At 42.2% G+C, this 288358-nt stretch overlaps 5 protein-coding genes across 15 annotated transcripts; 2 read left to right on the top strand and 3 right to left on the bottom strand.

Annotated features, from left to right (window-relative positions):
* Positions 1-81500: 81500 nt before the first annotated feature.
* On the bottom strand, positions 81501-212090 carry ARHGEF28 (Rho guanine nucleotide exchange factor 28). Of its 8 annotated transcripts, XM_062599010.1 has the most exons (39): positions 212006-212090; positions 211232-211297; positions 210647-210682; positions 203538-203581; positions 183794-183941; positions 181154-181447; positions 167767-167950; positions 165532-165712; positions 162126-162198; positions 157005-157051; positions 155422-155482; positions 134283-134413; positions 131547-131824; positions 129101-129296; positions 127596-127707; positions 124443-124523; positions 123425-123464; positions 122782-122905; positions 121277-121409; positions 120861-120916; positions 119718-119769; positions 119000-119147; positions 118783-118904; positions 117772-117912; positions 117119-117369; positions 116113-116235; positions 115597-115714; positions 114483-114737; positions 113379-113455; positions 112494-112672; positions 111710-111804; positions 110673-110855; positions 109117-109251; positions 107385-107479; positions 104203-104241; positions 104057-104104; positions 101733-102212; positions 99290-99590; positions 81501-82597 (listed from the first exon to the last, which is right to left on the bottom strand). In XM_062599010.1, the coding sequence occupies exons 2-39, from the start codon at positions 211248-211250 to the stop codon at positions 82440-82442; spliced, it is 5238 nt and encodes a 1745-aa protein (XP_062454994.1). In that variant the 5' UTR covers positions 211251-211297; positions 212006-212090; the 3' UTR covers positions 81501-82439. The 8 variants fall into 8 exon arrangements, with proteins under 8 accessions (XP_062454994.1, XP_062455001.1, XP_062454995.1 ...); XM_062599017.1 differs by lacking the exon at positions 124443-124523; XM_062599011.1 differs by lacking the exon at positions 210647-210682.
* Positions 212091-220027: 7937 nt separating this feature from the next.
* Positions 220028-229134, bottom strand: UTP15 (UTP15 small subunit processome component). Its single transcript, XM_062599592.1, has 12 exons — positions 228987-229134; positions 228334-228426; positions 228039-228223; positions 226789-226967; positions 225879-226004; positions 225104-225239; positions 223803-223887; positions 222411-222560; positions 222135-222236; positions 221788-221921; positions 221200-221258; positions 220028-220698 (listed from the first exon to the last, which is right to left on the bottom strand). Exons 1-12 carry the CDS (start codon positions 229074-229076, stop codon positions 220475-220477), a joined length of 1563 nt encoding a protein of 520 aa, XP_062455576.1. The 5' UTR covers positions 229077-229134; the 3' UTR covers positions 220028-220474.
* A 311-nt stretch (positions 229135-229445) lies between these two features.
* Positions 229446-238613, top strand: ANKRA2 (ankyrin repeat family A member 2). 3 transcript variants are annotated; one of them, XM_062599130.1, is made up of 9 exons: positions 229446-229464; positions 230219-230616; positions 232653-232811; positions 233292-233357; positions 234392-234489; positions 234675-234800; positions 235209-235275; positions 235371-235451; positions 236528-238613. In XM_062599130.1, exons 2-9 carry the CDS (start codon positions 230316-230318, stop codon positions 236581-236583), a joined length of 954 nt encoding a protein of 317 aa, XP_062455114.1. In that variant the 5' UTR covers positions 229446-229464; positions 230219-230315; the 3' UTR covers positions 236584-238613. The 3 variants fall into 3 exon arrangements, with proteins under 3 accessions (XP_062455114.1, XP_062455113.1, XP_062455112.1); XM_062599129.1 differs by having other exon boundaries at positions 229458-229785; XM_062599128.1 differs by having other exon boundaries at positions 229458-229790.
* Positions 238614-248866: 10253 nt separating this feature from the next.
* Positions 248867-256094, bottom strand: BTF3 (basic transcription factor 3). Of its 2 annotated transcripts, XM_062599133.1 has the most exons (6): positions 255961-256094; positions 255595-255663; positions 252748-252861; positions 252338-252539; positions 249822-249878; positions 248867-249241 (listed from the first exon to the last, which is right to left on the bottom strand). In XM_062599133.1, exons 2-6 carry the CDS (start codon positions 255661-255663, stop codon positions 249195-249197), a joined length of 489 nt encoding a protein of 162 aa, XP_062455117.1. In that variant the 5' UTR covers positions 255961-256094; the 3' UTR covers positions 248867-249194. The 2 variants fall into 2 exon arrangements, with proteins under 2 accessions (XP_062455117.1, XP_062455116.1); XM_062599132.1 differs by lacking the exons at positions 248867-249241; positions 249822-249878 and adding an exon at positions 249890-249927 and having other exon boundaries at positions 255961-256044.
* Positions 256095-265170: 9076 nt separating this feature from the next.
* Positions 265171-271616, top strand: FOXD1 (forkhead box D1). Its single transcript, XM_062599450.1, has 3 exons — positions 265171-266464; positions 270159-270360; positions 270824-271616. The coding sequence occupies exon 1, from the start codon at positions 265171-265173 to the stop codon at positions 266440-266442; it is 1272 nt and encodes a 423-aa protein (XP_062455434.1). The 3' UTR covers positions 266443-266464; positions 270159-270360; positions 270824-271616.
* Positions 271617-288358: the final 16742 nt, after the last annotated feature.

Here is a 288358-nt window from a genome sequence, read left to right as displayed (position 1 = left end):
GTACTGCCTTGAATGTTGGGAGTACAATGCTCTGATTAGATAGCATTAAATTGCTCAGATGGCATCCAAGATCCAATTACTGTTAAACAGATGACACTGTAAATTAGATAAACTCAGAACTCTTGGAATAGTTTCTAAGTACCTGCTGAAATAGGGACCATTTCACATTTTTATCATCTGCTCCCAAATCTAACTACCAGCTGTAGCTGAAGGTTTGTTCAGGTACTGCATAATATTTTATTTTCTAAAAGAGTTTCAATAAACCAAAAGTAATGGAAAAGGGAACTCATAGGTGATCTGCCCATTCCACCTGGATCCAGTTGCATCTAATCAATTGTTTTGGATGGAAAATTGCTGAGTTACAGGCATTTGGTATGAGATGACTAATGTCCTTTAGGTAGACTCTATTTCTGACTCTGAGGACAGAGATCTGTTAAAGTAAGATCTGACATTTTGCCCTGGAAGTGTAAAGGAATGTTTGAGATTACAAGTGCTTTCACTTGAAATGTTCTCAGCTTCCTCAGAACAGATGGGTCTCACTAAGAAAAGAGGCCGAAGCAGTCTGTTAGTGCAACTCATCTTTCTGACACAGGCAACTTTTCAATTTCTCTTCACTCAGTTTTCTGCTGGCCAGCATGGTTTCTGCAGTTACCTGGTGTGCCTGCGGAAGTCAGCGTGACTAAGTAATTGAGTGAGCATTATCCAGTGCTGTGTTTTGCTCATTAGTGTATTTTCCTGTTTAAAGGCAATAACCTTCTGAACACCTGAACTCCATCAGGAATCAAACAGAAGACCAAGAAAGGCTTGGAGCAACAGAATCACAGAACGGTTGAGATCAGAAGGGACCTTTGGAGATCATGTAGTCCAACCCTCCTGCTCAAGCAGGGTCACCTAGAGCACGTTGGACAGGATCACATCCTGGTGGGTTTTGAATATCTCCAGAGAAGGAGACTCCACAACCCCTCTGGGCAACCTGTTCCAGTGTCCTGTCACTCAAAGTCAAAGGGCTTTCAGTGCTAAATTCACAGCTTTGCCCCAGATGCTGCTCTGACCTGCTGCAATTGCCAGGGAGTCAGAAGGGGAGCACATCCTGGAGAGAACAGGAAGGCAGAGCTTCTGCTGACCTGTGTCACCATGTTCACAGTGAAAGAGGAGAGAAGGCAAGCTTCGCTCTGCTAGGTATGTAACTCTAATGAAACCTCTACCTAGGGCACTGAATGCAACAACATATTGTGCTCAGGGAAACTTGAAAGGTTTTCTTGTTCAGCTTGACTGCTTTTCTGATGTGCAGCCAAATTATAAGTATCTCTTGAGCATACAGAATGAGCTGGAAATTGTGTGCATATAGTCCTACTTCTATAAGGCTTTTACCTTCTGTTGGAAATGGAAATATCACAGTAATAATCTCATGGTGGTGTGCCTGGGTTTCCAATTTCAGTTCTAGCCAGTATGAAGAAAAAGATAACTAAGACTTGTTTGTTTTTTAACCCCTCTCCCTCGCACTCTTTGCCTCTGAAGGGTTTGCTTGAATATTTTGTGAAGGTCTCCATCTTTTTTAACTTTATCCAAGTCATTTTACCCATCTCTAGGGAATAGGAAACTTCAGCACAGGCTTGACTCCATTCTTGCTGGCCTTCAGTGCTCTGTGCACTGTGACTGCATCCAGATGACTGGATCTCTACGGTCCACCTTGGCTGATCACGCAGACCTTGGTATACTTCACCCGCCTTTTGGCAGCTTCATATACAACAGCTTGAATTGTACCCTTGTGCTGGCAGATGTCTCAGGTTTATGATACAATATTTTAGTAAATATTCTTACAACATTCTGGTACAGGGCTTTAAACTCCCGCGAGCTCCTTATCTCAGGCTGTGGTCACACAGTCTCTTTCCACAGCGACTATGTTGCCTGAACCAAACTCCTGTTTGTACCTACTTGCCGCTCTTTCCCAGACCAGCTCTAAGGTACTGGCCCCTTGCGCCTGTCGAACGAGCTGATAGCATTAGGCTGGCTGCGAACATTTCAGCCAAATTAGGCTGGATTTGCAGAAGCCTGCTGTTTGCGCCGTGTGAGCCCGTGCGATGGGAACACGCGAGGCAGGGCTTACGCTCGCAGCCTGCCTGGCTGCGCTGAGGAGCCTGCAGCCCGGCGAATGCCGTCTCCTGGTCGTCCGCGCTGCCCCGGGAGGGATGCCCGTGCCGGAGTCTTGGCATCTGTGCAAGTGCTTAGCGTGTGTGGGCTTGTGTAGGTAAGGGGAGAGTTTAAGTAACAAACAAATTAGCCCCTCTCCATTTTCTTTCCTAATGGTATTCTTTCACATGGAAACTAAAGAAGAGTGTGTGTCAGATAGATTGCAGTCAAAATAGCAGTGAAGACAGCCCTTGTACTAATGCCAATCCCTTTTTGCACAGTCTTCTCAGTTTTTTGTGTTTTTTTTTTTTTATCTCACATTCTCTGTGTAACTCCTCAGGGCCCAGCCTCATCACTACTGTTTTTCATATCCTATTGAGCAATCATAACCTTTAATAATTACAAATGCATGAGCATTTTTCCCTAAGGCCAGCAGAAAACACGGATGGCAAGTCACCAGCCAAGGCATTTGGTGTGAAAGAATTTTATATGTTGTGTGAAATGCATTGGACAACTCAGAGCCGCAGCTAGAGAGCGATTCCCCTTACTTTGGAGAACCATTACAAGAAATGCACATAGTGCACAATGGTTCATGTACGTGGCAATGCCGAATATTTGTAAATATGGACACATGCATATTCATAATGTCAGAAATACTCATAATGAATCTCTCATCAAAGCAGTTTTGAGTAAATACATGGCACAAAAGCACCACTGGGAGCAACTGTGATGTCTCAGAGCTCCTCATGGTTGAGAGCGCACAGATTTAGGGATGTTCTCCCCAGACAGCAGTGCTCCACAGGGGAGGCTTTATGTGGCAGTGATGCTGTATGGGTAGGGCACACAGCAAGCTCTTGAGCTCATGTAAACTTCCATTATTCAATAAGGGCATTAGAGAAAACTGAGTTTCTATTAATTGAGGATCTGGGCCAATTATTTCATGCTGGATTTTCATTATATTTAGGGTAGTACTGCTCTGAAATGTGCAGTTAATTACATTGCTTCCTGTTTTAAATTCCTTAGTAACTGTTTTCCTGCCAGAAGTGGATTGCTCTTAATAGGATCGTGTCCTTCTGTGGCAATATGCGGTTAGGTATGCTCCATTCCCATCCTTATTATTCATGTTTGGTATCAAGAGAGTACAAACTCAAGGGGGGAAATTCTGCTGCTGATAAAGCCAGTGGCAGGCCTCGCAGGCACTCTGTAAAGCCGGGTTCCCATCAGGGTTTTGCATTCCCACCACACCCTGTTGCTTGTCAAGCTAATGAAGCATCTCCACTAATTGCACTGGAGGGGAAAGCACTGGTCTGTCTACAGCCCTAAAGCACAGTCACATCATTTTCCCTCAAAGCAAGCAGATCTGGCTACGTCCTTTCAATCTCACAGTCCCTCCTGCACTTTTAACCCCTGGCTGTAGAGATGTAAAATCCATAAGGAAATGTCCCCCTCCTGGGGTAGCTCTGGAGCAGTCAGCAACCCCCCCCCCAACACCACTGCTCAAACATATGGCAGATGAACAGAGCATCTCCTGAGGAAAACGTCAAAGACACAGATCTGTCATCACAGGCTTCACATCCCCTCCCCTCCACTCCTTTTTTTCCCCCACCTTTGCTCTTAGGCTGAATAGTTCCCTTTGACGTGAGGGTAATGCCGGTGGGTGTGATCTGGCAACCTTGCAGATTCAAAGTAGGCTATGAATCATTTTTCTTTAATATTCTTTATTTTCCTCATTGTTTTAATATACTTTTGTAGAGAATTTCACTTTGCCTTTGTGGCAAGCATAGTCACTACCATGAATAAAACTAAATGCAGACTTATCTCGTTGTGAAATGGAATAAATATAAGTGTAGAAAGATAAGCACCTATATGCCTGTATATATACACATATACATACATATGCATAGATACAGAAACATGTTTATATATAATACAAGAGAGTATATTCTACTTATCATAGATATCTAGTAAGATAAAACTGTACTATTTATACGTGTAAATCAGCTACCTTTAAATACAGTTTGTGCTAGCAAAAATATTAGTGTTCACACATTAGACCTTGCTCGTGAAAATATTGTTTGAAGAATTTACTACCAGGGAAATATTTGCAGCAGAACTCTTCAAATGGAAGATTTCTGTGGCTTTATGATAGAAAACCTGTAAACACATGATATCCTTCCAGTAAGAGCCTTTCCCAGAGGGGGGCAGAGGGAAGAAGTGGCATTTTTTGTGTAATTTCATATAAAATTTTGTATGCTATAGACTTGATACACCATACTTGAGATGGATTCTCTTGCAGAGCATATGCATCTCCTCCTTTATAATTGATACCACTAGTTCAAACAGCAAGACATCTTATATATGCCTGAGTTATTAATAAGCCAGTGTGATCCATTAAAGGGTGGGGAATCCACTGCAGAGCTTTTAAGAGATAAGGAGAAAATAAAAGTAAGATCAGAATGAAAGTAGCAGTCAATATGGCTATCAGAGAAAAAGATATTCAGAAAGATCCTAGAAAGACAAGGAGATCGCATCATTATACCAGAAGATGCGACAGCCCATCCTTAAATGTAATTTTTTCAGAGAGATGCCCCCAGGCAGCGTGGCCATCTCTTAAGGCACTCCTCCGCAAAGTTTTGTACCGACAAACTATTGTATTTCCCGTTGACCACCAGGACTCTTGAGCTGAAGATGTTTAGAATTGGAAAGGAAATCCCCCCCCCCGCAGCCCACTTACAGCCGCCTTGAGGGCTGCTAACAGCCCGTTGCTCAGCAGGGCACCTGCTGCCCTCGGGAAGAGGCCTTCCAGCAGCCTCCTCTGGCTCACCTCCTGTCCGACTACCCACAAAGGGAAAGCGAAGCCTCCTAACTCCTGTTCTCACTGGAAATCTGCAGTTATCTCGCCTGCACGGGGCCAGGGAGAAAATATGCTGGAGAAATAGAGAAAACCCTATCAAGCCTGCTGAGCCTATTTTTACCTCCTCAAAGTACAGCAAACCTCATGGCAGCGTTGTGCTGAAGCGGGGAAACGTCACCTCCGTCTGCTCCCTCCCGCATCCGCGTGGGCAGGGAGGTGGCAAGGGCTGGTTATTCCGGGACAAAGCTTGACTTGTTTACACTGAAACCTTCAACATACTGCTCATTCCAGCATAAGCGGATCAAAGTAAAGGACGTTATTACATATTTGTGTGGGCCCAACAGTGTGTTAGGCACTTAATTTGCCATCTCGGCCCGTTGCTTTTGCTGTGATATTTCAGGCAGGGATTCCCATTCATCAAGTTGATCCCACTGTGGGACTGGAGCACAAGGTCAGCTATCACTGGCTCTGCCATGCTCAAAGGCTGCAGTGCTCTGGTAATTAAGCCTGTTCGATGGGAGGGCCTCTTTTCCTGCTATTTGATGTAGAGTAGGTGCAGATGAAAGATTTATAGTTTTAATTCAAATACGGGACTTGTCTTTGACAACTTAATTGTGTTTGCAGAGAAGTTCTGGACCCTCTCTCTTGCCAAGTCATTACAGAAAGGCCTCACATCTTGGATCTACCAGGAAGCTGTTTGGATTAAAGAAATAACCAAAGGGACTCCACATCGGTGCTGATAGAAGCAATAAACATTTGCTTGTCCTTCTTGTGCTTGTAGTAAATATGTTCACGTTGGCTTTAGATGGTAAATTTTCATACTTCAAGACCAAACTAACTTTTTCCTAACTTTTTGCTGTCTGTACTCATCTTTATAATAAAATTTTCTTTTTTAGAGTCCTTTACTCAAATCAGTTAACAAGGCTGGTAAAATGAAAAGCTAGGCTGAACAGGATACTAAAACCAGGTGCTCATTTCTTTAATAAAAATGTAATTATAAATAGTAAAACCTGGTTTGATTCTACAACCAATTGCTTTTATATTTGTTTTATTATATAAAATTATTGCAATACTTCAGTTATTCAGATTTCCATGTACCTGTGCAGTAGGAGCAAAACATTAAAATTGCGAAATGAATTACCTAAAAGCTAGGAATCATTCAAGCCATCTGGCTAGTACATTGTATTTCTCAAAGGTCAGTATGTAGTGTGTGGCTTCCTGCTAATTTCCTTGGTCAGTGGTGTTTGCTTCTGTTAGTAGCTGCTGGGAGAGGTAGGCTGTTACACGCTGAGTGGACAGAGGGAGGGAGATGTAAGCAGATTATGGAATAATTGCAGATGTTGAGAAACACCGGCTATTGCAGTACTTGGATGCTGTGCCCGGCTCCGGCAGCAGTGGCGTGTGGTCAGGCGGGTGGAGACTACACACCTTGCAGCTTAGGTGGATCATTTGTTCTGAAAATGGGTCTGCAAAGGTGCTGGAGAGTCTTGCCTTTGAGATCTGGGCGCTAGTCCCTGCTCTCTTTGGGATAACTTCTCAGCCCTTTACACAAATCAGCCCTTTTGCAGCAAGGAAAAGCAACATGGTCCATAGCAAAAAAAAAATACTTCCTACCTTTCACAGCCCTCTCCGCAGATGCCCACTAGGTAATGTAAGGGAAACGAAGCTAGGCTGCTCCGGCTTACACGGCCCTTATTACAGGCTCTGAGCTTTTACAACCATTGCTGCATTTGTCCTCATAAAAGGAGCTGAAGCACAGAGACTTAAAGGCTGGCCTTTAAAACGGCATTTCAGCCCCCAAAGTGACTGATGGTTTCCTAGTGAGATTATCCAGAAGACCCCAGCCAGGCATTTTTCTTGGTGCGGATGTGTATCTTCAAGCTCAGAAAAGTCATTTGATAACCGGCCCGGAGTCACATACGAGGCCTGTAGCAGAGCAAAGACTTTAACTCCAATTTCTCAAGTTCCCAATATCCAGTATTTCTCCTACATATACAACCTTCTGCCAGCAAAGTACAGCTCAGGGTGCACAGTTTGCTCCCTTGCAGCTCTTCTACAAAGGGAGAGTAGAGGCAGCGGGCTTGTGGATGCCGGTGGGAAGAAGCACAAGTGGTATCAGCAGGGACATATTTGCAGGGGAGAGAGGGAGGAGAGGGAATGAAGCCTCTCCAGTACATCCAGTTCTTGCTGTATCTGCTGCAATGCAACTTCTCATTCAAAAACAGTAGCCCAGGGATGGTAGAGAGTAGCAGGCTCCATCTAAAACAGTGGGAGCGAATGCACAAGGGGAAAGAAAGACAGGCACTTCACCCAGACATTTAAAAATAATAAAAATAGTTGTATTTATGCTGGATGGAGGGGAGAGGGCAGAGTTTTTTGTTTTCGTTTGAGCCTGGTTTCCAATTTCTGCCTTGCAGAAGAGAAGAGCTACCTTCCAAGGAACCTGAAGGCGCGTAAAATGCTTGATGAACGTGCCGGGACCCTCCCCACGCAAGCAGCTTTGACCGTGGCTCGCCGGCCTCCCACCGGTGAGTTATGATGAGAAAGGCTGACCTGCGGTGGTCCCTGTGAGCCCGTGGGGGAGACGGCCTCAGCCTTCCTGCAGAGCTGCTTTCCTTCTGCTGCCGGGGCGGCGCACCTGGCCAGAGCGCCGGGCAGCCCAGCCATCGGGGTCAGGTGTTTGGTCTGCGGTGGAAATGGCCTTTCAGGGGGTCGGGCAGCAGGAGGGGGCTGCTTCTGAGAGCCCTTCAGATGCTGTTACTACCATCATCGCTTTAACTAATTGCACACAGCTCACTTATAGCACAGGCGTTATATAAATCCTCAGAAAGCTGTTGCACAGGTTCAGCTTGCTCTGTGCAGGCATAGGAAGCAGAAGACGAGTAGGAGTGGGAGAAAGATGACTTTTCAGTCCTTCCGGATGAGTTTGAATATAAATTTCAAGTACTGGGTATACCCTCTAAGCACGACTCCCACCAGCTTTTTTTTCCTTTTCTTTTTCCTTTTTTTTTCTTTTTCTGCTGAACTCTTATGCAAAGCAATAAGTATCAAACAAGGGTAATGACCTTCAAAGACTCTCGCATACACACGTGAAGCATAAGACAAGGCAGAGGTGCTCAGTCTGTAGCAACCTCTTCACCAGAAGGTGATGTCGCAGTGGTGGCTCCTTTTTCAGGGGTTGGCAGAAGTGACTAGGGCAGCAAAGCAATTTCACAGTATGAGGATGTGACTTTCCATGAAGCAAATCATCCTTCTATTCTCTCGTTTATACCAGTTCTACAACTAACCCCTCCTAGTAGCTTATGTTAAGAATAATTTTCTTAGTTTTACATGGATAATGGTACCAACTGCTTTGTAGGTGTTATAATCTAGATTCAGCCCATGTATCAATGTGATGAAAGGGACTCTTTCAGTCAAGAAGTGGTTTTCCCTCATGCTCAAGCCTTTACCAACCTGGTTGCAGTGTGACCTCTGCAGGACACAGCTTAAGGTAGAGACTTGTCTCCCTTTTGCAAAGAAGCAGCTCTTTAAATAAAGATCTTTCCTGCTCAGTGTGATCTGGAGCCAAGGCCGCCCAGCAGTGTTTACATTCGACAAAACACTGCGTCTATGTTCACATGGGTCTTTTTTTTTAACCTCAGAATGTCTTTTTAATTCATACATCCACAGATCTTATTCATCTCCCAATTGGGTCCAAAATCCAACTTTCCTCTGCTTTTGCTTAGTGTAACAATCTGGCAGCACACACTAGTTGTACACATACGGTTATGGGATACAGCTTTATAAACTAGGGAGTTTTACAGCCTGCAATTTTACAGTATCTCATAGCATCATTTAATGGTAGAGCAAAACATGTTGTGTCACAAAGTGATGATGCTCCTGCTTAGGAGAACACTACAGAAGCAATGAGAATGCATCCAAGGACTAAGTTGGCCCAAGTGTTCAAAAAGGACTCTAGTTATTTTACTGAGCAGATGTTGACAGAATTTAGAAGCTTGTCATCGGTGTAAGAGAGAGAAAATTTCTGTAGGAGATGAAAGCTTTGAGGTTTTGAAAGTTTTCTGACTAGGCTGGTTGTGCTTGATATAGGAAAAAAAAAGGTCATGAGAAAAGGCAACTTTTCACCACTGCTAAAAACCTTAACAATTTTTCTCTAAATACCTGATTTAGGAACACACTATTAGACATCAGCTTTGTAAGAGCTGGCCAGTAGTAATGACAGATTTTCCCAAATGCGTCTTAAATCCATTGCTTCTTGTTATAACCTCATTAAGGGAGAAGCATGATAGATATTCCTTTAGCACATCCCTTTATGTTCCTGTAGTCAATTGTCATCTATCTGTTATTTTCCACATCATTTATTGTATGTGTGACTCTCTCCTGAATTCTAGAGGAGGCCCCAGACAGTTCTAGCTCTGCAGATGTGTGATTTTGGCAGGACTGCTCGGTTGCTGTTCCTCAGAAATAATCTCGCCTTGGTGAAGGGCCGGAACTGCTGCAGCAGAGCCTTTCTAATCGCCTACGAATGCTGAAGGGAGAAATGCCTCCCCTATGCTGCCGTCTCACTGCTACATCTTGCTCTTGTGGAAGTTGGCAGGAAAGCTTCCATCGGTCAAAATGATGCTAAATCAGAGGCAAATTGTTTGGAGAGCCTTTTGGAATGTAAATACGATTTCAAATAATTATTATGCATCTTGATTGCTCTTTAGCAGAGTAAATTAGCCTGCACTGAGCTCTAAGCTGCCATGACAAGGCTATTACCGGTTGCAACCTAATCAATTTAAAGTTAGTTCAGACTCTCTGCACTGTCCCTCTCTTCCTGAAAGACAGTATAGATGTCACACTCTCACAATCTCTGTCTATTTAAATCAAATACATGCCTGAAAATGCCACAGTGTATTACAAACCCTCAAATCTATTTAGCTGTTTTCTTAAATAATCAGAATACCTGGAGCCCTGGATGGTTGCAAACAGCAGGTAGCCATAAACTAACTGTGTTCATATGTTTCTGACAATAATGCGTATAGAGAGTCACAGCATGTGGATGCCTGCATATCTTTCTGTATTTCCCACGTCTTTAAAATCAGGCCAGCCATTTGCATCTTGCAAGTATAGAGAAGATGTGCCAGATAACAAAATGAAAGGATATAATAATGTAGACAGGAATATATATCTATTGGACTTTCTCGCACACAGATTTGACTGTTATTTATATGGACAGCATATTTCTTTATTGGAGAAATAACAATTCTCACACTACATAGCACCATCTTTTAAAATACACTTTTGATTAATATCACTCAAAAGTTAAACATTGAGCTAATTCCCTTCCTTCCAAGGAGGAAACTCAAATCCATTGGGGAAGTCACATGCAACATGTGTAAACTCTTTTGTGTATGGAAAATGATGAAACATCCCAGAGCATCATTATTCCTCCCTACTTCCTGAAATCTGTTCCTCAAATCCCCCAAACAACCCAATGGATATATGATTTACAGAGAGGTCCATGGGTTTCTCAGACCATTCACCCAGTTTTGTGAGGAAGTGAGGGATTACAGCTAACTATACAAGCAGGTCAGCCAAGGTTCATGTCTTGACTTAACAGTAAGTTGATGGTGACATTTTCCAGATATTTATGGAGAGTTCATCTTGGGAGATACTCATTTTATAGACACAGGTTGGAATTTCCTGAAGCAGGTATTTCCCATGCCACATGCATTCTTGCAGACTAGTGAACACTTACATCTCACTCACTTTTTCAAAGACATTTGAAACATGACAGAACGGCACCATGCTCAGTAGATGGGAGAGGAGAAGGCTACGACTTTTACTCTGTCCTCATCAACAGCTCATCCCCCTTCACCACTCGCACTTGCATCTTGCATTAGCTAGTCTCCCAAAATGATGCAAGAAGGAGGAGGAAGTGTAGTTCCTTCCTCTCCACACCTGGAAGATGCTGGAGTCCTTGCTAGCGAGGGATAGACATGTCTCTGTAGAGTTAATCCTGAGACAACAAAGCCCTAAGCTGTAACATGTTCCATAAGGCAGGTCTGTGCCTCCAAGGCAGGCTGGCACAAGTCCACCTAAAGCTCTGGAAAGCACCGATAACTGCCTTCTCCTGTGAAATACTGTCACTTAAAATTTATTTAAGGTTGATATCAGCAGCAGTTCAGGCAGGAGACTGCCTAAAAGCAAGTGGTACACTTCCAACTCTAAATCTCATGCTACTCTTTAAAATGCCAGATGGTTAGTTTATCCAGTGGTCTAATTGTGGCTGATAAAAAGCCAGAGGTGTGCATGTTGCTTTGCAGATAATTTAAAAAGAGAGGGTGGGAACTATGGATGACTTCCAGTCTGAATTAGATGTAACTCAGCACAGGATGGGAATAACTCAGTTGTGGGTGAGGGCTGGAGAAGGTGAGCACTGAAAGAGTGAGAGATCTCTCAAGATCCTTCTGAATAAAATTTCCCTTGCAATGCTGGTCGTATCCATTTTGTGGAGACATTTTGACTGGTACGTTGAATAGAGATGACTTTAAGCAGGTCACTGCTCCGTGGGTCCCCTAAATCACTAGTCCATCATTAGTTGGAAAATGATGGTCATGGTTATTGCAGATTCTTGACTTCAGTGCATGTGCAACTTTGTATATAGTATTTGTTGAAAGATAGGAGCAATTTTCCCTTGAATACTATGTTACTGCTGCTTGCTGCAATAACTGTTCATAGCTGTTTCATAAAATCATCACCACTCTCACCAGCCCTCTTTTTGCTATCACTCTTTCATATCTTTCATGACACTTAGAAAAATTCTGGAGACAGCTTTTCAGATTGTCATTACTCTGCTTCCCCCTAGTCTGCACCTGCTGAGGATCTGCCTCTCTTGTGTGTTAGTCAACAGTAAATTCTTCTTGGAAACGCCACAGATATTGTTGGTAAACACTGGAGCACACTGGGATCAGCTTCAATTGACACTGTAGATTGCCACTACAATATGTAACAAGATATGGCCTTTTGGGTTTCTATAAAATCTATTACAGTATTTATAGAAATATTCCTGAAATCTAAACATTAAAATCTATTGAGTGACTGATGCTAAACATAGCCCATTTTTGTAGCTGGTTAAGAAGGAAGATTGTGTACTGGACACGAGGGCAGGATGTTTCCCATTAGCACCCACTGACTCGCCCAGGAGCAGTTTGCAGTCAGCAATACTCACAGCAATGATGCAGCACAGAGATTACCATTTAGCACACTGAGAGCCGGTGTATGTAGGAGGAAATGCTGTTGTATGACATTAATGCATTAGCTAGAAAAAAACAGGAATAAATTCTTCCTCTCCTTAGGACATCTTTTTTCTTTTTTTCTTTCACATGTATTTGGCAATCTGGTGCCCACGCAACTTTATAGCTTTGACAGAAGGAGCTGAAAGTTTTAATTTTAATAAAATCCTCTGGAAAGAGAAGTGAAGGATTTGAATTCTTCTGACTTCTGCCTGCTGTTGCATTAATGTCACTTTAACTGGTCATGAAGCTCAATTACTTTGCCTCAACAAAGCCTGAGTGTAATTTACCAGGCATAGTCTTCTCTGTAGCAGAGAAAAAGCACAAATATCATTATGTGTAAGCAAGATTTGTGCACCTACCTCCCACACAGAGATTTGGAAAATATATTCCCATGGGCCTCTGCCTGGGGAGCTCAGTTGTGTTGCTGTTTTAAAAATCGATTCAAAGGCAAAAGCATAAATCTAAAAACGTGGATGTTAAACGCTGAGATGTGCAAACCCTGAATCAGGGGCAACAATGTTTTAGAAAAGAACAAAAGAGATTAACAAAAGGAATTCATATAGGAATGCCATTGACTTAAGTTACATTACCTCTTTAATTGAATTAGCTTTCCTGAAAACTTTTAAAGTCTGGAAATCACCATCAAGAATGGATTACTGTAATCAGGGTAACCATAACAGATTCTGGATGCCTTTCCCTAACAATGTTTTCTCTTCCTTTCGCCTTCTGGATGGGTAAAAAAAGGTAGGAGCAGCGTCCCTAAGCCACTCTCTGACAAGTCACCCAGACTGCGAATGAGGAGGGCCTCTCCCCTTCTTCCTACCTGCGTTCAGTGCCTGGATATCTGCTCTGTATTTTCTCTGAGGACAAGAGAGAAAGCTGGACAAAAGCATCCCCTGCACTGGATGTGGCCTGCAGGCTGCTGCCTGACACGCGCCGTCGTGGCAGCGTGCAGAGCTGGGACCCTTCTCCATACACAGGGAGCACAAAGGCTGTCGCTGTGAAGCGCCAGCGATGGGCCCTCGTTACACATACCAAGATGTAGTGTTCTAGTTCCCTGTAGAGTATCTTCATCTCAGCTTCTCTCTTAAACTCAGCATTGTGTTATGCTACCAACAAGCTCTAGAGAGTCTGCAGAAACAAACTGTGATGATTTCTAGTGAACAGTGCTCTTAGGAAAGCACATGATTATCCTGTTCTCCTGTCCTAAGCCATAGGGTCTGTTAGAGGGTAAGATAGGAATCTCTGGGGAGTTAATTACTGCAGTGCTGGAGCACTAAGAAGGCTGGATGTGCCCGATGGATGAGTCTGTTCATCACAGAACACAAGTGCCATGCTCTGCTCCACGAGTGGCCTTCTCCCATGGTGGGTAGCAAGAGCTGCTCCTACATTTCTCCATCAGAACGAGGAATTCTGTACCAGCAGTCGTGGGGGAGATTACCTGCATGCAGTTTATTTCATATTGATGCCAGAGATCTGCATCTGAGCTGGGATCCTTTGGGGCATCTGAGGGGATCTGAGGATTCATTTAGAGTCAGAGGAAATCTAGTGGATACGATCAGCCAAGTCTAAAGTCTCTGTTGTCTTTACTTAAACTAGGTGTCTAAACTGAATCAGTATAATTTAACTTCTCTATATGCAGGGGGGATATGATTAGGTAAGAGTATAAAGAGTTTTAGGAAGAAATGATCCAAAAGGAAGACATTTCCAGACTTAGTAATAGTGGAATAGCAATAAGAGTAACTCGTTAATAAGAGCAATTCCATGTGTGCCATCATCCTTTTAGGTCCATATGAACTGGCACTCAGGTCTAAATACCTTCTCACTTAATTTGGCCAGAATTCAGATAGGTAGGTTTGACTGAAAAACATCTCCATGTTCGCTGGTGCACAGAAGGGACATTCACAAAATGGGTGATTGGCTGTGTGCCCCTTCACCTGTTTGACTGCGAAGAAAATTGGACAAAAATGCTTTCTTTACTGGTTGGACTTTTGCAAGTGTCAGGTAGTTGATGGCTTTTTCCAAACACCTTTTGTCATAATTGACAATACATCTCATCATGAAATATAGTTCCAAGAGGAGATTCAGTTGACAAGGGATTTTTAAATTTGGTTTATTTAATACACTTTGCAGTTTAATCATGACAAGAAATGCTTCTTTCTTCATGAGCATTTGCTCTCTAGGCTGAGCATAGCAAGAACCTAAGAACCTTTCGCTTCTCATAGACTGTCGGCATTCCTCCCATCTGGCAATCAGAAAAACACAAAATAAAAGGGTGTTTCCAACAAACTCCAGCTTCAGCAGAATTTTTTTCACGGTTTTAATCAAATTTAGGTCTGCATCATAAAGCAAAAGGAATGGGACACTAGGTGAAGAGCTGTGCTGTGTAAACAGATTGCTGTTGTGTGTTTCACAGCTGGACCTACAGCTACAGTAACTTGTTCTGATGTGATAAAATTTTAACATCCAGACTTCATGTGCCAGCTGATAAATGATGAGGAACAAATTAAAAACAGTTTCATTAGCACGAAAGAACACTCTGTATCAGGAGCCTGTCAAGTAGGTGCTAGCACAGAGCACTGTCATTATGCAAGTGCCTTTCAGCTATAAATGACTGTCCAGAACCTCGATTAGAAACCTGGTCTTGAGGCGTGCTGGTAGGAGGTTCATTTCAAAGTTCATTAGGCTGAAACTTGGCAGGCTGGTTGTCAGGCCAGATGTGCATTTTTTATTTTTCAAAAAGACATATAAAACAGTTCAATCACTTTTGATCTAGAATTTGGCAAATAGCACACAATTCTCATGGTTTTATATGGATGTTTTTATTCCAGTTAGGTTAACAATAGTCTCCTTGGAAAAAAAAAGTGCATTGTAAGCAGCTAATCATTCAAGCTAACTATATTGGCCTCCTGCATTTTGCCCTTCCTCCTTCTCAAATACTACTTGGAAGTGGCTGATAACAAAAATACATGAACATGCCTAGTGTCCTTGTTGCCATGCTTCAGTGCCAAATTGAAACCATGCCACCCTATAACAAACCTTGACCTGCAGTGTAATTGCTCCATTTTTCATGGTTTCCTATTCTATCTTGGCCATTTCAAATTGCATTGACCTGCCACCCACAATCTCAGACAAGTTACCAGCCAGGAGTCCAGGTTTTAAATGAAACGGGGTTTTAACTCCAAAATGGCATGAGGAATTTAACTGCTTCAAGATGTATCATGTATTGCTAACCAAAGCCTGGAGTGCTACCTAATATATGACATCCCCATGGTAATGTCAGCAAATGCTACTGCAGTGCAGAAATAGCTGGAGCTGCCTACAGTAAAAGGAATGAGAGGAACGATTATAGCTGTACTGGTGAACTTCATCTGTGCAGTTTTCAGAATAAATCTGCAATTAGAGCTAAATTTTCACTGAATCATGTGTAGATTTCCAGAGGATTTTGTAGACTGAACAATATAATCTGTGTTACAACGAAAAAAAGGTGTTGGATGGTTAAAATGTATTTTCAGTGAACTAGCCTTTTAGAGTAGTGGTAAGTAAGCCTCAGTAGAGTCAGAGTTTCACACAGACATCTAAAAACATATATTTTTCTCCTGATATCTGTGGGGGCAGGTTTAGCTTAGTTGGTTGAGTGTGGTGCTGCTAATGCCAAGGTTGTGGGTTCAATCCCTGTATGGGCTATGCTGAGGGTTGGATTAGATGATCTCCTGCGGTCCCTTTGAACCTTATGATTCTGTGAAGGTCTCTCTTTATGCTTAGACTCAGGTTAAAATATAGGCACTATAAATGCTCTTTCCAGGGTCTCAGCTCCTTCAGATGCAAAATGAGGGTATTGTTTTAGCTTTCATTAATTTTTAAAATATAGTATCTGTTTCTAGCCTACCTCAGTACAAAACGTGCCTTGAAAATCTAATTGTCCTGCTTTGACTGCTGGCAGCCTGAAACAAGAACCTGTGCAGTAGGAGCCGTCTGTGCATCGCAGTCACTAGAATATTGGACTCCAGCAGCGTGCCAGTAACGGAGGACTTCTGTGGCCAAGCAGAACGCTGGTTGGCCTGAAACACCCTCTGAGGCAGACACAGCACACGCTTAACCAGACTTAGCACAGACCAGACATACGGTCTGGTCTTAGAAGAGTAAGCAGGGGGGGCTCCTCAGAGCAGGCAATGCTTTAAGCTAGTGCTGTGGGAACAAGAAAATATCAGGGAGCTCTCCAGCTCTCTGAGCAGTGCAGCTCCCAGTTTCTTGTTCTATCTTACAGCAGAAGGTAGAGAAAAGGCATCATTTTGGGGGAGAAGCACCTGTTTCTCCCAGATGAAGGCTGCTTGGCCCATAGGGGACTCTTTCAGCTACAAAGAGGGGCCTTGCGTTTGCTCGCTATCAGGTTCTTCAGTGTTGTTTCTTGATGTATGGTATTAATAAGGCAGGTGTTTTACCCAGTCCAACTGGTGTTTTTTTCCCTGGAGAGGTGTAATCCAGGGGTGTGGGAGAAGGATGTTCATGTAGTAAATCTTTTATTATTTAAATAGGAAACAGTTTTTACGGGGGATATGAGCAGTGTTTAAAAGCTGCAGAGCTAGACACTCCAGGGATCAACTGTAAATGAAGGTTAAGCCTTGTGAAGGCTCCTACCTTGGCTTTTTTATTGTGATTGCTATTGTGACTGAGGCCTTGATGTTTTATAACCCTGGCCATATGGTTATGTGGTTTTGGAGAAGGAGTTTGGCGAGGGTCAGGGGAAAGGGGGGAAGAGAGGTTGTTGTGATTGCTGCAGTGGAACAAGTATTCAACTTTCCCATTCTCGTGTGTCCTAACTGATAGCATAAGGACACCAATTCCACATTCTTTATGGGGAAATCACATGGGCATTGTTAAATCATTTAATCTAAACTTTGAAAGAGAAAAATAATAAGGTGATTAAGGACAACCTGAAGCTACTTGATAATGTGATGCTGATGGGATGGAATCGTCTTTCATTACTGTGCTAGGACAAGCACTAGCTGCTGAGTGCGGGGAAGAAGTAGATGGTGGGTTTTTGTGACTTTTCTTTCAGACTGCAGCTGCTTATGTTCTTTGCATTAGAAGAGAGACAGAGGCACAGAGAGAGCGCTTCAATGCCTTCTGCAGAGACCTCTATTAGTTCTGAGCTGAAATTGAACCATGCTAATTTCAAAGCACTGCAATATAGCCATTTTATTTCCTGCAGCTGTGGGTCTTGACTTTCAGCTAGAAAGAAGGGGCAGAAAGACAGAGAAAAAGGAGGACTGGAAAAAATAAAACCACAGGATGCCTGTCAATACCTGCTCTTGAGTTAGGAGACTCTGAACAGGACTAGAATTGAAAGAAAGTACTGCCTCCCACTGGAAATGAGCACAATCCTCACTCTTCTCTAAATATTCAGTATGTACAATTCAAAGATATAGAGTCAAAACTCCAGAATTCATTTTACACTTGAAATCTTTCTTGGTATGTTAACGATATTGGGAGCACGTAGAGTATCCTAACAGAGTGCGTGCGTTAAGGCTTGCTATCTCAATGCTCTTTATCAAAGAGGCATCAGTGAGAAGACTTTTCAAAAAAACAAAAGGGAATCGGGCACTTCCCTGCTACTGAGTGCCTAACTCCCCTCTGTGCCACTGAGAGCCACTCCTTAGAGAAATAACCAATGAACTCTGAAGAACCCATTTCCAGATGTGATACTGGAAATTCTCAACAGTGAAAAAGTGCTGAATTTATAGTTCGTGTTTGGATTCTTTCAAAGAGGCTCACTAACTTGAGTTGTGTTGGAGGTTTCTCTAATAACTAATTTAAAACTTAAGATGATTAGAAACATGAAGGAGTGATCATCAGATGCCCACAAATTTGCAGGAATTTGCATTGGTGACATTTATGAAATTTTAGAGAAGTTGAGTATTCCCAAATATCAGCCTGTCCTTTGCAAGATGTCTGAGTGTTTTTGTTCTACAGAGAAAAAGAGAAGTGTCTCTTTCTTTAAATATTTAACGAGATGTGGCACATGCTGCACCAAAAATCTGAGAGTCAAGTACACTTCAGGACCTACTATGTTTCTCTGTTCTTTCACCAGCTACAGTAAATCAATGTAGCTTAATGCATCATGCTCAAATGCCATCATTATTCATCCCATTAGTGTTTCAGATAGCTCAGTTGGTTAGAGCGTGGTGCTGCTAATGCCAAGATTGTGGGTTCGGTCCCCACATGGGGCTATGTTGAGGGTTGTACGAGATGATCTCCAGAGGTCCCTTCCAACCTTACCATTCTATGATTCTATGACTAATGATAATCTATAACAGAGATGCTGTAGCTAACTCACTGGGCACTCTGGTGGTGGTGTGCAGTTTAGGTAGCGCAAGGGGTGCTTCACAACTTGAAAGTGACAGCATGAGCAGTAAAACTGTGAAACTGCACTGTGAGCGGTAGTGCTCTAGCATTGCCTGAGCTGATACTTTGCAACTGCGCACTGACTGCAAAGCAACAGGAAATGATGAACATTGCTGGATGAGGATAACTCCTGGTAGTGCCAGGAGAGTGGCCTACCATCCCTCACCAAAAGGAGAGGGGAGGGAGAATTGACTTGCCTTCTTGGGGCCAAAACTATGGCATTTCTCTGAGACCTGCAAATTTGTTCCAGGCAGTCTGTGATGTTGCAGTGCCAAACCACTAGCAACTAATTACATTCCTACTAGCAAAGCCTGCTTCTGGCGGCTCAGTGTTTTAGTGGCCAATATTTAGGTATTATCCTAGGTAAAACTATTTGTAATACATGAGTGCTAGACACATTTCCAGTCTTGTTAAGAAGTTTTAAATAAAAAAAAGAGGGATAGTCAAAAAGAGGGATAGTGAATTTAGGCTGACGTCCAACAAAGCACATGAATGCATATGTGCTTTCAAACCTGTGAAATATCTCATTGTTTTTAGAAGGACAAGCATACATCTTTGCGTTTTGTTTACCCTTTATTCACAATTGGTTTTTGCCCTGAGTGTTGTGAAAGCACTTGATCACTGAATCTAAAATTTCCTGTCTTGGAGAGATGCTAAATCCAAAGCATACTCTTTCTTCCTGTGACAGGCCAGGAAAGCTGATATGGCAATATGCCTGCTTTTATGCCCTCTATCTTGAAGCATGACTGGACAGGGCCAAAAGCAGATCATAGACTTAGTAGGACATGGCCACTGAGTCTGCCTGTTCAATGCAACCTCTGGCCAAAGGAGAAAATACAAAGTTTTATCTACTCCTTTCATCAAGTGTCCTGGAGCTGCTACTACATGACTGCTACTAGAAATGATGATGCTGGGTTGGACTTACGAAGTTCAGAGTTAAAAAAGTCTTGTAGAGTTAGGCTGAAAAGTAAGTATGCAGACTGGTCAAAGGATTGTGCAAGCCTAGCTGTCGCTAGTTCCTCTGGAGACTTACAAGAGATGAGGATGCAGTTTTATGAAGTGAAAGGTGGTCATCACTAGCCTCCAAAAACCATTTATCTTCCCACTGGAGAGCTTCAGCATCTGGTCCTAGCAACTTAGCTGCTCTTTGGAGAGGTACATTTTTCAGAAGAGAAAAGAGGTAATGTGTAGAGTTGCATTCCTTATTCATTTCTTTCTCTGTGGTGTTTTTTACTGAAGGAGTTTCAAAAAGAAAATTTAGGCTCCAGGTTCTGATTCAGGATTTAGTAAGTGCTTTAGTGGCTTCCAGGGGCTTTAGAGCAGATCTTTGTGTTGTAAACTTCCTGTGCATGCATGCACTACTGAGTAAGCTCTACCTGTAGCGCAACATGGAACACATTGGCAGCAATGCCAGTGCAGGCAGGCAGGACTCAAACATGCATGGAAAATTAGATTAGACACTTTGGTCTGAATCCAAAGGTGAGCAGAAGCTAACTCTTCTAGCTGCTGGTAAAGAAACAGTTGATCCTAGAACTCAGTAGCCAATACAGTTTAGTTAGGTAGACGCTAACTTGTTGCCATATCAAATGCTTCTCATCCTGCTACCACCACAAGAGTATTTGTGCCTGGTATAAATACTTTTCAAATAATGTCTGATTTGTTTTGTATTATGCCAAAATACTTGTTCTCTGTGGAAGGTCCCATAGTGCACCTGCAGGACTTCCATTGCAGCCACCACACTGCAATTGCTTGATCTTTCTCTAATCTGAATTCTGAGGGGGCCCCAGGGAACTTGGAATAGTGAAAGTCTACCATCACAGTAACTGTTCATTATTTTTAAATAAGCGTCTCTTCACCCAAACAGTAGTTAATAGTTCTTTCTTATGGATCTTCACAGATCTCTCAAGTCCTTGCTCCTCATAGGGTTGGAATAGTTCCTTATATGTCATGAAAACACACTGGGGGAAACATAAACCAAAATCTTCCAGTCATATGGAAAAAGATCAGGTTCATTCCTGTGCACCTTTTTAAAATCCTTGTCACTACCTATATTGGATAAACAATTTTCAAGCAGAAATCCCCCATTACTTTGATTAGTAGTTCCACTTTAAAATCAATGACATAATATATCCTTTGGGACGGAAACAATTTCTGAGAGTAATGAAGGCCTAGTTTTCTGGATCTTGGAAATGGCACTAGAATAGATCTTTTAAAATACAAACCAGCTGTTTAAAAAGCTCCTAAGAGGCTTCTAAGAGATAGGAAGATTTGACAACTGATTGGACACCTTCTTAGCCCACCAATTTCCCCCATTTTTCATTTTGTACTATTAACCTGCAGGAAACAAACACAGTATGTTAGCAAAATACCAGCTGGAGCAGACTGACATGATACGAATTGCAAACAATACAATTTCTTAAGAGGTTTTGTGAAGGGCAAGGAATAGCTTTTGTTCTGTTCATCTGAATGCATTTGTGCAAGAGCTCTCTGGGTTATGCTAGCGGCCTCAAGCTGCCCTTCCAAATCAGTGAGCTTCTGGCTTTTAATCACTTCAAGTAAATGAGCTATTCCTGTTGCCAACAGGGAAACAGTTGCCAATCACAGTAGAAAAGAAAGCAGACCTACTGCAGGGCATGAAATTAAATTTTCCAGGTAGTAGCAAGTAATTGATACCACAATATGACCTTTGCCTAAAGCAGCCAATTTAGAGCCGTATGGAAGAGCAATTGGGGTCGGCTAAAGTCTGTGACCACCAGCAAGTTTGCTCAGGAAAGAAATGACTCTAACAGTACTTTCCATGTCCACTGGCAGGTAGCTCTGTGGCTTTATAACCTACATGAAGTGAGGCTCTCATCTGATGCAGACAGTGGCCTAATAATATTTTTAAACAGATTTATTTTTAATAGGTCTTTTTTTGTAACATTGATTAGACTGCAGCAAATTTGCATACAAATAACAATTCTTCTTGTCGCTAGCATATTGTTTGTAGGCAATGACAATTTCCAGAAGCTGATAGCTCAAAAATTACTAAAGAGCTTGTCTGAGTAATCTTCATTGTACTCTGCTACAGAAATCAGCCATAGCTTCTTCCAGGAGACTGTGAACATCTCTTTCAAATCGCCAAAGTCCCTGAACCCCTGCTGACTCAATGGCAAGTGAAGCTGCTGAATTGCAAGCAAGATCCACACACACACAGCCTGGAGTCGTCCTGATAAGCAGAGGCGCCTGGGGAAGGCACACAGTCTGCCCAGCCACCCGGCAGTCAGAGAGACAAGCAGTGACCAGAGGGGTGTGATCTCAACTGCAGCCTCTGCTGGCCTCCAGAAGTGTCCAGCTCACCAGCTCTTATTGCTCAGAGACAAAGTCAAGCGCAGTTAAACCCCCCAAAAAGACACCTTGGTTAAATGACCAAAGCTAAATAGGATTGGTCTTGGTCTACATGCTGATGCCAATGAAACCTTTTCCAAGAACTTTGAATCAGGACCTAAACTCTCATCTTCTATCAATAAAATCGAGAGGAGCTTTGTCCTGAATGTGTCCAGAATCAGGCTATAAAACTCCAGCCACGCAGAAGGGAGCCTTTGCAACGTGACTGCCTTTCACACCTTACAAAATCCAGCAGCTGCTTAAAAATGAATCCTCATACCCAGACTCCTGAAGGCCTTTCTATGTATTTTCCCCAGCATATTCTCCATAATTTTAGTAGCACTATTTGTGTGCTTAAAATTAGGCTGGAGACCAAGCAACTCACTGAATTGGTGTCTGGAACAAGCCCAGTGTCGCTAGGGCTTCCACCCCAAGTACAGTTTATAGTCCTGAATATCAAACCCATTGCTGACATTTTTATTGCTCTGCTGTAGGAACAGTAACGCATTCTCTCAGGCCACTAGCATTTAAAGCTGTGCACTGCATACAAATCTAATACAGCCAAGAGATGCTGAAAATGCTATCAGCTGGGAGAAATTGGATACGTATCATTTAGAAATGCTCCTCCGACCCCAGTTGTTTCCCAGATTATTTCTTCTTATAAATATGCATCCATAATCAGACATGAAATTCTGGCTATTTGATTAGAAATGCCTCCTGAGTTTGGGCTTATTAGAATATAAAACCAAGTACAGAAGCAGGAAGAGATTAAAAAAAAAAATTCCCTGCACAATTAGATTTAGCTCTCTCAGCCATGTAATTTTGTGATTGCAGAAAACTGGAAAGTCACAACTCCTCTATTCAATTTAGATTGCAATCAGATTCTAATTCAGATTTCAATTAATATTTTAATTTTAGAAAAATTGCCACAACAGTAAAGAGAAAAATGAGCTGCAGGGACTCTCCATACAAAATGAAATGAAAGTCAAAGTTCAAAAAATATAAAGCTGAATAGAAAACTCACATTGCTCATTATGACCACTGCATACTAGGGAAGGGCAACAAAGCAGAAGCCTACTTCACCCAAACCAGCTCAGGGACCGTTCAGGCCAGGCAGGGCTGCTCGAACCTTCTCACCTAGCTTCCTGCAAAACAGCCTGCAGATTTACCCAGGATTGGCTTAGTGAACCCTGGCTGAGCCAGGGAATGTCTTTCCAGAAGGGAAGCTGGGCTTTCTTTAAAGCCTAATTGAAAATGTCTCCAAGTAGAAGAAGGCAAAGAGGCAGACCCCTGGAAAAGGGCTGCCGAGGGCGAGCGTCAGCGGGAGCGCCCGCGGGCGTGGAGCCGCGTCGGGTCTCGCCGGGATCCGGCTCACAGTGCCGCTCGCCGCATGTTGGTTTACAACTTGAAATGATGAGATTATCCGCAGGTTTACTGAGGAGCCTTCTGGCCAGTCGACTGCTGCTCAGCCAGTTCCTTTCTAATTAATTAACCTGTCCCCTGCAGACTGTGGAATTAAGTAGGCAGCTGCTGCTGCTTGGCTTTCAAGCTACCCGTGGTCTTCAGCTCATTCAGAAAGTTTCACCACACTGTAGAAATCAATCCATGCTGGTAATGGAAAAGTGGAGGGCTGAGACTACATGCAAAGAAATAAACATTTTCCCCTCGTTTAACAGTATAAAGGTCAAAATAAATTTTCTGTGAAGTGATCTGATGGTTGGATATGCTACTGAAATCCTTCCATGGCTGGAAGGGGGATTACTTTTGAGGAAGCTATTTGAAATTATAATCTGAAACACACAGGATGCTACACAAAGCTGAGGCAGAAAGCATAGGATGTTTTTTAACTGACAGTTTATTATTGATAGTGGGTGGTCCTGAAGCCAAAAAAAAAAATTGGTGTAACACTCCACTGTTTGCCAGAGCTTACGTGTATTGATGTTCAGTGTAAAGCAGGTGAAGTACCGCTGGGGAAACACAGTAACTGCTGTCCCAGGAGGCACTTAGAGCCAGTGTTTTCCAGCAGGGAGAGCAGAGGCCAGATGTTGGGGCACCTTGACCAGGCCGTGCGGAGGGGCACCCAGGCGGACGCCTGCACCTCAAGCAGAGGTGCCGGGGCACTTGCTTAAAGGCCACCTTGGGTGAGGAGGCTGAGCAATGGCCCAAAGCAGCAGAGCCTGCAAAAAATCAGGGCTGATTAAGCTTGCAATTAATTCCAGCCTGAGAAAGGCAGAGCACAGCAGGCCCCGGAGAGGCGAGCCTGCACGGTGCTTGCTGTGCGGGGCGCCCCAGCTCTCGCCGCTGCTGCCCGATGTGTCCCAGCCCGAGGGAACCATCAGCAGGGCTCAGCGCTCTGCAGAGAGGCCACTGTGGTGGGGGAAAAGGTATGAGCTGAGGGCACGAAGAGGTATGAGCACACCAAAACCCAGCTAATGAGCTTCTCCGTTCTCTTTCAGTGCTTTCTGCCTTTGCCTGTGCTAGCCAGTCTCTCTCTTTCTCTTTTTTTGTTTTCTGTCAAGCCATGAAGCTTCAGTGCTGATCCCTATGAGAGGTTAGGGCCTGTGTCTTCAATTTACTCATCATCAACTAGAGAACTACCTTCTGAGAAGAACTTCAGCAGAAGTATTATTTTTGTCCTGACAAGTGCTCTTTCAGCCCAGAGAAGGGCTGTAGGTCCTCGGCCAGCCCTTGGCAGCTCTGACCTTCTCTGATGCACGGCGTCTTGCCGGCTGGCAGCCAGCCCAGGGCAGAAGCGCTCCTAGCAGAGCCCGACCGCGACCAATGCCGTGAGGAATTCAACAGGCAATCAATAAGACAGCCGTTAAAATTAACACTAAGTGTGTCTTGTAGGGAACGTAATTAATTTTATGATAACATCTCTGAGCTAATATTTGAGTGTCATTAAGAGACTACTTTGCTCTCAGAGCTTTTGGCTAAAACAGTTGTGTGCAGGTTATCGTTCTGCCTAAATCAAAAGTTGTGGGAAATAACGTGTAAAAGGAGCCAGAGTTATTTATAAGCAGCAATATAAGCTGTGCCACAACTCACTGATTATATTTGTGTAGCCATCAGAAGCTTAGTGTTAATTTTTTGAGACTTTCCTCTGTAATCTTATGTCTGCAGCAACCAGCAGCACCCTTGCTCAGTTCACAGTTACATGCACTATCCTGAGAGTTATAATTAAAAATTTACTGTAAGATCATTATTTTTAAAGTGCTGTAAATAGACTTAATTTACCTAGCAATTATGGCTGAAATTAATATTCAGTATCAAATGCTATTAATGTCTGTATGTCTATTTGTATTATTCTTTATACCTGTAAATATGCATAAAAGTGCACTTCTGTATGCACACAGTACTTTGTACTATTATAGGCCATTTTTATTAAAAAGAAACAACTCTTAATCTCAAAAAATGACTTGATCCATAACTATAGATCTACAGTAGGTAGAAGAAGTTTAATTTGTGGGAAATCTAGATACAGTTCTGAAGTGTACAGCGGTCACACTTTTGTTTAGAAAGCAAATCCAAAATTTCAGGTTTTAAATGCTCTTTCCATACCGTTTCCCCCCGTAACAATACGCCTGGATCAGGGTCAGAAATTCCTGATTTTATGGCTTCAGTTTAATCTTTTTGCTTGATTCTCATTTAGATACAGACCAAAATAGAAGAAAGCATAAGAGATTTTCTGCTTCTCAAGATGGCAGGGATCTCACAAGATCAGCAATTTTCCTGGTGTTTTGATTTTCGGATGAGGTTTGACAGTACAGATTTGGAAATTTTGCCAGTACTAAACCCTAATCTCAATCCAGCCTCAGGTCTGAACTCTAAACTACACGCACAAAGTCTCATCCAGATGTTGGCTAATGTTGAAGAGGAATAGAAATGTGTTTCAGACTTATTTAGGACATCACTCCATCCTATCTCACAGCCTTTTGTTGTGATATTGATTAATGCATAAATCTCTGTCTCAGCCATCTATCTCAGCCACTGCAAAATATGAAATAGCTTTCCTTTTCCCATCGTAATGACAGCACAACAGATTTCTTTTTATCTTACTGGTGGCAGGAAGTGACAATCTTTTATTAATGATGTTTTTGTGTCACACTGGCCTTCTTAGTAGTCTTTTTGCCCAGACAGTGGGCAAAAGTAACACACAACATATTTGAGTTGAGATCCTCTGATTAGAAAGAATTCAGTTTTGACCTGCAATATACAGGGCATAAATGGAAACGATAGCAGAAGCAAAAAGAGTTTTGTATTGCTCAGAAAAGTTTTACCAAAAAATAAGCATATAACAGTATTTTATAGGATTATAATTTGTTGTTGGTCTGTAACTTTTCACGAGAGCATCTGGAAACAGAAAGGGGCCATATACAGACAGTGCATAGGCTTGGATTCCTAGAATGTTTTGATGAAACTTATGAGAACTGAAATCTGCAGGGCACCAGCTGTACAATTTCTATTGTTCAGCTGCTGAGAACCTTTAAAGCAGCCTTTTTACAAAGAGCCACTATGCTGTCTTAATTACAAGCTTAGGAAGAAAAAAAAGCCAAGGAAAATTTCTGGCAGCACCCAAACTGACAGGAAGTTCAAACATCTTCAAGTGCATAAGCCAATGAAGCTGCTGAAACTGAACCCATTTGCAAGGGGATTTGGTTTTGATGTGCGCGAGATGAGCCTGAGGCTGGAGGTGATGGTGTCAAATGGAATGAAAGAGCAGGAACAGGAGGAGGAGGAAGAGGATGAATAGAGCACCAAAACATGATTTTTCAATGAGTGTTTGGTAGGTATTACCATGCCCAATCCAGCACAGCCTCTGTGCCTCCTGCACGGCACAGTTTGCCCTGGGCGCGATGCCAGCCCTAGCTGAGTAGTTGGGACTTGCAGGGCAGGAAATCAGCATTTCCTGATGCCCTTTGGGCAGACTGTGCCCACAAGGCTGGCATAAATTCTCCTCCTTTCTAACATGTGCCAACTGCTTACAGAGACTGACACTATGATTTTATTCACTTTCCCTATTTCCTCTGCTTGACACATGATGTGCCATCTCCTCAAATTTTAATCATTAGTATAAATTCCCTCTGGCTTCCTCTGAGTTGTTTTCAAAAAGATCCTCTTCTTTCTTTCTTTCTTTCTTTTTTTTTTCTTTTTTTTTTTTTGATCTAGCTGTAAATTTATTCTTCTTGATCTCATTTACATTCATGCACACAGACACAGACACATCCATTTTACAACCACAATTAGCATCTACTTAAGGTGAACTCTGGCAGCCAGACAAAACACAGCCCGTTTGATCTGCCAGGTTTATATGAGTAGAATCTATTGAACTAAAAGCAGCAACAAGATAGCACAGCACGTTGGGAACAAAATCTTTCACATATTGGGGATGTTGAGATTATTGGGGCCCAACATACCTGGCAAATGAAAATGTACAGAAAGCCAATTTGCTTTCCTGAGGAAAAAAATAAAACAGTTGATTTCCCCATTAGTCCACTATTCAGTCCTCTGTAATTTGGCTCAGGTATGTAGCATTTCACTTCCTATAGCCACTGCGTTTACATGCTCTACTCCCTGTTCTGAGTGAGTTGTTCCTCACAGCTCAAACAAAGAGCTGTGAGAAAGAAAGAAATCTCTTTCTGCTCCAAAAAGATTTCTATCTTGGCTATCACCAAGCAGTTTCTTTCCTCGCTCATACAGCAGCTACACAGTTCTTTTCTGCCTGAAATAGAATGTCATCTGAAGAACTATTGGAGCTAAATTAATAAGCTCAGCTAGCGACTCACTGCAAAGTAAGGAAGGATTTGCACAAGCCGGCTCCCCACACAGTGCTTCCTGCATATGAACTGGCAATGGTGTCCTCCTTCCCTGAGCTCCCCACATGCTTTCAGCACTAAATAAAAAAAACATTCTGGAAGGGACAAAGTTGCAGTGACCTATGGGCCATTTCTGCTGCTAAACAATTAGTAAAGCTGGCAAGGTGCAAGAAGGGCTGCACCCCAAAATGTAGCTCACCTGGCCCATGAGCTTGGGGCCTTGCAGCTGCGGGAGAGTTGAAGGTGCCATGCCTTTTAAGAGACAGTTGAGCTCCCGGTAACGAATGAGTTTCGTGGAATTTAACATTGTAAAATATTACCACCAAAAAACATGCAAAATGATATCTTGGTATCCCTGCATATTCTATATATAGAAATCGCTGATATGCTGTCCCAACAGTCATAACATTAGTCTCAAGAAAATCATCATTGCAAATCACTGCACAACCAGATCCTAGAGGACTAGGAAGGATTAACATCTAATTTCCGTGCTCTCCAAATGCACAAATCAGTTCCTCATGTTGTAGGGAACAACCGCTGTTCTTGACTAGGTTGAAAGCAATGAGCTTGCACTTCTGTAGCTAAGAAAGAACTACGACCCTTGATCATTTCTTCTTCTTGGAGCCAAATGCTACTCCGATACATTCTGCTACTTGCTTTTGTGGGCGCTTTCCTTTGGTCTTGAGAGAGCTGGGCTGACCATATGGTGACAGTGATAAACCTAAAATTCAGGTAAGAACAGGCTCCCTTACCTCAATTGCCCTTTTCCACCCTAAGCTGCCTCCACCTTGCCTCAGCCTTCCCTGGGGAAGCAATCAGCCCTCAACACTGCAACTGGCTGGCAGTCCTCACTATTCCCTAGCTTTCATGCCTTCTTTCCCACCTGCTAATGGTTCTCTTTCCTAAGCTCTTCAAAAGCAGAGTACTACATGCTTTGCAATTTGGTTTATATATGTCTTTAATTAAACCTTCCTGTTCTACTGAACTAATCTCACACTTTCTGCACTCTACAGATTAGTTTGCTGTTCATTTCCACAGCTCTCTGATGAGATGGATTTTTTTTTCAGGTCTGTGGTATTGCTTTCATGGCTGATTTGCTTTCCTCTGTTAGAGTAGGAATTTGATGAATCTACCAGCATTGCAAATCCTCTTCATCAGGTTCTCAAGGATTTCCAAACTTCTAAAAAAAAAAAAAAAAGCTCAGTTTCAGAAATATTACAAATTGCCATAGCATATTTTATGGTGCGCTTATGTAGGAGTGTCTGTGGTAATATGTATTTATAGAACATTAATAATTCCATAACTTTGCAGCGTTAGCCAGAGAATGAGCCTGGGGAAAATAAGGATGTGAGTATGTTCCTCTACTTCTTAGATTACTCTTCACAGTTTATAAAACACCTGGTGTCCAGATCATAACTTAGGTGGAAGCAGAGGGTCAGATCTGCAGCCAATGAAAGCAAAGAGAGTTCTAACAATTCCAGTCCTTTTATCTGTATACAGTAGTAGTTTTATCTGTATACAGTCATTCACAAGTTAGAAATATTTGGCTTCCTTAAAAAAGAGGGAAAACTCTTGCTCTAAAAGTGTTGTTCCATTTTATGTTTTCCAAGACAAACAAGCAAAAAGAAGGGAGCAAGGTTCAGCCTGTGTGGAGCAAAGTCACACAGTTTCAGTGGCCCTGCAGAGAATGTGATCAAGCGTTATTTAGGGATCACGTTGGATGCCGGAGGCAGGGGAAGGTGGGCATCTCTTATTCAGCTCGCTGAAACCAGGAGCTGCACCATGAAGCCAGGAGACGAAGTACTTCTACTAAGCAGAGTACTTCTCTGCTATAGTAAGTGCCGATGACTAGCTCAAATACATACGGGGAAGGCAGTTGTGACTTCCATAATATGAAGGGGAGATACAGTTCAGATCTTGCTGTACTTTCCTAAAATTGTATCAAAAATCCCTTTTGTCTTGTATTTTGGATATATATTTTGGAGTCAATGAGAAACCTCTCCCCAAATTTGAGGGATTGGGAAAATCGCTTTTCAGATATGGGACAGCAAAAACAACAATTTGGCAGGATGTGAAAGTTCTTCTAGTGGCAGTTTGCTATCTTTTAAAATTTCTTATTTTGAAAAATCTGAAAGTTTATTCAAAGTGGCAGTGAGAGTGGGGTCAATGGTCCCACTAAGTTCTGCTGAGCTTAGAAAGTTTGCAGGAAAGCCAGTGTAGGCATGAGGAGAGGGTGTCGAAGGGAGGAGGAACGTGGAGACACAAGTGAAGGCTTAACAAAGGGAGAAGCTGTTCCCAGGGGGAGGCTGAGGACCAGGGGTCCCCCTGAAGCTTAAGAGTACAGTGGTGCAGAAGAGCAGGACCGACTTACTCAGTGTCCTCAGAGCATCTGTCAGTGATGGGTGGCCGAAACCAGCTGAGCACTTGCGGCTCCGCAGATGCTGCGCTTCCCGCCGGGATGTCCTCCCTTCCGGCTGCTGGTGGCACCACCCGGGGCAGGGAATGGCTTTACAGTGGAACAGTTGACATTTTTTCCCCAGATATAATGCTGTTCATGTGTTGACAGCTAGTGTGCCTATTCCTCTTTCCCTATTGCTTTGAAACACCAAGTATTCACTTCCTTGTAGCTGCAGCTGTAGTCCTTGATGTAACACTATCTTCCATGTAAAAGCTAGGGAAGGTGTCAGAGTGCAGCAGGCCCGGGGTAAAACCCAACACTTCGCCAGGGATGAGGGAATTACAGTACCCGAGTAACCCAGTTTCTCCGGATACTGCTCGCAGGGGCTCCTCTCACCTCCTTGGGGGCAGGCCCTGTTTTAGGAAGCTGGCACCAGCCCGTGCCGTTCAGCGCGCCACGCTTACAAGCTCCCCGAGCTCCACAGGGTTATTATTCTTGTTAGAGAAGCAGCCTTTGTTTAGCTACAGGATTCGCCTCTCCCCTAGCGCCGGGCGCTGCCCCTGGCTGCTCTTATTTACGGGCGAAGGTGCTGCTGAACCCAGAAGGCGGCAGGGTGAGGACAGGACGCCTTGTTTGGCTGGAGCGGGAACGAGGCGGCAGCGTTTGCAGCCTGGTTCTGGCCATTCCCCATCCTGCCAGGGGGCAAATGCCAGCTGCGGTCTGACACCGTGTTTTATTGTGTGAGGGCTGGGAAGAGATTTCTCAATTAGCTTTGAATTAGCTGCCTCTTGTCGCCAGGAGCTCCCTAGGGATCAGTGCGAGGGCGCGCTTGAAAGGTCCTCAGGCAGCCTGCCCCTGTGCCCGCTCTCTGCGCGTCAACCAGACTGTGCCTGCCGCTTCTCATCCTCAGGTTTAAAGCCTTAATTAGGAACCTCCTGCATGTCCAGTCAATGCTTCACAAGCACCATCTGGCACACCACAGAAAATATGCTCCGTTTTCATTACAGGCAAACCAGAGGAAAGTCGTCTGTGTGTGTTAGAGGCAGGGGCTGGAGGGACAGTGGACGGGGGTGAAAACTTCCAAAGCCTTTCAAAGTGGAAAGAATCGAAGGGGAAAATGAAATCTGCACCCAAACCTGGTCTTACACTCAGAATATTTATGCTTATGATGTTTTACACAAACATTTTCATTGTCAGGACTCCTGCATATGGACTGAGCTGCAGCATGCTGGAACATGACCACGTTTACTACTTTGAAAGCCAAATCTGGGAAATATGAGACTTCTTTGTATTTAGGCTTTGCTTTTCAGTGCACATTATTACCAAGACTGAACAATTTGTCTCCTCGAGATTCACAGCCACATAGAAAGTTTTGTTACAAACTAGAGAGCATCTGGCTAAATGCAAATCCTTGAAGTGACTGCTGCAATTTTGTAATAATCTGCACTCAGAAATGTCTGTAACTTTTTGATATCAATACGCACATCTATGTTCTTAGGAGGCTGCTAAGTTGTAGAACGTAATTCTAAATACCCAGTATAGCTACTGAGACACGATTCTAATTAACAAAACTGAGAATAAAGAACACACACTAGATGGACTGAACTCGTTAAAGCTTATTAGAAGGTGATCTCCTGCGGTCTGCGCGATATCGGTCAGTCTAAGAGAGAATGAGGGAATTCTCCAAAGCACATCTTGCAGACCCTAGAGAAGGGAACGCACATGAACTACCATTTGTATTTCTTATGCCTCTTCCTTTAATAGCCTGCCGTTGGGCTGAGCTGTAATTGCTCCACCCCTGCATGCCCCCCAAAAAGCACACAAAGACTGGATCTCATCCAGAGCTGGCTGCTACGGGGCAGACCAGATTTATCCATGGCAAACTCAGAGAGCGCAAGCAGCGTGGTGGAAGAAACCAGTGAACAGATCTTTCGTCCATGCTGCAAACTACGTAAGAAGAAGCTTTAGCAATTCATGTCTCCTTCAACAAGAGGACCACAAGCCCAACTAGCACAGTAAAGAAAATGCAAAGGGAGGTGAAGTTTAATGTATCTGTACCAGTTGTCAGTTTAAGATATGGGTATAGTGATAGAGCCTTAGAGAAATAAGCAGCGTGTTTAAGGAGCGGTGGCAAATACATAGGTGTTTGGGAGACTTAGTGATGCTTAGGTTCCTTACTGCAGGAGGTAGTTTGGTAGGTGTCTCTTCTTTAAGCTTAGACTGGACCGTTATCTCTGCACGGGGCTAGCGAAGACAGCTTTTGGTAACGTCAGCTTTCACAAAATGTAGCATGAAAGTTTTATTTACTTCTAGTTACGTTGCATGATACCTACAGTGCAAGTGGAAGTGCTCAGGCTAAACTACAATTGAGTACCAGTTTCTCTCAATCTTTCAAGTCTTTCAGGACTTTTTCCTAAAATCTGTTATAGCATTGCTGTAGTGCCATATTTTACCCCAGAACTGGGTGCATTTTCATGATGAAATTTATTTTATACATTTGAGGACTTCAAGCTTATTAGCCTAATGTATACTAAAATGCTACTAATGTTCAATTTGGTTTGAATTTTGGATGCAAATTCCATTCAGTACCTATTTCATGGGAACTGATGGCCTTGACCCTCAGGGTTTAAATCCCCAGATGATAAGAAATGCCGTATAACCTTTCACATTCAGGAAATTGAAACATACTGGGCCATTATGCTTTGTGGCTGCACACAGAGGAAGGATCTACTCTTTTCTCATCCTTAATTTGGTTTCCCCAGAGCCCCTGAGGAGCTTCCAGGGGCCACTGCAGGCACATGTGAGAACAGCGGTCTGGCCATAGGTCTCCAAAATTCGCCTTGAATGCCTGTTCCCCAAAGCAGCTGGAGGGACACTTTTCACAAGTGCTCCTCTCCCACTGAGAGCAATGGGGTGCTGGTGGGTGCCTACCAGCTCTTTTGAAAATCCTAATTGTGGGCATTGAATGCTCCAGCAAATCTGCTCCTCTCTCCTCCCTTGGAAACTCTCACGCTTTTGAACTCTCTGAATACAATTACGGGTCAAAGTCTTTGTGACCAGTTCTGACATTTCAGTTTAAATGACATTTTGCCCAGAGGCATTAACATGTCCATCTCTCAAGTTGAGCTGAGAGGACTTTTATTAGTTCTTAACTGTTGTTTTGTTAATCTAATGAATGGTTCTTCAGGAAACACCAGGGCAAATGCTTATTAATGGTGAAAGCTTCGTCCATTATAAAGCACCCTGCCCTGAAGAGGTCAGAAAATGATGACATGTAGAAGAAAATCTTACTTTAACCATGTGCACCAGTCTTAATTATTTACCATGTCGTACAGAGTTGTCACTGATTTTGTCTGATCCTTAGAGAAGATAAAGGCCAGCTTCTCATAGGCCCCTAGTAAAAAAACCACTAAGACAGACAGTAGAATGGTTATTGAAATTAAGATTTTTATCAGTGAAATAACATCTGCTGCTGTGTTTGGCTAGAATACTATGCTCCAGAAATAAATTGCTTCAAGCAAAAAATGGGCAGAGAACTGGATTTCATGCTACTGATGCACTGAGAAGATGTCTTAACCATATTTTGAAAGATCTTAAATGCATTAATCTCATCTGAAAAAAACTTCTTCTTTCTTGTTTTTGGAGTGTGAGCCATTAACTCAGGCACCACTTGTAGTGGCATTAGCTGTTCTAACAGGAATAAGTAAAAGTAAAATTATCCCTTACCCTTAAACCCAGTGTATAATTTTGCACAAGAATGTCTGATTTGATCATCGCCTAACATAATGACTCAGCTGCACTTCTTTCATATTCTGTTCACTGCACCCTCAAGAGAAAGAGGAAGCAATGCGCTTGCTGTGTAGGGACCTCTTTCAACTACAGCCTCACAACAATTAGCATTACCTCATTAGCTTTTGTGGTTCCTTGAAAGCAAAAAAAATCCAGATTTTCTTCTCTCCATCTGCTACTATTATTCAGCACAGACGGCTAGGTAAGAAGTTGCTTCAATTTGAACAAAATCTTCAGGGCAGAAATCCATGACTAAGAAAATGGATGTCTAGAGTATTCCATTGCTCCCAGACTAACTTGGAGGCTAAAATTCATTTATACACTGTTAAAAAGACAAAGGACTATTTATTTCTCTTTCTCACTCTGTCTTTTTTTGTATGTACAGTGGCATAAGTGAAACACTTATGTAAAACCCCAGCAGCATCAAGGCACAGCTTGTACCACAGATGGCTGGCAGGATGCATTGCACTCCTCCTACCCTTGAATCCCGAGCTGCAGACCTTCGGTAGGTTGAAATGGAGACAGAGAGAGTACGCAGGAGCCCCAGGAGAAAATCTGAGATTATGATCCTGCCTATATTGAGGTCATGAGTTATAGTGAATCAGGGACCTCTTAAGTTTTCTGAACTGTACGGTCCGTGTGGCGAGGGCCTGGGCTGAAATGGGAGGTGTAGCAGGTCCAGGCGCCAGCTGAAGGATCGGCCGGGCATCACGCAGTGCCTGCTGACCACGGCAAGGCACGCAGGCCGCGTCTGCGCTGCGCTGGGAGGTGAGACTGCCGCGCGTGGTGCCTTCCAGCTCCGGTGCGCTTCTATCCTGGCAGCACAAATGGTGTTTAAAAGACACTGGCTGCAACTTAGCCAGCCCTTCAGGGCAAGCTTTTGTGTGGGGCTTTGCTCTCACGGGCCTTCAGCACATTATACGTCTATGAGGTTGCTATAAATGAAACAGCAGCACACTGATATCTTTTGCCTTCCATCTCCACATTTCTTGAATTACGCTGAACTCACTCCAAGTAAGGTATTGCAGCACTGTGAGTTAGCAAAACATATAGCATATACATTCCTGAATATATTTATTATCAACAGTCTCAGTGGTCTCAGTGTAAATCTCTATAACTTTGCCTGGAATTTTTCTCTGGAACATCAAGGAAAATGGTACTGCTGCTCCTCAAAGGATACACCCCATTAACAGGGATTTTCACACCTTTCAAACCTTTATAGTTACTGAGCACAGCAGTTTAAAGTAACTGTTGTATGTTCTGTGATCCTTCCTTCCAAGCAGACGAGTGTAGCAAACATCCCAGTAGCAGGAAACCACCCCGGTACGTTCAGGATCAATACCTTACTCTTAAGTGCCAGTCTCTAGCCGGGGATGCCCTCGGTGGGCTCAACAGCTGTCCTCAGCTCTCCACTCCATACTCAGAATTACAAAATTCACCTGAGAACTCCACAGCAACCCTTTTCCTCCAATAGAAGATTTCTAACCATGTTCAATCTTCCTGAGGACCTGGTTCAGTAAAGCATATAAGCAACTACTTAATTTAAAGCAGATATGTACCATTGCTCTTATGGAGTTGGGGTAGAAGTCAACCAAATAGGCATAGTAAAAATACTCCTTTGAAACTATAACAGAATAGTTATTTCAGAAGTGATTTAAATGATCTAGAAACTCATTGACAGAACAGACAGAAAGGAAAAAGTATATCTATTTTTACTCCTTAAAAAGATTTTCTGGAATTATAGCTGATTTCCAGAATTTCTTGAGTACAGAAACATTGTTTGGAGAAGACTAGACTTATATCTAGCAGTACAGTACTATAGTGACAGATCCTAAAGGAGATACTGTAAGAAACAGCTAGATAATTTTGAAAAAGTGGACAAAATTTAACCTTGTTGGGAGAAAGAATAGCCATAGCCACTCAAATAAATTGCTGCTGATTTTCAAGGCTGTAAGTTTGACCTAGCAGGTGTAAACAGTGTCAGAGCCTGAATGCCCCCTTGCCACTCGTCCTCCATGGCTCGGCTGCCTGTCCGAAAGGAAAGCATGGTGCTCTCTCACCCTTACCAGGATGTTGGGAAAATCTCTAGGGTTGCTATAACCACACTGAGATCCTTCTGTGACCTTGCGCTTTACACCATAGCTATGGAAACTGCAGCTGAAATGACTCCAGAACTCTTCCAGGGTCTTTGCCAACTGCAGTTTTCTGGATATCACCAGTATCTTTTAGTCACCTGCCTGGTCACAACTTCTCACTTTTCTGGTAAGTGGAGTGGGAGACTAGTTATCAGTCCGACAGAACTAGCACGGCTCGTGGATATCACATTTGTTTTGTTTACCCAATTAAAAGATCGGGTGTAAGTAAAAAATTCTCAGAAACCTCAACAGCAGCATTGCATTGCATATGGCAGAGGAAATGCAATTAGTATGTCTGTCTGGAAGCTAAGAGGATATCAGCGATTGCTATCAAAACCAGAATTCACATGGAGATCATTACAATTCAAACAGCTATTTGACCTGACTTTCAAAAGACCAGAATAAAGTAGCCTGATTGGATTCCCCAGGGAATCTGGTGTTCAGCTGGGAGAGGCTTTAGCTTTGTTAACTGCCTAAGCATTGGCAAGTGTTTAAACCGGAATAATAAGGTTTAAATTCCCAGGGTCAGCAGGCCAGTGCGGAGAGTGTATTTTTAAAAGAAAAGCATGCTTTATAAAGCAATCAATAAAAGTCAGACCCTAAGGTGGCATCTGTTCCATTTATTTCAAGAAAGACATTGCAGAATATCAGCAAATTGCTTTCTTTCTTTGCTTGAGTTCATTTGAAAATGTATCTAATTCCCCAGAAAAGATTCCCCAGAGGACTGCCATGAGGTATGGAAGTCATACGTAATTCCCTAGGGTTCAACTCTGTGCAAGAAACCATAAGAGGCGTTTCACTGAAATTGAAAACCAAACCTGTTACATGAAGGTGACAGCTATGCATCCTCAATGCCAGGTAGGTTGGTATTACCAAACAAAATAAGCCCTTGTACAGTGCTAATTGCTAAAAAGAACCACTAAACCTTATTTTATTTTCCTTTTCCTTACATTTTTAGTTATGTTAATCCAGCAAGTGAGCAGAGATTAAATGTCACTGAAGATGCTATTTTAGGATCTCTCAGTCTGGCAAGAATCATAATTAAATGGTCATTACATTCTCTTAATTAGCTATGTCTTTTCCTTCTATGTTTGAAACATTAACCTCTAGCTTGTTTCAGGATGAGTTACACTATAACTTTCATACAACAACCTTTGGTCTGATCATATAGATCTACTGTAAGTCAATGGCAGTTTTAGGTAACCACAGAGCAAACCTTGTCTTCTTACATATGCTCTAAATGCCACATAACACTTACAAATCAAATAAACTACTGGACATCAGCAAGATTTTGGCTTTGTGCTCCTGCTCTCATTATTCCAGGCTTGCAAAGAATATTTCGGTCTCAAGGATCCAACCAGCACATAAAATAAACAAGTATTAGGAATTTGTTACAAATTTGCAATGGAAAGTAGAAAGCAAAATAAATATACACTTTTCAGTTTAGAAAACATTGATTTAAATTTCTGAACAGTGTCTGATGCAGTATGATTACTTATGTCAGTCATTTCAGGTGCTCATGCGGGTTAAGCTGCACTGCAGAGAGTATGCAAGCCAGTTATCTAACTGGATTTGCAATATGACTTCTCCACTGGCGCTACAATGCATTAATACGCAAGGTGCATGCATGCAGGAGCTGAGGGTCCTGTGCAAATTGAAAATCAAAGGACATTTTCAGAAGCACTCCATACGTGGCCCACAGGACCTGTTTTAAAAATAGACATAGCTACCTCTCAGCTGTTGAACTCAGTGTAACAAGGTACCAGAGTATCTCTTCACAAGCTATATGCAGTTCATTCAGAGTAAGAGCACAATATAAGACAATGCATTTGAACTGGTAATAATTCAGCTTTTTACCTGAGTTTACAAGAACAGAATCAGATCCTTAATGGGGCAGGTGCGCAACTGGGAATGTTACAATGTTCAACCAAAATTTCTGTTCAATAATTGACGCTAATTATTCTGCAGTGAAAGTGCATCATGATATGTAACAAACTATGCTTGAAAAGACAAATCTAAGACCTTCACTGTGAGTTATTCTCTAGATTATAACTAGAATTTAAAAATTAAAAGGTTGTTTTTCAAAGCAGTCTTGAGCAGTAGTATACTCCTTCAGCAAAAGTGCTGTTCAGTGCCTCAAGACAGTACTCTTCCTTATCTGTCCTTTGAAGATAACTTCCACCAAGCTTTGAAACGTGTCCACCTTGGGGATTATGATAGTTCAAATGTGTGTGAGCCTGCTTGGGAGCTGCAGTATTTACCTGCTAGTCATAACAGTCTTGCAAAGGGCTGAAACTGAACACCCAAATAGTAGAAAGAATTTTGATCGCATTTTTTGGAGGTGAGGTAAATTAAATGCAATATAAATAAGAGGTACAGGTTTTCAGTGGCTAACTCACTTTGTATACTTCATATTGATAGTTAATTCTTCTGAAAATTGCATGTAGAGGGTTTGGCCTTGTTTAGCTATTTTTGAAGGCTCTCTCTAGGTTTAATTGATCTAAGTTGTCTCTCAATTAAGTTCTGTGTTCATAAGTATGTATAGAATTGCTTACTGTCATAATACATAAAGTATTCAGTGTTTCTCATCCTAGGGGAAACAAACAGCTTATTCCTTTACAGCAACCTGAAGCTCAAGACAGAAAAGTTGAATTTACCTCCATGTAGTTCCAATACTGAATGTGCTTTAGCAACATCCTCCATGTGTCCCAGAGGCAGGAGGACGGAGGTGATTCAGATTTAGTTGTCAGAGCAGAAGACTTCTCTCCTTTTTGTCTTCTCAACCAGTCATGGGAGGTAAAGTGGAAGGCGTTGGTTTAACATGAAGAGCTATGATTTTCTTCGTTATCTTCAAAGCAGGCAGCATCTTGTCACCTGCTGCCTGTTTTACCTGCCAATTAAGTTTAGACACCATCTCTTTGATGTATAAGGTTGGCCAGCAGCATAGCTTCTTCCTGACGCTGCTGCACAGCATGAGGAAATGTTTATTCAAAGCTATTTGGTGTTTATTAATAGAACAAAGGAAAACACAGCCATGTCTCACTCCTCCATGCATCCGAAGCTCACGCTGTCGTGGCATTGCTGACCTGTAAACTGGCCTGTAAATAGCATCAGTCACCTGACTTTTGGGATGGGGAAACACCACCGAGATTAAAGTGCCATCACTTCTCATAATCCTGTCTCCCAACACCAGATGTGAAGCTTGCCATTCCAGCACCATGAAGATGACCTTTCTGAGCTTGTGCAAATACTGACCCAGAGTGGAAGAGCCCCTACTACTGTTTGTCCTTGTGCCCTTTCCCCACGGCTTTCCAGCTGGAAGGTTACAACTGACGTCCCACTACAGATCATGTCATTCACTCCCTGTAAGCTGCTGGTTACTCAGCAGTTCCCCAAACTGTGCAAATTATAGACAGCCATACAAAGATTTAGGATGGCAAGTTAAAGCAAAAATTTCCAGGTACACTAGTAATACAACTTAATAGTTGGAACCTTATTTATATTGGCGTCAGCAAAATAACTGTATCCAAACAGGGAATCCTTTACCCTCCCTCAAGTCATGGCCCTACACAGAAATAGGAGCTTGTATAGGATCTGCACCACTCCCACAGGACTAGAAAATGACATTGCTAATGCAGGATTAAATGAGCCTCTGAACCATCTTTTAGATATCCACATCTTACAATCAATGCAAAAAAGGCTAGGATATGGCAAGGATTTGGGTATTAGAATACCCTAAGGGCCAGCAGTGTTCAAACCTTGGGGATACCAAGGATTCAGCTGTAGGCAGCCACTATGGATATAAATGCAAGGACAAATTTTTTTCTGTTTGCCTTCTTCTGCATGTATATGCAAAGGTTAGTCAATCCTGACCCTAAGCGATTAGCTGATTGTTGGGAAAAATTAAGAACAAGGTAAATCTTTACATCCTAGTCTCATTGTGATTATAGTTTTTAAGACAGCAATTAGCCATCCTTCTCTGCATCTCATTTGGGAGAGAGAAATACCATGTTACCTTCTGGAATGAAGCCTCCTTCACATGTTTTAACCTCTCTAGGAAAGTTCGTGTTGGGATATTTACAACCTTTGAGTCACTGCAATAACTTTTCCTTTGAAACCTTCAAATTAAAGAGATTGATAATTCATGCCCTTCAGCTCTAAACAGTGGATTTAGAAAATGAGTCCCAGTAAAGCTGCCTTATAGAAAAAATTTTACAGCGTTTGCTATTTTTGCTATAGTCTGAGTATCCTAATTTGATATGTTCAACTTGCAGTGGTCCATAGGGAGCCATACATGGAGAAGGCACCCAGCTGGGCTCGTTGGCACTCCCAGGTACAGCACAACGATGTTTGCTATTTCAAAAGACTTGAAATCTAAGTAGTGTTTCAAAAAATATTATAAATCATGCTGCTCAAAATAATGGTGGGAAATGAATTCCTACCGTGTCCTGCAGCACACAATACGTTAAAGAATATGTTAAAGGAACAAGCTTACACTTGCTTTGTACTTGCACCATTTGTACTCCCTTGTTCTGTTTTCTCACAATTCCCATTCTGAGGTTATGAACCCTCAGGGGATGTAGCGCAGTTATCCGTGAATCTTAACTCACCTTTTGCATTGTATTATAGCTCTACCATTAAAAACATTGTCAGAATCTGTCTTGTGTAACAAATAATGTTAGTAATCAAGTATTTCATATGTGTACGTAGCACCTCAAAGTGCTGTACAATGTGAGAATGAATGAATCTTTACAACACTTGTGAGATAAATACACTGTACATTGGGCATATATTGTCCTTTATTCAAACAAGGAAGCAGAAACAATCATTATTCCATGCTATATAGTTAATACAAATAGTTCCCAAAACATGGTCCAGGGGAAAGCCATGATATGTGGTCTGCAGGTGGTTCACAGAACTGCAATTCTTGCATTTTAGTGATAAAAAAGTTCAGTGACATTGGAGGAATCTAGGTCCTTGGTCCAGAAAATTTGGGAACCACCGATCTATATTAAATATTGCAATACACGACTTTGTCACTGCCATGTGTTACTGTGCATTGAAGACAATTAATTGTGATGTTTGTGAAAAGGATCTAATTTTATTCAGAAGGAGTTTAGAGAAAAAACAACTAATGTTAAACTGCTGCAGCCAGTGCCCCAAAGCAGTAATGTGACTGGGTTTATTCCCTCCGTTCTGTCTTTGATTTGTGATGGCCTTTCCTGGGCTCTCCTCGGGACAGGAAACAGATCTCCCTCTGGGTATTTACTGTGCATTTCCTAATAACAGAGGCAAAGTTTATCTTTCCTAATAATATAGGAAAAGAATAGATATTCACAAAGTGAAAATTATGTCATTAGCTCTAGAAATTACTTCATTATTATCTCTACAGCCAACCATAGCAGATACCTTTAAAAATCCCATCTTTATCTGCATGCCTGCAGAGCATCCTGTGTTTTAATTCTAGGAAGAAATCAAGTTTACTGCAAGTAGTTTGTGTGATGAATTTGGCTTTTAAAATGTCATTCCATTTATAAAAGTGTCAGTGTTGCTTTTATTATCACTCATACGAGCTAGAAAGACTCTTAACAGTAGCAAAATCGAATAGTTGAGAGAGACCCTGGGAACCTCCATGCCAATGAGCTGATTGACAGAGCAGGACTTTTCACAATATCCTTCTGGACATCCAGGTTGCATGTGGGAGGGTGAAACGGGCTCCCTCAGGGCCCCTGCAGGTTGGTCAAAAGAAACCCTTAAATCAGTTGTGCTAATGCAAAAACCTTTCTCTGTAGCATATCAGGTCACCAGACTCATAACCAGCAAAGTTTCCAGATTTGAAACATATATTATAAAAACTCTGAATAATGAAAACTGAAGTCTGCAAATGAATGTAACACTTTTGCTAGGAGCCCTAGAAGGTATCTGGCTGAATATAAGGATGGAGGTGGGGTACAAAGAGATTGGCGGCCTCCCTGGCAGCTGGCCTTCCCTTTCCCTTCCTAATTTGTTTTTTGTTTTTAAAAATCACCTTTTGGTCTCCTTTTGAGGGATCATCAAGTGCAGCAAAAGCCCTTTCGGAAGCTTAATATCTCAGGCTGGAGACGATCAATAGTGGTAAATAGGAGTAAATCAGTACCTCGTCCTGGGACCATTCACACAGTGCCAGGCTTGAAGGAAATGCGCCAACAGGACCACCAGCCCCAGCGATCCCTCCTTGGGGCAAAACCTAGGAAAAGCGGGGAAGGCAGGGAGGTGCCAGCACCGGGGGTGCCGTGCAGCGGCCACCAGCCCCGGCGCGGCACTGTTCGTGCCCTGGGGGCATTGGGGAGGGCTGGTTACAGCCTGGGGATCAGCACGACGATTCTGTTCCTCAGTGCGAAAATACGAGGACCTCGGCCGTAGTCTTTGGTAAAAATAAGCTGCTTTCAGCATGCATCACGCTGCTGGACTGAAATGCCGGATGGGAAGGTTTCTCACTGTCCTTGCCGCAGCCGGCCGCTAAAGCGGCCGTTCAGCTGGCGCCGTGCCGACCGCCGCGCGCTGGCTCTCGGGCGCCGCTGCTGTGCCGTGGGTCCTCGCTCATGTCTTCTGCTGTGACGCATTTTCTCTCCGTCCTCTGACAGTCCATGTATGAATAAAATATGAAAAGATGATGCTCGTTTTCACGCTCAATGTCTTCACTTTAACGAGCTATTTTGGCACCGGTCCTGCATTTGGTCAGGGTTGTCGGAAAGAACAGCCCCGAAGGAAGGATATGGGAAACGTGGAGCGGTGATAGTTTGCGTTCGTGCAGCCCTGCGTGCCAGCGGCTGTCGGCGCGTGGCTGTCCTGCCAGCCGGCCGCGCGCTCTTATCCGTGCTCGGCAGGCGCCTGCCCGGGGCTCTCGCGCGTGCGGCTGCGCCGAGCTCCACCGCTCCCTTCCCGGGCAGGCTGGAGGCACGCGCAAGTCACGCAACGTGAACGCGCCAGCAAACGCCCTACGGCAGCAGTCTTCGAGAAATGAAATCCTTTGCGCTTGCAGGAGGAAGATCACAGCTCTCTGGTGTTTGATTCTCGTCTCATCTTGTTCCCTGCTGATGGAATTGCCTTGACTCCAAAGGAGACATCATTTACAGCGGAGTGAGATACTTGTACAGCCCCAAGACTGTTCTTCCACCCAGCCATAGCTGAGATCTCACTTAAGTCTTATTAACAGCAATGAGTAAATGTGAATCCTTCGTTTAGCAGCGTCTGGCGTGGCAGCAGCAGCAGTGGGATTAACCAGCAGGGGCCAGTCACAGCAAAAAGCGCCATGATGTCGGATGTTAAACCAGACCTCAATGCCGTGAGCTCAGTGCTCGTTTCAGGTGGTGGGGTGAGGGCGCTAGCAAATGACAGTCACCGACACTGACTGCAGCTTCCAGCTCAGGAATTATAGATCCATATAAGCACTTTCACGTGCTTGTGGGGGAAAAAATTTTCCTTTCCAGTTACATTGATTGTGATGCTGACAGATGCTGTTCTGCTGAAAGAGCCAAAATTTTCCAGGGGTTTATCTTTAAAGAGAAATCTTTTATCACTGTATCTCAGATGTGCGAATAAAGACAAAGCCATTAAGGAGATAACAGGGAAAGCAGGTTGCTGTTGCTTTGCGGAAACACAGATGTTGTGTTTCCTACAGTGCAAATAGGCGTATGTCAAATTTTACAGAACCCATGATACCATTTCTTGAGAGGAAAGACATAAAGTATCAAGTCAAATTTTTATCAGATAAATTATTCTACTAGCGCATGAACGTCTGCATTTAAATATTTGTTCTTGAGGAAGCTGCTCTAGCTATACTGCAATGGAAGCTGATTAAAGGAGGTGCTGGCATCAAGATCTGTCCTGATAACTGCAAGTTTCCGCAATGAAATCCACCCCGACACAACACACGTCAAAAGCAGCGTGTTGGCAACCCAGCAAACTACAGGAAAAGCTGTAGAAGTCCTGCTGCTTCACAGCAGAGCGGGCCAGCCAGAGCTCGCTGCTGAACCCTCCACCCAGCCTCAGCTGGGAGCCCCAGCAGCGTCCGTGAAGAGTCCCAGCACCCCGGGGGCTCACGGCCTCCCAAAGCTGGCAGCGGGGGGGGGGGGGGGGGGTGAGACCTCACCCTGAGGCTCTCAGGGTGGCACTGTCCGGCTGTTGTCACCTGGTGAACCTCCAGCCTGGGAGCTGCACTGTTTCTCCACGAGAGCGGTGCGTGTCTGCAATGCCACAGCTGGCACCTGTGTGAGAAGGTGAAGATTCACGGCCGAAAATAGCGTGGAAAGCTCATGGTAGCTGGTGCAGGCCAGTACAGTACTAGTTCCAGCGCCTTCTACTGGTCTTCCAAACTCAGTTAAGCTAAGTGGTATATCACTTACTGCATTTTCCCACAGGCTCACCTGATTAGAAGAAGAAAACATTAGCTTTGAACTACAGCAGCCTTTTCACCTTTTAAATAGGCTTTACCCCCCCAGAGGGGTGGCTCGCGTAGTACTCGGCTTTCTAACAAACACTGCTGCGGAAACGGTGTCCAGAAGCGCAGCGCACTGACGCCTCCGTTCTGCACATAGTGCGGCGGGGTTCACCCTGGGGGCCTCAAAGGCCCCGAGGTGTCTGCTGGCTACCTCTACGGAGCCTGCAAAAGGGTTTTAAACAATTAAACAATTCTGAGGGTTTTAAAGGTTTGGAAAACTATGTGACCTGTGCCTCAGGGAGCCAGTGTAAGATAAGAGGGGATGGGCTGGTTATAGGAGGCTGAGAGCTTAGCTGTGGTGTTAGAGGGGTCCAAGTGGCTTGAATTGAGCTATCCTAACACTGACCGGGGTTCAAGTATCTTACAAGAGGACCACTATGCGAGGCGGGCGGGAAACGGATGTGTTTCCCGGCACTAACATTTGGCTTCAGCCCAGCCTCGGTTCTTCCGCGGCTGCAGCTGAGACCACGAGCAGCAGGCACGGCAGGAACGGCTCTGCTGTCAGAGCCCAGCTCACGCTTCTCCCCGCTTCCCTGCCCTCTCCGCTCCCTCGGGCTTCCTCCATCTGCTTCATCGGCCATCCGTGCTCCTCCTCAGTCTGCTCCCGTGCAGAGTCCAGCGGGAAGTTTGCGTTCGGTCTAAGGCAGGCATCGTGCTAGAAGAGAGTTAGAACTAGGAGGCGGTTTGGTGTGCTTTCCTCAGCAGCGTCATACCCGTCAGGAGTGACGTGCCTTGTGCCCAGGCTGATGCTGGCCGACCTGTGCTCCTGTGTGGGGCGGGCAGCCACCGAAACGCATGTTTGCTCTCTTAGTCTCCCTGTTACAATGAACAGAGCAGCCTGTGGTAAGGTGGTTGTGTGTTTTAGCGCAGGTCTAAGTGACAAGGCGCAGGAAGGAAGAGAAGAGCTGAACTCTGGAATTTGCACCTGAGTTTTTGTTTAAATCCCACTAGGTTGGAGTTAGCCACGTAAATACTTCAAAGCATGTTAAGTGTGATCAGTTAGTTATTCAGTACCAGCTAACACTATATCATTACCGAATGAGTAATAACATGCTATCAGACCGTATTCACCTTGGCTGGTGGGTGGCAGAAAGCCATTATGGGCTTTGTTATTATTAGTTTGCATTGACCAACTTCACCCTTTACCTTATGGAAATTTATTATTTTGCCTTAAGACATGACATACCCTCAGAGGCAACCAGTGCATTTTATTTCTGCAGCTACAGTGCTTTTGACTCCTCTGGTCTCCTCTTCTCTCGACTGGCTTTGCCTTTAGACATGTCTGTGATAGGAATGTGATAGAGTTTAATGGAGGGGAAAAGCTGATGAGGATCTAACGCTCTGAAACTGTGTAATCTTCCTGTCCAGCTCAGTGTACTACCACTTAATCAAACTTCAATATGATGATTAGCCTCTGGCCCCTTTGTAGCTGGCTCTGCCTAGCTCGCAGGAGGTTTTGAAGATTGCTGCTGTTCTCTCCCTCTCTCTCACCGCTGCCGCTGCCGGAACGCTAGCTTCCAACCACCGCACGTAGGAGGACCGGGAGCGTCTGGACACACAGAGTTAAATCAATCCAAAGGTTATTTGTAGCACATTAATCCTTTTTTCATGGCATTTGCTGTATACAACAAAAGAGGCTCTCAAATGAGGTAATGCACATGGAAGGCACTGATAATATATTATGACAGGTACAGTAAATTAATTTGGAGGCTACTATAAACAGTGTTAGAAGATAGATTTTATTGCAGTTTCTTCTGTGGAAAGATGGCAAAAATATTTCTTTTCTTAGTAATTTAAGAGACTGTAGTTGCTTCCAAAATACTCTGATGAAAACTTCAACTTCTTAGACAAGGGAGACTCCACTTGACTGGCCAGAGTCCAGCGGAGCTTTAGCAATTTAAACCAGCTGAAACTATGGCCCATAATACTGTGTTTACACCCTCAGCCCTGGAGAACATTTAAACAGGACAGATCCAAGTTTCTACAGCCAGTGGAAAGACTAACATTAATTTCAGAGCTAAACTGAGCCATCAGCCAAACTGGGCTGATTCATTTCAAACGAGATGGAAGCATATACAAAAACAAGTAAGTCAGATTTTCAATTTCAAAGGGACAGATTTGAGAAGCTAAGAGAACAGATCAGTGAAGCTGATTAGGCCAAAGAGTTTAAAACTACTTACACCGAAGGAGACTTGGAATTTCTTTTCAATATCAGCTGCAAGGAGCTGTCTGGAATTTGCATCACAAAAAAGGAGGAAAACTTGCAGGGAAGGGCTGCAGACTGAACTGGATGGAGAGCCACCTTAGGCCGACCGGCAGAGAGGCTGTTTGGAATGGAGGAAAGAGCTAATCAACAAAGAAAACTTCATTTTGGAGGCCAGGAAGCACAGGGCTGAAGTAAACATTGCCAAAAGTCAAAATGAGTTAGAAGTTTGAAGAGGAAATTAAATATTAATATTAAAAAGGAAATAATAAAAAGTTATTCAGTTATTGGAATACAAAGATTTTAAAGGGGAAAAGAAATGGTGTTTTTATACTGAGAGGATTAGAGATGGTGTAGGTGCGTGAAAATACTAAATGAAACTCTATTTGGAGTTTCTGTAAGAATATTAAAATACAGAGAAAAGCAGGACAGATATGGGTGAGTGTAAGGAAACAGAAAATATCTCCTTAAAGGAGAAGAAACACTCCGAGGGCCGCACACGCTCAGCCAGCAGGGAGCAGATCGCTCACCGCAGGACTGTGAGAGCCAGCAGTGACTTTTGCAAATTTTGTCAAACCGCGAAGGAGAGGGATCCGTATGTCCTGAGCATGGTAAATATAGTAACCATAATTAAGAAAATGAACTTACGTTTAAAGGCATATTAGCTTGATAGTAATAGTATGCAAGAGTATAGGACAAATTTCAAAGGAAGGGCATCATTAATGACATGATGATTAATGGAAAATCAAAAAAGAGCAGCAGCCTGGGCCTGCCGGGGGAGATTACTAGGCAAACAAAACACCTCTGCTTGGTAAGAGAACTGATTGCTTTGAAGAAAGAAAGTGAAGTTTGCAATAGAGCTAAGCTGTTTCAAAATCAGTGAAGCACTTGAAACATGGGACGTTGTTAGGTAAAATGGAAAAGCAAAAAGGAAAAGCATAAGACTTGTTGCAAGAAAGAAAGAAATGGCTTGAAGGGAGCTGTCGACTGCTTGTGCTGAAGGAGAACTAGTAGCATTCCCCAGGAACTGGGATCCTTTTTCAGCTGGTTTCATTAAGGACTGTGGTTGAAAAAGTAGGTGTATGCTAATGAAATTTACTGATTAGCCAAATGCAGGATGCATTGTGGCAAGAAAACACATCTGAACATGGTACGTGGAGAAGCAGGTAACCTGCAAGCCTGAAATAACAGTAATAGTAACTATTTAGTAACTAACAGTAGGATTTCTACAATAGTCTAGGGGTTCATCAGTTGGAAAAGACACAGAAGGAGAAAGTCACCAGGAATGGTTGGGCAGTGAAAAATGCCAAAGTGGTCCTAGAATTTATAAAGGAAAGTACTTCCAGTAGACACAAGGAAATATTCACAACTCTGTATAGCACACCAATCATTTTTGAGAATATTGAGAACAAGACTGATAACCCACACTCACAAGAGAGCCACTCATGCAGCAGGAACTACGATGAAAAAGCAAAGGGGCAGTCTAGTCTGTGAGAAGAGACTGGAAGGGGTTGTCCTCTAGCAAAGGCTCTAGTGTGCTTGAAATACCAATGTGTTGACTGAGTAGAGCATATAGACCAAAGTGCATCTGGGATTAAAAAACCTGGTGTCCTTGCACATACATCCTTGTAGGGACCTGCCCTAATCTTCCTGCTTTGGGTTTCTCAGAAATCTCTGGGGTGGTAACAACCTGAGGCATATGCTTGAAGGCACCTATCTCCACCTCTTGTAAGACCTCTTCTGCTCTCCATCAAGTCTGGACTGTCTCACCAACACACCACAGAAGGGGTAAAAAAAGGACATCTTTCAGATAAATGGATGCACTAATCAGAGAAGTTCCTTTTTTTTGAAATCTGTTCTTGTTGAATCATCCCTCCAGGTATAGATGACCAGAGGTCTGACTTAGAGCAGTCTAAACTTAGGAAACAAGAATCCTACTTTAAGTGCAATATCCAAGGGTATGCTTTCTCATTTTAAGAAACTGAGGTAGGGAGATTTTTTTTTTTTTTATGTAACAGCTCAAAGTCTAAAATATGTGTCCAGGCAATGAGATGAGATGGGCTCAGCAGCCTCCTCAGCCTGGAAAGTTTAAGCCCTTTTTTTTCCCTACCTCTCGTAAGAGAATGTCCTAACTTATAAGCTACAGGTGAATCTGGGGTATGGAGACAGCCCATCTCTCCTGTTAAATCCATGCCACTAGGCATCTGAGAATGAAATATTTATGTAACTGTGGAGAGAGCAAACAAGATGGACCAGCTTATTAAAGAGGCTTGATAGAGAGAAACGTGGGCAAGCAGAGCAACAGCATAAGCCTTGTTCCCTTAGGAAATTGGGATAAATAGATTTGAAAATAACTGGTTTACCCTTTCCTAGAAGCACAGATGAAACCTACAATGTGATCTTTGTTATAAACAGATGATAACTCTGTAGAAGAGCTGGAAGGGCAATATATGTGTCCCTGTGCCTAAGATCACATGGTGAAATGAGGCCTAAATCACGTTCCTCAAGGGACTTACATGGAAAGCCCCAGTATCAGACACACGTGGCCCCATAGCAGACACACACGACCAGGATGATAGCATTCTGGCACAAGTCGTTAGGCACCAAAGTACTAGGGAAATGTAGCTGCCTACAGCTTCTCAGGCACCAAATGTTTGGGTGAGATCACTGTAGCTCAGTCGCTTCAGTGCAGGTGTCTAAATTGCATTACAGGTGGCTGAGGTCCCGGGTTTAGCCCTTTGGGAGAAATTCATCTCACCTAATTAATGTCAGACATCGAGTCTAAGCGAGTTGTCTGGGCTCCTGCAGGAAAGGAGGTAGATGATTCAGCACTGCTATCCTGTACACTCATCTCCGACTGAGACACATCAGCCTTCCCTCTTCGGAAATATCTCTGCTGATCACAGAGAGAGCTTGACACACCTCGCTGTTTGAGAGCCAACGTTGGGTGGGACAGATCCCACAGTGTGGGTCTTAGCATGTAAAAATCAGAACCTGGGGACTTGGGCTCCTTTGGTGTTCAGATGCTTTTGAGCTCGTAGGTGGCAGAATGCAGGCAGAGAATCAATGATCAGCTTGCCTTTAAGAGACTTCAGGCCGAACAGCTGTGGACCAAAGATTTTATGAGTGCCATTGGCAAAGATGATACATTTTTGCGTGTTCAGCAAATCTAATCTCTTTATTTAACTTCAAAAATTTACAAGCTCTCCTGGCACAGTCGATGGAGCTTGTAACCTTTGTGATTAGATGAAGCCAATGGAACATATGAGTGCCAAATATTTCAGATGTTGCTTTCCCTCTTTTTTTCTTTAAAACAGCAGGAAAATAAAAGTAAACAACTATCATTAAAAGATTAAAAAAATAATAAAAAACAGTAAATCTCCCAAATCAGAGAACCCAGTGCAAAAATAATTCTGTCCCACTTATCTTTCTACCTTCTCTGTAAAGTGTTTAGTATCAACGTCAACAAGAACACAGAGATTATCACTATTCTTCAGTTGGCAATATTCACTTCAGGAATATCTTGCCTGTTCTAGGGCTTGATTTCTCAACATGTTTTTTTTTTTTTTTTTTGTTTTTTTTTTTTTTTTTCATTATCCTCGCATTGGGAAATGACTTGACACAACAATAATTAGGAATGCCAGTTTGATGCAGGACTTCACTTACCACACACCTCCTCATTTTCCTGTTTGCGTTTGTGTAACAGGGCCCTGCGTGTGTAGATAAACAAAGACGAGTCCTGTAGGTCTGGGAGTAGGTCAAATAAAGAAAGAAGCAGGTAAGCCAAACTAACTCCTTACTCACAAATAATTCTGAGCCCATCGGATGCATCAATGGCTTAGGAGGAGCTGAAGAATATTACCAAGGAAGATGCTAAGATGGAGCAGTACGGGGGGGGGTTCGGTGCCCCGAGAGCAGCCCCCGCTGCCCAAGATATCACTCACAAAGCACAGAGGCAGTGAGCCCAGAGAAAGGGGCAGCTCAGGCCAGCCCCCTGGAGTCAATCATCTGCATCAAGTGAGTCCAATGCCTGCTGCACACATCTGGTACAGATAACCCACAAGCGGGCTACAGGCTGCCTTGGAGGCATTTTGTGGGGTGCAGCAGTGTGGGATGGGAAGCAGAACTGCTCTGGAGACTATTTTCCAAGGCATATATCCTTCAGTAGAAGGTTTGATTGAAAAATGCCCACCTCAAAATGCTTTGGGGGGGGAATCAATCAATAGCAAAGACGTTTCAATAGTGCTTAAGGTGGAAATTCTGGCACCGGCTTCGAAGGTATGACCCAAAGCCCGTAATGGGAAGAGAGAAGTCACAACCCCTTTTGGGTGAGTGCAGGTGTACACAGCACTGCAAAGGTGCTATCAGAGAATGAAGCAGTGTCTTTCACCTCTCCTTCTTAAACTTTTCACCCTGCAATGCTAGTGAGTTTGTTTTAACCTGCAGAGTTCCTGCATCTCCTATGACTCTTGTCTAGAGGTGAAGCTGTTGCTCCAGAGACTAACACCCTGAAACACCTTCAGTATTTACAACACATTGCCTAACTGAAAAGGGCCCTAGGCCGGTGGAGTTTCACAAACATGTAGTTTTTTTCCAGAAAGGATGGTAAGCATTGGTGCCTAGCAGCCAGGATCTGCGAATGTTTTGTGGAAGAGCATGTGTGATTGTAAGAGCAAAGAGGTGATCACAGGAAAGGAGTCACAGGCTTTGGGTTACACGGGGTAAAATCCCAGGTTTCCCACGCATGAGGGACATGAGGCTCTGTAAATTACATTGAGTTTATTATTGAGTCAGGGTATTTGAATCTGGATCTAGTTCTGGATTGTATTTTGCATCAAGTCCAGATAGGCTCAGAACTAGGACAGTGGTTTCAGCTTCAGGTCTCCAGAAAGCTTTTTCTTTGTCCTCACTGTCCAAACTCAGTTCTAAAGCTATCATCTCATTTGTTCCTAGACACCTATGCATACACATATGCATGCACACATACTTCTTCTCCATCTTTTTTAAAGAACAGTTATATTTTTATAACTAAAAGTCAACATGCATGCCTGCATTTGATAGCTCATCTCTGCAAGGAAGAGGCAAACTGCTTATTTTTCTCCCTATTTAGCCCAGTCTCCTAAGGAAACGAGATCCTTTGACAGAAGGATAGAAGTCTTCATTTCTAGTTTTGTTAAAATCCTGCCTAGAGGATGTAGATTAATTTCTCCAATGAAGGGCAGTCCTCAGTGTGTTTGCTGCAGCTAGGCAGCCAGCGTGCCTGACCTGAACACCAACCGCCCCCAGTACCAGCTGATGAGGGAGGTGAGAAGGAGCCTGGAAGAGGGCACTGGGGAGCACATGGGAAGGAGCTGGAGGACTGCGTGGCAAGCAGGAGTGTGGGGCACTGGGACTGTTGCTCTGATGTAGGGGTAGGCTGATCTCATACACTTAAACCTTAGCTTACAGCATGTCGTATTCAATGAGAAACATACAGCAACCTAGCCACCTTCAAGGAGGTCATTAATTCCTGTAGAAGGCTCTTAGGCACTCTATTCCTATTTAGCAACACAAACTCCCATTTATCTCAGCATTAGTGGGGGCAAACCAAGAATGTACCTCATTTGGAAGTGATTTTTCTGTTTCTTAATGAGAAAGAATTTTGCTATTATGTCTTGTCCTGTTTTGTGGGACTCATGTAAAAGTACCCGACTTCTCTGGCTAAACATCGAATTAACCTAAATGCAGGCCAGCGATAGTTATCTTTCTGATATATTTCTGTAATGGAATAATAATGGGCTCCTCACTAGTCCCCTGATTTCAGCTATTTTTAAAATGAAACATAGTGCAAGGATCTTTGGGGCCCTTCCTTTGAAATGGATAGCAAGAGGACACTGCTGACTGGTAGCTAAGTTCAAGGTCAAATTACAAGATTTTTACAAACTATACAAACCAACTTTAACGCAAACAAAATGATTTTTCAGCTCCTTGTGTGAAAGGAGTGTGTTTGCACTTCTTCCATTTGACAGGCGCAAACCTTCACTGGGGCTGCCTGTGATAGGTCTGTTGCACTGCTAGGCACCAAACTGAACATTAATGCTCTGTCTGCTTCTGCAGGACGTCAGTCTTCTCCCTATCAGTATGCTCCCATGCACTTTTGCGTTTCGTTAGCTGAAGTACAGTGCAAGCTTTGGCTCATCATCATCCCGCATGGTAGCATTTTTATGTGGACAGGTATCATCCTTCCATGGAGCCGCTGAGGAGACCTCTTGTGCCGGGCGCAGCATTTTCTGCATCAATGTCATTAACGCTGTTAACAGTACTGTTATAGGCATTGAACCTACTGTGCAGGGGGGAATCTGAGAAAGGCAAATGTAGTGATTTGATCAAGGCCACAAAGTCACTGTAATCCAGGTCCCCTCTTCTGCTATCTCTCAACTCTACTACAATTTTATTGTTACTTTTAAAGCTCCACCATAGGCAAGTTTGTAGTTCATTTGATCTCAATTAACAATGGCTTTGTAATCTGTGTGGCAGCTTATTTTAATTTTAGTAGTGGCTGAAAGTCACCACCCTTGTTCCTATCATGTCCTCCCATCAGTTTCCAGGTAAACTCCTTCCTGCAGCACTTTAGGTCACTTAACACATATACATTTCTTAACATGCAAACAAATGCATTCAGAATCATGAGTCAGTAGTTTGGTGATTTTTGGTAATTTTACTCTCTTGGAACTTTTGGGGCGTTATGGCTCACAACATGTTTGTACAGAAATGTAGGAGGGTTTGTTTTTTCATACATTCCTGTGAACATGGTTGCCCAGTTCCTGTTCGAGTCCATGCAGCCCATCATTTTCAGTTCAGCCTCTCGTGCTCATTTTCAGCCCTGCGTGGAGGCAGCAAAACTCGGCCAGAGAGCTTCTCCCAGAGACGGAGCTAGGACACAAACCCGACCTGCCACTGCCATGAAACGCAGTGATGACCCAGGCACCAGCGAATGCACTGCTGGAAGCATCTCAGGTTGGCAAATCAAGATGAAACAATTTGAACTGGAGACATCAAAATTGAAGCCTTGGGGCTGACAGATGCCTGCTGAACACACAACCAAAGAGTGAAAAACCTCTCACCCCGCAAAAACAGTTTGTGTTTCGGCCTCTTGTCTGGAGGGAGGCCGAAAGCAATGGGAGAAACCACTGAAACCGAAATGCTGAAACCGCCCGCAGCGCTTTTTGTTCTGACAGGATGAAGGCAAATGAAATGATATGGTTAATCTTTACCAGCGAGGGCTGGAGAGAGGATCCTGAGCTATCTAGCTGCCAGCTAGTGCTGCCTTGGCAACAGTTTAATGGGCAATGGCCTGTACTTGAATGACTTCAAGAAGAGATGTAATCAACCATTTGCTATCTTTCTTCTTTCCATTAAGTTCAAAGTACTATATAATCACTTCAATTTTCTTTCAGCAGCGATAAGGCTCAAGTATAAACCACAAAGCCTGAACTCTCAGTCAGGGTCTATGTTTTATCCCGGTTTTATCTTCAGCCATCATCAGGTGCTGTCTTTCTGCCTGACCCCATATGGAAACTGGCCTCCAAGGAGGGTCAAGCACTCACTTTCATGATCATTTGTGCTGAAATGCTTTTCCTGGCAAGAGTAGATAAAACAATTCCCTTTCATTTCAGGCCATCCCAAGTAGATTCTTATAAAAATCTACTTTAAAGCAATTCTTTTTCTCATTTGCTATAGGTTGATAGATTTAGAATATGGTCAGGCTATTTTTATATTCACTGTGCCAGGAATAAAGCCCAGTAATTTACTTGCTTGTAGGAAAAAATGATTTTTATCTTAAAAAGACATTTAGAGGATATTGTCAAAGACTCCTCTCCCAGTCACTACCTGGTCAGAATCTGCAATATGACTCAAAGCCAGATCCAATAAAGCACTTATGGCTGCAGAAGGTCTTAAACCAAATTTTGCATCATCCCTGTATTTTACATTAAATAACCATTGATAAAATATAGAGGCATCTTCCTCTAGCGATACTCCTGGGCCTCTTCCAGTCACACTGCTCTCCTGTCACTTTTCCAGCAGCTTGTGGCAGAGATTTCCACATCCCTGCATCAGCGACCAGGGCTTTGGTGCCAACCCGCAAGTGAGGGCGGCCCAGTGGTCCCTCTCGCGTGGCCGAATGCTGGAGTATGTGCATACCTTGAAGTGAAATCAGTCCTGTGGTGACTAAGTCCAATGTCCTTACCCACGTGTGCCCGCATGCAGGGGCACACGCACATATTTTCCCCTATACGCATACAGATGTGATCCCATGAACAGCTGGTGAACTCTAGTAGCCAGAGCACGTTTGAAAAATGAAACACAGGTGAGTATTCACATTTCAGTGTCTTGAGCATGTAAGGAATGAGGGAGCTTCCTGGGGTACGACAACATGACAGAACATGCAGTGAGGACACAGAGCATTCAGAACATTTCATAGAGTTCACGGTGAAATTAAAGATTGCAGGTAGGGCTGGTAGCGCCACCTATTCTCAAGGTCACCGGACATTTTCCATTGTAGGGCCCTGTTTTCACTTCCTGGCACACCAAAAGTTGGCCATTTGGATTGAGGTTTGCATCTGTGCCAGGTTTTTGCGTCAGTATCGGGTTTTTTTTCAGTTGTAGAGAAAACAGTTCAGACACCTTAAAATATAAACCTAGGAAAGACATGTTTATTCTGCTGCTGTTAAAAGAATATTTTTGAGGCCTTTTCTCTGAGCATCTTGGGTGTCCTGTCACCTTGGGAAGGATTTAGCAATTTGAGTGAGACTGTTTTTGCCTTATGCATGTGCCTTCTGCCATCCCACAAAAACATATCCAAATTTGTCGAGCTTGTAAAATCAGCTATTCTGAGTTGAGACTTTGATCTTACGAAACGACATATTGACGAATATTCAAGTGACATTTGCCCGGCACACCAGGCTGCAGAGAGCCCTGGGGCGGCTGTCCCCAGCCCATCGCCTTGAGATGACTGAGAGACCGGCTCCCAGCTGGGGGCACGCAGTCAGCTCTCCCTTTCGCCTGCTGTGACCAGGCACTGAGGATCAGAGAGCCCTGACCACTAAACATAAGCCCAAAAAGCCAGTCTGCACCCAGCTGTGCACCCTACACTTCCTCTCACCCTGTTTTGAGCTGAAGGGGAAAGACTTGACGAGACCAGGGAACCTGGCAGGAAGGAAGGATGAGTATTCATAGGAGTGAAAGGGGTCCCTGCCGTTGGAGGCATTATTCGTACACCACCCCTTCCAGGAGCTCACCCAGCTGCACCGTTTCTTTGCCCGCTGTCCGGGTGGAAGACCGCTCCATTCTCTGGTGTTTAAGTCTGTGGGGGAAGTTCATAACCACTTATTCTCATGCCAGTGTTGTCCTTTAAAGTAAAAAGTGATTTTCTTTCTTAAGTATTTTTCTCTTGGCTTCATTTGTAGAGTATTGTGATATTGCTAGACTGAGCAAAGACAAAGCCTGGATAGGGAGCTCACGAGGAGAGCCTGGACCTTCAGTATGGGCTGGAGAAGGGGGGATCAGGAGAGGAGATGAAATTTGTGCAAGAGCGGAAATATGCTATAACTGGGCAGGTAGAAGAGGAAGGGAAAGTACAGGGAAATACACTACCAGACCGTGCTGTTCCCCATGCAGGCTGTATAGTCCTCTCACAATCCCCATGAGTTACCACATGATACCATTTCTTTGTTTAAAAAAATAGGAAATTGAACACTAAATCATATGTTAAAATTGCCTGAACAGCCTCCTTCTGCTATGGTTTCTGCACGTACAACGCTCAGACTCCCCCAGCCTAAGTGCTGAGCCAAGGACAGGCTTATTTCTAACCCCAATCCTAACTCCAGTATAGAGATGGGACCAGCAACTTACAATCTAAGCTCTAAGTTGGAAATGTTCACCATTCATCACCATCTACTCAAAAATTTCATCTTTTCGCTAAACAAAAAACAACAAGAAAGAGTGGACTGTAAGACACACACTGCCAGCCAGAGCTAGCTATCTGGGCAGCAGCTACAACATAACACAACATTCAATACAGTCGCGATCTATTTTTTTCAATAGTATCCAGTGCATAGGATGGACCATCCTCAAGGATGAAGCAGGAGAGTGTTGTGACCAACAGCACTGTTTGAAGAAACTCAAGAGAGCAAATACTCTGCTATGTAAAAGGCTCTCCGGCAATAAAAATTCTAATATCTCCTGAATTAAAAAGTGCATATCTAAACTTAGGAAATACTTCTGATCCAAGTCATTCTGTATCTCAGCTTGCCTGCTCTGAGATGGAGATAACTACCACCATCATCTTACAGACTTAGCAGGAGGACACATTGATTACCATTTATGAAACATTCAGGCTTCATAGTGATAGGTACCACAGAAAAGCCTATAAAGCAGTTAACAACTTCATCCTCGCCGCAGGATTTACAGGGATGAGCAGTAAATAAGATAGAGAGCTTCATGTTAAATAGTAAGGATGGAATAAGACACTGAATAATTGCACACTAAGCAGCCTCATCTGCCCTGTGCACTTAATGAGATCTAGGGAAAACTAATATGCAGCCTGCTGAGAAAGGGGTCGTGCTGCATAGGTATAGCAGCAACACCACTGAGAAAGTATAAGCAATCTTTATTCCAACGTTTTCTAAATTTCGATTACTTGATTTTGTGCCTTGATTATGTGCTTTAGCACTGGTTCTGGTGTGCTCATATGTCATGTGATATAAACACATGAAAAAGATATCCATATATTCATCTTACCCTTTGTACTTCTTTCTTTACCATCGCTGGCCATTCATTCTTCTGGAAAGAATTACCCAGGGCTGCGTGAGGTAGCTCAGGTTTCCAATACAATATCCTGGCTTTTGGTGCTTGTCCCTCAGAAAGAAACATATGCCAGACCGGGTCTTAGCAAAGCATGGAGGGAGGACTGCAAAGCTGTAGATTTTATTAAAACCCTCTCACAAATGAGACATCTGTCCAAAGTGCATGTTTCAAATGCTTCAGAAAAGGATGAATTACTAGAAGTCACATTTTGCCACTATCCACAGAGCCAGTAGCTTTCCAAACACAGGATCCCATCTCTACACGAGGTGGTTTCATGGTAATGACAACGGCATGTGTGCACCTCACATTCAAAACAACTCATTTTTTTTCCCTCTCTGCTCATGGAGCTGACTTTAGAAAGGGACATTCTCACCCAGGAAAGACCTCTTCAAGTGCTGGCTTCAGGTGGAGCCCCTGAAGGTGCACACTGGTACCAGAGCTGTGCTCCCTGCTGTGCCCATGGGGCAGCCCTCGCACCCCGCTCTGCCTCACAGGAGCCCCCAGTCCCTTCCCACAACCCTGGCGAGGAGGAGGGTGGTCCAGGGCTGCCGTCATTCACGCGCCAAGGACGGGATGTGGACCATCAGGACCTTGGCTGAATCTTCCTCCTTGGCCTGCAAGGAGCCAACTTGGAGGTTAGTTCAGGGTGTCCTGCGGAGCTGCAAAATCCCCCCCCCCCCCATGGCTCAAGCATGCTGGAGTGCTCAGCTCTGCAAGGCTGTGGTGCAAGCGGACACAACCTGGTGGTTGCGGAGGTCTGCAGTGCGGAGGAGCTGTGTGGTGTCTCCTGAGAGAAGGATGTCATCTCAAGAGAGCTCATTGTTTCAAGAGAGCTGCTAGGTTTAAAATAAAAATTAGAACAGTCTATTCTATTTGGATTTCCATGAACACAAACAACTTACATTAAGGATCAAGAAGGCCAAAAATGTAGCAGTATATATACAAATACACAAAAATACATCTGTGTGCAGTAAAGCTGTGTGCCCCCAGTCACAGAGCAGGCCAAGGGCATGCCTGGGGAGAGCACACCGTTTCTCCCCCTCCCAGTTCAGCCCCGTCCTCAGGACTGAGCTATTTAGTGTCATGGGAAACCAGCTTGTTCACAACACTGTCAACCTGCAACTCAAGCTGCCTGCTGTAATTAAACGATGACTGTCTGCTCCGCTGCGAAGGACGGGGAACTTCAGCTGTGGGGAAGAAAAAAGTGCTCGCGGTCTGGCTAGCGCATGCAGAACCGCAGGAGCAACGGTGTGGACACGGTTGTCCTAGTACACAACGCTAGCTCAGGTTTCCAAGACAATATCCGGAGTTTAATGTGCTGGTGTCTCAAAATATAGGTCCCGAGCAACCTAGTGTGGTGTAATGTCGAATAGATTCAACATTATGTTTCAGATCATTTTTAATATATCTCTTTTATGGTTGCTCTTTCCCTTTTCATTTTTTTTCTTCTGTGCTGGTATAGGTATTTCACATGGTTCCTTTGTTTTAGTCTTGACTTTTATGGTTGTGGCTCCCTTTTTTGTTATTGGTGAACCCCCTGCTCCTCTGCTGCAGCTTATTAAATTATTCTTTTTTTTTTCCAGGACAACTTAACTCACATGGTTTCCTCTATCTCTCTCTGGGGTTTCAATAAATGTATTTCACATGGCTCTGACAATGATTCTCCTTTTTTATTTTCTACCCAGAGGATGCAGAAAAATAGGTCCGGAAATCAGTGAACACATCCAAGGAGATAAGTAAATGTGAGTAAGTAAGTAAGTAAAAATGAGAAAGAGCCTCATTCCCTCTGGATAAATAGCATCCTTTCCCAGCAACTCCTGTCCAAGTCCCTCAAGACCAACGCAGGAGATAGATAGGCAGCGGCTGTATTTACACCTGGCACCGCTCTGCCTCCTTTCTTTCTGAGTTGTTGGTTGTGGTCACTTTTTCAGTTTATTTTAGAGCTTTTCTTTCAGGCCTCTCAATTATTTATGTCTCGGTAGTGAAAGGTGCCATCCGGAGTACCCCCCTACGTTTACTAACATCGCCTCAGCTTTTGAAAGCTGAGACCACAAAACCCTGGGCTACCGACCCTCCAGCAGCATGATTTAGAGCCAGACTCTCAACGTCTCGACAGCTCTCGAGACTCGCGCCGACCTCCCCGCGCGTCGGGCCGCGCCGGCCGGCCGCCGGCGGGGGAGGCGAAGCCCCCGGGAGCCGCTCAGGGCTTCGGCCGCGGCGGCCGGCGGCCCCCGCCGCAGACGCCGGGGAGGCCCCTCCTGCCCGTTCGGCGGGCTGAAACCTTCCCGACAGCACAGAAAAACCTACCGCGGCAACGCGGAAGCCGTGAGGGAAACAAACCTCTGTCCTGACCGACCGAGCGGCGCGCGCGGGAGACGCGTAGCGAGGTGGAGGGATCCTCGCAGCCCCCCGCGCGGCACGCTGCCTGCGGCCTCCGACAAGGCCACGGAAAGGAAGCACAGAGGCTGCTTCCACCTCTCTCCCTTGATGAGTTTTCCTTTTTGGTCTCCCTCTGGTGCAAAATACTGCTAACCGATGACAGCTGCCGAACACCAGCAGACTGTTTTTTCACAAGTGGCCACTCGACTCGAACACATTAATCTGCAGCTGGACATGCGATGGTGTGGCAGCACAGGAACACAAGTAGCTACAATTGCTTTTAGATGCCAATTTTCTTCCTTAGATGGAGGGAAGCTGGGCACGCGCCTGAAGCAGCCACTTTTGTAAATCAGCTTGGTAATGAATCAGCTCTGCGAGGAATGGCGCAGCTGTGGTGGCTTCTGCCCAAATGTCCCTGCTGACCACAAGCTAGCTGCAAGGAAATCTAGCTGCTCTTCCCCAGGGGCTCTCAGTGTCTGGGGACTAGCCTGTATCAAGACACCCCCCTTTTAACTGCAGGGCCTGGCACATGACTGCCGTGCAAAATCTGTCCAGTGGCACTCCTTACTCCCTGCTCCTCATAGAATCAGTAAGGTTGGAAGGGACCTCTGGAGATCATCTAGTCCAACCCCCCTGCTCAGCAGGGTCACCTAGAGCATGTTAGACAGGGTTGCATCCAGGCAGGCCTTGAATGTTGCTAGAGAAGGAGACTCCACAAGCTCTCTGGGCAACCTGTGCCAGTGCTCCGTCACTCTCACAGGGAAGAAATTCCCCCTCACGGTCAGGCGGAACTTCCTGTGCTTCAGTTCCTGCCCATTGCCTCTTGTCCTGTCACACGGGACAACTGAAAAGAGTTTGTCCCTGTCCCCTTGACACCCTCCCTTCAGGTACTTGTACACATTGATAAGATCCCCCCTCAGTCTCCTTTTCCCCAGGCTGAAGAGGCCCAGCTCTCGCAGCCGTTCCTCATAGGGCAGGTGCTCCAGCCCTCTGATCATCTTTGCAGCCCTACGCTGGACTCTCTCCTGTAGCTCCATGTCTCTCTTGTGCTGGGTAGCCCAGAACTGGACACAGTACTCGAGATGAGGCCTCACCAGGGCTGTGTAGAGGGGCAGGATCACCTCCCTCGACCTGCTGGCAACACTCTTCCTAATGCACCCCAGGACACCATTGGCCTTCCTGGCCACAGGGGCACGTTGCTGGCTCATGGTAAACTTGTCATCCACCAGCACTCCCAGGTCCTTCTCTGCAGAGCTGCTCTCCAGCAGGTCAGCCCCCAGCTTGTACTGGTGCCCAGGGTTATTTTTCCCTAGCTGCAGGACTCTGCACTTGCCCTTGTTGAATCTCAGGAGGTTCCTCTCCTCCCAGCTCTCCAGCCTGTCCAGGTCTCTCTGAATGGCAGCACAGCCCTCAGGTGTGTCAGCCACTCCTCCCAGCTTGGTATCACCAGCAAACTTGCTGAGGAGGCACGCTGTCCCCTCATCCAGGTCATTGATGAATAAGTTGAACAGGATGGGACCCAGTACTGAGCCCTGGGGGACAACACTAGCCACAGGCCTCCAACTAGACTCCACACCACTGATGACAACCCTCTGAGCTCTGCCTTTCAGCCACTTCTCAATCCACCTCACTGTCCACTCACCTAACCCACAGTTCCTGAGTTTATCTAGGAGGATGTTATGGGAGACAGCGTCAAAAGCCTTGCTGAAGTCAAGGTAGACAACGTCCACTGCTCTCCCCTCATCTACCCAGACAGTCATTCCATCAGAGAAGGCTATCAGATTGCTCAGTCCAGCCCCAGCTCCTGAGGCTCTCATCTGAGTTTAAACACATCATCTCACAAAGGGTTGAGTTTTCTGTCCTACAAAGTATCTTCACAAAGCCTGCGACAAAGAGGAGAAAGCAGACATGTAAAAAGCCTTTGCAAAGACTGAGTAAAGATGCTGTTGTACTTACAAAATAAAACAGGACAGATCAGAGATGTCATTAGAAAAAACAACAAACTCCTGAAGTGCAAAAGCCTTCAGCCCAGCTACCTTCCCCACAGAGATCCCTGAGAGTCCATCAGGGTGTGACTTCTCTGACCTTGAATGACACCTATGCCGAGGTGTCAAATGCTCACCAACTCCACTCCTGCTTCTATCCATAGCTTCCCTTGTTCCTCCCAGGAACATTTTTTTTCACTTTGTTTCTTTCCTCCTCGGCCGGCAGCTGGACGGCCCTCTCAAGGAGGGAGGGAGATGCCAGACCTGTAGTTTGGACTGAGGGATGTAGTAAAGCACAGTTGTAGCTCTTGAAACATCTGCAGAGCTGGCAGGGCTGAAGTTATGTTAGTGGATAGGATTGCCTAGAGATAAGACACGAGGAGAAGCAAGAAGGCAGCCAACAGCAGAGCTTTATAGGGTACCGCAGAAAGTTGATGAGGCTGCAGGAGCATCCTCTGAAAGATACACCTCACTGAGTAATTAGGGGATGAAAAATGACATGGGAAATGGAGAAGGACATTCTGGCTCCATCACTAACATTGAAACATTTTCTTAAAATGAAAAAAAAATACTTTAATTGACTATGAGGTAATTTGTTCTGTGCATACTCTCCTCCCACAGCTCCATGCCAGCAGGCGGTACCATCAGATACTCTCACATTGGTTTCATGGCAATTACAAAACACAGAATAGCCTACAGAGAAACTGGTTACTTATTTTTAGCATTGCTACTTAGATTGCTTAGAACTGCAGAACACGCTGAGTCTCATTGTCTCTAAGAGGGATTTAGTTTAATCCCAAAACAGAACATCCATGGCATACCCCTAATTTGACACCATGAAATTTTCTCTCTGAGCTCTGTAATGCTCCTTTTTCATCCAAACTTTAAAAGCTTTGTAAGAGCTTATCAATTTTTTTCAAGGTGCTGTGGTTTTATAATTTAGAGGTCTTAAGTGCTTGGTATTTGTTACTCATGGGCTTCTCTGAGCTAAATTTGCCTTACCACAAGGAATGTATGTACCCAGGTGATTTCCATCACACGCCTAGGCAGGCACCCAGTTTGGGAGATGCTGAATTAGTCATGTGACGCTGCCCATGGCTATTAGGAAACAACTCACACATCTGTTTACTTGGCATCAGACAAAAAAATGCACTAACACATCTGAACCCCAGCTCGTAGGAACGTTAAAGGTGTGCGTATTGTTTAAATTTAACCATTGTTGTTGAGACAGCTTTTGATTCTTCTCTCACTTGGACTGCGCCATACAGCTGTGTTATTCCTTTGGTAGAAGTAATCCTCGCTCCCGACACCAGCCCTGGCTACTATTGAAGTCAGCAGGGGAACACGCCAGCACCTTGGGCTAGAGTCTCAAACAGTATAAATCAGCATAACTTCTGTCTCCACTATACTGGAGAAACGCCAGTTCCCACTGGTTATAGATCTGCTCTTACAGGTTTGCAGCTCATCTGTGCTGCAGTTTGCAGATTTCCTGGATTAAGAGTGTGAAGATGGGACAAGACTCCGGGAGGTCACGGCCATGGTCCGAGTAGGGCATGACATGGCTATACTTACCTGGCAGTACTAGGTAAGCTGCAAGCTGCCAGAGAGCAGCTGATGTCATCTGGGAGGCAAAAATGTGCAGGAACATGTCAGCCTTCTACTCTATCAGAAGTAAGGACTTGTACCTCTCCTTCAGGTTCATTCACTCCACAGCATGCCAATGTTGGTAGACTTCAAAGCCTTCCCCTTTTTCTGAAGGGATCAGCAGTTTCTCAGCTCGGGGTGGGATGAGTAATCAAAGCTTTGTAAGCATGCCATAGCATTTACAAGGGATATAATTCATACAGAAATAACATATATTCATGGATCTGATATTTTCAGCTTTGTGTAGCCCATAAGAAAGAAGAGAATTAATTTAGAGCCTTACTGATCCGATATGACATGTTTTACAGCCAGAGCTCACTCTTCCCAAAAGCATGAATGACTCAATATGATATAGGAAAGTGAAGGAATTAGATATTAATATCTACACTGTTACAGAGGAGAGCTAAAACCACTACTGATAGCCTAAATCTTAGTGAATATCATGTGGATGAAGCAAACTCTATAGCTGGTTCTGAACAACTTGCTGCCTGCTTCAATAGCATTAGTAACATACCTCCTAATTTTAAAATATCATGACATAGTTACACTAGGGTCAGTTAATCCAAGAGACCGGAGATCCCCAGTGTGTTGGCTGCATTTCACCATCAGAACCAATGCTACCATTTTTTCTCCCTGCTCACTTCATGTCAGTGCTTTGCCCTTGCCTCTTGCCTCCAGCTGCAGCTGCACCCCTGCTCCAGCTCCCATAGCCATGCAGCGAGGGGCACCTGCAGCCTCCCTGCTTTCCTCCTTAGGGGCAGCAAACTCAGCCTGGCTCGCTGGGCTGCGAGGCGGGTTGCAAAACCGGGAGCCAGCAGAGCCAGCTCACAGCTTTAGCATTTCCTTTCAGGCGATAGCCTGGAATTTGTCTTCATGGAAATGAGTGGCAAAATTTCTGCTGACAATCTGTAGGCCATAGTTTCAGCCTATGAACATCGTAACCAGCCATCAGTTTTCTAGACCAGCAATTATACACCAGCACTAAGCCATTTTGACATGAGAGGAGAAAATTGATAAATGGATTTAAAGAGAGTACATGGATGGAAAGAAAATAGTGCAATGCAGAGAGGTGTAAGAGGACACTGCAAGGAGACGGGTCAGAAAAATGTCCAAGCCATGCCGATACACCCCAGCACATTTAACTTAGCTTCCAGCATGGGGAAAAAGAAGTCTTTACTATGGTTTTAGCAGCACTGATTTCTTGGGGAGAAACCTCCTGCAAGGATCAGGGACTCTTCTTGGGACTCTCAAAGCATCTGCCTCACCTCAGGAATACCAAAAAAATAATGTATCAATGAAGCAAGTGTACCAGAAGAGACATTCTTCATCAAGTTACAGTTTGCATTTTTCAATACTTTTTTTTTTTTTTTTTGAGTTTCATGAGTCACTTTAGTGAGGAGGGCAAACTGTAGCTAGGTTTCTTCGCTTTAATTGTATTTGTTTGTATGGCTATGCCAAGCTCTGCTTTACTGAATAGAAATAATCCTACAGCCCTAACCAGAAATACAGCTGCGAAAGCATCTCGCTGGACCCGGTGCAAGTCAGGCCCTTTACTCCAAGTTGCTTTGTGGTGTCTAACAGCATAGCAAAGCTCTGCACAGGTGCTCAAGCAGCTAGACCCAGGCACCACTGCTGCTGCACCCCAAAATTCAACACAGAGGAAACCCCATGGTCGTCCTCAAGTTTCTGGGGCCATCTCCTTGTCACAAGGTCCTTTCCCTCCTATGCTCTCCACAAAGAGCACCAAAAGCCATTTTTTTCCCCTTCTCAATTTTTTTCTCTCTTGGCAAGGTTGTACCCATGTCCCTTCTGCACCTGAACCTCACCTTGTGCCTTTTGGCTGAGCTGGAAGAGCCAAGGAGGCAACTCCACCTCGCTCTGCACACACAGGATTTCCAAGCTGCTTTTCACTTCCTCATGGCTAGCCTGCTGTAAACCAGCCTTCACACGCTTGGTGTGTTGTTCTCCAGAAGGAGGAAAATGAAGCTACAGCTCTAAATCAGCAAGGCAAAGAAACACCCAGGTGGAAAATCTAGAAGAGACAATTGTATGGATCAGCACAGAGCATGGCAGTAATTGCTTGTTTGCAGGGACTCACAGCCCAGCGCCTTACGAGTTGGGTGTCTGTGCCTTTCTTCTTCTTCTTTTTTTTTTTCCCCCCTATTCAGGAATAGCCCCACTGCTGAGAGGAGAGGGGACGCAGTCCTGCCTCTGAGACCTGCTTTTCCGGATGTGGAGGCATACTGCAGCCCTCAAATCAAGCAATTAATCATGTTCCTTAAACGTTGTCGACAGAGGCTTGTTTCTCATTAAACCACCTGAAAGCAGACCTACTGACAGTCCCAAGAGGAAAATAAAGAAGAAAGGTATTTGTTTCCAGACACAGTTCAAAGGCAACAAAACTAAGAACTGCTGAAACAGAAACAATTATCATTAAATTTTTTTCCCAACCTGAGACAAATTCCCCATGCAATGTCCAGCTGAGGCAGAGCAGCACAGCTATCTAAAGATACAGTCTACTATTTCATGCCTCCTACATGAGGTGGCAGAATGTAGCTTGAGAAGCGGCAACTTAGTGGGACAAAAATCTTCCTTTCAACTCCAGAGATGTAGATGAACATTAATTCACTGAAGTCAAAGGTACAACTCCAGGTTTACATTAGCACAACTAAGGTTCTGGTTGCAGAGCTGCACAGTGAAATATGTTTAGACAAGCAAATAGAAATATGTTTAGAGATGGCTAGACACAATATGCAATGTATATGAATCCTCATGTTCACCCTCAGCCAACGGGACCATCGGACCCCATTGCAATGCTTGTGTGAATTAGCAGAATAGTGAATACAATAGTCAGAGGTGTCAGCATTCCTCTGCAAGCAACAGGTTAAAACCCCTGCAGCTGTTGGGGGTACAGGAGGCCTGATGCTGGCTGCAAGACTGTTTTTGGGGGGGTTGTTTATTTATATGTATTCCCTCTACATAGGTAAAATGCACCTGCTTTTGTGAAAGGATACAGCTGCACTTCCTTAGCCTAGACTTTGAATTCACTGCTTTCCAGAGCGTATGCTATCTCTCGGCTGCCTGGATAACTACTACAGTCTTGCAAGCCAAAAATTCAGGCAGTGATCAGGCAGATAGGAGGGACTTGGAAAATCCAAATACAAAGTAAGTCCCGGAAGCGTTTCTGTCTATGAGTCCTGTGGTGGCCTTGGCTACTCCATCACACCTTTGTGGGGCCCTTGCTTTTCCAGCATACGACATTCACTGCCTTGGTGCGTGGGAGGGTTGGCTGGGCAGCTCTGCAGTGAATATGACCTGCCCTCCAAGATCAGTCAGGGGTGCTGCTGAAAACTTTTGTCACTGCATGGCTTAGTACATCACTCAAACCTATAAAATGGAAATGATTCTCTCTTTCCCCTGAAGTTTCACCCATTCAGATCTGCAGCAAGACGTTTAGGCAATCTTTTAATGCGAGGTGGGATCAACGATCCCACTTCTGCTGGCAGCAAGCAGTGAGAACGATCACACTACAAACAGCCATGACTTGGAGCCATATGTCAGGAACAAGGGGGACACCTCCCTTTCCTGCCCTTCTGCACCAGCAGAAAGATGGAAAAAAGCAAGATCTCTGGTGTCCCTCTAGGATGGGGGTATTTGAATGAGACATCATTGCTAAACCAGATTCCTATCTTTCTCCCTTGATGATCACATATTTAGTCCACTCGAGCTTGAAGGGGAAAGCCAAGGAACTATCCTGGCCAGACTCATATGAATCTTCAAAATCTGTCATTTGCTTTTGTTTTCCAAATCATTTTCCCAGCTGTCAACAGGGAAAGTCACTCAGATCCTGATAGCAGAATACATCAGGGAAAGTGGTGATGTTTAAGAAACTGAACAAATGGGTACATCATCCTCAGATGTGACAGACGCCAGACATGCTTCCCTCAGCCTTTGCTCTTTCCTTTAGCAAGGTTGAAATAAACAACTTGCATGCTTAATGAGAAAAAACATATTGAAAATACCAAATAATACATGATCTGAAGTCACTGCAACCCTGACATTCTGCTCTTCATACCAGAGAATACCAGATGTAGTTGGATTTTCCAAGAAATTTTACTAATTGCCTCAGTCCATCAGAAAGCTCACTACCTCCTCTATGGCGTTAGATCCTTAGCTGCCTCCCCTTGCCCATGTGCATGGGGTCACTCCCAGCCAACTCCCCCATGTCAGGTGCACGTTGCAGCAGAAGACATCTGCAAAACTTCTCCCCAGGAGTTATCTCACCACTCAGCATGCAAGACCTGACATTCATTCAGTCCAGACACTGAGGGCAGCGGGCAAAGGCCACCCTTCCTCTTCGTCACCCCACGGGTCACATGCCACGCGCTCTGGCACTAGCGCTTGCCTGTTGAGCACTTCTGCCATGGATAAACAGGAGCACCTGTGTGTCTGGCTGGCCCCTTTCCCAAATGCTCACGATGGAATTTGGCCTGGGCCCGCTGAAGCCTTTTCCTTTCCTTTCAACAGGCTTCTCAGTAAGCTTTAAAAAACCTGGTAACCTCAAACTACTCATCAGGGCATGTGAAAGAACTTGAAATTCAATCCTCTACATTTTAAGTATAATTAGTAGGGTTTAAATGATAAAAAGAGACATAAATTGCTTTGAGTATGTATCATACATTTGTGTGTAAAAATGCCTATTAAGATCACAGGCTTTCAGCAGCAAATTCTAGGCTATCTACAGATTTTGTTCCATAGCTTTGATAAACAACTGACACAATGTGGACTGACGTTTGTCATGTTTCAGATCCTCAGTTGCCTTAGGTATTATTTCTAGACAGCATTTGAAGCCAAGGCTTATGTTCTTCAGTCCAAGAAGAACATTTTAAGAAAAAATATTCCAGCTCCTCTCTTGAACCTACCTCCTGCTGAATTGAAGGTGAAACAAAATGAATAATCCAGAAGCGAAATTCCTTTTTGATGTTGTTCTTAAGGTAACACAGTAAGTGTAGAAACCTTTCTACTCAGTAGTACGTGACTGTTATGTACATACAGTTCAGAGCAGTAAATATGCTATATGCCTTGTAAGTCAGAATCAAAAGAAAGGAGATTGTAAAACCCCAAAGAAATGCCAAAGTTCATATAGAATAATGCAGACAATTAAGCTTCTATAAGCTGGTGGAGAGAATGGGCCAGAATAAATGTAACAGTAACTCACAAAATCAGAGAATAATTTAGACTGGAAGGGATCTCTGGAGCTGACTAGTCCAACCTTCTTCTCAAAGCAGGGGTAACTTCAAAGCTAAAACAGGTTGGTTAGGCTCTTGCCTTGTTTTGAAAATCTCCAAGGGTGGTGATGCCATGGCCTCCCTCTACAACCTGTCACAGTGTGACCACCATCATGGTGAAGAATTTTTCCTTTAGCTACAGTAGGACTTCTCTTGCTGTAGTTTGCACCTGGTACTGCATGTCCTTTTACTGTGCACCTTTGAGAAAGTCTGGCTTCGTCTTCTCTACATACCCCAATAGGCAGCAATAAGGTCCTGCCTTGGTGTTCTTTTATACAGCCTAAACCTTCCCGGTCCCTTAGGCTTGTGTGGCATGTGCTCCATCCTCTGCTAGACTCCCTCCACTTCGTCAATAACCATCTTCTACTGAGGTCCCCAAGCTGGACCCCATTTTCTTTCATGTAACTTCATAGGTGTCCAACCCAGGGAAACAATCATGTCCTTTGACCTACTGGCTGTGCTCTCACCATTGCTGCACCACTGGCAGCTCATCCTTCCTCATTGCAGGGACACACTGCTGGTTCAGGTATGACGTGTCTGCTAGAACTCACAGCTCCTTCTCTAGGTCTCCAGGTCCCTCAGGGCTAGGTCTCCCAGACCCTATCCTGCAGCATCATATGGAGTTACTCCATCCCAGGTGCAAGACTTCGCACTTGTCTTTGTTGAACCTCCTTGAGATTCCCATTGATCCGTTCCTCCAACTGGTAGAGATCTCCCTGAGTGGCAGCGCTGCCTCCAGCATCCTCATTGTTTCCCCCTATTTAGTGCCACTTGTGTACATTATTTTGTCGCATCATCCAGGTCTTCGATGAAGATATGTACCAGTATCAGCCCCAGCATCAGTCTCTAAGGAACTGCACTCATGAATCGCTGATCACTAACCCTCAGACATAATAGTCCAGCCTCTTTATCACCTACCTTGTAATTTGCTTATTCAGCCCTTATCATCCCAGTTTGATTACAAGAATGAGATAAGAGACCATATCAAAAGTCATGCTAAAGTCAAGTAATAAGTACAATAATAAGTCACTAAGGAAAGAAATTAAGGCATAAATACAGAACATGAATGCCTGTTCCTGCCCTATGCAATAAAATTTTAGTTCCAGACAGCTCCTGAGAGAGTTCTTGGGCTTTTTGACATGGATAATGTAAATCTATTTAACAGTATCCAAGCTCGATTTTAACAAGTTAGCTTGGATACCAGAAACAGTTTAGACACAGATGCACAACACTCGCGACAAGCTGTTTTCCCTGTCAAGGAGTTTAGCACTTGCAGAGCTTGAGGTTGTCACAACTAAATTTTGTCTAGTATCCAGGCTAGCTGATTTATATCTAGCTGAATGCTTTTGCATAGTGTTGGTCAGTGTAGACATGTTCCAATTACCTTCAGATATACAAAATCATTTCAAGAGTCATCTGAGATCTCACAAACGATGATATACAGTTAAGGACTTCTGAAAAAATAGAGATAAATTTGAAGCCCAGGATGGGAGAACGACATGCGGAGAAGGTAATCTAGTGAGGAAGTGTGGGAAGGCTATCAAGGGAATCATGTAAAAATTACAGTGACATTTTGCTGTGTATTAGTAAGGAAAATGAAAAAAAATCTTTGACAGAAAAATAATTATAAGATCAGCAAACAGCATAGGGATCTGCAGAGTCAAGGAGCAAGGGCCTTGGGTCAAAAGGCTTTTGGGCACCTATATAAAACTAAGAAAGCATCTAAACGGCCATTGAAATCAAGTAGCTAGTAATTAAATACATATGTTCAGAAACTACTTATATAAGAAGAGTATAAAGGATTATGTTAAGAGACTATGCTCCAGAGGAAACTATTTTATGTGTTTAGAGAGGGCATGTGGACAAGTCTACACTTATTTAAAGAAATGGTACAGGTCTCATTTACCTAATGGGGTAGGATTGGGACAGAAATAAGAGCAATATTAGTTGAGTGGAATTCACTGGAATTTCATCACAAATCTGGGGAAACTCCTCCTAGATGGTTCATTTCGTTCCTGACCTTTCCTAGCGACATGATAGCTGAACCAATACCTCTAGTTACCTCTAGTTTATTTCAGTCCTTTTTTATTCAGGTGATGTATGTTTAATTCTAGCATATTCATTTCATCAAACCCATTCGGCCATTTCTGTTGATTTTTGAACCTATTCTCAAAGATTTATTTTTTCACGTTGTGGATTAGACTGTACTTTTCTTTCTGCAAAAAAAGTTTTCTAAATCAAAGTAAGAATGAGCAAGCCTCTCATTAGCAACAAGAAAAATAGAAATAAATCTAGCCTCATTCAAAAAGCAGCTTGTAATCTCTTCTAATTATTTCCATAACCCTAAGGAAGTCACATTTCCCAGGAGAGTATCTGAGATAATCCTTAAATATTAAGAAAGGAGAGGAAAATGCAGCAGATTTAGCAGGCAAATTGGAGAGAGAAAGAGAGGACTGAGCACCTGGGAAAGAGACATGCTTCAGCATTTATTATACTGTTATTTCTCACAGTCTGGAAGAAAATATACATTCCTGTTTATTCCTAAGTCATAATGATTCAGACATTTTTACACTACAGATAATTCTGTTTTAAAAATACAGATCTCAATTATTATATGAGCAGTAGACTTGGGTATGAAATTTTGCCAAAGCAGCTTAGAAAATCATTTTTAAAGATAGGATCCAAGATGAGAATTATGCCGTAGAAATAACTTATTTAATAGCTCTCAGAAAGCTAATATCCTTGCTGCTACCCTCTACCTCTTTAGATAAAAGTGTCTAATTTTGTCTTAAAACTGTGAGCTGCTGTAATACATTTTCCTATCCAGAAATGCTGGATCCTTGTCCCCCTTCATATGACTCTGTTGGGCTTTTGCAAAATTTCACTTGGGAACATTGCAAGTAGTTTTCTTTCATTGTAGAAAATGTGTTGATTTTGAGAAGCCAATTTCTCCTTTTCACCAAAATACACTCAAGAAACATTGTGAGCCATCTGGGGTATTTCCTTCCACCAGCTGCAATCCCAACACAACTAGTTACTCTCAAATCAGCCAGGGCCATTCTGGAGTGCTGTGTCCCACTTCCTAAAGGCTTGAATGACCAGGTTCACGTAATGTTTTTGCCATTGGGCAGCTTTTGACTTCCTCTTCCCCCCTCCCTCACTTTCAGCTGAGGCTTTGAAACCTGGAGCATCCCCCAGTACCTGCAAGACATGAGCGCTCCTCTCCAGCTGGGAGGACAGCAGCGGTGGTGGTGGTAGGCACCTCCACCACCCCTCTCTGGAGGTGCCTGGTCATTTTGAGCAGTTCTTTATTCTTAAATGACCTTCCCAGAGGCGCTAAGAGTGCATGTAGAGAACTGGGCACTATCCCCTTGCTATTAGGCAAAGAGGAAACACTTAACACTGTCTTAAAAATCTCAAAGCCTGCTGTGACAACAGGGTGATGCTGCAGACCCCTGCCCGGTGTGCGGAGGGAGAGGACAGGGGTTTTGCAGGGGTCTCCCAGTGCTTCTTTTGAACTCAGCAGTACTCCCCAGGCAAGGAAGCCTAAACTCTGCCTGCACACACAAGCGTAAGCTTCTCCCTCTCTCTTCATACATGTATATAAATGCCCTCAAAAGCTATTATATGCCTGAGCTTTTTAGGGTGAAATTGATTGCCACTCTTTAATCCTGATGTATTTCTACTCTTCTGAATTCCTGGATGTGGCAGGAATGTGTCTGACCCTGGCATTTTCATGTGACATGGGATGACCTGAGGATTTTGATAGTCCTTCTTCACTTTCTTTTTTTAATTTGCATTTTTAGATGGAGCTAGAAAGGAACCGCTTTTCATATACCAGTAGTTCATTTTACCTGGAAAACTGTCAAACATAAAACATGCCGGGTATCTTTCTCCTCCTTTGTTTCCCACCCACATGCGCGTGCACACGCACACACGCACGTTAATTACAAGCAGAAAGCACAAGCGACACTACATGCTTCACAGCAGCTGCTCGGGCCTTAATTAATCCAACCCGCACACGATCACCATGGCAACGATGCTTAACGGACTCGCTGACTGGAAATATTCAAAAGATAACCTTACGCTACATATTTTATTCAAATTGCAGCCGCAGAACCACTTCTGCGCTAGCACCGCAAGGTCAGCGCGATGGGAGCAGAAGGAGCCCTCGCTCTGCTCGACCCCTCCGGACGCGTTACTGCGTTGCAATGTGCAATGACGTTCCCGCTGAGTCACACTAACGCACACACGCTCTTTTTCAATGCCTGGGGAAAAAAATCATTACCACATTTTGTGTATGCTTAAAAGAAATGCTTGGGCTTCAGAAAATGAATATTTCTCAGTGCTGTTCCTGCAGCTCATACCACAAAGTCAATTACTGTAGGAAATATCAACAGTAGAAAGGACTTTCCTTGGAATATTTTCTATCTATCTAGTCCTGGTGTCCTCCTCATCAGCTTCATCTCCAGGCATTTGTTAGGGCAAGGTGCAATCCCCAGTATTTAAGTACTAACAGAGGCTGGTGCAATAGCGATTGCTAGGGCTCACAGGAGAGCAGCATATTTTGGTGGGTGGTTTGGCAAGGGAAGCCCCGTCGCCAGCTTTGAGCTGTGTCTCCTCTCTCTCCGCTGCTTTCCCGTGCCTGAACCTTGTCCCCGTCCCCGGCACGTGGCCCGGGGGGTCCGGAGGAACCCGTCGCGAGCTGGCCTCCCCGGGGACGACGGCCGACTGGGGCAGGCAGCCTCCACCCCAGGGACGCCGGGATGGAGGGCACCCTGGCGCGGAAAGCCGCTGCGCACCTACGTCTCATAAGCCATCGCGTCTTTCCTCTGGGTGCAACTTCATTACAACTTTAAACACTGACAGCACATACACAAAGTTGGAAAGAATGATTTTGCTATTCTACTCAGCAAACTATATTGCTCTGAAGGTATGCACGAATTAAATGCTAATCTGGGTCCAGGGATAATCTAATTATTGCTTCCTTTTGAAGTAAGGGATACAATATTTACTGAATAAATTATGGCTCTTTAAAGGTAAAACTTTCTTTGAAGATTAAGCAACACACATGTTGTTAGTTATTATAACCATGCTCGACCCCTGCTGCTTTGTAAAAGTTAAAATGATTTTTGAGCTTTCACAGAGATGTTACAGAGCCGAAGGTGTTTCCCTCCTGCATATCCTTGTCAAATGTTTTCAAACAGTAGGTGAAACGATAGCGTAACGTAGAGCGCCGAACACCCACAGTACCCGAGCAAACCCGCTTGTGGGACCCCTTCAGCACACCACCACTCCGCGCTGCAGGAGACGCCTCCGCGGCAGCGCCGGGACTCGCCGCGGGCGCGCGGACGCGGTGCCCCTGCGGGCGGCTGCCGGCGCGGCTCGCGGGCCCCAGGTGCCGGGAGGGCAGCGCGGGGGCCCCCCCACCGCCCCGCTCCCGGCAAGATTCCCGCGGGAAAGGCCCGCGTGCTTGGGGCTTGCGCGAGGCTCCCGGCGCCGCGACGGCCTGGGGACGAGCCCGGGCTCCCGCGGCAGCGCTCGGCGGGCTCCAGCTGGACGGGGCAGTGTAAGTGCACCCTGAGCCTGCGCCAGTGGCGAGTCCTCCACCCGTCGAGGAAGGCTTTCCACGGAAAGAGATGATCCCTCTTCCTACCAGGGCGGGAATCCCCAGGCCTTATTCAGCCCAATCCGGCATATTCAGCTTCACTTTCAGCACTGGTCTGGGCCAGAGCTACACAGTAGCTTGATTATATACTAAACCAAAAATTTAAAATAACAAATTATTGCGATGATAAAGGAATTTCATAGAATTCTTGTATAGAATTTTTCATCAGTAACTCTCCAACCACTGTACAGAAGAAGCTGTTGCCACTGTTTCTTGTGCTGATTATTTTCCCAATTACTTATTTTCAAGTCCGTATCACTTTGTCTGGCAGTTTATAATCCACTTTTGAAAAGCATTTCATTCAACCAGAGAATTTTGTCTCTGAATCTTTAAAGTTTGGATTCAAGTCTGCATGTTCCAAATATTTGAAAGCCTTCCGATCCCTTTTATGTTCAGGCCCATCTCTGTAATTACCCCAAAATCGCTGACAGACACTGCAGAAATAATAGGTTGGAAACATCTGAGCAACGTTTAGGGAAATGTTTCTGCTTATCAGAAGGCAATCAGGAAATTAAGTGGTGCACACTAATTGAGTTACATTTAATTGAAATTATAAATGGAAGGCCTGTATTCTGGGGAAATTCAGCCGCTCAGATGTTGCAAGCTCCAAATTTTCCAGAAGAAAGAATATTTTGAGGTTAGTGTCTGCAAACTGTGTCCTGTTGCGCATTTTCAGAATATTCTAGACATATTCTGATCATCTCACGGGCTCTTTATTTTGGGACACTCCAGTGTAGTCCTGACCATGAGACAAGCAGAAGTGACTAACACCTTACAAATAAAGTAAACTCTTTCCTCTCTTTTTGGTGGTTTTAGATGACCTTGACATACTGCCTTTTAAAACTGTTATCCTGATCTTTCAGAAGGATTATACAATAAACAGAATGAAAGCACCTGGAATCAGAAATGGAAATTGAATTGTATTTACTGTGCAAACAGACTTCCAGTAACACAGCTCAGGATGATTCCTAACATTTTCAATAATTATTTTGTACTGTGAGAGTCTCACAATACAGTGAGTGGTTTCCCAGTGTTGTAAACCACCTTTTAAAATCTGCACACAACCATTCAACCTCAAGACACATACCTGTGGGATGAGAGCCAGAAGGACTGGGGTGACTCATGAGCTCCTCCAGGGCCCCTCCTCTCTGCTGCGAGGTGAAGCAGGGTTGAGTATGCTGCTGGGTCCCAGCATGACCTGGTGATATTGGCCTCAGCAACACCATAAGGTGCATTCCTCCCACAGCTAGGTTTTTGTATCATGAATTTCCAGCACTTTCCTGCTGATAGCTCTCTGAGAGCCCCAGAGCTGGAAGCTTTTGCTACACATCCACTGTTCCTGTTAGAGCCAGGCAGAGGAACATGCCTCCTAGCCCTTCTTGAATATGATGGAGCACCATCAGTTTCTCAGAGAGTTCAATTCTTACCCAAGGATTGGCCATAAGCAAGCTTTGCCTCCTGTACCACTGAGTTTCACCTTTTGGTAAAAAAAATTCTTCTGTGCCAGAGTCAGAAAAATATCAACACAGATATCTATGCTGAAACTTTAGATGTCTCCTGAGGACTTAAACAAAATTAAAGAAAATGATCCTGATGAGCCTTCCTACAGAGAGCCAGAGCAGCAACTGAAAGGCAGATTTGACATGCTCCCAGTAACCTGTATTGCTTAAGTGAAATGCCAAAGCATTTAACAGTAGCCAGGGTTTTTCTACAGTCTCATGACTTACTGTTCAGACATTTTACATGAACGTAGTCTGAATATCAAACGACGGATAACTGAAGCTAAGTCATCATTGCCAGAGTGGGACCAAGTCTCCAAACTATTTGGAGAAGGAAGAGACCTAACTCACAAATACAGCTATGTGCAAGCCTTTTCTGTCCATAGGGCATATAGAAGAACTCCCAGATCTCAAAGTAAATGACTGATTTGATGTAAGCTTCAAAGGAGGCCACACCTTAGCTTCAGATCCTCTAAGTCCTTCTTCTGCCCGCAGCCTTGCCACTGTCCAGCTTTCATTCAGATACAAACCATTTAGATACTACTCACGCATCAGGACACTTGGAGATAATTTTATGAAGTCCATGTCACCTTGTCAGTTCACCTGGTGACTGCACAGAGATGCTAAGAAGGACCACGGTTGGGTGTATGGGACTCTGCAAGGGAGACCAACAACAGCAGAGGGGCAATTTCACCTCCACTAATGTTCTGGTATAGATGATTTGAGCACATCACCCTGAAACCTTGCCCTCTCCCATATGGGATATCAATAACACAGTCAACAGGGACTGCAGGGACATCTCAGAGGATGAGAATGGTTACCACTTCTTTAGTCATCACTATTAAGGTTATTTCCACCTTACTGGTTCACTTGCATCTGGATTGTGCCGTGCTGACGATATTTGCTTCGGTTAGATAAGCTTATAAATTGGCCTTCAGTGTAATGAGCCCCTCAACAGGACAACTGTGTGCATGTAGAACAGAACAAAATGTTTGCTTCCAGTGATGCATTACTTATTTCAGCCATGGTTAACACCAATTTCTCATGTTTTTTTGAACTACTCAAGACCAGATTTACAGCTTGATCTGAACCTCCTTGAAGGGCTGCACCCTGGAACCCAGGCGTGCTGTCGTTTCATTCATGTATGAGGGCAGAGGACATGTCCTGTTTGACAAGCTGTCTTCAGCTCACAGGATAGTTTATCCATGCAGGCCTCTGTGGCGAGTTGTGCTAGCTAGGGTTAGCAAATGATTTGTATGTCTGCATAGCTCCGTTAGGCATGATTTGGCAGTTTTACAGAATGCTGATAGGAAAGTTTCCTTGGGCCTGTTAAACAGCCTCTCAGGAGAAATTCTTTGTTTCAACTTGTATGCTTCCACTGTCACTTTTGTAAATATCTTATCCTCTCTTCATCTGGCAGTGGGTTTCAAAAATATGGCATTTAGCCAGTTCCCTGATTTAACAGTCTAACAAACAATAAGAAGTTTAATGATTACTGATACTTTTTCTGAGTGGAAGGACTTGATCAATGAAGGTGTTTAGGAAACATCTCAGGGTAGAAGACACTCTTCCTGCATTCTCTATACCCTGCATACCTTTTTCATGTTTCTTTTCTCTCTTTCCTACTTCCACCAACGATATTTTGGGTCTCAGCCTCAGAACTTCGTAGATGCACTGAAGCTGGCAGGGAGTTAAGGTAGGTTAGCAGATAGGGGTAGGAAGTAACACCTTAGCCTGTGAGAAAGCAAAAGCGATGCCTGAAAAAACTGCCCTAGTTCTAAGATGAACCCTCAAAATCTAGGAGAAGTGAATGAGATGTGTCTCTTAAATTGCTGTGCCATCACTGGGACATACGGCTCACTGATTGGTTTGGAAAGAAGGACCAAGGACTCAGATCTCCCTTGGGCTGAGCTCTTCTAGGTAGGATGTGGGGATAAACTGTTCCGAGCCTGAGCAAGCAGGGAGAAGAAGAAGAAATTCCCATATAGTTCATCACCAAGGTGGGCAGCATAGGCCCTCACCTACTGATCTGGAAAGAGCTGTCTGCAACACTGTTCTGCATGTTCTAAAAGAAAGAAAGAAAAAAAGAAAAAAAAAGTTTGAAATTCCCAGACAACATGCCTGCAGCACCATGGCCAAAAGATACCTGCAAGCTCCTCCATGATCCTATTAGTCTTTGGTGATCTCCAAATATTCATAAACCTAAATGTCTGTTTGATGAACTTTGGCAGAGTAAAGAGCTGTATTAATGAGAACATTTGAAACTGCCAGCAAGAACGGTGGGGCTTGTTCCTTCGTATTGAAGGAATGCAAAACTCTGTTTTCACATCAACCTGTTAAAAGAAGACTTTGGGCAAAATGACCTTTGAGCCATTCTCACAGCCTCATCTCAGAAGCTGGTAGTAGGTGAGACAGGAAAACCTTTCTGGAGATTCAGTTAACATGCCAGTGTCCAAGTGACTAAGACTACTGAGAATCTTAACAGCTACTTCTGCAGTGCTTTTACATGCAGAGATGTGTTAGAGACAAGTAAACAACAAATACATCTATTTACCTCAGGAAGTAAGTCATACAAGGGACTATGATTCAACAACACAGTAGACCTCCAAACTCCTACAGTATGCTAATGCCCCACAACCTAAGCTGTTCTGCCTCTAGACTAGGAACGGGGCACAGAGAAGGCTTTGGGCCAGAAGGATTTGGGGCTGGAATTCTTTTCAAAATGAAGATTCCTTAGAAGGTATCTAGGAACTCCTATTATTTCCCCATCTGTTGTAAAAATTGTATGGAAAACTGCCCCACCTGCAGCTTCCACTGCATGCAAAAGTCAATCAGTTTACATCCTTAGCATGTTATTTACTATTGCGCAGTCTGTTTGCTTTTCTCTGAATGAACAACTCTATGAATATCATTTTACCAGTGTTATGGCACATTGCTACAGAATTCACACCAATTTGATTGAGATGCAAAAGTCTTACTTGTTTTTGCCACCTAAATGGATGGCATATAAATTAATGCAGCCCACACAATACCATAAGTAAAATGACTCATTTCCTCACACGGCAAATCTTAACAGATTTTTTAAAAATCATCTTAATAAATAGTCTTCAGGGAGTTTTACTGAGAGATATTTAATTTAGTCCTTTGAAAATTATACCTATGCATGGACAAGTTTTGTGACAAATCTCTTGAAAATGCAGCTAAATGTTTGGTTTACCTTCCACTGTAACAGCAGCAAAGTGAAGCAACTTCTTCATTCTGGTTTCACCCTGTAAATGACTGAATGTACAGCTCTAAGGTTCTGGATTCAGCCCACTATAAGCCTGAGCCCTTCATGAATTCCTTCTTCACCATTTTTTATAGATTTGCTGAAAAAAGTTTTGTTGAGAGTTTCCCTTAAAAATCTATCAAAGCTGTAAAATATGATGGCTTTACTATTATACAATGACATTAGGCAGGATGGGCTGGGCAAATTCTAGGTTTTGCAGTGAAAAAAATCTCCCTTTTCTTAAATGATGGAAGAAAGTTGAAAAATTAAAGAACAATGACAGAGCCCAGTCCAGTGCAGTGGAGGTTTGTAATAAGGCAACTGCTCTTTTAATTCTAACACTGAAACGAATGACTAAATTCTGTTCTGAGCTTTCAGAGGCAATATGCCTTGAGAAGCATGAGAAAAAAGAATACACAATGTTCAGGATCAGAATTAAAAATAAATGAACACAACAAGCCTTGCAGATACTCGTAATAAAGGTGAGAGGGAAAAATATGGGGGGGAAGCATTTTGAATATATTTTTCTAATTAAAAAAAGAAGAGGAATCATTAATATACGCCTGATAGTGACTGGAAATGCAGCCTACTAAAATAGCTGAGTCTCACTGTGGCTACACGTAAATTCTGCGAAATATTAACAAATGCCTAAATAATGCACTGACTTCAGGGGTGCATAATACATCTTGCTATAAAGAGCACCTGCTGAAACCATACTGGCCCATAGTTTAAACATTTTCTACAATAAAAATACCTAAATCTAGAGGTACCTGTTTCCTACCTTTGACTTCCTCTGGTGCCTTAAGTCTTACTGTAAACACAGATGAGAAAAATAAGATGATGTCTGATGGTAGAGGACTGGAGGAATTTCTACAGCAGCTGAAGTACAATCCAGCCACTTTCAGCTCCCAGCCCCTTAATTAAAACTGATGAGAGAAGCAGCATCCTCTCATCCTCTCCCAGTTGCAAGGTACTTACATGACAATTCCCGTATCAAGTTGGGACAGCAGCCATCCATCCAGCAGTTTGTATTTGGCACTAACCACTACCAGATGTTTCAGTGAAGACATAATAAAATGCAGAGTGAGCAACTACGAAGAAAACTGCGCATTTTTTTTCCAGTTTCCCACAGGTCAGTGGGTAATGCACACAGCACGAGACGTTGCATTGTAGGAGCCAGTCCTGCTATTCAGAAACTTGCCAAAAAGCTGTCCAAATGGCAACTCTAATTGTATTGCTGACTGGTCAAGTAGAGAGGTTATGGACTGTTCTTAGTTTAGGACCTTCAACAAGAGCTTGGATTTTGCATTCCCATTTTAATTTTGTCTAACTGTGAAATTTAAAGAAGGTAAAAAAAAAAAGACTTTCTTACATTCTAAAAAGCCTTTATGGAACATAAGTAGCATCAAAGTAGTGCTGTAAGGTTAGCAGCAATCTTGAAGGTTGAAAACAGAAACTTGAAAATACATCTGTAGGCTCCATCTTTCCCTGGTGCCACTGGAAAACAAATTAATACCAGCAGGGAATCAGGACCTATTTGTCAAGAAAGTCAGTGGCACAGTTGCTAGGCCAATCGGTAAGCCTGGTAGCCCAGTAACAAGCAACTCAGAAAGGACTGAATATTTTTGAATATTCCTCCACTATGCCAATCCCTGGAAGATAACACTCCACAAGAGGAAATTCATGCTGACACACATCTACTATCTAAACCTCTGCTCCTTGTGAGAGGTTTTGTACAAGGAAAGGCTCAGTGTAAAGCAGAAACCATGACACTTGGGGCTTCTCCAGGAAAGCGTGCATGGGCAATGCTGCGCTCCCCTGCCCCGCGAGGTGGGTGAACGCGAGGCAGCGCTGATCTGGGAGCTGCACATCTGCATTCCTGCTGCACTATTCCTGGTCCAATAATCCATGCTAAGGAGCCCCTGGCCAGTCCAGAGGGCATGCACGGCAAGCTGAGGGCTGCCTGCACCTGCTGGAGTGGCATGGCCTTGGGTTTGCCAAGCAGGGACAGAAATCTTTTCTTCCTGTTTTCAAGCCTCTTTGGAGGACCTGACAGTGCATCGAAGTTGCAGTGAGAGGCACAGAATATTTATTCAATTCAACAAAAGTATACAAAGATTTCTGAAAGACAAAAGGCACAAAACAGGTCCTGGTTTCTTACTGCCTACCACACTGATCATCTCATGAGCCTGAAAGCAAAAAGGCAGGTAGTTCCTACATGGAAAAGCAGCAGACTTCAAAGGTTTCAGTTAAACTAAAAGAATACAATTTTCCCCCTCTTTTCCTCTGACTAGTGAGAAGGTTTCATCCGGTAAATTTTAATGCAAATATAAGCATGGGCACTTGCCGAAATAAGGTGCAGTTATAATACAATAACAAACTGACTTACAGCATCTCATCACAGAAACCGGTAATAGCATCAAACTGATGATAAGCTTTGGGACATGAACAAACACTTGCTAGCAATTAATGTTGACACCATAAAAAGCATCCTCCTCTGAGCAGTTTCTAAGCCAAGTGATGAGGAAAACAACCTGATATAGCCCTCTGTTTAAGGGTAGATAGCACATTTTAACAAATATTATAGCCATCATTCTCATGTTGCTGTCTTTTTGTGTAATATCACAATTGTTAGAAGGTTACTGATCCATACTCTGAAATCTCAAATAGCAAGGTCATATCTCTGAGTTTGCCCTTTGAAAAAGAGGACTCAAGAGAAAAGCAACCCCACCATTCACAGTTCTTGGTAGCATCTTTACAAATCCAAAATGTTATGTTTCCCCTGCTTCCCATTGCTTCTGGTGCAGCACTTGAAATCACATCATAAATTAAAGATTATAAAAAAAGGCTTCAAAATAACTTAATCGTTATATTTATCATGGGGCAAATTTTGCACTGAATATTAAATACTATCCTTAAAGCCATTTGGTCATACAGAGAGCAACTACACACATTTAGAAAAGCAAACACATTCCAAAGTGCTACTGAGATTAGAAAATAAACCATCAGAGGTAAACAATATTTTCCTCTACTCTGTCTCCTTTTTCTGCATCCTGACGGCTCTCCGTCTGGTGGTTCAACAGCGCATCTGCCCGTGGGGGCTGGATGGATCCATGGTTTGGCCTGCCTGTGTGGGGACCCTGGGTCTGTGATGCATTTAGATCTGTAACACAACACACAAGAGAAAGCCATGTAACAGTCCATCTTCTTCAATGCCCCTGCATTCATAAAGAGCAAAAAATGACTTTTTGATTAGCAGTGTGCTAAAGCATTATTTCCTAGCTTACAGCATCTATCTAGAAAGAAAAACACTTACGTATAAGGAATTATACTAAAGCCTAGAGAAAGGTATTTATCCAAATTTATGAAAATCTGTTCAAGTTTTCCTGCTGTTATTCAATGGTTTAGATCAGCATCATTATATTTGCAATAGCACTAAAAGCACATGCAAAATGATCTATAAAACAGTTTTATACTCATACTTTACTAACCAGACACACACTAATGGAAAGGCGTAAATGTTCTAAGAGCTGGGCTGGAGGACAACATAGAGTACATAATTATCCTTTATTAGTAAGATAACTCATTTGTAAAATTAATATAGTGTCCAGTGGTACATAAATTTTATCTGCAAGCCTTTTTTTTTTTTTTTTTTTTTGTAGCTGAAAAAGAAGAAAGGGAGTAAATCTCAGTTAAGTCTACCTGACTTGCACTCGCAATCTGTAATAGCTGTATAATTTTTCAACTTTTGCCAGTTTTTCAACAGCTGCCAAGACTATCTGCATTAGTTTGGGCAACCGACCTACTCTATTTCTTGTTTCAATCCTTTAGGTATGAAGTGACAATAATACATGCTCCAAAGCACTAATAAATTATTTCACAAGGATCTTCATTTGTTATCTTTCAAATTTTCTCCTTCAAATGGGGAAAACAGAATCACATACTTCTTTTTCAGAGTAGAGCTTTGAAGGCTTTTGCTATCGTCTGTGGGTTATTCAAAAACACAGCAACAACAATAACCATGGTTGGGGTTTTTTCTTACTTAGCTTTCTGAACCACTTCAGGCCCTCGGGGTCTATACTGTAGTTAGCATTTCTGCATCTTTATTTCTGCAAAGCAACGTTTACCCAAATAAAAGGCTGCTTAAGAGGGAAGCACATATCATCATCCTCAGGGAAGATAAACGAGTGTCTGCATGGACAGGGCTGCAATACTTGCTCCTTGCTTTTGACTGTAATCCCAGCCCGATCTATCTCTGCTATTATTTCAGGCGGGTTATTTTTTCACTCTCCGCTTTACAAAAACGATCGAGTAGGAAGAAGCAGAGCTTGGCACCACTCCCAAAGGCAGCACGGGAAATGCCAGAAGCCACCAAACCCAGCAGTGGGGCTCTTGGAGCCCTTGTCATTCATGCAGAGAGGCAAAAAGGCATTTTGCCCCTGCCCTACTCCCTGCTCCTTCTCACAAATGTATGTGCGAGCAAAACCTAGTATAAAGGAGATGCTTGTATTTGCACTCTGAACGGCAGCAATTTAAAATGACACCTACCCACACTTAGCATTCCTCAGATGCACACAGCTTCCTCAGTTTTGTTCACTGAGGCAACAGTTTAAGGAAAATCTGTTCAAGGAAAACCTCCAAAGCCTCGACCTCTGCTCTGCCACCGGGTGCAGGCAGCGGTGGGAGATGATTAAGTGATGGGCACGTGGGAACGCATCGTATCACGGCCTCCGCCTTCAGCGTACTCTCCTCTTGGATATTCACACAGCCGAGGGGAGCAAACAGGCTTCAGGGATTTGGCATTCAGTATAAACTGAATATACGCTGTAACTGCCGCTGAGATTGCAGGGTCTGTGCCAGAGGCACAGTAGATATGTAAAAGTAGTGTTTGGTCATAACAGAGTGACACAGGATATAAGAAAAGGAATCCCAAATTCCCTTTCTTTGTTTTATATTGAACTGGAAAGATCATGTTTTGCTCTCCATGAAAATCTGCAGGAAAATTACTCCAGATTTGCAGGATTTGACTCCTGAGCTTACTTGAATAGTCCTTCTTTGTTAAAGTTGACATTTGCATTAATTTCTTTTTGACAGCCATATTAGAAAAAAAGATTACAATTTGCAGACAGATTCAAGACACCAGAAATATCCTATGTCTGCTCTTCCATATGGAAAACGCATATTTTGATTTTATTTATTAAAAAAACCACTACCTGTGAAAGGTCCTCATCCTCTGAGCACTTACATTTCCTAGTGATTTTACCCACATTACTACTTCTTTTTAAGTCCTATGAGTCTACTCACCTTAAAGTTAAGTGCATAAGAATATCAGGCAGTAAGCACTCATTTGAAAGATCTGTTTCCAAAGTTTATGAAGTACATAATTGGAGAAGCCTAATTACAAATTTGAAAAAAATCTAGAAAAAGAAACACCTCACATGCAGTTATTTTATATCATCAAAACTAAACAGTAATTGCTCCATCAATTAAAATAGTAACTGTTTCCAAACCATTTCTCATTAGCTGTTACAATTCTGAGAAGCAGAGCCAAGTAATGGAAAACGACTGATCTGGGGAAAAAGATCAGATTCTGTCACTATTGAAATAAATGATTTATACCTAGCTTAGCTGCATTAATGCAGAACCTGAACAACAGGAGAGTACCGAGCAGGTGAGAGCCTGTTACTGCTGCAGCGACGAGCAGTCTCTGGGGCTGGAAATGTTCTGCTGCATCCAACAGACGAGGGCACGTGCCGGTTTTGGCTGCGGCCGGGTGGCACAGGAGACAGGCTCTGCCTAATAAAAGCACAACGTGTCCCCAGGCTGCCGCAGGCTGCCTGGAGGTAGGCAGGGTGCCTGCTGTCTGGTGCTTCGTGCCATGCGGGGGGCAGCCAAGCCCGGAGACCAGCTGGTATCGCAGTAGGCAGCAAGATGGGAACAGCTGCTCCAGGAGGGGATGGAAAACTGCCTGGAACTGGTAACGAGAGCCTCAGGTGAAGGGAGAGGGGAGGAGAGGGGACCTGCTGCACGGTTACTGATATGCTGGCGCGGGCTCTTGTTACGCAGAGCAGGCACAGCTGCCAAGAAGGCTTCCCTGAGCCGAGCTCGCTAGCACAGTGCACTGCTGCTGCGCCCGCAGCACGGGGCACGGGCTGCCCTGGGTGCTGACCGGCCACTGCCACACCAAGAGAAACCCTCGTCACTAAATATTCTTACAAAATAGGGAGGAAACCTTCAGAATCAGGCTGGAAGGTATCAGCTGCTGCCTAGTAAACAACTCCAGTAATTAAGTATGCTTAAACATCCCCCATCAGAAAAACACTTATTTAGGAGTCCATGCAACGAGCGGGGCAGAGGACACCTGGCTAACGGGACGTCTACCGAAGGAGACTGCTTGGAAGCACCGAATACTCATCAGAAACTGGTGGTACCCAAGGGCAGCACAGGGGCAGACCCAGGCAATCTCCCGAGCCCCTTCGCTGGCCAGACTTCTGCAATATTACGACTGACAGTAAGGACTTGGTCCTTATTTACCTCAGACGTAATCCATACTATCTGCCTTTTAGGAGCCTCCTTTGCTACAATCTTAACTCACCTCCAACATCAGCTATCAAATGAGTTTTGTAATCTTCCCTTTCCTGGTCTTTAAATTTGCCAGTTACTTCTTCCTTTCCTCTGCTAACCTCGGAGCTGCCCAGCCGTGCCGCGGCCTGGCGTGCTCAGCTCAACAGCGCGCCCAGCAGCCCAGCAGCCCCACCACCGGGAGCCTGCCACGCTCCACGGCACCTGCATTTGCTGCTCCACTGCGCCTGCCTTCGCCCCTTGCCACCTGGGGCTCGCGTGGCCCCACCACCTTGCTCCTTACCGGTGCTCGTACACGGCAAGGACAAGTAAAGGTGACCGTGCCTGGCCCACGCCGTTCCTCTCTCACACCTGAGCAATACAATTTTTTCTTCACATTTAGGCAAGTTCAGAAAACATTGCCAGATGACTGAAGGTTTAAGGAAGCTAAGATATATCCCCAAAGCTTTTCAGACAGCCTGTGAGCCTCCACAGGCTTTCAGCTCCCCCTGACCCCGGCACCGGCCCAGGGTGGACGGCATCACCCACAGCCGGGCCCCTGGTGACTCCAGCGAGGCTCCCGGGCATCGCCAGCACAGCTGCACGCAGCCGCCTGGCTGTTCAAAGGCCTCATAAGGAATAGGAGATTCTTTCTTCCATGCTGCCAGCCCTGGCCAAGGCAAACCTGCCTGGGTCTGGGACAGGAATTGAAGGCTAGCCATGGCATGCAATTGGGTAGAGGCCCTAAAGAGGAATCCCAAGGCTTCCCTTGACAAAGATGAACCCCGGGGAAGCTCGGCGCTTGTGCACAAATTGAAACCCTCTTCTCAAACATGCAAAATATAATTCTCACATAACAACTCAGGTAACTTTCTTAAAGAGCCAGATCCCCAGCTGCACCAAGTATACGCTAGCCAAAAGTGAACAGCAGACAAGTATGCTCTTTCAGTGCTGAGCTGGTCAAACTCCACATCAGAGGCTGGAGACCAGGAATGCGGTGACCAGTGACAGCACTTCAACATTTTGGGGCCATGTAGCCAGTTCAGCCCAGCAATGCCACACCATAGCAAGTTAATATCACTTTATTCCAGCTTTTACTTCTTTTTTCCTCAGCTCAAGATCATTTGATATATGCTATAAAAAAATCTGTGATGCTTTGGATTTTTCCCCCTCAATTATCTCAAAAGGACTTAAGGGCTGTTTCAACAGAATTCTGGAAAAAAATCACGAATTGTCTCATGCACACAGACACTACTGACAAATCCAAAATTAAAAATGAATCCAAGTTTTGCCCTGTTTTCCATAAGCATAGCTCTACTGTAATGAGGACAGATATCAAGCAACTGCACAGAAACATTTTAATCCCATAAGTGGCAATAAATATATAACAATAAAAGGCAAACTGTGCACCTGAAGCATGTGGAGCCAGCTTTCACAAGAGTTTCTAAGGGGACCTCAGCTCTCAAAGTGGGATCCTGTTCCAGATTCTGAGAACTATCAGCTGTTGACTAAAAACATGCTAATATAGTGCTGGTAAATGAAAGAAGTAGCATTGTGCACCCTAACTACCTTGCCCTCCCCTTCCCATAGGGCTAAGAGAGAGGATTTGTGGCATAATATAAACTTGACAGAAGGTAGAAGACAAAGCAATGGAATTTGCACACATCTGAGATCAATACATACTCAAAACAAACACGGCCCTTGCTCCTGGAAAGAGGGAAGGGGGGCACAAAAGCTGAGTAAACAACTAATTAGTCACACTGATTCCCTCCTTCTGTCTGTTGTCAGAGGATGTAAGCATTTCCACATCAAGTAAATGCCACAGATTTTCTCCTTCACCCCCTTCCCCCTCCTTGGAAGAATCTGAGCTCTTCAGGTAAGCCTGGACTACCCACAGGGATGATTACAGCAAGGATAGGAAATACTCCAGGCAATAAAACTCTCAGAAGTGACTGTGTTTTTGACACAAAGCCCTCAGTTTTTTTTCTTCCAGCTCTGATCCCAATTTGACAGTATTGCAAGGCAGGTTGGAAGGGATTTGAGCAGGTCTCTAGTCCAAGCTCCTGCTTTGAGCTGGGTCAGCTCTGAGGTCAGGCCGGCTTGGGTACCAGGGGTTTCTTCTTCCCAGCTATTTCAGGAAGAAAGGGAACTCACCACATGAACTTTGCAGAAACACAGTGTACACTGAATGAGGTTGTTGTGGCTTTCACAGCTCTGTGTTAGCCCTCTTTACAACATGAAGTTGCATTAAATGAAAGGAGATTTACATCACTTCTAGCATCAAATATGTTAAAGATTCTTAAAATCATTGTTCTCTTTGAAAAAAATACATGGTGTTAAGTTTGCCAGCTTCTATACCAAGTTCATCTGGACTGACAGCTGACACATCAACTTCAACCCAAAGCTATTTGAAATGGCAGAGCTGCTGTATTTAATCCCCCCAGTGGCACTCATCCATAATGCAAAGCACAAGCAAACACCTAAAACACAGTGCTAAGTGTAATTGCACTGGGTCTGGGACAGTCAGAGGAATTCAGCAGAAACAAGCTCTCATTTGCCATTGCAATTCAATAGCAAATGGCAGCCTAACTTCTATAAGCTCCACAGAGAAGTTCCCACCAGCAATCCTGCCACAGCTCCTTGTCTTTAATGATGCTCCTCATGGTTTCTACCTAGAATCATTAGCAATAGTCAGTCCCCTGGGGAGCTCCATGTATCTCTGTCTCTCTCCCTTTTCATGCAGAAAAAGGATCTATGAGAGATTTTGATTGCTTTTTTAGTGCCTACTAAGAATTTTCCCAATTTACAATGGATTTTCCATATTGCAGGTGCAGTTGTTTATGGATCTGCTAGTTGGAGGGAAGGAGGGGGAGACGGAACAACACAGGGCAACACAAAACCTGCTGGGGCAGTGCAGCCAGCACGCCCACTGATGGAATAACCAGGCTATTTCTGCTGCCAAAGCACTCCAAGAAGGGATTAGGCTCATTTTGTATAGAAATGCCATCTCTAAGATTTGAGGATCAGAGGACAAATAACTGGGAGACGAGATCTCAAATACCCTTGAAAAGCTGGGCTTTAGCACCTCAGAATGTCTGATTTTACATCAGGAACTTAACTTGTTACTGTGTTTCAAAAACATAAGGAAAATATTTTGACCCTGAAGCTACCAAGTGCCCAATCCATTTCTCAACTGACTGAATAAGACAGGAAATCAATCCGAGAATTTTAAAGCTGCTATTTACTTTTAACCAGTTCAACTGAAGAAAAAGTAGCTGCTCTATTTCTTGGAAAAACAAGCATATTCATGAATAAGAAGTCTTTTCACAAAAAGCAGATGAGCGATTAGATTAGAAGAGATCCTAGGTTAATTAGCCCCACCAGATTTTTGTGCGTGTTTTTGTTACAAGATAGAGAGCAGAAAGAACTCAAAGTCTATGATAATAAAGGTCTGCAACATCATTCTTCTTCATGTCTGTACTTTAGAGTACATCAGATCATGGTAAAATTACTGGAAATGCCATTATTCTGTATGTTTCTGGTTTTTGTTTAGCTGTTGGATTAGATAAAACACTGCAATGCTGTTTTCTGGTTTCACCTCATAATTCCTTAGAGAGCTCTGGTCCAGAAGTCCAAAGTTCCCACTATCCAAGTTCTTTGACAGCGTGAAATACACATTTATTCCACTGAAGCTGCCTTTTTGTAGAGCTTCATAGTAGCTCCAACTCATTTATTTATTTGATACTTGTCTTAAAGCCTGAGGTTCTAGTCACATGATGATGTAGTCTTTTCTTCTTTTAATAAAGCGAAGCAAAAACACACTCTATTTCCAACAGCAGAGGTATCAAAGACAAGATTTTCAAAAACATCTCATGCTCAGACACTGTCAGTGATAGTGCTTTAACATCAAGTTCGTAACATGCCCTAGGTTAAAATAATTTAAAAATTTTACCTACATACATGGCTTTGTTATCAGTTCTGTCAGCCTTAAAGCACACAGCTTCTAAAATATTTTGGCATGCTGTTTTTAATGCATATCAATAAGAGAGGCTTAAAAATAGACCTGATTCCAAATCATAAACTGTCTGTTCATTAAATACCCACAGTCTCATGTTGGCGGGGCATACTGCCTGCCAGCTGTCTGCTACTGCTTAGTATTAATTTATTTAGGTATGAATTCTCTATTAAGCTGTCTTTGTGTTAAGCTTTGAAGCTTTAGATGGTCAATTACAGACCCACGCATGGTCCAACAGGTATTCTGCTAACAGTGAACACGTTTTATTGACCTACTTCTCTTCTTGCTCATTAAACACAGCTGCACGCAAATGATCAAGAGAAAATAATCATAAAATCCCAAGAACACCTTTCCTACAAAGGACCACGGTGCACGTTACCAGCTGCCTGTGCTGGGCCCCTGCTCCACACGGCACGGCTGCCCTCCCGCGCCAATGCGCCCTGCAAACTGCAGCCCTCCAAGGGAGGGAAGAGCACCTATCTAATCCAGCTGACCACATTGCTGAGGATGCACAGTAAGTGCCTGGAGCCTCCTAATTCAGGTGCCTAACTCAGATATCTGAAGTGAGGTGTAACTGTCCCCACCCCTGCCCTGTTATCTGCAAGTGGCATTCGGCTGGGGGGCTGAGGTTAAAGCAAGCTGAAATCCATAGGTTAAGCTCCAGCTTGAACGCTTGCTGGAGAAACAAAAATCCCATAAAGTTACAGCCCCAACAGTGTTTCCAAATACTTGGCAGCTGATGAAACCAGCTCCGCTCTCTGCTAACGGCCAACACATCCCGTGCATTCCTCGCCCACCCTCCGGGTTTGCACGCCACCGGTAAAATGCTGCAGCGCAGCTTCCTCCCCTTCCCTCACCAAGGGCAGAGCAGTCAGCTTTAACCCTGAAAAAACAGCCTCTCTGGCCATTAATTCACTCCCTTTGAAACAAAGGGAGGCATTTACACATCAAAACTATCGTTTTGAGCTCTGTGTTAGAACAGATAGACATTATTGTGCTGATTAACCCCCCTTACGTTTTATGGTCTTTTTTCTACAAAAGACTGCTCTGAAATAAAAATCAAATCAAAGACCTTGGAAAACCATTAGTTTTGTCCCCAGTTTTTGGGCAGTCTTTCAGATGCAACACAAAGGAACACATTTTCATGTGCAAATATTTTCCTAACACATGGGCACAACTTCTACAAAAGCTGAAGAGGGAGGTCACTTCTAAAGCACTCTCAGCCACCTCCTAAGCACCTCACTTTTAAATGGTGCTTTTCCAAAAATAGGCCAGATCCAACACTTTTCATTCAAAAATGCTGACACGATCAAAACCCAAAGTTAAGACACAGAGGCATATTAAGCCAACATAAAGAGTTGCTGCAGACACAAAAATAATGCAAACACCTGTTTCAAATCACTAAGATGCTAATCTTACCCTTTAATAGAAGTTGCTATTTATTGATTAATGCAGAAAAAAAATCTGAGTGCTGCTATAAGAATTAGCACCTGAGAAAAGCCTCTTATCTGATAGTCACAGAGATACTTGTTCTCCACTGAGCTCAAAAGGGAGAAATGTTCACTAATTTTTGACCGCAGTTTGAGTATTAACATAGCCATTGTTATCTCACTGCATTTCTAAATCTAAAAATGCAGTCATTAAAAAAAAAACAGCAAAAACTAAACAGTTGCACATTCCACAAGTTTTGCATCGTAAGCATAGGAAGTTTCAGGGTGTGATCAAATATTTTGAAATGGGTGCTCTTCTTAATTGTTTGTTAAATGCTCTGTGAACAAATAACTGCTGTGAAAACACTTTGCATAAAAGCTAAAGGGAAGACTGTACATCAAAGCCAGAAGAAAAGCACAATTATCAAGCAAGCAGGTGTCTTCATCCCTTCAGTCAAGAGCTTTTCTGCAGTAAACAGAAAGTACCAGGATCTGCTTTCCTTCCTTCTGCTCTCCCTTCTCTCTGCTATAGGTAACACCAGTCTCATCCATAAGCCTGAACTATCACCACCTCCTTCCATCTTGCCTTTACTACAAGTTTTCTTCACCCTCAATCCCCTCCACAGCCTTCCCACTGCTGGTCCGAGCACTGCAGCTCTGCCACAGTCCCAGCCCATGGCTCCAGAGCAGGAAAGAGTGATGCTACTTCTTCTTCACACTTCAAAATACCCTCCTCCCCTTATTTCCAGGTTCAGTACAAAACTGCCCATGTTTAATGCAGAAGCCTTTCTTAGGACCTTCTGCCCCTTCCCTTTGCCTGTCTGCTGTAGCAGTGGGTCCCTGTGCATGGGAGACAACTTCTCCACAGCACTAGCTGTCACCGACTGTCCTGCAACTTGCTAACCTCAATTAGAAAGAGAACTCTCTTTTCATCCTTGCCAAGAACACTAGTTACTCTGCCTGTCAAGTGTTCTTTAATGCGGAGTATATTCAATGGCTTTTAAAGGCACGTGGGTTTTTTGGATTTTTATATGGCAAACACTAAGCTAATACAGTCAAATCACTTTTATTTCATAGCATTTTATGCTTAAGCTGTAGGCCAAAGGACCTTAGAGGAACCTAGTTGGAAACCTTTCCACTTGATTAAACTAAACATCCATAACAGCACCAAGACTCCTCTCTGCTACTCCATCAAAAACTTACACCCAAAGCAAAGTCTTTTATAGCATCCAAGAAGCAGAGCAGACGCTCCATGAAATCTCCTCTAGCAATTTGGCTACTGCCAGTATAATTTATGTGGAAGGCAATCAGGTGCTCTGGCGATGAATGCCAGTGAAAGATAGACAGGCAATCTTCCCCAGTTTCTCAATAAATATTTAACAGCAGATGCTGCTGAGGAGGTTTCATATTACTAAGACTTCATTACTTCTACACAACATGCTACAGGCGATTTCCTGGAGCATGTAAAGTATAAAACTAAATAATTAAAATGAGATTGTACTTTTCAAAATAAGCTAGACAGATACACTTGGTGATTCAGCTACACAATTTTACTGGGTGTGTTTGCATACTCAGTATCTTGCAAAATTTGATCATCCATAAACAGTTTCTCCCTGCCATTAGGGTGCATTATTTATTCATACTTGTGCATCTATTTCAGGCTTTTAGTGCATTACAAAAACGTATATAAAACATTTTTAACATACTAAAGCAAGGCACCCAACCAAGTCTCCACCCACAGATCACCTTACACAAGAAAAACATAGACCTCCCAACCTATCGTCCTGACATCAGACAACAATTAGCAAGATGCTATTGTTTTGTGACTTCTTTTCCTGAGAAATCACCTCTCTCCCTGCGGACAAAATGCCGAAATCTCAACTCTGGAGTAGCAGCTGCTCGACTACAAACCAGAAGGAGCAGCTCTCTGGCAAAGCACTCCCTGTGCAGGGTCTTCTGCCTCGAAATTTGCTCCTTCCCCTCTTTCCAGTTCCGTGAAATCTAGATCTATTGGAACAACCTTACCCAAATAAAGAATAACTCTGCGTATAAGAGATGATCATCCAAACCACTGAGATTTCATTGATGCTAGTAATCCTATTGACTTCAAAAGCGACCGGACCAAAGTTACTGCAACCACGCATACGTGCAGACTGAGAAAGACATGTGCCGTAACTCCAGCATCAACAGCACCTCAAAAGAAGGGGGATGAACAACCTCTACGCTCCATTCATTACCATGAAGACGTGACCCTATTTTAAACTTCCTTCCCAATGAGTGAACTCTAAATGAGAAGATATCAGAAAGAATAAAAATCAGATGGGCATTTCACAGGAAATTCTGTACTTATATTATTACACAAAATGAAAACAGAGCACCGTTAACTGCCTTAATTAAAAAGTTTATATAACACCACTTCATCCACCGTGGTTATGTTCGGAAATGAGAAAAAGTATTTGGAGATGAGAAAATGAGTAACACAAGTATAAGCCCCTACCACCACAGAGCTGAAAAGCAAGTGTTACTTGAAATATACTAATTGCAGATGACATATAACGACATATTTTTCACTTTGGTATCATTCTGCCATGTGATTAAATTCCTTTTGCCATCTGCTTTAAACAAATGTCAGTGTTATTCCCAAGAGGAAAACATACTTCCCCTATGATTCACTTCCACCAAGTGTCCCACAGACATTGATGTCTTACAGCAGAGCATGAAACTCTCTGTTCTGTGGTATGAAGAGGAGACAAATTTGCTGTTAGCAGATGCAGAGAATTTTGCTGTCATTAGTTGCACAGTTCAGTAAGATCTTACTTGTTCTGCTAAATCAAGGTGATTTTGAACTTCTAAGAGTGAAAGTGATGATGCTATTCAACTACATTGTCATATGTTTCCATCTCATTTTATTTTCATTACAACTTACGCTGAGCACTGAACGAGCTCTGTGCATACCTCCACAGTCACTCATACTAAGAGTAGAAAGAATATACTAGACACAGAAAGGACAACTACCTAATTTGGAATTAAGTGGATGTTTTCAATTTGACACCTAACCAATTTAAAAAGAGAGAAAGTTGAAGCAGCTCAAAATTTCACATCTGCCCAGGAGGCTCCCTTACAAATCTGGACCTTCATTATCATGTTATCCTCTGGTTTTCAGCAATTTCTCTCCTTCTCTCAATTAGAAGGACAACAGAAAGAATTTGCTTACTATGCAGGGTGAATAATAAAATAAGTGTCAGCATTGTCACTTTTAAAAAAAATGTTGTGAAACACACTGTGAAAACAAACTCAAAATATGTGGAAAACATCTTTACATGCTGCACTGCAGGTGATAAGGGGTTGGTCTGCAGCTGGCTACAAAGGATACTGTTTCAAACAGGAGACATTTTAAGTGTGTACTGTATTGGTCTAACTATGTTTTAGTTCAGAAGACGAGCAAGTCAGATATATTCAAAAGGAGTTTATACAGCAGTAATATTTTTAAAAATTAACTGACAATGGTCACATATGCAGAGCTGTAATGACCTTTTTTGTACTTGTTACTCATTATTTAACAGATTCCAACCGATGAAAGCGACCTTATTCCACAAAGCCCTCAATATGGGATCCCATTAACCACCTCCAGGGCTGGCAGCAGTAACTATGCTTATTTGAATAAGGCCCTAAGTTACTGAGACTTAAGCACTTGCCAAAATCCTCTGCTGAGCTGGAACCACGGGGAAACAGCTCGTACATTTTCAGATGGCTTTTAACACTCCGTAATACAAAGCATATTTCACATGATTTTTATCACACTTCCACCAGCTTTGCATTGTATAACTCTTCTGACTCCAAGAGACTTGTCTTACACAGATACAACGAGAAAAGAGCCAGGCCCATACACTACCTTTCTCAACTTCCCTGATGCAAACATATGCAGATACTTTTGTACAATATCATTAGGTCATAACCAATGTTAAGGCTACTGAGAAATAATGTATTGTTCTAAACCTCATCTCAAACATTATCTGTGGAAAACTAAACCAAATGAATCTGATCTACAGATTTAAGAACTGGTTCAGTAGAACAATTACCATTTGTCTGCCTTAAGGAATAAGGAAAGGAATGTCTTATAAAAGATAATGAAAAATTTGAAGTTATTGGATGCTACATATTGTTTGTTTCTGGTTTTTTATAACGTGAATCATGTATTAGTATTTTACATCTCTAGAAACCACTTCCTTTGATGAAAACCACTGTGAATGGATTCTTTTGCCAAAATCAAACCATCTTGTTTGCTAATGTGCATATATTTACAAATTTCCATCCTTTAAGAAAGACTAAAATCACATCAGTTAAAGAGAGACCTATTTTTTTCCTCTGGTTTCGCATTTGTCTGTCAAAGGAGATTGTAGTTTTTATATGCTTCTAGTCCAGAGTTAAACTACATTTTTCACTTACATCATGCATTAAGATCCTTCATGCTAACACTACAAATGTCTGGAAAAAACTTTCACAATCAAGTTTCAGTGTAGTTTTCCAGATCTATTGCTTTTCAACTCTGTTTCTGTAGCTACAACATCTGAACAACAAAAATAAATGGCAGTAGCAGGCATTACAGCACTGTTCACTTCAAAGCTTAAAAGAATTAAAATTGCACATATTCCTAAAATCAAAGAGGAGAATCCACAGGTAAATCCTTAGGCATCACTCTGGCTAGTTAGCCTGACATGTCATTTAAATGTGAGATGTAATTTATTCAATTCTCAGTCTAGTCTGACACAAAACCTATATTTCACCTGATTCCTAATTAGCTAAAGTAGTTGTCTTCTTTCATGCAGATAATTTCATAACCATTAGTGTAAAGCATTAACACATTTTTCTTTCAATCATATTTTCCTCCTGTTGACTGACACACCTTTTCCAGAGAGTGTACTTGCGCCAGCTTCTGCTTTGTGGGAACTTGCCCCAAGGTCTTTACTAAAGTTCCCTCCCATACACATAAAACAATGATATATAATCATGATACTAGCTATGCAAAGAGACATATGCCTTACCTTAGACAATACGAATGGAAAATTATGCACTGGAGGAATGTGGCTATTTCCATTTGGGTGTATTTATGAAGTTAAATTGCATAGTACTTAACATACAGTAGAATGCATGATTAACTCCTCTGCAACATAAGCACTACCGTGTTTCTAATTAAATAATTCAAGGGTCTTTTTAACAGACCTGACTTCTTACAGGATGCCTAATAATTCAATGAAAATTAATCAAAACCAAAAAATTTCTATCACATACTAGGCACACAAAACTTAGTATATGCAAGATATGGCCAAGTACAAGATGCGTACATTTCCAGTAAACCATACTCACTATGTTCTTTGTAATTCTACTTTGACTTATTATTTAGGAGTAATTTTACAAATAGGATTGTGAAACTTCACACTCAGAGCTCACCGGAAAATGCAGAAAGATGTCATGAAACTTTTGTCAGCACAAGAATATGAAAGTTTCAGCTAGCTTTCAAACCCTTCCTGGCATTTCTCTCATTGCATCCCCATCAGCTCTCCTCCACATGATCAGAACTGTCTTTATTCTTCAGAGGAGTCAGGAATTACAGGCACAGAGTCAGAGATCTTCTTAGCTTCTCCTAACTCTCTAGGGAAAAAACATGGCCAAAAAACACCACCACAAAGGAATCAGCTTCCTTGTATGAAACATTCATACCATCCAGCTTGATTCATATTGCTTAAGAATAACTGATTTACTTCATTTCCATGTGTGGAGCCATTTGCTGGGGGGGCTTCAGATGCCATCTGTCTTTCGGGGGAAGTTTAGAGTTCTCATTCCCTGCACCCCATACGGCAGCTCATAGTGCATGACTGACTACAGTAAGCCTGAATCATGCAGACTGATGCACTGCATGTTCACAGTACAAAATACTTGTCATCCTCCAAGTTACAAATACAGTTATGGAATGTGATCGCACATCTATCTCGGGGGAGGTTCACAACCCTGCCCGCTCCAGCAATGTGCTGGGGGCTTCACAACACCATCTGCACCATCAGGATGCTGCAAGTATCTGCTGCCCTGTGTTGCCAAAGGTGTCTTGTTACTCAAGCAAGGCAATAACTACAGCTTTTACAGATGTGACTTAGCCTAAGCAGAGAGATTTCAGCTTGCCTGTTACTCTACCTCTCGGCCAGGTTTTGCAGCCAGTGCTGCTCTCCAAGCTGCTGGGACTGCACTGCTGCCTTGTTTCCAGGACACGTAAGTGTGCCTACACCAGAGACAGACAGCAGCTGAACGCAGTGCTGACCTGTTGTCAGCCCACTATAGGTGAAGGGCTCTTTACATTCAGAAACTCCACCAGCTTATCTCAGAATCAGTGCAATTAAATCGGTGCAAGACAGTTTAATTAAACCAGGTTCTCTCATGTGGGCTCAATACAGAGTAGCCTGATTAGCTTATATCTGAACCTTTGCCAGTGCAACTTAATCCACTTTTGAGAGGTTTAAACCCACATATGTGTTCCTTTTCAAATTTTCACTAGCTTAGCTAACTTATTACTAAAATGGCAGCTTCAGTCAAACTCAAACAGGTTTCACCAGGCTAATTCTTTAGGCATTTTTAGAAATATTAATCTCTTTTACTAATCAGCTTGGTTTGCTGATTGTGGTGATGAGACTAGCCTGCCCTACCTTTGATTATAAAATGCTATTTTGGCAATCTGTCCACTGGGGAGGATGTTGTTCTAGTAAGACTGTAGTGGATGCCTATTTAATACATTACAAAGAGTATTAAGGAGCCAGTTCCTTAATCAAGGATTTTTTTCTTTGAACTACAACTTCAATAGCTGCAGAAAAGATGGCAGCTCGGGGTCTGGAGTGCTGACTTTCCTTGTGTCACAGGGATCCCAAAGGAAATCATGTGGGAAAACCTGGCCAGATCATTTAATATGTTATTCCTAAGGTGCACCTTAGTCCCCTATGGCTTTCAGACTTAGTGTATTTACAAGCTGTTCTATAACTTTGACCATAATGAATGAATGAAGATACCAAGTAAGATCAAAACTAATACTATGCAACACAAGAAATAAAAGCTATATACTTGAGAGTTTACTATAAGCATGTTTGTAAGCTCTTCAGGGAATTTTCAGAGTACTGTGCAGTGCTCAGATACAAGCCCTCTTCTACTCATTTTGGTAGCCACAATCAATAACTGCCACAGAATCTATGTAACTTGTGGGATTCTGGCAAAATATAGAAACAAAAAAAAAACAACAAAAAAAAAAAAAAGAAAGGCAGTAAGAGCTATTCTTAACAAATGGCTACTTATCGTTAAAAATTGTATTATCCTTTAGAAATGATATCATTTTCTTTCCACAACAATAGAATCTTTCAAGGTACTCTCAGTTCATTCTCAATGAAGGAAAGAACATGGTCTTCAAGCACAGATTATCAATTTAAGCTGGTAAATCAAAAGTTGTTCTAACTTGAAACTATCAAGTAATGCACATATGTTTTATAGCAGTCAGCAAAATGCAAGAGCAAATGCAAAAAACAAACAAACAAACAACACCCCCCCCCAAACCACTGGGAAAGGATCTGAAGACAGTGACCTACCGAATACCAGTATGCAGAGATGGGATATCTCGTTCACAAAAACTTACTGTATTTTTGTTTTGTTCTGCTCATTTTCTCCTCTATCTTTGCCAAGCAGAGCAAAGCGGCATACAATTGTCTCAGCAAAATCTCATGCTTCCACTGCTGCCAAGTTGCCTTCGTTCCTAGAGCTAATCATTCTGAGAGGTGGCATACTGCCCTTGCTACCTGTTAAATAATAAAGTATCAATTACCATTATTAAATGCATCCTTGTTGCTTTTGCAGGAGAAAGACACCTGCTGGTAAGGACCAGAGGATTTCCAGAGTTCATTGGTCAATATTGGCTGACAAGAAGTGTTCATTTTGAGGTGCACCTGATTTTCACTAGTCCTTGCTGTATCAGAATGTGAGATGTTCAGCCCATACAAACCATCCTCATAAACTAGAGAAGAATCTGATCTGCTGAGACTGCTTAGAGACATATGTACTACAGCTTCATTTAAGTAGAATGAATTTTCACCATGTAAGCTCTCCGAGGAATTATGTCCCATTATCTGCAGGAGAAAAAAAAAACATGCAAGAAAACAGCATTTTCACCTCTGTCCAGCTCCAGAAGAATCCTTCTAACAGGATACCACAAGTTAACTGTCAGAAAGAATGAGGATTCATAACAAATTGCCACTTAATTTCCAAGACATTAAGACTGAAATATATTAAATTAGTTGTATGTTCAGGAATAAAACAGCAATAATCTAGTATATTTTGCCTTAGCCTGTCTCAAAACACAGAAGAGAGAGTAAAAATTGCCAAATAGCAAACAACAAAGGGCTGATACCTGGGAGGTGCTGAGCTTATTCTTTTTAGGGGGTTAATATTTTGCCCAGTGGCTCAATACGGGTCCATTTCACGTATATAAGTCTGTATATATTGCAATCCAAAGATATCATTGCACCTTATATAGATATGAGAACAGGCACTAGGACTGCATCAGTCAAATCAGGGATGGTAAATAGCATTCTGCAAGGTGCACATGGCTCTTAGGGGCTGAAAATGCAACCCCTGCAAAGATTCCCCACATGCAGATATTTATCAAGGCTATGCTCATGAAAAAAGCAGGAGCAGAAGCCATCACTGGCCGCAACAGCTGGCCATCCAGTACTAGCTAGTGAACCTACAGCTCAGCAAAACTGCAAAAATATAGGACTGCGAGTACTGACTGACTGGACAACCATTCAGCCAGCTCTCTGCTACTGCACAGACTATGATAGTGGAAAATGCAAGACAAAGAAGATCCCAAGGGCTGGTATGCATTAAATGCCATGCAGTTTACTTGAAGCGAAAATCCAAGTAGTCTTACACATAAGCTTTTGGCTCTTTAACACTAAACATTTTATTATTTTGGCTCTCGATCTGTGAAATACTGGCCATCCCTGCATCAGGCTACCAGCCTTCAACCTCCTCTCCCCCCCGAATTTCAAAAGTTCCATCATTAAATTTGATGGGCAAGTTCAGTTTTTGTTTCTCACTCAAGTCATAAGTACTGCCAAATTAGACAAAAATCTACTGCAAGCTATACTAATACATAGTGCCTTCACTGTTCAGGCTGGGCAAGCATCTGTGGGTAAGTCATATTCACACGGTGTTCACAAAAGCAGGATGATGAAGAGGAGGCCGCAGGCCAGTCCCCATTTCCTCCTACGGGCACAAGCCGAGACACCTAACTGGCACTGCCCATTACGGATCAGTTGCCAGCTGAAGAACTAGTGAGGCAGTGGCCTGAACAAGGGCTTTACCGGGGTGGGGGAAACTGTTTGAATCATGCAGCTTTCAACACAAGCAGAATCCAAGCAAAAACGTTTTGATTTTTGGGTGCTTTAAAGAACAGTAGTTGAAATGAAAACACCATTCACAGGTGCAGGGACTAGAGCCCAGGGCCCACCTGGCAGGTAAACACCCAACCAGCCCAACCAGTTGAATCTGAAATCAGCCTCTCTTCTTCAGCCTCAGCTTCAATAAAAATTTAATCATTTTTACTATTAAATCTTTAAGCAGCGTCAGAACTGATCTAAATTACATCAACTAATAATGACTGTCCTTAGGTAATTATATCGCCAAGGGTGTTGGGATGGAGCACAAAGTGCCACACTCCACCTTCTTCCCCTAAGAGGCTCTTTGTTGCAGAGGAACAAGGCAGCAGGCAAAGGAGCTGATATGTAGGCTTTATGGCAGCTAGGAATTTCCCACTCCTGAAGAAGCCTCTGTTCCTCACTAGAAAGTGTGTTGTCATCCAGAAATAAGGACAGTGGCTGAAGACTCTTCATAAAAGCTTTAAATAACTCAAATGTAACAATGGTTTTAGCTTTCCTCTCAGAAGTGAGAGCAGTGTCTCTTCCCAGAGGGAAGCAAATATTCATTCCTATTACTTGGTGGCAAAGCAGAACAAAACATAGATTCTTCTAGTTACAATTTCCAACTCCTCAATTTAATATCCATGGGTCTGAGTATGATTTCTGCAAGGCTCACAGCTTAAAATAAAGCCCTTGGATACACCTGAACCCCAGCTTCCCATATACTCACTCATTAAGTTACCAATCAACAAGACTGCTCTCAAAAACCCAGATGTACTAGTCTCTTCTTCAGTGTAAGCTTCTATAGCTCTGGAATTAAGGATATAATTACAGATGGGAAACATATACCTCATGGCTCCCTGAGGATGAAAACAGGCTGCTTTGATGACTGTGCTTCCAGTGCCAGAGGAGCTTCTGCTGCATTTTCACACTGTCTTTTTCTTTCTCCACCATTTTCTGGCCCTCCTGGAGCCTTTCCAGACTCTGCTGGTACTCCTGCAGCTGCAGCTCCAGCCCCTCACGGCTCCGCTCAAGCAGTTCCTCTTGACACCCGCATTCCCTCTCCCGCTGCCCCAGTCGGCTCTCCCTCATCTCCTGCTCCCGCTGCCGCTGCTCGCATTCCCGGGACCAGCGCTGCTGCTCTTGCTGAAATTGCTGCTTAAGTTTGTGTATGTTTGCCAGCTCCTCCCTTTGTTTTTCCAAATTCCGATATTTTTCTTGTTCCAATAGGAGGTTTACCCGAGAACTGTGACCCCGACTGGTCTTCTCATTCTCTTGCAGGAGTAATTTATGGAGCTCTCTGTGGCTGTCCTGGATAGTTAATGCTGCCTAGTCATCACAATAAAATCAAATACAAATGCTTAAATACTAGCATCTATCTGGTTTTGAATTTTTCCACACAAGCATTATATTAAAATGTTTCATCCTCCCTTAATATCAGTGCTTAATGCTTTTTTGCAGTTTATTCATCACGCAAGTAGAGAATTCTGTGTTCATACCTCTATTAAGAGATGTTCCTAAAAGCACTCAACCATTTCAAGCGCTTTTAATGGTGGTTCTGGTTTGCACTTAGTATTATTATATATAATGTTTATGTTACAGCTGTGCCTACGCACTTCGATTACAGTTGGGGTCCTGTTCTATCAGATGCTGCTCAGTCATGTAAGAATACAGCATCTCTTATGGTTAGAGAGCATCAAGGCAATGGTCTAGTAGATGGGAATTCTGGGCTTCAATCTCTCTCTGCTACAGATTTCTTGCATGACTTTGGATGAGTCGCAGAGGCCAGACATGTGCTAAGAATGCTGTGGGGAAAACTGCACTGTTTCCAGTATAGCTTGCTCCAACCCAGTGGCTCTCCTTGCTGACCCACACCAGTGCACTAGTATCAGTACTACAGGCATCTGCCAATGTAACCATGTCATCGGGACTTCTACACACGCCTGAGTCATCTGTGCCAGCAGAAATTTGCAGTATGATCACGATTTTAGTTTTTCTGTTTCAATTGCTTATTTTATAACACAGATAGCTATGTTCTATCCTTCACAAGGATGTTGGGATCTTGTTTGCATTAAAGATTGTGACATCCTCCAATAATAACAAAAAAACAGCTGAGATTAAGAAGGAAAAAAAAAAGCAAGAAAGACCTATATCTACTGAAGCATTTAATCCACAGCCTATTTCTAAGAGCTGACATGGGAATCCACTTCAGTAAGCATTCTCAGAAAATTCCCACAACTCAGTTACCCCATGCCATCCACCCCAGACTCTTTAGCTTTATGCAACGTGCAGTTCCCACATTTTTTGGCTCTTCCCCCAGTATTGGGTCAGTTCCAGCGGTTTGTAAACAGGGCAAGGACAAGATCTACTTTTCTCTCTGCACCTATACTGTCAGCTCATGCAAATTTTCATGGTCTGAACAATAAGGCACAATGCTGATCCTTATCTTACTGCCTTAAGTCATTTATTTTTCTGTTTTTTTGAAAAAATTGCCTAAATTACAAGCTTTTTATTTTGCTTTTGCATCACTTCATTTAACTCCTAAGCCCAAGATTTCTAGGATTATTATGGAATATGTTAATGTCAATAAGATTTAAAAATCAAACATAATGGAATGAAACATTTTGAAATAAAACCTTAAAATCACACCTAAATAGGAAAAAATAAACAAAAACGTTCAAAGTTGGCATGAAAAAGGCAAAAACTTCAGACTAAGGCCCTACAGAACACATATAATAATAATTAATTTAATTGAAATGTCTATAATGGGTTGATTTGCCACTACATGGCAGTGCACTGTTTAGAAGCAGCCAGAAAAGAAAAATTCTGAAGAAAATATGTAGTTTTGAACATTTTGAACTATAATTTCAAAAATCACTATATGAAATGGCATCAATTCAACTTAACTTTCTCCCTAGATTTTTGGACAGTACATACATCCTTCTGGGAGGAAAATGACCTCCAAGCATCATGGAGTTCTTAAATGAAACACATCTCTGATTTACAATAATAATATATGGATGTGCAATAATAATATATGATATAACAAATTATGCAATACTCAGAAGAGCTGAATATCACTGGCAATGTCTAAAAGTGGAGCAAAAAAAAAAATCTTAAGAAGAAAATTATTAAGACTCATTACACTACAAAGTTAACAGTGGAGTAGTCACCTGTATGCTGTACAAAAGACGGGTTAAATTCTGGATGGCTTGTACAATCTAGAAAATAAAAGAGAAGGATTTTCAAAGCTTTAACCGCTGTTAACAAAATACTAATAAATGTTAGTGCATTCTGTCTGGGATTTAAATAAACTCACCTCTGTCCCTGTAGATCCTGGGAAACTCATACTTCCTCCCTAAAATAAACATATGTTACTTTAAAAAGTAATTGTTAATTTTACAATTGTATCTTCTAGGTAATTTTTTTTTTAGTAGTGGAGACATTCATATTGCTAATATACGCAGTGCTGAGTCAAACCTTTTTGTGGGTATGTGAAAAAAGACAGAAGCAATAACCCATGAAGACTAATAATTCTTCAAAACTAGAGTTTCCTTGGAAATCACTAGAGATTCTAAGCACAACTGTAAAAACAAAAATATTTCATCCACAATTTTAATCCTCTTGTGACTAATGCTGCACAGAAAAGATATTTCCATTCATGCTTTGTTTATTTGACAGTTTTGAAATACAGTAACCAGACTTCTGTATATACAGCAGAGTGGAGTTAGATTACTTATAGTAGTCAGATGAAACAGCTCAAGATTCTTCAAAAATCAAGGTACTAATATAGCAAGAAGCTAACAGAAGTTGTGTTAGCGGGTTATGGTGAATGCCTTAAATGTGCTCCAAGACATGACGCCAGGGCTGAGTGCCTGCTGTCCTCTGAAAAATGTACCAGTGTGCTTACAAGTGTACGCTGCGGCCAGGCTCACAGCTCTCCGAGCAGACTCGGCTGTTTTACACTTCCCACCCGACTCCATTTTTCTAAGAACCTTTTTGAATTTATGGGGTGAAGCCACCCATAATCCTTTCAGTATGAAAAACAGCTCCTCTGAGAAAGATAAGGTGAAAAAGTGGAGAAATAAAACAATCCCTTCTGAGGCTACACCAAAAAGACTTCCTGCATGATTTCTGTTAGCTTTTTTCAGAGGAGCAGAGGAGGGTTCTGAGAATATTAGCCCTTTCTCGGATTCTCCTGAGTTCTCTACTGAGTCTCATTTTCCATTATAGAGAACAAAGCAGCTGCTCTATTTAGCTGTGGTAACTGAAAATGAGGATCAAAATGGCCAAGCCCCAAAATAAAACTCAAAATGCAGATAGATTAAGGGGAAAACGAGCACCAGCTGCTGCACTTCCTTCACCCCCTCTCTTTTTCTGTTATCATCTCCCTTCTGGATTTCCTTTCATTCCCCTCCTCTCCTCCTCCTCTTCCCTCTGCATCATGACCCACAAAACTGCTCCACTCTGCAGTGAGAAGCAGAAGATTTCGCAGAGTGTCCCTATGCAGCACAAGGACTGACACAAGGGACCTCTGCCTTCCCTCTGCCAGCTGCAGAGGTGAGCCATGCACAAGGAGGAAGAGCAGGGAAAAGAAGTGAGGGAAAGAGAGAGGAAGGATATGCAGGCAGGGTGAGGAGGAGAGAGCGTAGAAAGGAGAATCTATATGCTCAACAGCATGGCAAGGATTCTTTGGAATCCTATTTAATTTACAAGAGGAGGTATACAGTGTGATTAAAAGCTCAGCTGATTTTGGCACTGCTAAGAGGTAGCAAGCGGCCAAACCAAGTGCCTACAGTCTCCTCACAGCAGCTGGGAAGTGGGTCTTTGGCATGGGATGCAACTGAGGACTGTTTAGCCTGGCTAGCTGGGGTGACAACAGTGTTGCAGCTGCACTGGTACAGCTTCAGCACAAGTCCTCTAAACCTGGTTACAACTGAGGCATCGTATTCTGGTCTATAATCCATGCTGTGGGCCACCACCACTCCCCTGCCACTTTTCCCCAGCACCTGGGGCAAAACTAGGAGCAGAAGAGGTGGCAGGCTGAGACAGGGACCGTGTCCCATGACTGACCACTACAGATCCCCTGTGCACACAGGCAACTTTCTTCAATCTGCTGTGTGGTCAGCAACCAGCACCAGGAGCTGTAGCTTTTATTTTGGCATCCTGGCTATTGTTTTGCAGGCCAGCTGCACTGAGCCTTGCACACACAGCTCAGCAGGCCACGGCAGCATCCCCTGCAGCCCAGAGAGGCTGCAGAACCGGCTCTGTCCTGGAGGCCTCCCATGCCTGGTTCGTGTGCTCCTTCTGCCATCTCCTGGTAAGTCTCGTTATTACACAGTAATATGAGACATGAGTGACGTCCAAATGATATGCTAGAACAGAATAATTACTAAGGTTGGAAGGCTTGTTGGGGATCACTTGTTCCAGCCTGCTGCTCAAAGTGGGGCTAGCTTCAAAGTTAGATGCGATTGCTCTTTAACTAGAAAAATCCTGGAAACCTCTGTAGAGGGAAGTTGCACAACCTTCCTGATCTACCTGTTCCAGAGTTTAACTACCCCTCATCTCATGGTGATTTTTTTCCCCTTATATATAGTCAAAATTTCCCCTCCTACAATTTTTTTAACCCACTCTTCTCACCCTCTTCTAGCACGGCAGTCTGGTACGTGATGACCTACCTAGGTAAAACAGAGAAGGTTTCAGGCACTCAGACCTCTTTCAGATTTGATGCAGACAGAGTACCCCTAATGCTAAACATTTAGCAAACCTTTTCTAGCAAACTAGGCTTTCTATTTCCAGTTATGTATTTTCTATTCTCATTTTGTCTCTCTCTCCTTTATTCCTTTTGGTGCTCCTGCTTCTCCATCTCAGGACTCCACAATTATAGTTCAGTTTATTTCCACACAACATTTCATACTGCTCTTGCTCTAATGCTCTCTGCTGCTACCTGAAGTTTGTCATTCATAATTCTGCTTCAAATGGACTTTTGGGTCTGTTTTTTCCACAGATATGCTTAAGAGTAAAACCTATTTTTAAGCATCCATCCTATTTTATATGCTTGTTCTCAGCAGGAAGTTCGCCAATGCCTAAGTCTTCTTTGCATTAACTAGGGTCTCTGTCATTGCAGGAGACTTTCCTCATCCTGAGAGAAGGAAGAGCGAGTAGAGGGAGTACTACTATCAGCGCCAAAGAGATGCATGTATTGAAGGGTGACAGCAGAGAATCAGGCCCTTAAGCAGCCCATACAAGTGGTGCTGAATCTGTAAGCCTGGTAGGAAAATTGTTCTGGGTCTGGATCGTTTACGATTGCTTTTTTAAATCGATTGTTAACCATAGTGACCTTTACTAAATTGTATTATCTGGACTTGGATTAAATGTGCCTTTTCTGTGCTTTCAGTTTTGGAATAGTCTTTAGATATCCTGCAGGAACTTGAACAGCAGTTACGCTCCCAGTGCCCAGAGTGGTAAGAGCAACACAGCAAGAGAAAGCAGTTACAATACCTTATCCTCGAGACTGGCAACTGCCATTTCCTTTTCAACAGGGCTAGTACTGAGATGGATTTCAGATGATTCTTCATCTCCTTTCATTTCTGCATCTAACAAATAAAACCCCAATGGAATGCATGAGAAAGGTATCAAAACATATTCTGACTACAGAAACAAATGGGAAACTTTCTTACAGCTACTCACAGGATCCTGAAAATAGAAAGTTATATAATTTGGAGCTAGCTAATAGATTCTGGGGAGGAGAAATACCCATATGGAAGAAAGAATGATACAGACAGGACAAAACAAGGTTTTCCTAACTTAAAAATTGCAAGTATTTCACTTAACAAAAGTTTGACTATAAATACACGCATATCACTGAAAATGCTGTGCTACAACTTTTTTTTTTTTTTTTTTTTTTTTTTTTTTTTTTTTTACAGGACTTAATTTGCATTTTCAGGCAAGATTAGAAATCCATGTAATATCTTTTATAGCTGAAACAACTGGAATGTTAATTATAGAATCACAGAATCATAGATAATCAGTAAGGTTGGAAGGGACCTCTGGAGATCATCTAGTCCAACCTCCCTGCTCACAGCAGGGTCACCTAGAGCATATTAGACAGGGTTGCATCCAGGCGGGCCTTGAAGATCAATTTAAAAAAGCAATCTTGCTAATCAATTCATTTTCAGACCTTCTGATTAAAACTGGCTGACTCAGGAAACAGCCTACATTGCAGTATAGATTTGCAATGGAACTGAGTAAAAATTACTAGAAAGCTTCCATATCAGGTTGGGGGTTGACCCACTGGAAAGCAGCTCTGCAGAGAAGGACCTGGGAGTGCTTGTGGACAACAGTTGACCATGAGCCAGCAATGCGCCTTTGTGGCCAAGAAGGTCAATGCTATCCCGGGGTGCATTAGGAAGAGTGTTGCCAGCGGGTCAAGGGAGGTGATCCTGCCCCTCTACTCAGCCCTGATAACGTCACATCTCCTGCCCAGTTCTGGGATTCCCAGTACGAGACACATGGCACTACTGTAGAGAGTCCAGTGTCACGCTACAAAGATTATTAGGGGTCTAGAGCATCTCCCCTATGAGGAAAGGCTGTGAGAGCTGGGCCTCTTTAGCCTGGAGAAGAAAAGACTGAGAGGGGATCTTATCAATGTCTACAAATATCTGAAGGGAGGGTGTCAAAAGGATGGGGCCAGACTCTTTTCAGTGGTGCCCAGCAACAGGACAAAAGGCAACAGGCACAAACTGAAACACAAGAATTTCCACCTGAATATAAGGAAGAACTTCTTTTCTGTGAGGGTGATAGAGCACTGGAACAGGTTGCCCAGAGAGGTTGTGGAGTCTCCTTTTCTAGAGATATTCAAAACTCGCCTGGACCTGTGCAATGTGCTTTAGGTGACCCTGCTTGAGCAGGGGGGTGGACTGGATGATCTGCAGAGGTCCCTTCCAACCTCAACCATTCTGTGATTCTGTGATCTGAGTATTATATACGGAGATACGCAAATCTGACTCAATAAAGCTGACTGCAGATACATGCTATGGAAAAGCTGTAATGGATGTAAATTTCTATCTATTTCAATGAAGCCATATGACAATTTACACTATTTTAACATTTGGCCAAATACAACTTTTATTACATTGTTTTCTATTGATTCTGCCATAGTGTGAAAAACTCTTCCAAAAAGAATTCCTGTATCAATTAGTTTGACAATGTAAAAACATTAAGTTTTCCTTACCATCAGGAAAAGTTTCCAAGATTTCATCTGTACTAAGCCTATGTTTCAAGCTTGATTCTTCAGTACTTTCCTCTGATGATCTTTCTGTTTCATTCACTTGTGATGATGATATTACAGCAACTTGGAGACTTTCAACTAGAAAGGAAGATACAGAGAATAAGAAATGCTTTAAGTAGGTGCTTTATGCATCAATCAGTGGTGTAGAATAATAGAATAATTTATGTTGGAAGGGATTTTTGGAGGTCATCTAGTCCAACCCTCTATTCAAACTTGTCCAACAAGATCAACTCATTCAGGGCTTTGTCCAGATAAGTTTTTATCACTATAAAAAGTTGTCCAGTTGGTCTGGCACAGCTTGCCATTAATAAGTCCACACTGGGTGTTCCCAGTCACCACGCGGTTGGAATTTACTTCCAAAAGGATATGCCCTACCACCTTCCCAGGTGATGCACTGATCTGTAGTTCTCTTTTTTCTTCCTTCTTGAAGATGGCTTTAATGGTTGTCTTCCCATAATCAGGAACCTCCGCTGACCACTATGACTTTTCAAAGATGATAAACAGCAGCCTCACAATGACATTGGCCAGCTCCCTCAGTACCCCGGATGTATCCCAGTGATATGTGTATGCCAATTGGCTTAAATGCTCCTTAATTTTATCCTTAGCTACTACGAAGAATAGTCCCATATATTGTGCTACTAGCTCAGGAACGTAGTACTTTTGAACTGGAAAATGATATCCAAGAATTGCTGTAAATTCATTGCACAGTGCTGAATAGCCCTGAAATCCAAAATATCATTCACAGCAATATTAGCATGAGAGAAAGTGAAAAACAGAAGTGGGCAGAATTGGGTGTATATTTATATGTTTTCTGACTTCATAATGACAATGGAGGCCAACCCTTGCTGCTTTATAGGTTGAAATGTCATTATTTAGCCCGCTCCTTTTCTTACTCTCAGTGATGCCTAACTTTTGCACATTTGACTTCTCAAAGAGCTCTGAACTCTATATCTTATAATCACAGGAAGGCTTTCAAAGTACAAGACCCATGCTGGATATGGCTTAGCTTACTAGGACTCTTTCTAGCTGAGTTCAACAGGAGTTTAGTTAAACTTTCAATAGGACATGGCAACCACAAATACCATTCCACTTCTTCCTTCAGAGGACAGCACTACAGACAGGAAATGCTCTCAGCTTCCTGTTAGAGGGTATGCAGGAAAATAGAGTTCCTACAGCAACTGTGGCAGGTGTTTCTTGGCAAATCTACCAAGATCACTTGCGGTTGGGTCTTTACGTGACTCTACATGATTCTGATCTGTCACCAACCAACCAAAGTAGATGAGGCCAGGGACCAGATACAATATTGTGTTGCATCCTGTGATGTATCGCACAAGGTTGTATTGCAAGAAGGTAGAGAGTCTTCTCTTGAATGTCTTGTTGCCAAGTTTCGGCAGTGCCAAGAGACTTGACAGAATCATAACACTGGGCAACATGGCTGTACTTTGATACCTTCAAATACATACCCACTCAGAGAGCCACCATTTCCTATGCAAACTCACCTTCCCTGAGCGCTGCTGCCAGCAGTGAAGCAGCCTGTGGAGTTTCTCCAGAATCAGGTTTGATAAGGAGGTGAGGTTCTACATGAACATCCTCAAACCCACTCATATCTCCCAGCTCTGCATAGATATGCAACTTATCCTCCAAATAACTGCAGATCTGCTGGTCCTGGTTACTTAATGATTCTGTCAACAGAAATTGAACACTCAATTAACATTTCCCATCCTGCAGGCAAAGCACATTCCCCATTCACCCTTCTAATCCTTATGCCACGTAGACACTGCTAACTTAAGCTAGGCAACAGAGCGACTGAGTTGCACAATGCCTTTTGTAAGTGGCCAGGAACCAAATTCACCTCATAATCTGACCTGATGAAAGCTGGCACAGACCATGGCAGAGAGCACCCTTGACTGCACTCTGGGGCTCTCATCTGCCTCCTGATGCATGGACATGAGTAACGCTAGAAAAGCACTTAGCTCAGGCAGCCAAAAGAAATGCTGATTCAGTGCATTAATGTCAGGGAAGAACAACATCTCTCAGTTGAGGATGCCCCTCCTGTGGCTATCTCAAGGAAGGACATCTCTTGCATTTCTCTCCTCTAAGCAGTAGAAAGATTTACAGACTGGGTGTAGGGAAGTCAAGGAAGCTCTATTTATCCCTATTAGCTACATTTTCAGAATAAAATCAAGTTGCAGAAGACGAAATGCCATAAACTAGCACTAGGTCGTTCAGTTAGCGAGTATCTGAGGTATTTCTGCAAACAGAAAACTATGCCAACTTAATGTTAATCTGAGAAATTCAGTGTTTATTCTCAAAGTATCCATTTCTCCTTTTCTTTTCACTTCCTGTTATGTAGCAAAAATATAAAATGCCTAGAAAAACGTCTTCTTTCAGTAAACACATATCATATATATATTCTACCTTGTGAATTCTGCCTATCAAGCCATTCTGAACCCATCAACCAGTATGTGTCGTCTATTCATTCATTCTAAACTCTCTGGACATGGGAGCTCTCAGAGCAGCAGAATAGGTACTGTACCTTGACACTTCTGAATTCTGGATGCCTTAGCCTCAGCAATACGTCTGTCCTCGTCAGATTCATTCATTTTTCCTTCTTCTTCTTCCTCTGGACAACTTCAGAGATAAAAGACAAGCAAAGATGAATAATGCAAAATTCACACATCATATATTAATCTTCAGTGAAGTGTTACATCCATAGCAAACAAAATACAACATTAACACCAATTTCTGCTACAATCGACAAGCAAACCATTTCTCCGCTTCTTTAAAAAACAGTAATTGGATACAAACTAGACTAAAGGATTCCTTTTAATTATGCCAAGACTGTATTATGCATTGAATTCGTGACGGGTCCTCATATAGTTTTATTGTGCTGGGCCTCGTGAGGAGCAAAGCTCTCCATGCCATTCCTAAGGAACTGATGCCAAGGTAACAGGCCGTTTTGTGAAGTGACAGGGGATTTCTCCAAAAGGGGCACGTGGACATCTGCAGAACTCTGAAAGGCCTCCAGAGCCAAAGTAAAGGTGAGAGAAACTTAAAATGGCTGGTAAAGACATCTAACGGGGAGAGGGAAGGGTCTACTAATTCAGTGGGAAAGCATGAGTAACACTGGAGATTTGGCAGAACTGCTCCTGAGTGTTTGGGGTTTGTGAATCCTGAACTCAAGAGAAAAGCCCAGCCTCACAGAATGGATCCACTGCACAGAGCACACTGCCAGGAATATCCAAATCCTACCTTGAGACTACCAGACCTTGTGTCTGCTTTGGACTAGCAGAATAAAAACCAGAAGCCTTTTCCTCTACCTTTCCACTGCATCTTGAATATGCCTCATCCAGTTGTTACGTTCCTCTTTGGAGCTGGTATGAACCTCATACATTTCAGGCCCTGCAGATGAAGCGCTAATCAGGAACATCCCCCTTTCTTCGTTGGCCACTTCTCTTACTATGAGCTTCTGAAGGGAGATAACTGAAGGCTTCTGGTCCTAGTGGAAACAATCACAGCATATACAGAAAACAAATCATAAAAGACCTGTTAAAAATCTCTTATAAAAAACCACAGTCTTAGAAGAGCATGATTTTTCTATTAATTGAACTAATTACAGTCTTGTCAATTACTGTCAGCCTATGTATGTTCTCACCAAAGCTAAGTCTGTAAGTTTTGAGTATTTAGACACCTTTTTTAATTAGAGAAATACTATACAGTATTCATAATGATTAAAGCATTGGGTGCATGCTAAAAAAAAATTCCAGACGCTCAATGGCACCGAAGCGCTATGCTTTATATAACCAGTTTGGGAATTTCTATCCAAGACCTTTCATATATTTTATACATGTTTACTAGGACATTTGCAGTTAAAATAAAACTTCAGTTTTGTTTTACAGAACTAGAAGTTAACATTTATTTTAGATAATTGAAAGACCAAGCTCTGTTCCCCATCTTCATTATCAAATGAGACATGAGCCTAAAAAACCTAATCATTCTATTTTCATCCCTCTTCCTAAAAATGTTATTTAATTTTGAAAATAAACTTTATTTTCCATATACAGGTGTATTAACTGTTCTGAATATATTACTAAGATTAATAAAATAAACACTGTGTGAGAATAACCAGAAAAAGGATCTAACTTTTGAGAAATATGCAAATAAAAGTGTAATGTATATTTTTAAAAGGCTGTTAATATACTTACAACAGCTGCAAAGATATATTTTTGGTCTTTTTCTTGTAAAAACAGTAGAACATCAGTCAGAAGCAGAGCTAAGATGTCTTGAAAGGAGAAAAAGAAAATGATTTTTTTAACAAAAGGCATTACTGTTGTAGTTAACAACTTTTGTATTTGGAGAGAAATCCTGATCAATAAATATCCCATAGAATTCCCACAGTAAACTAAACAGGAAATATCTGCATTATACTATGGTCTGCCCAAAGCAACTGCAAGCCATCACTTTATATCTCCTGGGAAAGATACTTCCTGCTACCCAGCCTCCTGCAGCAGTGCTGGAGCTTTCAGTCCACCCTGGCCCAGAGAAAGGAGAAACACTCACTCAAATGTCGGCATGGCTTCCCCAAGCCACTCACAGGCAACTTCGTAAAAACTACTCAAATAAATTTTGTTTTGCCTATGCTGTAACCTATACTCATAGCACAATACAATACTGATGAAAGCACTTCTGGAATAACAATGAGCATATAGCTTTATAAAGTTGTACAGCAAATATTAATAAGCTCCAAAAACCAACTAAACAATAAACCCAACTACTACATGTGATTATACACTGAAAACCAAATTCTGGGTTTGAACATAAAATCAGGCTCCAGTCATATCTGGCTTCTGATTTTCTTTTCCACTGAAGATGTCACCGTACTATCGAAGAACGGCACGTGGTATTTTTTTGTATAGTATTTTTAGTAGCTGACACTGCAAACAATATAAATGTACAAGTCAAGAGTCTTCACTATGGGATGAAACTGCAAACTGTAGGAACTAAAAGAAAGGATTGGAGGGGGAAATGCAACAGAGTGTCGAATGTAAAAAGCTCATATTTTCCCAGGCTTTGTATGAGAACTTGTCTTACCCAGGTATACAGCATACCAGCCACAAACAATGGCAGCTTCTGGAGTCACTGTTCCAGCAATTAGTGGTATATTTTCAATACCATTACCTCATAAATTTGTGTTTGTAGCACAGTGTAATAAGGTATTTTCTCTCTTAAAACTTATCTCTCAGATTCTTCTCTCTTAATCTTTATATGCTGTTTGCAAATAAAAAGACTTTACTACTAGGATGGAATACCTTTGAAACGTCCAGTAGCTGTTTTCCAGTACACTAAACCTTCATGAAGAAGTATTCTCTCTTTCCTCATCAAGTCTTGTTTTCTGAAAATGTGGCCATTTTTCAGCTTTGTATATGTTTTGTTTTCAGTCCTACTAAGAATTTCCAACAACTTTTGCTTTTTCTCATATTCGTTAACTTTCAAATCTACTGCTGCAATCATGTCTTTAATTAGTCGAAGGGCTTTGCATAGGTCTTTATGTTCTTCTGTTCCTTCTGTATGAAAAAAAAGAGAAGACATCATTTCTTACTTTATGCAAAGCAGTCAACATGATGCAAGACTTAAATCTTGCATCAATACATACGTCATTTTTAAGTAGAACCTGGCAATCCATTTTCTGGAAATAGTAAAGACATCTGTTTCTGCCAGAGTTTGTCTTTAGTATTAAAAGATGGCATGTATCTCAGATTTATCCAGCAGTCAAAACTACATGTCGAATAGTTTCTGACATATTTATGAGCTGTTAGCATTTACAAAATTTTTATTGGCTATGTAAATCATATAGCATACTGCTCTTCTGACTACATAAAAATAACTTGAAATAAGATTTTAAGTGTGAAGGGTTTGCTCCTGGATATGCAACATCCTGCAGTATTTGCTTATTGCTCACTTTTTGCAATATATTCGTAAGTTATTAACATTTTTTAAATGCTCCAAGAAAACACAGTGGTCACTCAAAATTTGCTTGAAAATATGAACACTAATTCATGAAACATTTTTCTAACAGTCCTTACAAGACACTGCACTGGATTTTATTTAAGAGAATGTCTAGTTATGTTCCCAAATTAGTTCATATCTTGTATTCAAGATCTTTTGCTAAAACAGGTATGCTCTTCTGGACTTCTATGACTTTTCCAAGGTTTGAGCTAGGTATTTTCACAATCTAATTTTGACAAAAAATACACAACAGACACACTGTTCAGCTGATATTTGCCTCATAGTAGATAACTATATTGCTCTTATTTTCTACAGAACAGTGGATTTCATCCTTTGTTATTCTGTAATAGTGCACATCCTTACCCAAAAATTGCATTTGGATTCCACATGTGAAGCATCACTTAAGCTTTTCCTCACCTTTTGAATATTGCAATATCCTTTCAACCAGAACAGGGTACTTAGTGATTCGCTGAGTGACAAGCAGAATGCATTCGGGGATTCCTCGACGTCGAGCCAACAGATTACTATTTCTCAGCTGCAGAGACAAAGATATATACCTTAGCTACTAAACATACATTAAAGTAACAGTTGACTAATAAGAAATGTGATCTAAACGTGTTAGAATAAAATAAAACAAAAGGCTCGGTTATTTGAATCACCCCCAAGGAAGAGCTGCCATCCTCAAAGATGATATGCTTTGTAAAAGGAATATGTATGCAATACACACTGGCAGTCAAAGCTTTCACAAATTCAAAATGAAAATGTAATTTACTAAATCACTGATTAAGAAGGAAACATTTGGCTATTTTTATTAGCTATGAAAAAAGAGTTACTGAATGTAATTTTGATCCTAAATTTAAATAAAAACTACAAGTTATGTATCTATTTTCTGAGCATTTTGTCAATAGCAATCATACTTCCATGAAAACTTACTTTAATAAAATTCTGGAACTTCTTGTTTTGTTGCAACTCTTTGAAGAGATTAACAGCTTCTTTTTGATGGCTGCAAAACTCTCCATATATTTTCTTCATTTTACTTGCATTTTCCTCTGAAAACTGAAGAAATTAATAACTGAATTGTGCTCAACATTGCATGACACAGGAAAGCATATACCTACGGATTAATATATTTTGTACATATACGAAACTTATAACTTTTAAGTTACTTGTTACTCAAATTTTCTGAATTTCGCTAATAGGGTCTGTCACTACTGAATGAACACAGACTAGTCATTTTTAAGAGCAAGAACAGTAACAAGCTGGACAGAACACAAGCTACTTCCATTACAACTTTCCCAATAATGGTTGGAACAACTATTACTATAACAGTGTCTTCTCTTCTCCTTGCAAACACGATCTCTTTTGAAGCTTACTTGCCTCAAAAGTATCCACTTCTACAGGATAACAACAGTTAGGTTTATTCAGTTCAGTGGAGTGAAGACAGACTAACTGAAGGTGAAAAACTGCACTCTGCTGACTGCAGGAACTGAGCTATCGCCAGCAAGCAAGCATAGTTATCTGTTCTATAGCTAATATAAACTCTGTGCAACTGCACCTCCTCTACTGAGCCACAGCTTGAAATACACCATACCCATCACTACAAGAAATTAATGGGTAGCTTGTTTTCCATGCTCATTCAATCCTTCACACCTCTCTTTAGATGCTAAAAAGGGTACCCAATACTTTCATTTTTTGCAATCCACTTAATGATGAGAGCTGCTTTCTACTACAGAGTCAGGTTCATCACTACTCACTGTTATCTGTCAGCAGTGATTTCCTCTCATTACTATTTCACCCTGTAATAACCTGGAGGAGCGGATCTTTAAATTTTATGAGGCAACCTTAGCCCTCTTCCTGCCCACAAAAGTTTTAAACTCAATAAATTGTTTAATTTGAGAACCCTGAATACGTCATGATTTAGCAAACCTGATGTCTCTACCTGTTGCACAAGGATGTCTCCAATTCTGCCGATTACAAAATTACGTTCACTCCCCCCCTCACACGATTCCTGCCGTCTCTCCTTCATTCTGCAGAAGAATTGACTGTGAATCTCCAGTAGCTCATCTAAGCAAGGAAATATTTTGTCCACTGTGCTGTGGTCCAGCTGCAGTTCTTCTTTCATCCCTTTCCTGAATATTTCAGACATAATGAACAGGGTATGGATGTGATGCACTTCTGTTTGCATCAGTTCTGCAGTACAAAAGAAGACAGCAAAATAATCACGTGAGCATTTTGCACACATTCTATGACTGATTTTAGCAATATTCAAATACATAGTCATAAATGCTTTTTCTATGTTAGCTTCAAACATAATAAATCATGTCAGTAAGAGACATAATTTATCTACCTCTGGCATGGTTATCTCAACTGTACCCCACTGAACAGGGTAAACATGCCTTTAGTAGTCCAAAGTGTCCAACATTTCCTTAACTCCAGAAAATATGGTGAACTGCAAGAAACGTTCTTTGGATCTTCTTATTATGCTTACTGAAGTCTATCCATCCATTCTCCCAGTTATAAAACACGTAGGTTCTCTTTCTACTTGCTATGTCAAATTGTTTTCAAACTTACAAAAAACTTTGAAATACTGACCAAAAATCACATCCTGCCTTTTGATAACATCCTTTTCTTGCTTGCTACAGAATGCTGGATCCACAACAAGACTCCAAGACTCTGCTTCAAACTCTTGTGCATCTGTGCTGAGGTCAGTCCACTGAGAGGAATCCACATCATCTATAACAAAGCATAAACCTCAAAAGCACCAGCCATAAGAACAGTAAGGGAATTTCTTTTCTACATGTCCATCTCTTCAATAAAGGGGAACACATCACAGGGATAAACTTCAAACAAGATCTCTGCCAATGTCAAAAATGGTTTTACATCAGAAAAGCCTGCCAAATGGGAATATCAGCAAGGAAGGCTTGAAATGCAAATGCAACAGTGGGAAGCAAAACAAAAACAACCCATCTTGCCTCAGATTAAATCCTTCCACTGCTCGAAGAAATTTTTTGAAATTTGAAAATACAGTCTAACATTTTCGGTTTAACCTTCTAGCATTGGAAGGGTGTTAGCCATTTTGCAGATGTCCAGTGAGGGATATCTGCATGATCCTTTGTGAAAGGATGCCCTTCAGCTTTGAAATACAGTCTTGCACCTAACTACGGAAAATGCCTACTTCTAGTCACTTCACAATCATGAATGGCTGTTTTAAGAGGGCAGTTCGCCAGTTAGAGGTAAGGTTTTTGGGCCACTGAGGAAATACAAGTGACACAGGTTTATCTACTGCAATGTATGCTGTCCACGATGAGTGCTGAAATAAAATATGCTGCTGTTATGGTTTTGCAAATATGCCAATACATTTTCCCCATTATTTTCCAATGCTAATCCCAAACAAAAGAAAGTTCATTATGAGGAAGAAAGAAATGTTGTATTTTAAGGCTAGCATGTTGACTCCGTCGTTTAAACGAAGGACGCCATTGTAATTAACAAAAGATAGGTGCTGTTTTTTTAGTAGATGAAGCACCTTCCGTATTACAAAAAAAAATCTATTTTTTTTATTTACAATATAGACTATAAAATGCAAATCTGTGCAAAATTTCTCACCTTCCATCATAAAAGAATCCATTGATGAAAAGGTCCCTAATGCCTGTAACATCTCTTCAGAGCGTGACTTGGACCTCCAGGTACTAGTCTCAGAGTCTTGTTCAGGAAACGGCATAGATCTTCTATAGTGGAAGGAAAGCATTAATTTAATGGTTGCAATTTTCTTCGAAATGATGAATTATGTATTTAGGATACTGCCCTGGCAGCTGCACTCTACCTTTCAAAACTTGCACTGGGGACACTTTTGGACAAGGAGTAGGACTGTTGTGAGGCTTCCCTCCTTCCAGCAGGCAGTCCAATAGGCAAGGAGAAAGAAGCATGCACTGAGGAGAACACAGGTTGGGAAACGTCTCCAAGTGAGGAATCTGTGAGGCAAAAAGTTGGCAAACAGATATGGTATAGCATAAAGAGCATAGTTACACTGTGAAATGCTATCTAGTGTTCATACAGACCCATACAAGGTTACCAGGACTGTCCCCACACGGTACAAGACCATGATGATACGAGAATAGAAAGATAAGCCTGCAGGCAAAGCTGAGCAGCTCTGGCATGCCTATCACAGATGAGAAAACAATCTCAAATCATTCACACTCCACAGCCTGAATATAGGTGACCCAAATATTCATGCATATGATGAATAATAATATTCAAAAGTACAATACAGAACTTGCTACTTTTTATCTCCATTTTCACTGAAAACAAATCATTGAAAAATTCCCACTCATTTTAGAAGAGGAGTTAGTTAAATGGTAATTTCCTCAGAAAATCCTGCTTCTTAGAGATGCACATATTTTCCTACATATGTTAAAATCATAAAGAGAAGCACAAAAATGATGAAGGAAATGTTTATTTTGCAATTCCTATTACTTTTTAGCATAGGCTCAGCTCTGAAGTACTAGGCTTACACCTTCTAGCCCACTCGCTAAAGTACGTACTTGTTAAACCAGCTTGTGGTTTGTTTTTATTATGGTACTTCTCCTGTGATTTCTGAAAGAGAATAATTTCATAAAATTATAATGAAATAATAGTTGACAACATGCTGAACAGTCAAGTAATTCACTTTCATATGTCATCACCTAACCGGGCTTCAAGAAAACAGAAATTAAATCATAGTTCTAATTTCTGTTAATAACTAATAAACCAAAGTCAAAGTAGAATACTATTATTTGTACTACAATACAAAATCAGATCTATTTATTTTAGTCTAACTCACCATACAGTAATAACATTATACTTTTTCTACATTAATATTGTTTGTGGGAGCTGCAAGAAAAGGAGATCATATTCAGGGCTTCATTTTCAAATAACTGTGAGGGTTCTGTGGCAAAGTGGACTTTGCAAAACTTGTAAGAGAAGCCTGCTGTGCTTAGGCGTGTATTTCATGTGATGTAAGTCAGTGAACATTTTGTGTACTCCATTCTTATTGAAATGAGTCAGTCTCATCTCCTCTTAACAAACACCCACCAGTCGCAGTAACTGAAACTGCCAGTTCAGCTGTCCTAATGCCCCAAAGTTGCCCAGAAATTTGTGCAAGGTTATCACGTGACAGCTACAGACAAAATAAATAATGTTTTTTTTATGGCCAATTAAAGCCTTCTTTACCATGCAGATGCTGTATGAAAACATATTCTCCAGCTAACCACCATGATGCAAAACCCAAATACATCAGAAAGGCACACCCTATTCATTTGAAAAATGACTTGTATGGCTGTGATGTACTCCTCTGCAAGTCTCTTTTCACCCCAAGAAGGTAAAGGCCTTTCTAATACAGAGGATCTCCCTTTCTACACAGGGGGACATCTGTGATTTTTAGGAGCCTTGTTTTTAATCTCTTCTTGTAACCTCAATCATATTATTTCATAATTAGACCTTATAACTGTTAAAGAATACAAATAACTGATTTAAGTCATTTTTGATCCTTCTCTAAAAATATTTGTTCAAATATACTGCTTTCTCTGTTGCTCATATTAAACGTTTGACATTCCTGCAGCCCTCTGTGCATATTTTCTTCATCTCCTTTCTAGACCTCTTGGAAAGCAAACACGCTCTAGTGAGAACAGTGAGGTATAGGAAGTTACCTTGGTGCACACAGGAGCACACTCCTTACAACTCTTATGCACAGTCACGTTGCAATCTGAAAGAAAAGGTATGTTTCAAAGCCTGAATTTGAGCATCCTCCTCAACCTGCAGAAAACTTTACTTTGCGGCTTCACCATTATTCCTCCTTCGGCTCCACCTGCTAAGTAGCCTCAAGGCTGCTGTGCTAGGAAGGAGCTTTTGTGTAATGTGTTTGGGTGAGTAGACGGCCCTAGTCCTTTCTGAAGCTGGGAGCTGCTGCCTTTTTTCCCTCCCCCTTGTTGATCTGACCTCTTTACACAAAGTAGGTATTTCCAAACCTAAGTGAGGTTCTTTTTTGAAACAAAGCACTGAATATGATCTTACGGTAGGTTTCAGAGCACTGTAAATTCACACATGAAAGTCAGTAACTACTTACAAGAGCACTGCAGTGACTCCTTTCCTAAGAGGGCCTTTTCACAGGCTGTACACGGGATAACTCCTGAGAAGGTCCCATTTATAAAATTATGTCTGTTCGTTTTCTCTTTATCTTTGGCATCTTTATTTTTCGTCTTTATCCCCAAGAGCAGAGCCAGGAAAAAAAAGGGACATTAGAAAAGACAATAAACTGATTCAATCTTAAAAACAATAGAGCATCTTCTTTTAAGAGTAAATGACTCAAAAATGTTTATTCTCTATCCTGGAAGACTTGGAATAGAACACCATATTATTATATTCAACATTGTTTATGTTTCAAAATGACGAAGATTTTGCTTTTACTGGCAGCTAAGTCAGCAATCTTTATCACGGAATACCAGCAGAACTAACTTTTAAAATCTGCAAAAAGGAAAGGAGAAGAAAAAAAATTTTAAGAGATACTGACTAGCTGCTCACACGGGTATCAATGCCTACTTCTCCCTGAAGCATACATGCAAACTCATTTCCGTGCAAATAAAGGTCCACTTACATAAATTTATATAACTTGCCTTTAGATCTTAAAAGACACCAGAAAAAAAATCGAGTTTTATTAAGTGTTAACGAATTTAATAAATTTTGCTTATTTTCACAATACTTTTGCTGGGGTGTGTACACATTCCTGTAAGCAGTCGAAGCAGATATTCTTTAGGAGATCTCACAGATACTCACTTATGCATGGCTGCATGATTAGACATAGTATTAGAACTGACTGGGAACATGTATATAATCTCAGCAGCTCTTTGCTCACCATCTTCACATACACGTATTTTAGAATATCCTGGGGTACAGGAGGGTGCACTAGAGAGCCTACAAAGCTGCTGAAAGGCCAGACAGAAACATCCTGCAGGCCAAACCTAGCCCTCAAGCTGCTAATTGATGGCCTTAATCTAAATTTCAGATGGCTCAAAATTAAACCATAAATGTTTTAAGTCTACCTTTCATACTATGCTTGACTACATAGGCCTTGAATCTGCAACTCTTCCATGATAAGCAGTACTTATTCAGGCAAGAAGTTCCACTGACTTCAAATAAGGCAAATTCAGCTGATCATGTGCAAATGTAAAAGGTGCAGACTCAAGTACTTACTGAAAATAACTGCAAGAAGAGTCATACACCCTTTATATTGTTTAACAAATAAAATTATTTCTTAAAGGTAATTCAGAAAATTAAAATTTGGCTAAATAGCTAAATGAGATTATTGATAACATTATAAATGTTCAGGGAAATATTCAATTTGTTAAGATAAGATTACTCTTTAAAAGCACTTTTTTTTTTTTTTTAATGGAAAGGTCCTGTCAGGGTATCCTGTATATGTTTTAAAATTAATAAATAAAGATAAAAGCTTCTTCCTACTATTTATATGTATTTGCAATAAACGGTTTACATAAAAATTTATTCTTATCTATAATTCATTTAATTACAGCGATGTAATTATATATAATAACATAGATATAAATCTCAAATCACCTTGCACTTATTCCGTGTACTCGTCATCCTGTTCATCAGAAAGCTGAAAGTTCGACTCACTTTACATTTTTCAGATTCAGTTTTTGAGGGTACAATATATTTATCCCATTCCTCCTCCTGAATCCTAAAACACAGATCCACGAAAACAATTCATTCCAGCGGTAGTCTTTTAAAACAGAGCAGAATCTGGATGACATTGCATCACCTAACATTTACAGTTACCTGTTTTATTGTTTTATTCTGGCTTTAACCATAGTTACTAGAACGGTTGTAATCCCCCTTTCTGGGAAGGGGCATTACCAGCCGCGGGAGCGCCCTGAACGCGCAACGCACTACAAGTTTCCCGCGATGATGACAATCGCTCTCAGACGGGCAAAGCCTGCGCTTATCCCGGTGTCTGGGATCTCTTCCGACGGCCCCCGGAAACGCAGCAGGTGCTCCGAGCTCCCCGGGGCAGGGCGCAGCCCCGGCGTCGCCTCTAACACCAGCTGCCCCGGCAGCCCCGAGCCCCGGCGGGCCGCGGCCGGCCGCCCCTCGCTGCCTGGACGGCATTCTTGCACAGACCTGCTCCCAAGCCCACGGAGGAACACCGCGCTGCAGAGGAGGTCGTCCCCGAAAATTCACGTGTGACAAGTACTGATACCTTTTCTCTCGTGACTGCTCGGGCAAACTGTACGCTCGCTCTACAAGACACAAACAGTTAAGGAACACTCAGATCGCTACGGCGGCGTATTTCCCGGAAACACACGACCTCCACCAGACCATAAGCTTGTCATTAAGCGCTTGCAATGTCATTTGAAAATTAGGAAAGCAAAAAATGTCTATATTAGAAGAAGCTTCTCCCAGGATAGTACCCTTGCCTACTAAACATCGCAAAGTTGACAGAATCTGCCAGAACCAAGACTGATCTCAGAGAACGCCAGTCTCTGCAAACAGAGAGTCTGTGTTTAAGAGTAGGAAAAAGTAGTTATTTTCAGTTTTTCTAAACAACATGGACCTAAATGATTCATCCTTTCTTTTGCTTTTTATATAATTTGTTATAAAATATCTTAACAATACTCCTTTAATATTTGCTGTTATCTGTTTTATTCGGCTTTAGCTACAGTATTAAAATTTTTTTAATCCCTCTCCATAAAGAGGAATATTACTAGTCCAACCACTACACAGAATGTGTAATATGTTACATTTATGTCCTGGAAACACTAGAGAGGACTCAAGGAGATACTTTTCAACAAACTGTATAAAAAGCAGTTTAAAAGACAAATCTGAGCTGTTAAAGATAAGGTCCTATCCACTATTTCCAAATTAGAAGTCATTTAGTTTTGTAGACATTATTTGCAAAGCTACCATGAGTATGGTTCAGAAAGGTACTTAAACACCTGCCTAGCTTGTAAGCATCAGATTATGCCACACTTGAAGTTAGATACAAACTCAAGCACACTTTACTGAATAGGTGTGCCTTCAGACACACACATACTCCGGGTTAGCACAGCTAGGATATTTTCCACAGAAGTAGCAAGACTAGAATGGCATTTCAGTTAGTTGCCAGACAAAAACTGTACAACAGGATGCTTTCTGAAGAAACAGAGACCATGTACCCGTGGAAGATGGAGACAGCCTCATGCAAAACAGCGCTCTTGGGTTGTCACTGTGGTACTTACTACAGGGGTGGAGCAGAGACACTGACTTAGAGAGTGAAAGAGCCTGAAGGAGGGATCGACCACTGTTCATGAACACACCATCTACAGAGCAGGGACAAATCCTTTACTGTTACACACTGGTAATGCTTTCTTGAATAAAAAGAGGTAGTTGTTTTAAACCCGAGCATACTGAAAAGCTTTCATCAGAAACAGATGGTGATTTCTTACTTTATTCTTGCACTTCACGTTAGAAAGATCAGTCTTTTGCTATCATGTATTCGTCTACTTTGGCTAACATCAGTAAGCCTAGATCTCATTGCAACCTACTAGTTCCACTGTTCCTCCCTCCTGCATAGCTACGTTTAAGTGAGATGTCAGAAGTGGTGGAGCCGGCTTACCAGCTGCACCGAGGGAAAATGGCAGGTTTTCAATGCACAGACATCTGAAGGGACTCAGCGCAGCTGTGCCCCCTAGGGAGCTGCTGAATTATCTGACCCTGCTTCTTGGACCAAGCTCTGGGGCTAGTCTGCACCTGGTAACCAGATGACACGGCTGAAATCTAGCACAGGTGCCTGCATTAGACAGTAATTACGACTGCTGGCTGCCAAGCACTGTGTTTAAAAGTTGTGTCCATGCAAAACACTGGCAAGTGAGGCATGGGGCAGAAGATGCTGGTGACAGGGGGTAAGGAAGCGGCAGCAGGTCTTGAACAGACACTAGCTTAATTCCCAGCAGTGGGTGGATGCAGCGCACACCGGATTTGTAGTGTGGTCAGCAGAATGGCCCATTTCCAAAGCTTGGGAAGGATAAGGATTCCACTTTCTCCATAATGCAGGTAAATGCCTAATATTGACTGTATTTGGGGGAAGGGAAGAGAGAATGGTAGAAGTTGGGTCTGAGCCTGGATCAGGTCAAAGCAGGTAATGGTATCTGGATGAAACATAATGGTCTATGATAACAATGGTCCCTTTAGCTATGAGCTCAAAGGAATTCTTTTTTTTAACTTTAAGCATATACTAAAGAGATTTGCTTATCTGTCACCCCGTAGTTCTGTGACCTATTTTCTTTATTTTCTTCTTGTTGTTTTAAAAGCCTTCTCATCACATCTGTAGGATACAAGTAGTTACAAACAAATTAAGTGATGTGGAAAAATATAACACAACTATATGCTGGATGCTAAAATCTTACAAGGGGTCATAAAATCTTACAGTGAATTTGAGAGACAACAACCAAGGTGCTTGTTGCACTTTTTAATTCTACTTCCTGAGGAAAAAAGATTTCTGTCATCACTGTATCTGTCACTTTCACCATCTTACCTTCCCAACAACTTTTGAATGTTACCCACTTTCAAAGTTAATTATCACATTTCTGCAACTGCTGCAACAATTGGCTGCTGAGTAGATGAGAAAGACCCTAACTAACTAATGCTTCAACCGAGAGAAAAGCTCCAGTGCCCATTCAGCAGTTCTCTCATCCACTGCTCGCTGTAACTCACAACTATTCATCACGTGGCCTGTCTTGCTCAGGACAAGGGAGGAAGCTGAAGACACACTGCAGGGAGAAACAGGCTGGAATTACAACAACAGACAGGGTTATCGGGACAGAGGACACCAACTCACAGAACACCAGGCTTCATTAATTGCACTGCTCATGGAACAACTTTTTGAGCTCCACAGTTGAGCATTATATGATCATTTCACAACCCTGCAAAGATTCACATGTATTAATTTAGACTCGGTAATGACATTTATATACTTAAAGTGAGGTATGTATGTTAGTCTTCTGGGACTAAGTTAAAAAATAAAGCCACTACAGACATTAAAGATGTCTGGACATCAAGAGAGTATCGAGGTTGCTGCTAAAAGTTTTATCCAAACACTTTTGTGAATAAAGAAAAGTTATTAAAGGATGTAACTCATTTTTAGGAAAAATACATTTTCAAAGAATTTCTGCTAAAGAATTGGTGTCTTGGGAGGTTTATATCTGGGGACTGTATTGGCTTGCTACAGCTTGTTCAGCTTTAATCAATCCAATTCATGCTTATAACTAGTTAGCTTCCTGGATTTTAACTACACATTGTATCAGGGCGGCAGCAGCAAGTCAAGAGCCAACTACAGTAACTTAAGGCATTTATCTACCTTTCAAATTCATATTTTTTTGTATTTTAGAATTCAAAAAATATTTTTCTGTTGAAATTAAGCCAGGTGCTTTCTCAATGCATAGAAAGCTTTTGAGAGCACAGTGAACCATTTCATTTCTTGGAAAGCCAGTGTTTTTAAGTGATATGATTCATATGAAAGAGCATATGCATATTTCACACTTAGCATGACTTTCAAATATAACCCATACCTTCACTGACAAAAGTTTGGATTGTCTGCTAAATATGAAGCCACATGTCTACAAATAAAGGAGGTTAGAAGCAATCTGTAGAAAATCACAGGCTTCCTGTTAAGCAGGACAATCATTTTCTACAACAGAGTAATAAAATGTGAGGTTCTTACAGAATTTTCTTTGGGCAAAACCCTGTTCACTTGTTATAAATCAGACATCCTGCAGTGATCAAGAATAGGCTTAGCTCAACCCTTACTAGAGAGCAGCACATGGACACAGTGTGCCAGAATCTCTGCAGAGCAATCTGTGACTTGTGTAGTGCTGAGGGTAGGTTCTGCTCCCCAGGCTGGGGAGATGACCACACCCCCCCCACACACACCAATTTCTCATACTCCCCAGGATCTACAGGAAGCTGGGGCCATCATTAAGATCCTACTTCTGTGTTATCTTTAGCCTCCTCTAGCTGCTACAGGGCTTCCAGCTAGAGCTTAAGATAAGGCTCTTTGGAAAAGAAGATGACTGCCCTGAACCACGTTGCTTTTTCTGACTAAAGCTTTGCCTGTCACAGTTCCCAGACCCTCCCAGGGGTCAGATGCTTTATCACTGGAGCCCATGACAGAGGCAGTAAATAGGAGAAAAGCAAGGGAAGACAGCAAGGGTAACCAAAGGTAATCAAATGCTTCTTTCATGTGGCTTGGCAAGGTCTAGGCATACAGAGACCTTGTGCACACAAGTATCGGTGAACAGAACAGGCCTGAGTAAAGACATTAATACTACGTTTGAAGGAAGCAAACATGGGATGAAGCAATGCAGATGCAAATCCAGAGCACAAGTCACACTGACCTTCGTTTGAATCACCAATAGCAAAGTCTCGGGGAATGCAAGGTCTTCCTAGTAAGCCTTTCGGTGAGGAACAGGAATAGGAGCGTGACCGAATTCCAGACAGTAAGCATTCCTAGTAGAAATTGTGGCAAATGAAAACTTGTATCATTTTTAAATTCATCAGCAACAGAAATCAAACGAATCAGTGACAGAATTTTTAAACATTGCACTGACCACACAGGTTTTTCTTAGCTTCCTGAAAGTTTTAAATTTAATTAAGATATCCGACTACTTCATTTCACTTTGAATTCTTACAAAACCTGTCATATTTCCACTATGAGAATTTTTGTATGTTACAGGAAAGAACTTGTGGGTATAAGTTACACAAAGAGAAAGCTTACATTTTTCTCCAGTTTGGTGGCAAGCATCATCCAAACAGTGTTGTTTGCCATTTTATCTGATGGCCAGGCTATCTGTCCTGCTTTCACTATGGAAGCCATTAATCTTAGTGCTTTAATACCAGAAGAACATTTTGTGTAGAATACCACCCTATCTCAGTAATTACTGATATCAGAGTTTACAAAGTAAGCTTTGTAAATTCTTTCACTTTACAAATCTTTTAGTTTCACAAACTTCTACTTTGTATAAGCAACTTTTACATTACAGTAATACTTACTCTACAAAGTAAAACTTTCTTTTTTCCTTCCACATTTTTCTGATTAAGCTTGAAAAGATTTTCAGTTTCCCAAATATGTTAATGGTACAGCTGGAAATGAACCCTCCTGATTTTTCACAGATCTTTTACATTTGCACAGAGTGAAATGTAAGTTTCTAAACTGCTTACAATGTTGTTTGTAAAAGTAGCTCTAACAGAATTCAGTGTTTGTGCTGGACTCTTTCTCCCTTTATGTAATCATTTGCTGAAGTTCCACAGAAGCAAGAAGTCTGCTTAATAAAATATAAACAATCTGTATTAATAAAAAATAACTCTGTGCATGTGTTCAAATTTCCCAGAAATGGCACCATGGTTCAACAAAAATGAATATAGCCAGGATACTTTAGGAAACTATCATTAGGAGTAGAGATTTGTACCAGTCATTGTATAAAATCCAACTGACCCTTACTGCATGTGGCAATTATTTTTTAAAAAGGTGACCGACTGGTTTTATTCTTTACAAAGCTGTTATCCTTCCACATAACTACAGCTGGTTAAACATTTCCTAACTAAATGCATTTTAGTTGGAAAATGCTGATTCACTGAACCTGGTTTATATCCTTTGAAACAGTTCTGATTAATGTTGTTTTTTTCAAAGCTAAAGTGAAATTCTGAAGGACCCTTCCCTGCACTGCTGCCAAGCAGCTGCATCCAGGGAGCTCGGGTACATCCTGCTCTCAGAACTGACTAGCACCTATGACTTCCAGCTAGGAACTGATTTTTTCCCCTTCAGATTCAAATATAGCATCTCATATGTTTCCAGTGACTGACTTAAAAGTAAAACAACTCAAACCAAAATAATATGAAATACCTTGGGCTGCAGATTGGTAGTTAAGGAAAGCGATTCTGCTCGGCTGATGTTAAAATCAGTGCTCATTTCAGAAGAATCTATTCCATCTCTGCTGGAAGCCGTCGCCTCTGAGGAGCTGAGGGGAGGGTAGTGAACGTGGGATCTGTCCGAAACACTTTCACTTCCACTGTCTACTTCAAGGTCATCAAGACTTGAACTGAAGCAGACAACAAATTCTTTATTTCCCATGTAATCAGCATCAATCTTAATGCAACAAGATAATTCTGCATGCTTTGACAAATCACAACCAAAACCACTACGATTATGTCAGACAAGACACATTCCAAGTCCCCTCTCATGTTTCCTAGTAATTGTACTCAGTCACTTGTACAGGACTTGTCTAACCCAATCTCATGAATCTGCTGAGTAGGTGTTTGCACCTTCCATAATCATGCAGATTCCCACCGCAGTCAGTAGACAGCCACCTCTGGAGGATGATTATAAGACTGATGATAGATATCTACCTTAAAATGAGATGTTTTGTTCCACACAATTACCTGAATAGGTACTCTCTACATGGACTATAAGAACTGAGATAACTAACTAGCTCAGATTTTGATAAGAAGATATGTAGATATACATGGAGATGCGTATGCAACTATGTGCATGTGTGTATATTTAAAGGATATAATGTGACAATTCACAGGTATCTTTTTTTCAACATTTGTGAATTGATGGAGGGTGAAAGAAAAAGTAACACAGAGAGATATGGGATGGTCTGAGTCAGTTTATGACATTAATTTCAAAATACATAAGTTTAAAAATATGTAGGAATATAAAAAGATTGAAAAAACCCTGGCTAAGTCAGTACTTCAAACATTTAGAGACTATTGATATGCAAGTGTTCTTGAGCAGAAGAGTGCAATAAGGTTTCCCAGCATTATCACACTATAAGGGGTTTTCTGCAATGCATCCTGCTAGCTGCACGTGTGAGTTCACAGTCTCTTTATTAGTGTGACTGGAACAAACAGCTAACCGCTGGCAACAGCATTCCAGTCTTAAAGCATAAAACTTCAAATTATGTGTCGTATTTCTAAATAGCCAAAGAGTCCACCAGGAATATTAGCACAATGACTCCTTTACACAGCACTTAAAATCACTAGATCTGCTAGTTAACTTGCTAGATACCCTCAGATCCTTGAAGGAAACTGCCACTGGCATTATGTAATAATAGTCTTATTTTATGTGTACTAGTTGGATCATTTAATATTAAGGTCTATCACTTACCTCTAAAAACTCATATAAGGTCCAAAAGTGCATATATAGGGTACCTAACCTAGATCTCAAAAAAAATGTGGGAATATCCAAATACATGTAGGAGAAAAATGTTTATGACAGAGAAGCACAGGATTTATGATAGCCTACATATGAAATCCCCATGACTAGCAAAAAACAAAAGGTTTAAAAAAGAATAACTCATAGCTGATCTAATAGTTGTTATCCTATCTGTGGTAAGCCATTCCTCCCATGGGGATTTTACAGATGTCTAGGAAATTCAAAGAAAATGTTATTGACCACTGTAATTAACAATGGTAGACAGCCACTAATGCTACCTTCTATGTGTTTTCACATACAGTGCCCTAGTCCCAAATAGACCAAATGCTCTTGAGAAGTGGGAAGTTCAATTTCTACAGATTCAAATTTTCTTGTATAGAAGAGGGAACTGATTTCAGGTCTCTCTTATCCAGAGAAGGAATAAAACTGTAATAGTAAAAATAAAAACTAAAAGTTTCTAATTCAAGCCCTAGCTACATTCCTGAAACCAACTAGTTCCTAGCATAACCTAAAGCCATCTGAAGGAGGATCCTCAGACAACTGGCTCTGGTGGCAGCAGACCTTCTGTACAGACGAAAGAGCAGAAAACAATCTGAACCTATCAGAACTGTGAGCTGTACTGTATACTGCTGCCTTTTGAAGTAAAAGAAAACATACACAATCAGGAACAGGTTGTTCCTTCCACAGCCCAGTGCCAAGGATGGAAAGATTCCCACTGACTTCAAATTTTGGACTGTTCCCTTAATGGGCAATGCAACTAAGAAACCACCTAGGGGAAAAATAGTGGTTTCTGACAAAAATGCCACAATGAAGAATGTAGCCAACAGCTCTCTGAGTCTTCTTTTCCAAAAATATGTACAAGAAAAGAGGTATAAAAGTATAAATTTGGGTTAAAAATAATCAGTTTACTTTAAAGACACTGTTGTTTGAAGGACAGATGTGAAGAAAGGTCTTTATAAACACTTTATAAAAGCAAATCATTAGGCTGACACAATTTAAATGTCAGTGATTGGAACCAGTGATTTTACCTTGGTAAAAATCTTTATTTGTCCAGGTTCTGCCTTATTTTTTGAAATAAAGGATCGTTATAAATAATTTTAATCCTGGTCACATTATCAAATTAATTATATACCTTCTTTTCTTCACATCAGCATGAAGTTGGCCCCGTTCCTTAATAAATCCATGAGTCTTGACTGGCAGGTATGAATCTGTTCTGTGTCTCAAACCTACATTTTCTCCGTTTTTCACTGACATCTGACTTCCTTCATTTGAATCATATATATACTGGTCATTTTCCTCAAGGGAAAGAGATGAAGAGCTCTTAGCCATTGGGGTTGAACTGGTGGGATTCAGACATGTTTCACTGCTGACACCATCTTCTTGAATGTAGTTAGCCTTTAAATCTCCAACCTGCAAAGGAAAAGAGAATGCTGGTAAAAGATAGTAAAAAGATATATTATCAGAGAACAAGGATTTTCCCCAGATTACAGTTTTCCATTTTTTTATGGTTATAAGTTTTGCCTTTTTTTTTTCCCCTACTACTTTTTGGAGCACATAAATTGGAGACAAGTTATATGGCTAATACACTCTAGATCTTGCATTCGTTTTTCCAGAACTACAGTACTGATCGGTTGGTATATAAGTGTAATGGATTTCCCACTCTTATCTGTGCCTTTTTATTAAATGTATCAATTCATATATTTATAGCTCATATTTAAAAAAAATCCTCCTTTAGAGTAAATCAAACAATATGCATAATACTATAGTGTAGGCATAAATGGGAGGAAATTAAAATGTTGCATAATTTAATTTGGAAGAAACAGTCTACACATCATGCACATTTTCATTTTTTCCAGTACCAATTTCATAAACTTTGGGGCAAATATACACAACCTGGAACAGAGAGCTTCTAGGGGAGGAAAGGCAAGGAATTTTTCTTTTTTGCTTTTAAGCAATTGTGGGTTCAAAGTGCTCCTCCTTTTACTCAAAGGAGGGAATGGTACAAGCAATTATGTTTACTCAGGTTTGGTACTGGGATCCTGGTTTGTAATGATTAATTCTTTGTGAAAATGAGGTTAAAATCTCCTGTCAACTCTGCAAAAATATTAATATATAGTTTATTGTCAGTCTTCCAGTTAGAAGCTACAGTCATCTAATCAGATGCTAAATAGTATGGGAAAGTCACACAGCCAAAGCTGTGACTGAGTGAGAAAACACTCAATCTCAACAAAGTACCTGTGTAAGCAAGAATAAAGTAGGGACTGCAAGCACTTCCAAAGCCCTGCTATTTCACTTTGCTGACCTCCTGCTCTCCAGCCCACTTGAGATACATTTTCGACTCATTGTAAAGATGTTTCTTGTAGTAAAAGATGCAAAGAACTGCTGACATTTTTACATGGGTGCACATCTGCATCCAGAGATACAGTGTTTGAAAGTCTGGAATTACTTCTATTGCACTGTGCAAGAAGATAAAATGCTTCTCCCACGTTTTAAAAGCTGTTTCCCCGTTTCAAAGTCATTACTGCCTGGGCAGCGTTTCCACAGTGCACATGGGAGCTTCTCGGGCAGCAGCTGAGAGGGGCAGGAGCTCCAGCTCCTGCTGAGCGATGCTTAAAATAGAATTTGGCCCCAGCCAGCAACCTAACAAAGTTTTACGTGGCTACACCTAGAGCTGTCAAAGGGAAGTGATCTAAGCAACAAGACCCTCAGCAATATACTCAGGTAACATCTGCATTTGGAATGGAGTACAGAATTTTGCAGTTCTGTCCTTACAACCTGAATATTGTTAAAATCAAGGATTCGGACATCTATTTATATATTCCCCATGCCATTTGCTCACTGCTTAGTGGGTTTTTTATGCATATATCTGGTACCTCTAGGTGCATTTTCAACATGCTGAACTCTGAAACACCTGTCTCAAATGTTCACAGAAAACAGTATCAAATGCAATGGCTGAAGTGTTTCAGGAGAAACAGGGGAAAAAAAAAAAAAAAAAAAAAAAAAACTTTCAAAACATTTGTAAAATCTCAGAACTCTTCTATGAACCAATCCTTCCTTACTGCTGTATTCTACCTTCCGCCCTGGGAGAAGCCAGGGCACATTACACGTACATACATCTCTTCAACCGTCACTGAAACTTAGCTACATGACACTAAAATTTGGCAGCTGTTTAACCACACACAACAAGTATACACAATAGCCAGATTAGTCCCCCCTCTCAAGTTATGACATCAAAGTGTGACAGTGGGGAAGGGATTTCAGATGTAACACCAGTGATTCAACACAACTTGTTCAGGATGCTTTGTTAATCTCCAGTACTGGTGACAAATATTACAAACATGAACATTAAGGAAGGGGTGGGCAGGATCTCTAGTATCAGAGTACTCTATACTAGTTGCAGAACATTGGTTGTACCTTTTTGATCAATTTCTCATTTTTGTTGAGCTTAAAAAAATTAAACCAATAATTAACTGTTCAATTATCCAGTATCAGGAAACTTTGCTCTTTTGTACATGTATACCAAATTTAGAAAAGCTGAAGTGCATACGAGCAAAACTGCATTGTGTTAATATTTCTTAGAGAAGCATATACGATTTAGTTCACAGAACACACAAAAAACTTCTTATAGTTCTTCCTATAGGCTAGGGAGAGTAATTACATCATTATTTGAATCTATTAAAAGGGATTTCATAAATCAGTTACAAAACACAGCTGAAAAGAATAAGGTATTTCTCTTTCTATTCTAAGGCTTTAATAAGTGCCTATACATCATTGCTGACAGAGCCAGAAGATCCTACTATCACTGAAACTCGTTATTTTAGAGAAGACGATGAAAAAATATATTCCGAAAGTTCAAACATAAACTTACTTGGTCTACTACCATGCAGTTTGCATATACTTCATCACTTCCATTCAGCATGGCAGAAAGTCTGGCTGCTGCAAAAAATGTAGGTGGAGTTTTGAATTTCTTGAGAACATCAAGGGTCAAATGTCGCTGTTCTAGAAAAGAAGAAATTGTGGAAAATATGCAATTATTTGTCATACCATTTTCATATCTATCTATCTATCTCTGTATAGAGATATGTATGTGTGTGTATCTATCTATATCTATAGATATAGATACACATACATATACATAAAAATACACATGTACAGAGCATAATAAAAATGATAAAGTGTAACCATTAAGTACCGAAACTTAGGATTAAAATTTGGTAATATTTGTCTAGCCACTCAGAAACCTGCAAATTTCCTCATTGTCTAATATTTCTCATGTGTTTCTAGAAGCTCACAGCTGACAAGCCTCTAAAAGGTACATCACAATGATATATACAACTTAAAAAGCTTTCCTTTATCTTGGCTAGGAATACCTTCTATTTTCCCCCTGCACTAGAATTTTGTAAAGATCTGTAATTGCTGAGGTATAGCTGTACTAAACAGGATTAGGACTTACAGGCTGGGACTATTCATGGCTATGGTCTGTAAGTTATAAAGATCTAATTTCTGATACATTTTGCAAACAGAATACAATTCAGCTGCAGTCAAACAATCGTCTTCCTAAGACATTATGTATCCTGGCAGAAACATAATAAAATATTAATTTCAACTTTATTTATTCCTGTGTTTTGTTTTAAAGCAGTTTTCTACTTTAGTGTTTTAGTATACTGCTACTAGTCACATAGAAAATTCTTTTTAAAATGAAAAAGAACAGCAAAAAAGTGAGAGGTATACAAATAAAATGCCATTTATAGCGCCCTTATGGGGTGACAGCAGCCAATTAAGATTTGACCTGTGACCAGGATGTGACAGACAAAGGCTGTATCTGACCTGCTTTTTTTTTTTTTTTTTTTTAATCTGAAATGATAAATTATCTGTTTCAACAATAACCACTACAAAAGTTCAGGACCTAGTTTTCAATAGTGTGTTCCTGACTCTAGGTATCATGAAGAGTTGCATGGGCTGACTGTATTTGATGGCTTTGACTAGTGGAAAACCTAGGCAAGTGCTACAGAGACACTATTAGTCTGTCCTGTAGGCACGCTTCTCTTCAAGCTGCTTATGAGCATGAAGTATATGTACCAATCCACCACTTGAGCTGGTACTCACGGCCTTAGAATATCTTCTGACTGTAGAATTTAAAAGCTGATAAAGGGCAAAAACTCACAAACTGGAAACCAGTCCAGTTCTAGACTATGTGAAAACAGGCAGCTAAAAAAAATAAATAAGAAACAGATGTAATGAATGTTTTTGGTTTTTTTTTTTTTTTTTTAGTGCTCTAAGTATTTCCAAGTATTTCCACTGGAAGTGAACTGAGATACACTAGCAAAAAAATGATGCAACAGAGAAAAATATCAGACCCAGTAAAACATCTCTGTTCAAAATTTTCAGTAAACTGAACTCCTGCTCACCTGTTATTGAATATAACGCAACTATTCCTTCTTGCTTTGTACCAAGTACAATCTATTTTCTGCAATGTTAGAAAGGAAAAAGATACCACTAAAGACTTTCATTCCCCAAGCTATATTCATAAGACAAGAGAATTGCATTTGGAAGGTTCCCGTGCTCATCAGATTGCAAGAAATGATACTGTGAAGAAACAGCACTGATTAGCAGCTACACTTGTCAAGATCTGGTGCATTCATTTCTTTAAGAACATCTGGATTACTGCCAGAATTGCAATGCTATACTACAGTTTTGATTTAAGATGTTATGTCATAAATCCCAAGAACAGAAAGCTCTACACCTATGGAAAACTGGAAATCCCCATTTAGAAATGCCACTCTAGGAATTATTTAGTTTCTAATCCTGACAGACCCTGTGGGCTCTTATACCATTAAAAATTTTCTTATATACCTCATTTTTCTTTTCTCTCCTGCACGAATTTTAACATGATCTTAGTGAGCGTGCCATCTTGAGAACTGCTAAAGCTACCGACCATTTCCTTACGTTTGCCAGGATCTTGAAGTCTTTACTTATAAATAGTATAAGCCATTGTTTGCTACTGCAGTTCATCAGACATTGGCAGCTAAAATCATATGGGAGATGTGATTTGGCAAAACAGGCAGTACTCTTTTGTGGCAAGCAAAGTTTTCTGAATGCTGGTCTTAAATCAACCAAGAAAAAAATTATGGGATTCTACATTGCCTCTTGTATACTTATTACCTTCCCCAGCACGATCTTCTTTCAGTACTGGTATAACCATGACAGACAATATTCTGCCCCAAAGCTAGGCTGAGCAAGGTTTAGCATGCACTCTTCCCTGAGAAGCAGCCCATGCAAGGCCTGCTGAATCACAGGGCAAATTGGAGCCAACTCCTGCTGAGCCAGCTTCCTGACTTAAGCACCCTTCCCCATTGCTGGGGTCTCTACAGTGAGATAAGGGACTGGGCTATGATGGGCAAATCCCAAGCCAAAAACAGCAACAACAACAAGAACCATCCTATTACCTTACATTTTTATTTATATAGCAGCTTCTAATACCACTTTTTACATGACTTTAAAACTTTATAAAGGAGGAACAACCAGGTACAAACTTCCAAAGACAACTGTTGCAAATAGAACAGAATACATCAAAACATGGCGTTATCCACAGTACTTTTAGTCACTGAATATTCATCTGTAATCTCTATCACTGGCAAATACAAACTATTCTTCTGGTTATGTTCCAGTCAGTTTGCTATTAAAGGTGAGATTTCTAGATATTCACGAGGGCTCCGAATGAGAAGACAAAAGCCAGCAGGTTCCTCTGGGCTGTGTGATGCCACGTGGTACCCTTGCTCCTCCAGGAACAGGACTACTCCTTCCTATCACTCCCCTCCCACAGATTTCATACATGCGTTAAGGGTCAGCTACATCAAATTTTGTAATAAGAAAAGTATTTCAAGACTTTGCTGAATGCAGGGGAGAACATTATTAATTACACATTGACCGTGCTAGTAACTTATTTCTAATGCAAAGGCCAGCAGAGTTTAAAAAGTGACAAAACCATAGCAAATGTCCACATCATGCACTGAATTCCTGCAGCCCCCCCTGCTTGCCTGCTGCTGGCCATGCAAGCAGTTACAAGCCATCCTGGTTGTACAGGCACCAAGAGCAGCACTTCTACGAGTTTGAAATGGAAGCAGGTAATAGCCCTCCGCATCAGGTGCCACTATTAATATACAGCAAGTCTCTTCTTGGCTAAAAGATAGGAGTATCCAGTAAATGTGTTCTGAAACAAAACATCTCAAAACTCCTCCCTGCCCATTCGAAGTGGCTATTCTCATGGCACACACAAGACTTCAGCACAGTATACAGCAGGGCAGGTAAAACGTGTACAGCCCTTGCGCCAAACACCATTACAGTGCCAGAGGCAGGAGCCCACCCCATGTGATGTTTCTGCCTTTGACTCACAGGGGGCTTTTACTGAACAAAATCTACCTTATCTTCTAACAGGGAATTCAAGAGGGCAAAAAATCCTGTGGATAGTCACACAACTAACTCTCCCCGAGAGCCGCTCTCAAGCATGCTAATACCATCTACTCATAAGCTACACTGTCCTCTTCTGGGCTCTGAGCACCACGGCTGGGGTTGTGCCTTTCATCTTGGCACAGCTCACACCTGGCACCCAGGCAGAGCTTCTGCCACTCTCCTCTTCCCCTCCGTTAACACCCAACTGGGCAAACAAATCTCTTGCGACAGCCAAAGTGTCCTGAATCATTTTACCTGTCTGAAAAGCATCGATACCAGACTGCAAGGTGTTTACTGACAAAAGTATCGATGCAGATATAACACAGAAGTATTCACTCAGCCCTCTAGTACTGAAATATATAGCAAGTACAGCTCACCAATCTGCTCCTACTGCCAAAGCTGAGGGCTCTCAGGGTCTGTACTGTACCACGGCCACAGAAAAAGAGTGAAATAAAGGCATGTCTCCTCTAACGGAGCACGTAGATCTCTGGCATCTGCCTGGTAAACAGACAGCAAAGATGTATGTGTTATTTAAACATAGGTGGAAAAAAAAACCACAGTGCTGGGAAGGATAATCTCCAAACATGGATAAAAGACCTTGACCAATAAACACTAGGCACAAGCTCTCTGCATCTTCTGTCATGTTGTCATCAGTTAGACTGCAAAAGCTACACATTTTACCAAGCACAAAAGCTTATAATAACTGTTTAAAAAACACACAATCATAATAATAATTTAAAATATGCTTTATGTTGGCATAAGAAAATGTATATCCTTGAACGATCTATTTTGGAAAACAACAACATAATACTGATGATGTTTTTTCCACAAAAATCAAAACTTGTATCATTTTACGAGAAGGCACATAGTAAAGAGAAGTGAAATCCATCAGTGTGACCAAATTGAGAGTCCGGAAAGAAATTACAAATTCCTTTGTCCAGATACAATGAATAGTTTTCAGACAGCTCATCACAATTACCCCCTACAATCTGAGCAGAAGTTAATGTATAACTGGAAGTAAGCACCAAAACTATGAAGTAAGAGAAGAAATTCAGACAATTAAACACATAGGTCACATAGGACTACTGAAATACTCTTCTAAATCTGCAAATGGTCATCTGAATCTGGGGAAAGAATTCCACAAGTTCCCGGCAAGGCACTGATCAAAGTGACATACACTTCTGTAATGTGGACAGTATGAGCAGTTTCAACTGGGCATCTGCATCACTAACTCATGTGCCCTAGCCTTTTTGACACAGGTAGTGAAGCCAATGGAGAAAGGTGTGCTGCTGGACCTTGTACTAACAAACAAAGAAGGACTTCAAGAGAGCAAACTTTGGCCTCTTCAGGGATCTACTTGGAGGAATCCTATGGCTCAAGGCCCTAGAAGGAAGGGGGGGTCCAAGTGAGCCGTTAATTTTGAAGTATCACTTCCTCCAAGCTCAAGATCAGTGCACCCCTATGAGTAAGAAGTCTTGCAAAAGGGACAGGAGACCTGCATGGATGAGCAAGGAGCTCCTGGTAAAACTCAAACAGAACAAGGGAGTATACAAAAAGTGGAAGAAGGGATAGACCACTTGGGAGGAAGATAGGAACATTGTCAGAGTATGTAGGGATACAACAAGGAAGGCTAAGGCCCATTTGGAATTAAATCTGGCAAAGGATGTCAAAGACAACACAAAGGGCTTCTTCAAATGCATGAGTAGCAAAGGGAAGACCAGGTAAAATGCAGGCCCGCAGCTGAATGGTGCAGGTGCCCTGGTGATGAAGGATACAGAGAAGGCAGAGTTACTGAATGCCTTCTTTGCTTCAGCTTTTACTGCTAAGGTTAGCCTTCAGGAATCTCAGACCCTAGAGACGAGAGAAAGTCTGGAGAAAGAAAGATTTTCCTTTGGTCAAGAAGGATCAGGTTAGAGATCTTTTAGGCAAATCTAACATCCACAAATCCATGGGCCATGATAAGATGCACCCACGAATGCTGACAGAGCTAGTCGATGTTATTGCTAGACTACTCTCCATCATCTTTGAAAGGTTCTGGAGAACTGGAGAGGTGCCTGAGGACTGGAACAAAGCCAGTGTCACTCCAGTCTTGAAAGAAGGGGCGAGGAGGAGGACCCAGGAAACTACTGGCCTGTCAGCCTCAATCCCATCCCTGGAAAGGGGATGGAACAGCTCATCCTGGATGTCATCTCTAAGCATGTGGAGGACAAGAAGGTGATCAAGAGTAGTCAGCATGGATTCACCAAGGGGAGATCATGCTTAACCAATCTGATAGCCTTCTATGATGGCATGACTGGCTGGGTAGATGAGGGAAGAGCAGTGGATGTTGTCTACCTTGACTTCAGCAAGGCTTTTGACACTGTCTCCCATTACATCTTTCTAGGTAAGCTCAGGATGTGTGGGTTAGGTGAGTGGACAGTGAGGTGGATTGAGAAGTGGCTGAAAGGTAGAGCTCAGAGGGTTGTCATCAGTGGCACAGAGTCTAGCTGGAGGTCTGTAGTTAGCGGTGTCCCCAAGGGGTCAATACTGCAGCCAGTCTTGTTCAACTATTTCATCAATGACCTGGATGAAGGGACAGAGTGCCTCCTCAGCAAGTTTGCTGGCAATACCAAATTGAGAGGAGTGGCTGATACACCTGAGGGCTGTGCTGCCATTCAGAGAGACCTGGGTAGGCTGGAGGGTTGGGCAGAGAGAAACCTCATGAAGTTCAACAAAGGCAAGTGCAGGGTCTTGCACCTAGAGAGGAATAACCCCATGTACCAGTACAGGTTGGGGACTGACCCACTGGAAAGCAGCTCTGCAGAGAAGGACCTGGGAGTCTTGGTGGACAAGTTAACCATGGGACAGTAATGCACCCTCCTGGGCAAGAAGGCCAAAGGTCTCCTGGGCTGCATTAGGAAGAGTGTTGCCAGCAGGTCGAGGGAGGTGATCCTGCCCCTCTACTCAGCCCTGATAACGTCACATCTCCTGCCCAGTTCTGGGATTCCCAGTACGAGACACATGGCACTACTGTAGAGAGTCCAGTGTCACGCTACAAAGATTATTAGGGGTCTAGAGCATCTCCCCTATGAGGAAAGGCTGTGAGAGCTGGGCCTCTTTAGCCTGGAGAAGAAAAGACTGAGAGGGGATCTTATCAATGTCTACAAATATCTGAAGGGAGGGTGTCAAGAGGATGGAGCCAGACTCTTTTCAGTGGTGCCCAGCAACAGGACAAGAGGCAACAGGCACAAACTGAAACACAGGAATTTCCACCTGAATATAAGGAAGAACTTCTTTCTTGTGAGGGTGATAGAGCTCTGGAACAGGTTGCCCAGAGAGGTTGTGGAGTCTCCTTCTCTGGAGATACTCAAAACCTGCCTGGATGCAATCCTGTGCAATGCGCTTTAGGTGACCCTGCTTGAGCAGGGGTGTTGGACTAGATGATTTGCAGAGATCCCTTCCAACCTCAACTATTCCGTAGTAGGAGAGAAGAGAGCTGTCTTCTGGCCATTTCACATTTAACAATAAAATTAATACCCTCAGGGATCTTCCAGTAGGGATCAAAACTTAGACCCCTCTCCAGTCCAATCATTAAGCTGGAGTCACATTCACATTCTCCGTTAAGCCTAATTAATCTTTAATTATGCCACGTACACACATGCTTCAATGGGAGAGGAGCCTGCTGCTCAGCAATACATGGAGGCTGATGCAGAGGCGTGCTGCCTACACTCGCTGCCTGCCACCCTGGCCCCAGCCCTCCAGCAGCTCACTGCAAATGCAGGGGCTGAATTATCCCATTCAGTGAAGACTGAGAGGTCTCTGACCATGGACAAAAGCTGAACCTCAGGTCTCAGGAGATTTAAATTTTGAAAATACTGGTGCCTATGGACCAAGGCAGGGTCTGAGAATTTCTGCTTTGGACTTACTGACCTGAGGTCTGCATAGCTCCCCACTGCACACAGCCTTGCCTCCCAGGAGCAGCATTGCCAAGGGCATACACAAAACCATGAAACAAACAGCATGCTAGTTGGGGGCAGAAGGGAGGAGGCTGATACTTCATTGCCCACACTAGCCGGAGCACACAGCACATGATAGATAACAGCGTTTGTGATTTTTGTGGTGGGAAGGAGAGGGCCACACTGATTCTTGTCAGCTGCTACCATTCTCTCATTCGCTGAGAGTTAAGCTCCTACATCACGGAAATGCTGCTGTGAGGCACCCTGCCCACCTGTGCACCAGCAAAGACTGCATGACTGGAAAAATACAAGTCATGTTCTGCTCGGGGAGGAAGCCACAGAGGCAGCATTCCCCAAGTGAGGCAGGAAGCAGGTCACAAATCCGGTGTCCTCTTGCAGAGCTACTTCTCCCACCCAACAAGCAGTAGGATTTCAATGCTCCAAGCACAAACGAACCCTTGCCATTTATCCACTGATAAATTCTGGGTGCACATGCACCCGGAGGGTCTTGCTGTCTAACACCCCCACAATAATGATCATTTGTACATAAAAGCAGTATGTGTTAGAATACTGTTAATGGTTATGGGAAATAAGATGCAATACTACCATATAAAACACCAGACATACACAGTGCTATAGAGCAGGTGAAGTAAAAAAAGATAATGCTATCTGAAGGTAAAATAAAGAACAACAAAAGTGCCATGGAGGATGGGTGCACAGTTAAAACATATACAAATAAAATGAGTTCTCACGAGATATAAAAAGAACGCACACAACAACTTGCAACACATTTCACCTTCTTTACAAATTGTATATGCAACCACATACATTTGAGAAACTCCTATGCTCTTGGGAAATAATGGGCTAATGACTAAATTCCATGAACAAAAGTAAAAATCTCAGAAGACATTCTGCAGGTTAAAATGTGCATTTTGTTAACATTCTCATTTTAAAATTTAAGGTCAAAAATCTCAGCCTGTTTAATCAGCATAATTCTCCTGACTCATTGACTTTAATGACACTGACAGATTCTATTTCTCCTATTTATTTTTTCCCCTTCTGAAATACAAAAAGCAATTTTATGAAAATAATAAGGAATTATACTTTTTCAATTCTATGTCTTCATTCCTTTGCTTCTGTCTGAATTCAGTAAAAATTATATCTTCATTAAAGCTTTCAGTGACTATTTTTCCTAACATAAACTTGTTGGTCAGTGCCTTTAAATCTCCTTAAAACACCCTTTATTATACTGACAATATTTATAATGCTTACCTCTCCAAAACTTCCCCACAAAAGACTGTATCTAACTGCAAAAGGATCTGTGTTAAGAGAGCAACTGACATGTCACCTTTCTTTTACAGAAAGGGAAAGATTTTTCTCTTCATTCTGATAAGATTTTTGCATATAACTGAATTTTTTCCTTTTTGCTGTTAAGATATATCTAAATTACAAATTTCCTCTTGAAGAGAAACAATTGCAACTAGCAAAACTTTTTGTAGCAGTGCCACCCTGTAAGCTTGTAGGGTGCCAGAACTGCTTTCACTACAGTGAAAGTAACACACACACAACCAGAAAAAAAAATCCCTGAGAGAATAAACAAACAATATTAAAAAAACTATATAGTTTGGAGAAAACACTTTCTTCTTACTTAACAAACTCCAATACCATTATTTACAAAAGTATAACTAACACTGAGGTAGACTTTTGATAAAGAGGAAGAAAATCTACTTCATTAGAGTTGTGTATAGCCACCTGCACACAACCAGACAACAAAACAGAGGCAGAGCTATTCAGTAAGAGTCATTTAAAAGGAGACAGCTTTCTCTACCTTGTCTGGATGCCCTTCTTCGAATCCTCATTTTAGGTAAGGAAGGCCAAGAGTAATTAAAAGGTGAATCAGAGTCTGAATCCATTTTTTTTTCTAGGTAAGAGAGAGCAGATTCCCAAGGTTGCACTTTGTTGTTCTCAACAGCAAGTCAAGTCTAAGAGTGATGTAAAATAAAGGAACGGACAAAGAAGGATCGAATTGCCCACTAAACACAGGGGAGGGAGAAGCTCCAAATGTTTGCTCTCTTCAGGCGTCCAGGCATGTAGACAGATCAGGCTGCAAATATTAAGGCAAAGCAAGGAGGTTGAAGTACAAGAGCTTCGAGTGGAGCTGTTGCATCGTGGTCCAGAGCTATTTGAAAGGTCATTGTGTGCCAATGAATCATTAACTCACCTTTCCATTTGGATGTAAATGAAAACAATAGGAACTGAGCAAGGAATGAGAAAATATGTCTCAAAAATAAACAAATTATTGCAAGGCTTCTTCAAAGCTTTGTTTCCACGTTAAAAATAGGATACACAAGGACTCTCAAATTGAAGCTAGGCAAAATGCTGAAGTTATAGAAGCCAAAGATTAACAAACAGTAAGCAAGGAACACTTATCAATCTGCTGGACCCTGTATTACTGCAGAACAATACTTTCCCTCTCCATGTTTACAACTTTGGCAGACTCTGGGATGCTGCAGCTGGAAAAGCACTGATAACCCAGTCAAAAGTCTGTAGTTCCCATCTTTCTAACTCAAATGAGCTTAAAGCTTAAGTGTTATAAAGAAAGATTATGCTATCATTAGAAGAGCTCTCTTTCCAATAATATTTAGTCTGAATAGTATTTTCTCCCTCACACAGTCACCAAGTTAGACAGTGAATCATAAGAATTTTGTAGAGTTGGCACCTTTACAGCACTGGTCTAACCTCACAGCAATGCACAATACAGCTAGTGACTAATTTACAACAAATCCTCCATTCTTATACAGTCTCCCTGAACAACTCGTAGGCAATTAGTATTCAGTAGGAACTCATTATCCCTTCCCCCAGCACTACACAAACTACAATTTTTAAACAGGCTCAAATGTGACAGTACAATAGCTAATACAAAAATAACATGTCCCGTGTTTCTTAACCAATTCCACCAAACATTTCTTTTAGTTACCCCACAATGTATGTTCTTCTGTATTCCACATAAAGGAGGAGAGGGAATGTGGATTAGCTTAAATGTCAGTTTTTGGAAGATGATGACATTTGAGCTTGTTAACATTCCTTACTTCACTTCAATTATTTTTCAGGCTGCTGAGGTCTGCAGCACTACTTCTGTATTATGTTTCAAGTGATTCCTCAGTCCACATTTTAGTGAGAGAAAACAATGTATTTGTTGAAAGAAAATAATGCAATTTAAATGTGAATTTAATTCAAAATCCATTACACAAATATCTATCAGTTTTTTAGGGGTAAAATAGTTATTATACAAGCACTTCATGAAGTGCACACGTTACATAAAACATAGTTGAAACAGATCATTGTTCTGCCTTTGCCTTAACTGAAGTAGTGCCAGCTTTGTTAGGCCTGGAAAGAATAATTTGCTCCAGACACCAGAAGCTTTAGACTTTCACTTTAAATATTAGACACTCCCACGGACCTTGTTTGATTTATATATATAATTAACAACCCCAGGGAATTACAAAAGACAATGGATGACTGAAAATACAGAGAGGATATAAATCCATGGTTTAAGCATCCACTTCAAAATATCTCCACTCCCTGGAATGTCAGGTTCAAATTGCACTGATAAATCCCCTGGATATACTGGAATGCGGGAACTGACGTGTCCTTTCACACCTGCACTCCATCCAGAGCACTCGCTTACCTCCAATCGTGGCCACAGTTTAAGAGAAAAGGAAAAGACGGAGCATATTTGTTAGATAACTTGTTCACTTGGGAAATGTCTTCCCAACTGCCCAGACACAAAAGACTTCCCCTGAACACAGCAGTATTCCCTCACGTAATCAAGTGTGCTCTCACTACCACTGCATACTCCAAGTCCTAATTTCAGGCACACAAGAAGGCAGAGTTCCATGGGTGAACTGCAGCTTACATTTAAAGAGCACTGTATTTCTTACATTAGCTTTAAAATCTCTCATCTTTCTATTTCACTAATTATTCCTTTCTTCTTTTTTCTATGAGAAATGGTAGATTTTGCTTACTTCTGTCATAGCTCCATTTGTGCATCCTCTCGCTAAATCAACCAGTTCTGACTTTTTCACCTGTCCTTCAATCAAAAAAAGTACACTTAGTTACTTCCATTGGTCTTCCTGGACTTCTATTTAGTCCAGGATGGGAAGACTAGAACTGAACAAAGCATTCATAATGAGGACATACAGCTGATATATTTAATAGCATTAAAATATTTCCCACGCTGAGACATTTACTTTTCAAAATCACCTCTGTACACTGAACAAATGCTTTCATTGACTGTTCAGTTTTTGCTTGCTTTCTCTGAAACTACTAGAGTTAATTTAGAACCTTCTAATACAAATGAGTAATTTAGGATTATTAAATATTTTTAAACTGCAATCCTACTACATAACATGTAGAGAATCCAACTATTAAACTTTTGCTATGATAAAAATCTGACCATTTGTTCCTGCTGTTTATCCTCTATTTCCCGGACAAGTCTTAGGCTTTTCATCTGCTTGCTGCCCTGAATAGAATCTTGTAGAGGGATTTGTCAAAGACATTCTGAAAGTGCAGATAAATTATCAACCTTAACTCTTATTTCTGAAGGGTTAATTGAATATCACTCACTTTGTTTGCTCTGTTTGAGCCTCGTGAATGATTTTTTTTCTTGTTTGTAAAACTCTTATGTAGCCATGAAAGACTTCATGCTGCTTTTTGCCATGAAGGAGGACTTTGCCTTACAGTCTTCAGCTAAAAATATTTTCATTCCTATTCTTGCACTTTGTGGGACGGTCCGATCCACTTTTCACCTGCCAGTCTTCATTTCCAAATTGACAGCATTTCTGTGGTGACGTTGCGTGCAGCTGGCATAGAGATCTAGCAACTTATAAGATAAAAGGTGCTTTTTAGAAAATATTAACCTTACTTTCTTTAAAAATGTTTTCAATTATGTATACCAAGGTATAGATGTGAAGTGAAGATAAAGAACAAATGTTTTTTGTGCGCATTACCTAAGGCTAATGCTTCTGATAAATGCTAATGCAATGTTTTAAATTCTTTCACCCAGCACTTGCCAAAACACATCCGTTTGATATAAATGTTTTTGTGAGATATTACAGTCTATTGTCTATTGTCTGACTGTTCCCTCAGCTTGTGGTAAGACGGAAGGAAGTACAGGAATGCAACCAGTATTTGCAGTTTCCATGGAGAGGCGCTTTCATCGCCCAGGAGCACGCAGAGGACAGTTTCATAGTGGGACACTGGAGAAAAAGGTGGACTCTCTTTCCCGAAACCCTGCTAAATGAAATCTATACTAGTAACTCTCTCTCTGGTAGACCAGAAAGTCAAAATCCCTTCAAGTGTCCCCTCTCCAGATGGAGAATGGATGCACACAGGATAGAAAACTGAGCTAGAGCCTACAACCTGAAAAGCAGGGCTAGAGATGACAGACCACTGGATATGGGTGATATGAATGACAGAAAGACAGCCCAAAACATCCTACATAGTTTGCTCTGGGCAGATTCTCCCACAACATTAGAGATGAAGCTGATTTCCTCCAGCTTGACTCTGCCTCAGAACAGCAGAGCCTGCAATCTTCCCCAAAACTGCATTTTCAAAGGGAAAGTTGGCCCTGACATGGAAAGAAGGTGTAGAAAAAGCTAGGTGTCCTTCTCCACTGACCTCTGTGACCTGTAGGTGTACGAGGCTTTCCTTTCATTTTCACTATGTTTTTGTTAATTAGATCACATCCTCCCACAGAGAGGTTCTGCCAAGGTGCCTCAACAAAATATCTACAGCCTTCATGACTGCCCAGAGTATGGCAGTATTTGGTGGATGTCCTGTCTCCCTCACCAGCACTGGGCAGCAAGCACCATCCCTTGTCACTTGAAATGGGAAGAGGGTTGGAAGGGCAAGGAGCAGGGAAGGGAGCCTCTTCTCCTCACCAGTTTGAAGTGGCATTTTGCTCTCTCAGAGAAGCAGTCTTGGGTAAAGGCAGATCTCAAACCTAGGCACATTCTGATATAAGACTAAATGGCCTTAAGCCCTCAAACCCCTTACCTCCTACTGACACATCCCTTCTTGCAAGTGTTTTCCAGTCTTTCCATCTGAAGAACTGAAGACAATACCCACCCACACTAGAGATGTCTTTTCTGTAATGAGCATCTCCTGCAGATGCATAGACAGACACTAGGAATATTAATGAAAAATAAAATATATGGTACTATAAATTTGAGTCATTTTTTCATTAATTTATACTATTCCTTGGACATTAGCCTGAAAACAAACACAGAACAGTTGCGGTCTTCACAAACACCTTGGTGAGAGTGCAGGCCGCCCTGTTCCTCCCCGTAAAAATTGTTCTATGCAGAAACCCACATTTACTGAAGCACTCTAAAGTCAAGGCAGGATGCAGCAGAAGCAGAGCCAATATGTATGAACTGTGTTCTGGACTGTTTTAAACAAGAAAGCTTATTAAAAGCCAGTCTAAGTACTTTTATGCTCCACTGCGTTTACTTCCACGTGGATATATCCTTCTACCCAAGTCAAGCACTGTACATGGAATCACACTGCTGTAAACCATCCAGACTGAGAGACCATACCATTTAAATTTATATCAAATGCTATTCCCTTGCAGGTATAATTACAATAAGATTATGAAATTAATTATAATTGTATTTTAATGTTTTCTCTGAAACTAGGAAACTAGTTTCCCAGTTTCCTTTGAAACTAGGATGACAACTACAGTTAGAACAGCTATATTGAGAATAACATTTATATTTTAAAAATAGAGTTTGTGATATTCAATGAATGATGCATTATCCTGCAAGGAGCTATTAGCAATACTTATCTTTCCTTTGAAAAGCATTTATAAGTGCTGGTACTTAAGTCTTGTTTCTTTGGTAAATTAAAGGAGCAATTTACCTTTCAGAATTTTACAAGAACAGCATAAGCTGTGTAATCTTGAAGACCAACTGAGAGGTTGGGATGAAGAAGGATGACCTCAGAGTTTACAAAGCTGAGGCAATAAACACATCTCCACCATCTCTGCCCAGTCTCCACAGAGCCAGTGGATCTATTTATGCCCAAACTGAAGCTTTCTCCCAAACTCTGCAGGTCGGCAAGCTTACTATCTCAGGGTTGGGATTTCACAGTGCTTCTCAGATTCAGAACTTCTTTGTAGTCTGATTTATGATTGATTGGCAGTTTTTTTTTCTTTTTCAAAAGCATCATTCATCTGATGTGGTTAGGACAAGAAGAGCATTAATACTACTTTCACTTGATTGCGGTCAGTATGCCCTGACTCTTGAAACAACTACGAAACAGTTCCAACAAAGTGCATAGAGAGATAATTTGCCTAAAGGATCTCCTTGTCCAGTATCTATTCACATCAAAAGAGCAGCTTGGATACGCAGTACAAATGTGGATGGAAAGCCTGTTGCTGTTTGTCTCTCTATCCTGATGAAAAGGTCCCTTGAGTTTATTTGCAAAAGCTTGAGAATTAAGGGCTACAGTCAATAAAAATCTCTTCCTAGTTTCTGCTCCACAGAGGCCTGTACAAGCCCCAGTAACACTGAGAATTCACATGGCCTTACATGAAAGCAAACTGAAGTTTGAATTGGACCTGGTTCTCACTGAAGTTTCGCCAATGACTTGGTTGTTGAGTCTACGTTTATGCTGGCAGTCTGCACTGCCAGAAAGTTCACCAAAGACTGATTTCGCTAAAAATTCAATTTTCCATGTTTCAGGGAAGATTTCAAGGGAAGGGCAGCCTCTCAAGGAGGAAGAAAATTGAGAAATGTGCTCGTATGTGCAATTTTGAGACTAAAACTATTCTCTTCGCAATTTATTTCTGGACTATATTTAACATTTGAAGAGTAACTTGACATAAGATATATCCCAGATTGTATATTTACATTAGCACGAAATGAGATCAGGCAGAAGACAGCAAAGGAGCCTATTTAAACATCAGAAAAAAGAGTCTCTTTTTGAAGGATTATTTTGTTGAGCAAATTTGTTTTGGATTTTAGGCAGAGGAGGAGGACAAGTTCTGGGAAGCCAGACAGCACATGTTTGTAACTTGTTCATTTTTCTTTATGTCTTCCTTTTGAGGTTAACTTGAATTATAATGTCTCAGAAAATCAAGAGTGGAGGAAACTCAAAGAAACAAGAACAAGCTTGTTTTAGTGCTTAATGCTTCTTTTTCCAGATTTCTCCATAACTTTTTAATTAAGCTCAGTTCAGGCTCACATCCCAGGAAGATTTCACTTCCCACTTCTTCTGTAGCTTTCAGCTATTTAGCAGCCCTCAATGTTCAGTTGTTTATAGACAATTTAAATGAAAAGAATGTTTTATTTGCTGAAGTAAAGTAGAACCAACTATCTGTTGTTTAAAGGTAGTTTCTGGCAGGACTCTGACTGATAAGCCCCAGGTTAAGCCTCTTGTCTGCAAGGTGCATCGAACTGCCCAGAGGTTTTGCAGAAGCAGAAAAAGCAACATAAGGATCTCTGAGAACTACAGCGAAAAACGGCAGAGTATAACTGCCAAAGCCATTAAAAGAGAGCTGCAGCAATAGCTTCAGTGTTTTGTTCAGCTATTAGGTTCCTCTGCAATTTTCAAATCATCCACCCTTCAAATAAAAAAGGGTTTTAGAAAAGCCTCTCTCGATATCAAACTTATCTTCCAAAAGTTCTTCAGTATAACCGGTCAGCAAATTTGCACATCCCCAAACGTCTAAATGTTGCAGTGCCTCTTCCTCACCTCACTCACTATGGTGTTTCCTCATTTCACGGATAAATAACTGAGACACAGCGAAAAGAAAAGTGACATGCCCAAGGTCATACTGTAAATCTGTAACAGAGCAGAAACTACAGTAAAGGTCTGCAGCTCCTGGACTAGGCATACAACAGCCAGATCACTCGACCTCTCTCCAAGCATACATGAGGGAAACACAGGACTGAAAGTTGCTAGGAAAAAATAAAGACAACAACACACACAAAAGATCTGCATAAGCATATATCTCAGAACTCCCATAACTGTGCAACAGCTATAAACAGTTGGCAACATTTAATATACAACTCTCACTTTTATCTATCAATAGCCATAACATTATTTCCTGTAGTCCTAACATCGCAACAGGCATACTTGACTCAAAACAGTTTCAAATACAAATATTCTGCCCAGCAAAACCAAAACAAGCAAAAAAAACAAGAGAAAAATTTTACAGACCTAACAAAATCAATGTAAATGTTGTCCTCAGACAGCAGGACAATGTTTTTTCAAAAAAAACCAAAAAAACAAAAAAAAACTTTTTAAGTCTTACCAATCACAGTAAGAATATCTAATTAAAAGAAAAAAATGACAACATTGAAAACAGATTTTCTGCAGATTACATTGCAACCCTACTGGCTTACATAGAGAAAAAGTTCATTATGTTCTGTTCCTTAAACTGATCTGTGGTTAAACTGTGATTTCTGGAGAACCATGAAAATCAAAGGGCAGACACAACTAAAAATGTTTTGTAGCTGCCTGGTCACATACAGACAACTGCCAAAAATTTGGCATGAAGTTTTTTGTTTTTTGTTTTTTTTTTTTTTTTGTTTTGTTTTGTTTTTAATCTAAGTGCAAAATGTGGCTCGCAGAATTTTTTTTGCTGCCAGCAGAGCAAACAGAATAGATTAGACACAAAATCCACCACTAGGTCACTGGCACTGTAACTAGGAGAGCAAGGAAAATATTTTGAAAAATTATCAGTATCCCGTCCTCCTGAAGGTTAGGGGGGAAAAAAGCTTTATTTCCTTGGAAGAAAAAACAAAGCTAGATTTTTCTTACTGGAAAAAAGAAATTTTTGCAGCTTTACAAATGGCCTTGTGCACATCCTCTTTCCAAACCAGCTATGCAAAACAGGAAGGAATTATAACTTTAAAAACATGCCCTGCTAACACCATCACATGCCCAACAGTAACAGCATTCAGCTGTCACCTCATTGTCACCCCCCCCCCCCCCCCCAAAAAAAAAATGTACAGGGCTGCTGACTCTGAGGATGACAATGCTTGGCAATGATAGATATGCTTAATATTGAAAGAAAAAAATTTTTTTGTTGCTTCCCTTTTTGTTTCATTCACTCTCCCCAACTGGATATTATTTTCCTCTCTCCATCCGCCTGTGTTTTCTTTCACTGAAAAAAAGTCCTTATTTACTTATTTTTTAAAACACAAAACAGATCTCTAACAATCTCTAGTAGAGAGAGAGAGGGAGGGAGGGAGGAAAGAAGACTGGCAGGTGTGACTAGCATCGACTAGTCACATCGAACTTGGGAGCCTCCACACAACCCAGCGTTCAGGCTAATCCAGCATCCTACTGCGCCCCGTGGTTTACTCTTACTCCATCAGCTCCTGAGAATAGCAAGCCCTGCCTGCAGCAGATGACGTCCTGCGTAGTTCACACGGCTTTGCAGCAGCTCCCGTGGGCGCCTGCCCCCACCCAGGCCAGCAGCAGGGGCTCTGCAGCCCTCCTGCAGGACGGGAAGCTTCCCACAAAGTAGAAGCCAAGGGCAACAAACCCAGAAATTGAACCAGAAGACTCAAGTGGTGCTTCCAAACCAAAAACTGAAGACAAGAAGCAGAAGAGATAGTACCCTTTCGGCAACCTAGCGAGCCTTGCCAACACCCTCTGCAAAGATATGCTCAAAGCACCAGGTCTCAAGGGCTGTCAGGTTTGGGGGAAAGAGCCAGAACGGTGCATGCGCTTGAAACAGCAGGCGGGGAAGAGAACAGCGGGAAAGGCGGGGGGGGGGGTGTCTTTCAGAAGCTGCTCTGATTAGACTGACTTTGTTAGAGGTTTCTAAAAGCAAGAACCATGTGGGAAAAGAAGAGAAAAGCAGAAGCAGGGGAAATTATATCCATTCAAACACATCCATTCAAAAAGCACTAACACTCTTCCTCTTAGAAGTACACTTTGATTTACGCATCCAGCTTCCTAGTGAGATTGAGAAGTCGGCTCGCTTCTATTCGTTCTTCTTCACTCACCCCCCACCATAGCAGTTTTCCCTCTTCCTTTCCCTCACTGACAACCATTTCCATTTCTCTCCTTATCCCCCACTGTGTGCTTTTCCTGCCAAAAATGTTGCCATTCAAGAACAATGCCAAGCAAACATTTTTTTAAAAAAGTAGTTTAAAACAATCCAGGATAATAAAACCATGACGTTTAGCAGCATGGTTATATGGGTCAGGTTAGAACATACACTGATTTTTACATTCAACTAAACTATTAAAACCAGCTTAAGTCAACTGGTAAGTTATTCATCAAACTGCATTTCCATCCTTCTTCAGTCCTTCCCACTTGCACCTTTTATACCTCATCCAAAAGCCTACCTAGTCCCCAGCCTGCACATTAACCCCACCAGACCTCATGCACAACGCTGCCTGGAGGCCCTCCAGGCTCTGTTGAAGTCAGTGGCAACATCCCATCACACATCTGTGTTACGAGCGCTTCAGCCAAGTTCAGTGCTCGACAGCGAGATGGGCGACAAAAGCCCAGGGCGCAGCAGGTGGCGAGTCCGTGCTCCAGAGCTTACACGGGGTAAGTACATTGGCAGTTATGGCGATTTGCATCTAAAACAAGCAGAACTGACTTCACTACAATTTCTCCACAAACGGGCCAACTTTCAAACATACTACAGTGTAATTAATTTAGTGAAGAGATAAAGGGTGGGTGAGTGCCTATTTCAGATAGGAGGTAAAGTAGGTAATCTTTCTTAGTTATGACATAAGCTGAGTCTGTGATCAGGACAAAATGTAACACTTTATATATACACTTCTGTAGGTCTGTATTTTTATATATAAATGCATATGTACATGCATTTATATAAGTATTTAGAATTTTATATATACACGCACAAATATATACATGTGCATATGAAGAAAAGCCTAAGAAAATGCATCTAAATCAATTTCTAAGCACTTAAATCCTGTTCTGAATTGTATGTAAATGTTTTGTTTTTCACCCAAAAGTTCCTCTGAGAATCTACATTCTGCCAGTCCTATCTAGGAGTATGAATCACAAAGTCATTCGTCTGTTCCTGCAGAGGACCCAGGATCTGCCTGCAGCTGCCCATTCAAGCATCAAAGAGGAGACTGAGCTGGTTTGAAGCCAGGGGGTCTGGCTCCTGTTCCAGCTGCCACAAGCAGCAAGGGAGAAATGATGCCTTAGAAGGAAAAGACATTGCAGGGGTAAGAAAGAGAAATATCAGCTATGATTTCAGGGTGGAGAACTTGCACTCTGCCAGCTCTTAACCTACCTTATGTTCCCTCCAGATGGTGTAACTGGAGCCAAGATTGGAGCATGTGGCTTCAGATTAGCAAACCATAATGACTTCCCAATGGCTCCACACCCTCCTACACTGAGATGTAGTCCAATAATTTGGTTTTGCTTGACAAAACAGATTTGATCTTATGGGCACTAACATGTCGTATACAGGTACTGTATTGTTGCGCAAGACAGGCACTGCTACTCTGTGCTATGCACAGAGCACTTAAATCAAAATTACCTTACTACTATTAGACTATTACTATTAGAATAACTACTACTAGTAGAATAATAAACTATTTTTACTACTACTCCTGATTCAGCTCCTGTGCAGCTCCCATATTCCTTGGATGGAAGAGTAAGACAAGTATGATAACATTTTCAAAGTATAGGCATCTGACAATACAATGATTAGAAGAACTGAGAACTGGACAGTGATTACAATGAGAGATTATTAGAATATTCTGCGAAGCTCTTATTTTATGCCTTTATCTCTGAATTTTCTTCAGCTCATTTCTCTTTAGCAGATAAAACCTACATTCACGCATATATATCCCCATCCTTCTCACATACACACCCAGTAACTCTTAGGTCTGCAGCCACCGAAGTTTGCACGTGGGCTAACAGCACAGCACCATCCCAGCTCCTCCGTTCCAGGGACGGCATCGGACCATAGGCAGACTACGCCAGCCTGGTGCACCTTGACTGGCACAGCAGCTGCCACCGGCAGAGCTCAGTTACCTGTTGCCTTTTTCCTCTTTGCTCTGCTTTGCATGAGCCGACGTTTGCACTTTGTTATTGAAGCTTTTCCAAAACTCGAAATTATTCCTCACCATTCCCTATGGGTTTCATTCTATAAATGTACTCACTAGTGTAACTGGCTTTTCCTAGTCTTCCTACTAGTCCTACAACACACACATCCTAGTCTTCCTACTAGTCCTACAACACACACACACTTATCACTGAAGTATCTAAGCACTTTCACATGTTTCAATTAATCTTTAGTTACATATGTTAGTTCAATCAGAAATTATTTTAAAAAGTTTTATTCCTGTATCAGTTAATACACTGCTGAATAATTCTAGGATATCATGATACTGTGTGGACACACAACCTATCTATACCAGCGGTGCATCAAAAAGAGGTTCCTCTCAGATATAATTATAATTAACATGATCTTTCGCCAAGCTATGCTGCAAAGTCACTGACTTCTACATTTTTTTTTCCAAAAAAATAAAAAAGAAGCTGCCTTCTGTGTATTTGGCATTATAGTATAACTTAATAGCTTTTTGGCAGTCAAAATGATTAATGATTTCTTACCTATGCTTGACAACACATGATCTTCTTCCTCTTTAGAAGTTACCACAGAATCTCTGAAAGGCTAGAAAAAGAAAACTTGAGCTAGCTCTTTGAAGACAAATGACAAAATTTGAGCCATTTTAATAAATGCAATAGATAGCATCTCAGCCTCTATGAAAGATACGAATACGAATCATAAAGCTGGCATTACATGCTCAAACTCTAAACATAACCAATGAAGAAAAGTCCAATGCAAACCTTACACCACTTTCCATGCAAACTCCAGCCCTCAGTTTGTTCTTCCCTTACAAGCTTAGCTGTGCTCTGACTAGTTAACACAGTGCTTTGGACAAAAAAAGCAATGAATTTGTAAGAGAGCGTCTTCTCTATTACCTGAGTTGTTCACACCTGTAGAAATATCATAGATCAGTTTTGTCTTTTATGGAATGAAGTACGGCCATTTATTTATTGCCACTTTAAAAAAAGAGACAGTCAATATGGTACTAGAACTCTTTCCTCCAGCAAAACTTAGGAGCTGCCACACTCTGTGCCAATATAAATTTTCAACATAGACTCCAAAAAAGCATACAGAAGCATACACACTGCAGTAAAATTTCAAGATGATATAGATTATAACATCTGACTCTCAAAGAAATGATCAATCTTCTGCATAGCTGTTAATTAAAAAACCCAAGAGTTTTTTTTTTTTTTTTTTTTTTTTTTTTTATAATAGTGATCTAACAGAAGTGGCAATTCAATAAAATTCTCCCCAATTCAAATGCTAGTAAAAATTAATAGGCATACCCTGTGGAGAAGATGTTACCTTTACCAGATTCTCCAGTTGTTTCTCTCAACCTAAATCACTACTTTAGTTTCATACCAGTTGAGCTAATAATCAAGCTCCCTTTTAAAGGTTGATAAAAATGTAATTAAGATAAAGATTTTCTGATTTTGCAACCAGATAAACAGAAATAAATAAAAAGCAAAATATAAAAATAGAGAACAAATACAGCTGACTAACTACAATGGGATTTTTCACAAATATTGCTCCCCCCAAAAAGCTGTTAGATAACTCCATGTGGAAGTCCATCTGAAAGACGTTGGGAACTGCCTACCTTTCACATAAACCATTTTTTTCCTAGTCAGTCCCAGTAGGTTTTTGACAGGCCTGCATCTGATCTGAGAAATAATCCAGTTAAGGATTCACAGTTATCCAAAAGATCCCTCCTCAGACATAATGAATCGTGTCATCTTAAGGATGAAGGCTGCGCATACAGGGGATGGGTTTTGCTCCTGACATGCCTGAAGCCGAGCTGTACGCTCCCTGAAGGAGCCAAGGATCACCACAAACGCAGGAGCTTTCCGGTCCAAAAGCAGAGCTTGCCTCTCGACCTGGCTTTCCGGCCCACAACCACGTAACAGGTTCCTTCAAATAATAATAACCTTCACACATAACTATTCCCACAGGATAGGAACGGACAGGAAACGTCGTTTGGCAGGCATTAGTCACCTTATTTATTTGTTAGCTCTGGGAGGTGCTCAGATAGCCTAGCAGAGGTTGCTGTTTGAAAACTTAAACTATTTGTATAAGGAGAAATCTGTACCTTCGCATCATCCTGGGACAATTCATCAGATGCCAAGTTCACAGGACCTGTAAAAGCAAAGAGGCCTTCTTTAAACAACAAATTCAGCTTGGCTCTGCCTTGGTTTGTGCTGCCGATCCCTCTCCTGCTCCCCGCGGGGAGGGGGGAAGCGCGGAGCAAACACGCACGCCGGCGAGGCCGAACAATGGCCCTTTGCAGCCCCTGCATCTCCCCGGACCGGCATTCCAGCGGGCACAAGGCGAGCGGGATGCACAACAAGTGCTATGTTATTGTCATGAGCCAGTTATGAACAGGCTATTGAAATTAAAGAGACAGGCTAGGAAAACATGGGGATTCGACAGCTAGCTACCGATTAACCCTGAAGCGCTCAGAAGCCCACCGTGCCTCGCACAAACTACGCGGGGCCGCTGGGCTCCGGGATTTTTCCTGCAAAGGTTGCGTGCATTTCTTTAGAGTAGACCTTACATTTTCACACACACAGGAAAAAAAAACTTAATTTCTGTCACTCTCTCTTTTATGGTTTCTTCTCCAGACTGTAGGAAAGGACACAGTATATACAAAAACATGATCACACTCAGCAAGTTTTGCCCCAAAACAGCCTCCTGAACTACTGTAAACCAGCAGAGAGGAGTAATCTGGCTACTGGAATGCAAATTAACACCGGTGTCCCCAGGGGCATTATTATTTAGTAAACATATTTTAAATAATAATTATTATATAACCACAGTTTTGCTGGTAGATACGTTTCTCTTTATATTGAATATTTTGATTCAAGGCTCAGGTCTGTTCTCAGGTATGCAGGTGCCTCCCCACACTTCTGCTCGAGCAAATGAATGTAAGCGTGACTCAGCAGCCAACATAGCGTGCTTTGGGGAACCACCCTGAGGAAGAGCAGTTCTTTCAGGACCTCTCTCCTTTCTTAGCATTGCACAACATCTAAAAAATGCTTTAATGATAAGTCTTTGGAAGAACAATTCAAAGACTGCTGTTTATCATCTAAATCACACAAGCTCCAGCAACCACACCTGCAGCTCTCTGGCATGAAATTCTGGGGTGCAATATGGACCCCCCCCAAAAGCAGTGTGCATGCTGTGCAAGGAGCTCAGCAGTACCTCTGGATGCTGGCTTGAGTCAGCCCTGCAAAGGACTGGGTCTATGCTGATCAGTACCTGAACGGTTAATTTTTAATTAATTCACCTTTTTTAATTAACCTGCCGCTATAATCACAGTGACCTTCCCTTCCACTCCAGCGCTACCTGCTGCACTACTAGGCTGGCCCCCTCGCGCAGCCGCGATGCCTCCCGCCCAGCGCAGGGCGCACCAAGCACGCAAGGCCACCGGGCACCACGGCTGCTGGGCTCCCCGCCGCCCCCCAGCCAGCGGCACCACGGACCGCGCACGCCAGGGCAGCGGGGAAAAGGAACACCCACACGTAAAACGGGGCCTACAGGATGGCACTGAAGGTGTTTCCAGGGTATAAGTAACAGCTTTAAGGCCAGAAAGGTGCCCTGGACTGGCACCAAGTCTACAAATCCAGTTCTTTTAATGCATTAAGCACGATCACAGAGCCCAAATTACTATACTAACCACTACTGCCATCAAATAAATCACCTGAGGCATCACTTCTCAGTTAGAAGGAACAGACTACTACTTTTGTAATAGTTACCAAAGAAATTGCCTTTAAGAAGTTTAGCAGGAGATTTTGGAACTTCTAAAAATTCATTTCAAGAAAATGAACCTGCAGGTTCATGTTTTTGTGGAATTGACATGCAATTGCATTATTGCTACTCAGTTTTACAATTCTTAAAAAAAAAATCATTTGTAACTAATAGTTATCCTGTAGAAGCAAACAGCTTATAGCTCCAGATAACTGTATTCAGTCAAATTACGGGCATAGAATTTCAAGGTCAGAAAAATGGAAAAGAGCAGAAACTACTGAATTAACCAAAATTTATTTAATCTTTGTTTTACATCCTTACTGGATAATGTATCATTCCACGTATTTGAATTTAACTAAGTTGCTATGGGAGATTCACTGCTAAGCTCTAGTATTACCTTACACTGACCCACTGCTTTGGTTTGATTGCATTTCACAACAAGCAACATACTGCTATAGCAACCTTTAGTAGGTTGTACCTCAGAGCTTCTGATAGCACTGTGTTTTAAAGGTTTGTTGACCTTCACTTTAGGCCCACCCAGAGGTGAGTAAGTATTACTTACTAGAACAGCAGCTGTTTTAAAATTTGAGGGTGATCCTAGTGAGATATTAAAGCAATAAATTAATGCCCTGAGCTTAGGAGCTAATTCGTAAAGGAGATTCACTGAATGAAACTGAGAACATGATAAAAAGTAATCATGTCATATGATTTCTGCTTGTAGCAACAACAATTTTAACTAAATCTCTTGCATGTTTGCCAATGAGACTGTAAGACAGACTATTAGTCATCAGTTGCATTAATGATTTCTCAGTATCTGGATTTGGTGGTGATTAGCAAAAAGGGCAAACTGAATGCTCACTTGATATGGAAGCAGTACAGAAATCAAAGATAATATCAAAACATGGGAAGATCAGAAAACTTCATTGCCTGCCAGCGTAAAAAAGTAGTTAAGGGCTTCTTGCGTTTACAGGTAGAAAACAAAGAATGCAAAATTTAGAAGTCTAATTATTACAGCTTTGCTTGTTCAAGTCTTGGATCCTGCCAAAATGTGGCATACTCTTCTTGTCATTCAACCTGAAGTGAAAATGTTTGTTTTCAAACCCAGCATAAAACAACTGTGTTCCATCAAGGCGCTGAAGTATTCTTCTACCAAAAACACTAAGAGGCAGGTGCCCAAACACCTTTGTTAATCTCAGTGTGGCAGAAAAAAAACGGATCAGAAGCTTTACCATCAGAACTGAGAATGAGACTAGATAACCTGAACTCACAATTCCCTCTCTGGGGGATCGTTATCTATTGATGTTCATTATTTGCTTGCCTACAGTCAAGCCAAATTAAAACTGCCTAAGACAAAATACCAAAGTAATCATCACCTAGATCTTGCACTGCCCAAGCTACTGCCACACACAGTGTTACCAGTTCACACCATTTGCCTTCCATCAGTGAAGAGCCACAGGAAGATAATGCTGGCCAGAGTACAGCACTCAGAGGAATATCCAAAATCAACATGCACGCTATATCAAAGCCAATCACACACCTTGTCCACTTATAGTAACAGGTTCATAGTTTGCAACTGCTAGTAACTATTTACTGTCTCTCTGCAAATTTACATTCTGTTGGCATTACACTTGTTGCCTGAACACTGCTGGAGAATTTCTAACACTAACACAATCACTGTTTCCCCAGTACATTCATTCACTTAAAGTTACTAGCTGATGTCATTTGGAATTGCAGTCCAATTCTTTTTTTTTTTTTTTTTTAGTCTGGTCTTGATCCTGTAAAAAGCTTATGCAGGTGCTCACATTTATTTTGATTTCAGCAGCATTGCTTCCAGCACAAGTTTGCTGGATTGGAGCCCTCTCACAAAACTAACCATTTTCAACTAGTCACTTCCTCCAAATATACAATGCCAGCCATATAAACAAATGACAATCTGATAAAAACTTTTAATTCCTTTTAATTAAATACAATCATATGTAAATACCCAAAGTGCCATGCTTTCGATGCTTAAGGATGTCTTTTCCTTTGATTTTCTTTTCAATTATTGGGCTGTGCTGCCATTCAGAGAGACCTGGACAGGCTGGAGAGCTGGGAGGAGAGGAACCTCATGGGGTTCAACAAGGGCAAGTGCAGAGTCCTCCACCTGGGGAAAAATAACCCCATGCACCAGTACAAGCTGGGGGCTGACCTGCTGGAGAGCAGCTCTGCAGAGAAGGACCTGGGAGTGCTGGTGGATGACAAGTTTACCATGAGCCAGCAACGTGCCCCCCCTGTGGCCAAGAAAGCCAATGGTGTCCTGGGGTGCATTAGGAAGAGTGTTGCCAGCAGGTCGAGGGAGGTGATCCTGCCCCTCTACTCAGCCCTGGTGAGGCCTCATCTCGAGTACTGTGCCCAGTTCTGGGCTACCCAGCACAAGAGAGACATGGAGCTACGGGAGAGAGTCCAGCATAGGGCTACGAAGATGATCAGAGGGCTGGAGCACCTGCCCCATGAGGAACGGCTGCGAGAGCTGGGCCTCTTCAGCCTGGGGAAGAGGAGACTGAGGGGGAATCTTATCAATGTGTACAAGTACCTGAAGGGAGGGTGTCAAGGGGACGGGGACAAACTCTTTTCAGTTGCCCCATGTGACAGGACAAGAGGCAATGGGCAGCAACTGAAGCACAGGAAGTTCGGCCTGACCGTGAGGGGGAATTTCTTCACTGTGAGAGTGACGAAGCCCTGGCACAGGTTGCCCAGAGAGGTTGTGGAGTCTCCTTCTCTGGAGATCTTTAAAGCCCACCTGGATGCAACCCTGTCTACCATGCCGTAGGTGACCCTGCTGAGCAGGGGGGGTTGGACTAGATGATCTCCAGAGGTCCCTTCCAGCCTTACTGATGCTATGATAAGAGATCTTTGTTTGAAGGTACATAAGGCTGTATATTGGTAGAGAAAGAACATTCCCATCAGAAAGCATAGTCCCACAATCCTTATAGATGTAAACTACTCACCAAAATATTGAATGTCTAGTTGAAATATATGGGAATTTCAGTACAATAAAGTCAGATGGGCTAGATCTCAAACCTATTCATACAAAATGTTACTCTATTTAATCTGCCCATATTTTTATTAAGTGGATATATTTGGTTTTACTTAATTTGGAGGCTGGAGTGTTAGTTCAGCTAAATACTGCCCTCTCCTGGAACTTACTGACATTTTTCTGGCTCCTACAATAAAATTAGTAAGGTTTTTCCAATCACTGTAAATGCCTTAATGTTTTGTGAGCAATTTCAGTTTGACATTGGAAAACTGATGCTCTGTACACATCAGTACACAACTCTTACAGTGCATGACTTGAGTATTCCATTGCGAGGTCTCTAACATCATACGAACTCTGTGATCTTTATCAATATATAAATGGTTTACGAATTTGTTCAACTTTCCAGAGTTTTTAAAAACTGTAACATTATGGAATAAAAAACTGTACCTTCTACAGAGCTTGTTGTACTGCAGGGCATTTTTGGACCTTCCACTGTCTCAACTTGGTTTGAATTAATACTCTATAAAAAAATCAAAATGACAGTAACTGTATTGGATACCCATGACATTTTTGTGATAACTCAAAAATTAAGTTAAAAACTAGTAAATAAATACATTATTAAAATGATTGATAGAGATTCCTCAGATGATCAGTTTCCCCCCAAGAGGAAAACCAATAAAATAATTTCAACTGCAGAGAGAAATTACCTTCTGCTTACAATACACAAGGGATCTAAAACATCAGATTTAGCATTTGTTAAGCACTGTTTATAACTTTCTTCTCTAAGAGAAAAGAAGCACAGGAGTTACAGAGAACAAATCTGTTCAAAACTCTTCTAGTTAACCCTGAAAGCATCCCTCCACGTGAGCGGTTTTTACAGATGAGGAAATAGAAAGGAGCCTCCGTGAGCCACCGAGTCAGGGTAAGCCCTGCCGCAGCCAAGCCAGGCTGGAAGCAGGACCGCTGCCACCACAGCGCCTGCTCCCCAGCCAGGCTGGCCCCTCCATCGCCCTCGTTGCGCATCCCCCCCGAGATATTGCTCCCACCAAGGACAGGAAGGGGAGAGTGAATCCAGCTCCTTATTTTAGCAATTACTTTCAATGGATATAAGAAAATGAGGTGGGGGAGAAAATGTCTCCTTTTGTGCTAATCTACACCTTTTGTTGCGTTTAGCTTTTTCCTTCTACGTTCAGGTATCCTTCTCATCTAACAAAGCAACAAGTAGAGGAAAGGTACAGCGATATGGGTACGAAAGAACAAAGTCAGAGAAACACCGGGCTGAATTTTGCAGACAAATTGTTTTGAAAGCTGCATAGTCATCAAGCTGGATTCAGCTCTTCCTTGAGGAATTATTAGATCTAGCTATACCAGGCAAAAAAAAAAAAAAAAAATCTAAATATAAATGACTGTAATTATTTTAGGTCATTATCCTCATGAACAATTTTTGTTTTATTTTGTTTTGTTTTTTACCTTGACACCATTTCACATTCGGCCTTTAGTCCCTTAATTCCTTCTTTCGCAGAGGACTTTTCCCCTGTTCTGGCTGTGCTACCTCCAAGAAATGACACAGTCAAAAGTATCCCCCTCACCAGCTGACGAGGGCTGTGCCAGCGATGCAAGATGAAGCATGCAGACATAGGGCTTGCAGTGCTCCCTCCCTCCAGTTTTCCTCCAAGGGCAGCTTGTGCAGTCCCTGCAGCCTCGCCGATGGACAGTGCTACAACTGCTGTGATTTCTGCACTGGGGAGGTCTTTAAAGACTAAATAATTTTGAGCTCTATCTCATAATCTTCATAAATCTCTCCCCCATACTGCCTAGCAAACTCACTAAATCTGTAGGTTTCCATTTTTTGGACTTGCAGGGCCCCTAAATGTTTCCAGCAAAGACATAGTTCCTTTACGGCTAACTCATAGCTTACTGACACCACTGTTTGTTGTAACTTTTCGGTTATCTCTTCAGGTTTGTAAGGAATACTCTGGGACTGATGGACTGATAGGAATCTACAGACCAGATGCTGAAAAATATGCACTAGAAAAATCGGGATTTTTTTTTTGAGTGAAGAAAGATAGTTTGTGCTGTTGCCTAAGCCATCTATTTCACATACATAAATCCAATGCGTCACATCATCATAACCAAAGCAAGACCTTTCTTTTCAGTCCATGTCTTCTGAGTTAAACCTAAAATAGCAATGTGGTCATTTACGTGGTATCAAGACACAATAAACTAACGTATGATCTTAATCTGCTGTAGGTGAGCTGAATACTCCAGCACAGCAACAAATTCTACTTCTATTTTTAAAAGACTAGGTATTTTGAAATCTGTAATGCCCACCTTATGTTTTGGATCCATCTAAGGGCTGTACGTCCTTGTTTGCAACAGAAAGAAAAGGAATTTTACCTTAACATTTGCTTATAATACAGCATCTAAACATAATAGTTTCATCATCCTCTCACCTCAGGATGACAGCTGCTACATAGAAAATTAACTAAACCATGTGATTTTCTTTATTACTCTGGCTTATTTCTGCTATGTATTAATAGCCTACTATGTGTTAAAAGTAGTGCAACACTGATACGGATGGTGGGGGGTGCCCACAAAGGAGGAGCTAGACTGCAGCAACCAGAGCAATGAGCAGAAGAGAAACCTACAACCGACCAGAAGAGAAACTCACTATCAAAGGCTGGTTTTGTGACCTTTAAGAGTATTTGTCTCCCAAAACCATGCAAACATACCACACTTTTTCCCCTTTCAAAGGTTGCAAGAATAACAAAGATTTGATGAGTATAAGAAAAAAACAATGATACAAACAACAACGCATTTTTCATTATAGTCTTGGTTGTGCTATTGGGTTTACTATCGTTTCCATGGAAAACTTGCAAACAAATTGGAGGTATTCTACAAGCTACAAATAAACAATAACTTTTTTTCTACTGGAAAAACTAAAAATCTTGGCAGTGACTGTACAAAATTATATGGAATAGTATGAGAAATCACATCTGAAATGTTTCTGTTAAACACATCATAACACATAGATCATGTTTTAAGTTTTAAAATCATGTATTATACAGTAAAGACAACTCAAGGAAAATTAATATGCCAATAAGGAATCCTGAAACAAAATATGGAAAATAAAAGCTAAAATTTTAGAATAGAAAAAAAAAAAAGCCAAAGCATTTTTAATACATTTTTAGCTCACTAGTTTTATGTAATCATGTGTCTCAATCCAAAAATGTAACCAAGTATTTGCATAGCTTTTAAAGAACTTGCATTTTCAACTATCATCCTCTCTACTTAAGTTTAGGTATGTCCTAAAGGATATCACAGCAGTATTCCAGACACCTTACAGCAAAATAAAACCTAATACATCATAACTAAATTCCTCCATGGCAAAAAGTCTTTCAAACCTGCATTTCTGCTACATGTAATACAATGGGTAGCTCAGGTTTGTGACAAAGGCTCCCAGGCATTGCACAAACATAAAAAAGAATGGAACTAAATTAAATATTTCAAACAACCAGTTTGAGTACAAATGGCAGTTGAATCAAAGAGACAGAGATTCCAGCAGAAGATATTCACTGTAGAGGTCACAATGATTCAAAAACAACTTAAGAGGTAAAGGAGAATTTGATAAAGTTCTCAACATTTCTTATCCTCCAGTTTCAGGCATACAATTAGTTACATTAACCCAAAGCTTAAGCCCATAACGATAATCCTCCATAACACTAACCATTACTGAAACAAGCACAGTTTAAACTAAAGACTGTTTAAGAAAAACATATCGAGCTTGAAGAGTCCGTAGCTGGAAACTATTAAAAAAAACTGTGACAGTGCACCGAGCTAGACTGGTGCCTACCTTGTAAAGAAGAGGTCTGTCCCAGAAGTATTTTCTGAAGAGCTTAATGTCCGACTCCAAGCAGTGCTCCGCAGTGTGGTTAAATGTCAGTGTCAGAGCTCCTGATGAATGAACGAACCGTAGGCAAGCGCCCTCGCTGAGCTCAGCTCTCGAAATGTCAAACGAACGACTGCCCTGCGAACTGGAACAACATGCTCTTTAAACCAAAACAGATGCTCTGCGCACAGGTAGAATGAAAACATAAACACAGCACGCTTCCTGCCCGCCGCCGGCGCAGACCGTCAGCAGGCTAACACGCTCGCTGTGCAAACCGGGGGCAGAAAATGTGAAACATCCACCCAAAACACAGCTGGGCAAACAAACGCTTACCAATGACTCCATTCAGGCCTAAGAAAACTCTGCTACTTCCACGCATCAGTGGGGAAAAAACAATGACTGCTCTCGAAGCGATGGTTACTGGCTAGTAAAATACGCCAGTAGCAGCAAGCCATAACAATACCTATTTCTCCGTATTGCTGTAAATTAGCAATAGTGCCTTTTCCTGTTAATGTTGCCATATATAGCAAGACGCGACTGGCAGCTAGCAGGTTTATTATCCCACTACAGTGAAAAGCAGAAAGTATCTCAAGGGAATATGGCATTGTTTGGATGTTACAAACAAATGAGACATTCATAACACAATGTACTGTACCAGCGTTTCAAGCAATTTTCTCAGACAAACTGAAGTACGCAAAACTCTCGCATGAACGTTGCGGCGCGCAGAGCCAGGGCCCAAAGAGCCACATTCCAGAATAAAAATGTAACGGAATTCTTGCGTATTTCTCTCTCTTTGCAAAGAAAAGCCAACAGTGAGAATAGGCTTCTGATGGCGAACATTTGGGACCACAAGAGACACAAGCCCCACGCAGCTCCTCAGGTCCGCACAGATGAAACCTCAGACAGCTGAAACACGCCAGAAGGCGCCTGTCCTTCCAGCCATTTGTCAGCGTGGCAGCTCTCTGGCAAAAACAGGCTCAGAGCGGCAGGACAGCGTTTGCTACTATACTATACTATAAATAATACTATTCAGCCAAACCTGAGATTTTACAGAGGTCACGGAGCTTCTGAGGCCTATGTGAAACCCAGGTCCTGTGTTTCTGTTTATATTTGTATGTGTCTACATGGAGTTTAAGGGATGTCTTTTCGTGTCAGTAATAGGTCTGGATCCAGCTGCAATAGTGCCACTGAGAGAGGAACCGGATGGCAGAGCTGATCCCCTCCGTTACTTAACGCAGAGCACGTTGGGCCAGGATAACGGAGGCTCCAGCGCCCTCCTCTGCCATTAAATGCTCTCTGGTTATTTACAGGTTAGAGTGCTACCGTAAACCCTCCTCAGTTTTTCATCACTTACACTGTTTATTAACTTTTTCATTATTTACGAGTATTTATCTGCACTTTCAAAACTTGGCCAATACCAAAAGGGAAACTAAGTCATCTCTTTAAGTGTGGCCGTTTTGTTTTCTCACCTCCATGTACAACCTGAGGCAATGTCACAGAACCAAGTCACAACACTACAAGGGGATGACACGTAAAGTGATCCGAAAAGAAGGCCAGTTGCTTTTTCTTTTCTTCTTCGTATGTATTTTCTATTTGATGATACACTTCTACAAATATCAGGTCTTATCATTCAGATTTAATTTAAAAAGCACCTTTTTTCAGAAGAAGAAATGGAGTGCATTTTGCCCCATTTTATTAGTTTTGCACTGTTTAGAATAATAACTGTAAACATACAAAGAGTGCCACTCAGAGACACACCAGTAGTCTCTTTAGACAAGTGTGTTCTCTAACAAGTCCAGAAATACGACTACCAGTTATTTAATAATTTCCTTTTAGCAGTCTCATAAATCCAAAATTATGAAATATTAAAATACAATATCTTAACATAGAAATTAACGTTAGATGCCATTTACTATTCAATTTGAAGGGAAAAACAAAATAATCTCTAACTGAATCACAATAATTACTTAAAACACATAAGTGCATTTATTGATATTACTATTGACTGGCAAATGTAATGATGGAGACTCACCATAAACTTCCTTTAATTGCACACACAAGTTTACATGCTTAAAATGATAATGATGACAAGAAGCAACCGAAACCAACACAAAATTGGCATCTCGAGAAGAGCAACAGTACACCACGTACCCCTTAACAAGTAACAGTTTTTCAGAGGGAGAAGAGCATCATACTCACTTTGTGAAGAGCTCAACAAGTCTGGAGTGCCCATTTTGTAAAGCCAAATCTAACGGTGTTGCTCCATCTTCATTAGGTAATGCTAATGCCAACGACCCACCAGGCTGGGCTACTAAGAACTGGGAAAGTTTAACCAATCCCAGTTTCATTGCAAGGTGAAGAAGAGTTTCTTTATGTTCAGGCTCTGAAAAACATAACAAGCAAACAAAAACACAGAAACAAAATCCAGCTGATTTGCTAGGAAGCATCAATGAAATTTGTCTGCAGAAATACAACTCAGGTTCTGATTTACAAAGGTAATAAAGTAGAATCTTCTTTCACTGAACTCAGAGTTATATGCCTAATGGCTTCAGTGGAACTAAGCTGGACTATCCAAATACCATCTAATTTCAAGAGTTAAAGAAAACACTTTGAATTAGATAATTTCAGTATTTTCTTCTCTGTATGTAGTATAGCAACCAGCACAAAGGATGTCCCAATGTACTACAAAAGACCAATAAAAAGTAATTATCCAGTTGCTTTGCATTGCCTCAGCACCACAAAACATCTGTGTGTCTATTTTTTTTTTTTTTTTTTTTTTTTTGATTTTTGTAATAAGGGGTGTGATTTATCAAGGAAGGTTGGTAAAAGATCCTTAGCGATGCAGTGAGCCATAAGCTAGCATATGCAAGTAAAATGTATGTGATAATTATTTTGTCACTCTTCAGAAAGGTGGTCTCATCTGCCAATTTTTCCTCTCTACTTTTTAACACATTACCAAGAAGTTAAACAGAGGGTGAAGTTTCAAATAAAGCTGCAGACAACATGGGCTTAGTCACGAGATACTGATTCTCCTTCACTCAAGGCCTTCTCCGGCCTTTATTCAAAGAAAGGTTTGCCTATCTATACATATTTTCAAACACAAAGCCTCTGCAATTTAAAGGCAACAAACGAAATGAAGCTCAGGTGCCATTTAGCCTGTTCCTTACATCAATATTTTGGTATGAAGTTAAACATAAGGGCAGACTTTTACAAGGGTCAAGTATTTAAGGACAGGTGCCCCACAGCTCTCCGAATAACTGGATGAAATCTATCAGGATTCCATTGATTTATGAAATTCCATTGAAATTTTATCATCCTGAGTCAAAAGATTTTTTTCTGCCTCATTACCCAAGCTGTTCAGAATATGTTATTGAAAATTACACGTTCCAGTGAAAAAGGAAAGGTGAAGCTCCTAATACATATGTAGGTATGTGCACATACTTGTATAAATAATGCAGCAAATTTGTTCTCTGCATCAACATTTAATGTATACAGAAAGCTACTCCCCAGTAGAGAGAGCAGTTACGCAGCCAAGGAGCTAAAAATTTATTTTTCAGAAACATTCATGCATTGAGCAAAAGTATCATGCAGTTACGTACAAATACAGTGGCTCATAGCTGATTCTGAATCCCATTTCACTACCAGCACATCAGTAGTCTCCTACTCAATTTAAGTACTTCCTCTGAAAATGTCAGGAAAATTTATTTCATAGAATCATCAAAAAACAGTTTGAAAAGGCCTCAAGAGGTCTCTAGTCAACTCCTTGCCCTAAGGCAGAATCAGCTCAACTTAAATTATTCCCTACAAATGTTTGTCTAACCTATTCTAAAAACCTTTCAATACCAAAAGGTTTTCATAACCTCTGCAGACACTCTATATGGCTAACTCACCCTTATACTTACAAAGGTTTGAAATGTCTAACTTAACTCACCCTTTCTCAATATAAACCTGCTGTTCCCTGTCCTGTCCAAAATGGACATGAAAAACAGTTCATTCCTTTCTCTTTGCAGCTTCCTTTTACATAACTGAAAGCTGCTGTCACGTCTCAACTGAGTCTTTTCCTCTCCAGGCATCTAAATGAGAGAGCTGCTTTCTGTTAGTTAGACCTTTTGGGGGAAAAAAAATGTATCTATGTACCTCATAAAGATGCATATGCCAGGATGGCAAGGAATGCTGCAGCCAACCTAAGGAACTTGCTCTACTTCTCCATGGAGAAAATTATTGAGGGATCCCTGCTGATGATCAGCTTTTGCTGTGAATATTGGATGGCAACACGTCAATTTTTTACCTTCGAATTTGAAGCCTACTCACAGCTTTCAGATACAATCAATTCACAGAAAGCGTGGTCAGGCCTCCTGGATAACACATCATTATTCACGTTTTTCGAATCTCAGATTTGTTTTTCCAAAAAATAAAACAAACTCTAGTCATCAGATCCATAAAAGGGAGCTTCAGGACACAGAATCTAGCACTACAACATCTGACAAACTTGTATATAGTGCTGAAACTTCTATTTCACTGTAGTGAAAGAAAAAAGAAATGAATCTCCAACCTTCCCTCTTGTTTGTAGCTAGCTAACATGTAATCTGGTGCGTTTGCTTGCCTGTGCAATGCTTATTTACTCCCCAGGTTGTAGGCAATAAAATTGATTCTTGGTCTCCCCATTTCAGGTTTCAGGCAAAAAAATGCCCCCAGCTGAGCACAGGATTTGCTGCAGAATCTTAGACCAAGGGAGAAAGTACTGATGCATTTTTCTCTCAAAGGTCTGTAAAGTATTTCATATTCAGTCTTTGGAGACACTGATGATTGCTGCACTTCAGTTATTAACATTAATCATTAAAAGTGCGAATTATAGTATTTATACTATACATATTTATATATATACGCACACACACACATATTAGGCTAGATGGCACATACATTTCAGTTTTCAAGTGCATGCTATCTTGAACTCCACTGAATCTAACTCAAGCATATGCAGAACCACTTCGTTAAATAGGGATATAGTTGTTCATATATTTATGTTTAAGCCTATGATCAATATTTTGCTGCCTTGGGGTCCAAATTATAAACAATATGTATGTCTGGGCTGAAATATACAGTAGTTGTGAGTTACAATAATTGCACTTCTTGTTATGAAAGAAATGATGATGAGCTTTTCAGTATAACAAATAACAGCCGTTTTTCCTTAAATAGATAAATTTTTCATCTCATGCAGACAATAAATCACAATGGAAAATTTCTGTATATCAACTACACAAAACACAGACAGTAGCATTTAAAATACATAACATCAACCATAAAACAAGATCAGTTTCTTATATAGGGACCATCAGTACACCCTACATTTGCAATGAGAGAGGTAGCCCAGCTCCAGTGCCATCAGCAACCTCACACTTTGCTGAAGGTATGCTGGCTCAGGCTTTGAAAGCCTCTGAAATCTCTTCAGTCAACCCAGTACAGCAAGTACTGTTTTGGGTTTTTACACAGCATGAACAGTTTTTCCTTCCAGGAAAGGAAATGGAGAGATGTTTAGAGGGGTAGAAAAAAAGTGAATAAAGTTCTTCAAAGCAGCATGGGGATCTGACTGCAGTCCACAGCTAAGAGCATGACCTAGAATTCCTCATCAAACACTCTGGTCTGCCTGGATCCATGACCACCTTCTACAGATGAGTAACTAAGTGAGCAGGACTCAGCTTTCCCAAAACATATCCAGAAAGAGTGAAAAAACGATGGCTAAGGTGCCTCTTCAAAGATGGAAGAGCTCAGTTCAATTTCCTCCTTAGCCAGACAACCTTCACATTTCTTCTGGTCACTTACTTCATGTAAGCATTTCATGTCCTGTCCCCTCAGCTGCAGAAACCTTGGAAAGGGGTCACAGTGCAGAAGGAAATCCAAGGAACATGGAGCGGGAGGAGAGTACAAAAGCACCAGCCCAACCCTGTAATGCAACAATCAGCTGGAAGCCTCTGCTTTTGGGACATGGATGTTTTGCATTATACTATCACTAGATGTGAAAAGGATTGATGTTCGGATATCCAGGTCTCTCCACTTCCTAGCAGAATGCCCTAATCATTTAGGTGTAGTACCTAAAGTACTATGGTGTGCCACTATCTTCCCTTTCCCTTGCTGTGTATCTGAATGGAGAATGATCACGTCTTCTGCGCTTCACCCTGGCCTCGGTGCTACTTCTCTGCTCTAGCTAGAGGCATCCCCAGTGACTTTAGGCCCCCAGGTTTGCCACAGGTCCTGAGTCCAGCCGGGCAAGGGGGAGCCAGGCACCAGTGCTCCCTCCCCAGGGTGGTTATCCATACCCTGAGGAGCCTCAGCTTAGGCACCCAGGAAATGTTGTGCTCCAAACAAACGTTATGCATTTGCAGATTAACATGGACACTAAAGCATGGGCTTTCAGAATTGCTCCTTGGTCTGAAGTAGTTAAATTCTGCCAAAGATGCACCTCATCTGAAAAGTGAAAGTCGGTTCTTGGAATGTTTCCAATTAGACCATTTTTTCCTATATATTCATAAGCAGCCAGCACAGAAGTCTGCTCTAAGTAAAACATTTGCAAACAAATCAACTGATATTAAGGACATTAAGCATCCGATTATACATTAACAACACCCCAACTCTAAAATTACAAAAACAGAAACAAAAGGGCAAACTTTGCTCTGAACCCCACCACCTGACTAAAACTTTCTGTTTGGCCTCAGGCCAATGGGTTTCAATATATGCTGTTATATTGTAAAAAACAGCCACATAAACTTGCACTGGGAAAGGTAAGATTAAAACTTTCCTGCTCAGCAGAAAGGGAGCACTTAGGATGACTTCCATATTCATGGATAGCATTCACTCAGCTCTGATCCTGCTACAAATACAATTATATTTCTGGCCCTAATCTTAAAAAATAATACAATGTGGATAAGTTTTTCACAGAATAATTTAGTTTTAAAAATAATTTAAGGAATACTAAATAAATACTCTCTTGTCTTAAAACACAAGCTACAATAATATCTTCCATTATCAAACTGCAAAACTTCTGGCTTTTTTTTTTTTTTTTAATGAAGACATAAACATACTCCTTCACCTTTAAAGCTTGCATTATGGACACAAAACTTAAGAGATTTTCTGGGTCCTACTGTCAGGACTGTGGCTTCTACAAGCATCAAAGCAGGGAAACTCCTTTACAAGATTATCAAATAGAAAATTACTAAAGACATTTTCACTGCCAGTACTGTAATGGAAAGGTTAAGGCAGAATCACAATGCTCCAACCTAGCAACCTTCATCTCACTCTAGCCTAAATTTATTCATGCCCAGTTTAAGTGTGTATGTCAGCAGGGTCATGGTGGCAGCTCAAACAGCTCTCTTCATGCATTTATGTTGAAAACAGCCCTCAGATTCCCTTCTCAGCCTTTATTTCTACAAACTAAGTATTTGCTGGGCTACTCTCCTCTTCTTACCCCTGTCTGAGCTGCTCAGGAGTCATCAGAAGTTGATGATACACAGAGTCATTATCAGCAGTTTGCTTTATGATATTAAAAAGTGAAATAAAATTTTGAAATCTAAAAGATTACTAGAAAGGTAAATCTATTCTTTAACATACGGAAAACATTTTTCACCATGAGGATGGTCAAATACAGAGAGGCAGGCTGCCCAGAGAGGTTGCAGTCTCCCTCTGCTCTGAGCAGTGGGCAGGGCCAGGCAAGCTCCAGGGACCCCTTCCAACCATGATGCTGTTCCATGATTATTTTATGATTCTACCCCATGATTAACAGTATCAAAGCAAAAATTAATAAGACATGAAGACAGTTAACAAGCTTTTTAACTGCCCAAAAAGAAAAGATTTGCACTAAAGAAGTAAAATTCTGAAACAATTTTTTAAACAAATTTTAAAGAAGAGTTTTAAGTTTCCATTCTTCCTCCTTTCGCCTGCTCCCCTATTAGCTCTCAATGTGACAAAATGAATGCAATTTTTACCTTTTTAGTTTTTCTCTTTTTCCCTTTCCCGTGAAAAGAATTTCAAATGCAGACAAATGGCAAAAAAACCCAAATCAATAAATAAATAACGTATCAAGAAAGAAAAATAAAGATGTTGAGAAAAAAATGATGAACATAATTTGCTCAACAGTATTCAGTGGCAAAAAGGAGGAAAATCAGAAAAAAAATAATGAGAATTCAAAACTTCTGCAACATTTTCACATTTAAATGGATAAAATACCATTTTCCATCACAATATAACAAAAAAAGATTCCTAAGATTTGAAAGATGCATTGCTGGCTGATTAATACAGGGTTAGATACTGCAAGACAGGTGGTGCAATGAAGGAGATGCACTATCAGGACATTGTTTTGCATTGTATCCTGGTTCTGCAGCCAAAATACTCCAAGTTATACAGAGTTAAGCCAAACAGAGTCTGCTTAAAGCATTAAAAAAATCCTTTTGTTCTTCCTTGCACCTGAATCCCCTCTTATGTCCAAAACAATAAAATAAAAACAAATATTTCTCTCTGACAGAAATGACTAAGCCCTTTCTGGGCTATGGATCTCATTCATTTCCTGAAAGGAGACTGAAAACTCAAGACTTGTGACTTCAAAAGGGAAGGGAGACATTACAACAGGCTGACAAATTCCAGTTTTTCCTGGCTTCATACTTTTATGTATTACTATTTTTTTTTTCATTTCCATTAGGTAAGAGATTGTTTATAAAGTGGTCTTCAGCATACCCTACCACTGCAAAAACATATGTATGTGCTTAACTTGCATTGCAAGTGGTTTTATGAATAGGCAGCAGTGGCCACAACACACAGGTATGGGAAACGGTGTCTCCAAGGGCAGGGCTTGCCAATTACTGAATAACTGGAACATCCCCCCTTCCTTACTTATTTTTTTAAAACTAGTCCCTCTTTTCCTCACATCATCACCTGTCCTTCTATACTGCAATATCTCCTACTCTCCCCCCTTGCACCCCTGTGCTGCCCAGCTCTGAGCCTGCTGAGACAGGAAACAGAGGTGGTTGGTACAGAGATGAGTGCAGGTAGACGGTTTCCAGGAAAAGATGGTTTCCAGGTTTGCAGAAGGTGGTTTCCAGTCTCACAGAAGGTGGGCTGATACATTCAATTCAGCCAACTACAGTTTCTACCATTGGCTTGGTCGAACTGCCACGGGACTGACAAACTGTGCAGAGGTGAAGGAGTCAAGGAAGAAAAGCTTAAATGCCATTTTAAAGGTAAACCTTAAGAAGTCTAACCACTGCAGTTTTACCAGGAGCACCATTACCATCAATCAGCCCCACATGGTAATGACTGCACACAGTAACCTCATCTACTCAACAGATAAGGTTTCAGCTGTGCTTACTGCTCGGGCGATCCCAGCAAAGACATGAAACTACACACGAAATCGTTGCTGTTAGCAGAGGGATACTTCCCTTCCATTTGTACTGCTGCCAAATGCTCCCCCTCAGGCTGTTCAATTCATGATGTTTGTTTATTGAGCACTACTAGCGTGCTCCACACAAGGCAACTGCAATCTCAAAGCCAGGTGCAAAGACCACAGCAGGAACAGAGCGTCAACCAGACCAGCTCGGACCTGAGACTGATACTGAACCCTAGTTCAGGATCACGTCTCTCAACAGTGCCCACTACCAAAGGAGGATACAAAAATCCTCCTAAGCCCTACTATTTCGATATTGGCTTAAATTAGAAAATTTGTCTCTAGTGTCTCTTACAATACTTGCTCTACTGACTACTGCCACTTGGTATACTTAGTATACTATTACCAACTCCAAGCACTCAATCCTTTTCCCCAAAAGCCCCTTTGATGGTCAGGGGGGTCTCGAATCTCTCTTCACTGCTATTTCTACTACAGACCAGAAGATGAGGACTACATGTTCCCTGAGGAAGTCCAGGTTCAAGCATGCTTGCCAACATCTTGCTTCACATCACAGTTTTCTTGGTTGCCAGCAGGCTCTGAAAGACACTCCTCTATCCCCTGATGCCTGTGCTAGCATCCTTCCTCATCTATCCCACACAGTTTCTAATGGGTCTGGCTCCTACAGGGCCAAAGAGCTGTCTGGTTCTCTCATGTTGTAACCTGTCTGAAAAAAAAAAGAAAAAAAAAAAGCTTACCTCTCCTACCAAACCTTACCATACCTATAAACATTTATCTGCTGCTCTCAGTATTTCCCTAATTCCATGAATGAAAACACAGGCACTTTGGTCCTCTCCTCCTTCAAAAAACTGAAAATTCCAACTGAGGAAAACACAGATATAATTTCTTTTAATTTAGACCAGAAATATAACGTGCTCCAGTCATGTTTGAATGGATGAAGCCTATCAGTAATGTGCCTAGCATTAACTAGGAACAGCAACAGGATTTACAGAGAAAAAAGCAGGGGAAGAGAAATAAAGTCTAAAATGTCACATAAAACAGAAGAGTGTTCCACTCCACAACAGCAGATTAGAAACCACTGAGTCTGAATGCTTCATTTTGCAAGACTCATTCCTAGAAAATAAATATGAAGCATTTACTAAAAAAAAAAAAAAATGTGAAAAAGAATTAAGTAAGTATAGACACTGTTCCCTTTTCTACAATCCACAATCAATTTTCACAATTCAGGATGTAATTTTATTGCTGCTACTAATAGCCTTAAATCTGAAAGAGCTCTCTTCCTATCGAAAATAACTGTAAATGGTGACAAAGCCAGCAGCAAATGTTCTTGTTTAATTAACAGCACCCAGACAACCTGAACTCAGCCTCACAGCAATGCCCTTAAAACAAGCAGAAACTGAAGCAACCTCAGCTGTGTGTACGCAGCACAGAGCCCTTACAGAGACCATGCTCCTGCGCACCCACTTCCCCTCCGACAGCCCTGGGAAGTAAGCTTCAGTGTGAGTCAAGGACGCAGAAGTTGCAGTGAAGATGCTGAACCTATGTTTGATGGCCAGTAAAAAAAATACAGGTGTATCTCACAACCTTCTCCCTGTTTCTAGAACTCCACAGCCCCTGACCAAAAGCACGAGCAGATGTCAGATGGCATGGTGCTGGGAGCCCCCTTCGGCACAGAGGCCTCCTGGGGAAAGCATCCGCAGAGAGAAGCGGTGGCCCCAGGTCTCAGGGAGTAGCCCCAGGTGGTAGCTCCCCTTGCGCCCATGAGTCCTTGCCGAGGTGCCCTGGTCTCTGTCAAAGGCTGGCACTTCCCAGCACATGCTGAGCTCCTGCTGCCACGCTCTTCTCTAACTTGGACAGGAAAAGCCTAGGCTGCCATAGCAGGCTTGATTTTGAAAAACTGCCCTAACCCAATCCTATTGGAAGAGGAAAGGACACATTTCCTGAAGGTCATCTGGAGGCATTTTTCTCATCCAGATTAGATTATTTCATCTTTCTTTCTTCTCCCCCCCCCAAGTAGGATAAGGTATCACAGCTAGACAGATTACGACATTTATTTCTATAAAGAAGTTTAGTCTGCATTCTGTTCAGGAGGAGAAGTGGTTAATTAGCTTCCTAAATTGAATGATCCAATTTTCAGAATAAAAATATCCTTTATAAAGATACAATTATAAACAAGCAGCTTCTCTGTCCGACTCCTTCCTACACTCTTCCCTATCTTCAAATTCACCAACAACTAAATCCTTAAGCGTAGCATCTCTGTCAGATCCTCATGCAGCCACCTTTTACTCTGGCAGAAACTGGTTGCAGGCCAGGTAAGCGGAACATGCAACCAGTTTTTGTGAGTGGGCAGCTTGTGGACACGGTTTGCAAACAGGCACTTACTATAAGTGAGGATTACCAAAAGGTTCATGCTTTCTTGTTGCCTTTGTTGAACTTAAATAATGTGTCTAGCAAGTCCTGACCTGTGCAACTGCACTAAATTCCTGAATTATTTGCAATGCTCCCTAGACAATCCAACCTCTCTTTATCCAATCCTTTTTATATCTTATAAAGGGAATACAAACACTTTTTCCAAATACCAAAACTCCTATGAATAAATTATTCTTCTATCTTTCCATCTACCCATATGTCTCTAAATCCTCATAAAAACGAATGAAGTCCAAAAACACCAGATGGTGTAACAATTTTCTCCAGCAATGTCACTCAAAAGTAAGGTTTTTTCCTTATAAAAATAGCCCAGTAGCTCTGAAAACTGACAGAATCAACAGCTCTTTAGTCTCACAAGTATGAGGTCCTAACTAGTGACAGCTGGTAGCAACCGAATCTTTCACAACACTGATACTAAAAGGCACATCCTGATACCATTGAGCATCAAGACACTACCAGACCTTGTGGGCAAGAAGTTGCAGGGACAGCAGGTAGGGAAAGAAGGTCCCTCCCGTCTTCATAGCTCCTCACAAATCTCCCTACTCCTCATTCGGTTTACTCTTTTGGAGGGAGGAACAGTGGTGCTGGGACAGCCCAGGGTCACCTTGTGATGAAAGATGAAGAGCCTTCTCTTCCTCCTCTTCCTCTCCGCTGTGCTGGGACCTGCAGCCCTCCTACTCCAGTTGTCCCAGTCTCGCTCTCTCTCCTTCCTCACATGCCCAGAGCTTCCTCAACCATATGCACCCTGCAGCTTTGCTTAGGGAATGAGAAACATTGGGTGGGGATGGAGAGGGGAAAGAGTATGAGTCAGTGTTTCACAGGCTGAGGTAAAAGGACAATATGGCTGGGAAAGGAAGCACAGCTATACTTCCAGAATGTAGCTCTGAATGAGAGCAAAACGACACAGAAGGTGAAGAGAAATTACACAAACCAGGTAGCAGTGACCAAAATAGATTGGGGAGGGGGAGAGGGGAGAGAAAAGAAAAAAAGAACTTTTTAGGGATTTGTAAAGTCAGACTTTGAATACTCAGTCACTGTGGCTGAGGCAGCTCTCCTGCCAGTCTGACTGCACACTCTTTGAGACAGGGCCTTTCCTTATTTCTGTATGTACTCACAGGGCCGTATCCCTGTATTTGAGCTATCCAGGCCCCTTTGCAACAGATACATTAAAAGAACCCCACAGACAAATGCCCCAAAAAGCCAAGAGTTAACACTTCCCTAGATCTGGAAGGTTTGCACTGGCAGAGCTGCATTAACGGACGTACTGCCGAAGGCCAGGACCCCTGTTGTCCTGGTTCAGCCCCAGTCTCCTCTGCTGTACGGATGCAGTGCCTCCCCACCAGGCAGCCAGCAGCAATGCACTTAGTGGGCTGCACACTCAACGTGGCTCAGAGGCAAACCCAGCACCACCAGGCCCCCCAGCACAAGGCTGCGCCTTGGAGACAGAGAGAGAGAATGGGCCCAGCTGATGGCCTGTGGCACAGAAGCAGATGTTCACAAAGCTTTGGGGACCACCTACTCAGGAGGAATGACTGGTACTTATTTTCCTGCCTGATGGCAATACCCCAATCCCTTCCAAGTACATCACCATGCTAGTAACAAGCCTACCTACACCTGGGAAAGGATCAAGTCAGCTACCCCGGGCATAACACAAGCAACATGGGCAGCCCTACGCGGGCTACCTGCCCACTGAGAGCTCCTCATTAAGCAAAAGCATTGCTACTAGACTCAACGAGTTCATTTTAGGTTTTCTTTTGTTTTGCTTTGCTGCCCAAGAGAAATAATCCCAACTTAATTTAAGAGCAACAAGCAGGGTATAAGCTGCGACGTGACCTCACGCGTGGACAAGTGCCACCTTGAAGACTGCCTGACAGCCCGAGCTGCATGCAGGAATGCATACCAGCTCTGCACACAGCTGTATCAACCATTTCCATTCAACCACTCAGGAAGACTGAAAAGCTACAGATCATTAACAACTGGCTAAAACAGAATCAGAAAATTACAAAGGAAATCTACATGTAACAGGGCTCCTACAAGCAATTGATAACACAGTGTGCTCAAGTCACTCAGATTTTATACTCATAGAGACTTTGTGCCGTGACTGGAGCACAGAGTCTGCTTTTCTGCTGCACGCTATACTTTTTTTTTTTTTAATCTAATATTTAAATCTGAAAAGCAAACCAAGTATGAAAATCACAGAGAAGTAGAAGTTCTTTAACAGTCTCATGAGGACAACATACTCTTTTCAGTATGAACACTGCAGTATGCCTCAAAATTAACAACTAGCATAATCAAAAATTAAAGACTCTTGTTATCTGAATAGTAGATGCCCTGGCAGAACTCTGCCTCGTATCAGCAAGCTGATCTCCTGTTGCTCTACATCCAGAATACATCCAGCAAAAACTTCCACGTTTCATGCAAGCAGGTACCCAGTCAGCTTTGCCCAAGCAGCTCCCAGCACCTCAGATACTCAGCTGATATTTCTGGGTTGGCCTTCAACTATTTTTTATGAAAAGCTTAGCGAAGTCTGTGAAAAAACTGCTGCTGCTTTCTTTGGCCTTTGAATCAAGTTCTTGATTGCTAAAATCCAACAGTTGTTCCAGCAGTTGAGTAATGCCAACAAATATTTACTATGCACCAAAATGAAACAAGGCTTTTTTAAAAAAAGAAAAAGTATCTAGCCAATATTTTAAAGAGACTTGGTGGAGTTTTTCCGTATTTCTTGAAAGAGCCGTTTACAAGAGGCACCAAAAAAAAGAACTATCCTTCTGCTGAAGGAGGCAGTAGCAGATTCCAAGCTATCTGTCACTAAGAATTAGAAAGATTTAAGAGAGAGGAGAAAAACCTCACTCAAAAAAATGGGTTGTGTTGTGTTTTTAGTTCCCTACAATTTGCATAAATCTCTCTTTCACAGTTTGGCTCACATGGAAACTGCTTGCCCTCCAACTTTTAGCAGTTTAAAGTACTGAAAAAAAAACAGCCAGAAGTACCAAATTTTCGATGAAAAACATGTGAAGCCATCAAATTTAACGCTGTTTCCAACCTCAGCTATAAATCAGCTGGGTCTGCAAAAAAAATTATACCCTTCAGCAAAACCTAACTATAGTTTTGTGTTTGCAATGAAACCTGAAACCAGGCAAATTTTACCTGATTTGCTACAAAAGTTTTTAATAACAAGCTCTAATTTAAAGTATCATATACATTTTTTCATTCCACTTCCTCTAAAAAAAACATAGCCACAAAACTTATTAAATAATACTTTTGCCTAAGGATGATTGTAAGTCCTAAATAAAGCATAAACACTGTGGTAAACAATATATTTATTCTGTACATTAGAATGCCTACAGTGACATATTACTGTATTTTATGACAGTATGTTTCGTCTACTTTTTGTCTGTTTAACTTTTTAAAATATTTTACCTGACTAGAATCACAGTGGAGACACTTCACTACTATAATTCCTGCCTTTTTTAAACAGATAGCCTCTTTAATCTTGTAAAGGCAGAGAGTTCTATAAAAAGAACTAAATTCATAGGGAGTCAAAGTACAAAAACCTTCTAGAGAGACTGAATTACAATAACAGTTATTAATCCTTGCTCAACCTCTGGGCACAAAACAAATCTCTGACTACCTCTCATTCTTCAACGATTTTTCATCGTAACCACAGAACAAAGCGTAACAGTTGAGAACCTTCAATAAAATAGTGAGATACTCTGTTATGCTCCGTACAGCGAACCACCATTAAAAGCTTTCCAACTTAAAACAAAATCTTACCATCTTCTGAGTAGTTTCCAAGGATGTTCCATGTTGATGGCAACTCTTCATGAGCAATGGCCATCATCAAGTCATTATCCAGGGACTGCAGATCTTTTATCCTTAGTTCAAACTTATCAAGTAACACCTTGTGACTCGCAGCAGTGACACATTCTGCGTGATTAACCAGAAAACGAGATAACTTGCAAGATAGATTCTCTCTGTAAGTGACTGGACAGCTGCCGAGGACCACAGGTGAGTATCCCTTTGTGTACATTAACACAGAGACAGAAACTGCTTCTTGGCATCCATGGCCTGAAATTATAATGCAAGTTAATCATTAAAATTAGCTATGTTCAGAAAACACATCTTTTTTTTTTTTTTCCTCACTTTTTCCCCTTTAAGAAAGGACTCTGACTACTCACTCAGAATTACTTATTCTCTTGTCCAGTAAAGTCTACTACTTGTAAGACACCCACCAGGTATTTCTAGCGATGAACTTGGATTTGACTAGACTCTGAACTGACAGTCCTCCCAGTTACACCAACATAACTGATTTTAAAGTCAGTCTTTCTAGGTGAAGGTTCTTTAACCACAACAGAAAGAACAAATAAACACATAAGGATGAAATGCCACAAAACAAAAATGCGAAGCATGTCAGGGTATTTTAGCACCCACAGTAATTTCCATAAGAAGAGATGGAAATTTCCCCCCTTCCCCTTCAAACAGTAGATGTTTAACATTGGACCTAAAAGAGAAAAAGAACTGCTCACTGAGCAACCACCTCTGCAATGCAATGGCACTGAGACGACTCCAGCACGCTGTCTTCAGAGCCATGAGCAACCACTGTGCATCTCCTACACCTTAGTGGGCAGCACCTGGACACAGCCACAGGCACCACTATCGTTGGTATGCCAGTGCAATGTTTTGCATTATTGGGGGGGGGGGGGGGGGGCAGAAATCTGAGTGTAGAGCACACATAGTAGATAGTCCAACAGTGGCTTTTCCAGAGCCCTCTCTTCCACTTCGGTAGGATCAGTACACAATTTCTGCCATTTCTCCATCACTGGAGGTTCTTGGGTAAGAATCAAGAAAAATGAGACACCCATGAAAGGAGTGGCAGAGTGGTGTAGAACAGGAACAACTCTGAGGAATGTATTTATTAGCACCCATATTGTATCTACCAGTGTCTCCTTGTAGGCCAGTATTCAGAAGCTATTATAAAAAAGCATGTTTCATGCTTTTGGCAGACTGGATTATATATAGTATTAATTGTCTAACTTACAGCTAGAATCTTCAAAAAAGTTCAAGGCAGTTTGCCACCAAAACTTCTCAAGCACCTCTTGCATCCCTTCCCCTCCTTTGCCATCCAAATGGGGATGGATGTCTCGCATCTAAAGAGGTACTAACTGTACTCACACTTCTCACTGGAGAGCTAAACATGAAGTATTATGAGTGCAAATATAAATTCCTCACAATAGCCCCAAATAACTACAAGTATATAAGCAATCTAGTCACTACAGAAGCAAGTACGCACTTACCAGATCTGCAGTAGTCATTAAAGTGCTCTGTATAGCTCTATGTTTAATTTGGCCACTATAAAACAACAGTAACCACATAAGGACTGTATTTTAGCCTCAATCTTTATTTTCATCTCCTAATGGTTCTGCTGAGCACTGGCAGAGGATTGTGTTGCCTGTAGCTTACTGTTTTTGTTCCTAACCCAGCCCAGATATAGTCATTTAACATTGTCATTTCAGGCCTATTCCAAAAAATGAGTTTGCTATCCTGAAATAAACCTAGCATTACATTTTCTCTAATTGTATCCCATGATAATCTTTTACCATTTAAAGAATTAAAGGAATAACCCTGGAACAGCACAAAACTTTCCCTGGTGAAAATACTCACCAGTTATTTTCAGAGTCTAAACCTCCTTTAGAAAACAAGAACAAATAACAAGCAGATCCTACTGCATAGGTACATCATGTTTATACCACCTACTCACACAAATGAAAAGGTCACAAAGCACATGATAAAGACGACAACCAGGTCTTGAATTACATCAACGAAAGGGAAAATGCCAAGGCAGAGACACAGCTGTCAGGCAATACAAATTCCCGTTATAGCGAGGCGCCCCTGCTGCAGTCCTTCCCCCGTTCCTCCTCGGCATGTACAGCTTAGGCAGAGCTCCAAGCACCTCCCGCCCTCACCGCGGCACCCTGGCAAGCCTGGCTCACTACCAGGCAGGGATGGCCCAGGCAAAAGCACGAGTTTTGCAGGTGTGAGGATGCCTGGAGGCAAGCCATTGCAGCAGAGGCTGGGTTTGTTGGAATAGAATTCTTTCAGATTAAAAATTATGCCATGCCTAAATATTGTACTTCAGTGCACACCCAACCACGCAAGCCCAGGAAAGCACTGCCTGTAACGCTGTAGAAGCCCGAACTGCTCTGGTGAATGATGCAGATTGCTGTAAGAGGCAGGGACAATTCTGGTCAGTAAAATTCAGTCTGGATCCCAAAGTCATTTTTAAATTTATTTCTTCCACGACAGAACCACAAACAGTGTTACATTAAATTATCTATTCTGCTCAACTTCAAAATGGGGGGGAAGGTGTGGACTATAGCAAAGAGATGGAAAAACATAAACAAGAGTATTTCTCACCTGGAGCAATGGACTGAAGAGCATTACTACTAATTCGCTCAGCAAACATCATATGCCTCTTCACAGATCCATTGTAAACAAAGTAAAACTCAGCATCTTCTGGGAGGTAAATGTCTTTGTCAAATGTTGCATTTATAGTCACCTGTCCCTGAAAAACGAATGCACCTTCATAAACACCCAGTAATTTGCTCATCTCCAACAAACCTATTAACTTGTATTTCAGATGCAAGTTTATTATAATCTTTTTAACTCTGTATTATGCAAAGTCTGTGATTTAAAAACAAACCTGCTATTTTCTGTTTCTGTTCAGAAAATAACACCTTTTATGACTGCACAAGCACGGATAATTTAAAAATTTTACTTTTACCTAATGCCTTTCATCCCAACCATGCAAAAATATCTGAATTCTAATTAAAAATGTATCAAAATAAGTAAGTGAATGAACCTGAGAATTTTGCCTTTTTTTTTTTTTTTTTTTTAAACTAAAGCATGCTCTGCCTTAAAACATGAATATTTTGTTTGAGTGGGGAAAAAAATCAAAAGTGCTTGAAATGATCTTAGGCTTAGCTTTCAAAATAAAAGCACTAATATAATTCTACAACTGACTGTGGTAGTTTCAAAGAATACTAGTTCCCAGATATCTGTCCATGTTTTTTATAATAAATAGAAAGCAACAAGCCAAGAAAAATCTGTTGTACAATAGCTTCAAAAAAGAACAGGAAAGGGATTTGAAAAGTAGCAAACAATAACAAACGTCTGACATGTCTGCAGAAGGAAATTTAGATGAAGTTGCATTTCCTCAAAGAGAAGAACAGCTTGCTCCACCAAAGTTCCTGGTTGCCATGGTTATTCTAAATAAGACAGAATTGTCCCAACATCTGGCTGAATTGGTGTTTTCTGGAAAACACATTGCAGAAGTCTTTCACACTTCCAAAAAATGCCTAACCTGCCTCTACTTAAAACAGAGCACTGACCCTGCTGGATCCATAAATACATCTAGTAAAAAAATAAAATGAAATAAATTGACAAAGCACAACACAGAATCACAGAAATTTCCATGAGTGAAAAATGTAGTTAAGAAAGGACTGCTCTGAGAAGCATCAGGCTCCTCCCGCATCCATCAAACAACACGAGCCTCTGCGCAAAGGTGCTGGATAATTTGTCATTGTGCTTGAAAAACACAGTTGGGCGCTTCACCTTGCCCAAACCACCTCCCACCTTCCCAGGCCACACGCTCACTCGAGTGCAGCGGGACTCTCGGGGGCCTTAGACAGCCTGCCCTACGGACACCTTCTACAGACCATTTTGATGTCAGATGATTAACACATCTGGTATTAGATCTAGTTATTTCACAAAGCTCCTATCATCATCTCCAGCCCTTCCCTTTTGCCCTTATATCCATTTCTTCAGACATTCTTGTTTCAGATTGCTTAATGCCATATTTTTTTCTCTATTGTCACTACGAAAATATGCATCAGACCCAACAGTTCGTTGCCCACACCACCATAAGTGGCTTCTTCTCCAGTCTCAAAGTAACCCTTTTCTTCTCAACTACACCTGTCCAAAATATCCTTCCAATAGTCATGTCATTTCCTCCTTTTCTCATCACCTGAAAACCTTTCACAATTGCATCCTGTTACCACTGCAACTCATCTCTACCCTTACAAACTTTCCCGTCCCTCCACTGCTTTCAACATTTGTCACATCTGACCACATCCTTGTGCCAGCTGTGTTGCTGCCTGACCTCTCACAGGACATCTTCCCACTTCTCTTCTACCTCACATTACCCCTTCTGCCTTCCACATCCTCTTGTCCAAGCTACGATCTTCATCTGGACTTCAAATCTACATGACAGACCCCATCACAGCTAGCTTGTGTTTGGCAAGACATATTTACTGTACATTGGAAACACTTTGATACTAATCTCTGTGTTAGCTTTGATGTTTTTAAAGGTAAGATATGCTAGCCACAGCTTGAAAAAGACCTGAAAAATAAAATCTTTCGTGCTAAAGGGAATGTCGCTGCTGTTTAAAACCCATCTAACACTACACTTCGACCTGAATATTTAGCCATGTCTTCATTTACCATAGATTTTCTTGGGTTCAGAATTGTCTCTATTTAACACTCAATTTTGATGTAAAGCTGTATTTCCATTAGAAGAATCAGGGATCCATGATGACATGCTATAAAAGGAATAGAGTTTACATGCATGTGTAGAACCAGTAAGAAAAACGATCAATTCCTTTCCTACACTAGCAAAATCCTTTTTATATTTTAATTTAATGTAGTTAATATAATTATTAGATAGTATTTTGCTTATGTTGGATGCATGTAAACTATACCCATAAACAAATAGATAAATTAAAAAAAAATTGCTGTTGTAATGCAGCCAGACTATATCACAAACAGATGCGACTTTAATGGAGATGGATTGTACCCACAGTCCATTTGCACTCCTGGCAAAAATATGTTTATTTGGCAGACCAATCTTTCCCACTCTTATAACCACTTGCAGTTTTTTCCAAACATTGCTGACAGAGGTTTCTTTATTACACACATGAAAACATAAATAGCATGGAACACTGAGGATACATTTTTGCCGCTATAAGAGGAGTCCGAGCACATATCTATGCACACATCAAGTGTGTGCTTTCCCATCCTTTTCACAACTGTAAAATGAACTGCAGCAAGATCGTGCTGCAATTATCATGCTGTTCATTACCTCTGCATGAAGCCAGTTTGGTTACCGCAACCATTTTTTTGTCCAAGACCTCAAGCAAAGGTCCCCTGCAGTCAACTCTAGAAAACGTTCAGGTAGATATACTCCAATAAAGTGATGTTTGTTCTGAGCCTCTTCCAGACACTGCAGCTGAAAAAGCTGAAAGGATTCATCCAGCTCCCAAGGCAGACCAGCATGCAGCCTTTCAGGGATGGAGATGGAGGGGGAGAACTGAGGGAAAAATCTGTCATCTAATTTAATTATTTCTGGATGTACGACCTTACTGTTAGCTATACATAAGTGCAGCTCATTCAAAGGAGTTGACTTTACCAGGCCCTCAGTTCTGCACACAGTCTACCATTTTTGTGAAAGCTGCCAACCTCACTAGCAACGACTTTATGTTTCTTCCAGAACTTTGATCAACACATTGAATAGCTCTGGGCCAGAAAACTTCTCCTAAAAAATGACACACCCTACCTAGCATTTGCCACATCAAGGCCTGGGGAAGCTGCTTGCTGGAGACTGATGCAGGGAACTTTGTTAGAAAAAAGCACTCACACAGGTCCAAGGTTCCAAATATGAACAGCCAAGAAAGATTGCTATGCAAGGAAGTGTTGAAAAATATATACACTGCAAATAACACAAACTTTCAATGCCACAACCACTTTGAATTATTATTTATTGAAACAGGTCAGTATTAGAAAGATGCAAACAGCTTCAGAGACACATGGGAGCTAAATTTCCATCCACCTCTACACATGAAGTAAGCTCAGCTAGGCAGAAACCCAGAACCCTTACTTCAGTCCTTTGAGAAAAGGGCTTATTTTGTTAGTGTAAATCTAGAGGACAGTTTATATCTTTCCATTATATCTAGCCCTGCTGAGGCATTTCTTTCCTCCCCTCCCTCCGTTACTTCCTCATTCAGCTGAGCAAGGACAGCTCAGCCTAAGGAACCGGCTGCCGTGAAAGAGCACGAGCTACTTAAACAATTCTTTCCTCTATATGCAAACAGACTTAGGAGTGACAGACAGCAACAACTCTGGCTCCGTCTTCCTGCTTCTGTCCTAACAAGGTACATAGGAAGGAGGGAAGTAGGGTGGATCTTGAAATGAGATTCAGTAAAACATCCCTCCAACAAAGCAATGTCTCTGTGCTTCACAAGTCTTTCCCACAGCTTTTCTGGGGATACTACCTCTTTGTAACACAGCTTCCTCTTGGCAGAGCCCAAGCGCCCAACCCAGGCTCTCAATCAATCATATATCCACTAGACTATTATACTAATTAAATAGTGTGAGTAAACAACAGTGAAATACAATACCAGGAGTTCCACAAGAAACTCATATTCATAGAAAAAAAATGTTTGACTTGATTATCACTGCCATCTGGAGAAAACCATTTGTTCCACCGTTTCCTACTCCATTTTGCAAGGTCTGAACACAGCACTTTCTCAAATCCACAAAAACCTCTGACACTGACCCATCACTGAGGTATAAAGAGATTAAAGTTAGGGTTATCAGCATCACGTTCCTTTATCAGCATCGTGCTCCTAGAAAGTGACTTTTTTTGTGCCCGTTTCAGACACTGTGGCTGGAAAAGCATCCTACTGACGTATTTCTTCCAGTACAGTGTGCATTTCTAAATACAGAACCGATCTAGACCTAGCAGCTCTCCTTTGAGCACTGAAATGCAACCTAGAGAAGCCACACAGGCCCCTCACCTTTGGAAAATTGACCAAGTGGCCTGAAAACAAGGCAGCTGTGATAGTGTGGGCAGCACAGGCTTTTTCTGGGACATATTCCTGTGAATTTACCAGTTGTTAGGTAAGCCTTCCCTTTGACCCTATTTCCACAAATTCATTTATCTACCGAGTTTTCTCTCCCCTACTCCTTTCTTACTTTAAAAAGCATATTTATTTCCAGATAGACTTGGAAGAAAATACCAAGCAGTTATAGGTTTATTTCTGTACGTGAGTATATTTAAACATACTTCTCAGGGTCCACAGAGATTCTGAGATAATTCAATCCCCTTTTAACTACAGCAAAAAAAAGGATGTGCCACTTCACTGTCCTAGCAAATAAACACCATCCTAAGTACAATTAGTTCCTCACATAAATAACAGTGATGGTGCTGTGCTCTGAAGTTCATATAATGTTGGTTTTGGCAGGCATAGAGAGAAGAAAATTTTAAAGGCAATGGCTATTATTGAGACCTGTATGTCATTCCTTAGAATTACATCTGGGTGGCTCATAAAGCAAAACTTAACATACAATACAGCGCAGCAATCCAATCAGCTCAAGCTCAAAAGACAGAGGTAAATGACCACTCCTTCACAGTCTAGATCTAGTAGAAAAATATAAAAATATTTAAAAAGAAGGAAGAAAACAGTGTCAGGGATCAGTGTTTTATAAAATCCCAGATGCATTACAGGGTTCAACAAGACTAGATCTTTAGAAGCCCCTTTGCAATGCAATGCAATGCAAGGCTGCACAAAATCCCTTTACTAACATGGGCCATATCCAAAAGCTCCTACATCTCTCAGACCCTCTCCACAACCTGCACTGGTTTCACCTTCACATCTCTGAGTTCAGTCACAGAGAACTGATCTTAAAGAGAAATCGTACAGAAGAGCCACCTTGTTTAAAGGTCATGGGAGAAACACTTGGCCCATTTAAGTCAAGAGGAGTTTTGCCACTGATTAAAGTTGGTCAGGATTACCATTGCCATCCCTGAAAAAACACAGAACATCAAAAAATTCAAGCTGGCTTCCTCATTTGCGCTATGACAAACATCTTAGTGATGCAATACAGCAGAATGTCTTATTTCAGGGGGTTTGTTTTCAGAAAAAAAAAAATGCATACATGTAGGGGTCCAAGTTTCCTGGCCACACAATAATATCAGTGTCTAGGAGGATAAAAATCCATTGGCATCAGGGGAACAAAACCTGCACCCTGACCCATTACCTTAAGAGGACTTGTACAGTCCAGGTTGGCATCAGGGGAACAAAACCTGCGCCCTGACCCATTACCTTAAGAGGACTTGTACAGTCCAGGTGGGTGCTTGTGCATCACCAACAACTCCCCCCCTGTGCAAATTTGCAGGCCCCAAGAACACCAATCCCAGCATAGGGGAGGATCACACGGGTACTACCAAGGGGCATTGAGAAAGATGCCGATCAGATTCTAAATGCATTATTAAATCTGTGACTGAGCAACTGATTGGCAGCTTTGCCCTCTTTGGGATTTAGAAAGAAAAGCATATCTTTTATTAACAGTGAAAATGCTGCCTTGGCACTGAAGCCAAGGAGATTAGGAAAGTTTGTGCTTTGGACAGCATTTATAGGTTGAAGCACTCTATCAGTGTAACCAAACAGGTTTTTCAGACATATATTTTTATTTGGTTTCTCTAAGGAGCTCAATAGTTGATAGGGATGGGAAGCAGCTGTGGAAAGCAGGGTTCCTGGGGCACTATGTCCCGAGCCCTCGGCTGGAAACAGCCACCATGTCTCAGATATGGAACAGCAAAGATTTACCCTGACAACCTTGGGAAACAGCTCCTGCCTCCAAGCAGCACACTTTTCTTCTACACGGTTATATCGAGGTATCCCTCGATACCTCACCATCTTAGTGAGAGACTACACACATGCTCCCTAGGTGACAAGGGGAGAAGCAGAGCAAGAAAGTCTTCATGGATGAGGCACAGGAAATAGCAGGCAGGCAGGCAGGACGGGTCTAAGGAGAGATCATGAAACTTCTAATGCATCTCATCCCTGCTTTGCCACAAGTCATCCTTTGTCCAAACAAATAAACACCTGTGAATTTCCACCTTACCCTGAACTGAAATTCTTCTGTTTTAAATTCACTTGACAATACCTTCCTCACTAGCAACCTGCCGCAGCAAAACAAATGCAGTGCAAAAAAGACCACTAATGGATTAACGGACTCAGTCCATCACACTGATTAATGCTAAAAACTTAACAACTGGTTCCTATACTAGTCTAAGTCAGCTGGATAAATCTATTTTCCTGACAGCCTTTTACCATAACAATAATTACTCCCATTTTTTGATACTGTTAGTATGCATCCTAATGTACCCTAAAAACCTCTTTAGCAAACTATACAAGTAACATAGTAACTTAAGAACTCAGGGTATGAGTATGAAATCAGGGTTTGCAAGGATATTATCTATACATAATGGTACAAATAGAACCTAAATATGTAATTATACGTTCTAGGGAAATTTAATGTGCAGAGGTAAAATGTGGCTTCTTTGTTCCAAAAATGCAGATCCCAAGCTCTTGAAGTATATGAGAATCCCCAAGTATTGCTAACAATAATGGGGCTTTTATCTTCTACACAAGCCATCATTAGACACTACAGTTTAACACAGATATGCATGTTAAATAGTACATTCCTGTATAAAATAGGCATGTAGGCAGTTTGATTTCTGAATTATATTTACTTTAGATAATTAAAATCAGTGCATTAAAACTTTTTCCTAGCAATTCTGCCTAAGACAAGACCTCACAACGTGCTATACATAGATGCACAAAATTTAAGGCCAAAAGAGAATATCCTGATTACTTACCTACGATTATTTGCACTACAACATGAAAGAGGCAGGAGAATTTCACTCCTCAATTTCCTCATCTTTACATAGTCCCTGCCAGAGCACAGGTAATGGTTCTTTTTGCAGAACAAAATAAGAGCATTAAAATATTTCTTCAATGTTCAACAGCCTCGCTCCAGAAAAATTTAGTATTTTAAGGTGAATTGTTTGAAGGTATTTTAGATAGAGCTTAAACAAGCGCAGCAGCAAGATATTTTCCCTGAGCATCCACATAGTTTTCATGACTTTTGTAATGAAACTTATTTGCAACAATCAACAATCCTACACAAAAGGTGACAAATAATCCACAGAAGCAGCAAAAGGCATACTGCAAATAACTTTTTTTTGAAAACACAAAACTGTACTTCAATCATTAACAACAAGGACAAAGTTATAAACAGACCTTTCTAATGTTCAGTGATGTTTTTATAATGTCCAAGAGACACTTCTTGGAGCCACATTGCAGTTAACATTGTCACAGAATTGTTTCAAAAAGCATATGCCTACCTATTTGAAAGGAAGGCAACTGGACTCCAGGCTGAACAAGCAATGAAACAGCAATTACACACAAGGAAGGAAAAAAAGAGTAGCAAATAGAAAGACAAAGTAAGTGATAATAGCTGAACATTTTGTATAGGTTTCAACTTTTTTTTCCATCACCCCCCCAGCATCATCCCCTCCCTCCCCCATGTAAAAAGAAAAAGAAGGCTGGAAGACATCCTGAAAGGTCAACTAATTTTCTCCCCTGCCTCAAGTCAGGATCAACTCTAAGCCATTCCTTAAAGACACCTTTTGTCTAACCTCTTCTGAAAGCACAGGTCTGCACAGTCACCTAATGTGCACAGCTGGGAACTTTTTCTCACCTAAACAATTCTGCATGGCCTCCCCATGTTCCACAACTGGCATGTTTTAACTTTTCTTAAGAGCAGAAATGTTTGGCCTAACAAGTCTTCGACCTTGATACACGATAACTGGGTGAAATGTACTGGCCAGCAATGTGTTAGAAGGTTGTACTAAATAATTCAGTGTAGCCTCAGTTTCTGTACAAGGGTATTCATGCACAAGCTCAGCTCTAGTCTGCTGACAATTCTGGAGATGAATATTTTTAAGCTATGTTTAATAAGAGAGAAATTGATTTTTTTTTAATAAAAAAATAAAGCCCTAAACCATGTGGGGTTTTGGTCAAGCTTATTTTAATACTCCCCTCAGTGACAAACTGAAGTACATCTACTGTACTAGGATTCTCTGAACTTGCACACACTGACATTCACACAGTTGATGCTTCAAAATAAGCTGCACATCCTGCTTCCCCTCACTAGGCTAGAGAAGGTGACAGGGGCTCACTCTCCTCACAGAGGCTGACATAAGAGTAAATTTCTTTTTGAGGACTGCAAGATTTGGCCCCTGAGAAAAGGAACTAGAATTCCTCAGAATAAAAAACTGCAGGAATCTAAAATAATGCTTATTTACAGCAAGACCAAATGCAGCTCCTTCAAAAAGAAATCCAGTAACAGGGACATATGCATCTGCAAGTCTCTATGATGCTCTGCACTGCCAAATTGCTTCCAGCATTACCCTCATTAAAAAGAAAAATGCATTACACATTGATGTATTTAATTCAGTGCACATCCAATAACCCCAGCCACTTCTCAGGTCCTTATTTTCCACAGCATCATCTTACCACAGCAAAATGACCTCCTTAGTTTCACTGCCACTGCTGCACACACTCAGTCATCCCTGCTTTGTTTTTTGCTAGCTATTCCAGTTTGCATTTCTTCTCCCCCTCCAGCACTATCCCAAGAGAGATACAAAGCACAAACACAGCAGGAACTTACACTTCACCTAGATTGCAAAGAAAGGCTTGCACAGTTTTAGGCCACAAACACACCATGCTCTGCTGTAAGGAGGTAAACAAAAAAAGCATAATGCTCTGGTGTGCGTATCACCCACCTCTCACACTGCACTGCTGTGCTCAGGCTGAGCTCAGAACACAGAAACAAGCATTACCAGGACACAGAAGGGATAAATTCATAACAGAAGATGAAAAGCCATGTAAATATAAAATATAACTTGAATGATCAGCCATTTCAGGATATAGTCTAGTGTCAAACTCAGAAGTTTAGACACTTCATATGATCACAACTATGTGGCTGTTTCCCCCTAGGACCTGGCTGCAGAAACTCAAAATTCAGGCAAAAGGGACAAAATTCTCAAAAGATTCTGCAAATCAAAGTTGAACAGAATGATTCAAGATAAAAAGCAGATAGTACGTCCACTACTTTCTTCCTCAACATAAGCTGATAAATGCTAAGCTACTTATTTTAATCTATTTAAAAACAAGTCTGAAATGACACTAATCTCTCCTTTAAAGGTACAGCTGGCAGCTGGACCATTTACACTTCTCCTTGAGCTGCACCTAGCCATATTAATCTGACTCACAACAGACCTAGGCACACAATCTCATTTTTGTTGAATTAGCGAGAGCACACATGATACAGAGAGCTTATGCTGGCTTTATGCTTTTTATGCCTGCTGTATGTCAGCAGTGGGAAGACAGACAATACCTGATCTGGCTGCTAGTACAGAATTAATCTACCAATGTTTTTAAACAATCTGAACCGGCAGCGCAAGTTCACAGCAAAGCAGTGCTTTGCATCACATGATCATAATTTCTTTTTTTAATCTGCCACTAGAACTCTTAAAGCTGTGTTTAGTGCATCAACAGACTATGACAACAGGAAAGGTAGAATAAAGCTTTCAGACTCCCAAGAGGCAAAGTAATCAATACTTGTGCAGAACAAGATGCCTTCTAATTCTGGAACTGCCTGATGGAAATAAAAATAGTCTATATGTCTTTATCAGAGCGGAAAAAAAAATAAAAAAACAAGCACTACATGGTATCAAAACACATTAACATTTTTGTTGGTTTGTCATTAAAACATTGTTCAATAGCTTGCTGTCAACAGCAACACAATTTACCTTGGTGTGTAAAATCATATAAATTTAAATATAAAACAGAGGAATTAGGAAGCTTGGGAGTGTGCTGTTCACAAATACAGGTCAGAAAACTTCCACCATAAGGCTTATTAATAGAAAGTGAACATATATTCTGACATTACTAACTGAAACAAAAGAGGAGTTACCTTTTCCAATCTACTTGACGAAAAATAGATAGAGCAGATTACTTATTATTCTCAGGACACTGCTAAGAGTCCTGGGTGACATCAGGGCTCCACTACTGCAGGCACTGTACAAACACAAGCATATAGACTCTGCCCAGAAAAATGGTCATCTATAGAACTAAGTAGCAAAATAAAAAAAGGAGGAAAAAAACCCAATACACCATAGAAAAAAAATGATCCAGTTGCTAATGGACGCGCCTTGAAGCACCCACCCTTTTCCCTGTTATCTTTTAAAATAGAACTCATTGTTTTAAATGCATTTCCTCAGTGTATCGCTCCGGCAGCTGCTACGCGTCCAAGCACAGGCCGACCACTGTGCAGGCTCCCCTGTGCGCACAGCAAGTGATCTGCCCACCACGGGCCTGGCTTGCCTCGCACGGGGCCAGCAGCAAAACACTCACTGACTCCAGCCAGCAGTGACTCAATCTGGCCGGCGAGCATAGCTCTGAGCTTCCAAGTTGGAAGCCTGACGCACATTATACGTTTTGAGCCATTTTTTTTTGTCGTTGTTATTTTTTTCAAAATCACTATCTACTAAGACCGTGACTTCAGTTGGTTCAACCAACTTCAGTGGCTGAGCACAGAGACCAGGATGCGGTCAGCTCTAATGCAGCAAAAGGCCTCTCTCCCCTGCTCCCATAGTACAGAACACAAAAGCAAGGGACAGGCAAGACAAGGTAGAAGGTTTCTTTCCCAAAAGTGCTGGCCAGAAGAGATCAAGCACATGGCAAGGGCAGAAGAAACTAAACTGCTGCATCCTCCTGTGGGAAACTCTATCCCTTTTGACTCCTCTTGCCCTCTCAATTCTTCTTAGTGCAGCATGGAAAAACTAGGAAGGAACACAACTTTGCTAAGCAGGTGACCAGCTACTAGGTGCCCTATGTGCTACTACCTACTACCCCATGCAAAAGCACAGGAGAATCCTATGCCATTTTGAACAATCACATTTACCAAATAAAATACACTGCTGAATTATTTCTATTAATTCTGTCTTCCAAATCTCATGCACTTGAAACCTATGCATTTGTAAAGAAGGATAAGAATTACACCTCATTTTTCCCTCTAGCTCTAACTAGGTATGCAGCTAACATACTTTAGAAAATCATTTGGAATTTCTATCTGCCAAACAGGATGACTCATAACTTTTAATCGTCTCACTGAGTGTTTTTCAATGTCCCTGTGCCTACAGACCTCTAAACATTTTCCATTAGAGGGGAAGATATGCTCAAATTACTGCTGGTCATATTGCTAGAGTACAAATAAAAACCTGTTTACTTAATCCTTCTTTCCATAGATGTCAGTGCAGAATTCAAAATTTTCAGAAGAGTTCAGGGTTATGTGAACATCCAATTGCACTTTACCACTGCCTTCAGTTAAGAGAAACATTAATCAACACTGAGCACTCTGGAAAATCTCACCACAAAGGTAAAAAAAAAGCACAAATAGAAGTTGCTGACCAAGTACCACGTTAATCCAGTTTCTGGATATACATTGAAATTCTCTTTCAAAAAGAATATTCTGCCATCCTTTACTTTATGAACTTTTCAAGAGGACTTTAGTTCCTAATCTAAACCCAGTTATACTTCGTATGAAAATAAAATTATAAATGCCTTTAATTGACTCAGCTATAAGAACAGCCATTAATATTTTGAAACTGGCCTGGAAACAGTTTGTGTAAATATACACTGCGAAACTGTAATGATTTTTTTCTTCAATGTTGCTGCTGTCAAGTGTGTAGCTGGTGCAATAGTACCACAGCTACATCAACAGGGGTGGATGTAAGTCAGCAGTGGGGGAAGGCAGGATGATCACAGGGAGCTGGCTGCACTGAGCTCCCCTGCTTCTTTCCTTGGGCAGTGTCTACTGCCTTATAACTTTATTTACCTGATAATGAAATGAGCTTCCCTGCAAACTAAAGCCTTTTAGAGTAAATTTTGTTTTGCCTTGTTTCTTACCCATAGAAACCCAAGTAATTAAACTCTCCACACATATGGCAGCCTTTGCTTTGAAGAACCCTAAAATTCAGTCCTGGAATTTGCTGTTGCTGTTCTCAGGGCCCCATGGGTATGAAGTAGGTCCCTTATTTCACTTTCTCATCCCTTCTCCTTGTTACTTTTTGGAGAAAGATTTAACAGATGACTAATCTTAAGTAAATCTTACCCAAATACCTTCTACTATCAAGTTATCTGTGCGCACACAGAGTCATCGTGTTTTCAACCAGGCCCCATAGAATTATGCCAGCTCATCTTTGAGGAACCAAAATATCTCGGAATAAGAAAATAATGAATATGCTATCGAACCTGGCTGTAGCCCAGGTGTTTGCCCAAGCACCCTTGAAGAGAGGGTACACCCTTTGAAAAGGTAACAGAAGATCAAAAGCACTTTGAAACTGTTATTTAATGATAGAAGGAAATCAAATATCATAGCTCCAAGAAATAATTAACTGAGATAGCTTTTAACACTGGCATGACTTTGTAGGGACAGGCTATATGCATCCTGCATGCAAAAAAAAAAAAAAAAAAAAAAAAAAAGCAGCCAGATTCTGTCTTGCCTACACTAGGATAACTTTTAGTTTTGCACTCCTCTCAAAGAAAGTCAAGCTTTTGGACCAGCAATAACATTTAAAATAGTGCAGAGAGGCTGCCAATGACTGGCAGCAGGGAAACCACATTATCATCTCAACTTGCTGAGAACAAGTCTGTCCGAGAGGTCAGCTAAGGCAGCATGTTACTCCTCCATCACTGCTACTGAGGCCAAGTTCCCACAAGGGTAACAGAGAAGGAAAATGTTAGTATAGACAGGGCATTTGCACATGCAGACAACTAGCATCTGAATTCAGGACTTGCTGCTTCAGGTGCTCCAGATGCTCGTGGAAACAGCCTTCAGCCATGATTCCCCCCACTCTCTAGTCCCCACGTGACTCCCCGGAGCCCCAAGCCCAGTCCCTATGGTTCCTCATGCCCGAGCACACGCTTTGCCTGCCCAAACTCTGATGCAACCCCTGGATGTGCCCTTCTCACCCTCCACTGACTGCAATGAGTGTCTGAAGCAGCCGTGCTCCTATCTTTGGCACCATAAATGAGATAGGATGCACCCAAGCCTTTGATATGCCATATATTAGAAGCAGTCGACATGCATCTTCAAGCAAAGCAGATCTCCTCACACAAAATATGTAACATCTAGACAGGCTACAGAGGAAGGATGCTGCCCCATTTAGAGCACTAAACCAGGATTTCAGAAATCTGGAGTTCCTGCTTCACCACACCTTTGTTCTGTGTTAGGATTGTTACCACACTTACAGCACCTCAAACCTACTTTGTAAATGAAGTGAAGTAACGTTTCATGACTACAAAAAGAGCACTGTGAAGAACAGTGCATTATAAAGATCATTAGGCATTGAAAATATTACAATAATGGAAAATATAGATTCCTAAAACAGAGAGAACTAAGCCTATATGTCATTGTCAAGAATGAATCACTGACTCAAACAAACAAATAGCAGGACAAGCAAAGAACAGGCATAAGCATGCAAACTCTGTAAAGACAGAGGAAGAGAAGTGCTGGAAAGAAAAAAGAAAAGTGGGGGGAAAGAATCCTTTAAAAGAACTTCACAATTTTGGCACACTGCATATGCTTTTGTTATAATTTAAAATACCATTATTATTGTAAAATAACTATTTTTTAAACAAACGAAATAGGAGGAGGCAAGCATATTTGCTCTAACGCACATATCCCCATACACTTTTTCAAACAGATAACATATTTTGAAGTTAAAAGAAAGAGGTAAGAGACAAAGACGGATAACTAAATTTTTAGTTTGTCTCTGGAAAGCTATAAATACCATCATTAAGCCAAAACACAGAAATACAACTAGTCTACTTTTTAAATGCAAAAATACGAAATACCATTTCAAATTTTCCCATTAGTAATCATTCTTTCAGTACATCAACATTTTTCAGAACTAAATCAACTTTTCTGCAAGAAAATTTGAGTCATGAAAATTTTGGACCATCTCTAATGAGTTGTTTCTTTATTCTCCTATAAACTTTATCTGCCAAGACTCTTCAATGGGTAATAAAGAACTATTATTTAGCAAAAGGAAAGAGGGAAGACTTAAAATGGACTGAAGTTGTAAAATTATAAAAAAATCACAGGAGAATTACAGGTCAAAGATGACTGCTAAAACTACTAATTCAACTTTTTAAATAATACTTCAATGAGTGCTGTCCTAACAGCTGTTGACACATTAACAAAAACTCATTTTGCCAAAGCTGAGCTGGTCCCATAGCCTGATCTAGCCAAAGAGTAGTGCTGACCTACTGCAAGGTGGGAAACTCTCAAGGCGCTCAGACAGTCTCCAGCTGCAAACGGCTTGGTGCTACATCCCGCCCTCCTGCAGCGAGAGCCAAGTTCAGCCCTCCCTGATCCAGCGAGAGGAAATCCCGCCGCCCTGTCACAGTTTATAGGGCTACTTCAATACGTTAATGCTAAACAGCAAATATATAAGCACTCTGACCGCCTTGGGGCTTACACATCACCAAAGCAGCTGTATTAGCATGGGAAACAAACCCCAACCCCAAACAAGAACAAACTCACACAAACATCTAGGAGAGTTAGTAAAAGGGACAGACTGGGTATATCAGTATACGAGAAATTAAATGTAAGTTTTGATCTCAAGCATTTTTGGCTGACTCCAGTGAGAGAGATGGTTACAGGCAGGACAATTTGGTATCTTAGGAAAATGCATTTTGAGAACTAGCAAGCAACGTACAATAAAGGGGAGTTAACATCATAAGGAGGGAAAGGCCAAATAGAATTTTTCTTTTCTGGTAGATCTTGATCCTCAGAGCTTGGAGCCCATGCCCTTGCCTCTTCTCAGAGAACTAACATCTAAATATTCCTCTGGAAAGATAGAATCAACATTCCCACTGGAAGAATAGGACCCTGTGATGCCTACATGGAATTGCTGTGGATATCCTCTTGGACTCAGCATCTCTATACTTCTCTCCACTACTCCTAAGAGAAACATTTGGCAGGCTCTCAGTAAAGAATAATCTACAGACTTCCCTGAAATCACTCATCTCCTCCTCCTGAAAGCTGACTGCTTCCACAGTCTGGTTGCCCCACAGCAGCAGGATATTTCTTCGCCAATGTCAAAGATCAATGTTGATGATCACTAACATTTCTTACCATTAAATACGGAGGGACTTTTCTACAAGAGAGATTTGTTTTTCCACACCAGCAACTGCTTTCAATAGCAGGAACAACCATCACATTTAAATTTTTAATATATTCAAAGTGCTTTTTGAAATACGTTGCTTTTCATCTCAAAAAACTTTTTCATAACTTTTTTTTTTCTTTTTCCTTTTTTTTTTTTGGGGGGGGGGGGGGGGTCTACAATGATACTAGCAGCTGCCTAAAGACAGTATGGTCTCATTCCACATACTGTTTTTACTATACTGCAAAACTGAAAGACTCAGCTTGCTGCTCCCCTTACAGAAAGGGCCAGATAAATATAATTTCATTTGTACGAGTTAAAAAATACAAACATATTTGAAGAGGGAGAAAGCTATTTAAATTCAAGTTCAAGTTCACTTAAACAATATATCATTAGTATTGAAAGAAGAAACGATATGTATGATATTAGTATATTTATTTATGTATCAGTTTCTCTGTGGCTAGTCAATCCTGAAAATTAGACTGGCTTATAAGGAATAATTTCGTGATGTGGTTACCAGTATTTTGCTGTCTAGAAGCCGGAAACAGACTCCTCAAATTAACTGAAAAACACGTGCTTGAAATATTTAATTTTCTGTTTCATTACCATTTATTTTTTAAACCATGACATTTATGTGTGTTATAACTAGATTTCAATCGTATTGCTGCCACTAAAACTACCTATGAGGAAAAGTGTATTAAAATAATGCATTTTTGAGATTAAGTAATTTCATAAATATTTTTATTATATTTCACAAAAATCATATTACCCAGCGAAGACCTTAAGCTTTCTGAATATATTTGTTTTTATGTAACAAAAAATAAACAGTGGTCACTCAGTTGACCAGATAGATTTGCGAAGAAATTCAGTACTGATAAAGTGCGACAGTGCTGTGTACATTTTCCAGCTTTATAATGGTTGTTCACATATATCAAATCATTAAAGTATCTTGCATATAATCTTTAAAAATATTAGCAAGTGTATTATAAACACAGAGCTGCAGATATTCTCAGATAATTTACATGAAATACACACCTATCATACAGACATTCTTGGAATTTCAAGGGGTGTAAAATCCAGTTGATAGAGATGAAAAGAACACTTGAAAACAGCATGAAAAGTATCCTAACTTTGGGCCTAGCGTGTGGTAGATCTCTCTCTTGAACATAAACCTATGCTTTTACACAGGCTGGAGGGAAGGGCTATTTTCTACCTTTTGACCATTTTCATGGAAAGATTGTTCTGACAGATTGAATACAAAAGACTTAAGACTAACGTCCATTTTATTTCTGTGGAAATTAGCATGCTATAATTTGATGCTGACATTTGTCCGGTTGCATGGGAGCAGTATACAATTGTCATTACATTCTACTCTGTAGTTCCACTATCCATTTTGAAAGGGACTGGAAATACTTGAATCAATTCAAATGCAAATATTTGTCATATTCTCTCAGAGCCTGAGAGATACTTTCTCTATCCTTTCTTACCAATGAACATTCATTAAATTTTAGATGAGCTCAGCTAGCCAGAGAACTGTCTAAAGTAAACTCTCCAAAGAGTTTCACAATCAGAATGGACTTTCATGTCTAATTTAAATATTGACTTGATTGTGTTCTCCAGCAATGTCATGTAAATAAAGGTGGAGCTGCTGGAAGGTGTTTCCAAAACTGAATAAGTAATTGGACCTAAGTAAGAGAAAAGAAGTGCCTTGACTCAAGGATACCTTCAAAAGAGACAGACCTCTTCAGTCTTCCCAGGCACGCTCAGAAGTACTCAGGCTAGGAACAATATTGTGACTGGCAAGATTCTGAAGATGCGAAATTGCAGCTGCTGTCTTCCACTATGCACAGAAGTGGGCCACACCAGAATAACCTGATCAGTCCCAGATGCTCATTATAACGTCTGCCAAATACTCAAGTTTTAGATGAAGGCTGAGGGACAACTTTTCATCTTTCTCACAGGCACTTCCCTGCAAAAGCCCTGAAAGACTTGCACACCCTTCTTCTCACAGTCACACATCTCCCCCACACTCTCCCATGCAAAATGTAGGAGACTGATCAGAAATGACTTGAGTGACAGCTTCTGGGGCTTACCCAAGCTGCCAGCCATGGCAGATGTTCCTGCTGCATCTTTGGAAGTTTACATTTCACCATTATGGCTTCAGAGAATCTCTACAAGCCTCCCAGAAAGCTGCCACCTCACCACTTCACCCTATTCCCTCACAAGGAAATAAATTGTTGACTGTATAACTGCAAAACACTCCTCAGGTTTCTTGCAAGCTAAGAGATTCGTCTGGGATTTGCCCACTGTGACTGGTGTGAGGCTGCGGATGACAACCAGCAACTTACTAAAGCTCAGTTCTGATACACTCTTTCACTAGTGCAAAGCTTAGCATACATGTTCCCAGCTAAAATCATATTTTCACCTCAGTCATCCTACTGCTGTCTAATACACCCTGAGTCCTCTTCTCTTCCATCTAATGAATGCCTAGTTTATAGTGTGTTTATTATTTATTAGTCTCCAAATGTATCATGATCTTATTAACTGGAGTAAACAAAATGTAAGAAAATTCAGTCTGCCCCTGTGATAACTGAATTCTGCTCAGTACTAACTAATACCTACCAATATTATGATATCTACAAATATATACATATTTCATGAGCATACACCTGGCTCTCACATCAGGGTTATAATCAAATATTAAGCAGAACTGGCCTCAAGTCTGATCCTTCAGGAGTATCACTTGTAATATCTCTTTCTCTACTCCATTTATCTAATTCCTTATTTGTCTTACAGTTACAATACTAATCTCCATCTTCTCTATCTTATGTAAGAATTTCCTGTGAGATACGAGATCAAATGTTTCACTTGCAACTAGACAGATTAAGCCCATTCCACTGCTCTTAGATAAATGGTCAGTTATCTACCATTGGAAGGTATTGGGTTAGGCTAATAGAGCCACCTATGATAAAAACACGTTGAATTTTATCTATTACTGCCATGTCTTTGATTATTCTTTCCTTCAAAAACTTACTTTTAAGACCTCACATACAACTGACATCACATAAACAGGCCTCACTAATCTCCTTCTGCCTTTTTTGCCATTAAAGATACTGCACATAATTTTTTCCAGCCTAAGGTTCCCACTGCCAAGATGACAAATACAACAAAAACTCTTGCTGATGGGTTAGTAATTCTATGTTCTTTCAAGCCTCCAGGGTACAGATGATTTACACTCCTCCCTCTCCATCCTCATTTAATCACAATAAGTAGTTAATAGTTTTGTCTTCTTTTGCATTTCACTACCCTTTTGGCCCCCGCCCACCATCCTCACAGACACCAACATTCACATATCCCTGCTACCACTCTAGCTGAAAACCAAGGCAGAGCAGCCTAGAGAAGACAACCATGTTTTATTGTTAATAATAATGACTGGACTGCCAAAGTTTTAATTCTCATACTCACATATCAATTAAAGGACCCAGTAACTAAATTTTACCATGCACATTCTGACTTCTGTTAACAACAGTTTTTGAACTCTTCTGAGTTCAACTATTTTATCCAATCACTGCAAGTTTCACAGAAAAACTCCATTTGATTAACAAATTTCAACCTACTCATTTTTTGAGATTAGATAAGAATTTATGCTTTAAGGAAGTGGCAAGAATGGTAATTTTGAATTTTATAGAAAAAAACACAGCTGTAAACCATGGAAAACTAGAAAGTGAGTGTTGCCTCTTCACAGACTGTATCTCTATTTTTGAAAACTGAAATTGAGAGTATTGAAGAAGAGAATAATTATCATAAATGGAAAACAGTTTTAAACTTACTTCAGAGAAGTGAATCACAGTACTGAAAACATCATCCCCACACATGCCTGCATTACACAGTCACATTCAGCAGTCTGAAGTCTCAGACAACCAGAGAATGGTTTTTGGTTTCATTCATTCTGCTTCTGAATGAGCTGTTATCCAAAAGAAAGCGACTCTCAGGGCAGAAGCCTAATGTTGTAGAACTTACATAAAGAGGTACTTCAGTGCAGCTCAACTCCATTGTCACGGCATCTAGAAACAGAATAAACGAGTGAAGTTATTACACTCCGAATCAGGAGGTATTAATATTACTATATCCCCTTCAAGGTTGTAAACTAAGCTAACATCTTCCAGGATTAAGGAAATAAAGGATACTAAACTTAGATATCCAGTTGATCTAAATTTCCCCCAAATGAGGAAATGCTGGTATAATGATGCCTGTATAATGCTGGAGGAGGGGTGGCTGGTTTTAGCTAACATGCTGTGTGCTTTTCACACAATAGACACAGTAAACAAAATAGGTCAGCAGACAGCTGAGCCCAAGCCACTGAGACATTTGCAGCTGCAGCAAATGAAGTACTGTGAATTGTATGTAGCCTTTCTTATCTCTAGAGGCAAAGGAAAGAACTTTAAATTTGACTTAGAGATGTAGCTGTAGCAACCTTGTACTCACATCAACATCCCAAGCATCTGGTATCAGTTTTTTAGTAATGTTTTAGTAACTTCACAGAAGGTACCTCCAAGGCAGGTTGCCTTAGATACCTAAACAGCAAGCTACTGGTAGGAAAAAAATCAGTGGAGTTACTTTTATTACAATCATTATAGCACTGGTTTCTAATACTGTATTTCAAACTCACTACATCCTCAAAATTCATATCCTAAATATAACATTCCTGACAAATGAGAAAAAGCATACCAGAAGTAACTTCACATCTTTAGAATGGCAAGGTGGGTTCAACAACTGTGCACTAATCATCTTCCATTTACTAAAAGAGGCTACAAAAAGGAGTCTGTCTTAAGAGGCTGTCTCAGCTCAGATGTGGCCTTGTTTTTACTGTTGAAAAGTTTCCAAGAACAACATGGTTGTGCAGCACATAGCTTGTTAATGCATAGGTATAACCTGTCCATGAGTCAGATAGGATTTGAAAAGTTCCCTTCCTACAAACTGGGAAAATCATATGCACAGCTTCCATAAAAACCAAAAATGAACACCCCTCACCCCTAATAAACACTCCTTTTAAAACACACAGATTGTTAATAAATGTCTCATGGCATTAATAAAGGCCTGTCAATTCATCAGCATTCACAAATAGCTACATTCTTGTGGTTTGACTTCAGTACAATTTTAACACAAAAGACGAAACCCTTTTAAAAAAAATCATTGGCCACAAACATTCAGCCAAAAACAAATTTTCATATTGTAAGAAAAGAGTATCAGGCAAACACTAATCCAATCAGTGTAGTCAGCAGCTAGACTCAGACAGAGGGGTTTCATATTTTCAGCACATGGAGGAAGAAGTCTTCGGCTGACTCCGAGGTGTCTCACTCTAACTGACAGAGACAAAGCTCTGTAGTTACAGAATCCTGAATATAACCTTGACAGCAGCAGCATTTGAAGCACACTCCTGTTTGCAGAAGAAAACCTGGTTACAAGAGAAACTAAAGCTATAACATTAAGTCCACAAGGAAAATTGCAAGGTGGAGCTTTTCAGAAGCGTCACATTACAGAACGGATGAAACACATAAACTTCTACTCTGGACCTGTCACCAGCTCACAATTACCATCACACACAGATTACAAACATAAAGGGCATGGGCATAATTTAATGGTAGGCTGAAATGAAAGACATAACACAACTGCTCTTCTGTTGCTACATGCCAGCCAGCTGTTTTACACCATTGCTCTATTTTGCTATAGAAAAATCCTTCCAACAGCAATGGCTTTCCCTCTTTAAAGAAAGATATCCAGATTAAGCTCCATCATGTCTTCTGCAAAATATGAACTCAAATCATTATGCCATGCCAACAGAACAAGACTTATTTTTGATTATTTCTGTTAAATGACTATCTTGATCCCCACAGCCTCAAGAGGCATATGCAAATATCTGTCTCAAAGAAAGGATGAAGGCAGTAGGCATCCCTGCAGTCTTCCTATTCTACTGCAAGTGTGCATGAGAAAGTATAACTCCCAGAGGAAGGGCCTGCATTATCATTGTACTATCAGGACAATAAAATCCTTTTATATTGGACAATAAAAAAACAATTCACTAGAGATATTATGCCATCTTAACCTCAGGTCCCTCAGCCTTCCTTTATGTTGCTCCTCTGGGGGTTCAGCTCTCTATTCTGAAATATGAAGCACCTAGCTCACTACTGACCCTGAATGGACAAATAAAACGAGCATTTAGGTCATCTGAAATGATCAATATTTTTTCATATAGCACTCAGAAGACATTAGATGTTGAACACCAGCTATGATCACTTCGAAATATGCTCACTATTTCCTTTATGCACTCCCCTGACAAACTCCCTTGTAACCATGTTTTCTAGATGCAAAGGGATAGCAAACTGATCCTGCTTTTGCTTCCCATGAATACCAACATACAAGACTAAGTAAACAATTCTGCTTTTCAGAACTGTCACTCTTAGAGTGCCAGTTGTTAAGAAAAGGTTTTACACAAACGATTCACGTCTTTCTTCCATCCAGTGCTTAGCCGCTGGAAGTGACTGGGAGGGGCAAGAGGAAGAAAAGGATACACATGGAGAGGAAATACTCAGCTTAGGCAACTGAGCAGCTGTTCTGCAATCTCCATTTCAGACTAAAGAATTGAACGAGATATCATCGCCTGCTACCCTACCACTCACCTCCTCTGCACAGGAGAGGACTGCTGAATTCACAATGCAGCAGGTTCTCCAGGCTCTGGCAGATGCAATGGAGACAAGTGCTCTAAGCCCCTAATGAGCAGTTTCTCTGTACACCGAGTACAGGCTCCAGGTTCAGTTCCCTGACATTGTGGATACACATCACTTCACAGAGCAGAACTTGATCTGCTCCTCTGACAGCTGTGCCCCTGACACAGAAACCGGCAGGACTGGCATCTCACAGACAAACAGGTCCAATTTCACGCACTGCCCACAAAGATCAAGCCCACACAATTTCCGCAGAAGCTGAATTCATCAACAGACAGAAAAAAAACCTTTTCAGCTTCCAGTTTGATTCAATTTAGCAGGAAATGTAATGGAAGCATTTGTTGTGATGTGCTGCAAACTGCAGAGACTTGACTTGCAGCATAGGTTTCAGGCAAGCAGAAGTAAACGTGCAACAAAGAATACACAACCTTTAAAACATAATAATTTACCTAATAATTTTCAAAATCTCTAGTTTCCCATTTGACTATGTGGTAAATACTATTTCTGGTCTCCTGGCCAGGTCAAGTTTATCAACATGAGCATCCACAACTACAGCTGTGTTTTATCAAAAGATGCAACGTATTTCAATAATCCCTCCAACACCTTTCTCTTCCTCTCCCAATATTTTATTTCTTGGATGTCAATTGTGGGAATCTTACGTATCCATTTTCTTTCAACATTACAGATTTTAGCATTTTATAAAATAGTTTCCCCAACTATCAAGACAGGTCAATGTTAGAAAGATCAGAAGAAGAAAATATACTACTGGAAAATAAAAGCATTAGAGACCAGCCTAACTGCATTTTAACAGAAAATTTGCCAGCTATCAAACTTTTTCACTCTGTACACACTGAAGAAATTAGATAAGGGAAACCATTACATAAATTTCAGCATAAAGACATTTCTGCTGGTTGACAAGGTGACCTTTCAGCAGCTAAAATACTCTCCCTCCACATCCTCTGTGACTACTATTGGACTGTCCTAGCATCTACTGTGCATCATCAGCATTTTCCTAGACACACACACACACACAAAAGATATTTCTGGATCCTAGGAGTAACCTGGCTTCCAACTCACAGTTTGACTTTCTCCTCTTCCATGTAAACAAGGAGTATAACTGCGGGAGAAAGGAGCACAGTATGTGAAAACAGGACTGAGGCTTTGATTCTGTTCTGTGACCAGACTGCCGGACTCATACAGCCTTAACTCAGGGCTCCAGTGCTGTCATCACAAGCCCCCAAGGATCATTAAGTAGGACCAGGCTACAGGTTGCATAAGCCTTGCAAATTGCTACAAAGTATAAAGTAGCAGTATAAAATATGTTTCACATTTCTCTTTCACAGATCACTTCAAAGTTAACAAAACATGAGATCTTTAGACCCTACTCCCTACATTCTCCTTCTGGAGAACAATCCCACACCCTTGTACCACAGAGCTATGGCTACTTCACGTACTGTAAAACAAATGACAAAGTCAAAACTGTCAAGCTATAAAAATAAACCACTAGTGACCCTTTGAAGGTGCCTGAAGAATTTAATTCTTCCTTTCCTTCCCCCCCCCCCCACCTTTTTTTTTAAATCGTGGCCCTATTTAGACTCATGTCTATAAAACACTAAGAATTACATTTACCTTACTACCATTAAGACAAGAACATTAAGTTTTGATTTCTGATCACCTAGAGCAGCAAGAAAGTACGGGTACATCCCACTCAGAGGCCACTAGAAGGTAAGTAGGCATGTCAAGTGTTCGTGTTGCTTTAAAAAGTAGTATCGGTTTCTAAGCAGAATATCTCGTGCACTGTAAAAATCCAGTAGCACAAGCATTTTAAAATAACCTCTACTGTGTTATGTACTACTGTTATCATTGCTCTCATTATTTGTCATGCAATAATCCCTATAAGCTAAGTGCTATATCAGCCCACGTGAAAGCACCTGATAGATAACATACTGTTTTTATATCTGTCGTATCTTAATACCCTTCAAAAACATTGAGATTCCAGCACAGTACTCATAAGTCAGCAAGTTTCCATTAACAATGTTCAAACTGCTCCATTTCAACAAACACAGCAACCAAATTAAAGTGTGTTTTGGGATTTACAGATTCTATCAGAGCTACATATGTGTGTCAAAAAGCTCAGCCACGGCTGCTAAAGCACCAGAAGACATATTGCATGGAGATCAGATCTAATTTGGTAAAGAACATTCTTTTATGTGCAGATCCTTGCTCTGGACCCAATTAAAAGACCCTAGAGGAAATAAACAAACAACAAAAAAAAGTATCAAGCTGAAAATAAAGGTATGATAAATACTACATTTCAAAATCTGGAGATTTGTAACTTTATAGCCAAGTTTTTAGATATAATCTTTCATTTTGATGATTATTTCTCGTAAAAATCTGTAACGTGGGGGTAAACAAAGCAAGACTGTCAGTTAGCAACTGCAAGAACACACGTGTACTTCCTTCTAATAGTATTCAGAGCAAGAGGTAAAATAAACCGTTATCTATTAAATTTATAATGAAACAGCTTGCATTAGTCTTGATTACTTCACCACACATTAGTTGTTCTTTCTAACAAGTGAATAAGAGAAATGTACCCAAATGCCTTTTAATATAGCTCTCATTTCAACAATCTGAGACAAATTCTTAAATCTTCTCCAAAAAAATGTCACTCCAATCATGGCTATCGTATTTCTTCAGTTTGTTAAAGCCACAGCCATTTTGTGCTTCTCTGCAGAGAAAATAAGAAGTCTCCAAAAAGGGTTACATTTTTTAAACTTTTAAAAATAGATTTGGGTTTTAATATACAAAAACAACTCTAGAAAAGTGACTCATAGAAAAAGAAGCCTGTTCCTTAGGTTGTCAAAACAGATTCTTTATGCATTCCTGTGTTAACATTCTTAAAGTAGCATTTTCATTTCATCTAAAATTAAAATGGAGCTCTAGATTATAGAAAACTCAGAAATATAAAACTCAGCTTATGCATTACTTAAAGACAAAAAGAAAACTAACACATATGTAAAAAAATCACTAAAACAAACTTAAGTCCGTTTGATACCTTTTTCAGACTTCTGTCTCACCTCCAATATTCCTTTAATGACAGTTTTGAGAGACTTTTTTTTTTAATGAAGATTTTTTGTAGCAGTTTTTAGAAATTATTACTTCATATTTTACATATAGCGAAGCCATTATGCCAGAGCAAAACCTGTGAAATCCTTATTCCAGGTTCTTTTTGTTTTCCATTTCTCACAAGTACTCCACAACATTCACATACTTCTCATACACAACAAATACATTAAGGAGTGTGTACTTGTGCTATTTTGTCAGTAAAACGTAAAGAAGTGGACCTAGAGATTTTTGGTTTTATATATGCATTCAAACATATACTCTGACACAATCCATGACACTCCATCACCACTCAGTCTGGTCTGTCCGCAGAAGTGCTATAACTAACAATCAGAGTGAGAGGATGCATTGTTCGTCTAATGACACTGCTGTTAATTACTGTCCATATTCACGCACAGCTAGAATTATCTTTCTTGAGAACAGGGGTTGGGGAAAGGGCTTATCATCTGGAAATTTTCCTAGGTTTTTCAAATTCACAAGCTCTTCACGAAATTTTTTCCTCCTACAAAACTCACTTCTGCACAAAAATGCTTCTTTCCTCCTTCCAAGTGTGTACGTGAAGGTCTTAAGCTCAAACAAGGATCTAGAATTAGTTCTACTCCCCTCCCAGTATTAGTTGTCCATAAACCAATTCCACAATTTCAGTTTTGAATCTGAGATGGGTAACTGGAGAATCTTCTTGCTGTCTCCCCTAGAGTGTAGCAATGTACTAAAAAGCAGCAGAAAATTGTCATGGCATAGCTTCATGTTTACTGATCAATCACTATTTTTATGCCAAATTTATTCGGCATATAGATAACAGATACTCTCCCAAGCTGCCATCTCTGTTCATTCAGCCTTATCTCCCAGAATCAAGGTGCTTTTCTTTCTTCATTGATACTATAACTAGTATGTAAATGATCGTGCAAGCAAAATTTGATCACATAATTATGTGCTAATGTGCAAGGTTGAATAAACTCTACAGTAGGTAAGAATAAGAAATACATTTTTGATACCAAAGTCATTAGATATAATTCTGATATTCACAGAAGCAGCTTCCACTAAGAAGTACCTGTTTATTGACAGTTTTCAGTATCTATTTAATGATGCTGAACTTGTAAGATAATTCATACAGCTCAACTAGTTAACAGGGTGCAAATGAAGTTAGCTAGTACAAATGAAGACTTCTGTAGATTTAATACTTGGGCACAAACATTCACTGTAATAAAACCATTACTTGCTGTGCTAGATAGTACGTTAGCACCTAAAAGACTTACTTGTAGTAGGCATAGAAAAAGCATGTACCTGCCTGAAGATTACAGCATCCCCCTCTTCTATAAGCTAAAAATCAAAACATACAGATGTTGACTGACCGACATTACACCATGCAGAGAGCCGGTAGCAAAGCTGAAAATTGGAACTGGATCTTCTGAGTCACTATATTAGTCATAACCTATCCTCCCTATATCCTGGTACAAATTCTTGTTTAACGTGTTACTCGGAATAAAACAACAGTGAGCCTTTCCTTCTGAAACAGCCCCATAAAGGAACTATTCACAGAGGAGACGACAGGAACTTCTCCTGAATAACAGCAACAGTTTTAGATTGAGAAAAAAGATGACTACTACTGGGTTACATATGATAAAATATTGGCAGAAGAGCCTGATTTATGAATCAACTGAGAAGACCAGATAAATTTCATGATAAATCATTAAGTCTACGTGAACATTTCTACTACTGTATTTAATATTCAAACACTGCCCTGGAGGAAGAAGAGAACACTTGAGTACTCAGTCTTTTCACAAAATTGCGATGTGTTGATTTTTTATACTTACATATTCAAATATATAATACAATATATATTCAAAATAGAATTCATTTTTTACCTACGTGGAAAAATCCCTCTCATTCAAATGACTCCTGAAATCCTATTTCTGCAGAGACATTGAATTATCCCTATTAAAAAAAAAAAAAAAAAAAAAAAAAAAGTCATCCATTAGGCTTCTTAACATGTTCATGCATTTTCATAACAACTTACAAGAAGAACCACCTGTGTTTTTATATAATACCAAAAACAGAAGTAGGAATAAGTCAATAAAAAACATGAAGCTTTTTACAAACTTTTCCTTTTTTAAAACAAAGTCAATGTTCAGGCTGAAAGCTTACGTAATTCTAAATTGCCCATACTAAAGTTAATACAACAAATCACTATGAAGAGGTATTTCTAAATTTTGTTTTTCAGAATTTTACATTTAGGAAAGCTTTCTTTCGTATTATTCTCAGTTGGAACAGTTAAAACACTACTTACTACAGCTCAGAAATACCAGCATTTTTATGATTATGATTAAAAATACAACCATACCCACCTAGGTACAAGACCTACGGGGGCGGGGGGGGGGGGGGGGGACAGAAAACAGTGGCTCTTCAAGGAAAACAAGAAACTAAAAAAAAAAAAAAAAAAAATGCACAGCCATAAAATCCCTCTCCCCGCTCGCTTTCGGGCGTTCGGGAGCTAACGCAGGTTGAAGCCCACGCGAAGCGCGCCCACGCGAAGCGCTCCCCCGCGGCGCGGCGCGGCGCGGCGCGGCCGGGCCCGCCCGTGGCACCCACGCGCGCACCGTCCCGGCGGGGGCCAGGGCTGCGCCCGCCCCCGCCCGCACCTACCGCGCCGCGGGCTCCGGCGCCAGGGGCTGCGCGGCAGCAGGTGCCCGCGCCGCCGGGGGCAGCGCCGCGTTACCGGGCCCGCGCCGCCGCCGGGGCCGCCCGCGCCGCCGCCGCCGGGGGAGGAGCGCGGCGCTGCCGCCGCCGCTGCCGCCACCGCTGCCGCCGGGGCCGCGCCCGCGGGAGCCCGCGGCGGGGGGCGGGAGCGGGCGCCCGGCGCCGGCAGCCCGCGGGGACGAGGCAGGGCCGCGCTGCTCGGCCCCGGGGCAGGGGGGCGGGAAGGAGCCCGCACCGGGCCGCCCACGCGGCCGCGCCGGCGCTGCGGGGCCCCGCGAGCGGGACGGGAGCGGCGCCCCGGCGCGGCCCGCGGCGCCTTGCGGCGGAGCGCGCTGCCCTCTCCCGGCCGCCGCGCGGCTGCAGCCGCCGCCGCCGCCCCCTGCGCGCCCGCCCGGTCTCGTCGCGGCACTTCAGCGCAGCGCTGCGAGGATGAGGAGCTTCGCCTGCCGTCAGCAAGACTCGAGAGGCGGTTACTGCACGCGTGATTCAGCGCTGGTGATGCACCGGCTGCAACGGTGCGCAGGGCTGCGGCTTCCTCGGTATCCCGAACGGACTGGGGAACGGGAAAGCAAAGAGGAAACATGAGGGAGCTGGGGCCGCTCGGTCCAGAATTAGAGCCCAGCTAGGTTCTAATTATTGATCTATTGAGCAATGCCACCACTTTAAAATGAGCTAAGCCAACCGTTAGAACATTAACCAAGTCTTTAGAAAGTGTCTTCTGAGACGAAAGCATGCTCTGTTGCCATACCTCTTTTCCATCTCGCCCACTAGGATACTTGTGGATACTTCTGAACTCTTCCCTCACATTGCTCAAGTGCAGCAACGTGAGCACTATTAAAAGCAAACAAAGAAAACCCAACAACTACAAACCCAGCAAACACAGTAGTGATCCACTGTTCTCCAAACACAAGACAAAAAAAAAAAAAAAAAAAAAAAAATCAGCTGACATTTCAAAGATTAGGTTAGGTATTAGGAAAAAGCAACAGTAAAAGATCATTTCTTCCCTAAGACGCACTAGGTACACAGAGATCAAGAAGTGTTCCTTCTTAGAGGTTTAAAAGACAGTGCGAGATTAGTTATGCAGACTTACTCCCTACTTCAGTGCAGAGAATGAAGCAAATGACCCCTTTGGAGTCTCTCTCAGACTGAGATTTCCATTAATTTTAGGATTTTTGTTTGCCTTTTAAACTGTCAACCACATATGACAAAACAGTGGATGTATTAAGTGTTGGTATTCTGTGCTGACAGTGTAAAAGAAAAACAGACATAATAGCCAATGAATTCAGGTCAACATTTCCTTATATCAGATATTAGAAGGTGCACATGTTGCTTTTCAAATTAATAGAAAAGTTGTATCCAAGCTGTAAATACATTGAAAGCTCCAAGTTAAGAGCACAAAATCACAACTAAGCTCAAACTTCATAGTTAAATTTCATAGTGATTGGTCTTTTTACCAGATGCTCTTAAGGTAATTACAGCCATGTAATTCAGTTACCTCCACACATTTGAATGCATAAGAGTTTCACCAGCCTTTTTAAAAAATAAATATATTAGACTTCTGCAACAGAGCACAGATCGTGAAGGAACCTCCTTGCAGCAGAGGTAAAGAAACCAATAAACCCCGCCTTCTCATTTAATTAAAGGGCCTCATGGCTTTACAGGGTGTGTGTCTATCTTCAAAATTTGAGGCCTTTCATTCGCTTGCTCTGTGTAGTTTATCATCTCAGCAAACATCTGTTCCAAGTACAAGAGAGCAGAGTCTTTCCTAGGACTCCGTCTACAACTCCATGAAGTCTCAGAGGTAAAACACCCATTGGCTACCACATGATCAGGACGTGACTTTGGAAAGTTGTATTTATAAGGAGAAGGCTCAGCCAGGTTAGTGATGGGTTACAACAAAAACACTACTAATTTATAGCATCTTTCCTCTACATCTAATCCCAGCACACTTCATTGAAAGCATACTAAGGATTGCTTCGCTTGCCACTGAATATAGCCACATCTTACCTGCAAGATATCCAACTGCATGTTACTCAACTATGTAAGACAAGCACAAATGTATCTGCAGCAGTTGTAGATCCTCATGAATTCAATTCCAAATTTTCTGTACTGCGAAAAGTTACGAAAAGTAGTAGTTAAAGAGTTGTAATTTAATTTACGTAATTCCACAAATTAATAGTATTAAGATACTGGCTTAGACTTCATGATGGAAATCCTTTAGAGGATTTTCCCTGGAACTAAAAACAAGCATTATGTATGTGTATTACATACTGGGACGAAATATGCAGTATACAGAACTTTTGCTAGAGCACATTCAAGTATTGCAGCACATATGCTTTAGAGACTGCCTTAGATAATGTAGAGCATCCTAGCACTGGCAGAACAACTGCTTCAGAATCATATGTCGTTAATGTTTACTCAGTTTTTTCATATTGTGCTATATGGTTTTCGCTTGAATGATAAATGTGGAAACAAGAGGTCATTATTATCTATTATTCTCAATATAAGCATTTTGAAGCTATGGCTTACTTAAGAACAGTGGCTGTCTTTTCCTGTTTTTCAGCTGCAAAATTTGTGTGATCTTCCCTGAAAATTTTCTCTGGTGCTACAAAACTTACAGTGAGCTTACAGTATCCTATAAAAAAAATTTGATGCTTTTCCTAAAAAGTCTCACTTCTTTATTGTGCAGTATTTCAGTATAGTGTGTCACAGTATCCAACCATACAGTACCACTGAAAGGTAGCCTATGATTATCTGGGACAATGTAAAAATGTCTCAGCTCAGTACTGCAACGGTCACCCTCTCACAAACTCTGAGCTCAAGCACATATGCAGACCAAAACCAAGTATTTGGCAAGATTTGCCAGCGGCAGCTCAGCCTATGTTGCACAAGCAGTGTTGGAGCCATTAAAAGGTTCTGTTTGTTTTTAAATGAAGAGACATGTCAGATTGTGAAGATTGTTATTGGTGGCAAAAGCAGTGGCAAATTCCCCATCCATATGGGCTTCTGATGCTTCTGAGCAGGATCAGAAGAGATTTTAGAATCTATGAAATGGCAAGTTTTGTTTTTTATTTTTTTAAGGGATGTCTTGAGCCTGCTTTAATGCATTTGATTTTTTTCCTCTTAACACAAGCCCAGGCTTCTACACTGTCAGTGAACTCATGAGATTTCAAACCTAAACCAAAAGATCTTTGGCAAAAACTCAAACAATCAGGGAACTCAGGAAAAGTTCTGCATCAAAACTTCAGATTCGAGATGTGTAATTTCTCCATTTACTGTTGCAACTATATGAACAGATTTGACTTCTCTCAACTCCAGAATAATTCAATGATTGAATAAAGGTGACTAACTAGTAACTAGATAACTCTGTAAATAGTAACATATTTCATTCAATAGTCGTCAAACACTAAGCAGTAGATTCTCTTCTGGAATAAGTATATACCTTGAAATAGTAACAGAATTAAAACAAGTTTCTTGTAAAAGCTTAGGTACTAAATCATGCAGGAATTCAGCCAAGAGGTTTTGCATCTTGATACAGACAGAGTAAGAATATTTCCATCTTTGTTTATATCCATTCATCTCCTATTACTTTCTACCAAATTAAGCAAATTGCTTGATTAGCCACTTCAGAATTCCAATTATTACATTCCCACAGCTTTACCCTTCTTCATATTTTGCTGTTTTCTGTGTCAAATTCTTTGTGCTTCGTATAATACCTTTTGTGGAACCACCATTACCAATGGATCCTCACATATAATATGCTTTTGAGTATCACCCCTTCCACCTGCAGAAGAGGACAGTATACAGGTTAGTTCTGCACAATGCCAAAAACACTTAGAAACATAAATATTCCCTGCAGTAAAAAAAATGAGTACAAACTGTTGCATCCAAACATCCTGTTTTTATCTTATTTGGCAAGGCAAGTTTATTTTAAAACAGTATTTACTGTATTAAGTAAACTTTAAAAAATTAACCAGAGTAACTTATTTTATATGCTATTGGCACCCAGAAGTTTCAGTTGATGCTGTAAGCTTCAGTTAAATGTCCATTCTCATGTGGTCACTGAAAATTTCCATTTGCAGTAAATAATGTCCTCATTCATCAAAAGCTAACCTTTAAATCGCCTAAGGAAGTGAAAATACACGATTATCTAATTAAAAGTGCATTATCTAAAAAAAAAAAAAAAAAAAGCCGTGAAAGAGTTGTCATCTGTGACTTCATCACGAAAATTCTTAATGGCTTATCAAAAATCAGGTGAAGCTACTAATGCTAAACAAAACAACAAGCACCCTACATTCTCCATCCCTTTAATCTTTCTGCATCTAAGTGTCAAAATTCATTGTATCAGTATGGCAAAGATCTGGTTTTTTATAAAAGGGGAAACAAGCACAGAGCTGTGAAATAACATAGCAAATGGTAACTTAATAGTCCTGTATTACTTTACAGCACGCAAATGTACTTTATGACATTCAGTTACAAAAATGTTCAGATAATATAATCTGCATCCAAACTGAAGAGTGCAAAAGGAGTACCCAGCTTCTCAAAACTACTTTATTAAAACTGCATCAGCAGTTTGGTACAAAAGAAATGTAGTATTTAAATTTTTAAGTTCTTTATAGCCAAGACCAATTATTTAAATTATTATTAAAATTTGCAATTATTTCAAACAATGTTTTAAATGGCTGTCCTCCAGCACAAGTAAAGTACTTCAGTGGTTCTTGCTTTAAAAGGCACACAAAAATTGAGTTCTGAAGATCCTTCCTATGGGAACAAGTAGAGATGATTTTACCAAATATAATACTACCACATCTGTGCACATGGCTCGTAAAGACACTAGAGAGCTACCACAGTTTACAGCCTAGATTCTCACAATACTGCCAGCACACAGCAGTCTCACTTATATACTACAGACCTAAATGACTTGTTTAAAATGACACTCAGTTCTAAGATGCTAATTACAGTCCCACACCACTTGAACAGTAAACAACCATAAAAGTGTTCCATTTTTTTGATGGAAATGTCTATACTGCATGATAGCAAAGCAAACCATAGCAAGGCCATAGGGATAACATCAATTAACATAGCCCAAATACAAAGCACGTGAGTGCATGCACGCACACACACAAAGCAAGCAGTCCCACTCAAAATGCTTTCTTTTATGAGATTTTTTTTAACATTCATTTCAGTTGTCACTTATTTTTGAAACCTTTTATATTATTAAGTCATAATGTTACAACATATACATTTTTGGTATTTTCTGCTTTCTCATGATTAGCTGGTCAGCTTTGAACAACTCAGCTGATATTATTTAGGAAATTCTAGTGGCATGGTCATCAAAGCCCATCTGTTGAAATACGAAGGTATGAATCCTTGTGAATTTTGAGTTAAGTACGTTAGCGATACAAGTTTTGCTCATTATCAGAAGTCATTATCAAAAGAAATCGAAGGAAAAGAGATCAGCATCTTTCCTAAGAAATGCTCACTTGAAGTTTTTACCAAAACAACAGTTCCTCTCTCTTCCTCCCATCTAATTCGAGTGGCTGAAGAACAGGACAGAGAAGGTTAAATTTACTTTTCTTTTAGAAACAGTCTATTTCTGGTTGCATTAGGCTGCAGAATCCTGCATGCTAACAGTGCTTCAGAGGCATAACAATATTCTGAAATAGAAGGAAGAGGAGATCTTTTTTCCTCATAAATAAATAGCTATAAAATGCTTCTTATGAAAAGAATTTCAAAAAAGTTAAAGTGCATTTCATCTAAAATTTGCAGCTCTGGGAAAAAATATATTAATAATATTTCAAAGCCAAACCAATTTGGTAATTCTCAAATTCTAAAATAATCCATAAGTCAAGGAAGATGCTACGTGCAAGAAGTTCATGCTTTTGGTGAAAAGTAGAATTCCGTGTCCTCGGGAAACCAAACACTACCTCCCCTTTCCAATCCAACGAACAACTACTATAATTCACCCCATTCCTAGTGTCTTACAAATATTAGATTCCAGGGCACAAGATAACATACTTCTGGAAATATGATTAAATTCCAAGAACTTTAGCTTACCTGTAAAACAACAAAAAAATATGCATGGCTGGCATTGCATTAATGCATTATAAACATTTAACCACACACAGAAATAACTGCAAATTAAGCTATTTACAAAAACTTTGTTTTTCACTGTCTTATTCAATAGCAGTCTGTACAATCCTGAATTTTGAAGTTTTTTTAATAAATTATATATAGTTAAATAAAATCAGAACATAATATGAGCCTCATTTGTAATAACAAAACCTTAGATATCTAAGTATTAAAAAAAAAAATTTACTAAACTGGGGGGGAAGGGGGGGGGGGTATCAACAATAATTTCCATAACAGACAAGAGCAGCAACACAATAGACAAGTTGACAAACAGACTAGGTGTCACTTGAACAAACACTAGCATTCAACACAGAGACAGTAAATCTGGTAGGACTCATGATACATCTGGCTTCTTTCACTAAAGTACCAGAAAGTTAGTAGGGGTAGATGGATCAGAGCTTCCAAAATATTATTTTAGTAGTCTTCTCAGTACCTGAGGTCTTACATAGCATTTGTTTTTCCATCTTTTTTTTAACCCAAATTTCCATTTGCATAGATGACAAATCACACCTGCTGCCAGTTTACCTTGACAAATTCAGTTTGCCGAATAAAATGAATGGGAAATGTTGTAATAAACGTTGTAATAAATTAAGCTACTATAAGATCATAAACTAATTGCTCTTTTAACTTAATTTCTTTCTGTGACTCTACTAGCAACACATCAAACTCCAAGGCACTAGAATGGATATATACTATGAGACTATCTGAAGATAGTCTGAATTTTAACTGATGATATTCATATATTTGATGTCAAGATGAATGGTCCTCAGGCAGTAGAACACCAGGCCGCCAACATAAATATCCCCCTTCAGCTACAAGTAGTACTGAAGGATCATGGAATACAGGGAATCCAGCAAGATAACACAATCCACCCCCTAAGCTTAAAATTAAAGTTTTCTAAGAGATTTTGCCTGATTAAGTAACATAGTTAAAAGTAACATGCTGATTTGCTAAAAGGCATCAGAAATACATTAAAAATAACAACAGCATGAGCACTGAGGAAAGTAATTTCTTATGAACATGCTCCTTACTATTTATCTACACTTGCCCTAAGACTTCAAAATATAACTCACAAAACCCAGTAGCCAGGAAGGTATATTGCTTACGAAATAATTTAAGAGCTGACCAGACACTGCTCCACAGTTTTTAATCAAAGATGGTTAAGAATTTGGCAAAACTTGCAAGAACTTTTCAGGTTATTTCTACCATCTTTCACTGTCACACCTGAGTAAGTTCCTTTTGTGGGAAGATCGTATTATACCTCAACAATATTTCAATCCTAGGGAAAACACAAAACATAAACAGGTTAACAACAAAGTTTTACCTTACTGTCTTCCCACATGGGTACACCCACAGCCACCCAACACATCTTTCCAAAGTGTACTATCTTCCTTCAGTGTTGCCTGAAGTACACAATTACTCCAGCACTCTACTACATAGCTGATAACAAGGCAGGCTTGTACTACATTTACTGTACGACAAAAGTGACAGGATTCCACAAAAATGCAAAAAAAGAAATTCTACTTAACTGCAAATTTCCTCATTGATGTAGAGTTTATTCACTAAGTGAATTTAATTTGAATAAATTTCCCATTTCCCTTAAATAATTATCTATTTTCTTGAGAATTAAATTCATATCAAGGTATATGCACTCCTAAAAAAAAATGAGACTCGTAAGTTTTCAAAAACATAAGCATATTTCTTCCACTAATCTTAAAAAAAAAAAAAGAAGAAAAAGAAACGTACACTGATTTTCCTACATTATCTTGTTTCCTGTGACTTCATGGAAGTCTAAAGTGGAGACTAAGCGAAGAGAGAAAACACAATGCAGTCATGTTATATCAAACTTACACTTGGTTTTATTCCTGTGTCCAAGTACCTGAGATTGGATATTAACCAATTCTTATATAAGGCTGAATACACATTAAAATTAGACAAACCTCAATTATTTTTTGATGAGTAAAAAGTGGAAGTTGTTGACTGTTTCTCTAAATCAAATAATGACTTTGTACTGGATGCACAAAATACTTTAAAAGTTAAATAGCTTTGGAATAAAACTTTAAAATTCAGTTACTCAAAAAAATATTACATGGAAAAATCTTGAAAGAGTCCCTTTTTCCTCTGTCTTCAATAATTCAGCTTCTTCAAAAAACACACTCTGCAAGAGAACTTGTGCAGAGAGGGGGCATTTTGAAAGCTGCTATTATAAAAAGTTACCAGGAAATCAGGTCATTATTTCAAGTCTACGCAGTTTTTGTGACAGTTCGTTGTGATGGTTGCCAGTCAGTTATTCATATCTTGTTCGAGAGCCTTTGTAATACCATTACTTTTGTTCTCTTCTAGGTAAGCAGCCTTTTTCTTAGTCAAAGTAGCAAACAGTGCATCCATCATTCCCAAAACTTCTAGTAGTTCCTCTTGATAGTCAATCTCTTTTCCTATGGCTTCCTGGAGTCTCAAGAACTGTTTATCAACAAGCGCTGACTGTCCAACCACAGGCTGATAAATGTCTGCAAAGAAACAGTCACTTAATATCCATATATCTATGAAGATATGAAAACGACAGTGGCTAGTTAGATACATTTAAGGAGTCTGGCAATAATCAAATGCTGTGGACAAATAAGACAACTTTAATTGTTCGAAAACCAGTATTAATTATTGGTATATTCTCACAGTAACAATAAGTTAAACTAACAGAAGCAGAAATTTTTACTACCTCAAATAGTCTTGCTACTACCTCAGTGGAGAAACTGAAATCATCTGTACTATGTTAGTACAGAAATACAAAGTATCAAAGATGTTAGTGCTAATGAAGGGCTTTCTGCAGTCATCACAAGTCAGACTCAGACACTGAGTGTAGTCCAAGTTATCTGCATCGTTCTTTCACCACTGAATTTGTACTTATAAAATAACCCAATACAAGTGTGATTTCTTGAAAACATAGCACTTCATACACCTTATTTCCAAGCTTAACTTCAGGGCTTTGAGAATCATCTTTTTGTTGTACTTACCAGTGATCATATCTGCAACAGTTACCAGTACAGGAGTAAATCTAGGCTCAATCACACGCCTGCAAAATTAGAACACATTCTAGTTTTACTATTTTTGCCAACTGCCCTCCACTAACTAGTTGTAAGTGGCTTTCTCATACACAGACAAGAAAGATAAGGCACTTTTTTTTAAAAAGAAGCCTCACAAAGCAGGATTCTCAGAGCTGTGAGTCTAAAACTTGCATGTGGTATTTACCCTCCTTCTGTGAAGAAGGCCGCAAGGTCTGAAGGACAAGCAAAAGCATCATATACATGTAGACATGAATTTCATCAAGACAAAGAAAATAGCAGTACTAGAGGTAGAATATCAGGCAAAGTGGCAAGATACACTTTATGGCTCTCATCAGCAAATGTGTTTTGTGCTAACATGTAAATTATTTCAGTACTCTGAATGAAATCCTAGACCCTGATATCAGAAAGCAAAATGTATATAGATTTCAAGAGTACCATTGTTCCACCCATGATCTCTTGAGGCTACATGGGAAAAAACACCAAGAAATACAGGCCTCAAAGTAACTGCTCAGAGAAAATTTTTAGAAGAAGAAATACCTTGTCACAAAGGTAAGGAGGAGACTAATTTGTTTCTCATCTCGGCCTGCAAGCGCACTCCTTAGTGTCCCTCTTCGATTTAGTTCCTGCATGACTGCAACTGTAACTTCAGGAGTATACAACCTGATGTGGGGCTGGACATATTTAAGAACAGTTTAGTATCAAGCACCATCTTCAAACACAAAACAGAGTTGCAAATAGTTTGCAAATAAACAAGAATGCATAAGGAACCCACATAGGTTTGATTCCTTCCTAGTTCTACACTAGAATAAAGTCTGTCCAAGAAATAAAAATTCACTTCAGATGAGAGAACTCAACTTTGATAAGACAACACAATAGCACCTTACCTCCAGTACCGCATCAAGGGCCTTCGATGACTGAAAGCTCTTCAGCAGCTTGTCATACTTCCTCAAAACACATTTTCCAGGTTTACTGACATAGAAGTCCTCCTAGAATTGAAAGACAAATTCAAAATACTCATACACAATGGGTTAAATATTTTGTTATCATGAAGAAGCTTATGTGTCTTTGTATCTTCCCTTCCTTCAACACAGCACAAGAAAACAACAACAACAACAAATCTTGAGGAGAGCTTCAGTATACATTCTCTCACGCTGCCGTACCTGTCTTGGCATGTAATTTTTTCCTTTTACATAGGTTCTATACGCTGGCTGTCTCCTCTTTTGCAACTTTTTTTTGCTTTCTTCAGGTTTCCTATGTTTAACATGTAGTACCCCATTGGTCATACCTACAACTATGGTTTCATCTTCAGGCTAAAATAAAAAAAATAAATAAAAATAAATTACAGTTAGTAACCTAGTGTGTTTATTTGACGATACATACCATACCATGCAGCTTTTTCAAATTTTTTGCTTTATAATAAGCTCATACAATAATTCATAATTCATAATCCTTCATAATAAAGGATCATAGAATAATTTAAGTTGAACTGCACCTCTGGAGTTCCTATGGTCTAGCTCCCTGCTCAAAGCACAGCCAATTTCAAAGATGCAGTCCTAAGCAACCTGATCAATCTAATAAACCTCTAATGTTAAGGTTCAAATATGCAGTAACATTATTGTTTTAAGTTGCAAATGCCTGTAATTCATAAGTTTTTTTAAATGGTGTTCAGTTTTCTTTGGCTATTACATGCTATAAAGTAGATATGACCATTATCTATTAGAAAGCAATCACTGAATAGCAGCTTGAAAGATACCTACGGAGATGCCAAACTACAGGATTTGCATGATATTTTGCAGTTGCTACAGAATCTTAAGGAGTTTTGTTCTTTGGTTCTGTGAAAAACGTAACCCTACCTATATTCTTCACCATGAACAGTCATTCAAAGCCCATTATAGATCTAGCCCTTTTGTACTCACTAAAACACCACAACAGTACTGCTTACAAAAAGTGGTGCTGGCCTCTAGCGTTCCTCTCAGCTGGTCACTTATCCATGGGAACTCAAATGGCTTGGAGAAATGAGCATCTTTGTTTTCTGTTTCTGAGACAATGAGACATCCGTTCAGCAGACAAGTTTGATTCTGCTGAAAGCCTATGCCCTCTTTTCTTCCTCAGACCAACCTGACACTAACGATTTCTAAGAAATGTTCATCCCATTTCAGATTTTTCAATCAACAAATGAATTACTTCGTCACTTTTTCACTGCCATAAAATGAGACTAGGATGGTTCCTGAAAAGCAAGATTAGTATAATTTTCTTTAAGTCAAAAGACATGGCTATTCCCTTGTGAGCTGCCTACTTTCCCCATGATAAATACCACCCTTGACACAGACGCAATTTTGTACTGATCTAACAAGGTAAAAACTGGTGCCTTATTCATAATATTTAAAACTTAATGCAATGTTTACTAAGGAGGAATATATTCAGTGACCCTATTTTGCACGCAGAGCATTCTTCTGAAGCATCTAGTAGCAATTAAAGCAAAAAAGAATTACTTAAGCTACTTAAAAGTTATTGGTAATTATCTTGCCTAGGAAGGTTTCTAATATACTTACCGACAATGCAAGACTGAGGATTGATGCTGCATAGTTAAAACTGTGGACTACTTTGTAGGAAGTGGTACTGTAAATCTTCACATGCCTATATAGAAAAGTAATGATTAAAACTTCATTACTAACACCTCATTGTAGACAATTTGGAAAAAATTCATCCTTCTAAAGCTCTGTTATATCTGTTAGATTTAAGGAAATTGAGTTTTAAAACAATGCTTTCTTCACTCTGTGAGTTAACTTATTCCTCATTATTGCTCCTGCAATAACAGAAAGATTCTAATAAAAGACATGTAAAAGACAAGAAAGGATTACCCTTACTCCCAAAAGATGACCACAGGAGAGGGATAGGGGAAAAAAAAATGTAGCGACCATCTGAATTTTGCAATACTTATTAGAAAACACTAAGGCAGCATTTCTTCTTTTTTTTTTTCATTTTATTTTAAATGGAAGATCTACCTACAACTTCTGGAAGAAAATATATGGATATTCTTGCCTCCTGCTGCTGTTTAATGATTTGGATGAAGATAGGAAATAAGTATTTAACAACCAGAAGAAAGAAAACAGTACTTTACAAAAAGTATGAACTTACTAGTATTACAAGCATTGAATGACAAATTGGTACAGAATTAGTGATCTTGAGTTTATGCTTTCTAATCATAACGCTTGAGTAAGCCTAGGAAGTACCAGAGGAAGAAAGGAAGAGAACAAATAACTGTCATTTCAAACTATTTACTACGTCTCAGAGACAACAAGTTGAATAACTGTAGTTAGCTAACGGAGGTGAGGGTAGGAGCACAGGAACATCCTCTAACGAGGTCATTTTTGACTCCTGCACCTTGGATGCATTCCTTCCACCAACAGTGTCAGTTCAGGTGACAAGAAGCAACTGCGCAAATACACAAAATCAGGGTCTTCTAAAGGTGAATGCTAATAATGTTTTAGCTAACAGTGACTGCATTAAACTAAAGAATAGTTACTTTACTGAGACTGCAAAGGCCAGTTTGTATATTCTAAAAAAAAAAAAAAAAAAAAAAAAAAAGTGCTGAGTGAAAAGTGCCACACATCCATTACCAATGGGCACATGCAACCCCACTGATATTCAAGCTAATAAGAGGGAAAAGCAAGCGTATATTGCAAACTGCACCCTGGCCCAAGCTATGTTTCTAAATAAATCACATCCCTAGAAGTTAAAAATGTCTCCGCTCAAAACATCCGCACAGCTTCATTCTGAGGTTTTATCTTCAAAGGGAACAGAAGAAATTCTAGGGAATTTAAATCACTATAAAGTCATAAAACATACTAACCTGTCCAGGGATCCTGACAGTAACCTTTGTCCAGAGCTGTTCAGGCATAAACAAGTTACAGTTTTATGGTGATTTTTAAGTGAAACTAGTAATTGTCCACCTTTTAGTACATCCCAAACTTTGACATATCGACCTCCTATGAGAAGAAAGCACACAGAATGGTTTTTTGACGCATACACAATTCTGCTTCCCTGAAGTTTTCAAAGTGAGAGAACACACTGCCTCCTCCTTTGTAACACTGAGCTTTCTGTACCTACTCATCATCCATTATGAACAAGGGACAAGACAGATAACAAGCCTGCTCCCTTCTTCAGGTCATTCTGCAAGCCCAGCTGAATGTCACAATATCCTCCTTACAAAAAAAAAATTAGACTCAGCATTGGGTTACAGGATTTCTGATGCAATGATGAGAGAAGACTAAAAGGCCTTGCCAAGCATCATTGTTAAGAGAAAGGTACATTCCCATCTTTTCAAAATATTTCTCAAATATGTTTATTCCTTCACTTCAGCACTGGGCCAGTGAAAGTCTTTATCTAGTCATTAAAAAAGTCACTTTTTTTTTGATTGACTTCAAGAAGTTTCATATCAGAGAAAAAAAACTCTCTGCCTTCACCCTCTGGATCAACAGTTTCCCAAGAGATTGCTAAGAAATCCACCTGTTAAGTCACTTACCCTTTCATTGCCAAATAAAAACATCACACAGAAATTAAGCAGCCTGAAATGTCTCTTCAATTAGAGCCGCCAACAGAAAAGAGAGTTAATTTTACTCAAGTACCTGCAGATACTAGAAGCCCACCAGAAGGGAAGAGAAGCACATTCTCCACAGGCTGGCCATGTTCTATTGTCATGACACTTTTTTTAGTTCGTGCATCAAATACTTTCACAGTGTGATCATAGGAACCTGTAATCAACACCATAAATAACCGAAATTGTGAAAGCGAAACTATTTCAAGAACTGAAAACAGGCACATGCTATAAGCTAAAGGAGCTCCTGCCAAATGGAAACAGTTTTAAACTATAAACTGAGTTAATTTACAGCCTACAGATACTATACAGCTTTCAATTCCAGGTCTATCAACATGTCAGGCCTTAAATATAATTTAAGTCTTAGCTTTATTTTCTTCCCATTCTCAAGTGTAAATATAGTAACAGAAATCAGAAAATCTGATGAGATCTATTTCTTACGTATCTAAAAGTAAGGAATATCAGACTTCACACAACAACTCTTAGGAAATCCAAAAGCAACTGTTCTCAAGTAACTTCTCACAGTACCGCGTGATTCAGTTTTGAGATTAAAAGGTTTTGTGCATAAACTACAACTGAGTATGTCTCCTTCCAAAACCTGACAAAAATATTTAGCCAATGCCAGCTAACGGATGTATTCACAAGACTTTAAGCTTTCTAAGGCAAGTAATCTTAACAGGCTAAAGCACAAAGAAACTGCATGTTAAAAATGAGCTCACTTACAGTTTCCCTACAGGTATCAGTGTCACACCAGTTAAATCACTTAAAATAGAAAAAAAAAACAGAAAAAGGAAATGGCAAGATAGATACAAAGCACAAAGACAAATCCTTCATTTTTAAGACATAATCAAAGAGATCCTGCTGGAGCAAAGAGAAATCACCTTTCTGCTTTTCTCTACAGTTTGATCCAAAGGAAGAATTTAAAAAACAAAAAGCCAAACCTGTTATAAAGACATCTGCGTTCAGTTTACTTGCACAGCCACATCTCACGTAGTCTGTATGTTCATTGTACGACACAATTTCTGTAGCACTTGGAATATCCCACAAATTCGATGAATAATCATCACCACCAGAAAATATTCGGTATTTGTCTGACAGGAAGCCCACTACATGAACAGCTCTAGGAAACAGAACCCACAATACCCAAAAGTTAAAACATATATTTGTTTCCAGAACACTTAGTTTAACCGCATAATTTTTTAAAGTAAAGTATTCCCTCTACTTCAGAAGTTAAAAATATTTTAGTTTTTGTATTTTCAGACAGAAAAAAAGATCATACTGACAGATGTTTATCTAAGCACCAACATGATCTGCTTTAAGGGTTTTACAGTACTACTGAATGCCTTTATGAAAGCTATATTTTTTTTTTACTGAGATCTGTATATTAGTACTCAAAATTTATAATTAGCAAATTTTAAGACTGATTTGAAAACTCTTCTTGTCCCTTAAAATTACTATTCAAATCTGTATTATCATTGTAACATCCCAACAAAGAGCAACTTTGACATAAAACACAGATATCCTAAAACTTATCTAGGGGTCAAGACATAAGATAATACCCTATCTGCAACCAGAGAACTGTAATGGAAACACACTCTTGACTTACGCCTGTGCACTTTCTGATTATGAAGAGGGTTTTGCTGTTTTAGATAAAGATCTATAGTTTTCCACAACATAACAATCTATATAATCTAAATATTACTATTGTGTTTTCTCTGTAAAACTGATAGGCTTATCTCAAACATTTTTTTCTTCTCACTGGAATATAAGAAATCCTCTTCCATTCTCCCGTCCCCCTCTTTTTTTTAAGTGATTTTTGCTTTTCCTGGCAAATTTCTTCCCCATTTTGGGAGTTCTGTTTCTCCTGGCATCAAACAGAATTTGCTTATCAGTACACTACAGTCACAGGACTGCACATACAAAATATATTAAGTAACAGACACCTATCTGAATTAGAGGATGTATTTACTCTTCCACGTAGTTTATTCACTTTTGGAATTAAAGAAATATATACTGTCACTCCAATTCTGACGTTAACATTTAATAGACTACTTTGCAACGAGATAAACGTCAGACGGTTGGATATAATATATACTAATCATTTTTAAATTTTTCAGCAATATACAAAGCAGACATATGTAAACTCATGAGCAAGCTTATACACACAAGGAACAAAACAATGTTGTCTTACTTAGTATGACCATCAAACTGTCTCAGTGGTGCTCTTCCACTGATATCAAAGAGTCGAATGCTACCCTCTTCACTGCCAGCAACAAGCAGTTTGCCATCATCTCTATACGTGGCACAGTAGGCAGCATCTTTGAAGCGAGAAAAAGTTTTGACTGGTTCCTGAGAGTAACGACCATAAATGTGGATCTAGCAAAACAAGAAGACATTAAGTTTATTCACATGATAGTAGCTGACAAACAAGATAAGACCATTTCTAAAGCCAAAGAACATTAAAAACTCGAAAGAAAAGCACTTACCCTTGAGGAGGCTGTGACAGCATAGTTATATGGAGAAACTGGGGAGAAGTCGATCTTGTTTATCGCACCAAATTCCTTTATCTGAACAGGGGTCTAAAAGAAATACAACAATTACCAAATACACAGAAGTGCACTAACAAAAATGATAGCACTAAAACTAAATCTACTATTCTTCCCACACAGTACTGAAAACCCTTTTCAGAACCAATTTAATTTTAAATACAACTCTATTAAGTTTATCTCCTGCCAGTCTTTTGCTGCTTTGTGGATTGTAGATGCACTTTTCACATTTCCTATTCATGCATTATAAATAATCTATTAACTACGCATTTAAGCAACAAAAGCTCATCTACACACGTTTAAAAATACTTTGATTGCATCAGCGAAAGCGACAAAAAAATACTTCGGGACACTAGCTACGAGTGCCGGGCCAACGCGGGGTACGAGTCAGCCTGGTTTTCTCGGAAGCTGTTGGTGAGCTTTGATACAGGGCGAGAGGGAACCGCCGAGACGGCAACCGTCACTCGGGAGCCAGAGGAGCGGCGCCGGCCCCGCGCCGCCCTGAGGACGCCGAGGCGCGGCGGAGCGGCCCGAGCCCAGCGCAGCGCAGCGCCGCCCCCGCCCCGGCCACCCCGGCCCGGGGCTGCCCGCACCTTGTAGCCGCGCCAGTAGAGCGTGTCCTGCGTGACCTTCTCGCCGAGCCGGGGCTGCGCCGGAACCACCACCGGCTTGTAACTGGCCATAGCGGCCCGCAGCCGGCCGGCGCGGCCCGGGGAGCTGCGGCCGCCTGCGAGCCCTGGCCCGGGCTGCGGGCCGCGCCGCGGGCAGCGCCGCGGGCCGGGCGCTCGGGGGGGCTGGTCGGGCCGGGCCGGGCCGGGCGCTCGGGGGGTCCCGCCGCCGCCGCCGCCGCCGCCGCCGCCGCCTCAGGGAGCGAGCGCCACGCCGCGCGCCGCCGCCGCCGCCATGGCCCGCCCGCGCCTGCCTCGCGGGAGGGCGGCGCGCTCGCGAGAGCCGCATCATCCCCGCGCGCCGCCCCGCTGCCCAATCGCAGCTGGCGCACCCGCGCGGCGCGCCGGAAGTGGCGTCACATCGCCGGCGCGTCGTCTTCAACGGCTGCGGCGCCGGGGTGAGGTGGGTCTGCGGTGTCGCTCGGGGTCGGGGGAGCGGCCTCCGCCGCGGTCGCCCTGCGCTCGGGAGCGAGCAGGGCTTCGGGTGGCGGATGCTGCGTCTGAGGGCCCGGAGCGGGCATCCCTGCAGCTCTTCGGCCGCGGCTCCGCTCCCCTGCCCTGCCCTCCAGGAGCGGGCGGCGCTGCGGGCCTCGCCGGTGGGCTGCCCGGGGTGCCCTGCAGCCTGCCCCGAGTTTAGGCCGTTCTCAGCACTGCCAAGAGGCCCTGGGTGTTCTGAACTCTTTTCCTGCCGGCAGCCTGAAGGGGGTTTATCATCTTCCTAGCTGTGTGGTAGGACCCTCTTATTTCACTTGGTTTATGGGGGTTGAAAGGAAGCATAGATGCTCTTAACTCTTGCTCTAAGACTGACATTTCCTAGACAATGAAATCATCTGCATCTGGAAGTTTGTTTCAGTTCTTGTCTTTTTCTTTTTTAGAATTTTTATTATAGCTAGGCTAATATTCTGCTGTTTCACTTAAATGAAATTCCTATTCACTTCATTAGGGAGTTTGGCTTGAACAGCCACATGATAAAAAAAATAAGCAGAGGATTTGGCTGATAGCTTGTGTCAGTAGTAACATGATTATTTCAGTATGTTTTGGGTTACCTAAAATGCCCTAAATGTAAATGAAGGAAGCTTGGTATATCTTTACATGTTATTCCACCAGAATGTTGTTATATAACATCCAAGTTGAAGAATATTTGTGTTTAATTACAGATTATTTTAACATCCATATTGTATTGGAGGCAGTTTGGCTAACTGGAACTGCTGGTGGCTAGAAGTCATGAAGAAATATTTTACATAGAACTTTTACATGATTGAAGCCATGGCATCTTCAACAAATTTAGATGTTGGAGCCCAGTTAATTGTGGAAGAATGCACTGCTAGCTACAGCCTTCCGCCCATGCCGGATATCAAGGTGGAACATCAGCTTGACTCTAGCACAGAAGAAGGCCCAGCTCAGAGTGTCACCATGGGAATGAAATTCATTTTGCCCAATAGATTCGATATGAATGTCTGTTCACGATTTGTGAAATCTTTGAATGAAGAGGACAGTAAAAATATTCAAGACCAAGTTAACTCTGACCTTGAAGTGGCGTCTGTCTTATTTAAAGGTTGAACTTCATGGTACAATTTGTTGTGTGGACTGTCCTGTTCTGTTAAGCTGACTTTTTTTTAAAAAAAAAAATCTCCTTTTATTGTGTGTGTGCTAATCTGTGTAATTTTCTATAACTTGTTTCCTCAGAGTTATTGTATGCAATTAATAATGGGTTATTTAATGTAAACTGATTTTTCTCAAAGTTATTTTTAATTGAAAAGTAGTGGCACAAAAAGTCTCTAATGTACTTAAGAGCTGAGGCTGACGATGGAAACAAGCTTGCATTTGGTGGCTAACTCTCCAGTCTTACCATGTGCTACCCACTTAAATATACATGTTTTTGCAAAACATCACTGAAAGTGTTACACAGTCATCTCAACTTCAGTAGCTTTGTGGGTCTTGTTTTAGCCTTTCACTAGTGCGATGACAAAATAACATACTTTATACAGCTGACTTTGTTTTATCAATATGGCTGCACAAAGACTGCAGTCATTGTAGTGATTGATTTGCTGTTTTGGTTTCATGCTATTTGAAGGTGAATACTGCTACAATTTGCAAGCTGTTCCCTGCAGCTAGTCTCCACCCGATGCTGTGCAGCTTCCTCAGAGTTGATTGGGGTTTTATCATGGCTGGGCTTATCTATAGAGGATAGAATTAGAGCTTATCTCTAGTTCCTCTGAACAACTATGTTTATCAGTGTTTGCTTTAATATTTCAGATTATTAGTAGTGTATCTTGTCCTGATGCTGCATCTGACCCGTTTGCCATAATAGGCATGAACACAGATCTATTGTAGATCTTAATTTCTGTGATTTGTATGGTCTGACTGCAGTTCAGCTATTGCAATTTTCAAACTTTTTTGACTAGCAGTCCTTAAGTGCTTTCTAGTGAAGCTCCAGACCAGAAAGGCAAATTTAAACACATCAGCAATAGGGTTTGCCTTCTTAGGTAACACTTGTAAAGCTCTTAGAAGTAGTCTTGTGGATCCAGGGACCACAGGTCAAAACAGAACCTGGTAGATCTCTTAATTCAGTAACCTCAGCTGAAGCTATTTAATTGGTAAACAAAATGTAATTTTGTTTTCATCCTGCTGCCCTGGGTCATCTATAGTTCTTTTAATCAGTTCCCTTCACAAATTTGCACTTGGGTTTGTAGTCATGAAATTCTTTATAGCTTGAATTTGGCATACATATTAATTAGCTTAAAATCATTAATTACTACTGCACACTAGTGTCAGATCAATTTGGCTAGCAATGGAGTTCCAGTATTCACTGTGTCTTTCCAGTATTTAATCATTCATCTTTTTTAAAAAATAAAATAGATTGACTGCTCAGAACCAAAAGTCAGGATAACACATATGTTCTGTAATAAAATATTGTTAGATTCTGATAGAAAGCTAAAAAAAGTTAGTACAAATAAACACAGCAACAGTGAGTGACTTCTTGAATTCTAACATCCTGCTGTTGCATTTTCTACAAGCTGGTGTGGAACATCATTATTTCTACTGGATAAATGTTCATATAACATTCATAATGCAGTTACAATTTTGTCCAACAGGAAAAGTCCTAATGAAGAAATTCAGTGAATTACAGTACACTGTGCTGTGTATTGGTTAGACAGTAGGCAAAAGGATGACCTAAGCAGTTAAATGAGCATGGCTGCATCCTGTTCATTGCACTGTAGAGCATTATTAAAGATATTACAGGTCAGGTAGTGCTCTTCTACCTGAAAAATTCATGCCAGACATGAGCAGAGTATCTGGACACAGGCTTTCTTCATTTAGATACCAAGTTGTTCCTGTGTGATACTGTACTATACTTGCATATGGGATATCAGTACTCTTCTAATGCCAGAACTGAATTTACTCCTTTCTTCAGTCATATACTACCACAGTGGAAAAAGAACATGTCACAAAGCTTACACAAGCTTACTTAATGCAGGTTTTTAAAGATCTTGTGACACTAGTGCTTTCTAGTTCAACTTGGAATTTGTGGATTTCTTTTAATGCTCTTACTAGCGCTAAAATCATGTTTATTTTCTCTGTTCATCGTAGCTGAATGCAACATCCATACTTCTCCTTCCCCTGGTATCCAAGTACGACATGTTTACACTCCGTCAACTACCAAGCATTTCTCTCCAATAAAACAGTCAACTACCCTAACAAACAAACATAGAGGAAATGAAGTTTCTACAACGCCTCTGCTTGTAAATTGTAAGTATCCTTCTGCCTTACTGTTGTTAATTATTTTTGTGAAACGTGAGCTAGCTACTTGCCAGATTTTTTCCATTTTCTTTGGTCTTTCAAGGAATTATAGTGTAGGAAGAAAACATTGAGATAATCTTGTCTAATTTCACATGGTTCCAACCATAAAATGGTAATCCACCTGCTGTATTGAGTTCGTGACTGAAGCATGTTTTCCAGAGAGGGTACGATTCTTAATTTGAAAGCTAGAAACATTTTTCTGTAATTTTCTGTAATTTTATTGTAATTTTATGTGCTTGATACAGAAACTTTTTAATTCTTAAGGTAATAATTCAAATTATTATCTTACATAAGATTTCACCTTATTTCATCTTATTTTATGCTTCTTAAATCCAAGCTCTGTATTGCACGAACCACACTGTTCATGTACAAACAGAGCTCAATGAAAATTTGTATTCATGCTACATGCTTTTGCTTCCCTTTTTGCAGCTTTATCAGTTCACCAGCTAGCTGCTCAGGGAGAAATGCTGTATCTGGCCACACGTATTGAACAAGGTAAGACTAAGAGAGATTAAATACCTTCTTTTCTTTTTTTTTTTCTTCTGAGGAATTTATACCATTACACTTGAACTTGTCCCTAAAGCTGCATAGAAAATCTCCAGATGTGCCACAATTGAAGGATATTTGCAGTGTCTGTTCTTTGCAAATGTGGATTTTGTTTTATGTGCATTTCTCACTGCTATGGTTTGTGTTTAAAATGAAACATTATCATTAGTAGGAGTTGTGGGTCAATCCCTTCTTCCCTCTGCTCCCCTGGTATATAGGTAATCCGTGGAAATGAGAGAAGAGAATCTGTTAGTTCTGTCAGGGGAGTTGCATTTTTTTTAGTTCAATTTATAATTTGAAATGCATTCCTATTAATGGCAGCTTTCCATTTGTACTTAATCAGTTACCATATAGAGCGATATACTGGCAATTTAAGGCATGGATTACATCTGCAATATAACAGTGCTACTCATGCTGGCTCAGCTCATTTATTTTAAGAGTATTTAGATAAAAGATAATTCAACTCAGGTTTTCAGTCAGTGACTTGTTTTTCCTTTTTTCTTACTACTCTTCTAAAAGTAGATCTTAAATGTTTCCACAAAACACCCTACTGATTACCTAAACTTTCAAGGGGATGAGGTTATACTATCTATATTGCTTTGTAAATTAATTCTTTGAAAGATTTTGTCTCTCACTGTACTGAAAAAAGTACTTTCTGCAGTATAATACAGAATGTATTTCCTTCTGTGCCCAGATTACAGGGCAACATTTCTGAGTAAAAAATAGAGCTTGATTTATAGAACTAAAAAAAAAAACTTGTAAATTTTGATTTGGCTTGTTGGATTTTTGTTTTCTGCTTGTATGAGAATATTTGCATCACCACTGGGATTAAAATTTTGTTTGTAAGTTTGCATGAGAATGACTGTTAGGGCACAATCATGCATTGATCCTTACACAATGGATATGTCAACACATTTATTCTGCCAGGTCATACAGTTCATCAGTTAAAAGGATTACTGAATTGTATTTTCTTCTATAAACAGAAAATGTAATCAATCATAAAGATGAAGAAGGATTCACCCCTCTGATGTGGGCTGCTGCTCATGGGCAGATAGCAGTAGTGGAATTTCTCCTTCAGAATGTAAGGAAAATAATACAATTACTTCTAAATTTCTTTATTGCCTTTTTAGCTCATTTTGCATTTCTAGGCTTGTCAATGCTGCTATATACTTGAAAATGTTAAAGCTAATTTCCCTTTGAAACCTCACTTCAAAAAAAATTATTGATTTATGTTTTTGTGAGTTTTTTTAATTATTATTATTTCAGGGTGCAGATCCTCAGATTTTGGGGAAGGGACGAGAAAGTGCCCTCTCACTGGCTTGCAGTAAAGGATACACAGATATTGTCAAAATGCTGCTCGACTGTGGAGTTGATGTGAATGAATATGACTGGGTAAGTCTCTGGCTCAGATTCACAAAATTAGCATGCTTTGGTCAGGAATTTGAAACAAGGCACAGCACTAACATGGGTTTGAAAATAGTTCTATCTCTTCTGAAATATCTAAGGCTTTCAAAACTTATGTAGGATGCTCTTCAACAAAATTAGAGAAGTTGGTCCTATTGGTTCTGACTTTTTGGTGAAAAGAGTAATGAGACTGATAACTTCGTAGAAGAGTGAGCTTACAGCCTGAATAGTTGACCAAAAAAGATGGGAGACATGAAGAACCAAAACTGAAAGCGTATTTTTTATTTAAAGGCTATGAATTCTCTTACTGATACACGGAAGTACTGGTATGTCTAGGAATTACAGTTGCAGACTGCTCAATCATTAAGTGCCTAAGGCTTTTTCCTGCTTTTGCAGAATGGAGGCACACCTCTACTCTATGCAGTGCATGGGAACCATGTGAAATGTGTAAAAATTCTTCTTGGTAAGCAAACTATCCAAATTGAACCACCCATAATGAGATATAATCAGTTCTTATCGTCAGAAATCTGCGTTTGCATCTTCTCCTGTTTTACATAGAAAGTGGTGCTGATCCAACTATTGAAACAGATGCTGGCTATAATTCCATGGATTTGGCTGTAGCCTTGGGCTATCGAAGTGGTGAGTATTACAAATGTAAATTCTTTGATTTTTATCTTTACTGCTCCTTGTTTATGTAGCTGCTGTAATGGGCTGGTAGAGTTTTTGCAACTATAAGAAGATCTCTATCCTAAAAATCTTTATACCTCTAAATATATTAGGGCTAAATGGATAAGATGAATTTTCTCCTTGGTTCAGAAACCAAGGTGCCTTGTAAGAAGATATCACCTACCTGGATCTGTATATTTGGGTATAGATAACAGTGAATAGAGCTGATACAGCCGTGACCCGGACAAGAGGAACTGAGCTGTGCCACTACTCTGTGCAAAGAGCGTGCGCTGCACTGGATGATGATTATAGATGTCTGCAGCCCCCCGGGCATTCACCCCTCACTCCAGTGCTCTGTTTGATTGACGTGATGTGATGTAATTTGCACGACCTTATTCCCCTGTCAGACTAGCTCTAGCAGGGGAGGGTTTATCTTGGAGGCAGACAGTGATAGTGCAAGGATCAGTGAATTAGGCTACCTTATTTGGGTTTTTTTTCCCCCATAGAAAAGAAAAAGGCAAAGAAGGGTCTTCCCGTTGTTTTGTCTGTCACACTGCCTTTTTGAAAGCTGTGAAATCTCTGCAGTTATAGGCACAAACTGAATCAAAACTTAAGTTCAGCACTGCACACGTAGCCTCTCCAAGCAGAACCCTGTGCTTTTGGGGTAGCCAGTAACTTCACAGATACCTGACTATCAGACTCCTTCAAGAGTTTCATCTCAAAATGTTCAACAGTAGTAGTTTCTAATAAGCATTTTTGCCTACTCTGCATTTATAAGCTTAAAAATTAGCTTTCTGTTTGCTATGTGCCTATTCAAATTAGAGAACAGGTCATCACCTCCAAGAACCATCTCCCTTAATAGATGTGGGTTTTTTGGCATTATATGAGGCTTTTTTTTTTCCCCCCTCTGAAGGGATGAATTTAATCCTGTCTGCTTTTATTAAGTGTTTACATGGGGCAAGCCAATGTCTGCCAGAAAAATGCTATTGCCCTAACAACAATTTAAAATACATTAAATACTGATTAACTAGATTGTTTCTCTGCTTTAGTTCAACAGGTTATTGAGTCTCATTTATTGAGGCTACTTCAAAATATCAAGGAATAAGATCTGGCTCTTCCATGGGATTCAGCTTTTGGCTTGGAGAATTGGACTGCTTTTAAGCCCTGTAATCAGTGATAGGGGTTGTTTATTTTATAACTTTACCTCAGTTCAAATATTTAACTGGTTTTAGTAAGCTTTTTAATGTGCTTCCTCTTTCATTGCTATTTATAGAAATATGTGATGTTGTCCTTTTAGTAAAAAGTCAGTTATTGTGATGCATGAAAACTTTGTGAATAAACCCAGTTTTGACTGTCTAAATGTTCACACAGAGTGCAATAGGTGGCATTGTGCCAAGTGTCCTGCTTCTTCGTGTCACTGATAATATATTTACAGGAAAAATTTTGTTTAGATATTGAGGTATATCTCCATAAAAGGTAGATGTATTTACTGTAAATAGTACCAAAATGTGTTTTTGAGACCCTTGACTAAAATTACTGTGCCAGCTTTTGTCTTTGATTTTTAATAAGTTTATAATAAATTGGAGGACTTGCATGATGGTAGTTTAATTCTTCTCAGATGTCTTTTCTGCTTTTCTGCATCCTTCTGCCTTCCCCTTCTAGTTCTAGAACTCTTAGATACGTATTTCTCTGGTATAAGGAACCCCCTATCAATTGTAAGCACAGAATCCTCCCTTCTGTGGCTGAACAGCAGACAGCAGCGATGTGGGAAAAGGAACCAGGAATGCACTGCACTCCAGCTTTTCTCAGCTAAAATGAGGTCCTCTGAACAGTGGCCCACTGTAACTGCTGTAAGCTTGAGCAGCTGTTATACGGTTTTGAAATCAGGTGAAAAAATCAGGGAAAGTTAATACATTTCCTGGTAGATACCTGTGCTTCATCCCAGCTACATTCAGTGATGGGACATGGAACATTCTCATACAACTAAGAGATGAGCTTTTGAAACAGACCTTTCAAAACTCTTTTCCTGCCCTTACCCATGGATCCCCCATGTGGTGTTAATGTGCATTTACATAGGCATTTAGCCTTGTGTCCACTAGAGGTCTGATGTGCTCACATACATGCACCTGCTACCTTCTCCTTTCTTCCCCAGTCTATGGGGAGTGAGTCCAGTCTCCAATTTGCTCTTCTGTAAAGCTCAAATGACAGGAGTGGAATGCACATGTATAGGACATATGAGCTAATTTACTAGCTGTATTACTAGTACTGTGTCTCTACCATGTTCAATTTTTCTATCTGGAAATTGTTCCAAACAAAGCAAATAATACTTTAAGTACGTGTACAGGGATTCAGAGAAGGGTATGGGGAAGACTGGAATAATCTAGCTGAGTTCTTTAAGCCCCACCCAGAGAAATAATGAATTCAAAATGTTAGCTTTGTTCTTTCAAAGTGACTTAACTTACAGCAGGAGGAAAAAAAAATACCTATCTATCTATATATATGCATGTATATATGAATTTAGCCTGAATTCGTGGCCAAATTTCTCTTGACTTCATACTGAAACTTCTTTGGTATATTAAAAAGCCTAAATTAGGGCAGAATTAACCTCTGATACGTGGCTGCTGTGAGAACCAGGAAGCTGTTATCTTGTACAGAATGAACCTTAAGGGAGGCACTTTGAAACAAGGAAATGTAACTGATCTTGCAGGCATTGGTGAAATCCTTGGTATGTTTAAATGAGTAGTATTACCTGTCTTCCAGTGTTTAACTACTTTCCTTGCATCTAACATAGGGTTTACATCAGTTTTATCACATGCTTTTAGGTTTGATCTGTCAAATGAAGGAAACGGTCAATGTGACATGTCTTGGAAGCAGCAAGGGAAATTATGTTTTATAATTAAATCAGTATCTTGAAAAGGTAAATGTAAAAAAATAAAGATAAGTAATGCAAAGTGGCAATTACCATAAGCTTGGAAATAGATTGTGGCCTAAAAAAAAAAACACGTTTTGAACTGTAACCCTTTTAAGAACATTCATGTTTGTTGAAAATAGAAAACTCTTCCTGAAACTTCATAACCTGTGCCATTTCTTGTTTATTTCTAACACATCTGTAAAAACATGCTATATAATAATGCATAAGGATCAAAATTTCCTCCTTCTGTAATATTTCTATTATAGGAAAACATTTTTTTTAATGAAAAGCATCCAGTATCTGCTCTGCATTTTATTTTAAACTTCAGTCAGCATTGACTTAAATAAATGTGAAAGAAAATGATCAGTCTATTGCATGGATTTTCTGATTATATGAAAAAATAGGACAGGGAATAAGATAGTAAAATGTAAAATTTCTATCATCTTTTTGCTTTAGAATTTCAAACTATTTTAAGAATCACCATGCATCCCACAAAAATGAATATAAAAGTGAAGTCATCGTTCAGAAGCTGTTTTGTGCAGTGAGAGCCTTTCTGCAGCACCACCTTATGCTGCTGAAGCAGTGCACGCGGCAGCGAAGTTGTCAGCGGCTGTTGTGGTGGCCCTATGGGGACTAGCCAGCAGAGTTTCATAAGCTGCAGTTCAGGTACCTTGAGAGAAACTCAGTCATTGCTAGCAAACTGAGAGGAGAAACCTCTATGTGAAGAGTACTTTTGCTGGAAAAATCAGCATAAAGACACCACAGGCAACTGCTGTTTATGCAGTATTAACATCACAGCCCAACTCCACATACTTGAAGTTTTTCTAAGGAATAGTGATTAATTTTTGTTTCTCTTGGTGTAAATATTTCTCAGCATAATAGTTTGAGGAGTGAAGAACCCCAACCCCTTGTCAGTTTTCTTTGTTTACAGTGATAAAATCTAAAAGCTTCTGCTCTAGGGTGGACACATGTTTTGAAATGAAGCTTATGCATTTCATTTCAGTGAACTATTTCTGTAGCTTCCTTCCTTGGCTGGCAGGGAGACGATACTAGGAGTTACCTTTGAGCCATGCCTATGGGTCTGAATGAAGCAAAGCATTTTCTTACCATAGCATGCCACAGGATCAGAGGAATTTGAAAACTGTGAACCCTAAACCCAACTCCAAGTTGATTCTCCCTGAGCATTTTGAAAAAAAATCACTTACCAATGTAATTTCTTATAGGATTGATAATAAGATATTTTACATTTCGTATTGAGTGACATCATTCTGTACCCAGAGCGTTGTTTAAAGTAAGTTGATGTTTCCAATCAAGTAAATTATTTTGGCCAAATTCCAATATGCAGCATGTAATCGTAGATGCCATGAACTCTGCCTCACAAAGCAGATTGCCTAGCACAGCTTGATGTAGTAAGAACAGCCAAATATTTAGTAATAACAGCCAAATACTTCTAAGTTGCACAAAGTCTTTGTCTCATTCATTCATTCATGTTTGATGTTGCAGTGTGTTCTGGTCTGTTTGGCAGAAAGAGTACACGAAAAGTGAGCTGTCATCTGCAGTGCAGCAGGTAGGATGTTTGTAAGAATTAACATTCATTTATAGCTACTAGTGGCTGTGATAATTTGGAAGGCTTACACTGTAATACAGACACCCTTTATCTGTTGGCAGGGAGGCAAGTGAAAACTGCCTTCTATGAATAGAACTGCTTTCTCCAATAATACAGATGGGAACTAATTCCACCAAGGAGAAAATGAAACAGTGTACATCCAGTTTAGTTGTTCAAATAATTACTGCTTTCTCACATTTAAGCAATGACTGAGATAGACTGAACCAACAAAAATAGAGGGAACAGCCATAAATAGATTGTTAATATTTGATTAAAAGAAGTTATCATGCCATCTTTAAAGAGATTCTTAAAGAGAACATAAATTTAAACCCAGACAGGATTCAGTCAATTGAAAAGAGTTACTCATGAACAGTGTCAGCATTAGTATTTGCATGTAGAGCCGGATGAGCTCTTTGTAATGCTCTTCCCTGTCTGTTCTGGTTTTCTCTGGGACCTGTTACTTGTTCCACTCTGTTGCCTTCTTTGTTCATCTGTCTTGTACTTTGAATTACCACTTGAATTTCTGAGATAGTTACAGAAAGCAGCAACCTCCTGCTAGACCTTCCCAGAGCACAGCCTCATCTCCGTTCAGCCTCCTGTGGCTTTTGCCTTGGTTTAAAAGCGTAACTGCACCCAACACTGCTTCTTCATGCCACGTAGGGAGCAGGTGCCCGCAGCAGGGAGCCGGGGAATGTAGGGCAGAACACAGAACAGGGCTCCTGCTCTCCACACTCCCCAAGATCCACGACAGGTGATCACAGCTCCTCACCACAGCACCAGAGGCAAACTATAGTCCTGGAGCCATGGTGCAAGGATTCATTTTTCAGGAAGAAGTCAGCAGTTGGGTCTCCTGACATTATCCATGCAGAAGGAAATATTCTGTTACTCATCTCTAAAGCGAGGGAAGTCAGCCATTCAACTCCATTCATACTTGGCTGAGAGACAACATAGGCAAACTTCTCACGTTAAGCACTAGTTTTGTGTTTCCAAAGATCGCTATTTTATAGGGGCTTAACCTTACCTCCTTCCTTATTCCACATTCCTTCATGTTCTAATGAGGCTATTTAACTCAGAGCCTTAAGAGACAGCTCTAAACGAGAGCCAGAACTACTTTTTCTTTAAGTGTTGTTTTATGATTTATTGGAACAAAAGTGTCAGAAGTAGAGCAACCAAAAAAAGTTTATGCTAATTCTAGGTAACTTGGTCTGCTTAAGCAGTTCACATTCACCACTTTGGATAATCCCTCACATGAACCAGATGCAACTCCATATTCTCACAACACTAAAGAGTAAGGGATAAAGAAGGAAAAAAAAAAAAGCCATTCATTTACTGTGATAGACTACATCCACTGTGCATTCTTCACTTGGAGGCTGATCGGTAGGGGCATTCCAGCAGTTTTTCCTGACCAGAGTGGACCACATTTTTTTTCTCTTTACAACAATGGTATAAGTCACTGGAGTGCGGACAGGCCCGTCATTGCACTGATCATCATTAGTGTTGTTATAGGAGTTCCGCTTGCACGTGCCTCCTGCTGTGCAGCACATATGCTTTCAGGAAGTACACTGCTCTCTCTGGCAACGAACGTATAGCCAGCTGAATTAGGAATCCAGTCGCTTGGAACTTTAAAGATCAAAGATATTGTTAGGGTTTATTCCTAGGAATGACGTCTGAATAGATCTTCTGTTGAGGTTGACTTGTTACCAAATTAAGCTAGCAATTCTTTGCACATACAGGACTGCAGGGCATGTCAGTCAGTCTTCAGCAGATGAACACTGATGAAGCCAACCATGCACACAAGAATTAGTGGATCAGGTTGCAGAGTCCAGCAGAAAGGGAGATGTAAACTAGGCACAGCAACAAGGTGGATTATAGCTCTGTGACTGCATTGTATACCTTATCCTTTTCCTTCAAGAAGCAACCTAAGTAATCCCTGGATAAATCTCTAAATTCTGACCTACACTGTGGAGAAGTTTTCTTTGATTCATTACATAGATAATTTTAGCACCAAAATCAAAACATGGCAGATATGGCCAGATGACAGGCTTTTCAGAGGCCATAACTTTCTAGAAATTGACTTAAGGGTTTGCATCATTTTCACAGGAATCCCAGTTGTTTTCTTGGAAATATCTCAGGAGAACATATCATACCTGCCTTCACTCAGCCTTTCTAAATCATTGTCACCTAGTGGATGCTGGATGACATGCAATCCACAGGCAAGTCAGATGGGCCAGAACATAGCCAGGCTTCTGGCACAGCTGAAAGAAAAAGGGACATGCCCTCACTAAACCGTGTAAATCTCTGCACACTGTATTTATTACCACAAAGATATATCTAGTTCATCTTAAACAATATGAAATCAGTTGCTTCCAAGAATGCATCATAAAAGCAGCTTCCTCTAACTATTCTGTATCTGCGGTATGAAGCCTATTGCAAATATTGGGTAATACCTCAGACATGTGGTATTGCCACTGTCTCCAAAAAGGGTTTTGTTCAGAAACACGTTTCTCTGCTCACGTAAAATGACAATGTTTCAAGATGACTCACAGCCTTCCAGAAAATATGCTGGTGCACTTATCTGCATTAGTGAATGTATTTTGAAGGCTCAAGTCTCCCTTATGGTTCAGTTTACAGCCTGCTGGCATAATTTTTCTGTCAAATCTGCTACATTTCCTAATGAGATTAGAGAATCACATAGATGGGACTTACTTGAAAAAGCAAAGATAAAACCAGTTTTGTGTTTTGAAACAAACACTGCTTTATCTTCAGGATATGAATAATTAAAATGGATAATGTTAAAGTATGACAAACAAACATAATGGAATAAAAGGGACAAATTTACAACTGAGAGAGACCTGCCACACTAAAGCAGTACAATAATCCGTATTGTCTACAATTCCTGACAGAGGTCAGCCCAGACACCAGCACAGATGTGCACAAAGTCACATCCGTGCAAGTCTGAATTTCCTATACTGTTAAAAAAAAAAAAAATCAATGGATCCTGAAACCTTTAGGCTGATCTAACTTTTACCAACAACAGAAATAAAAATCTTTTTTTAAAAAAAAACACACCCCTAGGTAGCACTTACTGGAGCAGAAAATGTTGCCAGTGTGCACAGGCACTGTCTATCCAAATGCTGCCCCAACATATGCTAAAGGCAAACCCTGGCTGCCTGAGCTGGCTATGCTGGTTTCACCCTGTTTAGGAACTTTCCCACACTAGGGAAAAATGCAGCATCTCCTGATTTCTAACACTAAGTGATGCAAAGCAGCCAGAAGGTGAGTAAATGAATTTTCACGTTATTTCCTCTCCACCGCTTTGGACGCAACCTGACTCAGGATAACAAGTCTGTAACAAATATCTCAAATCAATGTGCCTGCCCATTTGCTGCCAGAAGTGTTCAGTTTTTCACTTCATCTCATTTTTAGCTTAGGTACGAATCCTACCAACTACTGTATTCAAATTAATTTTGCAGCATCAGAGCCTTGAGGCAGCAACTGTCTTTCCCGTACGTTTACATAAGATCCAAGGCTACTGGGGGCAGCTCAAACTCACAGCAGTAACTCAACAAAATGAACTAACTGATCTGTAAAGATGAAGCCAAACAACATTAGAAATCAGCACAAGTGCAGAATTCTTTAAAATGTAGTAGTTCTTAATAAATATTTAGCAAGAGCTCCAAATTCAGATCTGCTCCCTTTATACATCACAGCCATGCTGCTCAGGAAAGCGGCTTTAATGAAGCGTTACTGCTTTAACTCCTACTAGTCCTATGGAGTCAACAACACTGGAAAGGCAAGGAAGATTATAATCCATCACACCTATTACCAACACCATCCTACTGTGGCTGCCAGTTACGCTGCACGGGCTTGCAACTCCGCAGATCTCGCAACGAAACACTGATTTCACAGATGTAGCAAGGGTCTACTTGGGAACACACTACCACTGTCACACTATCCGCCTCGCGCAGTCAGCAGCTGCTAGGAGTGAAAGAAGCCCTCTCACATACCAGCTTCGTCCTTAGAAGTGACAGTCTTACTTACGTGAAACAGAGTTAACAAGAATTCATTGCAAAACAGCAGCTCACAAAATGCCACTGTTGAAAGTAAATCTGACCCCCGGGCTGTACTCTTATCTCTACCATCGCCTGATGCAGTTGCACAAAGTAACAGGAAAGCAGCCTAGCAGGACTACGCACAGTTGTAGGAGTTGCGGCTTAAAAAACAGAATTCCTTCTGCTTTAACAGACACTTTAAACAACCCATATTGGACTTCTAAAAGCCCAAGTTTAACAAATCATTTAAAATCCCGCTTTAAGTCACAGATGTTTGCTACAACTGAATGAATGACATAGCCTGGGATTAGCAGGCAAGGCACAAAGGCCATTTAGCAGAAGACTGCTCAGTTTTCCATGGCTAAAATTTGTGATGCCAGCTCAAGTCCACTAGAGATTAGCTCAGGTGTGGCACAAAGCACAACAACTGCACTGGTCTGTAACGAGAGAAAATAAGACTTACTAAACTCACCTTTGGGTGTCTTCTGAAAACTGGGAGAATGGTGCACTACCTGCATCAACATTTTTCCAACACTGAAAAAATAATCAGCTGCTTCTACTCAATTCAAAAGGAATGTGAAATCAATATTTCAAGTGCAGCAAGTGTTGGTACCATTAGCCGCTAATATCCTGTATAACACACCAAATCCCTGACTGAATCAGAGTAAAAGTAGTGTTGCATAAACTGGTCATTTGATATCAAAAGTATTGGTTATTGCATGGTCCTATTAACCTTCAACTGGCCCAGGATCAGAACAGTAATAAGATGGCACAGCCTCCATAAAATATACAGATATACATAAAAGATATAACAAAATAATTATTATTGCTTATATTACTAATTAAGATTTGTTAAGATTCAATAGTAATGCAAGAGGTTTGGCTGTAACTCATCTATAACAACATTATCCCTGCACAACACAAACCTCTGGTAGGATGGCTTTTTCATCGTCAGGCTAGCTTCAGTGCAGTGTGAAAGCAATGTACAAGTTGCACTTGTGAAATCTATTTCCCATAAAAACATGGATTCTAGCTAAAAAGTATAGTAACAGGACTGTTACTCTTTTCCTTCTGTTAAGTAATACTATTCACCTAAAGACAGTCCATCCATGAAGTGACAGAAGGCAGAACATTAACAGAACCATCCAAGATCTTTATGGTGACAACTTAAGTGTGTGTGTGTATGCATATATATATATATATATATATATATATATACACACACACACACACACATATAAAATATACATATACACACACTATCCAGAAACAGAAGAAAAAGTTGATTAAAGTACACAGAAATAGTTATACACATGATTCTCAAAGCATCTAGATTCATTCACTTTTTCATCCATCTTTAAAGCTATCCAGGTTGACTCACAGCCAAACTAATCTTTGTATTTTCTCATGCTATAAACCACGCAGTTAGCCAGGTAAGCTTACCTCAGCTGCACTGTCAGCTCCCTTTCCGCAAAAAGATTTCTTTCCAATCTTTTAACTACCAAGTAAAATGAAAAGATTTTCAGCAACTCTAACAAACTACTGGATGTGGCTGAACCTACAAGAGGAAAGGAATAAAGAGAAAAAAAAATCTAAAAAAAAAAAAAAAAAAAAAACAAGAACCACATTCCATGGATTTAAGTCCCAAAAATGCAAAACACTTGACAAAGTTTTAAACTACCTAGCTAAAAATAAAAAAAATAAAACAACGCACACACACAACTCTCTCCTATTGATTCCTTCTGTAGATTTACCACCATCTCATCAGTCTCTTACAGCTCTGTAATCTAGGCATCATCTTCTCCACAGACTTCCCTGTAGGCTCTTCTGTCCACATTGAATATTAATTCTACTTTCTTATGTTCTAATCCATACTCACAAACAGTGTGGATCAGCCAGGCTCCAGGAGCTGATGTCTTAAGTACTACAATATTTTTTCCCCAGGGCCAGGAGCATTTCCTAGGAGACATCACATCAAACTCACAGGACATAAGAGAATCCAACTTTTATACACACACACACACACACACACACAGAGTAACCCAAGAGAATACAAAGATTAGTTTGGCTGTGAGTCAACCTGGATAGCTTTAAAGATGGATGAAAAAGTGAATGAACCTAGATGCTTTGAGAATCATGTGTATAACTATTTCTGTGTACTTTAATCAACTTTTTCTTCTGTTTCTGGATAGTGTGTGCTGTGTGTGTATATATATGTGTGTGTGTGTGTGCTGTGTGTGTATATATATATGTGTGTGTGTGTGTGCTGTGTGTATATATATATACACAGCACACACATATATATATAAAAAATATACATATACACACACTATCCAGAAACAGAAGTGTATATATATATATATATATATACACACACACAGTAACTCAATACATTCTCTAGAGCTTTACATAAAAACATTTAAAAAAAATCATTGTAGAGAACTTTGATATTTACACACACAGTGCTAAAACAAAACATAGTTTCATAATCTTGTGAAATGATTTTAACTGCCTTTTTTTATTGAAGATACTAATTTTAAACAGGAGCAAAGTCCTTAAAGTCTGAGAAACTTAATTATGAAAATATTTCTAGAAATCTGTTACAAACTTGATGAAAAAATCGTTAGTTCCCACTACTGCATTGGCACCAAGCCCTTACAAAGCTTGTGACATTTTATGCACAGAACCAGAGCATTGCTTTAGCTTTTCTAAAATTAAACCTCAAAAAAGACCTTTGTTTCAATTGAAATCCAGGCATCTATTTTCAGTTTTCCATTGTCCAAAATATTTCAAATGGATATATGAAACCATTTTCTTTGAGCAAGGCTACAGATGTGAGTCCCTAATGGCATAATTATAGTTTGCTTACATAGAAGTTCAAGCTAATAAGAAACATCAACATGTAACTATTTTCTGTTTCTACCAGTTAATGACAGACTAGGAAGATATACACTCAGTCTTGGGTTCCATGCTGTGATTATTTTTTCTTCATAAGGAATGTGTTTAAGTGTTAGACATGAAGATTACTACTAACTTCAACAGGACAATTACTTCCATTCAGAATCTGCTATAATCACAAATACATTTTGATCATTTCTTGATCCTCAGTCACAGCTTGCTTACACTGAAATATGCCAGTAACTCCTGACTGCGAGCACACCTAGCATGTAGACTTCCACAGAGATGTCATATGCCTACTTACGGCTGAATAAGCACTAGTTTTCAATTTCAAATATACTAGAAGTAATTTATTATTATTATTAGAACAACCAATATGTATACTAGACAGTGTCAATATTCTCCACTATCTAGATCACACAAGATATTCAGTTACTTCCTGAGACAGAAGCCAAGATGAAAAACTTTAAGGGCTACAGTGACTTAGACAGCAGAGTAAGTATTTTCAAAAACTTAAAACATCTGACGCACAAAATGGGTAACACTTACTGATTTCTCAATCAATGTCATCACACAAACTGATTTAGTTAAAAGCTCACAGGAGGCGTGGTAGACAAATGTGCAGAATTTTTCTCCTTTTATTGGACAATTGACTTAAGGTCACCACACCTATTTCAAAATTCAACTTCGCATAGAACAACTGTGACAGTAAGGTGGAGAAAAACTACAAATGCATTTTCTTATTTGAATTCAGAACTAGAAGTGTAGCTTACTGATAAAGTATTTGTGCACTGAAAATAAACTGAAAAAATTCCTGTAAGTTCTTGCACTTGACCTCAGCCATGTCGCACACGCACCAGGCTGCTGTCTTACCTCAAAACTGCAGGAGCTAAGCAGCTCAAACTAGTTCCTCCACTCTTTCCCAAGAGCAACAAAGACTTGCACCACGACAGACATGCAGAGCAAGTCAGACACAGACCCACCCTTCCCTCGTGCGATGAGAACCTGTATGTTATGACACTCTCTCAAGCTTTACCCTGAATTTTATACTGCACACAACAGGATGAATTTCCACTTCCTGAAGTACTTGTTCTACAGAGAAAAACCTTAGAACATGACTCTACTACAAGCCTAATATCCTTGTTTTGGCTGTGCAAGTGATCCAATTTATCGTTAATAGCAAAGATTCCCAACTGTAAAGTTTAGCTGTCACTCCAGGAGCTCCAGCTATGCAAAGGTCAGACTGGAAATTAAAGTCTTGTTTCCCAGAAAAATTTCCTCATTCTTTGGAACACCTATAAGTAATAGAATATAATCCTGAACAACCAAATATAATTATTAGCTAATACACCTAAAGATGCTAAATATAGACTTCAGATCCATAGTCAATTCTATTAAACCTTTTCCCTTCCTATACTTCCATTCCCCCACATAATGGATTTTTTTCAGATAAATGAAATGAAAATACTGGAACAGTATTATTTTAATCTTATTAAATAATTATATCCTGGAGATATCTATTGAACTCTCCCTGAACATGAAATTCAGCATTAGCATCTAGTTCCCCCAACATGCCAGCAGCTTGCTACCGTTCTTTAAAGCCCCAAAGAAAGATCTGTCCCAACATGCATGCTTAGTATTATATTAAAACATTGTAAAGTAATACTAGAATACAAATATATTAAATTCAGTACATTAGGTGACTTAGCAACACAACCTGTAAACACTGGGAATTCACTGATTAAGCTTAAAATGCTCAATTATGCACGAAAAAAGTTTAGAAGACATTGTTTCCTAACACAGCAAAATGAAAGTGTTCTGTAGAAAAGCAAGATGACTATTTAAGATTGTTTGATATTTAAGGTAAGAAAAGCAAAAAATTTTTTTTCAGTGAAGACTGACAAGAAGCCACACTGAAAAGTTTATTTTATATTTTTATTGTATGCCAAAGTTCATTAAAGATGGGGTTTTGCTTGTATACAAGTTACTCAAAAATTGTATTTAGGCAGAGATTCATTAGCAAACTGACTTATTTGAAAGCATATGTTTAAGTTCAACCAGGCCACAAAAATAATATCGTGTACAAGCAATAACTAAGAGCTGCAAGGTTCAAGGAGTTTCCAAATATTACAGATCTTGTGATCTCAACTGGAAATAAAAAAAAATCAAATAAAAGCAGTCACAATATAAAATAGCAGCTCCATGTAGCTTTTTCAAGTTTTAATTTTATTCAGAAAGTGACACTCAGTTCAGTTTGCCTCATTCTTTGAAGCTTCGTCAAAGTTTTCAACAAGATCTAGAAAAAGAAAAATATTTAAATTAGTGCTACCCACTTCTGCTTTGCTAAGTGTATTTTTTTCCCACAGTTTTAGTTTGCATCAAGTACTTACAACATAAAAAAGATATTCAGCTTATAAAATACAGACCTGGCAACATTTAAGAGCTTCATAGTTCATTCTTTTTATTTAAAGCAAGAAATTTTAAGTGCTTCATTATAAAGCACAACTCTAATTATTTTTAGCTTCATTATACCTACCACTGAACAAAGGGCATGTACAATGAAAAGTTGTTTAGTTTCCTCCCACCCTTTATACCAAATATTAAAGTAATTATTATGTTAGCTATAGCTATTACTCATACAAAGAACTAAAATGCTGTCTCAAACTAGTAATCCATTCAGTCTCACACGGCATCTGAAAACTGCCAACACTGCCAATGGATGCTCTAATGCGTAAAACTTATGCAGTCAGTAATGACAGGATAACTTGTCCATTGAAATGGTTAAATATTCTTGCTTTCCTTCACCCAATATTTCCTACACATGTCATCTCTCAGCAAGATTCACAGCTTTTCCTCCATTTCACATTTGTTCTTACCTGGAACTTCATCGTCATCATCTTCACCAGTAGCAAGTGGTGCTTTTCCATCCACAGCTGCAACAGCAAGTAGTTCAAAAGCATCATTCAAGTTCACCATAGGCATCTTGGTTACAAAGTTTTTTTTGTATGTTTGTTTGTTTGTTTTTAAAAAAAACAAACTATCAAATAAAGGCTGAACTGAACTGCAGTGTTTCATACTGTTCCCCCACTGAATACAAATTTGCAGTGATCAGTAACAAAGGAATGTGAACTTTCTAGGTACAGGTTTAAAGACAGCCCAGCAGGGAAATGAGACGATGCATGTTACGATCAGTTTTCTAGTCAGCATCTTGCAACTACATCATGTTGAGTCACTTGTGGGGTAATAGTTTTTAGCTACAAGTGCAAAGACTGGGATTTTATCCTTTCCTCAAAACAGCAATTTGATTTATTGACTACTCAGTAGTTGTAAAATACATAGACTTTGAGAACATCAAGAAAGGATTCAAGTCTTTCTTATAAGCCTAGACCTTCAAGGAAAACTAAGCTGTAATTGATAAGCTGCAGGCAGATGTAGATAACTAGAGGCAGGTAAAAGATATTATTGTTCACTGGCAAAGTCAGCGGAATTGGATGTGCAATTTTGCATTTAGCTGGTAATCACATGTTCTGGTCTGCATCTCTGCTGACACAGTAACTTCTCAACTATTCTATTTGCCAGAACTAACTAGACTCAACCATGCCTATTCTAGTAGACCAATGAACATCTGTGAAATTACAGCAGTATAATGCTAAGAATAGATACTTCAGGGTCTTGGGTGCCTGTGCCACAACTTTTACTGCTATTCTTAGCTGTACTACCTAGGCTGAGCTGTCTCAAATTCTCAATCATCTCAATTTATCAAATTATTCCTTCACAATTTTCAAGAAAAGCATGAGGGAAGAAATGAATTCACATCAGATCTCCAAAATCACTGCACCCTGTTTTCTGGGGAACTAAAAGAATTCACAATCTTGAGTCTGAAACTGCTTGGAATAAGGTCACTGTAAATTCACCTTTTGTTTTTAATAGCAGAAAGTTGTTACAGCTTTAATACATTTAAGTGCCAAGTACTACACTTTAAAACTGAACCATGTTATTTCCTCCATAAAATTCACAGGATGTACTTAATTGTAAAAGTCAATTGGCTTAGAAGCCAATATCCTAAATTGTCTGTATTCTCTCTCATCCACAAGACCAAACTAAGCTTACTTTAGTACCTGCAAAAGCAATCATCACTGACAGTTCACTCTTTGATGTTAAGACTTCCAAATCTAGTAAACAATGCTGAATAGAAAGTTTTGTGCATCTGCTCTAGCATCCATCCAAAGTGGAAAGCAACATTTACCACATCATGTAAAACAAGCACTTTAAACAAGCTTCTTTAATATTAAACTGTGCAGTTTTGCCTGTCTTACATATACCCACTTTGCTACTAGAAGAAAGCTAGGATCTACTATCATCTTAAGAAATCATTTTAAAGTCTCTAGGTTTTCTCATTATCTTATTCCTACCACAACAAAGTCTCTCAGGTGACATCAGAAAGCCGAGAGATGTGAACTCCACATGGAAAGAAGCACTGTACCCATCTACTTCTATCAGGATTTCTTTTAAGATGGAAAATTGATGGAAGGCAAGTAGCATAAACTTTAGGAACGGAAACAGAGATAGAATCTATCACGAGAAGGGAAAAAATAAAAAGACATCAAATCCTCAAAGCTAAGAATGAGGATATAAAGAATAAAAAGAAAATTACTTTCTACAAAAGCAAATCTTTGCTGATAAAGCATAAGATAAGCAAACACCAAGCCCATTACTACCAGAAACAGGACACTTTCTTAAGCCTCTCCCCTTTTCCTCTGTGTTTAGGATACTCTGTACTTTGGAGGGAATGGACAATTCTCTCAATTCTCACCCTGTAGCAGCAGCACCTTTTCCAAACACCCCATGCTTAAGGGCCTCCTCTACTTTTCCCTCCTGCAGTTTTAAGAAAAACAGATGTTCAGGTTCTCTTACTAATTTAAGGATGTAGACAAGAAGTTGGTACATTTAGCTTTATGTTCTTACCAGTCCTGTTTCTCTACACTTTCATACACACAAGATACTATAATGTCTCTCCTTACAAATACCGCGTATTGGCTATCAAAAAAGCCTATGCAGGAAGAAGTATCTGCACCACACCAGATAGAAACAAAGCAGTAGCAAGACTTACTAAAACCTCAAGTCTATCTCTGCTTTGCTTATGTTTCCATTCAAACTGTCAAAACAAACATGTTCAAAGTAAATCTTTTTGAAAAACTTACCTCTTTTAGAGTAACAGCTCTACCTAGTATTAAAGAACTACATTAAGTCAAACTATTGTAACCACACCAAGATCTTAACTAGTATGAAATCAAGCCCAGCTACAATTTCATAGTCCTAGACCAACTGCAGCTACACATGTAAGCTACATATGTCAGCTGTCACCATAAAATGAATTCAAGGTTCGACTTACGTTGCTTGGGTAGGGCTTCTGCCAATCTCCTCAGGCTGGTCAGACTGTCAGCTCCAAGCTGATTTAAGATGCTAGGAAGCATTTCTGTCAGCTGCTTTGTCTCAGCATGGCCAGTGATAGTGAAAGTGTTAGCAGCCAGAGATGCCTGAACTTTAGGGTTATTGAAGTGAATGACTGTTCCTTGGTTGGTAAACATATTTACCTGTAAGAAAAAAATAAATTAAAAAAAAATCAAGCAGTTTTGCATCATGTTTTCAATTTAACAGGAAACTAGCTGAAGCTGCTAGACCTCCACAAAGACTTATTGGCAATTTACAGATAAGCTTAAGATGCTACTTTACAGGAAATTTATTTTGTTTCTATTATTTATGTTTCTGTATGAAGCATCTTTTTTCTTTAAAAGTAATTACCTCTTCAATACCAGAAATATTGTTGACTCCCAGTTTCTTCAAAGAGAACTGAAGTTTCTTGTCATCTGCTGTAGCTGTTCTGTGGACAACCTTCTTCTTTCTGCGGGCAGTGCCCTTTGGAAAAAAGTTACAAATTAATATTTAATTAGTTCTTCACAAACTCTAACCCACAGGGCCACATAACTGCTCTGCAGCTATCTACAAATCAAGTTAATAATGTAAAGTTCCATTTCTGTGTCATGGCACACACAACTCCACCCTTCCCACTGCAGTGCAGCAGTCTTCCTTTGCTACTAGGCAAGCTTTGCTTGGTTGTTTGTTAGAAGTAGCAGAAGATTTTAAGAACCAATGCACCAAAGAGCCACAATTCTCATGGGGATTCTGCAGCACTCCATTTTGACAAGAAGTAAGCTTATCCTTCCTTGTTGTAGCCAAATTTTGATATAGGAAACAGACTATAAAAAGTTACTAACACAACAAATGAATACAAAAGAACTCTAAACACAGTATTTTTATTCCAAATACACATCTCCATCTGACGGACTTACAAACATTTAATAAAAATATTTTGAAAAAAATGAAGTGTTTTACAAATATATGTGTATTTTTTTAAAATACTTCTAAGTAGTATTCAAGACCATCTCTGTTTAGGAAGAGAAATACACATAAAGGGAAAGTTCCTCTAAAGAAATAGAGCCCTAGATTTCTCCAAGGACTGACCCATATTAGAAGGCATTTGTATCCATCCAAAAAAAAAAAAATCTACCATTCTGTATTTCCTGGCACAATCATAAGCCTTCAGTAAAATATGATATAGAACAGTGAGGAACAGGTTAAGGAACCATTAAGTTCTGTTTTGATACACTATCACTACTAATCTAAGTCCAGCTACTTCAGATTCTGCTCTGTTACATGCTAGCAACAAGAAAATGTTCATGCCCAAATGTCTGCGACAAAAATTAAAAAGCTGGCTGGACACTAACACCTCAAACAGTCCAATTACTAACAATGAGAAATGTTAATAGACAAATTCAAGTGAGAGCAGCCCTTGAAGATTACAACTCCAAAGTTAAGTCTTTAGAGAGCTTGATGTTCATTCCCTACTACCATCAGGTGAGCACACACAGCAATTTGAAAACTACTACAATCAGAAAAATAACTTTTACCATTACCATGGCTACCAAGGAACTGAGCCACATAAACACTACACAACTCTCTCAGGACAAAAGACCTTTGGAATTAATTTCAAAAATTGTGTCTCTGGTAAGTCAGTTGCAATATAGAAAATGTATCCACTCTGTACCAGTATGAACAAGTAAAAACAAGTATCAAGCTTCAGACAATCTGAATCTAGTAGAAAATAGCTACTGTTTTCATCTTTATGGATTTAAGCTTCCAAAGATGATTTGTAGTAAGCAAATCCTATCCTGATCATGCTGAGGCATGCTATTTACACAGTTCTACTGCTGTATTAAAGAAGAGTGGGTACAGACAGGCAGGCCACAAATGCAACACAATCTATGCAGATTCATCTGCCAGTCCTCTAAAAAGCTTTGTAAGAAAAGCCATGATGTTTAGATGTAGCAATATCCTACACAAATCTCGTTTCACATAACAAAGTATTACAATATTCACTCCCCTAAATACAATAGATTGTGTATTTTTAAGGTCTGCAGCCTTGCAATATCACAAAAATCCTCCTGCAGAAGCAAACGTATAGCCTTTTATTACAAGAAGGAGAACTGACTCTTTCCCTTCTCCTCCTCCATTCCTAAAGTAAAACACCTGTCTCAGTTGATTTGGTGACACTGCCCTGCAGAATTCTAGTAGCATTTTGCAGTTATAAAAACAAACAAAACTCAGGCTCAAGTAATTCAAACAATTTCACAAATTAATCTGAAAACTGAATGATGGCATTGCCAACATATTCTTAGCTTCACTTAATGTCTTTAAGAGACCTGGAGTGCCCACAACTATATGCTTAGTTTCAGTAATAGGTATAATCTGGATGCATACTTTCAAGAGACCAATGTTAAAAACCTCTATAGTCAGCACAGGTAATACATATGCAATTACTAGTATGATACAGCAGTTTTCAGCTCAACGAGTACCCGATATACAGAATATGGGGAACTACCACATCTCATTTAAGGCTGCCTAAATCTCCATCTGCAGGCAAAACCCTCAACCCACAAGAGAAAGCTACTGGAAACCCCATCAATAAAAGTTATGTTGAATAGTTTCATTCTAATATATTCTGTTTATTTCTTCAGTATAAACGAGTTCTTGCTGTAAAAACTCAAACTGGAATTTAAACATTTACTAGCACAAGACTGACCATGTTTCCCAATACTTCTTTACTTCCAGATTATCACACACGTAAGTTTAGACGTCACGATAAAATAAAAAGATCTTCCAACATGTTATGTCTTCCAATTCCACAATGATAAGACTAGGTTAGTACAGAAATTCCAGATTTGTCCTAAACAGCAAAAAAATGACCATGGGCAACTTCGGGATTCATTACTAGGTTTAGAACATAATCCTCCGTGCTTTGCAATGAAAACTCTGCCTGCACTCACTTACTGTAAGCTCTGCTTACTTCAGATTGTAAAGACCTCCTAAAATAGCCTGTACAAGCACACAAGCAGTAAACTCGGACAGAAATGGCTAGAGATTCAGCCATCGCATTCTGCTTCTACCAAGCAGACTAGGGATTGCCACAGCAGCTCAGGTTCCCCGGGACCGCCCAGCAGCACTGAGCTCTCAGGGCCGCTCCTGCCCGGTTTTGAGGCCTCGGCGTCCTAGGCGCCGCGCGAGGCCGCAAGCAGCGAGGGAGGCTCCTACCTTGCCACCGATGCGCACTTGGGCCTGGAGCTTGGCGAGTTTTTCTTGATTCATGATCGTTTCTTTCATCTGCGGAATGAACCAGAGCTCCCGTAAGGCGGCGCAGGCCGCGGCGCCCCGGGTGGAGGCAGCTGTGCGTGCGAGGGGCCCCGCAGCCGCCCCCCCTCCCGCCGCGGCGGAAGGGCGCCCCAGGCCCCGCCGCCGCCGCCGCGCGGGGCCGGCCGGCCGCCACGGGACGGGGCGCTGCTCGCGCCGCGACTCCGCTCGGGCCCAGCCCGTAACCGCCTTCCCTCCCCCAACGGCCGCTCGCAGGCCCGCAGCGCCCGGCGGCGGCGCGGCCACCCCAGCCGCCGCCCTCCCATGTACCTTCCCGGGGCGGGAGCGGCGCGTCCGGAGCGGGGCAGGGGCGCAAGCCGCGGGCAGGGGCGCGGCACCGAGCACAGCACGCGGGACGCAGCGAGATGGCGGCCAGGAGGAGGGCGCGGCGGCCGGCGGCACGCTGTACGCGTGACGCAGGCGCGCGCGCACGCAGGCGCGCACGCACGCAGGCGCTGCCCCGCCCCGGGGCGCTGCGGCCGCCGCGCCGGCAGGGGGCAGCCGCGGCGGGGAGCGGGGCCGGGGCCGGGCGGCGGCGCGCTGGGCGGCGGCTGCCGCCGAGGCGTGTGTCGGTCCGCGGGCCGCCCGAGCGGAGCGGCAGAGCAAGCGGGCCGGCCCGCGGCCCCCGCGCTGCCCGCGCCGCCGCGCAGGAGAGGCCGGGGCGGCCCACCGCCCTGCGGCCCTGCGCCCGCTCTCGCCGCCGCCGAGCCCAGCGGGCCTTCCGGCACCAAAAACGCTGCTGACCTGGATCACTCGTCCGGGGTCTTGGTGCCTTTTAAATCACCTCTTCTCTGGAATACCCTGAATAAACTATTCCCTTTGCTTTTGTTGCTCTAAGACTATGTTAATACTAAACATATTAGTCAATTCAGAAGGATAGACTGAAGTGCCAATGTCAGTAATGGAGGTAATAGTAAAGTGAAGGCTTTTTTTTTTTCCCCTAATTGATTTGACTTGCTCTGGCTTTTTTATGACACCAGAGATGAGTGTTAATTTGTAGCTGAGTTGCTTGACATAGGTGATTTTGTGGACTTTTTTAATTAGTGAGAATATACAATAAGCCGAAAATAACTCCACTTAGTGGTGGTAAAAGGTCACAAAAGGGTAAGGTGCTGCTGAAGAGCAATCTGTGCCTCTCAGCAGGACTAAAACTTCTGACTGTAATGTTATAGCTGAAAATCACAGAGAAAAAATGAAACAACTATAAAAGGAGAAAACTGCACAAATTTAATCCAGCATATCTGGAAAACTTGGACGGTGAAACAGTTTGCTCTGATAAGAATGAGAAAATGTCCATACGTACTTTCTCTGAACAATAAATCCAGTATCTGGTTCAGAAGGGAAGGAACAAACCAGATCCAAAGATGGGATTGGAGGGAAGGCTTCAAGAGGAGAAAGTTCACTCCAAACTGAAAATAAAGTTTATTAATTTATTAGAAAATGGAATTGGCAGAGTACCTGCAGCAAAAGGGAATAGAGCCAAGACGAAAAAATTGAGTCACTGCAGGCCATTGAAAGTAAAAGCAATAAATACTTCAGTTCCAGATTTATCACAATCTGCCATCAATATATAAGAAAGACTTCAGAATTACAAGGCCAATTGATGATTACAAACATGCAAAATGTTTTAATAGGCTGGAATACTGAAGTGAAAATGAATTACAGAGAGATTATTCCAAGATAGAAGCTGTAGAAAGTGTAGTCCCAGCTGACAGCCCACGATTAACTGGACTGGAGGTATGATCTCATATTCCCTCATGTGAGATTTTAAAGACAAATTATGCTGAAAACCACATCACTGAGTTGTATCAAGAGTCAAGTGAAGCAGTTCAAGAACTGCAGTTCAGGAGATTCTGTTAGATTGGGTTACATTTCCTGGGACAAACAGCAGACCTTCAAAAAAAAAAAACTTTGCATCAGAGAAAAAGTATTTTAGAATGCTAAAATAGTATTGGCTCTTTTTCTGCAGTCCTTTCTGTAGAGTTGCGTAATGAGAAACATAAACTTAAACCTGGACTTTTTTGTAACTGATGAACAACTTCAAGAAATGGAATGAATCCAGTGCCTATAGTACTGCAATAGAGCGTGATAACCGACTGCTTGAGTGGAGAAAATCATCTTGGACATCCATGGACATACATGGACAGATGGGAGCATTTTATCTCTTTTGAGAAAGAGTGGAAAGGAGGTTCTCAAAATCATCAAAGAATATAAGTTTCTGAGGCAAAGTTCATTAGCTACACAAAAGAAGTGTAGGAACAAAAAACAATCCAACAACTTGCAGTTAAATTGGCTGCTTGTGAAAAAGTGCCTCCTAAATTATATGAAAGATTAAAGAATGACCAAAAATGCTGTCGAAGTGCCAATATAAAAGCTCCTCGAGGATATGGTCAGTGCTACACAAGCGATAATAAAGTACACAAGCGGTAATAAAGTACAGTGAGCAAGGGGTGTTAAGTTAGTAACATATTCATGAAACAAATTATGAGTCATAAGTATAAATGATCAGGCTGAAGTAGAGTAATACCTGTCCTGCTTGGCAATGAACAAAAGGAGCACATATTCAATGTATTTTCAGGCAGTAAAGGACACCTACCTGATACTCAAAGTCTTTTTAGGAAATGGTTGTTCAAAAGAATGTCTCATTTGTCACCTGAGAACAAAAGCATATAGCACACCAACAGGTTAACACAGGGAATAATAAAGTTAGCACACCTAACATCAATACTCCAGGACATTAGGGAAAAGTTGCTAGGCTATTTGGAAAAAAGATGCATATACATTAATAATTTAATGAAAGAAAGTAACAACATTCTGGCATAAAGGAGTGAAAGTGTTGAGAGAGATAAACGGAAAAGAGACCATCTCCTGAAGTGTAGATGTAAGAATTACTAAAGAATTCTTAAATATTGATACTAAATATATAAGCATTGAATGGGAACTCAGAAAGATGGGAATTAAGTACAGAGATGTTTTAATCTCGTATTTTAGAATATTTCACCATGCGCCGGAGAGTTGTAAGAAAATACAGTAATCCATAAAAGACTTAAATCTAGTAAGAGCTGGAGCACCTCATCAAAGAAGCAATGTCCTCTTCTCACCATGCTTGCAATTCTTAAGCTCCGTAACCCAGAATACCAGAGCTTCAAGCCACATCAGAAGCCTTTCATGACCAATGGGATGTCTCTGTTTGTAACACCCAGCAAAGGAAGTCTGGAGGGTAGGCAGAGAAATGCTGCATGAAGATCCCCCTGCCTTCACTAAACAGGGTTCAAATGGACTTTACTGAATACTTGAAAATTGCCATTAGTCAGGCTGGTAAAGGCTTGTCTAGGAAAGCTTTTGTACTATTCTCATGTGGTAGAGTCACACTGAAGATTTTTCTAAAGGAGCGATAAAAGTCAGAAGTCACCATATTCCCTGCTGATTGCATGTGAAGAAAGGGTACCTTGTATTTATGTGTAGAATACAGAGAATCAAACTAAAACATTATTCCTGTAGATATCCTGTAGATACCCATAATTCAAGAGAACTTGGTCATTTAAGCCATGACCATAGAAACGCTTTAATGCCTGGCAAGACAAGCTGTTACATGTCCGACGAGCTGTTAACATATGACCCCAAAGCAGCACGGTCCTGCCCGAGGATGGCAGGGTTATCCCAGCATGACTCAGGACTGCACTTGTCCCGCGTTCAGGTGTGCAGTTCTCAGCATGCCACCTTCCATGTGCTTGGCTTGCTAATCTCTTAGCAGCTGTGAAAGTGCAATTCATTCCAGGTTTGGCCTCGCTTTATGGGTCTATGACTCTTTACGGGTCTCCTGTTTCAGCTTGGCGCTGGCATGAGGGCAGCAGGGAGCAGCTGGCCAAGAGCAAGGAGACTGGATGGGGACTAGGGCCGTCCTTCAGCAGCAGCAGCAGCCCGCTCAAGCCCTGACAATAACCTGTTGTCTCTTTAACTTTAAAACTCCTTCTGGGCTCACTTGCATCACTACAGAATCAAATACCTAAAATGTCTGAGCCGTGAAATATGGGATCTCATTAGTAACTTGCCATAGCTTAACGAAGTGCTTGTTTATAGTGAAGAATTCAGAGATTATGTGGAGAAAGTTTATAAAGATTTCAATAGTCAACGAAACATGCAGTCAAGCATAACCTAAACATACCTGATTTATTCACGTGACTGGTACCCTACTGTATCAGCTGTAATGACCAATGCTCCATCTTGAAAATAAGTATACCTCTGCTAGTACTGGGAATAGACACTGGCTTAAAAGAGCAGAAATAAAAAGTTTAAGTTAAAATTAGAAACAAAAATGTTGGCATTCTTGAGGCTTATTTAGTTGTGGCTGCTTTTGCAATGACAAATACCTGGGAACATTTACAGAATCAGTTCATCAGAGAGAAGGGCAACAAAGATGTCAGTGGTACAGAAGTGTTTCTGTAGTAATTCAGTAATCCTGAAGTGGGATACTTCTGCCTGAAAAGGAGCTGACCGAGTAGGATGTGATAAAATCTACAAATCATGAATGGCAGGGAGAGGTTAATTAGAAACAATTGTTCATTGCCTCTTCTAGTAGAAAAATGAGAGAGCACTAGATTAAATGGGCAGGTGTCTTAAAGGAGACACTTCATACCAAGGGTAGTTAAGACTGAGGAACATTTTGCCAGAAAACATGCTCACTAGTGAAAATGTACTTGATTTCCAAAAGTCACTGGGCAAATTCATAAACGAAAATCCTTCAAAGACTATTGCATTCACATGTTAGCTGTAGCTTAGAAAATCCCTGAGACAGATTTCTGGCTACTGGGAAACAATTTTATCCCGTTCTTATATTCTTCTCTCAAAACCTGATATTGGCGGCTGTTGAAGGCAGCTTGTATTGCAGACAGACTTTGACCTAACCTGATCTAAGCTCTTCCTGTATTCCGTTAAACTGGAAGTACAGAAGCGTCCTGAGAACATTAAGCGAATTTTACAAAAGGTGAATGCCAAAAGGGCCTTTCAGAAAGTGAATTTCACTGAAAGCATTTATCTGCCCTGGAAGAATTATAAAACAAAGACAGACAGACAATCATAAACATATATATATATATATATATATAAAAAAGTTTGACAATGAGTGTGTCATAGGGTCATCTCCCAGTATGACAAAATATTTTCAACAGTGGGTATGGCAGGAAGCCTCAGATTTTCCTTCAGCCTCCTTCACCTTTGCAGGTGACTACTGCAGCCCCTCACTAATACATTGCTTTTTGGCCTGGTCATGGGCAGTTGCTGTGCCCTCATCCTCTGTAGGAGGCTCAAGTGAAGCATTACCTTACCCCAGAGCTACACAGTGGTGATCCAGCAAGGGAAGAGGAGGGAAAAGACACAGAAATCTGCTGGCTAAACCAATGGTCTCTGTGGTGGTGGGCAGCAAAGGTCATAGCTATTACTGCAAAACTCACTAGTGCAGACACTACTGTCGCATTATGGGGTTATTCAGGAAGTTCTTTTTTTTTTTTTTTCCCATGATGCAAGAACAACAAAATGGCCCAAGGAATTATATTGATAGAAAATGTAAATTATTTTGGAAGCAGTTTTGTTTCAATAATGGAAAATCTGGTTCTGCAGGAAGGACTTGGATCTGGGTGAGGAGGGCATGTACAATGCCTTGCCAAGCCTTTGGGGATGGAGTTTCTCAAGGCGCAGCAGGCCAGGGCGGCTCTTCAGCCTCAGGGGTGTAACTGGGGGCCAGGCTAGAGCTGGCTTTCGGCAGGCTGTGCACTGCCTCACTTGTCCTTAGCACAACACTCAGCAGATAACAGGGGGATGCGCACAACCGCCAAGCACCTGAGCTCAAGAAGGCTCTAGCATCGTGCTGCGCACAATCACAGCAACACCAGAAAATCCAGAGCACCTCAGACAGTGGCTCCCAGGGTGGCTGCACCAAAGCTCTCCCAGCCATGCCTGGGGCACTACCAGCATCACAGCATCTTCAGTTTTGAATAAACTGCAGGGCTTTTCTGTAGGCCTGTCTCTCCCCGGCCCCAGTGTGGGCTTGGGGGAGCCCAACTCAGGTGTGTGCCCCAGGAGGTGTGTGGCCCGAGGGGCAGCTTCCCCTAGAGCCTGGTGAGGGAGGAGGCAGGGGGGCAGCTCCTGGTCCAGCTGGTCCAGCTCCTGCCTGCAGGTGCCCCTCTGAGCTGGTCTGTCCTGGTTCCCTTCCAACAGTGGAGAGTTGCTGAAATACCCTGACTCTTGCTTGGGTTTGAATCCTGGCAATAAGGCTGCGGAGGAGGCTGCTGTCCCTGCTGCCTTTAAGCGCCAGCGGGCATTGGGAGGCCCTGTCCTCGTGCTGGGGGTGGTCACAGTAAGTAGCGGGAGCCATGAGGACTAGAGTGATGAACTGAGAGCTGCTTGATCCGCACACGCAGCACACTGATAATGTATGAGGTGTTCCGTGTGTTCATGCAGGAGGCGTGCGTGTCCGTGTCACACACAGACATTAAAGTGAATATTAACGGACTCACATAACAATAAAGACATCGGCCTGCAGACCTCTCATTCACGCCTCGCTCCTCTGTCCCTGTCACTTTAGCTGCGCATTACACCAGCGGCAGAGAACCCCGAGAGACAAGCCCCCCGGGGCTGGGGACGCGCGGGGCTCCGCGGCCGAGCCCGCGGACACCCGGGCGCCGCAGCCCTTGCGGGAGGCGAGCTCAGGCAGCACTCGGTGCCCGGTGCCGCGAAAGCCCCGCGGTGCCGCCAGCGCCGCTGCCTCCGCCGGCGCGGCCGGCCTGCAGGTGGCATCCCGCGGCCGCGCAAGCGGCGCCGGGGCCGCGCGGCCGCGCCGGGCCGGGCCTGCCCGTCCCCTCGGCGCCCGCCTCGCCGAGGCGGCACCTGCCCGGCGGCAGGGCTCGGCGGCAGAGCCGCGGCGGCGGCCGGGGCCGCGCCGGGCCGCCCGGGCCGCCGCGGCGCTTCGGGGACCTGCCCAAACCCGCGGGGCGGCCGCAGCGCCGCGAAACACCCGCGGGGGCGCGGGGCAGGTCCGACGGGCTCCGCCGGCTCCGCTCTGCTCTGCTACGGCCGTTCCTCCCGATAAATTTTTCAACTCCACCATTCTTCCTACTTGGATTTTTTTTTAAGATGATTTTAAACATCCGGCACGTCAGCAAAACACGATGGCAAGTACTGGGAGAAGAGCAAGACTAAAAGGAACAAAAAGAGGCTGAAAAGGAAAAGCACTAACTCTTTGTAAAGAGGAAAATACTCTGACAGGAAAAGTTATCCTTCTGCCTGCCTTTTAGCTTCAAATTTGAATTAGCCTCAAAGCTTATTCAAAAATTAAAGTCATTTTACTTCCTATTATTTAGTAAATCTCGAGTGACATTATCAGCCTTCAATGCGTAAAAATATTCCTCAGTACTTAATTACCGGTTTTGAAATTTATTTTTTTCTTCTTCTCTTTTGCACTTCCGTAACTTTTGGTGGTATTCTCCTGCAGGCGTCTTAGTAGTGAACAAAATGTAAATAGGATTATTTTGAAATAGTGGAAAGGATTATGTTGTAAATCCATGAAACTGGGCTTGAAACAGGGTGGCTTGAAGCTTTGGATTAGGAGAGTATACTGGAAATGCATTTCAATAAAGCGGTGTGTTTCGCTTGCTTGAGAAGCAAGAGTTGTTTGAAAAGTAAGCACGCATCAGTCCCTTCTCGCGATGATTTTTATCGGAGGAAGACATACTTTTCCACTGCTCCGATTCAAAGTGGATTCAGATCGTGGGGTTATTCCATCAGGACTAGGACCAGTGTGAACTTTCAAGGCGTTTCTTCTTGATAACACAGTGATTCCAAATATGTCCAAGGTGATTTTCTCCCCTCGAGCAGTCCGCTAAGTGTGCGAGCCCTCGAATAAAGGGCATCTCTGGTCTTCTGTTATCCGCGAATGTATCACCTGAAATTGGGAACAACGGGACCTAACTGGGAAGCAGTCTTCTGTGTCGCTTTCCTTATGCTGTCACTCCTCCGCTCGAAGCAGAATTGGCATTTTAAAGGACGGTGGCTTGTTTTCTTTTGCATAAGAAAGAGATAAAACTAATTCTCTGCTAGTGCTTCTCATAATGGAAAGGAGTGTCTTCTCTCCCATTAAAAACAACAGCCTCACAAATGGACTATGAGATTAGTGGTGAGCTTTGGAGGGCTTGCAGGGTTGACATGTAGAGATACTTGATTTAATTCTTGAATTAAACTTGGGGTAGGGGAGGGAAGAAGGAGGAGGAGAGAGAGCTTTCTAAACCATCCTGCAGACAAAAGTATTCAAATGAAGTTTATTAGCTTATCATCATCCCCACCCAGACTATTTTTTTTTGGGGGGGGGAACCTTTTATTTTAGGGGGCCGCGAGGCGTGCCGCGCCAAACGCGCCTTCTCGCCAAGCCACGGCGCCCCTTCGCCCCGCAGAGCCCAGCTGCCGCCCGCCGCCGCCGCGCCGCTGCTCCCGCCTCGCCCCCGCCTCCGCGCCCGCTCCCCGGCCGCCGCGGGCAGAGCGGCGCGGGGGCAGCTGCCAGGCAGCCTTCGGCCGCCCCCGGGACGGCGCTTCAGCACTGTGGGCTGCTTGCTTTTTTCTTTTCTTTTCTTTTTTCTTTTCTTTTCTTTTTTCTTTTCTTTTCTTTTTTCTTTTCTTTTCTTTTTTTTTTTCTTTCTTTTTTTTCTTTCTTTTTTTTTTTTTAAGCAGGGGAGGGATCTTTATTTCCCCGTTTTCCCCGGAAAACGCCCCCGGGCACGCCGCGGCCCAGCACAGCCCCTCGTGGCCGGGCCGGGCCGGGCGGAGCAGGGCGAGCGCTGCGCGGCGCTGCTCTGGGCGGAGAGGGGGTGAGGCGCGGAGCCGCCCGGGCCGCCGAGCTCTGACGCGGGGAGCCGAGCGATGTCCCCCTCCGCTGCGATGGGGGGAGGAAGGCCGCCCTCCTCGGGACTCGGCCCCAGCCTCCTCACCGTCTTTCCTGCGGCCCGGCGAGCCGCCCCCCTCGTCCCTCCCCGCCTGCCCCCGCCCTCCTCTGCCCTCTCCTCCCCCCAGGACTAGGCGCGCTCCCTCCTGCCCGGCATCCGCTAATGTCTGGGGGCTGAGGTGAGGGGAAAGCAGGGGGAAAGAGGCTTCTAGGCGCGGCGGCGCAACCCCCGCCCCCCCCCCCCAAGCCCAGACCCCAAACAAAAACCACAGACCAAAAAAAAAAAAAAAAGGAGGGGAGGGGGGAAAGAGAGAGGGAGAAATCAAAAAAAGCCGGGAAAAAAATCCCCGAAACAAAACCAAAACCAGCCGCCGCCTCCGAGCGGGCCGAGAGCGCTCTCGCGGCGGCGCTGGGGGCCGGCGCGGCTCGGGGCGGCCCGCCTGCCCGCGGCGGCGGCGGCGGCGCGGCCCTGCGCGGAGCGGCGCGGAGCCTGGCGGCGGAGGGCAGCGCGCCCGCCCGCCCGCCGCGCCGCCGATGCGCTGCCCCGCCGCGCCATGACCCTGAGCGCGGAGATGTCCGAGGTGTCGGCGCTGGCTGAGGAGACCGACATCGACGTGGTGGGCGAGGAGGACGACGAAGAGGACGACGAGGAGCCGCAGCCCCGCCGCTGCCGCCGCCGCCGCTCCTACGCCGAGGACGAGGAGGAGGAGGAGGAGGAGGAGGAGGAAGACGAGGAGGACGTGGGCGACCTCCACGACGACACGCGGCTGCCGCGCTCGCCCGTGCGCGGCGGCGGCGGCGGGGCGGACGGCGGGGACGGTGCCGGCGGCTCGCGGCCCCCCTCGCGGGGCGGCCCGCAGAAGGCGGCGGCAGGCGGCGGCGGCGGCGGGGCTGGCGGCGGCAAGAACAGCCTGGTGAAGCCGCCCTACTCCTACATCGCCCTCATCACCATGGCCATCCTGCAGAGCCCCAAGAAGCGGCTGACGCTGAGCGAGATCTGCGAGTTCATCAGCGGGCGCTTCCCCTACTACCGGGAGAAGTTCCCCGCCTGGCAGAACAGCATCCGCCACAACCTCTCCCTCAACGACTGCTTCGTGAAGATCCCCCGCGAGCCCGGCAACCCGGGCAAGGGCAACTACTGGACGCTGGACCCCGAGTCCGCCGACATGTTCGACAACGGGAGCTTCCTGCGCCGCCGAAAGCGCTTCAAGCGGCAGCCGCTGCCGGCGCCCGAGCTGCTGCTGCGCGCCGTGGACCCCGCCGCCTTCCTGCCGCAGCCGCAGCCGCAGCCCCCGCAGCAGCCGCCCTACGCCTACGGACCCTACGGCTGCGGGTACGGCCTCCAGCTCCAGCCCTACCACCCCCACTCCGCCCTCTTCGCCTTCCACCACCACTCCCCGCCGGCCCGCCAGCCCCCCGCCGCCGCCGCCGGCAGCGCCGCCGCCGCGCTGCCCGCCGCCGCCGCCGCCGCCGCGCCGCCGGGCGCCTTGCTGCCGCCGGCGGAGCTGGCACGGACGCCCTTCGGCTACGCGCACCCGCTGGGCCCGGCGCTGGCGGCCTCGCTGCACGCCGCCAAGCCCGGCCCCGGCGCGGCGCTGGCCCGCTCGCCCTTCTCCATCGAGAGCATCATCGGGGCGGCCGCCGGCCCCGGCCCCGGCCCCGGCCCCGGCTCCGGCGCGGGCGCGGGCGCGGGCGGCAGCTGCGCGGCGCAGTCGGTCGCGGCGCCGGCGCTGGCCCGCGCGCTGGGGAGCGCCGGCGGCCGCCTGCCCGCCGCCGCCGCCCTGCCCGCCGCCCCCGGCCTGGCGGCCCGCATCTCTAACTGTTAAGGGTCTCGGAGCCTGCCCGAAGGTAGGACCTGGGGTCTCTCGGAGCCGCCGCACGCCGTGAGCAGCGGAGCCGAGCGCTTCGGGGCGGCGGGGCCGCGCGGTGGGGCCGGGTCGTGGCGCGCGGCCGCGGCCGCCGGGACCCGCGCGGAGGCACAGCCGGGTCTGCGGGGGCGCGGGCGAGCGGGCTTGCTGTCGGAGAGCTACTCTTTATTTCCTAACAGAAACAGAAAATACGAATAACATCTCTAAACCGTTGAAGTTCAGAGATTCTCAGGTGTAGGAGCTTCTAAACAGTAATGTACAGGAAAGAAAATGGCTTGAGGGAGGACAGCGAAGCAATACTTTTTCATTTTAGTACACTTGTCTCATGTACTTTTATTAAAAAGAGAAAGATTAACATGTTTACACAGAAGAAAGTCAAGATTATCCTTTCTTATTTTAACCTGTGTTTTGTATTATAATAGACTTACGGAGTTTTTATTTTGTACTTTATGCGTATTCTTTACAAGGAATATTGTTTAAAATTACTGGCAAGTATTATTGTATCATTTTAATGTAAAATTTTTACACATTTTCAAAAATAAAATTTTTAATTTTCAAAAAAGCAAACAATCAGTTTAAAAAAAGAGAGAGAGAAGAAAAACGAAGGGGCCCAGCCAGACTGTTGGCTTTGGACTCTTCCGTCCATAGTATTTCTCCCTTCGTTGGGACATTCATATCTTCTTCTTCGGGATTAATAGAACAATAGCCGAAGTATTTTACAGCTTGAAATTTATTATGACCGAATTTGACCGCGAAGAAGATCAGAATATGGTTTTCTCAGTGAAAGCATTGTTAGCCCTAGCACAGAGTGAAAGACGGAAAAAAAAAGGAGCAAGGACAAAAAAGAGAATAAATAGAAATAGGTCTCTCTCAAGAGTAAAACTGGCTCTGTAAAGCATCAATCAGGGCATTGATTTAAAAGCCAGTTTTAGACTATTTTTATCCTTTTGAGTGAGTTCTAATTCACAACCGCATCACAGTTTGGTTTCCAAGAGGCCCAAAGGAAATAATAATAAACGGCACGTATAGATCTTCAGAGAGATTTATCCTAGCCTCTCATATCTGTATGAGGATAACATGGACATGTGTTTCTACTTTTCAATACATATAATGTAAAGTGTGCGTTCGAATATCCTTGTGTGATGAGCTGATTAAATGCACAAGTAATTGAAGTAAGGATATATAAACTATACCAAACAGATCGTGTAAGCAACTATTTTCATTTTGGACTGACATTTTAACACGTATGCTATTGATAGGTATGTATTTTATAGGTTAAAGTTATTTTTTTTATCCAAAAAAATCGGTCTCAAATATTCGGAGCTTACATGTGAAAAGAGAATCGCACATTTTAAGCGTAGGCATGTGGTTGCTTGCTGTGAACTGAGAACACTCATATTTCAAACCAGGAAGGTACTTTACAAATAAGACGTATTTAAAACATAATTTGGTAGATTGGGGGATACATTATGTGGATTTCCGTGAAAAAAAGTAGGAATGTCTTTTACCGTTCTTTGAGGTGGGGAGGCAAAGGTTATGTGGTTACGTGTTTTTACATACGGAAATAGTTTGCCTCCTTAGCTTTAAGCATTCTCGTGGCTAGAGAAGTTAAGCTTTCTGTTTTGTTTGTAGCAATGCAGGGTGAAAATAATGGTTTCCAATAAGTGGAGTGACGGGACGTAGGCTGTGTGCTGGGCTCTGTTTGTGGCGTGCAGCTGGAGGGCCACTTGGGGTGTCCTGAGGCCCTTGCAGGGCAGGTACGGTCCCAAGTGGCGTTTAGAAGGGAGGGAGCAGGGCCCAGAGGCGCCACATGGGTGCCCTTTGGGGAGAATTCAGCATGTTTGGTGGACAAACACGCGTCTTCGGGCCCACGCCAGGGGCTCCTTGTAGCTGGTGTGCTTTCTGGCTGCTTGAGCAGCACTTTGGGGTGAGGGGCCATGGGAACCCTGGGCTGCCCCCACGCAATGGGAAGAGCAGGCTGAGGCTGCCCCTTATTTGTTTCTTTTTCATGGTCTTTTTTTGTGGGGGGCTTCCTCACCTCGAGCTCCTGGGAGCCAAGCGGTGTCCTGTATGCCTGCCTACGAGGGCCTACGTGGCTGCTGCCGGGTGTCCGTGCGTGCCTGTTATCTTCCCCTCCGGTTTCTTAAGAGGCAAACCTTGTTTAAAGATAAATGGCAATGAAGTTGCTAGGCCACTTGCTCCTTCCATATTTTTTGTCTGTACCCTGCATTAGGTGTGGACAGGGCCTTCATTTGGGAGCTGGCAGACAGGCTAACCGCCCGCCAGCAGCAGGCACTGGAAAACGTGTTGTGCTTTCATTTGCAAAGCGCCGAGGGGAAGAGGGAGAGGAGGCTGCGCCGCGGCGGAGGGCGTCACCGCTGCTTCGCTCCGCGTCCGGCCCCGGGGCTCGGCGGGTCCCGCGCCGCTGCGCCCTGCAGCGCGGCCGCCGCCGGGCGCCCCCCGCAGAAGGTGCCGCCACTAAAGGCGCCGGTCCCGCGGCCTCCAACCCAAGCCCCACGGCCCCCAAACCCCACAATCCCCAAACCCCACGGCCCCGCAGCCCCGCGGACCCCAAGGCCCGCGGTGGCGGCGGCCGCTGAGGCCCGCTCGCAGGCAGCTGCCCGCGGTGCCCCCTCCCCGCTGTGAAGGCGGACAGAAGCGATGTGCAAGTCCTCGCAGGGACGGAGCCCAGCTGAACAATTACTCCAAAATAGGCTGGGACCAAATAAACAAACTGGTGGGACAAACATGATGGTGTCGCCTCCTCCTCCTCCTCCTCTTCCTCCTCCTCCCAGCTACGAAGTATGGATTCATTAACCCGTCTCTTTTTCTCATTTTGTCCCCGTAGGGCTGAGACACGAATTGCTGGAGCTGAATTGGGAGGGGATTGCTCTATATGGGGGCTAATGTTTCAATCAGTTCCTCCAGAAGGACCACACAAAAAGAAACTTTTCAGTTTATGGTGCTATTATGCAGAGTTTTAATCTAGGGATAGATTTAGCCAAATGTTATCTATTGGGAATTTAATGAAGCCCTTATGTGTTCAATCGCTTTTTATGCCACACACAGTCTCTCTATCCAGAAACGTTTCCTTCCACATATTTCTTTGTTTCTGTTGGGTGATTTATATATTTTTAATCAGTTTTTTTTTTAATTGCTTCTTCTCAACCATCTTGTATAACGTTGCTCTCGAGCAGAACTGTGTTAGGTCCCTTCCCACATCCCCTGTAAAAGAAATTTCCCCTTCCCACCCGCGGTTCAAAGCTGATTAGTCTGCAGGTCGGCCCGCTGCGCGCTCCCCGCCGGAGGGCCCCCCCGCCCCGTGCCGGTAGCGGCGGCAGCGCCGCGGACGCGGGCCATGCGCTGCTGCCCCGTCGCTTTTCTGATGTAGCGAGGGGCCCCCGGGCAGCCGGGGCGCCCCGGGCCGGTGCTTCCCCCCGCGGCGCTCCCGGCGGATTGCAGGCGCCCGGTGGCAGCGGCCGCCGCTCACCTGCACTCGCCTGCTCCGCCGCTCTCGGGGCCGGGACCGAGGCCTGCGCGGGGGATGCGTCGGAAAGCGGGTCTGCTTCAGCGGCCCCTTGGCACGGACCGGAGACTCCGCTCTGTACGCAGTGCTTTCCTTCGTTAGTTACAGTAAGTACTTCCGTACTCCCTGATAATATTGTGTTTGACAGAAAAAATGGAAATTGTGATCACGGCCAAATGCTCCTTGCAGTGCAACTCGATAACCAGACCAGATCCGTTTTCCAGCTCCTTCCCAGCGGCTCCTCTCTTCCCTTCTCAGCGAAGCTGCCGCCGCTGCCGTTGCCGTGCAGAGCCAGGCCGCCCGCGGGGCGACGAGGTGCCCGCGCTCCGCGGCCGCGCAGCGCCCAGCAGGTGCGTGTCCGCGGCCGCGCAGCGCCCAGCAGGCTCGTGCCCGCCCCGCGGCCGCTGCGCCGGCAGCAGCCCCCCGCTCGCCGCATGCCCCCCATCACCTGCCGCAGGTGACTTCAGCGCTCCCCCACTTCTCCCTCCATCCCCTTTCCCTTCCCCAGCCCCACCGCGAGTCCCGCGCCCCACAGCCGCGGGATATTCTCCGCCGGCTCCGTTGTACCGCACGGGATAGCACCACTGAGATACAGAGATACAGCATTATATGATAGATATTTCCATATGTGCGTGTATGCGTGCGGCCGTAAATGGCACTTCCGATGCTAAATCTTTTCAGATCTATGCTGCCACAACGCGCTCGCTTGCGGCTTTTCCGCGCAGAGTGCGTCCGCCGCTGCTGGGGGAGGTGGAGACCTGCGGGCGAGCCCCCGGGGTCCGCACCTCGCTTACTGCTCTCTTTCTCTTGCAGAAGAGCGCCGGGCCCCGCCGTCGGGCCCCTCCCGGAACAGCGCCCCTCCCCGTGGCCCGGCTCGTCCTGGCTCGTTTCGGCTCGGCTCGCCGCAGAGGACCGGGGCTGACCCAAAGAGAAGAAGCGAAGGCCGAGGGGGTGGGAGGCGCGCAGGGAAGCCCGCGGCAGAACGGGCCCTGCGCGGCGGCGCGGCGGGACAGAGCCTCCGCGGCCGCGGCGGTACTGCGCGCCTGGACGAGCTGGAAGCGGGCAGGGGCCGCAGCGGCAGGCGCGTCCCGGCGGCTGCTCCTCAAGCGCAAGGCTCCCGCTCGGCGACGGGCCCGGCCGGGCTGTGCCGAGCCGGGCCGAACCGGGCCGCGGCGGCACGGGGCAAGGAGCTGCGGGCGATGCTTGCGGGCATTTCTTGCCGTCCGCACCTGCAAGGGAGTAAAGTCACGTTCCCTGTCAGGCCCCAGGAGAGCCGAGAAGCAGAACGAATTCTGAACGGGACTGAACGGAAGACCTTTATATATATATGTGTGTGTGTGCGCGTGCGTATATACATGCAGCGTCTAGCTCATTTCAAAAATGATATCACTGAACTGAATTCCGAAGGACAGTATTTTTATCAGAATAATTAAACTTGCCCTTTCTCCGAATCACAAGAGACCTATTCAATTGATTCAAAGAATCCCTTTCGCTGAAGGAGTAAAACGGCATGCAGAAGTCTGCGGGGCCCTGTATTTAGATGATAAATTATACAATTTACTTTGGAAGCGAAAGGATAAATAGAGAAACCACTTGTTGCGTTAAATCGTTGTCTGAGATTGGGAAAGCCTTCTACACGGTTAATGCGAAGGTATTTCTCCTCTCCATCCCCTCCCGGCCCCAGGACCGCGTCAGTGTACAGGGAAATGCGTGCGTGTGCCCGGGCGTGCCAGCCGCGGCCGCCCAGCTGCGGGCATTGCCGCAGTCACCTGCGCAAGCGTCTGCTCTTGGGAAAGTGCCTCGGCGATACCCGGCGACACGGCTCTTCCTGCCGCGTTGTACCCAGGCCTACTTCTCCGCCTACATTGCAAGAAGCTTATACAGTGCACCTGTATATGCTAGACACACACACACACAGTGAAGATAAATTAGGTGTCTTCCTCAGATTTTCTCTTCTGAAAATAAACACTCACGTCTGCTTACTCAGCAAGCAGCAGAGGAAGCTGATACTTTTCTAATATACGTGTATATAGTGAAATTTCACCTGTTGGCTGTATGAATGCCGGAGGAGAGGGAAGAGAATGGGAAGGCAGTCTTTTCGGATCAGCAGTTCATGTTTAAAGGAGCAATTGGTGAAAAAAAAAATATCCAGCGCCAGGCGAGAGAGGCTAGAAAGGGCAAGGGACTGACTTGCTCCAGCAGTGGGCAAGGTTGGAAAATTATTCACAGTATAAATGCCAGCCTCCCTCTCATTTTACCCAGTGCTCCCCCCCCCCTCCCCCCCCGGGACGGGTCGGTGAGTACCTCCAGACTCCCCGGCCTTCCTGGAAGCCCTGAACTTCTCTTTCCGTTGTGGACGGACCCCGCCGGTGGGGAGGCGCACACGGCGGGAGCACCGGCGGCGGCACACCCCCGTGCCTGCTCCTCCGCCCCGGTGCGCGGCTGCACCGGTCCCGGCCGCCGGCACGGCGGCCGTCGAGGGAGCCGTCCGCGTTCACAACCCGCCTGGGCTCAGCGAAGGGCTGCGGGCGGCCGCGGGCCGGGCCGGGCTGGGCCAGGCCGGGCCCGGGGCGCCCCGTCGGGCAGTGGGGTGGCCGCGGAAGCCTCGGCGGAAGAGGGGAGGAAGCCTTCGGGCGCGACTGCCCGGGGCAGAGCGGCCAAGCGACTTTCGGGCGGCGAGGGATGCCCGAGGCCGTGCTCCGGCTCCACCGTGGGAGCCCCTTCTCTTCCCTCGGCCACGGAGGGCGCAAAGCGAGCCTCGAGAGCGCGGCTGGGGTGCGAGGGGGTCTCGGCTTCCTGGGGCAAGCCGTGGCCCTCTGCGCGGCCGTGCCACGGGCTGCGGAGGAGCAGGCCGCGGCCGAGGGGCTGCGCCGGCCCTTCCGCACCCGTAAGGGGCGTCTGGAGGCACCATGGGGCGCGGGGGGGGGGGGGGGGCGGGGAGACCGGTCCCGGCGCTATAAATCCCTCGGCAATTGAGTTCTGCACCTTTGATTTGAAAAATCGGATTCCTTGAGTGGAAACAGTTGACAGGAACCTAAAAGGATTAGCTGCATTCCACACAGGATCATTTTTACTGGTAACATTTTGAAACGATTGATCCCTTCCAGACCATAAACAATGTCCAGAAAAATGATCTAACTAGACTTCCATTGTTTCCTTTTGTCTGCGAATCCCCTTTCGCCAGCAGTTAGATTAGGGGCTTTGACAGGGTGGGTCTTATGCCCCCCCCTCCAAAGTATTGAATTTGAAATCGTTAACAATTTTGTTTGTAAATCCAATGAGCCAGCGAGGGCACAAACGGGGGGAAGGGGGGGTAGAGGGAGACAGGAGCCGGCGGGGAGAGAAGCAGAGGTTCAGTTACCGAAAGGAGATCCCGTGGCCTTTCCCTCTGCCATGCGCCTCTCCCGCGGGCTTTTGCGCCGACCTGATGCAGGAGAAGAGAGAAAAGGGGAGATCCCGCCGGCCGCTTCCTCCGCGACGGGGTGCCGAGAGCGGCCCACGCGCGCCCCGATCCCACTCGCGGCCCGGAGGGACGCCTACAGTGGAGAGCCGCGCCGGAGCCCGGAGGGACCCGCGATGCGCCGCGGGCGGGCACAGGGGGGCCACCCCTGCGCCCCGTCCTCCCCGTCCAGTGCAGAGGCAGGAGAGCACCAGCGTGGCACGGGGTGGAGTGGGGGGAGCGCCCCGTCGTGCTGGCTTTCCCTGTGTTTTTACACCTGCACGCACTGCCCCGTGTTCCTTCCCTTGATTTATAGCCCGGCTGAAGTTTCGGTATTCCCCAAACCACCCGCGCTGCCTCCCTGCGCACCTTCCTGCCGGCAGCAGGGCGCTGCGCAGGAATGTGCCCTCCGCGGGCGCGCACACCGGCCCCAGGGGGCTTTTCGCCGCCTCTGGGGAGCGCTTGCTCGAGGCACAGCATAACGAGGGCGGCGGGAGTGGGGGGCGGGGGGTAACTCCCCAAATCCGGAGCGGTCAGGTCTGAGAGTCCTGCGGGAGGAAGCGAGCAAGCCCCGGCTGCCGCGTGGGCGCCCGTGCCGGGTCGTTCCGGGGCGTCCTGCAAGGGCTCTGGGATCCCAGGGAGCAGGGGGGGGGATCCCGGGGATCAAGGGGAGATCCCGGGGAGCAGGCTGCTTCGCCGCGCCTTGCCCTTTCGCCGCCTGCCCTCCCGAGCTGTGTCTGTGGAGCCCGTGCCCGAGCCACGAGGTGCCGGGGCCGCCGGCGGCTACCGGGGCGCTGCCAGCTTGCAGCGGCAAACGGCAGCCCGGGGGCCATGGGCTGCCAAAAAATCCGGGCAGAAAAGGCAATTCCTATTCCAAGTTGTGTACCCCCCCCCCCCCCCAATTAAGAGAACGCAGCTTCTGCCCCCCGGATTTCTCGGGATTTGTCCTTCACGTCAGGCTCCGGGATTTTCTTTATTTCTTCTTCTTCTTCTTTTATTTTCCTGTATTTCTTTTTCCTCCCACAGAGAATAAGCCGCTCCCCAGTGTAGATTGGCAGCATTGAGCATCTTCCTAACTTAACTCTGTTTTCCTTGCATCTATCAATCCACCTTTTTAATTAGACTAATTAGAAGATATGTGGAGTGTTGCTGGGCCCATAGACTAAACTGCTTAGGGCTTGTGAAAGGAAGGCTGAATGCCCGCCATGGGAGGTGGCCATTCAGGGGACGGTAACAGTTGCTACATTTATCTCCCGCCATTGAAAAGAGCCCTGCTTAAAGCTCGATTAAAATGTTTGGAAACTAATGCCACCCTGGATCCCTCTCTAATTAGAGGGCCTGGATAGATCACCCTGATCAGTCAAAAGAAACTCCTTCCAGGGTCTGCCTTTTCTGTTCAGTAGAATTACTTCCCTTCACCACTACCCTGCCCCCATTTTGGAAAGAAAAAAAAAAAAAAAAAAAAGAAAAAAGAAAAAGAAAAAAGAAAAAAATGGAGAGGGAGAGAAAGAGATAACACGGCCGCAAAAACGGAGCGGAGAGAAGTGGCGCTAGGCTGAAGTCTCTCTTCCTACGAGCTACGTTATATCTGGCTCTGGCTTCGCGGTTCCCAGGCCCAGGGCTCTCACGCTGCTTTGGCAGCGGTGAGAAAGAGACCCCGGTGCCGGGGGGCCGGGCTGCGCGGAGTGCCGCGGAGGGGGCCGCGGGCGCGCCGGGCCGGCCTGCCCAGCGCTGGGGGCCGAGGCCGCGCTCTGCGGAGGTGCGGAGCTTGGCGAGCACATCCTCCAGCCTCCTTGTACCGCCTTGCCGGGACGCCCCGGTGCGCCTCGAACCTAGATTTCTTGCTACGCGGCCCGCTGGAGATGCGCAAGGGCGCGGGCAGCCCCCGAGGCGCCGCGCACGCGTGGGGCCCCGCGCCGCTAGGCCGGCAGCACATCCCGTAAACCCGCTGCACCGCTTCTTCCCCATGTGATACAGGGACTTTGTCATCGTAAACAGGAATAAAAGATTGGTGCTGACGGGGGGAGGAAGGAGGAAAATGTTCTCTTCATTAACACCAGTCTGTTGCACGCAGATGCTGTGATTTACAGGCTAGATGTGCCCGAAGTGCCTGGAAAGAGCTCGCAGTCGTGCCTCGGCAAGCGGCAGCCCCGCAATCCGGGCCCCCGTGCGCCCGCCGAGCCGTGGCAGCTCGGGCCGGCGGCGGTTTCCCCCGGGCGCCCGCGGCGCCGTCCCGAGGCGCGGAAGGGCGCGGAAGCCTCTCCCTCGGGTATCTGGTGTTTGCAGCGCAGCACGTGGTAGTGGAGCGGGGTGAAACTGGGATGGGATTTTCCTTTTTTCCATATGTTTGGCTGGCTTTTGTAGGACAGTGTGGTGAGGCCTCTCCGCAGAAATTCTCATACGCGCCAGGAAGACGTCCCTGCGGCCCCATCTCCGCGCTCCCCCCGGGAGAGGCCCCCGGGAGCCCTGCCGCGCCGCTGGCGGACGGGACCTCGGCGGAGACGGACGGGGGGTGTCCGCGGCACTGCCAGGCACAGACCATCATGTAGCAGCTCCTGTTTTCTCCCAGCCTCCAAGAGCCCCGGGGAGGCGGCGGGAGCGCGCAGGCGGGGGAGATGAGAGGAGTCTCTCTGCCCCTGCACACGGACGGCATCGCCGCGGGGGGGAAACGGCGGGGCTCGGGCTCTTACCTGCCCCCCAGGTAAGTACGCAGGTGGGAAGGCGGACAGCCCCGGGAAGGAGAGTGGATGCTCAAAGATGTCCGTGTCTCCCTCCCTGTTCTGGGGCGTGCTTTCCCTTGCCCTCCCCGCATTGGCACACGCACACGATGAATCACGTCTAATCCCAGTGCACCCTATAGGGCGAGTCTGGGGGATAAAAACTATCGAGCTCTTCCCTTAGGGACATAGACATCACGTCCCCCCCCCCTTCCCCGAGCGATCCCAGCTCCGTGGGCAGACCTGCAGGGCTACAGAGAGCGCATCTTGGGCTAAGACCCCCCCCCCCCCCGCCGCTGCAAGCAAATGCTGCCAAGGCGCTTGTACCTGCTGTGCTTCGGGTCCGGGGCAGGAGCCGGGCCGCAGAGGCCGCGCCGGAGCCCTGGGCCGCGGGTGCACGGCGCTGCGGCTCGCCCGCCCGCGGCCCCGCTCACCCTGCCCGGAGCCCGGCCCCGGCCCGGCCGGGAGGATGAGCGGGGACCTGCGCCGGGCGCCGCCGCAGCCGTGCGGGCCCTGCCGCGCCCGGTATCTCCGGGCCGGGCAGGGGCTGCCGGGGTGAATGTGGGGATTTGGGCTTTTGGGGGGTGGAAGTGGAGGTGAGGGGACGAGGAGGAGCAGGGCTAAGCTTTTCTGAAAATCGCCACCTTCTGTGAAAATCGGGCGAAGGTACCCGTGCGATCAGGCTACTTTTCTGACTGACTTTCTGACTTTCGCCAGATGTTTATGGCAGAAAGAGATAAAAGGGAAATTAAAATAAATATTTTTCCTCCAGGAATGGAAGTTATTAAATTAACACCCCAAAGTTTGCATGATCTAATGAGTTTTGTCAAACATCGTTTTTAAAGAGGAAAGATCAAAATATGTGAAGTTTTGCCTTTGGCCGATGCAGCAGAGCGTAAGAAAAACCTATCAACGTACATCATCGAGCCACGCAAGCCACTGCTGGACACGTACAACACAAGGTAAATAGATTATTTTGTTTAACAATGCTGACAGCTCTTACGGAGTAGAATTGGAGAAATCTAAATATTAATAGATTCATTCAAGTGCAGCAAAAGTTACAAATCATTAGTTAAAGAGAGTTGGCTTCCAGCCCACATTCTATAGGGGCATAAGGGAAGCGCAGTAACTGCGCTGTTGCCGTCTACGAAAGGGCAATGTTTGTATATAATTTATTTAGATGAAGTGTGCAGAATGTTTTTATTTGTTCTACATCTAGCTGTCTCACCTCTGTGTGAACTCCCCAAACCCAGATCTACTCCAAATACTTCTGCTCCCCTTCTGCACACTTCCCTCCAACGTGTTTGCTTTGGCAACTTTCATGTTCTTACAAACAATTCTTCCAAAGATATCAATCACTCTTGCACCCAAAGAGAAATACTGCACACTCAATGCGATGACAAAATGAAACATGTTTGAAGCAAACCATGTGTTTCAGTGTGCCAGGGATTATGTTATTTGTTCAAGGAACATGTTCGGAATATTTTAGGCTTCTGTTACTCCTGTGATAGTAAATTTTATTGTCTGCTGTTGGAATTTATTATTTCGGGGACAACCCAAATACCTCTTCACGCGGGGACAGCTCCTAAAGCGGGAAGCCGAGTCCGCATCTCTCCAGAGGGATTTATCGGACCGGGGTATTGGATTTGCTAATGCCATTTGCCCTCCGAGCCTCGCGAAACCGCGGCAAGTGCCTCAGGGCCCGTCGCCGGCAGCGGCGCGAGCCGGCCCCCGCGCGCCTCCCGCCCAACCGCCCGCCTCGCGCTTCCCGCCCAACCGCCCGCCTCGCGCTTCCTGCTCAAGCGCCCCCGCCCCCCTGCGCCTCCTGCCCAACCGCCCCGCCCCGCTTCGCACCTCCTGCCCAACCGCCCCGCCCCGCTTCGCGCCTCCTGCCCAACCGCCCCCGCCCGCCTCGCACTTCTCGCTCAACTGCCCCCGCCCCCCCTGCGCCTCCTGCCCAACCGCCCCCGCCCGCCTCGCGCTTCTCGCTCAACTGCCCCCTCCCGCCTCGCGCCTCCTGCCCAACCGCCCCCGCCCGCCTCGCGCCTCCTGCCCAACCGCCCCGCCCCGCTTCGCACCTCCTGCCCAACCGCCCCCCCCCTGCACCTCCTGCCCAACTGCCCCGCCCCGCTTCGCGCCTCCTGCCCAACCGCCCCCGCCCGCCTCGCGCTTCTCGCTCAACTGCCCCCGCCCCCCCTGCGCCTCCTGCCCAACCGCCCCCGCCCGCCTCGCGCTTCTCGCTCAACCGCCCCCGCCCGCCTCGCGCCTCCTGCCCAACCGCCCCCGCCCGCCTCGCGCTTCCCGTTCAGTCTCGTGCGCGACCGGGGGGGCGGCCCCGCCGCGTCTCTCACGGAGGGCTGCTGCCCGCAGTGGGCTGCGCGACGAGAGCTGTGGATGCCCTGCCCGGACCCCATCGAAGGATCGTCGCCACGACGCCAGAGGCAGTGCGACGTACCCTCACCGCGCGAATTCGGTCGGCAGGTAGGAGCTGGTGGCGAGGACTCGCCTTATGCCATGCCGTGGCCGTCGGGCGGGGCCGAGACGGCGTCCGCCAGCCCCGCCTGGTGCATATAGTGAGATCCTAGTTTCATATTCTGATTTCGGGGTGACTTCTTGTTCCCAAGCACTCTCATCTGCCCGAAGGCAGCCGGGGGGTGCTGACAGGTTGCCCCCGGTGCTGGCTAGAGGAGCCAGCGTCAGCTCAAGAGGTTTGTCTGGGAACAGCGTGTCCCCTGGCCCTATCACTGCCCCCCTTACTCAGCCCCTCTGTGGGTATGTCGTGGCGGGGACAGGCAAGAGCGAGGTCGAAGCACACCCACGTCAGTCCTGCCCGTCGCGACCCGCAGGACCGCTCCGGGCCTCTCTGCCTCGTTTCTAGCGATGACACCCTGACTCCTTTTGACTCCACGCGCGTCTTGTGCATTAGCCCGACAGAAAGCTTCCCCAGGCCACACAGTCCTCGGGGAGTGCTTGCGGCTGTATAAATCGGAGCAGTGCCATCACAGGCGAAGATACATGCTTTTTAAAAGTTGCTGAGTTTCCCTAATCATTAGTTCTGGATATTTAACCTGATATCTTTAAGTAACCTCGCTGTATTTCTGGTCTCAAGAAAAGACAGAGCTGTCTCAAATAAAGTCTCTGTTATTCAAATGTAAATAAACTATTGTGATGATGCATGAACCAGAATACATAGCATCTAATTTTCCTGATTTGGCACTGCTGATAGAAGTAAAAGTAGTAATATTTAGCTAAAAATAAGAAGCAGAGATGCCCGGGAGCAGAGCTACTGGGTAAGGAATGCCCTTGTTTCTGATCGGGAGCAGGTTTCAAGTGAAAAATATGTATTTTCCTGGACCTCATTGTTAAACTTCCTTTTGTATGAACCTCACTTGGCATGCAGTCAGGTCATAGAGTGACTGCTTCAAATGAAATAGCTCTGATAGAATCCAGCAGGAAAAGAAAATAGGCTGTAGGTCATTAAAGCAATAAAGAGAATTTTAATGGTCCAAACTACAACGGTGTAGCCCCCGTGAAGTACTGTGCAGCCCTGTTCAGCTCCTGCTCGAGAGGGCCATGCCCAGTTGGGAAGGACGGAGAAGGTCTGCCAGGAGACAGGAGCAATGGCAGGCATTTGTTGATGAGATCTCTGCTCCTCTTTGAGGCAGAGAGGAAGCAGGACTGCCTTTCTAAGGGTACATCAGAGCATTAAATATCTTTGATGGAAAAGTACTTCTTACTAACCGAGACACAATCATTCCCTGCTCCTCCAAGAAAATGACATGTAGCTTTGCATACAGTTTGATGGGGACATTAGAATGAGGCAAGATTCTGTATCAGAAATTTTACACCTCTTATACATAATTTTCCAGTATAACCTTTAAATGTGTGCATGTGTGTCTGTGTGAACTGCAAGAGTAAATTAAGGGAGATTCTGCTCTGGGATAATTGATATCTTCCCCCCGGCCTAAGGAAACTTGATGTTCAGTGTCAATGTGTTTTACTGGTGGTGTTATATGGCCCTTGGCATGGTTATATTGCCCTTGGCGTGATAACTGCAAATGTCATCCAGGACAGGTGACAAAGTGCATTTAAGATGTGAGCGAAGACCCTTTTTAGACTCTGTCCATTTACTGCATATGGAGGGAAGGCCCTATGCAAAACAGTAATGAGAAATATACATGCAGAGGTCATAAAACCAAAAAGACCAAAATCGTTATAGAGAAACTTCGCATGAGATAGTAACCTACTGTAGATGTCATGACAGGGTGTGCAACCTGAGCAGAGGCCTAAGCAGGAAAGAAATATTTCGCGATCTTTTCCTCAGAGGGAGCTAGCAGAGCTTGTCTGCTGAAAGACTGATTCCAGCCCCACAGCGAACTGGTGCGAGTTGCATAGGCAGGCAAATGCAGGAGGGGGACCATGGCCGTTGTCTCCTGTTAAGTGAAGAAATTCTGGTTAGAAAAGGGAAAATAATTAACGTCCTTATTCCTGAAAATATGACTTGAAGCCGTTCCAGTGTGTATCAGGAAAGCCTGCAGCAGTTTCCAAGGGTAGCTGAGGGTTATATTTCGATTTCTCTTAGCACTGGCCCCTTCTTTGCGATCTTGTGCATCGAGAACGTTTCAAAGAATAGAAATGAGAGTCCAGGTCTGGAGGGAAGAAAACATCTTGTAAGGTAATGATTTTCAAAACTCAGTGCTAATTTCCAGGAACTGGATCTAAGTGCACATAGAGAGAGAAAGGAGTCATTCCCAGGAAGGAGCTGAGGATCCTGCTTTCGGTGAAGCAAGCTGTTACAGGCCCGCTTATGGGCTGGAATGCCCTTATCTGAAACCTGAGGCATGAATCACTGACTTCTGGACAGAAATGTTTTTGATTCTTGATGCGCAGTGCCTGCTTGGCCATCTGTTTAAATATGACAAGGATCAAGAAATTAGTTCTCGTGAATTTAGTTTTTCCTGGATGGTGGCGAGGTATAACAAGTAAATGTATCTTGTTTATGGGACATTTTTCCTCTTGAGCAATAGTCAGCTTCCTTCGGTTCTGTGGAACATATGCTGATAGCATAGTGAAGTATGCCGGAAAATGGAAATAGATGTGCTTGTGACTGCTCATTTCATCTACCAGAGAAACCTCTCTCGAATGACTGATATCCAGTGCTGGGGCACAATAATCTCAACCACATTTGGTTTTATAACAAATTAATACTGCAGTCTGTATAGCTGAATGGGAAGTTGAAAGCCAAACCAAAACCCTTGTCAAAATAAATACTCATCAGCAAATATTTTGCTTATTTTAAAATGCTTTAATAATTGTCTAACATTTCAAAGGAAAATAAAAGATGATGAAGGAACTGGACCATCAGCCTCAGCGCCACATTCCTCCCAGCCTATCCTCGAGTGAGAAGCGAGATGCTGATTAGTCCGCATTGTGTGAGGCTATAGGAGTAGACTCATAAAATCTTATTTGCTGTTATCTCATTTAGCAGTTCGTATGGTGTCCAGCCCATCAGCTCGGCTTGCGATTATGCACCCGAGAGGCCGCGGACTGAGGCGAGGTCTCAGCGTCTTCTCAGGGCGCTGCTGGCCCGGGGAGCACCCGCCGCCCCCCTGGGGCTTCCCGGAGCAGCGCGGAGCCTCTCCAACTCCCTGGTCTGCGGGTCTGCTAGCCTTAAATGTCCAAAGCTGGCACAGTGCATAAACTGAAACCTTTATAAACTTATTTCCCTTAAAGTCTTTGTTAACTACCCCCAAGTCTGCTGCTGCTTCTGCTCTTGCACGGCGGTGGTCTGGCACCTCCTCGAAGCACACATGCTAAACAGATTAACATGCTTCGGCTGACCCATACTTCACAAACCCGGGATAGAGTTTCTTCAGCTCCATGTGGAAATTAACCTATATGTAGCAATGGTCAGCTGCAAAGGGGGAGTTCCCAAGCAATCTAAACAATCTAAAGTTCTTTGTTACTTTTGGCCTTTCCTTCCCTTTCCATGCCTAAATATTTATTAAAAAAGAAAAAGGAAAAAAAAAAAAAAAAGAAATCAGAGAGGGAAAAAAGTCTCCCTATATCTGCAAGAGTTTATTGGGCAAGCGCTTTTTTTAGGAATGCAATGGCTAAAATCTCAGCTACATGTTCCTGAAAGACAGGTTAAATATACAGGTTTGGGAATGTTAATATTCTTTGAAAGACTTCAGTCGCTGCTCTCTCTTCCTTATCCTCCCCGCCCCCCCCCCCCCCCCGCCATTTACATTTAAAAGCACCCTGAGATAGAGCTGTTTGCAGATGGCCAGGGAGGGAGTTTTTAGCATACTAATCCCACCACTTTCCCTGCAACAGCCTCTTCGCCTTGTGCCTTTGTAAGACCGATCCTACATGCTCAACGACAAGCTCCACGTTTTTGGAGAGGGTAAGAACAAATACAAGTAACTGTTGGCTTGTGTCACGAAGGGCTGCCACGGTAATAAACACACAGTTTTTCCTCCAGGAATTCCTAATCCTCCTTGTGTGGCTCTAGCCCTGTGGATAATATCATTACAGGACTAAACAAATAAACAGTCTATCCAAATCAAGCAGAAGGCACTGGGGACTACAGTTCCTCTCTGCAAAGATGATACAAGTACATTTACACTCATGACTTGGAGTTAGTCCAGTAGCTATGAATAGCTGTTCAGTTCTACAACACTGGCGCTGAGCTGGGAAATGGTGCTGACCCTCCTGCTCTGTATTTGCAGCAATCAATGTGAGCTATTCAGGGCTGTGTTTTCCTTGCTATCCTCTGCTGGGAACATCAAGGACCAGTAACACTTTTATGAACCCGGGCTCGAAGAAGACGCTTTTACTACAAAGTTAGAGTATTAAACCCAATGACATGAATGAGAGGTTAACGTGCTTCTGCCAACCAGAAGTTGGATGCTCTAATGTGATTTCCTGTTGTCCTTGCTGCTACCTCGTATTTGATAAACTCATTCACGTTCTGGGGTGTACAGCCACATTATTGCTCGTTCTATAAAAATAATATAAAAATACAGGCGAATCCAGCTGCAATCAAGATCCAGCATAAACCGAGACATTTTAATAGCACTCTATAAATTCTGGTCTCGAGTTGCAATAAATAATGTGAATGGCATATTGGGAACATTAGAATTTACCAAAAAATATAAAACTTCCATATATCAAACTTATCTGTGTGAATCTGGCTTCAACTTAAAAAATTACTAATCCCTGTACATTTAAAGCAACTCCTCCAAATGCCAATTTATAAAACATATCTCAGTGCAGTTGATTTTCTATGCACATTTTAAAGATTTATAGTTACCTAAAGTACTATGCTTTTGGGGAGAGAGATAACATTTTATTTCTTCTTAGAAAGAGACGAATAAATTGTTGTTTTCTTAGCTGAGGTTTCTTTGTAAGAATTTTTTGAAATCTGTTTTCTATAGCTGTAAATATTAGGGATGCTAACTCAAATGAAATCTCCCTTTCTATACAGAGAACAAAACATCACACCTAAAGCATATCTTAAAGCATTTTTTTCCCTTTGCAATGAACAAAAATCAAAGAGACAGATAATTAATAGAAGTGTGTGTGTGGGAAAATAGTTGCTGAAGTGAAAAATGCTCCAGGTGAAGCAATACAAATGCTCACCGATTTACTGTAGATAGATTAAGTTATAAAATTTCTGAATCATGCCAGGAAGGAAGGCCTCTTACAGAATCCAGATGAGTTGACAGCAGAGAAGTCCTGGAGCTAATTTTGATTAGGCAATTTGACAAAGATCTTGCCAAATTAAATATGCTGGTTGCTAATCCTACAGTCACTTAATTAACTCAATTTAGTGTTGAAGAATAACAGGGACCTTGCTCTGGATACACTTTGGTGGCTTCAGACCTGCCAGTTCTTGATTCCTCTGCTGAAGCCGTGGAGCAGTTGAGGTGGGCTGCCGCGAGCATGTGCATCCTGGGGCCTCCTAGGCAGCTGCAGAGTTACACTGCTCACTCCCCGTATCAGCCACACAGAACCCACCAGATGCACCCTGGTTTTATTTACCAGGGCTTTTCTGTTGGTTTTTGTTTGTTTTGTTTTCATGGCACTGTGCCTGTGGGTTAAAAGGGTATGCATTTTTAATTAAGCCAGATTTCTTTGCTCTATCTGAAGGCTTGATTATAGCTGGAATGAATACTGGGTCTCAGAGACAGAGCAGCATTCCTGTGTCAGTGGGTCACTGTGAGGTGCAGCCACTGACAAAAGGAACTGGACAGTCTTAAAGAGTTTGAACCCTTGGCCTTGCTCATGTGAAATTCCTGTTAGCTTTCCTGATAATTTTGCTGTAAGACCTTATCAATGGATGAATAATAATGTAATAACCCTATGAAACTGTGCTTTCTTGGAGTTTCAGATTTTTATTGACAATGCAGCAATGATCTTCAGTGCAGGAACATCATATCCTCTATGGCTACAGCACCCTTGAAAAGTGCTTTTGGTAGTGTTATAAATCCTGCCCAGGACAAGTTTTATGTACTTACTTCCTCACTGGTGCCCGCCAAAGGTCAATGAGCAACTGTCCGACTCCAGTAATTGCTATTCACTGCAGTTATATAACAACGAGAGTGCCTGGTGCTGGGCCTCACAAACTGAAGGGGAAAGTGGAGGAGCTCTCAGGGCTTGTGAGCTGTAACCAGTCTCTGTGACACTTCTGTGGAGCAAGGATGAGCCACCTGGTCCTCTCCCAGCTTCTCTCCCAGTAAGCCAACGTTTTCCCCTTCTTTCCTATCTGACAAGCTCATGGCTTTCTTCCTCCTTACTTTGATTTTACTTCTCCTTGGCCACTGGTGCAGTGGGTACCTCCACCAGTCACTATCATTACACAGCAATCTGTGGAATAGGAATCGTTTCTGGTTTGGAGCACAAGTTACAGATATTTGCTGTTAGTGACAGTGACAGAGCAAGGAAGGGAGAAAGAGTAATTCCTAGCTGCCTCTTCCACAAAGTGGGATTCAGGATCAAAAGCCCTTTTCCTACCACACAACCGTGTTGCATTTTTTCCTTCTTCTTAGTAAGTTACTCTGCCATTAGTGCAGTGATGGACAGAAGTGATCTGAAGTGCAGCCTTGGGAGCAGAGTCTCTCCCTGGGGAGAGAGTACAATTCCTTTTTTTCTTGGAAACTCGTGAAGATAAGACTCAGATTTGTTTTTCACTGTCAAGAGATATAATTCATCTGTTAAAACTGAAGGTTAACAGTACAGTCCCTGGCAAGAAGAGCTCAAAGAAGAAATCAGATTTACTCCCTTAATAAGATGAGCTCAGAGTACAGGGATATTTTCTTAGCATGCTCCTTGTGGTCATCAAATCATATGTGTGGTTTTAAGATCTGCTTTGCCCTCCTAAACTGTGCAAGTGCCTGATGTTAGTCTAGGGCTTCCTACTGAAGAGCTTACTGGCATGCAAAAAGCTATGCACAAGGGACCCTGTAGCCCTCGTTTCATGGAGTGCAATGCAGTCAAAGGAGCAAAGTTGCCAAGGAGTTACTGGCTCCCACCACCCTTTTCCATTAATAAAACCTACCACTGAGCAATTGGCTCTGGCCTCCTTTCCATTGTCATAAAGCTGGAATCAAAGAACGTGACTGCTTTTACTGGCAAAACTTTCTCTCCATCAGTGACGTCAAAATGCAGGAGGCGGCTTAGGGTTCAGCAGCAGCTCAGCACAGAGCAGGCTTTCTGGGTGAAAGGAGCCTTCTGTCAATGCGCCTCCTGAGACACTTAGGTTTAAGGAAATGTTTGTACTGCTCTAGAAAAAGAGTTGGCTGGGTGTTTTTCTTTTGTGCTTAGGCACTCTGAAAGGAATTCCTGTGGGTACAATTATCTCACATATGGCAAGTCAGGAAAAAAAAAAGCCAAATGAAAAAAAGAAGAGAGAGAAAGAGAAAAAAAAATCAAAGGTCATTTGGATGCTTTGGCCCAGCACAGGAAAGGGGAAAATCCACCTCAGAGAATACAACTTACTTAGGGAGAACTCAAAACCTGTGATCAAAGGAACAGGAAGCAGAGAACAAGCGGTGGTCCAGTTAAAATCATTGAAACAAATCCCAGTCTGTGCAAACTGTAGGAACAGGGCATCAGGGCTGTAAATGAAATGGAAAGTGTGTGTGTGTGTGTGTGTGTGTGTATAGTGAACATCAGAGGACTATACCTTCTACATCCAACCACTTGTCTAGAACAAAATACAGGAATTTGACAGGGACAGTAGTTGCTAAAGGGCAGCCAACCTTGCCTTACTTGCACCACTACCTGTGCTGTTAACTGCCAGCTGCTCAGCAGGATCCTGGTTAGAGCTTGCATGAAGCTGTGCAAAATATGACTTAACTGTTGCAGCACCTCTGTGGCAAAGTTAAGAGAAAATTAAGCCCTGTTCACAAAAGGGAAAAATGAGGCTTTACCCTTAGCCAAACAGCCAGTTACAGGCAGGAAGGTAATCAGCTGAATTTGCTCAGCCTCACAGGACATGGTGCCAGTGGTAGGAAGCAAAGTAGAATCAAGAAAAGTTATTACTTCAGCCAAACAACCTGTGCAGGGCAGCAGTAGGAACTGAAACCTAGTTCCTACTGCAGTAACCAACAAGGACTAGTTCTCTTTTCTATGAACAAGCTGTAATGTACTGTTAAAGTTCAAAGATCCCACAATGTCTGGAGAATATGAAACATTTTAAAAACTTTTTACAACCTTTGTTAAAAATTCCATTAATTTTGTGATTAAGTAGTTGTCGTAACTAGATGACTGGATACTGTTACTAATACTTCTTGTCCATTCTTGGAGGATCACTTGGCTACTTTACTATGTCTAGCTTGCCTTATGAATGCAAGCCTCCTCCTGCACTTGCATTCAAATGTGCCTCATATCCAAACTGTTTGAACATCTGTCCACAGTTAGGCATTTATGCAAACTCTGGGACAGGGAGAGTGAGGAGGAAACCCTGACCTTTAACAGCCTTTCACCAGTGTCCACAATATACATCTCCCTCCATGGGGGCAATACTATCAGGCTTTTTCCTAGAGGCACTGGACACTTTACCCTGTGGAACTGCCAGAGTGTCAGACAACAGGGATCAACACACACATGGCTTGGGGACTATGAGGTGCTTGAACCAGTGTTTGCAGAGCTGGTAGCGTGAAAAATTTGAACACAGCCGTCAGTGGACACAGAGGGTTCTCCCCATATATTTGGCCTCAGTGAGATCACACTAAGGGCAAAGTGATGTAAGACCAGCAGTGAGGAACTATAGTATATGATAAGACTCCCTTAACATTAACTTTGCAAAAGGCATCACAGCCTCGTTTAGTTCCTGCTCAGAGCAGTAGAGGATGAATCACACCAGCAGCTTCTAAAGCTTTCAACAGAGCTTATTGGATGTGGTTGGTGGAGTATCTGGTATCAGGTAGACTATCAGTTTCTCTGAGATTTTTCTCCCTCTGAGTGACAGTAAAGGTAAATAAATAGATACAGAAGAAAATGTAGATTTCTGTATTTTTCTCTTTTCTCTTTTCTTTTTTCCTTTTTTTTTTATTGCTTTGTTTTTTAATTTTGAGCAACTGAAAATTGCAGATTTTTGTATTTGGAGAAAATATGAGACAAACTGCTGACTCACCCATTACTATGTATGTGCAAAAAAAGAAGAAAAAAAGACTAGCTTGTGCTCTCTAAAATTTTATCAAAGACCCAGGCAGTGACCTAGAGCATATGTCCATGCAGGCTCCCCCATTTCCCTGAATCCCCTCATTTTCAGAGTCATGTTACAGGAGGGCTGTTTCCACTGCTGTGTATGCCATGATGGAGTGAAATGAGCCCAGCCTGCTTCTACCCCATGTGCCAGATACCATAGCTGGGCTAGCACTGGAAGGAAAGAAAAACTGCCCTTCACCAGGATCCTATGTGACCCTGCAGGCAGCATGGGCTGCTCGGTGCATGGAACTGAGGTGGCTCAGGGGTCACATTCACCATGAGCTCTCAGATGGAGTAACAGCAATAATAATTCACCACACAGTTCTTGTCATGCCATTATGAAGACCTGTGAAAATGTTTTCATTAGGTCTAGTTTAGCTTTGCCAAAATGTACATTCAGACCAAAAATCATCTTTGACATAACGCCATTAATTTTGAGTTGAATGTGATCATCCTCAGTCATTGAGCCTGAAATGG

Source organism: Rhea pennata, chromosome Z (genome assembly GCF_028389875.1).
Source record: "Rhea pennata isolate bPtePen1 chromosome Z, bPtePen1.pri, whole genome shotgun sequence".
Classification (NCBI taxonomy): domain Eukaryota; kingdom Metazoa; phylum Chordata; class Aves; order Rheiformes; family Rheidae; genus Rhea; species Rhea pennata.
Note: the sequence above shows the minus strand (reverse complement) of the source record. Positions and strands in the feature narration are given on the sequence as shown.

What these genes read in the sequence shown, in the direction of transcription:
- ARHGEF28 (XM_062599010.1), bottom strand. An exon ending in GATATTGCAATATTCAAAAG is followed by an intron (nt 114,738 to 115,596) that starts GTGAGGAAAAGC and finishes TTTTTCATACAG; the next exon opens with AAGGAACAGAAGAACATAAA. An exon ending in CATCCTCAGGGAGCCATGAG is followed by an intron (nt 99,591 to 101,732) that starts GTATATGTTTCC and finishes TTTCTCCTGCAG; the next exon opens with ATAATGGGACATAATTCCTC.
- UTP15 (XM_062599592.1), bottom strand. Translation starts at nt 229,076, where the DNA reads ATGGCCAGTTACAAGCCGGTGGTGGTTCCGGCGCAGCCCCGGCTCGGC. An exon ending in CTGTCAGGATCCCTGGACAG is followed by an intron (nt 223,888 to 225,103) that starts GTTAGTATGTTT and finishes TTTTCTATATAG; the next exon opens with GCATGTGAAGATTTACAGTA. An exon ending in CCCTTGATGCGGTACTGGAG is followed by an intron (nt 221,922 to 222,134) that starts GTAAGGTGCTAT and finishes AAATATGTCCAG; the next exon opens with CCCCACATCAGGTTGTATAC.
- ANKRA2 (XM_062599130.1), top strand. Translation starts at nt 230,316, where the DNA reads ATGATTGAAGCCATGGCATCTTCAACAAATTTAGATGTTGGAGCCCAG. An exon ending in GGCGTCTGTCTTATTTAAAG is followed by an intron (nt 230,617 to 232,652) that starts GTTGAACTTCAT and finishes TGTTCATCGTAG; the next exon opens with CTGAATGCAACATCCATACT. An exon ending in ATGTGAATGAATATGACTGG is followed by an intron (nt 234,801 to 235,208) that starts GTAAGTCTCTGG and finishes CTGCTTTTGCAG; the next exon opens with AATGGAGGCACACCTCTACT.
- BTF3 (XM_062599133.1), bottom strand. Translation starts at nt 255,663, where the DNA reads ATGAAAGAAACGATCATGAATCAAGAAAAACTCGCCAAGCTCCAGGCC. An exon ending in AAGTGCGCATCGGTGGCAAG is followed by an intron (nt 252,862 to 255,594) that starts GTAGGAGCCTCC and finishes TTTTTTCCAAAG; the next exon opens with GGCACTGCCCGCAGAAAGAA. An exon ending in AGAAGCCCTACCCAAGCAAC is followed by an intron (nt 249,879 to 252,337) that starts GTAAGTCGAACC and finishes TTGCTGTTGCAG; the next exon opens with CTGTGGATGGAAAAGCACCA.
- FOXD1 (XM_062599450.1), top strand. Translation starts at nt 265,171, where the DNA reads ATGACCCTGAGCGCGGAGATGTCCGAGGTGTCGGCGCTGGCTGAGGAG.